General features: G+C 32.4%; 13 protein-coding genes across 51 annotated transcripts; 3 read left to right on the forward strand and 10 right to left on the reverse strand.

The window, feature by feature from the left end:
• Positions 1 to 3,344: 3,344 nt before the first annotated feature.
• LOC124532419 (geranylgeranyl pyrophosphate synthase) lies at positions 3,345 to 16,405 on the reverse strand. The gene is made up of 8 exons (XM_047107321.1): positions 16,231 to 16,405; positions 15,704 to 15,858; positions 11,488 to 11,632; positions 9,729 to 9,849; positions 8,541 to 8,680; positions 7,804 to 7,906; positions 6,806 to 6,933; positions 3,345 to 6,056 (listed from the first exon to the last, which is right to left on the reverse strand). Exons 1-8 carry the CDS (start codon positions 16,273 to 16,275, stop codon positions 5,961 to 5,963), a joined length of 933 nt encoding a protein of 310 aa, XP_046963277.1. The 5' UTR covers positions 16,276 to 16,405; the 3' UTR covers positions 3,345 to 5,960.
• Positions 16,406 to 17,325: 920 nt separating this feature from the next.
• LOC124532330 lies at positions 17,326 to 21,081 on the forward strand. Its single transcript, XM_047107192.1, has 3 exons — positions 17,326 to 17,734; positions 18,200 to 18,392; positions 20,283 to 21,081. The coding sequence occupies exons 1-3, from the start codon at positions 17,485 to 17,487 to the stop codon at positions 21,004 to 21,006; spliced, it is 1,167 nt and encodes a 388-aa protein (XP_046963148.1). The 5' UTR covers positions 17,326 to 17,484; the 3' UTR covers positions 21,007 to 21,081.
• Positions 21,082 to 26,249: 5,168 nt separating this feature from the next.
• On the reverse strand, positions 26,250 to 91,353 carry LOC124532626 (calcium-activated potassium channel slowpoke). Of its 32 annotated transcripts, none has more exons than XM_047107648.1 (27): positions 90,443 to 91,353; positions 49,119 to 49,180; positions 48,492 to 48,588; positions 47,755 to 47,866; positions 46,731 to 46,882; positions 46,107 to 46,274; positions 45,043 to 45,134; positions 41,195 to 41,305; positions 40,427 to 40,532; positions 39,267 to 39,419; positions 38,588 to 38,743; positions 37,554 to 37,666; positions 37,072 to 37,227; positions 36,762 to 36,838; positions 35,474 to 35,539; positions 34,913 to 34,963; positions 33,687 to 33,749; positions 33,032 to 33,067; positions 32,205 to 32,337; positions 31,458 to 31,523; positions 30,599 to 30,770; positions 30,103 to 30,327; positions 29,704 to 29,998; positions 29,297 to 29,433; positions 28,997 to 29,133; positions 28,465 to 28,690; positions 26,250 to 27,678 (listed from the first exon to the last, which is right to left on the reverse strand). In XM_047107648.1, the coding sequence occupies exons 1-27, from the start codon at positions 90,755 to 90,757 to the stop codon at positions 27,598 to 27,600; spliced, it is 3,558 nt and encodes a 1,185-aa protein (XP_046963604.1). In that variant the 5' UTR covers positions 90,758 to 91,353; the 3' UTR covers positions 26,250 to 27,597. The 32 variants fall into 32 exon arrangements, 31 of the variants coding, with proteins under 31 accessions (XP_046963604.1, XP_046963575.1, XP_046963585.1 ...); XM_047107619.1 differs by lacking the exons at positions 34,913 to 34,963; positions 45,043 to 45,134 and adding exons at positions 43,537 to 43,628; positions 49,027 to 49,032; XM_047107629.1 differs by lacking the exons at positions 35,474 to 35,539; positions 40,427 to 40,532; positions 45,043 to 45,134 and adding exons at positions 40,905 to 41,010; positions 43,537 to 43,628; positions 49,027 to 49,032.
• Positions 91,354 to 94,132: 2,779 nt separating this feature from the next.
• On the reverse strand, positions 94,133 to 96,237 carry LOC124532350 (protein CutA homolog). Its single transcript, XM_047107234.1, has 3 exons — positions 96,033 to 96,237; positions 95,512 to 95,669; positions 94,133 to 94,401 (listed from the first exon to the last, which is right to left on the reverse strand). Exons 1-3 carry the CDS (start codon positions 96,139 to 96,141, stop codon positions 94,237 to 94,239), a joined length of 432 nt encoding a protein of 143 aa, XP_046963190.1. The 5' UTR covers positions 96,142 to 96,237; the 3' UTR covers positions 94,133 to 94,236.
• Positions 96,238 to 98,134: 1,897 nt separating this feature from the next.
• LOC124532380 lies at positions 98,135 to 103,125 on the reverse strand. Its single transcript, XM_047107276.1, has 7 exons — positions 102,968 to 103,125; positions 102,800 to 102,836; positions 102,194 to 102,294; positions 101,412 to 101,525; positions 100,326 to 100,430; positions 99,421 to 99,521; positions 98,135 to 98,328 (listed from the first exon to the last, which is right to left on the reverse strand). Exons 1-7 carry the CDS (start codon positions 103,004 to 103,006, stop codon positions 98,151 to 98,153), a joined length of 675 nt encoding a protein of 224 aa, XP_046963232.1. The 5' UTR covers positions 103,007 to 103,125; the 3' UTR covers positions 98,135 to 98,150.
• A 3,614-nt stretch (positions 103,126 to 106,739) lies between these two features.
• LOC124532502 (protein spaetzle 5-like) lies at positions 106,740 to 110,457 on the reverse strand. The gene is made up of 6 exons (XM_047107414.1): positions 110,224 to 110,457; positions 110,004 to 110,037; positions 109,058 to 109,200; positions 108,270 to 108,359; positions 107,472 to 107,572; positions 106,740 to 107,262 (listed from the first exon to the last, which is right to left on the reverse strand). Exons 1-6 carry the CDS (start codon positions 110,260 to 110,262, stop codon positions 107,103 to 107,105), a joined length of 567 nt encoding a protein of 188 aa, XP_046963370.1. The 5' UTR covers positions 110,263 to 110,457; the 3' UTR covers positions 106,740 to 107,102.
• Positions 110,458 to 119,825: 9,368 nt separating this feature from the next.
• LOC124532480 (protein spaetzle-like) lies at positions 119,826 to 135,254 on the reverse strand. 4 transcript variants are annotated; one of them, XM_047107390.1, is made up of 6 exons: positions 135,031 to 135,254; positions 126,922 to 127,000; positions 123,430 to 123,563; positions 123,104 to 123,217; positions 122,510 to 122,610; positions 119,826 to 121,737 (listed from the first exon to the last, which is right to left on the reverse strand). In XM_047107390.1, the coding sequence occupies exons 1-6, from the start codon at positions 135,067 to 135,069 to the stop codon at positions 121,566 to 121,568; spliced, it is 639 nt and encodes a 212-aa protein (XP_046963346.1). In that variant the 5' UTR covers positions 135,070 to 135,254; the 3' UTR covers positions 119,826 to 121,565. The 4 variants fall into 4 exon arrangements, with proteins under 4 accessions (XP_046963346.1, XP_046963344.1, XP_046963342.1 ...); XM_047107388.1 differs by having other exon boundaries at positions 126,871 to 127,000; XM_047107386.1 differs by having other exon boundaries at positions 126,871 to 127,006.
• A 3,959-nt stretch (positions 135,255 to 139,213) lies between these two features.
• LOC124532619 (protein spaetzle-like) lies at positions 139,214 to 145,540 on the reverse strand. Of its 2 annotated transcripts, XM_047107605.1 has the most exons (6): positions 145,459 to 145,540; positions 143,154 to 143,208; positions 141,619 to 141,749; positions 140,776 to 140,883; positions 139,617 to 139,717; positions 139,214 to 139,472 (listed from the first exon to the last, which is right to left on the reverse strand). In XM_047107605.1, the coding sequence occupies exons 1-6, from the start codon at positions 145,495 to 145,497 to the stop codon at positions 139,289 to 139,291; spliced, it is 618 nt and encodes a 205-aa protein (XP_046963561.1). In that variant the 5' UTR covers positions 145,498 to 145,540; the 3' UTR covers positions 139,214 to 139,288. The 2 variants fall into 2 exon arrangements, with proteins under 2 accessions (XP_046963561.1, XP_046963562.1); XM_047107606.1 differs by lacking the exon at positions 143,154 to 143,208 and having other exon boundaries at positions 141,619 to 141,738; positions 145,459 to 145,506.
• Positions 145,541 to 161,966: 16,426 nt separating this feature from the next.
• LOC124532552 lies at positions 161,967 to 170,705 on the reverse strand. Of its 2 annotated transcripts, XM_047107504.1 has the most exons (7): positions 170,543 to 170,705; positions 166,793 to 166,838; positions 165,975 to 166,114; positions 165,578 to 165,664; positions 164,645 to 164,734; positions 163,604 to 163,710; positions 161,967 to 163,203 (listed from the first exon to the last, which is right to left on the reverse strand). In XM_047107504.1, the coding sequence occupies exons 1-7, from the start codon at positions 170,567 to 170,569 to the stop codon at positions 162,999 to 163,001; spliced, it is 702 nt and encodes a 233-aa protein (XP_046963460.1). In that variant the 5' UTR covers positions 170,570 to 170,705; the 3' UTR covers positions 161,967 to 162,998. The 2 variants fall into 2 exon arrangements, with proteins under 2 accessions (XP_046963460.1, XP_046963461.1); XM_047107505.1 differs by lacking the exon at positions 165,578 to 165,664.
• Positions 170,706 to 178,848: 8,143 nt separating this feature from the next.
• Positions 178,849 to 184,354, reverse strand: LOC124532475 (phospholipase A1 4-like). The gene is made up of 3 exons (XM_047107382.1): positions 184,318 to 184,354; positions 180,141 to 180,809; positions 178,849 to 179,128 (listed from the first exon to the last, which is right to left on the reverse strand). The coding sequence occupies exons 1-3, from the start codon at positions 184,352 to 184,354 to the stop codon at positions 178,908 to 178,910; spliced, it is 927 nt and encodes a 308-aa protein (XP_046963338.1). The 3' UTR covers positions 178,849 to 178,907.
• Positions 184,355 to 204,927: 20,573 nt separating this feature from the next.
• LOC124532476 lies at positions 204,928 to 238,475 on the forward strand. Its single transcript, XM_047107383.1, has 7 exons — positions 204,928 to 205,190; positions 223,373 to 223,521; positions 224,139 to 224,319; positions 224,859 to 225,090; positions 226,282 to 226,431; positions 237,870 to 238,420; positions 238,452 to 238,475. The coding sequence occupies exons 1-7, from the start codon at positions 205,167 to 205,169 to the stop codon at positions 238,473 to 238,475; spliced, it is 1,311 nt and encodes a 436-aa protein (XP_046963339.1). The 5' UTR covers positions 204,928 to 205,166.
• A 6,752-nt stretch (positions 238,476 to 245,227) lies between these two features.
• On the forward strand, positions 245,228 to 259,007 carry LOC124532634. Of its 3 annotated transcripts, none has more exons than XM_047107657.1 (8): positions 245,228 to 245,412; positions 252,412 to 252,611; positions 253,785 to 253,933; positions 254,894 to 254,991; positions 255,206 to 255,304; positions 256,334 to 256,483; positions 257,277 to 258,347; positions 258,665 to 259,007. In XM_047107657.1, exons 1-8 carry the CDS (start codon positions 245,404 to 245,406, stop codon positions 258,869 to 258,871), a joined length of 1,983 nt encoding a protein of 660 aa, XP_046963613.1. In that variant the 5' UTR covers positions 245,228 to 245,403; the 3' UTR covers positions 258,872 to 259,007. The 3 variants fall into 3 exon arrangements, with proteins under 3 accessions (XP_046963613.1, XP_046963614.1, XP_046963615.1); XM_047107658.1 differs by having other exon boundaries at positions 254,915 to 254,991; XM_047107659.1 differs by having other exon boundaries at positions 245,230 to 245,412; positions 253,785 to 253,927; positions 254,915 to 254,991.
• Positions 259,008 to 259,603: 596 nt separating this feature from the next.
• LOC124532358 (methionine aminopeptidase 1) lies at positions 259,604 to 264,571 on the reverse strand. The gene is made up of 6 exons (XM_047107245.1): positions 264,381 to 264,571; positions 264,045 to 264,315; positions 263,365 to 263,536; positions 262,564 to 262,858; positions 262,103 to 262,239; positions 259,604 to 261,377 (listed from the first exon to the last, which is right to left on the reverse strand). Exons 1-6 carry the CDS (start codon positions 264,538 to 264,540, stop codon positions 261,276 to 261,278), a joined length of 1,137 nt encoding a protein of 378 aa, XP_046963201.1. The 5' UTR covers positions 264,541 to 264,571; the 3' UTR covers positions 259,604 to 261,275.
• Positions 264,572 to 288,358: the final 23,787 nt, after the last annotated feature.

The following is a 288,358-nucleotide window of genomic DNA, read 5'->3' on the forward strand; positions in this document are numbered from 1 at the left end:
CCAAATGTGCCTTTAATCTATCTATATTTTTTACCTACAAGAAGTTATCAAACACGTTCAAGATGGTATAAATTTGTTGTAAAAAAATATTTACATTTTATAACCTGTAAAATAGTAATTATTTTCAGGAAAAAATAAATCAACGAATATTATTTTTGTACTTACATCGTTTTGTAAATCAACAGTTAAAGAAAAATTCAAATAACTTGTTTATGTCCAACTGGATTGTGTTTATGTACCAAACAACATTTAAATAACGTGGTGGAGTACGCTCGAACCTCCTCAAGCGGAGATATGGCCTTAGGACAGCAGTGGGGCTATTTCAATCTGTTATTATACTTCAATTTTGTAAACTGTATTTTACTTTTATTATAAAAAATATTGATAATAATACTAGGTAAATATTATTTATATACTTCATAAAAAATAGTTCCTGATAAATCATGTAATAAATAAACAAAATTGGGTGCGTTAAAGCTTTATTAATGTTTACATGGCTTGTATACTTCCTAAATATTATAGAACAGCATCAAACATCAATTATGAGTACATTTTTTCTACTTCTATATTAAAATAATTCAATAGTAAATAGTGTAATATATCAGAAGATAAAATATGTAATGTTATTAGTTAAGCATGACTATAACCACACTGTTGTATATGTAATCAATGATGATTTCAGACTTTATAGTGTGAACATGATATATTTTTTTCGTACATACCTACCAACTTCTAGAACAGTATAATGAAATAAAGTTAGTAAATAGAACATTTCAGTTTTATTTTATAGTTTGTTTTTAATAATACGCATCAGATTTAAATTTTATTTTATTATTAATAGTTTAAAATAGTTGCATAACAAAAGGAACATCGCAGCATTTTTATTGAGATTTTTTTGGTAAATGATTCTTTATCCGAATAGTTTAAAATTTCCGATATGTTTACTTTAATAATTATCCTGTCGTCAAAGACCTTACTTCTCTTACTGAGTCTTAAATTAATTGATGGTTTTGAGTCTTGATATGCAGATGTTAGAGAGTTTGGAAACGGGAATGAGGACAACTCATATTGTAAGATACCTGATCCGTTGAAACATCTCGTTTTGAGTCAGGCAATTATCTTCTAAAAACTTATGTTAAAATAAATTCATGGCGAGAAATAACAACATAGCTACCAAGTATTTACTAGGTAATTAGGTTAGAGTGATTGCAAGGTGCTATGTGTATTTGTTTTAGCTGTTTTAACATAAAAAAGAACAACCTATTGGATTCTTATTTATAAAGATAGCATAATTATACAAGTTTAATTTTAATTTCATTTAATAGAATGAGTGGACAAAAGCAGCAATAAATACCTTAGACAATATATCTATAGTGTCGCACTAAAAGAATACTAAAATGTAGTGCCAACTTTATTATATTGTTGTGCGTGAGAGCTACACTTGATACTAGTCAAACATCATACTACTTAACTAGTGTGCGTTTACTTTGAGGCTAACTATTGGTCTTTATACTTTCAATGTGTGTCCATATTTGACAATCTATCTAGACAGATAATAAAAGCTAAATAAAACTGAATTTTAAACTAGATCTACAACATTTTAAAAATTTAAATCACGCTACTACAAATTAACCGCCATATTAAGTACTGGACAATAGAATCTCATTTTATATTATTTATCAAACCTTATTTGAAAAGTGTTTTTTTTTTAAAACTTAATGGCGTTTAATTTATAAGTTTATTGTCATTAATTGGAAGACAAGTAGTATTCATCCTTCCGTTTAGGGATTAAATAAATTCATCCATCACTATCGATCGATACATTATACTATAAAACATTAGGGCAGTGTTTCCAGATGAAAATTGGATGAGTATCAATACTAAACTACGTAATAAATAAATAAATACAGATATTTCTTTTGTAATTAGTTTACTAATTCGACAATATTCTGCCAAAATCAAGTTTACAAGAGGCAATGTGTAGTACAATCTTAAATAAATAATCAGATATAACAGATGGCAGTGTTTTTAATTATTTCACGCCTCAGAAAAGGCAAAGGCAATGTCCCATACAGCATTGGCCGATACTGTATTTGAATAATTTTTCAATAAATAATATTTCCAAGAAATTATTTATTCAGACAAAAGAAAAGGAACTGAGCTTGGAATATTGATTAGATTATATTATCATTTATAATAAAGGCAGTTATTTGGTTATGTATGAATATTTTCTAAAATAATTAGCATTATATTAAAGTCATAAATATTTTTTACTCTACTTCACGCTCTCTAATTGCTAAATTGAAGAAAAAAACTACAAAAGACTGAGATATAATTTCATTCATAAATACATTCATTATATTCATTCTTAATTGATATGAAAGGCAGACTGCCATAATTGCACCTATTGCACATAAGATCTATTAATATTAATAAAAAAATTGCTAAATGCCAAAAAAGTACGGTCATCTCCCTTTTAATAAAGTAAAACTTATTTCAAAAATACAAATAATTAAATTGTAACAAATGAAAAGAAACTGACTCGAGACGAGTATTATATACCATTAAATACATATCAGCCAATTTCAAAGAAAAGACAACTTCGTAGGGTACATTATAGCGTAGCAAAATATGTATGTTGCGTCCAAAACAAAGCTGCGCTCTATTTTGTCACCACTATATATTTTGAAAGAGATCATCTAGAGAGACTCTTATAGTCTCTGGCCATCGTCGACTAGGCGCCCAGGTTTTAGGCAACCCTGACTCTCGGTTTATTCAGGCCTTAAGAACACCCCAAAAACCTCCACGTAAGCAGGCAACAATGTAGACATGAAGTGATTGAAAATTTTGTCACTAGTTTTAATAAGAGTCCAATAGAAAATTTTAAATTTAGAACACTTCTTATAAATTAATACAGACTATATATAGTCCGTTGAAATAAAAGCGTGTGTAATGTATTTCGTTGAATAGCTCGATTCTGAGTCGGAGTTACGTCATTTCATTTTTAATCGTTATAAAATATAACTAATACTAATAGTTATTATAAAATTATATACAATCACTTGTATTGTATATGAGAATATTTTTCATCACTAATAGCGTGACAGTTATTTATTCCTTCTTAAATCGATATTGGATCGCTTTTTTTAATCGATTTACAGTATTCTGAGAATACTACCAATATACTTACATAATTTTTGTGTTACCAATTTTGAGTTACAAGTGTAATACTGAACTCGGTAGGTTTTAATTTATCCGAGTCGCTCGACTCGGATAAATTAAAAAAAAAAATAATCAAATAAATAACAAACAAAAAACATGTTAATGGTAAATAAATAAAAAAATAAAATTCGACTTTTTAATAATAAAAAAAACTTGCGTAACCAAAACATTGATCAAGTCTCATCTTCGCACTTATTTACATCAGCTATAAAATCAAGTACAGATTATTTAGATTAAAAAAAAAAAACATACAATCGAACAAGCGGAATGAAAAAGCTCATAAAATATAAAAGCAAAGGCAGTTCCAACTATCTATGACTAATCTATACTAAGTACTGTCTTAATATTATACTGCAAAATAGAATATACATAAGATGAAAGAAAAATTGAGAAGTAACAATGACATTTTTTTTTAACAGATTATAAATCATTAACGTAATAATTATAACATTATTGTCATTCGGTTTTATGTTAGGCTTTAATATTTCTACAGTCTAAGGTAACTTACTAGCTTATATAATTATAAAAGCGTAAAATTATTTATTTAAATATGTAACAATAAATGTATATCCATAATTAACGTTACACCAACATAACGGTAACACCACACGCTCAGATTATAAAATAAAAGACAAAGTGAATGAATCTACTCGGTAGTGTGTAGTTATAAATGATTAATATTTAACATACTATCTGTAACAATTTTTAAAACACAACATAACATATACACAATAATATGAAAAATGCAAACTCATCGTGAAATTATCAATATACATTTTACATCTGGCAACACTTTTACAACAAATCTCCGAACTAATAAAAAAACTAGTAACCAACATCTAGTTATTCAATATTTAGTTAGCCTTAACTTTTACCGCAATGCAAAATATATATTTTAATTAATTTAAATAATTATATTGTAGCCTAACCTAACAAATATATTTATATATTCCACAACAACTACAGATAGATTTCAGAATCCAATGAAGCACTCAAAAATGGACCACAATGAAGTCAGTTCAATTAAGAAAGACCCGTATAGTGTCTAGTTATAATCCGCGGGATTTCACTCAAAGGCTTTTATTTTATAATCTGAGTCATTTTATTAATTACAGTTGCGACCCCTCTATTAATGTGACGTCACTCAATTATATCAGAATATTTTTCATTAAGTTAATGACGCCATATTAATTTTTAAGCTTTCAATTTACCGCCACAGTTAACACTCTTTCTTTATTGTGAGACAAACTTATACAATCATAAAGTGCGAGAGAGATGATTGTTGCTCTCTCGCTCTAACAATGAGCGATAACCTCAAGCCTACTTCATACTTCAGTTCAGTTATTGTTATATGTTAAATAATACTATTAACTTATTTTAAATGTACTTAAAGATTTGAGTGTGTATAATACTTATTATTTTAAAGAAGGAAATATTTTAAACAAACGCCAAAAACATAATAAGCCATCCGTGACTAGGATTATTGCTGCGAATTTCATATATAATATGACAACACTCAAAATTAACATTTCATTGATAATATTTAATAAAAATTTTATTTGGATAAAACTATATAGTTTGATCTCTAAAAAAAAATTGTAATTATAAAGTCTTTAGCAACTTAAAGCGACGAATAACAATTCGGGAAACAGAGCAAATCCTACGCCGCCATTGGTTGATATATTTATAGCCTATTCCAATCGTAAGAGTAAAGATAAACCTTAACTTCCTATACCAAACTCGTTAATAGGTCTGCAATCAGTGGCGTAGCTATCGTAGGGCCATGTGGTGCAGTGCGCCAGGGCCCCGGAGATCAGGGGGCCCTGTAAGCTTCTGAAGCTAGAAAATCACGAACATACGGACAAGATTTCTTATTTGGTATATATAATTTTAAAGGGTAATTATTAGTTAAAGAGGGGTGAGGGCCCGATACTTTTTTTATGCACGGGGCCCCTCCTCACCTAGCTACGAAACTGTCTGCAATATAACATTACAAATTCTTGATATCACTATAATTCCAATAATTTATAGTATTCGTAACGACTTTAAAAAGTTCCTATAACTAATTCAACCTATATTCAAAACGCCATTTTTTCACAAATCCGTACTATATACCATAGATTATTCAAGATTCAGTGTCAAAGTTGTTTATTTATCTGTACTCCAACGATTGGAATAAGCTACAGTCACTTACATCAAAAATAAATATCCAAAATTAAGCCAAAATTAATTACATAAGTACAAAAAACAATTAAGTAACTATCTACATTAATAATAATTATTTTGTTGTATATTTACGAATATACTAGCAATCTCATCGCTAATAATTCGACGATTAAAAAAAAACTTTGGTAAGTTGCCAACAAGCCAATTAAAATTTCCAACTGAAATTAAAAATATTAATTTCATGTAAAAAAAATCACTCATCAAATCGCCTTTTTTACATAAAACATATATATTTTTTAAATTTAAATATAAAAATATTATTCTTAAAATAAAAATTTCAAAACAATAAAAAATAAATTTCAGGGAATCGTTACATCAAAATAACTTTCAAAGTGATATTGTATCATTAGTAATTCTCTGAATTTTTAGCAACACTTAGATATACAACTATGCTCTGCTATTAGTTTTAAACTGATGGATTATTTTATTCAAAGAGCAAGTTGTGTATATTCCACAAACGAAAATACGAACAGAAGCTTAAATCATGAAAAAAAAATCCATTAATTTTTAACTTATTCCTCATTGAGGGCAGGTTTCTTGTCTCGTCGCCAGCTGAGCAGTTCGTCTAACAGCTCTTCCAGGTGTGGATTACCACCTAAACGTTTGACCTGGAAAAGGAGCTATGCATCAGTAGGTCACATATTTATAAGGGACCTAGTATCTGTTTGTGATCTAGATGTATGACTGTAGATGACATAGTCCAGGGTCCTTATCTTCATTAGACTCTCAGCGTTTGGAAGTTGGTAGTGTTTGCTTTACCACACCTTGGGTAGTAAAGTCGTTAACTCTGCTTCTAAACTCTTTCCAATTGTGTCAGACAATAAATAGAGAGTATTAATATTGGCGAATTCATTTATTCCTTGTGATACATATTGCGCACATGACAAGCCTCGAGAAAGTTTATTTAAAAATGTGCTGACTATTCGCTTATAAAATATTTTTTGGTATGTTATTAAAATCCTATACAGTAGAGGCGAAGAGAGACATGGAAACCTATCAAAGCCCTTGGCCCGTACCTGAGTACTAGATTTTTTCATACCGGAGTACTAGGTTTTGTAGTCCTCCTACAAAATAAATCATTACGTCATCTTAAGATCTATTTTCGTGTGGTCAGTATGAGCGAGAGTGACATTCTGCGTCGCAATGATTTGATGTTTAGATTCGAAAGGTACTAAGAGTTTAAGACCTGATAAAGGTCAAAAAATATTTGCACACACGTGTGCGTGTGTTCATATACACACACATGCATGAGTCCTGTATTAATAATAAGTACTTCTGACTGAAACAGACCATTGACATTTCAATGAGTGTGAGAGAGACATCCTCTATGTTTCAACATGAAGTGACCACGACTGACCTCAGCTCGGGCCTCGTTGTCGAGCTCCTGCAAGCGATCCCGCGTGTACTGGAAACTTCCGAACCTTTCCAGCAGTGAGATGCAGTAACGCTTCACTTCTACGTCTCTCGTGCGTTGCCTGAGAATATCTGAGAACGCTAAGGATGTGTTTATCTCGTATACGTTCTATTTGAGACTAAATGTTGGCTTTTACTCGTGTGAAATGTGGTTATAAATAACTTAACAGACATTTTTTAAGAGCTGAGATGGCCCAGTGGTTAGAACGCGTGCATATTAACCGATGATTGCGAATTCAAACCAGGCAAGCACCGCTGAATATGTGCTTAATTTATGTTTATAATTCGTCTCGTACTCGGCGATAAAGGAAAATATCATGAGGAAGCCTGCGTGTGTCTAATTTCATAGAAATTCTGCCACATATGTATTACACCAAACCGCATTGGAACAGCGTGGTGTAACATATGTTCCAAACCTTTTCCTAAAATCCTTTTAGGCCTAGAGAGGCCTTGGCCCAGCAGTGGGAAATTTACAGGCTATTGATGATGATGATGATGATGACGGTGATGATGATGATGATTATGATGATGATGATTATGATGATGATGATGATGATGTGATGATGGTGATGATGATTATGATATTATATTTATACACTATAAATACAACAGCACAGCACATGAAGATAAGAAAAATACAAAATAATAAATGGTGCGCAAAGGGAGTCTCATCGTCGTCATCATCGCTTATAGCGATCTCTCACAGACAACCTTTGTTGATAGAAGCTTAGAACGAAAACAGGTAAGTGCATATAAAATTACATATATATTGTATATGAACTGATAAACGTTTGGAGGATTACGGTGACTTTCTCAGAATGGTTTAGATTGTATTGAAAACACCTGTTGATATGAATTTTGGATTGACCGACGTGTACGCACACATACGCACACGCACGCATAAGCACGCACACATACAAGACACTTTAGTATAAAGGATACGAAGCACTTGGTTGTCGCCCTTCTGGTTCTGTATCGCGTGTATGACGGGGAAGCTGAATTTACCTTCCGTCAGATCTTCGCAATAGCTCTTGTTCTCAGAGTACTGAAACATACACAATTACATTCGATAATCTTTGTATTTTTCTCTGTCTTTAATTATAAGACTTATTTACTTTTGCTTGTGGTGTACAATAAAGTATATAACATTCATAATTATTTCTCGAAATTTATTGGTAAATCGAAATAGCCAAGTTAGGTAAATTGGAATCATAACATGCCACTGTGGTTTCGTGGGTTTACTTCTTGCAATGCAGTTATCTTAATATTCAATATTTTCTATTAAACTCAGTAATGTATTTTACACTAGTAAACAAAAATATTTTTGCATCATTGGTTCTGTAGATTATCCCCTACAAACATATTTTACCTCTTTATAGTATTAGTATAATATAGTCAGCAGTAAAGGAGATTTCCTATCGTGAGAAAACCTGCATGTACGATGATAATCCTGTGACATAAGCCCACCTGTATCGAAACATTGTGGAAAAAGCTCCATGCCTTATATTTGGGAGCAAATGACTTACTCAGCAATGGGTTATTTATGAGGTGTTACTCTCACAAAATTTTACACAAGACTATGAAATAATTAAACAGACCCGAAGGTAAGGAATGCCTTTAAAAACAGACCTTAATTAAATATAAAAATGCAATAATATATAATTCGTTTGTAAACTTGCCTCTTGTAAGCACAGATTGCAGTAGTCGTCTCTTATTTGGAAGTACAGACCGAGGATTGATGACAGTTTGCTGAAGTCTGATTTGTTATCGCTAAAGAGCTGCATCAGGCGAATTGCTAACATGAAAAGACCACCCGTCTCTGGAAATACAACAAACCTTTCAACTTAGTCGCCTAGCGATGTAAAAGTATCAAGATCGACCCTAGCGATGTAAAAGTAGCAAGATCGACCCTAGCGATGTAAAAGTAGCAAGATCGACCCTGACCCCTTGGGCCAACACAGGTGATAAGATTTCAAGGAAGGGTGAATAGTAATTTCTTAATTAATTTGGAGCATTGCTAGTATTCTTTAGAAAAAAAAAACATTTGCTTTACAACTTTAAACGATGTATCAATAACTATGTAATTAAATTAGTTTTTATTGCCTCGTTGGTCTTGTTCACACCCTAAAATCTCAGCAACCAGATTGCTGATTCTTTTGAAGTTGGAAGTGTCTCCCGTGCCTTGGAAAGCATGGGTTAAATTTGCCATCACATCGGATTATGAGGGTGTGCATAATAATCAGTGGCGGCGTAAGGCGTGGGCGGTGTGGGCCTACGGCCTCGCGGTACAAAGGGCCTCGCGACCGAAATTTGAAAAAATACAAGGGCCTCGTATACTATATTTTGCCCACATTAAGATTCGATCTTGCGCCGCCGCTGATAATAATATATTCTGCTTAGTTAGATGATGTCATTTGAGATTAGCTTAAAAAGGAAATTCTTAAATATTTGAACATTTTAAAAAGTGTATTATATATGTCATGACAATCTCATAATCGGCAGCTGTCAGATTTTAATGACGTCACAGCTGATATCGCTATTGCCGGCCACAATTTAATTTGTTACTTATGTATAATCCCTTGTCTTATTAACACCAAAAACATTCCATATACGCACACAAACGTAAGAAATATTTCTTACACTTACACATACGTATTAATTAACCACACACAAGTAAAGCATTTGCATTGATACGGCATAATATTCAGTGTTATCATATAATTAAACGTTACAAACATATAACCAGTTCTCCTCATACTTGTATTCAAATTTTATAGTTAATCATCGAAGCCATTCCATATTCAAATTTATGGTAACAATTTGATAAGAATTAAAAAAAAAGTTAATACAAGGAACAGATGTCATACTTTTCATGGTCATCTCCTTGTATTCCTCTTCGGTTGGACATTGGAAATTGTCCCTCCAATATATCTCTATACCTTGACCTCGGTGCAACTCCAACAATTGCTCCGTATACACTGCGGTAGCCTGAAAATACATTTGTACACAGATAAAAACAATTATACTTAATTGGGCTTTGAAAAATTCCTACGGTTAGGCTTAACATATTCGCTTAACATATTCTACCACCAAGCAGAGTATCGAAACATCTCTCATCGTGAGAAAATCTGGGTGTTTAATTTCATCGAAATTTTGCCACACGTGTATTCCATCAACCCGCATTGGAACAGCTTGGTGGAATATGTTCCAAACCCTCTCCTTAATAAGGAGAGGAGGCCTTAGCCCAGCAGTGGTAAATTTACAGGCTGTTACTTTAAGCAGCGTATCGTATATAACAGAGTATCGTTGTATACATCTCTAATACTATGGGTATAATGTAGGTAACAAAAATATCTGTAAGGAAATTGGTTTTTTTTTTAAAGAGTATTAAAGTATTAACCTGTAAATGTTTACAGGCTGGGGATATCCCCACAGCTGGGCTAAAGCTACACAAGCACTTACAGGAAAATCTTATTCCAAGAAGCGCTAATGCGGCTTGTTGGATACGCTCGTAGGAGATTTTCACTGATTTTAGAGATATACAAATCCTCAAGATGCACAAAACGGTTTATAAAACAAAAAAACAAGCGAATATATAATCTGTGGTGCTTGCGTTCGATCTCACAGTCATCGGTTAAGATGAACGCGTTTTAACTAGATTAACTAGCAATACTTCAACAGTAAATTGATTAAATATTAGTAAATAAAAACCAGCAAAGATTAAACTGAATATCATGAGTTAGGAGCATATTTGTTATTTTAACAAATTATATAAAAATAAAAAACAATTAAAATAAATCTTATTATGCAATTGATTACGTATCTTGTTAAATGAAAGTTTTAAAATAAGAAACGTAACTGTTTAATTGATGCATAAATAATTAAAAATATTTAGAATTCTAATTTTAAACGGATCTTTAAAAAGAAACATTCTTTTAATAAACCGTTTATATTTAAATAACTTATTGTTCTTATGCAATTATTATGACCACAGTTAGTAATCAAGCATAAGTTTATAACGCCAAGTTTCTGACTCCCGCAAAGTCAATCAAATTTTTTGGGGCGAGATATCCGTTTGTATGATCAAACTCCGCAGACATTTTTAACTTTGCCGTTTCATAAATTCAAATCATTTGTAAAAGAATACATTGGTACAGAAGGCATGTTGTTCAATAGAAGATTACATAGATGATAAAAAAAAGCGTGGAGCTAATACTTGTTGATTTCCAGTAATTATATTTACCTAGCATAACTTTTTACTTTTAAATGTTAAAAAAGAATAACTACCGTACCGGTGGTATCTTCACTCAATATAGTTTTTAAATGACTATTCTTCTTTTCTTCTAAAAGCCTACTTGAATAAAGTATATTTTGATTTATTTATTTTTTTTAATCACTTTATGCTAAAAATTCCTTTCAAATGTGCAAGTTTCGATAAACATATTGTTGTTAAAGATTATTGTCATTATAATGCTTGCCAAAGCAGTCGCGCAGTGGAGGTTTTTATATTAGTAATAGTAGTAGTAATTATTATGAATTAGACTATTAGAATAATTTAAAAATCTAAAACGTGCGTTTATATTTCAATTCGTAAATCGAAAATGTTAACAAATAAGGTTGTATTACCATTGGATGTCCAAGTTGCAAAGTCTTTTCAAGGGCGATGATTATGACGTAATTAGCTGCATTGATAGTGCTCGCTATACCATAAATGGAATGCGCCACTGGAATACCTCGACGTAGAATGGAATTGTCTTGTATGTCGTCCAATCTGTTAAAAAAAAAATTAAAAATAAACAGATAATTAATATTATATTAATTCGCTCCTCACGCGACAATCGTCCCCTCAATGTAGAGTCGACGAGTCAACAGATCTTGAACTGAGTTGCAATCATGAAATATAACATCACGGACTGCATATTATTGTCGTATAAATACTTTCAATTGTTTCGAATAATTGTAAAATTATACCTGTGCTCATATTATAAAAAAAAAAAACAGACATTAATTATTGGCTTAAGGTCTATGGCGTTCCTCATTCAAAACTATTACGTTTTCATAAATTTGTATGGGCATATTTTGACAACCCTTTTTTATATAGTATAGGTTGGCGGACGAGCATATGGGCCACCTGATGGTAAGTGGTCACCATCACCCATAGATAATGACGCTGTAATAAATATTAACAATTCCTTACATCGTCAATGTGCCACCAACCTTGGGAACTAAGATGTTATGTCCCTTGTGCCTGTAGTTACAATGGCTCACTCGCCCTTCAAACCGGAACACAACAATACTGAGTACTGTTATTTGGCGGTAGTAACTGATGAGTGGGCGGAACCTACCCAGACGGGCCTGCACAAAAACACAAACAAATAAGGTTTTTAATACGTTACAACAGCTAAGCCGGTTTACTATCACGTGAAATAGGTTTTTAAATTTCAGGAACGTCAATAGTCAACAGTGGTAAGCGACTTTGCTTTATACTATGTCGTGTACATATAGGTAGTCTAGTGAAATATTGTTGTATTATAAATAAATACGTATTAATGTACAATATAGCTGAGCTATGAGCAAATTGCATACAATTTGTAAATCTAAGATTTATTTTTATTCAATGTTAGTTTAGAAAAGACTAATAAACATGTGGGTGGTTTTATTAACGAAGTCAATAACCCCGGGTTACTTTATTTCGTTAGCATTGTAACATTGGTTTAGTATTAAGGCGGTAAATTGAAATTGCTTTTAGTGTGTCACAAGCTCATTCCTGAATGTATTTCTTGCAAAATCATACTTAGTCCTCAGATTCCTAACGCTATTCACTCGAACAGTAAACAATTTTATTACTAAAACGTAACTTTATTACGTGTCCGTTAAATCTGCAGTAAAATAGGTAGCAGTGATAGTACTAAGTCGCTTACCGCTGTCTGTCCCTATGTATTATGAGATCTTAAAAATTACGTCGATCAGAGAAAATACTGGAATATCTGTTAAGATATGAATATCGATGTTCTTAAAATAATATCAATTAATATTTGTACCCATTTAAGTTTGAATAATTAGCAGCTTGTTGATACTATCCTGAGCAAAGCCTTAGTCTTTCTCGTAATTTAAAATTGTAATTTTTTGTTACTTGTCTAATCGTTTTCCAAATAGTAAAGGAACGTAATTAATGCTTTCTACTATCTTCATACCTACTGAATTTACTACTACTCTGGTTTTAGGTGCCAAATTCTCGTGAGTACAATCACCCATGTGTTATAAATATATATTTTTATTCAATATTATGAATAAGAGAACTATCTTTAGTCTTCGCCAAAAGAAGCTGACAAAGTTTGATTATAAATTTATTGTGTTTGTGTACGTAATATAACAGTTTTACATTGATATATAACATATCGATTTACACAATCACGTAAACGCGTCTGTGCAAATTAACTAGACAAGACATACTTATTACATATACGTAAACGCAGGTACATTATGGTAATCCGATTCGGAATTGATCGGAAAATTCGAAATAAGCGGAAAGACTTCGACTACTGCATTTTTTTATATAGAAACACTCAACCCGGTGTACCCACGAACTAGGAATCTGCTGCTTTATATCTAGCGAATGGTCTGAGCAGTCAACAAATTGTATAAGTACTTTTTGAATGGAGCATAATTGCTTACAAATTCCAAAGCACTTAGAAGTTTAACATCTACAAATTAATTAATAAAAGCGCAGTCGTCCCCTCTTGTTTGTTAAGCGTCAATTAAACGAATGATCGTATACAACAATTAATCTTTTGAGGCAATACTGAAATAGGCCCTGTTTTTAACACTATCATGCCATGTTTTTTTAGAAAATAATATACTTTGTTTACATATGGGACAGTGGATGCAGCTGTGGCATAATTTTATTCCACACGTGCAACCTCCCAATGACTTTTTTTGTGAGCACGAAATTATTTAAAAAAACTTGGTTTTTTATTTCCAGGCATAGATCGTTCAATTTAAAATATTTAATTTAATAATAATTTTATAATTTATTTAATTTGAATAGTCATATTGTATTTAAAAGCCATAAAATTTGAATGTCTGTTTGTATTATTAAAGTAACCACTGTTTACTAAATACCTATGCAGATACCTTTTTTGCAATTTTTTTACATCTGTCTGTCTGTTTGTTTGTTCCGGCTAAGAAAACCCTACAGTACATCTATCAAAAAAACAATACGAGAATACTTTAAGAAATATGTTTTTTTACAAATTACCTTTTATACGATAATTTACTGGGTCAATCAAGGGGCTCGTATCGCTTCTTTCTTTTGATTGTTAATCTTTATTTAATACTTTAACTACGTTATATAATCGTAAATCGACTTTTAAAAAGTCTAATATTTTTTATTCCATTTTACTTAGGAGGACTCTAAAAAATATGTTGAATACGCAATTATTTTTTTACTTTTTAGTGCATATCTATTTATTTGTTTTGAAATAGTTTTTGTTTGTAGTCGGTTTTTCTTGTTGTTAAAATTGTTATTTATTTTTATTTTTATTGATATTGTTCGCCGTGGTCGAAACCGTCCAGAACGACATAATTATTCATCTTTACATAGTATAAAACAAAGTCGCTTACGGCAGTCTGTCCTTGTGTATGCTTAGATCTTTAAAATTACACGACATATTTTGATGCGGTTTTTTCAATAGATAAATTGATTCATATAAGCCTGATGTATAATACATATACAATACAGTAGAAAAACACTGATCATGTTAGAGGTTCCTTATGTGATGTCGTAAATAAAAACATTTTTTTGCCCTTACATTACAAATGCCGGCTGAACCCTACAAGATAGATCAAAATAATTTACTACAGTATTGTAGATTTAAAATAGATCTACAAAAACCGTCAGGATTGTATATGTCTATCTTTTAGGTATCCCTAACCCACAATGACCATTTTTACCCTTGTCTTTTTTACAATAACTGATGTCTTATTTCCGAAGTGATTTTAAGTAAAACAGCACTAATTCTTATTAATGAATTCCTATAAATACATAGTGCATTTCATATAGATTTAAATGACTCTCTTCAGGTTGTAATTTAAATCAACATTTTTGAAGATTTAAAACGGGTTTGGTTGCCTGTATACATCTAATTATGATTCTTTCTGTCCTATTGATTTTTTTTAATATTTATTATTCAATTATTACACCTATTAATATTATATAATATAATATAATTGTAATGAAACATTAAAATGTTTAATTATTTAACAAATTTACATTATATGTACTCATTACCTTGTGACTTTATTTGACAAAGGTCAGCTGTGTTCTCAGATAAATTGTTATAATGATGATGGAATAATAATTTACATTTAAATTAACACTCTTACAACTAAAATTTTTTTTTTTTTATTTTTATTGCCACATCCAAAAATCTATGAAACCAATATACTTACTTAATGTTTCAAGCTGAATAAAACAAAGAAAAATAATTGAATATAATTAAAACCAACTAAAGTTTTTATATATTTCTCGATTTTATCAGCGACCTTAATTATTAACCTTGTAAAATGAATATTTAAATATTTGTGTTGTCACGAATATACATATAGTTTAAAACATAGCATTAGTTCTTCACATTTAAATTTTATTTAGATTAAGAATTGCTATGTTAAGGTATCAAAAAAGACAGGACATTAAATTAAATTTAGCAATTAATAAAATGAAATTAAATTGTCTTTACATTTATTTAAAATATTTACCTACAAATAACTTGTGCTAATTATAAAATTCAGAACAAGATAAGTTTTAATAAAGTGAAATAAAGAATATAATAACTTTACTCACAATAAACTTGAGTTGTGTAACATTTGTACTATTTCACCGATGGCTCGGAGTTTCTCATCACTGACTCTCAACCAATAGTTAAAGGCCAGAGTGAGCTTGGAACGTATCTGTTTCCCTGGTACTTGTTGGATGTATGTGAATGGCATCAGGAGTTTCTTTAAAAAAAAACAAGCTGCGTTGTACAGGCCTGATATATTTATGTCTTTATCAAACAAATACAACATCATATAATTAAAAAAAAAAATGTGCTGGACAGTCAATTTTATAAGATATCGACTACTAGTAACAATATTAAAATTAAAAATTAAATCAAATTATTCTTGTTGGAATTTTTTTAATCAAAAATGAATTGCTAATTAATCATATAATCTATTTAATCTATATATGTATTTATGCTGTGTTACCAAATAAATTTATAAAAAACAAACCAATTTATATTATTTTATTTAGACCTAAAGTTCTGCTTTTCAAAAATAAATACAAGCATGATCATAAAATAATAAAATATTATGTACTAAAAAACTCACCTCATCCTGATTTTTGTCACCGCTTTTTGTTGTTATTTGGGACATTTTGTTATTGAATAAATTATTTTCCTTGTAACAAAAATTAATAACAACGAATTGCTATCAAAAAATCGATTCCCACTGCAGTGGAACAGAAAATGACGTCTGACGTCTGTCGATTGTCGAATGCCAGTTGCCACTTGCCACTTACTGTGTTACCTACTATTAAATTTTAACAAAATTGACAAATGACATTACAAATATCCCACAAAAAATCATGTGCATATAGCCTATACCAATTGAACTAGAAAAAAAGATAAACAAATCTTAGATTTACGTATTGGATTTGCTAATAACTCATGAGACATTATTAAGAGTTTATGATCAATATATATTTATTTAAAAAATACAACACTATTCCACTGAATCATTTATTTCCGCTTCAATTTTGCTCCCAAAATTTCGATAACAGTTTCGTTGTCATTAAAACCGACATTTTTCACAAATTAGTAGTGAATATCATAAATTAATCAAGCCATTGACTGATGATATTGCTTCAATTTTCTAGCAAATGTTTTTTTAATTATATAGCTTTTTCTTGTTATGATTGGAACAACGTATAAGTTAATACGTTTTATGACTCTGCAAAATATCAGTCAAAGCTTATTATACTATCGGCAATTCTTAAGACAAACTAATCGCCTACTTTAATATAAAATCTTTATTATAGTAGATAATTAATCTTATTCTATTCTTATTAGCACTTAAAAAATAATAGTGCTATTACATTGGAATTTTTATTTAAATTTTTGATGTTTGATATTTTTAATTGCTTAAATTATTATCCTTATTAGGTTTATTTAAGTTCATGTTATATTAAACAAATTATTTGATTCAATAGGAAAACATTGCTAACATTCTTGCCACTTCAGGCGATCAAGATTTATACTTAGTTAGTATATAAATAGTTACTCTATTTATAATTCATAATTATGTATATTTAAGGGCTTTATTTTTATTAATATGTTAATAAAATATTTTGATAAAATTTTGGGCATGATTATTAGTATCTATGTAATATTCATCTGTTGTTTATCTGTATTCTGTTAACTGACATTCAAATTCTGTTATTGCTTATTGATTTGTTGATAATTTTGATATTTTGAAAATTATTTTGTATTAATATCAGTTATTTAACCAGCTATTTACAAAAAGAAGATAAACATTATAGATTATTACAAACGAAATATGGAATTCGTGGATTATTAACTGATTATGTCGGCACGTAAATATATTTTATCTGCTCGAGAGAGAAATATTAATAAAATTATTGATTATTTGCCTCAAATATCACAACAAAGGGCTAGCTACCGGTCAGGTCAAGAATTACCTGCACTGTCTGCGAATTCTAGTAATTTCGTTAACAGAAATCTTACTTATTCATATAAGATACCTCATTATGCAGATGATAGCTTAGAGAGGGCTAGCACACCTTTTTCTGATTTTTTCTCAGAAAGTGAAACAGGTAAATAATAATACTTCCTTATTTTAACGATCACATATTCAAATTTCATAATTAATTTGTCTAAAACATTTTGAATGAATTCATTCAAAATGTTTTACACCAACTTACTATTTTATAAAATTGTTAAAGTATATTTAAGTGGATCAAAATATATTTGTTAGTAAGTATATTGATGGTAGTGACCCCCAAAAAAAATCAAAAATAAATCATAAAAATTTATAAATATTATTAAACTGTTAACTTATCCAAAGAAATGCAATATGTAAATATATTCTAGTTAAAATGTATAAAAAATTAGATAGTAATCATTAGTTCTTTTAATAAATACACAAAAGGTATATATATCTAAAAATATAAATATGATCTCCATTATAAAAATGGTGTTTTTAAGTATAGGTCTATTTAAGAATAAATAATAAAATTACAATTTATTACTGGTAAAAATGATTTATGCTGACTTTACAGATTTTCATAGTGAAGAAAGTGACAGTAGCTCTGGTTCAGCACTGAGAAGGAACACAGCTGAGGCAACAAAGAGTCTGACTGAAGAGTGGGAGCGGATTGAAAGGACTTTATATGATGAGGAAGGAGAAAAGTGTTCTAGAACAAATATTCTTGAAGAATGCCGGCAATGGAGACAGCTGCATCCACAACTCAGGTGAAATCTCTACGTTAATATTATTTGTGGTAATTTTTATTTTTTTTATATGTGAGAACAAAAATATTCCATTCACAGTTTCAATCATTTCATTCACAATTTCACAACTCTGGTTCTGCTAATTTTAGATATCTCTAGTTGAAAAATATTAGTGACCTAACAACACTTTTTATATTTATACGATATGGAATGTTTTTGTACCTTGTTATATACAGTTTACCTTTGTTCTGACATAGATAACTGGATGTGTAAACTTTTGTGTTCTTTAGGTACGAAACCTATTGACATCTGGTAGGTATGCCATTAGTTCAAGTCCGGTCTTTTCCTTCCTAGACTATTCTTACAAAGGCCAATGTATAAAAACAACATACATTAAACAAAAAACACACACATTAAAAAAAGTAACAATTGAAATACATTCTCAAAAGACATAAATTGGGTGAGACAAAAATATATATTTTAAATTATTAATTTGTTTTTCATTCATTCATAGTCATTTAATGAATTAACAATTACGAACAGCTATGAAAGAAAGTTCAATTTTTTTTTATATAAGTTGTTTCTGATTTGTTATTCTATTGTTGATAGTAACTGAGTGTTTTTGCAAATCTATGGTACCTTTTAAATTGTTATAGCAGTTTCCTATTAAATTAAATTTCATACACATTTCTGATCCTAAGATATCAATCATTAGCGAAAAATTTGAATGAAAATAAAAAAATGAGAATATAGTTTTCTGTTAATTTTGATTACACTTAATAGTTATCGGACTTTTCTGCTAAAACATTCTCTACTCACGTGCCTCGGAAAGCACGTAAATATTCTTGTGACTGAGTTATCTCCGATCGTGTTGGATTTGCCATTACGTTTTAATATATCTCGCTTATCATCAAAAAGAATCAAAGCATATATTGCTTATATTTCAATTCGATTTTTCGATGTCGAATATCGACGTAGACAAAAAATAAAGCGGGAAAAAGCTTTAAATGTCGGGGTATTGTTCGACTTTCAGAGGCTTAGATACTATAGAAGTAAAAAAAAAATCCTTTTATTATTTGTATGTCTAAGGCTATCTAAGCTGAGAACGCGTCGGACAAATAATGTCCAATAATTTAAAATAAGCGCTCTATTAAACTAGTATTACGTACGAGGGTCAAGTTAAGATGTCGCGCACACCAAGATAATTGAGTTATAAAATTAATAAATATTAATGTTTGTTAAATCTTTAGAGAATTGGTACTCCTACTAGTCACCATTGACATATGTATATGTATACTACTAGATTGTGCAGTAATTCCATTCATTTGGATATGCAAATAAACTGTGAAAGACAAATTTTGGATATTACCTGGAGGGGTCCTGGAAAAACTGAAAATAAAATTTTCAATCAAAAAACCTATTGCAATTTCGCTATTTTGACAAAAGGGTTAAATTTCCGGATATAGGTATCTACGGGTACAAAAATTACAATTTATTATTAAAATTAAAATTTTTGAAGTGTCGTTCGAAAATGTATAATACTTTGGAGACTGCTCAAAAGTAGGTTTTTTGAGTTACAAAAGATACATTGTTAGAAAAGTTATGATCGCATCGACTTGTCGAACGCTTAAATCCATTAATGAAGTTTTTAAAAATATTAAATTCGCGGCAGTTTTTTGGCATCTGCGCCGATTCATCAATATTTTCAGTGAAACATTTTAACAGTTTTTAAACTGTCAGTGTGCCACGTGGGTTTTCAGATGTACGCCTTCATAGTGATGTTGTTTAAGAGCATTCGATTTTCTATAATAAATCAGTTTCTCTCGTGTTATCTTATTTTGGTTTCACTCAGTTATTGTATCCTGTATGTCTCCAAACATTTTTAAAGTATCGATTTGAAATGTGTTGCAGAATCGTCGGTAAAGCTATACCGCTACCGGAGAAAAGGTTCCATCGTCAAACGGAACACGAGGAGGTCATCGCAATGCATTACAGTGATTACGAACAGTTCAGTGAGAGTGAAGAGAGATTATCACAGAGTAGCACAGACGTCACACCACAGAACTCGCCTCGGGTGTCCATCGCAGATGACATATACGAGCCAAAGTTATCAAGGGATAAAGTTTCCTTCAAATTTGACGAAAATTCCGACCTCCCGGATACCTTCTGTTCGTTATTGCACATAACACCGATTCAAATACGTAGCCCTTCGCACAGAAAGCGACCGAATCCCTCAATACTCCGTTCAGATCTGGCGTCATCAAGATGGATGAGAAACGCAAGGCCGGGCTCGTCGATCCACTACGAAAGGAACAGTGCCAAGTCGTTTGTTTCTCTCGATACGAGAAACTTTAACAGTATTGCCACAGATAACAGTAAAGTATTGAATGCAAGAGTTTTGACAGCAAGGCATAGAGAATTAGCTAAGTTGGAACCTCTTTACACGCCCGACTATCCACCTAATGAAGGATCTAAAATTTTTAATGGTATACAGAATCATTTTAATGTCAGGAAAGTATCTCTTCCTCCGCTACTTTTGGAAGAAGAGAAGAAAAAAGTATCTATTAGTTCAGCGAAGAAGTTACGCTCGAGGAAAATGTCGAAAGGTTATTTAGATAAATTTAAGCTTGGCTAGATAGAAATTGTCGCAGGCTTGTAAATTATTTAAAAAAAAACTACATATCTGATTTGAAGAACGATGTTACTAGCTTGTTGTAAATGTCTGAGATTTGAAATTGACCATTTAAACATGAATTCTTTACCGTGAAAAACTATAACTATTGAGACATACAGTATTATTAAATAAATTATATGTGATGTTAATTTATTGTACATATGTGCTTGTAACATAGTAGAAAATGAAATATATGAACTATATTATTTTTGATATTTATTTTTTATTAAAATAAAGTGTCCATTTTTAACATAATTGGAGCCGAGATGGCCCAGTGGTTAGAACACGTGCATCTTAAATGATAATTGCGGGTTCAAACTCAAAAGTCAAGCACCATTGAATATTCATGTTCTTAATGTGTGTTTATAATTCATCTCGAGCTCGGCAGTGAAGGAAAACATCGTGAGGAAACCTGCACGTGTGTAATTTCATAGAAATCCTGCCACATGTGTATTCCACCAACCTGCATATGAACAGCGTGGTGGAATTTGTTCCAAAACCTTCTCCGTAAAGGGAGAGGAGGCCTTAGCCCACCAGTGGGAAATTTACAGGCTGTTGTAACCAATTATGAAGTTATTTTCATGAGTGGATTTCATGAGTGATAAATAAAAAGCACTTTTTCAAATACAAATACAGAATTTATTTTGATATTTACATTATTTGCATTTTATTAACAATCAACATCAACAATATTAAATAATTTGTTTTTGTGTTGTGATTACATTTCGAACAGTCGGGTAATATTACATTTCCCGAGTTGTGCAGTCGTTTCGCTTTTTAGTGCACACAGCAACATTTCCTGCTACAAAATTATAACAAGCCAATATTTACTCTATTATAATAAACCGTAAGAGCTATATTTTTGGCAGTTTGTATGGGAAGTGTTGCTATCGTACAAGTGTCGAGGCTTATGTAATATTACGTGAAAATGGCAACACACAAAATTCGACTCGCTAATCAGGTCTCTATTTTCACTGTAACTATAAAATCGATATTAGTTCATCTCGTTTCGATTTTACAGTATCAGTTATTGGTCTAAATGATGATACAAGTCTCCGCTTTATATAAAAATTGTAAAAAAAAAAAAATAATAAATAAAAATCGATTAATTCAGTGAGCCTTTGCAATGTTTCGAATGGAAACTTGTATAATCTTTCTTAAGCGTCTCGTTTTGAATCCAACCGCAAATATGGTGATATTAAATTCATAAATGGGCATCTAGAAGCAGTGAAACATGGAGTTACGATTTGAGAAATTTGAGCAACTGCGAAGAAAGCTGTGAGCTTGAGTTCATGGGTTGCCATGAATGTAATAACACTTTTATCAATTACAACATAATTATACAACAGGTCGCTATGAATTAGAGTCGACGTATATTTAATACTAATAAATTATATTCTTACATAATATGAGCTAAGAGGTGAACATATTCAAACAACAGTATGGCAACCCGCAACATGAATGGCGGCAACGATGCCAATACCTGATCAAATTATTGGACAATTGCTCTGTCTTGGCACTGGCGCTAATAGATTAAAAATGACATTAGACATAGATAAAGCATTTTAATATATATCTTAAAATCTAAAGTTCATAAGTGATTAAATGTAAGCTTAGGTATCATCGATCGTAAACTTTAGGCAGTCTAGATATTACCGTGGACGCCTAATATCAAGAGTCAGTGCCAAATCATAACAAAAAAATTTATCATTTGACCGTCATTGCGACATAGCGATCTCTTCCTTACTATTTTTTAATCTTTTCATTTACATAATATAAATTTAAATTGTTTTAATAGTTACCTCACAGCCATCATTATATATTGATTCTACTTTAATTAAGACAGGACTATGCGTATAACAACACGACAAGATGGCATCAGCTTACAAAAAGGGTCTAGCGTATATCCGTAATATAGAGCGTTAAGATTTTTTTTTTAAATACGTATATAATACATAAAAATTCATCATTCTGTTCTAAAAACGTTAACAATCTCAAGCTATTAGCAATAGTCAACAATGTTGTTAATTCTAGGATTTCATTGCACACAAAACATGGTACTACCTAGTTGCGAATAGGCATTTAGTGTTTATATAATTTCGACTTAAATTTTCGCGAGAGAAAGTCGTTAAACCGAAACAATTCAGGAACTAACACACCGCCGATATAGTTCATTAGATAAGACCTCACTACATGTTAAATCTTTGTCTGTACACGAATGCTTTGTGCGTGTGCACGGTACAGTGTGTTTGATTACGTATTACTTTATAAATAATAAAAAGTCGCTACTCGAATTTGAATACTAAATCCGTTTCAATACTAAATATTTAAAGATCCGATTTGTACAAGGTTTTCGCGTCGTAAACCTACTCTTGTACTGTTAACAAACTATTTTAACAACTTTGGCCTCTATGTTGGACCTCTACAGAATTATCTATATTTTATCTAGCATTTAAACCGGTAAATGTGGATATACAAGGCATCTATTGATATGGTGTTTAGTTAAGTATTTTTTTTATACATTAGGGTAATTATTATATTATTAAGATAACTGAAAATTGACTACCGTTTTGAATTATGTTACAAATCGGATCGTATTATATAATCGTTATAATTTTTGACGCAACGACGCATCATCACATTAAAATCGTGATTGGCGACAAGATACATGCATAGAGCATAAAAATTTATTACGTACGATAACATTAGACCACATGCAACCACACGCAGAAGGACTCAGCAATATTCTCTCTTGTTAAGGCGATTATACAATTAGACACTATTTAAATTGCACACTGATCCACCTCTATAAACTTTTAATTGCGATAAATATTTGTAATGCTGTATAAAAATATTAAAGGAAAAATCATCATTTAGTATTACCCTTAGATGTAACATTCATAATTAATTCAAAATACCTATTAGCGTGTATTTTACATTTTTACAATGAGACGTCCGAATTCTAAACCTAACTAGCATACAGTGACAGAAGGCTAATTCCCAACAAACTACACACGACAGTATCGAATATAAATTTTTTAAAGCAGCCGTAGCCATCTATTTTTAATGCAAAGGTGTATTTTGAAAAATTCTTACGTAACATACAAAATTACATTTGACTATTTACAAAGAGCTAGTAATGTTAAATAGAGTTTGCAGCTGTTTGTGGCGGCACTCTAGCCATTTGTAGGTCTACAGGCTCCCAGTGGCATGCATGGTTACTACTCCGATGATAGCTAAATTCTTTTATATTTATTATCGTCCGACTCGAGGCGGCTGTTTGTATCCCTCGTGTTAAAATTTGGGTTGATCGAATTTGCATTGCTATACAGAAATACAACAATAAATAGATAAGAATAATTTTTTGGACAGACCGATTACTTCGATTTAAATACCTATCGTGCACAACCATCTCATTTTTTTATAATTTTACGATCGATAAAGATATCTTGCGTCAACTATCTAGGTACAATAAGTTTTTTTTTTTTCGAATTTATTAACTATACCTTGCCAATTTTTTTCTTGTGTCATTATTTAAAAATTTATCATGTGAGAGTGCAGATACGAATAGACACTTCACGTTTTTCGATTTTAATTGAAAATATCAATCAAACGATGTAAAGACACGGAATATTATAATTACGTTTTAAATATTAATAAATTATGCCAAAAGCCTCTCGATTATAATTTCGTTACGTCACTGCAGTGAATACATTAGCTGATCAAGCCCATCATTTGGCATGACGTTCGTCAAAGATGTTCAACGCTTAGCCGTTTATCTTTATTCCTACCTTGCCATACTATATTCATTTAATCGTAACATTTATTCAAAGATTTATTTAAAAAGAAAAACGCAATAGACGAATGTATTGGTGCGAATTCGTTATGTTTTATAATAATATATTTTTCACGTTTCTCCGCTTACGTGAAACTATTTGCACTATTATTGATTTAAAATTAAATAATTGGACTATTAGAATTTACACAAAAAATGGCAGTGTATTTGTTGTAATACTCAATTCCGTTACGAATTGCATTTAGCATTATAATTCGTTTGGACCGAGTTGATTAAACGACACTGACGCTACGTGTTATATTACCCTATGTATAAATAAGGCCGGTATTGCCTATCCTATTTATAATGGTGATCCTAATTAGTAATCTAATGCCGCAAACGTTGGGTGAAACTGTGCTTAAAGATGGAATTCGGCTTGATTGGAATATTTTGAAAAACAAAAAATAATATCGATAAGTTTCACCTTATGTTATCAGGCGTAGGGTTCGCACAAACGAAATGCATTTACATTTTTTTTTTAATTTTATCGCAATCTTACAGTCGGCCAATAAATGTGTTATCGATTTTGAAGCGATGAGCAAATTTATGCTATTTGAAATCGAGTTGAAATTTCATGAACTTCATTATTGTCCGACTTGTATCTACATTGAATTTCGATTGCATCTTTCAGTAGGCACGAACCCCAATACACGAAAAACTATATACAGGATGTTTGACAAATGATAATTTTATTTAACATTCAAAATATTACACTATTATTTGAGGTATTTAATTCGTTAACGACTAATATAATGCGGTGTTATCAGCGTTAGCTCGTTGCGGTGTCTATTTAACTATATATCTATTTATAATAATTATATTCATCGCAATATTCATCAAACATCTTGTAATTGTGATTTAGTAATAAATTATTGCATTAAGTTCGATCACTAAATGATTCTATGTGTACGATACTAATCACGGTGATGCGATTTTGACTAATTTAGTAAATTCTAAGAATGCAACTTCAAGTAACTGCCCGTATTTTTTAAGTATTTCTTTATTTAGAATATGTTCTAGTGCAGTTATTTAAAGTTTTATCTTATCTAATACAATAAACTATCAAGAGTCCACAATCGTCAAAGCACCCGGAGTTAATTCTAATTACATCGCAGGCTTCAAAAGCCATATTATTAACAACGACGTTTTCAAAATAATATCACACATTTACAGCAAAATTACACTTTGCACTCAGCTCTTCACGTTCATCCCAATGGATCAGATCATTCTCGCAATTGCAATGGTACTCATATATATATCGTTTCATATAATTTGTTTCAGTTCGTTTATTTATTGTGCAGCGCCGCAAACCACGTCCACTTTGACAATCCCCCGCCCTATTTGAGGAAATAAAAACGAAAAAACGAAATACTTTTAAAAAAATATATTTATTAAAAAAATAAACAAAAAGTGAACTATAGTAATGGTGAAGCTTAATAATTGGTAAATGTCAATATTTTCTGTGCATAAGTCATAAATGGGACACATAGAAAATAAAGCGTTCACCAAACAATCTACTCTATGATTACAATAATAATAATAATAAGAGAAACTAAATAATACGAAAGAGAAGACAGTGGGAAATGGAACTATATGCATACTACCATACCGTGCATTATAAAAAGCGATAAAGCCTTACAAAACACTAAAAAACAACGAATTCAATGTGAATTTAAGAAAACATATAGATATGTCAAAATAAAATAAATAATGTATAAGTATATATGTGAAGTGAGAAGTTACACAATACATCAATCAGTCGATGAGTATTATAAATGCTTAATATATTTCTACGTAATATCAATTAGAAATAACCTTAATGGTGATTATGAAAAGTAATCTACTTGATAAGGAATGGACAATCTAAACGAAGCAAATTTTTTATATATGCAAGTATGTACCTTATATTTATAACTTTGTCCAGATATATTATAGCTTTCGTGCAATTAAAAGTTTAAAAGGTTCTTTTACATTGAGCATTTGATTACATAGTCCTTGTGTTCGATTCGAATCGTTTGATATCACCGTTTGTCTACCCTCATATTGGAAAGTGTTATAGTGTGCAGTGTGCCTTTATCGATGGACATGTGCACGGCCAGAGGCGTTTGATACAATCAACTTTTAGCTAATATCACTGACATGACACGATCTAAATTCACGACTAAAATATACTGAAACATTGAAAGCTTTTCTAATTCTATCGCTCTGGCATCCTGTATATGTCCAACAATAAGTGTCGTGTATCCATTCGATAACATCCTGTGTAATTTGTACAAACTGTCCCGGTATTATGGGGCTGTTATTACCCAATAATTGTTTCGAGAAGCGACACGGATCTTCTAGAATCTTCTATTAAGTGCTCGAAGTGAGTGAAATTTTGCAGTGCAGTGTCCGAAAGGAAATGCCGTCAAAAATAAAAGTAAAACTCAAACCCGGTATTGGCGACACAGACAACTCAAATTGGGTGAAAAAGGAGGAGTGGAAGTGAAAAGTATAACAGACAGTTCGCAAGTGAGAAAGAAAATAAAGAGGCCGAAATAAAAATAAATAGTTAAGGTAACGCTGGATAACTAAAATCTGGTAATATCGACGACGTCCGGGAGAGGTGGGCGGTCGAGGAGGTCGGGGCGGGAGGGTAGGATTGTCCTCGGGCGAGGGTCGCCAGGCCCCTAGATGTAGGAGTAGGGCCCGTCGGTGAGGGCGCTGCACAGCAATAGTCAGGACGCGTCGTCCTTGCCCGCCGCGCGCCGGCTCGACCGGTACTCTACGCCCGGGTCGAACTGCATCAGCACGAACACCTATAAACATACACCCATTTTAATCCTCCTATACATACTTTTTTTTTTTTTATGAGACAACATCACATACATTACTCTGATCCCAATGTAAGTAGCTGAAGCACTTGTGTTATGGAAATCAGAAGTAACGACGGTACCACAGACACCCAGACCCAAGACAACATAGAAAACTAATGGTAATCCACATCGACTCGGCCAGGAATCGAACCCGGGACCTCAGAGTGGCGTACCCATGAAAACCGGTGTACACACCACTCGACCATTGAGGTCGTCGAAACTATACATATATATATATCTATATATAAACTATATATATATATATACTATCCTAGTATAGTACAAAACAACTTAGATGTAGCATCGGCAAAATTCGTAAAACCGATCACATCCGAATTGAGTACGCTATCCCAAATTATCAATATTTACTTCTGATGCGAGTATGATCTTTAAACAAACGTAATAACTTGTAATATCATATGACCTAATATATTCGTCAATTTGACACGTCGATTTACATGCACTTGCTTTCTCAGACGCGTGAATCTATAGCGACCAATAGCGTCGAATGGCGCGATAGAGAGCTATTTGTATTGGTTGTGTAAATCGGCAGTAATCGGTTTTATTTTCATTCCATTGCATTTTCCGATGCTACATCTAATTTATGTCGTACTATATATATATTTTTAAAGGGTACTCATCAAAAGGGATCAAGCTGTTATAAGTGAAATAACCCGAGAAGATGATACTGAATAAAAAAAAGTATTGTTTTAAAGCTGGTATATTTACCTGATCCGTCGGCAGCAAGCAAAAGTCATCGGGTGGGTTAGTGATGACATATCGCTTGCTGCTCGCGTCGCACGAGGACGACGTGTCCCTAAAGCGGTAAAGTCCGATACAAAGCATTCCGTAGGTCCGGAGCGCCGCCACGAACAGGTCGCCGTACTTGCCGGCCTCGCCGAACTGCGCCAGCGGACCGTCGTACAACGATATCTGACCGACTCGACACCGATCTCTGAGGGAGCAGGAATGAGCACAAATAAGCAAAAAATGTTTACGTTAACGAATTGCGACGCTTTTGAGTTAGTTCGTGTATATAACAGAGACTATTTAAAACGGGATATTTACCATGTTTTTAATTTATATTTGGTAGTGCTCGATGTTTCGACATTATCTAAGGAATGTATTGTTTACGAGAAAGAGAAACAAATATATAATAATACTAATTTGTCTAAATAAATATGGATATGTGTAGTGTCGATTCCACCTGACTTGTTCACACAGATGTTTTATTCTATGGGGAAATTATGAGAAAATTAACCTGTTAGCCAAGCTCTCGGGCGTGGAGTACCCTCCGCGGAGACCAGCTCCCTCAGCGAGGATTAACTCCAATTCAGGCGTGGCACCGCCAGTGATCAGTGATCGAATCAGTGTTAAGGCATTCTGATTAAAATAAGTCTGTAAAACAAGAAGGAGTATATAAATTAAAATTGTTATTTTTTTTAATGTTGGCACAAAAATTAATTTCGGTAACCATGCCGAACGATTTGGAAAATTTATGTTCGATAATTCTGTTGATTGAATTATCTTATTAAATTAATTGTAGAGATTAATTACTGACAGTGGACATTAGGGAGTCCAGCACGCTGACAGCGAATGCAGTACCGCAGGCGAATGGTTGCGTCAGGTACAGCTCCGTGTCCGGGTCGTCGTCGTCGTCTTGGTCCAGGAACTGTACGTTGCTGTCGTTCACCAATTCTGTACGGTGATATAAGATATTAATACCCTTCGATTTGATCCGTCTTATGGGCGAGAAGGCCTTAGTCCAGGAGTGGGAAATTTACAGGCTGCTTTTGTTTGTCCTGTTGATTTGATCCGTCATCGTGATACTTTCATACCAAATATGTCATAGTCCTCGCGCTTATAATTACGGTAGGTCACTCAAGGGAAACACTTCAAGCCTCAACATGAACATATAGGCTATGAAATCCGTCTACATCAGTCGAAGGCACGCAGCAAGGATCTCACCCGTGATCATGGGCACGTTGGCGCCGTAGACGGAGCCGCGGCGCTGCAGCAGCACGGGCGCGGGCGCGGCGCCGGGCGGGGGCTGCGCGCCGCCGCCGTTGGCCGCCGCGCCCGCGCTCAGCACGCCGATCGTGTCGTCGAACGTCATCGCCTTGATGTTCAGCGAAGCCAAGATAGCTTCCTTGTCGGCCAGCGTCGGGTCATCGTTCGATGGCACCTTCGCTGACAGTATGCAGCACATATCGCACAGGTTCACGTTCACTGCGCGCAAGTCGGCCCGGCTTAGCGGTGAACCCTGGAAAAGATGTCTCGGATAGAAACGTTTCGTCATAGAGATTTTATAAAGCAATCTGTCTGGAATAAAATAATACTGTCGTGACGTAATTTTGTCTATCTTACATTCAAAACAGAAATCTTAGGTAGATTCTGCAACATCTTCCACTCTCTTCTTATATATTCGACGCTGCCCACGATAACGACGTGCTTCAGCTCGTGGTAATGGAAGTTCGATGCCCGCAGTGGCATCACGAGGTTCCTGAGTCCTATTAGAGGCGAGTCCGGGTCCGCGAACAGGCACACTACCACGTGACCGTTTAGCACTGTCATCGCCGCTTGATTCCTGTCCTGTTAAGCAATAAAATAGCTTTGATATTAAAAGTACTTCATTTATAGAACTTTGGTGATAAACGAATGTGCTTAAATATTTGGTTCTATGTTGTTATGTCCCTTGTGCCTGTAGATTTAGTAGCTCACTAACCCTTTATATTGGAATACAAGAAGTAAAATCGGCTGTATTAATCGTTAGTTTTTTGCAACCTAGAGGGATAAATTTTTTCATAGGTTCCAAAAAAATAAAGGTGATTATTAAGGTATTAATCTTATAAATAATACATACTAATATACAATCTTCTAAATTCCTTGCTGGACTCCAATGGAACATTCCCGTTGAGTCATATTTCATTTCAGTCTTTTCGAAGTCGAAATCTTTCGACTGGTCGTCTGCTAGGCCGGCAGGCAGACTTACACCATTGCTGTTTTGATTGCCGCCACTACTTCTGCTAGTTGGCCTGATTAAGAAAGATAATTTGACATTTATATTTGTCGCGAGAATGTCCGTCAGTCGTGCTTCACTTTACACGGTGCAATAATGAATAAAAATATATATGTATTTTTTTATTCTTGTGCATGTTTCAAACACTTGCTTATTGAATTATTTGGTGATTTTGTTTAAATGGGCGTTTTAGCGTTTGATTTAATTATTAGGAAAGTTTAAAATAAAATACTAAAATTAATTCTCCAAGCATCTTCTCAAATAAATATGTTACTAAAACTATAAAATATAGGCAAAAAATTTTAACTGCATAAATCGATCATTTAAAGATTAAACGAATTTGCTTCGAGTATTATAGGATAAAAAAATACGAAAATTATCAAACAATATCATTTGGCAAATAATATAATAATTGCACAGTGCTCTAACTACACTACACTATTCAAGTTGGTAAACGTAAATCATACATTGATTTATTAATAATATTACGGCGTTCTACAAACAACGAATAAATACGTGCCGTGCGTACCGGAACTGTGGATACACAATTAAAAAAAAAAATAACCATTCCAAATCAACTACACCAAACGTAAACTACACACTACACATAGCTTCATTCTACAAGACCGAAAGAACGTCATGTAGATACAAAACTACGAATATCAGAAAAGAACTAAGTGGTATATAATTTTATAAAAATTACATGAGTTTTTTCACTTCGTAGGCTAGATGATAGGCTTGGTAATTGGTATCTTGGTCTTGCGTATTCCTGCAAACAGGGCCAGAGTTTCGTCTCCAATGTTATAAGGAGTCGTAAAAGTGCAACACAGTAAGGACAAATCATTAGACAGAGATATACATAAATAATTGTGCCGTGCATACAGAGTGCACTTAGTGCTAAATAACAGCAGACATCAAATGCTTGTAAAAAGCAGCAATTAATTTGACATAAACAAATTTTACAGGGTTTTTTGATTAGTCATAATGTTATTTGAGGCTTTTTTTAAATTGAATATCGTTAAAACTACTTTTTAAAGTATATTCGTGTAAATATTCCACAATGTACTGTTGTATTCCATTCTTGTACCTATATGAATAAAAAACCTGTTATACCCCTGTGTAATATTAATTATAAAAATCCGTGATTTTTATGTTATCCTATATAAAATGTTAGATCTTTAACAACTACGTAATATTTTTTACCTCTGTAGATCCTGAAAAGTTGCTACATAGTTGGTAAGAAGCTATAGAAAATCATCAATATTTGCTTAAAAGAGATTGCGTACGTTATAAGACAAAATTGTTTTCAATATTTTCCATGTTCTAATTTTGAAATTTCATGTCAACCATTTTGAAGCGTTTTTTTTTTTAATTTAATACGTCAAGGAACTTTTAGTAGAGATCTTTTGATGTATAAACATAGGGAAGCTAGTTTAAATAAATAACTTACGTTTCCGGAGGTACTCTGTTGACGTTTGGTTTGACTTTGTTGACTTGCCTCGTGGTCGTCGTGTTCATGAGCTGGTTCGCCATCGGGGACAGCAGGGCCGTCGGAGCCGCATTCCGATGATTACGGTTTATGACTGAAAACATTTTTCCATACATTTCTGTTTTTGTCTCTTTCTATTTTTATGAGTTTATGCCAAGTCAAGTCAAGTAGGCTTTTAAAAACACTTTTGTCGTCATACTACAAGTTACCAGTAAACTTAATTTTGAAGTCATGATGTCTATAAGTGAATATTCAAATTTCAAATTCAGTATTGTCTTGTTTATCTACTAAACTTTTTAAAACAAACGTTAAATCTAACATCATCCGGCAAAGACCCTAAACACACGGTATAACCTTCTGGCCTACTAATTGAAGATATTATTTTCTTAAATAGCTAGATATACTCCTATGTAAAGGTTCTTCTAAGTAGTAAATTATTCCTACTTAATAGGTTTTATCATTCCAATTAAGTAAAATATTATATAATTGTTAACTATTAAATCTATAAATCTTGCAATTAATTTATCTAACGGTAACAACGTCTAATATCAAAGCACAAGTGTGGTATTTGTATATATATGTTTTTGAAATTTTTAAAACCAACAGTAGTAATGTACCAGCATTATGTTAATATAAAATCAACTCATCAAAATAATATATTTAACTAGTTAATCAACTTCTGTTATGTTTTGATATCTACGCAAACTATTTCCAATTAAACTTTAATGCTTGAAGTTTATAGTATTTGAGAAACATATATTATTTGCTATATTTATATATGTACTTACGACTAATATCCTCTCCTCTCTCCCTAGCGATTTCACCTTGAACAACAATTTAAAAAGGAAAAATTATTATCTAAACATAAAGGTAATTAATAAAATTTTATCAAGAAATTTTATTCATAGGACAGAATTTACAAAATTCTACGACAAGAAGCTGAATAACAGATCATTCAATAGAGATGATAAAAAAAAAACGTTTAGATGCAATGCCATGACACAGATCCGCAAGCCTGGCGTTAGGATACAAACCAGAAATGAATAGATCCGCTTTAGAGTTAACCAAGAAGCAATGATACTCTTACTTCAGTCTATATTCGCCTCGTGAAAAGAAAGTGTGATGCATAACAAAGTATTACTGTCAGGTTGTGTCATTATCAGGTCACCATTTGTTTCGTGAAACCTAAACTTCGTCAATGGGAGGATATCGCTCGCACAAGCGTAAGTAAGTCTATGGGGTCATGCTTAGTGAAAGCAAGTTTAGACCTTCCAATGGCTTCCATAAGCCATCTGGTGCTCGCTATGAAAAGGCGTGGTGAAGCATCTAAGTGCAACTCTTTAACCTATGGGTAAGCATCTGGCTGTAAATGTGTTGGCCGATGAGAAAGTATAAGGAAAATTAAAAAAAAAAATCACTCAGTCCCTTGAGCCTGAGATGTACCTCGAACATGGACCTTCTTGGGCAACTCTGGCGGCGTGAAGGTGGGGGGAGGATGGTGGTCATCTGCAAAACATCAGCACAAGTTCGCATTCCGATACACCACTCAATCGATAAAACAACCTACACATCGCAAATGTACTTGTCAAACAAAGTTGTATGACGAACTTTAATGAGATACGAGTACATTTATATTGAAAAGATGACAATCGGTTTCACCTCGATGGCAAGAACGACTAATCGAAAAAACTGAATTGAAAAAAAAAATTCATTCGTAATACAAATAATTCAATGGTCATGACTTAAAAAAATATGCTTATTCTGATTTAACGTATAACATTTATCTTAGATAACTTTTCATAAAAAAAGGTGAAACTGATTTTTAAAAGACAAATTTACAGTGAAGAAAACATCAATATTTATTAATTTAATTTTAGAATAGACATACTCAAAACATTCACATGCAAACACGCTACAACTAAATTAACAGACAACAATAAAACATTTATTAGACAAGCTTGTGTGAATCTAGAACTAAACTACGGTTAAAAAACTCTTGTATGTAGACTGATTAATTTAAAATGAAATCATGACTAATGTTAGTGGGCATGGAATGAGAATTAAAGATGAAATTTGGGGTATTCTGAGCCTTCTAGTATTCTAATATTCAATATGAATCGAATTCTAATAATGATTTTCTGAGATCTTACACGATGGACAGTAGCGTATACCATATTTTCGACGGAATCTGAGGCACTGATTAACCACTGCAAGGTCCTTTTATTTCTATCGAGGCGGGGCCATCTAATATTAATAAAAACGTTCCCAACGCAAGATGATGACAATCATAAAATTTCACTTGAACTTAAAGCACTTTTAAATCTATTGACGTTACAACATCCATTTCGGAAGGGCTATATCGATGCATTAAATTAAGGATCAAATATACTCCTAAGTACATTATTTTTTTATATTGATACGATATAATTTAACATTAACAAGACCAAAATAAAATTACATCACAAATTTCTCTCTATGTTTACGTCTAATAGAGAGGCGAAACATCTAACTGCTTTATAAAATGCACATAGATAACGTATACAAGACAATGATAACAGGACACGATATTGCTATAACTGTTGGTGCGTGCGAGTTGCGACCACCGACACCATCGCATCTGAACACCACATTGACATTTACACTGAAACGTATTCACAATAGTTACGTACTTGCCCGGCCAACCATCTGGACGGCTCGTACGCCTTTCCTGAATGTAGCCACTGAATTGAGAAACAAATGTTTATTGCTCACTTATTAAAATTACATTTAATCCTGTTTATCTTAGGATATTCGGACAGGAGATTAAGGCAACTAAAATATATATATTATATGTATATATCCAGACAGAGATGCAAAGCTTTTCATTTTTTCTTATTTATTATTGTGGCTATATGAAATAGACTTTTGGTAACCAATTCCCAAAGGATAGTGTGTTATCTCGGCATGATCTTAAAGTGAAATCTGTTATAATTGTATTAATGATTTAGTATTGGTTATTGGTATCCAAAAGCACAACGATTGCGTCCCCTTTGAAACCTATTTATTCACTGTCAAGCAATAACGCAGTTAAGTTCGTGTAGTAGCATTGCTTTCTTCTATTTGCGTGTATCGTTCGCTGGTGATATAGCATACTTTAGCCCAATTTTATAACAATTTGGAGCGCTTGTTAGTTAATGCAATAAAACTAGTATTGTGAGGTACGGTAATTTGCACAGTTCAATGCTCCGTACCGTCGACACTTCGATATGTATTACTTTGTTTCACCATCCCCGTCTGCATCATCATCATTCCGACATCTGGAAAAATCCAAACACTGACACATACGAAGGCACGCTCCTGTTCGACTGATTTGGGATTTGATGTTAGAACTAGAAGAATCAAATTTTTAATCTCCAAATTATGAACAGTTGGTTTTATGTCGACTCGGAGATCTGCGATTTGATTCTACTAGGGCGCAGATGATATCATAATGAGTAGCGACCGTATCTCTCGACCGTGCGTTAGTCACTGCCAGTAGCGCAGACAAGCCTGGACTGTCGTATGAAGCCTTTACATCGTTTAAGCTCACTCCCCATGATATAATTTTAGCGTCTTTGTTTCACTCTGATTGTTCTGAGACATGCTTTCATGGATTTGCGTTATAGACGTTGTGTTTAAACTAAGTGTTCGGGAATAAATGAAAGTGCAAGTTGCTTTGCGAAATTCAACTCTACTTCAATTTCATGCATATGCCGGGGTAGGCTCTGAAGTGCATCATATCAATTTATATCTACGCCTTATCTCGAACCAGCTGACTCTAAGTTGTGCACCAGAAAATCATTGCAAAAAATGTGAAAAAAAACATAATTTTTGTTTTGCGTTTGTGGTGTTTCTATAATATTGAATGATGCACTGGATACTCTCGATCGAACAAATTCAGTACATAGTGAGAAATTTCTCAAGAGGCATAGAAAATGATATAGTGTCAGAGTGCTTTATTGTATTTGGCATATGGCATATCCATTCACGAGCGAGCAGACAAACACAATGATCGCTAATATAGGGTGTAACGAGCACGGATCAAGAACGCTTTGCAGCCGATCCAGTCTGTGAGGTACGGACGCAACACCACTAAAGCAACTCAAAATTATATAGACACGAAAATAAATTGAAAAACGTCAATCTGTATGCTTATGTGTGGTGCAAGTTACCTATGTCGGCTCCAACCTTCCGCTGGTGCGCGGTCACTAAAATTTTAGCCGAATATTGAATTAATGTCTTACAAGTAAAGGACATATTGTGTGACGTATATATGCTGTGTACAAATTCCTGGAGTGTAATACGTGACATACATACAGTTAGTTTAGAGAACAGTGATCGTTATTGACATTAGGACACAGCCAGTGATATTACGTTTCCAGAAAGTATGTCACAGAATTTCATTATTCATATAACAATAACATTTATTAATTAATCATTATCATTATTTGTCGTTGCCATTAAACAGTAGTACTTTATCTAAGAAAGCAAGGATCTTACAATTTTTGCATTTGCATTTCTTGATGAGAGTTTCGTCTTTGATGTCCTCGTGACACGCTTTGCAATAGAACCAAGCTCTGGAATTAAAAAATATGAGAAATTAACCAGTTTAGATTATCATTAGCTATCTATGTTGTTTTGGGTCTTGGTGTTTTTGGTACCGTCGTTACTTCTGAATTTCCATTACACAAGTGCTTACATTGGGATCAGAGTAATGTATGTGATGTTATCTCATAATTATTCATAAAAATAAAATAAAATATTCTATTCTTTTAATTAAAGATAAAGTCTTTTAACAATAGTATATTACCTTTTAACTTCGTCCGCAGATTGGGCAATAAAGAAGCCTTGGGTATTGGCATGTATCTTCACGTTTCTTGGGTTTATCGAGATCTTGCTGTCTGTACCTTCTTCACCTTTGATTTCGATTGCCAGCAACAGGAGTTTCAACTTTGTAAAGCACAATCTGCGAATAATCAATTGCTTTATTATCTATATTTAGATATTCATTAAGGAATTCTTTAATATATATTTATAAGTTAAATTTAAATTCTTCATTCAAAAGTTACGTTTATATACATTTTAAAATTATTTAGCACACTTAAAGTTGCTGCCAAAATGATATTTTATTGAAAAATGAGGAATACTCCACCATTCTGAAAATTACAATCGATAATATTATTTACAGATATTTATTATTTATAGAATGAAAGTCATAGCTGTTAAAGTAAAAGCAAGTAGCATTAAATACTAAATGAAATGAATGGAGTTGTAGGATTCTATAGGTCTTACTCGCTCGCTTGAGGAAAGCTCATTCCAGTGAAGGATGTCGACAGAGTTTCCGTGTACATCTCGCACCCCGTACCTTGCAGGTAATCGTTCTGCCAAGCTTGCGTGTCGGGGGACTGCAATCAACCAATACGGAGACGCTAAAGCTCGTGCCGAGTTAGTTACAGCCAATCACAGACGTGTTAACCTTACTAATGTGCCCGCCGTTTTTGTAGACAAAAATTTTACATTGGACAAATATTTTACAATATTAGTATCTGCTACTAGAGTCCCATCATTACTAATCTATTTGTCATACAGTCAAGTTATTTTGTGCAAGTTTGGGAGCTTGGGAATATTGACCTAAAGATAACAGACCGTAAGCAAAACTATACGAAAAGCTGTGTAGTTGTGTATTGGTTGACGGTTAGTGACGTCGCTTGGCGACATTATGGAATGGATGTTGAACTGGTATAAAAGTTCAATTCGTAACGTTGACTCGGCAGCCCGCAAGCGTACTCTTTCACTTACTCCGCTGCGTGCCTGAACTGCATTCCAATAAAGGATGAACTGAGTGTCTCCGTGTACATCTCCATGCCGGTACCTCTTTTGTAGTCATAACTCCATTTAGCCTTTCGTCGGGACTGCGAAAATTCCGCATGCGATTCGTTAGGTAAATTTCAGAGAGCTAACCCACTTTCCACTAATCCACTAATTTGTTCACGGTGGTTATTCTCAAGATACTACCCAATTCCGCAGGAAAATTGTAGTATGTACATTTTATGCCATTGACGCAGGGACTGAATTCAGATTTCCAATTTTACGAACAAATTAACAGTTTATCACAATCACCTTAAAAATACTTTTACTCGTTACCGTCGTAAGTTTGTAGTAAGTACAATTGTCCCCTTGAACCTAGAAGCTTACAGCCTTATAAGCTAGCCAGTAGATTAACGATACAGTAAGACTTCTTTTCAGTGCTCGTAATGTATTCGTCGTGACTATGATAATTCTAGGTGAGATTTAATTGGATGTGAAAATAATTAAAAAAAACTAACCGTTTTAAAACTTCTCATAGCGAATAAGTTTGCCATCATGGTGGAGAAACCGGGCGCTAGACAGCTCTGCGCGATGAAACCTAACTTTAACTCAGCCAAACAAATCACGTCGTCGCCTTGTTTCCAATCCCACGACGGAATGTTCAGGAGGTAGGCCTAGGAAATGATCAAAATTAGAATTACATTATTCATAATGAGTCAAGATGGCCCAGTGGTTAGAACGCGTGCATCTTAACCGATGATTGCGGGTTCAAACCCAGGCAAGCACCGCTGATTCATGTGCTTAATTTGTCTTTTTTAATTCATCTCGTGCTCAGCGGTGAAGGAAAACATCGTGAGGAAACTTGCATGTGACAAATTTCATTGAAATTCTGCCACATGTGTATTCCACCAACCCGCATTGGAACAGCGTGGTGGAATATGTTCCAAACTTTCTCCTCAAAGGGAGAGGAGGCCTTTAGCCCAGCAGTGGGAATGTACAGGCTTTTGTTGTTGTTGTTGTATTCAAAGTGGTTTTTCATGATTTTTTTTACATGTTACAACATTTGGATTTTGGGGTTTTTCATAAACTTTGATTCAATGAGTAATGAGGCAGTTTGTTTTAAGACCAAAGTCCAGTCGTTAAATGGCTTATGCTGTTCGTTTTAATTATAATTAAAAATATATGACTTCCAAATACCTTATTGTGATACTGCATCAGCTGGATTATGACCCTGATGTCATCTGAGTAGTTTTTAATGGAAATGACCCTCATGATGTTCGCAGCATCTTCCGCGTCGGGATCTTGGCAATACTTGTTGGCTAGTACTAAACATGCGTCAGCTTCGTGCACCTAATTAACGTTATTTATGTTATAATATTTATAAAGTTTAAAACAATTTTCGGTATATCAATTTTATTATTTTTTTTTCTTTTTGTTTCATTTACAATTATGTACAAAACGATTTGAATAAAGAATATATAAATAATCTTCTTTTAACTTCAAGATAAGTATTTATATTTGTTAGTAATATAAATGGCACTTACCTAGTTTCATAATAAGATCAAGAAAAAATGTGTACTCATTATTTTGTTACTATCTTAAATGATACATTTCGAAACTTAAATTTGAATTATCTATATTCATACTGACACAAGCGAAGGATAAGTTCTACGACATGGAAGATTTAGCTTCAGGTTACAAATAAAAATGACTAATGCAATTTATAATTGTTTTCATATTAATTCAATGTCGCATTAGTTACTTTATCAGAAGAAGCAGATGGTTTTATACGTGACATGCAACTGACTCAAGCGTTCTTAACGAAGCCATGCATCTAGACTTACCGTAAACACTCGACAATATCGACAATCGTCATTTGTACTTCAATCTACTAAAAGCCAATTTTGAAAAGGAAACTCTTTCATCGGCAACCATTAATGCCAATTAGTTAATTATTAATTTAGCACTGTTCACCTGTACAGTACAAGGTAATATCGATTGTTTAGAGTACACTTAGTGGCCAAACTCGCACACAACACCCAGTTTAGGTACAAACAGACACAGATATGGCCGGCTGGAGCGGGGCCACGGCAAGGGAAAGACGCGCCGGGAGCGACCCCTGACGAGCTCGTGCGGGACAACCACACATATATCAACAACATTAGCGATAGCCACACAAACAGCCTTTAAGTCATGGCATTAGAAGGGGTTTTTACATCACTCGAACGATAGAACGTCTTCTCGTATAATAGGTTTGAACGAGCATCGCCCTACGTCTATAGAAAAGACAGTCTGCACAGCATCAAACCGACACCACGCCCAAAATATCACATTGTCGTTTGTGCAGTACTACTTACTTTTACTCTCTGTAGATCGATTGGGTTCATAATGGTGCCTTGAAAGAATTCCACAGTGGTAAAGTGTCTCTTGAACAGGCCTTCGAGCTCCAGGTCGGGCGGTTTCCTGCCATCAACGCTCAGTTAACTTTACGGACAAGATTTAGGCCAGTCCGCCGCCCGTCGCAGGCCGACGTTACCATGCATCTCTAGTTACCATAATATGCAGTAGTGGGGTAGGACGGGAGCACCCCCTACTGGCCGATGAGGCACCCCAGTCCCACCGTGCAAGCAATGATTGCATTAAAAGAACCACAAGATAAAATTACCAAAGTGATAAAACCTACTGTGACTATGAATCAGCACCTTTACAGAAGAAAAATTTCCGTAAAATGCATATAAATGAATAAAAATATTGGTTCGATTAGACGCGTATCAATGATAAATAAGTAGGGCCGTGCGGTATCTAATTGCCTGCGCTATTCGGTCTTACTCTAACCTTGACTCGCTCAAGGTCGACGGCATTCATCATTGTACCCTGAAAAAACTCGACGGTGGTGTAGTGACGCTTCAGGAGACCTTCCAGCTCTAAGTCAGGCTCCTTTCTGAAAGCGTCGTTTGACCATACATGATTCACCACCTTACAACTATCTTAAGCTGCCGTTGAATAACATTTTAATATCATGTTAACCACAGCTTTGTACTCATCTTGTACTAATTCTACATACAACGTTATTATGTCTCTGCTTAATGTAATTACTGTCATCTAAATAGATAATGTTATATTACCTGTGTAAAAAAACAACCTCTACATCCACGTCTTCTCGGTCTTCATGTAGGAAGTCTTTTAAGAAATGGCTCACGGATTCGTACGTTATATGTCCACATACGACAATATGCCTGAAAACGTACAAATATATTAAAGTACCAAGCGCGATTGTAATTCAAATCGATCTATTATGATAATCATGAGTAAAGGAAAGAAGCAGTCAAAGCTGTATTGTTTAACTTAGCTTTTATTATTTACTTTACGTTTCGGAATTGATAATTTTGATAAAAATAGCTAAAGAAAAATAAACTAAAAGTATTGAAGCTAATTATTAATTAAATGTAAAAAGCAAGTTTCACAAAAGCTGTAGTATTTTTTTTTGTCAAAAGAAAAGTAAGAAAGAAGTAACAGCAATTTCTAGTTTTCATTATTCAACACTCGAAACCTCATCGATCCAGTATTAAATGTTAATGACGTTTTCAAAGTGTTAAATAATAACACAGATGACACAAGCGTGATACGACTACAAGAATCTATAACAAGGCCTTCATTTGATGCTATGAGTTCATATCAGCAAAACAGTCCAAATTATTTTGGTTCAAATCCATTGATAACTCACCATCACCAAATAAAGATCTTCTTTATTAGTAACCTCCATTATTACAATCAGCTTTGTTCATTAATTTGTGATTGAATTAAGTCATTTAGTTTATATCGTAGCAATTAATTAGTCAAAGAAAATACAAGCGATTATCACAAATAAATGAACAATCTCAGTTTCGTTCAGGATTTTGTAGCTATCTACCGCACTAAACACAAAATCAACAATAATATGACGGCAACAAATGATTTTGTTCCAAATGATAATCACTACATCAACAGTCCCAAAGCGAACTCGCGTAAGATAGGATATTATATGATTCGAGTATATATCAATGTTTCTTTTTTGTTATTTTATCGAAAACCGTTTCAAAGAGTCGACTTCAAGGTGAATGTCCTAGTGATCTTAAAATTATATCTAGAGACAATGATGAGAATATAGCACCAGTTTCAATTAATTTATATATTAAATATATCTCTGTACAGAAAATTATGCAACTACATTCCAAATTGTCTTTAGATAAATATATATTTTTGAGTACAAAAGGCGCAACGAATACTTAAAAGCTTGCCTCTCAGTACGTTTCTTGCTATAAATCATTATTGTATACATTACGTATTTTAAAAATATTTTGTGATCATGACTCAATTCTTTATAAGTTCGATAAAAAAGGGTCAGGCACGGCATGAGAATTGGGTGTGGGTGTGGGAAGATAGTAAAATGTATAGACAATGATGGAGGTTGGTGAGTTAAAATATATACAAAGAGATAAAGAGAGTGGAGCAACCGTTCAAACTGGACAAACACGGAAGAGAATTTAGTATTTATAAAGAAAATAAAAAGATCAAATACAAGACGGCAAGAACTAAACACAGCATGCAATCTAGTAATTCATCTAAGGTGTGGCAAAGGAACTGAATTCATTTTGATCATAAAACGTAACAATCTACTTCTTATGGCTGCATAAAATCGCAAACAATCTTTAAATATTTATAATTTAAATCTTGTATGAATGATTCGTGTATTTTATATTTCTATTATGATGTCAATCATGACTGATGGTATGCCGAGAACTAAACTAATTTGGCGTTAAAAATGTCCTCAATGCACACAGCCTTGCCACGCTCTATGAATTTATACGTTAATAATACATAACACTAAATAACCGAGGGGTCGATTCAAAAGTACATTACAATTACAAAACATGAAAGAGGGCCAACATTACGAGTACAGTACATTTACATTAGACGTGCAGGCAGGGAAGTAGAGAAGGAAGCGAGCGGTTGGCACTCACTGGGTCGCAAGGGCTTCGGATCGTATCAACAGCCCCCCGCGGGCTGAGGGCCCGGGGCGCCGCTCGGCGCGCTGAAGCGCACGACGCGAGGAGCTGTCGACTGGTACACGACAACTCCAACAACACACTACTGTACCACTCAACATTTATCTCGACGTAACTAAGCTTTACGATTACCATTAACATTCCTCATTACGTTCGTACGGTACACTAACAGAAAATAATAATGATACCTATATGACGAGCGTTTACACTAGCCACTATCTGCTTTTTACTATTCAACTGAATCAATACCAATTCACAGATAATTTACAATCAATATCGACTCAAAAACAAAGAAATTCACGGGACTCGCGTCCCGCCAAAGATAAAGTGAGAACACAGAAGCGTGCTAAGAGAGGAAAAGGAAGATATAGATTTACAACACGGAACACATTCAACGGAACGGATTGAAGACAGCGGCTCACCTGCGTCCCCGCTCATTCTTGAGGGTGCCGCCATACTTGGGTCTAGTGCCGATTAAGTCAATTATCTCTGGGATACAACTGGCAAATATCGCCTAAACGCCGACAGACAAAACAAGACATTCACATTCAAGTCAAGTGAGTAGTGAGCGGCGCGGAAGTGAGCCGCCAGCGCGCGCGGTGCGGGCGGCTCGCTTCGACGCGGCGGCGGAGCGGCGCGGCGCGGACGGCGGGGCGCGGCGCGGCGAACAGTCGGTCGGAGCGCAGAGCGCGGCGGCCTCGGCGGGCCGCGGGGGGGCGCGCGGGCGCACGAGCGCGGGCACTGGCTGTGTGTGATCTCGGGACTCGTGGCGAGGTGCCGGAGCTAGCGCTACAGCGTGGCGACAGGCATCGTGTGCAAGCGAACAAACCAAACACTACTTCATCGACAGCATTACAAAACTTTACATCGGCTCTCTCCAGATCTAGTCTCGTTAGAAGGATTAAAAAGCTCAATGGTATCTCGAGTGTATTTTACGAAAAAAGGCATGTAGTAGTGCGTCGGTCGACCGCGCGCCTGTCTCTCGTGTACGGGGAGAGGGGCGCGGCCGCCGGGAGCTAACTCTTCGAGCATGCGCCACGGCACCGAGAGACCGATTCTAGTGAAGGATTAATAAATTTCATTAGCAAACTCCGCATTCAATCAACCAAGTCAGATCGAAACCGTGAGAGGAAGCCTGTGGAGCGGGGGCGTGAGAGCAGGGTACCTGCGGCGGACGTCCTTGTTGTACCGGCCGCCGTATTTGTTCCGCTGCGCCGCCAGCTCCGTGATCTCGGGGATCCAGCTGGCGAACACAGCCTACGATACACAGCAAACACCGTGAGGTGAGCGATTGCCCCCCCGCGCGCCCGCCCCCCCGGCCCCGGCCCGCGGCCGTGAACCCTCGCGCTCGCACAAGGCTGTGTGGCTTGAGTGTCGTCTGTCTGCGTGTGGCTGTGGCGTGGTGTGGACGGGTGCGGGACTTGGGTGCCGTGCCGAGCTACGCTAGCGGGAGCTACATGACGGCAAGCCGTGACGGGAGTCGTGACCGGGTACATGCAAGGCCTGGATACATACGCTAACTATCGATGAACAGAACTTAAAAAGAAATCGGTATCGCCGGTTACTAAACTAAGACGATGGGCATTCGGTATAGACGCATGGTAGTGCGCGCACACGAGCCGGCCGTCCCGGGCAGTCGCAGGCGTGGCCTCGCTCCTGCCTCACTTTCAAACGCGGGGCGTTGAGTGACGTAGGAGCGAGGACCAGCCTCGGGCCGCCCGCGGGGCAAACGGGTGTGCGCGAGTAGATAACACAATACATCTGACGGCACTGAGCAAGCTTTTGTAGAGGTGATGATTTCACATCGTCTCGGAGAGTTCGAGCGATTCAGACCGGACACGGCAGACGCGACGAGCGGCCACCGAAACGCGCGTGCCGCGGAGTGAGTCGCTTTCGCTCTCGATTCAATTTATACATCAAATTGATACCTTTTTCCATGTTCACGCTTCAGCTCGCCACTGTACTTGGACCTACTTCCTACCAGCTCTATAATTTCAGGAATGCTACTAGCGAACATTGCCTGCAACAGACCATGGTGTCGATCGAACATCGAGTCTGCGCGCGGACACCATCGTGTGCTGCACGACAATGTCCACCTCGAGTCTCGGTAAAACTATGGTGACGTATAGTAAATGAAGCCGATAGCGGAGCGAAAATAAAATAAAAGGAACGTGTGTGTCTACCGGTGATGTGAGCAACTGAACACAGCCAGGCACAGGTGCGCATGCAGAGATCGCGAGGTGGGAGGGGAGGGACGCGCGCGGCGCGGGGCACACGGCGCGCGGCTAGGCGCCTCCACTCCGACTACTGCGAGCCGAGGCTCGTCTCGTACCACTGTCCCCGTTGGGTGACTCGTGATTCGTGACCCCGTGTGCGCGTACGCACGTGTATGGCACGCATGTCCGATATTAAAGCTTGACAGTTGATAGATCCTCTGGCGGCACTTTGGTGGTAATCACATAACAAAGCAAAAGAAAAAGAAAACATTCATGCAATTAAAATATCGGTCGAAGTGAAGCTCGTCTCGATAGATGCTCCTTTGAAAGCGGGAAGTTAGAAGGTTGCACATTTAACGGCGACCACCGACAAGACGGCCTGTTGCGGCCTCGCCTCTCAGCCGAGTTACTTGACATGCTCTAGTGAGTGCACTAATCAGGCTTACGGTCATTCAACGAGCTGTGCGTTAAACCAGTAAGTATAGATCTCTACCAAGTCCCATGTGAGCTATTATGGTAATCTTATGAAAGAATCATTATATTTCCTTTTGCTTTGTTATTCAGAAGGGCTGAATGCAAGGAATCGCAAGCGTAGCGCGGTACGATATGTAAACCTTGTCTCGTCCTAGGATGCGAAACATTTACCATCGGGAGACTTAAACAACTTTTGACTTGCACCTCCTTGCAATATTTTACTTAAATAAATTTTGTGAATTCAAATTTAATTAGAATAAATATTTAACTGTTAGTAAATAAACAAAGGGAATGAAACTTACCAAGCCGACGAGGAGAAAAAAAACCAAAAATGTTCTGCCAAGAACAGTGTGGCAGAACACATCACCGTAACCTACAGTGGACATGGTGACTATTAGAAAGTACACGCACGTCCAGTAAGACAATGATTGTGCATTGTCGAACTCTAATGGATCGCCAGAGTTTTCCAACTGAAACAAAATAACATGTCTTCTAGATTTCAAATCCACATACACAATGGAACTGATAAGGTTTTTTTTGGACAATTTTTTTAGGCAGATGGGCAAATGGTGGCAAGTGATCACCAACGCCCATAGGCATTGGCGCCGTTAGAAATTTTATTCATAGACAGTTGTTATGTCTTTTGTGCCTGTAGGTCCACTAAGTGCGTCTCATGATATATGTAGCTATGTTTGTTACGTTATAACTTAAAAACCAACTTCTTTAACTGTCCTGTCTTTATTTGGGCACGTATCACCCAGAAACAATTCTGCTGGAATTAATATTCAATCATATACTTTAAGGATAAATTCAGCATTCACATCCATCGTCAACGAGAATGCAAACGCTGGCAAATATTCGATAAGTGACTCAAATAATTAATAAGTGATCTAGAATATTATATATTATACAATAAATCAACTTACTAAATGAATAATGCCGGCTGCTGTGAGCCATACTGATATAAAGATAGAAACAAGTTGCGCCAAACGGATTGAGCTCGATGTCTTTAATATATTGAGGTACTGCAAAATATCAGGCACGGTCATTAAGCGTAGAGCGCGGAGAAACCTTAGCCCTGAAATAAAAGTTCCTTGTTTAGACGACAACGAAAGGTTCTATATATAAAAAAAGTGACAAATTCTCTTCTTACAGACACATTTTTGTCTCAACACAAACTCGTTCGATAATTAATAATAAGTTATTGATCGGACAAAAAATTATTAGACAAATTTTAATGACACAAAATTTGATTTCATTTACAGATTATTTAATGATATTGGTAACCTGTTAAAGATAACATTTTTAATTATATCTCGTACATTTGTGAATACTTATATGTCAGATGATCTTTTGTCAGATTTAAGGGTATAAAATAAAACAATATAGAATTTATTTCTTGTATTTTTTTCACATTTTTAATTTCTCTTCAAATTCAGAAGAAATAAAAATAATCAATTTGATGAAATACATTAATTAAACGTACTTCTTCGAATTCGCTAGAAACCTTTAGAATATTCGGGTGGCGGGAATGAAGTAATCCAATGGTCCTTAAATATGAAATGGGGGATTAGGATCTGGATAAGGATAATGTCATTGTATCCGATTTCGACCACAGCCGAACTCAAGAGAAGAGAGACACTCAGGTATGTGCGAAAACACAACACCACTCTCTATTTTTTCATTCTTATAAAAATAAAGATTTGCGGTCTAACATCTTAAAGTGCTTTACAATGCACGAAAGTGTTCACATTTCCAATGCCCACTCTAGGGTTTTGAGATTTGGTGACAGAAAAAACCCAAGATTTTGGGGTCTGCATCTTGAATCGTATCATGGCATCAGGCAGTGACAGACAAGTATGTATATATAGGGTATATGAAATACGGATTGTATGGGATAAATAAATTTAAAATTACATTATATTATAAAAGAAAGGAGTAACACCTTACCTATCCACGTTCTATCCAGGTATATTGATACAAAGGATGGGGGTATCGTGAAATAATCTACAAATGAATACATCTCGAGCATGAACCATAGTTTGTCACTAGCTGCTATAAACTGAAAAAGAAAAAATCATATTAGAATCTATACACAAACATCCAAAGACAAACCATTTTCTCTTCAGTTTGTCAAGCGACTTTCTTTTGTTAGTTTGGCTGATATTAACAAGCTTTATTGTAATCAATTTAAATTTAGAAACACGTGTGGAAACATAAACAGATTAAAACATGAAAGTAATTTAAGTGATTTTTTTTAAAATATTTTGTTCGAAATTCGAACAACAATTAACTTACAATATATAATTATCAAAGATGAAAATGCGAATCTTTAACATATTGATCACGTTACATTTTCTTTTTAATTACAGACTTCATGTTCCTAAACGTTTAACTTGCAAGGTTCTTTTATAAAAGAATTCGAAATTCGATTTTACCAATTCTTTAGAATTATCCTACAGCAAAAGAAAATTAAACGCAACTGCATTGTCATCGGAAATGATATAAAGGATGTGTGCGGTATTCCGATCCCTTTGTGAACGGATTTCTAACAATGAGAAAATCGATCGCATCCGTGAAGGATATATCATGTCAACCAGTAAGAAAATTATGTCTAACTTTTTTTCTTTTTAATTATTATGGCACAGGCAAAGGGGACAATTTAACGTCACTAATTTTTGACTTACTCGTATAAAAAAGTAGACCATAAAAAATATGTTAAAGGCAAGGTCGATCTGCTGGGTAATATTGTCACTCCATTTCTGGCATCGCTCCACCTCCTCACTAGAAAAAAAAAGTTTCGATTGCATCAAGTACAAAGTGATATGGTTAACACAAATATATAAGCTTCTAATACAGACATCAGCTGCATGGTTCATTAGATACTAGTCAAGACCAGTATAAGAGCCGTTACACGAAGCATCGGTATCTGAATGATTTGTTCACAACATCAACTAAAATACGACACTAACTATACATTGCAGTTCATTGGCTAAACTAACGTTTAGCTTTCAATTTACACAGTGTAATAAGGTTTTAATACACATAAAGCATTACTATTCAGTGCACATATACAAGCATACATATTATATATAAACAGACTTTAGTTCTCGTCGATAAATCTTAGCATATCTTGACTAATATCAACAGAAGCCTGATACAGAAGCTAACATTTACTATATCCAGCAAAACATTTGATCACATTGATTTGTTGGGACTCACGTATTCCTTATGAATTCAGCATTATAAGATACGTAATAATTAATATTTTAGCTACAATTTGCAACTAATCTAGCACTAGGAATCTTGATTACCTGGACGCGTCGATGAAGTAGATGATGAGCGATGCTATACTCAGAATGAACACCAACACTACCTGAAACAAGATATGGAACATGTTATAGACAAATAAATAACTAGCTAATAATATATTTACTAATTACATATACCTAGTATGAGATGCTGCTTTCGTCCTGGCTGGGTACATAAAATGCTATTATGAATAATATACATATTCAGTTTGAAAAAAGACTGTAGAGTCAGCTATTTTTTTTTTATTAAGGATGAATGTTGCATAGTATAATAGCAGCCTATAGTATTTCCATCACTTGAATTATAGTCATTTTAGTAGAAAAAATATCTAGCGAATAAAATATTAAATAAGTAACAAACTATAAAGATTCATTTACAACATAAATTGAAATGTTTGTTAAATCTCTAATTTGAATTTGCAGAACGATTCAATTCTTTAAAAAAAATAACAAAGAAATTTCGGGAAATACTCTAATTAAAAAATCAGAACTAAGAAGAATGTTGTGTGTGTAGTATGTAATTATAATTGGAAGAATGGGCTTGCGTCAAAATTGTGGTCTGAATTTGAATTGAAATTTGATTTGGTGGATACGCTAGACGCAAGATGAATCATAAGCAACAATTAACGAATTCCCTGTCCAAAAATCAGACACAATAGATAACCAATAACTATGAGTCATATGCGAGTCATTGGCCAGAGAATGGCGCAGAAAAAAACAGAGGAATCCAGCAAAGCATGCCTCGATTTATTCCGCAGTTTGTCTTATGATTCACTATCGACGTTGTTGTATTTTAGGCATATTATTGTCATATTTGCGGTGTTATAAAGTATTATTGGCTAGTCAATAATCTAATAAACCGAAAGTCTAAACCTGTTTTTAATTTTCTGTTAACGGCAAGTTTGTTTAGTTTTTGAGTAGGTATTATATCGATATAACCAGTTATATGTAATTAGACAAATACCAATATCTGAATAATTGTAAAAAAGTTTATTTATTAGAAATTTTTTAGTGAATATATTACTGATTAAATTACTTAGATATCGCGGCAGAGCTCTATCTAGGGAGTAAATCTTATGAAGTTTATGTACTTAATTAACTGATTTTTTTAATAATGGTAGATATTATGTCGGGTAGAAATTCGATCATATATCCTTAGGTCCGTGCAGTGGCGGATTTACAAATTTGCCGCTGTAGGCTTTTTAATTTTTGCCGTCCCTTACTTTTTTTTGTAAAATTTATGATTTGTGTTCTATTGTCCTCATTACATCGGTTTTTTCCCGTTATTAGTATGATTATAAACTAGGAGATATTTCAGTCAGTTACTAGATTATTTTTCCAGCCCGCTATGCAGTGACGAGTATACGGACTACGGAAGTAATGTGTATACATATAATTATAAGTTAAATTTCTGTAAGGTAATAAAAAATTTGACTAAAATTGCCGCCCCTCTAAATCTGCCGCCCTAGGCTCCAGCCTACTTAGCCTATTGGTAAATCCGCCACTGGGTCCGTGCCCGCTACTATGAGATCTTAATTAGATACTATTCCTACGTGACAACTCTTATGTATATGGGATTAAAAAGGATATCCCTTTCGTAAGTCTAATTTAAATAATTTGTATTTGCAGTCATCACCATTAAAGAATATACGCAATGAAAGTTTAATATTACACGAAGTGAGATCATAGAGAATGGATATATGCCCTTGTCAAGATTATTTAACCTGTACAATTGTTGAGCGTTGTTACGAGATAACATTATTTTCAATGAAGTTCATTAAAATTATTAATTAATGGTCATTGATGCAAGTGTAATTAAAGACAATACGTGTAAAGATTAACATATTATTAGCTTATAAATACATACTTTCATGTATAAAAATATATTTTTTTATTGGTAGGTAGTATACAGTATTGGCTGTTATTTTTAGTTATCTGGAAGAATTATCTCTTTGTCTAGGTATCTTATCTACTTTTTCAATGTGTAATAAATATTTTGTATACACAACTTCCGTTCCGGGTAGTCCATGTTGTATAACTTTTCGTTAATCGAATGACAAGTGACGATGGTCGTCGTGGCCTTTATATGAGAAAGACAGTTACATCATTAATCATTTTTTGAAGTTAAATGGAACACATTTCCTATCCTACCGCCAAAGAGCAGTTCTTAGTACTTTTGTCCGGTTTGAAGGTGAGCCAGTGCAACGTGAGCGAATGAGATGATATCTTAGTTCCTAAAGTTGGTAAGGAAATCTAAGGAAAGGTTAATATTTCATTAGTGCCAATGTCTACCTATATGAAATATTTGGAGAGCAGGTATACTTTTTTTTTCTTATGTTGGTAGAACAAATTAGACCAATGAGGTTTAATAGGAATAATTTAAAACAATTGATTGCGTTAGCAGTGTGTCACGTTTCATGACTGCATAAGTGATAATTAATATTCATAAAGGCACTTATTATTCGTTAGGTATACCTGTGGAATGATCATGATATCATCCGATGATGTTTGAAGTAATATTCTAATTTTGCTCTAAGGCTGCAGTCGTAGTGTGAGATCAAATAGCACAGTTGTTATAATGTATTTTAATGTAAAAAAATTACAATAAAAATATTGAGACGTCATTGCTAAAGTAATACATACAACATCGTATAAATAAGCATACATAATCATATATATAAATGCTATGTGCAATTATAATATTCTTCTAAATGTTTTCAATAGTAAAATATGTAGTATGACACATTTTTTGTTAAATGTAAATGTCAAAACACCTATATGTTAAATGTAGTTTCTTGCGTACAGATACCACCAATCAGCCAACCAATCCGCATTGGAACAGCATGATGGAATATGTTCCAAACCTTCTCCTCAAAGGGAGAGGAGGCCTTTAGGCCAGCAGTGGGAATTTAGAGGCTGTTATTGTGTTGTTGTACAGATAACATAAGTTCCAGATTTTCAAACGGAGCTGTGTTTAACTTCACCTACACTAAGAAGTACACTATTGCACACAATACAACATGTGAACAGCAGAATAAATTAAGCCGTAGCCTACGATGAAAATTAAACGTCACACGATAAATAAAATAGGGCTGATTATCGCTACACTATAAGGCTTTTTACAAGACATAGTAAGAACACTTTTAATCAGTCTTAATAATAAATATAGAATTCTTAAGGTTTTTTTAATAATTGCAAAATAAACTTTTAGGTTGAATGTATTTTTAATTACAATAAAAAAACTCGCAGCTGTGCCAATGTTATGGATTTAATCACAAACGAGGTCATGGCACTAATGGCAAGCGAGTGATGATAAAATCAATCAGTCTGTGTCAATCACTTTTGACCAGGGAGCGAAACTTTTACTAAATAAAAAAAAAAACGAAAATTCAGCGAAATTTTGAATATCGAACAGTAGCTTCTGATTAACTCAATATACAGTTCAAAAATCGTTATTTAGTAATACATCGATTCCTCTCGTCCGGTCAATTTAGACTTAAAATTAATTAATTTATTAATTTTTTAAAATTCAAAATTAAAATCAAAATCCGGTAGACATTGTGGCATATCTGCTAAATATAGAAGCTTATGTGCTGCAGCGCCATCTTGCGATGAACTAGGTCATATCAAGTGAAAAAAAAACATTAAAAATAAAATCAAAATAAACTTTATTCAAGTGGACTTTTACAAGCACTTTTGAATCGTCAATTAACAATTAAGTGAAGCTACCACCGGTTCGGAAAGTAGATTCTACCGAGAAGAACCGGCAAGAAACTCAGTAGTTACACTTTTTCAACATTTAAAAAATACAAAGTCATGTTAGTATACACACAAACACATATACATTACAAATATACATTTGTCAAATTTCGTTGTAGCCACTCATACTGTGTCCATGTTTATTAAGCTGATACGAATATTCATTTTCGAATAATATTGTAGTATCGCATAAATATCGCTAGTAATATGTTCCCAGCCTTATTTAGGAGTTAGTAAGAACCTCTGTAATCTCAGTGCAAATGTAGGTGTTGTATGTTTGTTCCTTATGACTAATACGTATAAGATGCAGTAGTGAGCTGTGGTATTAGATTTATATTTAAATTTATTCATTGCAGATCAGGAACCTATATTTATTTTGGAATTTATGATGTAAAATACGCCTTTGTTTGCTTCACTACGTATCTTATTAAAGAATCAAGGACAATTTATTATGATATATAGAAGTCTCAGAAGCAAAACATTAAAATATATTTATTTAAAATTTTACATAAACATGTTTTGTTAAAGAAAATTCAAAAACTATCAACAGTTTCCCCTAAAACAAAAATACACCACCGAAGTTGGTTTCATTCATAAAAAACTACAATTGAGCATTCATTGTGCCAACTTAAAATGTCTGGGGAGAAAAAAAGTTAGCAACTGCACCCACTTAGTCGAGAGCCGCCCACTTGGCAAGCCTCCGATACCATCTTAGCTAATGGCCGCAAAAACTCTGTTCCCTCCATATTTTCATTTGCAATAAATCAAGCATTCACTACGACAAATTGAGAAAAAACTTTATGATTTACTGCCGCTAAAAATTTCATTGATATACTAGAAATTACATAGAGTCAACATTCATGAGTTTATTGGGTGCGAAGTTTCATTTTGGCTATTTTTCACTTTGACTAAGTTTATATGGAACCAAGGAAATACAGCAGTTTCCTTTCTCAGCCCATTGCAATATTTATTCCACTAATAAAAGTATCATAAATGGTTAATTTTACTAACAAAACTTTACGGTTACTCGTTAAGAAATACTATACCTCGTTACGTTAAGGCATATCTTACTTAAATATGAAGACTTACCAGTTTTTAAAAGGCCTGATCAAAGTCAATTTCAGAATGGTTATTTTCGATGGTAGCTGAAACGCCATAGATGACTAGTAAATCAAACTTTTTAGGAAGTTACTTGGTATATGTTACATTTATCGAATTGCCATGTGCCCAAAAATATTGTACCAGCTCTAACAGGAATGAATGTGCCTAGTCATGCTTCTATAATCCCTCTACGCCATCGATGCTTTCGTACGCTTTACGAAAAGTTATTTTATATTTTTTCTGTATCAAATATCTTTGTTATTTACAATTAGACGACTTTGAAAATATCTATCATGATATAATATTATAAAGATTCGTAAAGATGTTCTTTACAGATCTACGTAAACTGACGAACGAAAAAGCATATTTAAATACTTCAAATAATTTTAGGTAAACATCGTATTGAATATAATATTCGCATACTATAATTGTATTGTACAAATAATTTCATAGATACATGTAAACATATAATTATTTCTTAGCAAATGTAATAAAAACGTGTATTCATAATAATAACACTAAATACAGTTTATAACTGAAACAATTTTTTTTAAGATTAGTATAAAAATCTTAATTTCATATATTGTATGTTGTTAAATGTTGCAACAAACTTACGGTTACTATGTACCTCTAAATAGTTCCATTCAGACCATTATAAAACAATGATATTCATACAAGCAAATGCATCAGGGACACATTTAATACCACATAATATGCATATATAAATAAACTCGTTCGCATTGTATGAATAGATTCCTTATCTGTTTCACTTAGATAATGAAATATACTTCAAATTTACAAAAGAGCTTATCCGACATTTTTAATAAAGACACATAAATAAAGAAATAATTTCCTCTTGGCCGGTCTTAATTTGTTTCCATTAGATTTAATCGTCTCTTTCATGAAGTATTTTTATTAGATTAATTCGCGTACATACGCATCGAAGAATCCAATTATCTTGATCCAATTATGCAGAGGCGCATACTGGCATCTTACAAGGTTGCAGCCTTGACTTGAAGGGTTGATTTGTCATCATACGGGTAAGCATAGCCTTTCTATTTAATCCTTTAACATTTGTGTTTGAGCATCGATAATGCGATGTAATTTATAATTCACTAGGCTTCAAACTTGTTTAATAAAGTAAGCGTTTTATAGATCAGCGGTGTTATTTTATAAGATCATTTCTCACTCGTGAAATATTTTGTGTTCGAGTAATAAATATTAACCTTTTTTGACATTACCAATGCGCCACCAACCATGGGTACTAAGATATTATGTCCCTTGTGCCTGTAGTTGCATATCCTCACTCATTCTTCAAACCTCAACGCAACGAAACTGAGTGCCTACATGACGGGCTTGCACAAAGCCTTATCACCAAGAAAATAGTGAAACCTGACTTAAGGTGATAGGTTACTGTGTTGCATTTTTTGGATTTTATAATTACTATAAATATACTTTTGTAAAATTCGGAAAGTTTAATCGTGGTTTGAGGTATTGTTTTTTCTAATTTATATTACATAGAAACTTGGTTCAGTAGAGTACATAAAAAAACACCTATCGCTTTCTCGCTCGCACTCAAATTGAACTCATTATTAAATGAATTGCCGTGTAAAACGAAAATCAGAGCTCTGAATCAATGAAATGGTAAATAATTTATAGTAGCGCAAAATTAAATATTATATGTAGTTATGAAAAAAAAATAATTTCATAATTGTAAAATTCATACAAAATAGTTAATTTCCATTCCTTTTAGCACGCAAACGAATGAACGAATACTTATAACCGTCGTTCAATTATTTTCTAAGAAAGTAACTACGTAGAAGTGTTTATATGTTAATATATCTTAACAATGTTTGTTTTAATTTTAACCAATAAAATTAAAGGAATCATTTCGTGAGAATTTTTATTTCATTCTTTTCCAACTTATATAGTCTAAAGAGTTTATATATTTATTTATAGATCAAACATCATCAGTTCGTTGAATGCGAATGAACTAAAAAAATGTTTTCATTCAGGAATATTTCCCATATATGTAAACTCAGAAGTATTTTCAACTGTCGGTAGTTGATTACGAAAGGTATGCACAGTATCGATCGTTCGGGTAGTTTTGATGGAAATAAATATTATATTTGAGTGTTATTGAATGACACTCGATATTATGAATAATTAAATAATATTCACAAACGTGTATCTACTAGCAACGCTTAGTATGTCTCTATAAAGGATGAGTGAGCCAGTCTAACTAATGGCGCAAAGGTAAGTCTTAGTCCCAAGATTGCTAATGTTTGTATCTATCAGGTAACAGAACTGGCGAGTAGCACCGTGTGTAATTTTACACGAACTATTTGGAGCCACTTTTGACCTCTTCATAATTCAAAAACTGTTTGGCAAATATATTAAACGTAAAGTAGTATTAAATCAATTTCAGGAAGGATAATGGAACTTGGCACCCATTTAGATCTCACTTCTTTCGTCGTTGAAGTCAACAACCAAGGTATATTTCATAATACTAAACTTGGTTCTCATTTTACATTTATGTTTTTGATGGGATTGGTATTGTATGGAATGTATAATATTCCTAATAGCATTAATATTTGTTAGCAGTGGTAACAATTTACTATTAGGTGCCCCATTTGGCGTCCATGTTTTTTCCGATAAAAAAAAACGCTGCTATGTTGAAATTCAATGATACTTACACGAATTGAAACCGCAATCAATGAAATTTCGAATATCCTAACTATTGGGAATACTCGACAAAATTTTAAATAAAAAATATATTTTTCATATTTTTATTTCATTTTAAAAGTTAAAGTAAGTAATAAAATAAAGGTCTGCTGTTTACGTAAAATTTCATGCAAAACATTTAAAATGTTAAAAACAGCTTTAAACTAATGGCAGTTTAAGAGTTAAGATGCGTTATAACTGTTATAAATTGTAGCTTCTGAACACGGAATAAAATTTTCACGGGCAATTAAATAAATACGTGCACTTTCATTTCATTACAGCTTCAGGTATTTGAATAGAGCTTTACGAAACGTGGAACGTATGAATTGGAGCACATATTGTCACAAGTTAATAGTTTTTACTTTTAAAAATAAAAACTCGACTAAAAAAATTATGTTTTTTGTTCATTCCCATGTAGCACTAAGCTCTTTCGTTGGACTAGCGTTTAAAGCTTATATATTCGGATATTATATAAAATTGTTCGGCTTTTTTGAGGTCCTGGTTTTAATTCCTCGGTGTGAGCTTATTAGATTTAACTTATTATTTATTTTTGAGTTGCTACGTAAAGACAATTAATAATATTCACAAAATAAAAAATAAGACATAAAAATCACTAAAAAGTTCTGTGTGATATTCATTTACGCGAATTGGTAATAAAACGCAGAAATAGTAATAAAATTTCATCGAGATATCAATTCGCATTTCAATAAACAACGAGTAAAGGTAAGATGATATACAGATCAGTGAAGATTAATTATAATTATAATTGCGTCGGAATTCACCTCACCTGATCACGTTGTAAATTCCGTTCCATAGAATTATGAAAGTGGCAGAATAGACTTGCATTTATACATTTAATATTTAATGAGTGTTTTGATCATGACGTATATTTGTATTTTTATAAGTATTGTTTATATTAATGCTAAAAACAATTATATTAAAGAGTTGTCTCTGTTTTCTATTCACATATTGAATGTCGACTCATAGAGGGAGAAGCGCGCCTGAAGGCCGCGCAAACATGCGGTCAATATCCTAATACAATGTTGCACATATATAAAATGCTCGCCAACCTCAGGAAGTAGGTAAGGATCTTTGTAAATGTGCAAAAGAAAATATAGATAAAAACAATTCGTATTCACATTATTATGATTAGCAGTAAATATTCGAACATGAAAACACTTTAAGGTTTTTGTTTATGTGTTTCGTTTGTACGAAAAAAAAACACAAACAGCATAAATGTGTTTCCACAGTTTTTAGTTACAAAACAAAGTCAAATAAGGCTAATATTTTCGTTGTCCGACAACGCTTGGTTCGGTCGCCTTACATCGCTCGTACGCCCATAACGTTTAATAAACAAATATTCAAAGCATTCTGAAGAAACAAATGTTTTGGTAAAATTGTTTGCGGTTTTACTTCGTGTAATTGTAATATTTGCTATATTATTGAAACTAAATGCCGCCTTAAGTAGTTGCCTAATTATCATCATTTGTGTATAGTCTTAAGGCGGGACTTTATATTATTTGTCTTTAGCCAAATCAATGATAAAAGATTTTGATGTATGACGTTTTACATAATAGCCTATGATCCGATATATGTTACAATAATATCACTTCTCATGAGATTGATATATTTAGCCATGACAGCAATAGTTTTAAGAAAAAAATAGACTTTTCTCAATTAGTGTCAATATTTTTTTTTCTTTTAATTTAGAGTAATTTCTGTTCTTTCATATTCTTTCATATTCTTTCATATTTTTGTTATTATTTTAAAGATTTATTAATATAAGAGTGTAATGTATTGTTATTGTTTGTTATTTGTAACGTAAAATGTAAACGTCTGTAGTGTTGTATCACACCGTACATTAATTTACTTCTTACTTACTTTTTCTTAATATTTTCTGAATATTCCGATAGTGTTTCGAAAACTATAAATAAATAAATAATAATTAAGAAGACAGCTTACCGCTTTGAAAGCAATCTCCAAAAAATGTCAGTTAAAAGTTGTAATAAGAAAACCTTAATTAATAACATATCTCGTATAACTTGCTATTAGATCTACTATTATATTAACAAATAGATCTTACTTATCATATATCGATTTACAATACAACACATATTGAATCCATTTTATTGTTTCTTCCAAATTTTCTATATATACTTTACCACCATTTATTTACGAATCCATTATGAATATCATACAGATTTATATATTGACTTATGATGTCATATCCATACAAGGTTAAAGACGTTTATTAATCTCTATTCCTTGGAATAGGATATACATAACACAATGCAATTAAATTCCAATAAATGGCCTTTGTATATAAGATATATTCAAAGGCCAGTTCTGTTCTAGAAATTACTCCAACGTAATTTCACATAGGTAAGCGCGTTTGACCAGCTTACGGTGCTTGAATTAATTAATTTTATTGACTTAACATTGTCGTACACCGTGTACGACTCAGTTTACCTTATTTTATATTAAACAAAAGTATAAAATGAACGCTTGTCACGACAATGGTCTAGAATTAAAATGGGTTATGACTTTTATTCTAATATTATATACTAAAATCTTCATTAAAACACGTTGCTTCTTCTGTATATCTGTTGTATTAAATATATAGAACTTATATGTTAAATTTTTTCAATTAGTAGTTACAACAAAAAACCTTTAATTATTTATTTATTGAAAACTAGCGACCCGGGTCGGGTTCTTCGCACGGGTGCAATAACTGATACTAAATATACAACAAAATTTGTTTATTTACGACATCAAATTAGAAACTTCTAAAATTATTATCAGTATTTCTGTACTACATTGTCCATGTGTTAACGCACCTGCAAGCCCCCTGGTGTTGCAGATGTCCATGGGCGATGGCAGTCACTTTTCATAAGGTGAGTCTCCTGCTCGTTTGCCCCCTATCTCATAAAAAAAACCACAAAAGCCTTCCTCTCAAATCACTCTATCTATTAAAAGAAACCGCATCAAAATCCGTTGCGTAATTTGAAACATCTAAGCATACATAGGAACAGACAGCGGTAAGCATCTTTGTTTTATACTATGTAATGATTCATCATAATTCATATTATATAAGACATAATTTCATGATTTCCAGTTTCGTAGTTGGTTTAAAAATCACTAAAAAGTTCTGAGCGATATTCATTTACGTGAATTGGTAATAAAACGCAGAAATAGTAATAAAATTTCATCGTGATATCAATTCGCATTTGAATAAACAACGTGTAAAGGTAAGATGATATACAGATCAGTGAAGATTCATTTTTATTGCTCACGAAATAAGATAGATAATAGAATCGCAAACGTGAATAGTTTTACGGCTTTTTAATTGCTAATATTAATATAAAAGGGTGCTTAATTAGTTTATAAAGATTTTTATATTTCGGTAGTAAAACCTACCGCTACAGTATCGCTGTAGTATAACACCAGAAGCGTCAGTACTAATTAACTATGGCATTTAGTACTTAATACCCATTTATAACCAAGACTATCGTCGTTTAATCTTTTTTTTGTATAAATAAAAAAAAAATTAAAGAATTGTTGTTTGGCTCACATTGTTTTTCCAGGAGCTGAGATGGTTCAGTAGTTATAACGCGTATATCTTAACCGATGAATGTGGGCTCAAATCCAAGTAAGCACCACATAATTTTTATAGGCTTAATTTGTTTTTATAATTAATTTCTTGCTTGGCGGTGAAGGAAAATATTGTGAGGAAACCTACCATATGCCTAATTTTAACGAAATTCTGCCACATGTGCATCCATCATCCTGCATTGGAGCAGCATTGTGGAATATGCGCCTAACTTTCTCCTCCTATTCACAAATTGTTTTTCCTAGAAGTTTAACTAATTCTATTATCGTTCTAATTAATTGTGTAGGAAATTATTTTCTGACGTTGACATTAAAATATTAGGTTATATTTACTTAAGCCAGGTCACAGATGTATGCGTAAGCGATCCCGTGGCGATCACTATGATTGATGGGGAATCGCTAGTTTTTAGAGTATAGTCTGGCACTGTGCCAAGAGTCCCACATACCCCCACGTTTATAGTGAAAAAAAAAAAAAAAACGATATTCAATTGTCTCGACGTCACGGTAGCATGCGTAAGCAATAGCATTGCGTCCCGTTCCCTCCAACGCTGAATTTAATGTGAAGTATGGCAATCAGCCATGATACCTACATACCCCACCCCCTTAATTATCAGGAGGGGGTGCATGAAGCCATATTCCAGCAAAACAATAAATTACATATACTTATTTTTTCAGAAATAACAAATTAAATAATGATATTATATCTTTTATAAGATTTATATTTATTGAACCCCTAGTAATTATGACTTATGAATATTCAGTGGTGTGTATTATTGTCAAGCGTTGGAAGCATTTCAATAATACAAATATTAGCTTAAGCGCATGTAGGTTTTCCGACTTCCTTGACCTTTACACCCTATTAGTGGGTTAATGGTGCCGGTGCTTCGCCTTGTTTGTCCCACTTTCTGTTATTGGTTTAAAACGAATCAAAGAAATATATATTTATTGAATTACACGAAGAGAGCCGAGCTGGCTCAGTGGTTGGATTGCGGGTTCAAACCCAGGTAAGCACTGAATATTCATGTGATTAATTTTTATTTATAATTCATCTCGTGATCGGCGTTGAAGGAAAACATCGCGAGGAAATCTGAATGTTTCTCATTTCATAGAAATTCTGCCACATGTGTATTCTATAAGCGCGAATTGGAACATCGTGTTGGAATATGTTCCAAATATTCTCCTCAAAGGAAGAGGAGGCCTTAGCCCAGCAGTGGGAAATTTAGCCTTTGTTGTTGAATTACGCGAATTGAATAAATTGTTCGTTCTATGATACACGCTCGCACACATAAATTATACTCCAAGTGGGACTTGATTATGTATGTGTGCGTTTGTCAAAGTAAAAAATGTTATCGAAATTCTATTTTGTTTTCGGGTACTCATAAAATGCTATGTATTTTTAGTGGAGTGTTCTCGTATGCATACATATTTATACATTTATATATATGTCCAATCGTAATGCTCCTCACATGTGTACGTTGAGAACAAATGATTCCGTCGATTCGTACGCCAATTTAATATTAAAATGAACGTCATATTCAGTTTTCGTGACATTTACAATGCGACATTTTTTATAGCAGAAATACTTATTTATTTATTCCTTTGTTTAATTTATTGGACAACATATAAATATTATTTTACACAAGAGGAACTAAATAAGTTCGAATCATTAAACGTGGTCAAGATTTATACAGTAACTATTTTTAATTCACCTATACTAATATTATAAATGTGAAAGTAACTCTGTCTGTCTGTTGCTCTTTCACTACCAAACCAGTGAACCGAATTTGATGAAATTACTTATGAAGCAAATTAGAAGTCAAAGGAACGACATAGACTACTTAATTTGTCTAACATGTAAAAACCAATCTCTAAAACAGAAGCGAAGTCCCGAGCAACAACTAGTATTTGTATATGTTTAAGAACTTAATGTTAATTAATCTATAATTTTTAAAACAAATTCAATAAATCGTGGCCAAAGATCTTAACGGTTACTCTTTATTTGCAAATTATATTTTACATATGCATACTTGATAGGGATTTGGAAAAGCGTTGGTATCACCTTGTCATATTCTAACACAGATTAGCAATCATTTTTACTGTCCAGTTCCGAGTTGAAGGGTAAGTGAGCTAGTATAGATTTATTTTACAGTATTTTTGTTCCCAAGGTAGCTATGTGAGGAATTATCAAAATTTCTTAAAAAAAAGTAAAGTAACAGCCTGTAAATTACCCACTGCTGGGCTAAGGCCTCCTGTTCAATTAAGGAGAGGGTTTGGAACAAGTTCCACCACGCTGTTCCGTGCGGGTTAGTGGAAAGCGATGAAATTAGACACATGCAGGTTTCCTCACGATGTTTTCCTTCACCGCCGAGCACGAGATGAATTATAAACACAATATAAGCACATATATATATATAGTGGTGCTTGCCTGGGTTTGAACCCGAAATCGTCGATTAAGATGCACGCGTCCTAACCACTGGGCCATCTCAGCTCTCAAAATATCTTACGTCATGTCAACCGGTAATAACCACTTACCATCATGTGGATTATTTGATAGTCCACTTATACCGTAAAAAATAAGAAACTTAAGCGTTTAAAGTGCTTTAGTAAAAATGTATTATTACTACTACGTAGTTTATACTTATATATAAATAAATACTCAAACGTCAAAAACGTTGAAATTTTAAATTCGACTATGAACTAAAGTCAAGGACCGAGAGGTAAATGCATCGCAAACTAAGGGGGGAATGGGGGGTGGGAGGTATGCACCCATTAGACGTGGACGATAGATTCTACTTTGGGGATTATGCATCGATACCAATTGCATCTTTGTTCTCCAGGTGAAAGCTATTGAACTTAAGTTTCAATTTAATAAATATATTGAATTACGTTTGACCGTAATAAGGCTGCAATCATACATTCGAAACGAACAAAGTCGTTAACTGAAATCAGTTCTGTCATAGATATGGTCGCAGCTTAATAGATATACACAACTCCATATTTTTTTCCTATCTCTTTAAAACTAAAATGTCATATAATAAAAAAAGCTTATTATAATTTTTTTATAGTCGAGTACATATTTATTCTTCCTAAGTGTTACTACTAATAATCATTTCATAGGTATGATAGTAGTTTTATAAAGATAACAATTTCAAAATGAACGTAAAATAGTCATCAAATTAAAAAAAAAAGACTCATTATTTTTTTATGGCGAGTACATGTTTACGCTCGGGGTATTTATTCCAGAGAGAATTCGTATTCATTATAATTCATGTCTTATATAGTATAGTATAGTGTGGTGCCACCCTCGTCTGGAAACCTATTTGGAAGGCATCCAAGTGTTTGGCGCTTCGATCAAGCCAATATTTACGGCTCCACGAGCTTTTATAAACAAATTTTATTCAAGTTAATATTATTCCATAAAAAATATACGAGTACCGCATATATTCTCTGATGTGCGCTTGTATTTTGTTTTGGAATTAATTTTGAATAATTTTAAAATATATATTTTTAGTCTTTGGAGACATTTTCTGTTAATTGCCTCCAATTTGAGAACTAACTACATGTGAATCGTAAACGACGATGATAATGAGTTCAAATACTACAAACTGTTCGCTCGATCAACTCCGTGAAATTTGTAACAGAAACATTGATAATACAAATATTGCACTCACATCCCACATACGTATTCTAATCACCAAAGAGTATGAATATCAAATATAAATCAAACAATTTTTAAGATTAAGTTAAAAAAAAAGAAAAATCAAAATAATCACAAAACAAAGCAATTACGTCGAACTTAATTCGATATATTTGTGAGTTTTAAAATAAACACGAAGTATGTTATGTTTAGCTTTCAGATTGCAACAGCGCTTTTACAAAGAACTCGGTGCATTGTATTTGAACAATGCGGGCGGGTTGCTTCCGCTGTCTGAAAACGCTATTTACATTACAATTAAGCTCAACCAACAAGGGTTTGATATAGCCTACAATTTTGATGAGTTATGAAGTAATCCTGACCGAATTTCAGCGGTAGAAGCCCCTCATTATCTATCCAATTTGCCACTCGTGCACTACAATACAATATTATTTTGTATTGCAGTGTGTACGCAGGCACATACTTACATACTTTTTACGGTACAGCTCGATGGAATGGCAATCCAATACGACTCGGGTATATTAGGCACACAACTAAAAGGCTTAGTGGACTTTTTGAGTGGAATTGTGACGCTTTGGACATTTACATTTATTATTCATTCATCATTATATTTACAGAAAATATATATTTAATTATAATTATTTGCTAATATTTGATAATTTGCTAACTATTATGAGTCGAGATGGCCCAGTGGTTAGAATGCGTGCATTTTAACCGATGATTGCGGGTTCAAACCCAGGCAAGCACCGCTGATTCATGTGCTTAATTTGTCTTTATAATTCATCTCGTGAAGGAAAACATCGTGAGGAAACCTGCATGTGACAAATTTCATAGAAATTCTGCCACATGTGTATTCCAACATTTATTTATTGGAATATGTTCCAAACCTTCTCCTTAAAGGGAGAGGAGGCCTTTAGCCCAGCAATGGGAATATACAGGCTGTTGTTATTGTTGTTGCTAACTGTTACTGATACTTTTGTCGATGTAAAAGTGTAATAACTTTTAATTCACTTAATAGAGAAATATTATTGCTTTTGTCTTTATTTTGCAAATTTATCTTAATCATTAATTATGCTGAAGCAATAAGTAATTTGATGAATGCTTCTATTATCTTTATAATATTTATATAGATTAAAAAAATGACTTTTTATTTTAATTATTTTTTATTGTATTTTTGGCTTATAACTATCCTGTTTTTGGGTTGGTATTAATACTTTATGATATGAATGCCAGGATATGGACAGCGATACGAAAATTTGTCACTCTGGCTTCAGAAAACCGTTGAATAGGTATAACCCATCAATGCTTACCTGTACATTTTATATAGATTCAATTTATATTAACAAATCAATTGTTTTGAAATATTAAAGGCAAATAACCAAAATATTATCACCGTACAAGTCACTGAACAGAACAATAATTGATTTGATAAATTGTACGATTTATTGCAATTGGCACACGTCACTGGCACAACGTGCGATGCATTCGAATAGAAAAATACCTTTGAACATTTACATTTCAGTAATTTACGTTCGAGTTTTTACATCGCATCGAGTTCACGGTGCATATGAGCGCGACATAATAACGCTAATTGTGGTGCGATCTGATGATAAATCAGAAGTATTTTAATATATTATTGAAGATACATAATTATATTATTATCATAGGACTTTTTGCAAGTAAGTTTGGTTAATACGAGTATATACTAATATTGAAACTAATATTGATTGTAATGAATAGGCTCAAAAACTATTGGACTGATTTAAAAAATTCTTTCAGCATTCGAAAGCTATATTATTCATGAGTAACATAGGCTAAATTTTATTTTGGAAAAATTTTGGGTTTCTTTGCATATTTGGATTTTCTTTTGAGATACGCAATTCTATTCCAAATCCGAAATATAGGCTGACGAAGTCGCGGGCAGAAGCTAGTCATCATATTATATTCTAACGCCATAAACCAATAAATAATTAGTGATATTGTGTTCCAGCTTAAAGGATGACTGAGCTTCAGGTAGAACAACTTAACAAGGTTTTTGGCCAAACACAGTCAGGCATATTTGCCTTATGTATTATTAAAGCTATCTTAGATGCTTTTTCTCAACTATTGGATCATGCGTTTTGCATGCAAGCACCGAATGGAAGCATATATAGCCCCTATAACTCGAATACCTTAGGTTAGCAATTCTTTTGTGAGACAAAGTAAACGATATTAAAACAAGATTTAGGAAAATGTACAAACTTTTTTGAATCAATAATTATGGAATTTGTAAATAAAATAGAATATATTTATTGTTTTTTTATTGGATCAAGGAGTGTGAAATTTCGTCTATTTTGTCAAATGTACTTTTTAGTTTAAGTTTACTTTTTGTAATTGTGTCTTATCCTAAATAAAAGTCATCTTTATTTTTTTCTATTTTAAACTATTGCAGAGAACAAATATTTTCTGAGCTAGGAGTTCCTCTCGAGATATTTCTTTCCGAAAACAGTAAGTCAATCATAATGCAACAGTGATATAATTGTCTAGAATTGAATATGTCATTAAAAAGATAGGAACTGCTACTGATCCAACATCTCTATAGGTCCCATTAGTATAAGATTATTTTCAATATCATATGTTCCAAAATATTAATATTAAAAGATTAGAATTTTATACAAATTATCAGCCAATTAATTTAACTGGGTGTATGCTTGATTAAGATCAGGTGTTATTTCATTCAAAAACTATAATAAAACGATTCAAGAGAAACAGCTATAATAGTTCTGTGGCCTATTTACATATTTCGTTTGCAAAAGAAAGTTTCCCTGAAACGTAATATCTAGATAGTCAATAGGGTTCATTTTCGCTTATCAATTATGGAAGCGATGTCGCACGCTGTGACAAGACGGTATATTTAGACGGGATAAATATAGTATACACTCAGATGGTTTGTGGACATAGCCCGTTGCCTTTGAGCGGAGTTGTAATTATCAAACATTATGACCGGTGATCTTTATAAGCTTCAGTGAATTATTGCCTAAAATGGTCAGAGACAATATATAGAACTGTCATAATGTCAAATGTCAAATGACATTGCATAGATTTGATAATTACCTTTTTTTCTCAGAATTATGACAACTCGTAAATAGTCCCACTTTTAAACCATTTCTTTACATAAACATCTCTAAGGAAACAGCTCTTTTTATGTCTAATTTTATTATAAATTTCATTCGCAGGTTCAAGATCAAATCAGTAATATTCTCATCGTTGTGCAGTTCGTAAATCTTCTAGACTATTACCTGCTTTCAAAACAATTTCAACATCAATACATTTGGGTAAGGAAGGATATACCTATTCATAGAAACTTTCAGATTGCGTGTTTATGAAAAAAACGCAGAGAATATTAGACATAGATAAATAGATAGTCGTTCAATTGCGAGTTTTCAACACGGCGAGTGACTATTGTCTTGCAAAGATGCAAAAGGTATTAAGTACCCAGTTACCCAGTACAAGTACGGATTTTGCATCGCAAAGATTTCTGTTAATGTCTGACGATCAAACTAGAAGCTTTATGTCTTTTACATTATCTATGGGCATAGATCTGTCACAAAATATATGATTTTTCTCGATTATCTAAAATTTAACTAATCACTCGATTATAGTATGTTAAATTATAATAGGAAAACAATTATATCTTTGTTTCCATATCTTATTTTGTGAATTCACTATTAAATGACGTGACGTAAACTCGATTTAAAATCGATTACATTGTAAATCTAAATTTAATGTATTCGAAATATTTAAAAGTAAAAATAATCGAATGCAATAAATGCTCCTAATTTCCGAAAAGTGAAATCCACGGCGACTGAAATGTTCCTCAGTCATATCTCAAGGGCCCTCGCCAATAGTACTCGCGTCTTAGACTGCACTAAAAAATCGTCCGAATTTCTTTGCCAAAGTCTCAAATAAAAGTATAGGAAAAGCAAGTATCTTTTTTTCATTGGCTTAGTTGAAGGTTTAATTACTTTCCTCGCTGCTAAGTATACTTGAAGCGGAATGTTTAGAAATCTGAAACGGTCTTCGTTCTCTTTGGATTTCCAAGTGTAAAATATTTACTTAATTCTTGCGATTAGCTGACGGATATGGCTACTACTCTAGTACTATAGAGGTACTATTAATAATGGGAAGTAACTCTATCGGTTACCTCTTTAAGATAAAACCGCTGAATCGATTTACTTATATAATTGGGCATACAAAAACTATGAGTCAAAAGAATAGGCAATTTTTTTTGTAAATGGGTGTGACAGTTTATGTGTTGTGGGTAGTGCAGAGTAACAGCACTTTCAGCTAGTCATTTATAATATATGATTTAACACTCATGATGAAAGTGTTAATTATTCCATTTAAACATTTTAAACAAGTATGTCTGTCTTGTCTTTGAGTCCAATTTTTTAAATGTACGGAAATGTGATGTTGACGACGATGACGTCCTGAACGATTTCGGTCACAGAGCGTATTTTGAAGGAAGACTAACAAAATGCGTAAGATAAATTACAATCCACAAATGTGTGCATAAATAAAAGTTCTTTGTACTCTCATAATCGTGATGGTATAGCAAATCTGTAGAGCCGGTGAAAGTGCAAAGGTGCAAGACAAACTAAACGTGCTTTTAAGGAATGGAAGCATACCAAATTCTACGCACCGGGTTGCTACTGATAATTTATCGACTGAAGAATCCAAATATTTTTTATTCGTCTTACCAAGGGCTTGAACCTAGGATCTGATCGAATGAGGATCTGCAAACTTTAATACGAGCTACTGGACAAACGAAGCAGAAAACAAATAGTAAAGAGAAACTATCTAATGCATATGTCATATGTGTAGTCCATGATTCCTTTGTCTCAGCTCAAAAGACGTAGACCGTTTACAAAGTCAACGACCCCAGGATTTGTAAGAATATTTTATAAGAAACGTTACCGTAACACAAAAGATATTCTTTCATGTCGTTTACATCAATAAAATACTAAGTTTTTGGCCCATTTCTCGTAGCTTCCTTTGTGCGGTTAAAAGTTATTTTTTGAATTCTCTATAAAAAAACAACACCGACTATGAACTGAAAAGACAACTTCTGAAATAGTCACGGAAGTATCCATACAAAACGAATAACATTTTGAAAACAACTTGCGAGAATTCAGTGGAACTGTACAATGAGAACAAACTGGAAACTCGCCGCTAAAGCGATCGTGAAATGTCATAAGGTCATATGCGACATTCAATTTAATAAACACAACATTTCTATCTTACAAGCATCAAAATAACGTATCAATATAAGTGCTTTTTCGATCTTTTAAAAGTGGGAAACGAAATACAATCTTACATCAAAATAATAATAATAATACATAAATATTGGACAACATCACATACATTACTCTGATCCCAATGTAAATTGCTAAAGCACTCGTGTTATGGAAAATCGGAAAAACGCAGGTACCACAAACACCCACACACAAGACAACATAGAAAAGTAATGATCTTTTTCTACATTGACTCAGCTGGAAATCGAACCCGGGACCTCGGGGTGGCGTACCCATGAAAACCGGTGTACAAACTATTCGACCACGGAGGTCGTCGAAGTAATATGCTATTAGACAAAGCAAATACTTTTCATATAACGCTGGGTCTAGACAAGGTGAGTGACATTGGATCGATAGAATAACTGTGGGTGTGGCTGGATGAAACCATTACACTTGCACAGCGAATAAACAAACATATTTAGAGCACCATTTAACACCACGCGTATCAAATAGCGCCATTAAAACATGTGACATTCGCTAAAATATCAATGTTGCGTTAAAACCTATTAAATGTATGTTTACTAATTGTCTGCCCCATTTCCCTCCCTTAAAGCAATACTTCCCAAAGGTATCAGGTAACCTGAAACTTAGGTACATTTTAATATTCGCTAGTTTCATCTGAGTGTGGACAGATCTGGGAAAAACGATTTTATAAGTTAAGATAATGTAGTGATCATTCCACCACTTTAGATTTAAAAACTTGACTTTTTTATTTATAACAGAATATATGAGCTGAGATGGCCCAGTGGTTAGAACGCGTGCATCTTAACCAATCTTACGGGTTCAAATCCAGACAAGCACCACTGTATATATGTGCTTAATTTGTGATTATAATTCATCTCGTGCTCTGCGGTGGAGGAAAACATCGTGAGGAAACACCTGCATGTGACTAATTTTATCGAATTCTGCCACATGTGCATTCCACCAACCCGCATTGGAACAGCGTGGTGGAATATGTTCCAAACCCTCTCCTTAATGGAAGAGGAGGCCTTATCCCAGCAGTGGGAAATTTACAGGCTGTTACTTACTTACGGTAAGTCTTCATTCACCACAAACATTGGCGTAGTAAATATTCATCAATTTTTTCCGTATAATCAACCAAATTCTCTAAAATTTAAGGCTATAAAAATAGATTCACTCACCTTTTAAACCGAGTTATATTCGAAAATATTATTGATAACAATTGTAATTATGTAATATAATTATTTTTATTAAGAAGGAAATAATTAAAGAATCGATTTCGAATGTATTTTGTAGTAATTTGGGTAATTTATTCGATATTCGCAAGAATTATAAGTAAATACGATATCGAGAAGTACAAGTAAGTATCATTAAATATTACATTAATACCTTCAGCACAATACAGTATCGAATACAAAATTGTACTCCATGTGATAACTTCGGATATCGTCTTAGTTTAAGCATTGTATATTTATATACAAAGGAATACAATATCACTCTCTGGAGGACTGTTCCATTTTTACGTGCATGTATATTTTAAAAGCTGTATCTAGAATTTTCTCGGTCAATCAACTTTAGTCCAATTTTCTAGATTATTCGTTGACTTTAAAATAAAGGTACCTACTGAAATAATAACTGTGATAGTGTGAATAATCATTAACTTGCGACCCGCCCCGACTTCGCACGGGTGCAATACTGATAGTAAATATTCTACAGAATTTGTTTATTTATATTATTAAATTTCTACACTAACAAATATATAATGTCACAATTTATATAATGCAGTGCAATACTGAAATTAAATTTACTACAGAAATTGTTTATTTCATTACAATAGAAACATCTAAAATTATCAGTGTTTTTCATTATTATACCGTCTCCATGTTTTATATACAAAAGCCTTCCCCTTGAATCACTCTATCTATTAAAAAAAACTGCATCAAAATCCGTTGCGTCATTTTAAAGATCTACATACGTAGGGACAGACAGCGGTGAGCGACTTTGTTTTATACTGTATAATGATAATGAAATAATGATTATAACCGAAGTACTTAAATATATTTAAAACTTTCTGCACCATTGGATTAAACGACTATTGTCAATCCTAACTTAATATCGTAGTTCAAGACTAAATAAGTACAGTAATAAAAGGCATATTATTCGATACAAGACTTTATAGATGATAAAAAAGCGTGGAGTTAATACCTGTTGACTTCCAAGCAGGATATATTAATTTAAATAATTGTTTTTAACTAACATGACTTTGTATTTTTTTTAATGTTGAAAAAGAGTAACTACTGTATTTCTTGCCGGTTCTTCTTCGTAGAATCTACTTTCCGAACCAGTGGTAGCTTCACTTAATTGTAAAATGACGATTCAAAGTTCTTGTAAAATCTCAGTTGAATAAAGTTTATTTTCTCGTCGCCGTGTTGTAAGGAAATCTGTATGATTAGGATAAAACAATTACAAAGATTTGAGCAGAGTGGTTGAAACTCCAAGCGTTCTTCTTAGGGTAGAAGGTCTTCGTCAAGTAGAGATACATTTATGGGCCCTTATTTTTCCTTAATATTTATTTGAATGTTTTTTTTTTTTTTATCTCATTAAGCATTTGATTATAAGGTAGCAACCAAGGTTCATTTGCAATGATTTGGAAAAAAGAACTTTTTGTATCATACAATTAGAGTATATTTTAGAATGCATAAATTTCTGCAGTTGAATAAATGTTATGAAGTACACTTTTTTCAAGGTAACCATGAAACAATTTGTAAAGCAATTGAAAGCGACATCTGGTTGATTTTTTAAATGAGAAGAATGGTCTCATTTAGTACGAAAGTTTTCCAGTGAAGGGTTTGCTAGTGCGTTGTCAGCTTTCCTTAATGAGGATGCCCGGTTTATTAAAATGTGAAGTTACACTTTACAAATACAGTAATTTTACTTTTTTTTACGAGTGTCGTATTATTATGGAGTATCAGATTTCACACGTGGAAATGTTTCAATGTGGAAAATGTTCTTGTAATTCCTGTTGTAATTATTTTTAAATTTAGATCTGTGTGTTTAATTATATCTTTTGTATGAACAACTTTACTATGTTATAAAAATAATGTCAGTTTTATAACTTTATATTCACCTTTTGTAGTATAAATTAATGAACTCTTGCTATATGAGGGATCGTGATTTTATTGAATTAAATGTTACAATCCATTGATTTAGAAGTGGCAAGGTTTTTAAATCTTTCAAAATAATACAAATCTTTTAAGCCTTTTCTGAGTCTGTCCACGAAGAATACATGCCTTGAAGTCGGTCTTTCGACCTTTTTATCATTATCAGTTTATTTCTCTAAGATGCAACAACTTCTAAGCCTTTGTATCAAACTCGAATTGAAGGTCTTAAGCGGATAAAATATTGTCACATATGAAGTCACAAATCTATAAACGCCAAACATTGTGAACTACCATTGCTCAACAGAAATTACAGGCTGATATTCCAACATACGCAAGCAATTAAAATTACATCAATTAATACGTTTATTTGTTGAACTATAAACACGTCTCATTACAATCACTAAATCTATATTAATATTATAAATGCGAAAGTAACTGTGTCTGTCTGGCTGTTGCTCATTCACGACCAAACCGCTGAAACAAATTCGATGAAATTTGGTACACTAACTTAAAGTCCAAGAAAGGACGTAGACATTTTTTTGCCTGAAACATGAAAGTCAACACGGTAAGACGAGAGAGAAGCCGCGGGCGACTAATAGTTTATACTAAATATTTGCGACAAAAATAACATATTCTCACATTGAGAACGTAACCTTTACGTAGCTTTCAGAGTCAGGTCCCGAAGTAATATTGTCAATGACAATTCGAAAAAAACGAACTGACCAAAACCCCATCAGATAATAAGATAATACTAAGTAATAGATTTCTATTTTTGTACCACAAGGGAGTTATTTATTGCAGGCCATTTCAATACAGCCCTACCCTGAATCGATGCCAATAGGGTTATATTAAGTATGGAAAAACACGCAAACTCCCGAATGCCATCTATACGATAGCCTTGTTGCCAATGATTGATTAGCAAAATGTTTACTTAACTATAATCCATTTAAAACGTTGTGTTGAGAGATAGACGCAGTATCGAATGTACCAGCGTATTAAAACTGATGTTGGTATCACAATAAGGGTACGACCTCATCTGTGACAGCTAGCAGTAGTTTACACTATACGGTGTACTACTTACAGCTGTTGCCACTAAAAAAAAACAATGGAAATACGTTACTTAATATATAAAACAAAGCAAAAAAATACAATTTGTATTTTTTTGCTTTGTTTTAAAATCAAGTTAATCAAACTAAAGTAATAAAATGTCATTTTATACACCGTTGACGATGCATTGAAGGTGTACTGTTTTTTTTTATAATATCAGTGTCTCTTAAAATGTTACCACTTACAGATACACATATGGGCTAGCCCTACGTACCTTCAGAAGATAAATTAAAAAAAAGCTTCATACAAGTCACAAAAAAATCGCCAGTGTTATAATTAGGTAAGTACTTCAATATGTTAATCATAATAATTCACAGTAAATGTTTGTAAACAGCTCTTTCGTTGTATCGATTTAAAATTTAAAGTGAAGTTCAAAGTGAAGATAAGTAGTCCATCTTATCGAGTAAACCAAATCAATAGCAGTTCTATCGAGTTTCATTGCTTACATTTACATAAATCAACAAAGATTCTTTATTCTTAAGGGGATTTTGTACTCAGGGCCGCATTGAGAGGTCTGTATTTTCCAATTAAATTGAACAATATTTTCCGTCGATTGTTTGAATAATTAAAACAATTTACGTTTCTTTATCTCCTTGTAAATCTTTTATGACGTTATTTTAGTTCTTTAATTTGTCTTAGTATATCTACATGATATATATAATTATAATATATTAAATCGCTTCTTCTGTGAAGGTCTTGGGTATTTAGCCCTCTTCCAGTGGCGGATTTACCAATAGGCTAAGTAGCCTACTTAGCCCAGGAGACTGGGCGGTAATTTCAGTCCAAATATGTTATTATCTTACAGATATTTAAAAAAAATAAATTATAATTATGTATATGTATACACATTACGTCCGTAATCCGTATACTCGTCTCTTCATAGCGGGTTGGAAAAATAATCTAGTAACTGACAGAAATACTACCTAATTTATTATATATTTATAATTATTGCAAAAAAAAAGTAGGGGCGCCAAAAATGGAATAGCCTACTAGCGGCAGGTTTGTAAATCCGCTACTGCCCGTAACTTAGTACCTCTTTCAACTATTTTATTGAGTATCATTAATTTTATATTTTTTCATATAAGTAATAAATATTAACCACATCTCACATCAGCAATGCCTAAGGGCCTTGGTGAGCACTTAACATCAGATGCCCTTTTTGCTCTGAATTATAAAAAAAAGTATTTTATTCTAGTGGGAGAGTAAGCTGTATAATTAGAGGCTAAGAAAACGTTTTTAGACGTATACGTCTAAAACCTTATGCGTTCCAGTGTATTTGTAATATAAAATTTATATGTACAGCTGTATCCTAATCTATTTACTCGTTTGCCTCCCCAGCAAATTAAAAAAAAAGATCTTCAAAACATTTATTTTAAAAAAAGAACTATATTTAGTAATATGTTGTCAACGCTTTCATTAATCGCATGGTATGATGAAGTAATTTCACAGATAGTTAAGCAATTCATCAATATGCCACCGGGAATACGGCATCATTACGTCGAAAAGCATATGACGTCATGCAAAGGTATTCGTGTAATGTATTATTTTATGCTAGCGCTGTCCCAGTATTTCAATCGCTTTGAAAAAGAAACTTTATAGACTAAGTTTTCGGTCAGCACTTCACTCGCTTTAAGGGGTCAATCGTCAGATGTTTAATGAAAAAGTTAATAAGTCTGTTTGTCTGTTACGCTTTCACAGCTAAACCAATGAACCGAAATTGATGAAATTTGATTTGACGCAAGTTTGAATCCCAAGGAAGGTTATAAGGATACGCGGACGAACCCGTGGATAAAACTTAGTATAGAATAAACTTGTATTTTTTTTTGTTATAATTTGCTAAGTACTGCGATGTTTAAATTAATTATGAAAATTCAGCGCATAATTTGGCTTTACCGCGCTCACCGGATGGCGGAACGAAGTAATTTCAAGAGTGTTAAGCCATTAATTCGTCAATATACCATTGAGAATTTATCTTTATTAAATATTATACAGCGTGTTCTTTAAAAATGTAATAACACTACATAGTATAAAACAAAGTCGCTTTCTCTGTCCCCATGTCTCTTTGTACGCTTAAATATTTAAAACAGCTCAACGGATTTTGACGAGGTTTTTTAATAGATAGAGTTTATCGAGAGGAAGGTTTTTGTATATAATGCATGCACAATATAGTAAAGAAACAGTGATAATTTTAGAAGTTTGTTATGTGATGTCGTAAGTAAACAAATTCAGTAGTATATTTCGCTAGTTAAGGTATAAATAGAGCTAAAACTGGTTTAAATAAAATAGTTTTTTACTTGTAAGCGGATTAGGTCATTTAAAAATGAGGTATACTAAAGTTGGCATGTAATTTAAGTGTTAAGTCATGAAATAGTGACGAAAAGCTATACAAGTTTTTCATGTTGAGTATGATGTTTATTGTGATTATGATTAAAATTTATTTTATAAATTATTTGCCAAACAAAACAGTGAAGTGTTCTAGAATACCTGTTTGGAACGACGTAGCTTAGACTGTAAATTATGTATTAAATGAATCTCCATGAAACTAATTAACAGCATTTGAAAATAATTTAATGGCAATAAATAAAATTGTTATTAACTATTGCGTGCGATTTAAAACAACATCGTAGAATCAATTTAATAAAGGAGACAATACAGATAAAGAGTTACATAGCTTTTTCGTTCGTGATAAATGGAAAACGTCTTCAAAAGAGTATCACTATAACCATTTTTCATAATTTCTCTACAAGTAATAATGACTTACTTTCGAAGCGATTTTAAGCAATACAGCAATAATCCTTATCCAATTATGTACCTTACATATATTGTGCATTTAATATAGATAAATATGGCCTTTTACAGCATGGATTCAGGTGAATGTTTTCGAAAATATTACATATTTAAAATGCAGGGACTTAGCGGTTTATATGGTCTAATGATAAAAATGGTTTGAGCGTTGTAAGACATTCTGTAGTATATTATTTAGTATCAGCATTACACCCGTGCGAAGTCGGGGCGCACGTTGATCATAAAACAGTTGAACATCTATAGTAACATACATTTTTTCATAGTCACAGTGGTAACTACGTAATACGCGTACACCGATAACATTATAAATATGTCACCGTTCCACGCTACGCACACTAACACACATCACATCGACATCATTTGGCTTCACTTGTGCTACGCGTCGTGTGGTTAAAAATTATAGCAAACCTAGAAATTGTGTATAAAAAATACAGCCACAGTTTATTAAAATAAAAATACATATATAACCTCCATGCTCTTACAACTTCTTTTCAGTATTGATACCTTATTGTATCTCCGCTTCATGATTAATTTTAAATTAATTATTTGAATTAAGAATGACTAAATTTTGTGTGTCATTTAGATTGTAATAATAATCGATTTATAATATGTTTCATGTTTATTTTTATAAAACGTAGGCGTGCTGGAAGAGTCACGTGCTAGAATTAGTATGTGATTATAATTCAAAACAAAACATTTTATAAATATTACGCCTAACGTAAGTGGACGCACGGGGACAGCTGATATGGCGGTCGGCCAAAGGAAAAGTGTATAATGCCAAACTAACAATTTTGACGTAACAAGCGATCACACCTCTCACTCTTTCTAGCGTTGTTTCATTCACACCAGTGTTTCGAATGCCGATGTCAACTTGATTTTTACAAATAAATTTTAGTCCGTATAATCTGTTAAAACAATTATGAGTACATTTTTATTAGTGTTTAACGCTTTAATAATACGTTGTAGTATTTTTTAAAAATATTAAAAAAATGGCTATGGTAAAATCAAAAACGCCATAATAATTTGGTTTTGGCACTCTTAAATACTCATAAAATACTGGCAGCGTAAGAAAACTATTTTACTCAATAATAAACTATTTTATACCTTCCATTTCTCTTTTTACCTGTAACAACACTCACTCATAATTAGAATTTTGAATGACTGGTGACGTGTCAGACAGACTGAACAAAACCCTTTTCCACTGAAAAACGGAACGCAAAAAAACACACCTATATAAATTCCCTTACTTGAAATGTATAATTGTTCTTAAATGCACAAAAGATTTTTAAAAAAAGAACAACGCCAATGGAAGTTTCTAGATCGTCTAAGTGGGCGTTAACAAAAGAAAATACAACTAAATGAATCCCAGTTACATAAGACGTTCATTCTAAAAATCCAGTATCGTAATGCCACTCTAAGTCCGGACAAGCAAAAAGTGTACGCTCTTACGTAACATACGTATATCCAAGGCGAATTCTACGCTTGGAAAAAGCTTAAACGTTTCACCCCTTTGTACCGTATTTATTAGGCCACAAACAAGGACGGGAAGCGAGCGCGGTAGCGGGGAATTATCGAGATAATTAGCCCTATGTCAAACCGTTCGGAACTGCATTAGAGGCAAACTGGTGACGCGAGAAATTGCACTTTATAATTAAGATGACATGGTCTATTTTTAGTTGAATCTATTTCAGTTGATTGATTAAAAAAATAATTAAAAACTGTAATGTTTTGTTAACATCTCATGATAATAGCAGGAAAATCATAATAAAATACTCTCTAATAATAAAATATGTAATAATTTTATCGTAAATTTAGTAAAATGTAATGTAACAGAAATGTTTGAAAGTGAAATATTTACGTACAATTCATCTCCCATTTTGATTAGGACTGCCTTAATTAAATCATCTCCTATCGGAAGGTTAGATTATTAATAATAATACCGATCAAATATGTATTACATATATATGGGCACATATTGTTTAACATTTGTATGATTTTCGAAAAAAAGAAACTATTTTTGGCATAGAAGTTTTGTTACTATGATAGCAGGCAGTTATTTGTAAACGGTGAAATTTTCAAATGGCTGTTACGGTTCAAAAGGCATAGCCCAAGTGATTGTATAGTCTTGTGTTCTATCTTGTGACAAACGAATGATAATTATAGTATATAAGAGTAATATTACAAAATAAATAATTATAATAATAACTAAATAAATGAATGACATTGATATTTGTATACTGCAAGAAATCGCTAATTGCAAAAAAATTGCACAGACGATGTATTAATACAATGTACAGAGCATATAATTATTATGCTATTATATACCTACGGCCACAGATAAAACAATAGGTAGATGAATACAGACACAAAATCAAAAACAATTTCTTGGTAGTGTGTGTAATTAATATTTCGCTAATACGTCAATCTGTTGTCTGTCGCTCTTACACTGTCAAACCATTCAACCGAATTTGATGAAATTTGATGTAAAGTCAAGTTGACCTACAAGGAAGGACATAGGCTACTATTTTTTGCCTAACACCTGACAACCAAACCCTAAAACTCGAGGGAAAGGGCGGCAACTAGTAATCAATAATTAAAGTGCTTTTGGCGTATTAACAAAAAGACGAGTAATTTCGTTATACAGGTAAAATATCAATGTATTCGCTTTTATTGCTACTTTTATGTTCCGTGCGCTATTTCTGACTTTTGATATATATAATCTGTGCCTATGGCCTACCAATTAGACAATGACTATCATGATAAAATTAATTGGGACAAATTTTGTTGTTATATTCTCGGACTTGTTTTTTTGTGATTAAAAATTCTCGTATTAAATTGAGACAATTACAATAACGAATGATAAGAACGCGTTCCATATTAACATGATTCGCTCGTCGCTTATCGCTTCAGCTTGTGATGAGGTTACACTGTTACAGCGTTCCTGCGAACCGCACAAGTGGCGGCAATCGATAGGACTCCTCCCATTGACCTATTTAGAGATTAGGTTCGTTCAAACCCTGTCTTGCGTTTTTGCTTACAACCGCCGAGTATTAAAGAGATTTAGATAGTTTGCATTGCTTTGTGAATATTATATTTCGTATTTCTCCTATTATTATTCTTTATTCATATTTCCTTATACCTTAATGCTAATTGGTATAGTTTTAATGACTTTCGATAAAATGATGTACAATAAAATATACATTAGGAAATTACGATTAAGGAATTGACGTATATTTCTTATGGTTACATAATTACTTTAATTAATAATGGTTTAAGTAGTCTAATATATTTATAATTGTAATACCTTTACTTACAAAGTGAGATGAGTGTAATTATTTGTCTCATGACAATGACACATAGGTATATAAACCTATATATTTTAAACGGTGATATTTTTTTTTTTAAATACATTACCTAAAATTTGTGTATTTAAGAACTGAAAAAGAAAACTGTTGTTTCTATTTATAATATGTTAAGAGCATTCAGTTCTTAACCGATATAGTGCCACGAATGTGCTCAAAGCTCTTCTAAAATTACTTAATTATTTATTTAATATAGTAATTAAATGCCGAAGGTTGAACAGTAAATTTGGCCAAATGGGGGTGTTAACCTCTACATATCCCATATATATTTTGAAATGTATTATTATTTACCTACTAACTATAACATAATTAAGGTTCTACGGGTCCCTATTACAGAACATACCTGTAATACCAGTTTTATACTTTTATGTGGTATAACTAACAAAATATTAAGGAAAAACTATCTGTCAAATTCTCAAATAGTTTTTTTAGATCAATACAGAGAATATAATTTCGTCACCATTGAGTAACATCGTCATGAAACACCAAATTAAGTCACATAAAACCTTTTTGCAGTGCATACAGGCCAATGAATGTTTTATCTCTTAAATAATCCATGATAGAAAAACGTTCATATCCATTCAATTCCTTCGCTCGCATTCCTGATGGCTTTCAACAGTTAAATGTATTCGACAGCTGAATTCAATATACATCACATTTTTAAATACTAGCTTATGTAGCCCGATATCCGAGTTACATAAAGACTTTATATAGGTCACGGAAATGAACGTTTTAGATATTTTAAAATGGATAAAAGATACGTGAACTACCTTTAATCGAGGACTATTCTGATGACGTAATATACTTTTAGGGCTGGATTTTATTACGTACTAGCGACTCACGCCAGCTTCGCATGGGTGCAATTATATGACATCATAGTAGAAACTTCTAAAATTATCAGTGTTTCTTTACCAAACAGTCCATGTTTTATATACAAAAACCTTCCCCTCGAATAAACAACACTTTTATTTTAAAAAAAACCGAATCAAAATCCGTTGCGTAGTTTTAAAAGTTTAAGCATATATAGGGACAGAAAAAGCGACTTTGTTTTATACTATATAGTGATGTACTTCTCTGCACACGTCATGAGTTTTCTGTAAAGATCACTGTAAAACAGAATTTGACATGTAAAAGAGTAATAACAATTCAAAAACTGTAAGTCAATAGGTTGAGCTGCCTAGTAATGTAAAGAGTCGCAAGATTGATTCTGACCCTTTGGGCTATTGTCGTCCCTAATACAAGCTTAAGCTTAAAGGGATGGGTTATTATGAATATTAGGAGTTCCTTAATTAAATCGCGGTATTATTAGTGTTATTAAAAAATATTCACGGATCGAAACAGCCTATGTGCATGAGTCGAATGGTTGAGCGAAGTCGATATGTTTGATACTTGAGGATATTTCTTATAGAACACAGCAGTTCCATCAAGTTTGATAAAAAACATACTTCACTTATTAACAAATATTGTAATGATTAAAGTATTGGCGTCTTAAAATAGAGGGAAAGTATTTAAGTATTCTGTAACGAGATGTTTTCGTATTAGATTTCTCGAAAACAGCCTTGATAATATATATGTAACTTTATCAAGATTAAGAAACATTAAGAAGATTCAAATCCCTGATTGATATAAAAATATATCTATTAATATATATAGAGCCCAGATGGCCCAGTGGTTAGAAGGCGTGCATGATTGCGCGTTCATATCCAGGCAAGCACCGCTGAACATTGGTGAAGGAAAACATCGTGAGGAAACATTTGCATTCTACCAATCTTCATTGGAACAGCGTGGTGGAATATGTTCTCTCCTTAATGGGAGAGGAGAGCTTAGCCCAGTAGTGGGAAATTTACAGGCTGTTACTGTTGCTGAACATAAAATATCTCCTTATTCAAACAAGCGAAGTCGCGAAGCAGTTAGTAGATGTTTAGTTGATATTCTCACTTGGAAAATGTAAGTATTTCGTAAAATGTCACGTGATTACGCTTCTTGAAATTAAAACGTTTCAAATCCGCGCTGGAAACATCTTCAATGCGCTATTTTGTATTTAAGCTAAGAATTTAAGTGTGTACAGCGTTCACCAAGTCGTACTTCATTTTGACTATCTAACGCTTTGGAAGAATTTAAGATGAGCTAGTTTTGAATATTTCTAAAGAACTCACTGGATTTCGCAACGTTTTTGTATTTAGACTTGTTGGTGGGTTGAATGTGAACTTCTTTTGAACGTAAGTATCTCTGCGTCATTTTTTTTTAGTATGCGTCGTTTGATTATATATTTTAATTGTTGCATGTTCTATATTTAAATAATAATAAAATCGATCTGTCAAGTGACGTAACTATTTTATTGTTATCTGTGAAAAAAATATTAATGAACTGTATTTAATGACAAACAGAAGTACTGTACTGTAAGGTCATTTTCAGATATAATTATAAAAAAGTATATGTATTAATTGACATTTAAAAAAAAAAACAGTTTTAAGCCGATTACATATTTCGTTCTTTGTTACTTAGTAAGTTAAGGTTACGTTTAGTTTCACTCACTTAACTTACAATTAAACATTAGTAATGAATAGTAGAGCTGAGATGGCCCGATTGATGATTAACACATGATTGCCGGTTCAAACCCAGGCAAGCATCACTATATATGTGCTTAATTTGTGTGTATAATTCATCGCATGCTCGGTGGTGGTAATTTCATCGAAATTCTGCCACATGTGCATTCCATCAAACCACGTTGGAACAGCGTGGTGGAATATGTTCCAAACCCTCTTCATAAAGGATGAGGAGGCCTTAACCAAGCAGTGGGGAATTTACAGGCTGTTACTGTGTAATGAATAGTAATATTACAAATGCGAAAGAAATGCTGTCTATCTAGTAATATTTCACTGCTAAAGTACTGAACGAATTTGATGACATTTGGTGTGAAAACTAGCTTGTTCTTAACACTTGACGGCTAACTAATTAACAAGTAATTTAACAAGGTTTTGGGTAAAAACAGCTCATAATATTTACTAGAAAAACGTCTATATATTTTCTATATTATAGATCGGATTATTTATTTATAATCGCATAGATAAATATATTGTAACCAATAACAGCTTAGACATTTCTAAAAGGTAAATGAGGGAAACTATTAAACCTAAACGAGGGGAGCCGCGGGCATACAAGTGTTACAAGTGTAAAAAACGTAAAGTAAGAATGTATAAATCTCCCATTGCGAAGTATCTTCTTCACAGTTCGGGTAACTTCTCACATTCTCGGTCGAACAAAACATTCAACCTGATTCCCCAGAGCGTTTACAATAAGATTCCTGGCTTTACGTTATCTCCTTTTCCCGTGAAATTTATTCAACCACGCTGCTTCGATACACATTTGCCAGAATTTCATCCCACATGTACAGGTTACCTCACGATATTTTCTGTCATCCGAGATGAAATATAAACACGGATTGATACGCTAACTAGTGCTTTGGACCTAAAATCTTAGGAATATTCTAGGTCCATTGTTAGGTTAGGTAATATTGCAATATCAATCTTAAGCAGCATAAGTTTGTTGCCTTCGTATTCTATATTTTGGTAGTGTATTCACCTTGAACAATGATGATACACCAGAAATACGACTCAAAGTTGCTCGTGAAAACCTACTTGAATAAATTTCACTTTTATTTCAGCACCAGTGGTAAAGGTCCGATAAAGTTATTTGCAATTTCAGTGTTTAGTAGGTATTTTTATCAACGATACTTCTGTTAAAACTCTTTCAATAGTTTGCAATGAAATGATCATAGAATATCTTCAATATTTGTACCCTGAACGTAGCACCCTTAATTGGGTCATTTTCATATTCTTGATTTCCAATTCTCAGTCTAGATTTGAGACATTTAGGTGTCTTTATTACTTTTTAGAAAATAATCGACTACATTTTTGGTCCGGGTTTAGGTACGATATTTTTGATACTCCGTAAGATCTAAAGTAAAAGTTATAATAATGGAGAATACAGGTTTTGGGCGTGGAGAAGTACACGAGAAGAACTGTCTCGATACGGTTCAACCGATCAACCAATTTCGATGATAGATTGAAACCAATAAATCAATCCAAGAACAAATCGAAAATAAATAAAACTATCCATCCATTTCCTCGAGGTGGAATAACTTAAGCTTCAGTTATCTATATAGCCTTCGAAAAAATCGGCTCGTGATCCGAGCGACGTCTACGGAAATAAACAGGTCTACTTCCAAAGGTCAAATCCGGAGTGAGCTCTCGATTCGCAAAATAGTACCTTAAATAAATATTTAATTCGATATTCCGTTTTAGGTATTGTTCCGGATGTTTCTGGAATATTCCGAAAGGTTATCCGTCTGGGGCGTTCGGATTTAGATGACACTGTCTTTGGGTCAATTGGATGATTGTCGTTTTGGGGGCAAGGGTTGCTTAAATAGAATCGCTCTTCGTTTGACGTTCTTTGAAGTTTATTCTGAGCGAAATTAAATTGACGGCGTTTGGAATATTTTTTAATAAAAATGTAAACATTTGTTCTATATACAAACAACGTTTAAATAAGGTATTCTAAATAGCATATCGTTCGAACGTTACAATTTTCAAATTACATAGTAAAGTAAAGTAAAGTAAGGTAACAGCCTGTACATTTCCCACTGCTGAGATAAGGCCTCCTCTTCCATTAAGGAGAGGATTTGGAACATATTCCACCGCGCTGTTCCAATGCGGGTTGGTGGAATACACATGTGGCAGAATTTCTTTGAAATTTGTCACATGCAGGTTTCCTCACGATGTTTTCCTTCACCGCTGAGCACGAGATGAATTATAAAGACAAATTAAGCACATGAATCAGCGGTGCTTGCCAGGGTTTGAACCCGCAATCATCGGTTAAGATGCAATGAGAAATTACATAGATTGTTACTAAAAATATGTTTATATTCCTTAGTAGGTAATACGTGACCTCTAACGACGTCTATGCCAAATACCATAATCATTGGTCGAGTAGTTAACATGTGAAACGTAACACACAAACAAACATATAAATTAGACGTCTCCAAAAAGTAATCAATTATATATCTTTATCTTATAAATATTGTAATTACGACCTTTTTATATTAAGTTAGATTTATGATTACATTTATTTAATTTAAAGTGTGTTCCGCACATGATAAAAACATCGATCTATACATACTCGTTTATTTATTATTTTAAATATTCATTTTCACAAGAAAGACATATTCGCCGAACAGACATTAATGGTTTCTCACTATTTCAATAAAATCATTATAAATTCAACGCTACTAGAAACTTATAGAATTTTCTAGAAATATTGATTGCATACGTAACAAGCAGTTTGGTTACAGTTTCAGTAAATATTCAGAAAGTTTTAATAGTAAAAATCGTTCTAGAATGTTATTATTGTTTCTGGAGATTACCCCTACAAGCCAACAAAATTACCTCTTTGCTGTATAGAAATAGACATTTTCTCTTCTGTAAATTAAAAGGGGAAAAAAGCATTTTTGGTTGACTTCAGATACATTAAAACATAGAAAAATATATACATCGTAGTTTCGTAAATGTACTACGCCTCTATTCATTTGATCGAAGCGTTTGGGTCACGCAATTTTTTCTCAAAGCTTACAAGAAAATTCAACCTTATAATAAAGTTAATTTCAAACTAAAATGGTAAATCAAACATTTTTTTTCAATATAATATTTAACGGTATAAATAGGAAGGAAAAAGATATATCGTAACTTACCCAAACTTTTTTATTACATTGACTCAGGGAAGTTTAACGAAATACTTTTGGAATGAGCACAGAGTAAAAATTTATTTTATTGTATAATTTTATGACTTTCCGTAAGCTACATTTATATATACAGTAAAGGTGAAATGGAAATCCTTATATGTAAAACACATACACTTTTATCTGTAAGTAGTATTTGCTTCATCTGTAATTGTTTTTAAGGGATGATTTAATTCAATTTAGGGAGTCAAACCAATGACTGAGAGCCAAATCAATGTCCAATGAAACATCCGTTCGACAGGGTTTATTATGTCGATAGTCTTCTAGAATAGTTAGGCTTAGAAGGCCGCTCAAAATATATCTAGTTATTATATTTCAGTTATTATACTGTTTAAGTAGCTTTATCTATTTTGCCTAGTATATTCTATTTAATTAACCATACTTCTTTATTTAATTATTCCTTATATAAATAAATATATCCTCTAGATTAAATAGGTACGTTAAGCAAAATTAAATAAATATTATCACTGTACTGGCTGAATTCAAATGGTCGTAGACAGATCGGGTTAAAAAAAGTATATAACATTATTAACAATAATCGATCTATAGCTATTGTCCACCCCTTGTTTTAAGATCATCATAATAAAATATTTCTTGGTAAATATTGCCAGTATTATTAAAGTATATGTCTAATTATTTTATATATCGAGCATATTATTAACTACAGAATATATTTAACGTATATAAGTTTTAGTGGTCCATTCTATCCTTTGAATCCCATCAAGCGTATTGTAATGGATCACTTGTCCTACATTGAGTTGAACAACTTCTTTTATTATCTGTGTCAGCTCGTCTGCCAAAAACTTAGGGTATGCAATGACATTTTATTTCTATTCATTTATTATTATAAAGCAAGTTGTTTTTACTGTAAAAAAATATTTAATATTCATATCCAATTTGGCACATATTTCATTATATTAAAATAAGATCTCATATTTTATAAAATACTATTTGCCGCCCACGGTTTTTCTTGCATTTTAGGGGCTTGGGGCTTTTTTTGGCCTGACACATAACAATTTTGTCCTTCCTTGGATTCCAAGTTTATAGCACAGCAATTTTTTCAAATTCCTTTCATTGGTTTAGTCGTGAAAGACAGACAGATTGAGTTACTTTCACATTCATAATATTAGTATAGGTAGCTTAATATTTAAGCTATAAAGTGGGCGGAAATTTTTAATTATGGTAACACTGTATGAGAGAGTAAATAGAGCCAGTGTAACTACAGGCAAAAGGGACATAAACTCTTAGTTTCCAAGGTGGCACATTGACGATGTAGGGAATAGTGACCACTTACCATCAGGTGGCCCATATGCTCGTCCGCCAACGCCGTTTCTAAGTGATCTACACTGAAAGCCATTAAAATGTGAATTGAATCAGATTCCTATTGTCAAACTGTCAAATTTAATATAAGAAATATTTGACAATTATTTGTTTAATTTGCATTTAAGTAAGATATTTTGAGAATAAAGAACTTTAAATGTACTTGAAATTTCTTGGTAAGAAACTGAAACGAATATCGTGATTATTATACAGAGCTGATAACTTTTTAATGCATAGAAGCACGGAACTTTTTTTATAAAATATATATATATATATATATATATATATATATATATATGTCCCATGTCTGGGCACATATCTGTTAGCTATATAAAGATTCTGGATTTCCTTTGTGATATTGTTGGCTTTGTTAGGCTCCCAGTGTGGGTTGGATATTGGGAGGAATTCCGCCAGACGTATAAGTTTTACTCGCGATGATTTACTTCAGCACAAATTACGGCATGAATTATAAACAAAAATTAAGCATATGAAGACCAATTCTTGGTCGGATTTGAACCATTTTATGCAGAAAGAAGGAAATTTATTTTTAACGTTAAATTAAAAATAAGTATTTATAAAACCTATTTGTAATCTACAAAAGAAAAACCTAGTTCAAATTTAATAATTTAACTGTTTTCAATCAAATCAATGATTGAAGTAAAAATTAACATAAAAATACATAATAGTATATAACTATTATTATAATAAACAAGCTTTAATAGTTAATTTTATCGAAACCGACTATTTATAAACATTTCACCTTAAAGCATCAACGTTTCAATGGGAGAAAGCGAACGTACTTGAACTAGACACATAGATAACGAAATAAGGTCATGGACCATTACTCGCTGCGTGCTGACGTCGTGGATCTTGTTAACAAAGCGGTCGATGTAAGTAAGGCGTGGCTAAATTCTCGGCTGATTCTTTTGTGATCGTAGTATACGGGAGACGTGAATTGCGGAAGTATTGACTACAATGCGTAATTGTGTGCGCGTAAACCCTAAATGTTGACTTGTCTCTATCAATATTAAGCATATTTTTGGGATTTTTTAACTTGCAACACTGCAGTATTTGATTGCTGTCTTTAGAGAACTAATTTCACAGTAGATACATAATTTCTGTTCAGGATTTTTTTACAACCTAAACATTAGAGAGGTTTATAGCAAATTGAATTTTCGTTACTATTTCCTTTAAAATTATAACAGATTTTTTTATAAATCTCATTTGTTTTTTTTTTATATTCCGTTTATATTAAACACGTTAAAACTTCGCTGTGTTAAATTTAGGTACGATTTTTAATAGACAAATATTTTGCAAAAAAAACAATACGTTTACGGGTAAAACTTGAGGCTTCTTGCATCCACGCTAGTAATGAACAATGTTTTACAACATACACTTAAATAAAGAAGAATATAAGTTTGAAAAATCATCACATAAGTTATATCGATAATTTTTACCTTCGACAGAATTTCATCCGAGGAATAACTCATACTTATCTCAAAGAATATAACAGTGCAGTAATGTTTGCACTAAAACAGGTGCACTCTCTATGCACCATTTTCAAAGTCCAGTCGGACTGTAAGCTGACAAGACTGTTGGAACAAATAACGTGTTTATTTAGTTACGAAACCACAACACTTCCAACATAATTATGTATAATTTTTGAGATATAAATCCCAAATAACATTTTTTGTTGAAGAGTGGTTAGTCTTGTACTCAACATCGAAATAACTCGTAGACGTTTTTTTGCAATATTGCTTTGTAATATAAACCAGTTATATTTATGAAATAATTTTCCTTATTCAAAATACATCTTCGGCTGTTATTATATTCATATTAGTTGTTTTTATATTCTTTATGTAAGTATACTCATATTTTTCATCTGTGTTGTTTTTTTAGTTCATAGCGTGACGTTCGTCAAATATATTACGTATATAATTTAATTATTGTCCCGACCCGATTCTGCAGCATTATTAGTTAACTACCAGAAAAACGATCACGCAAGTAAATTTTAATACATAGTATTTATACGCCATAGGTAAAGTTTTATTTGCATATAAACTATATTGTTATGAATTAAAGTAAATAAACAACATAACAATGTTATAGTAATTTTCCCTGTTTTCCGATTTTCTTTTTATTTGGAAACTGTTGAGTTTTATTGTTAACAATAAAAGAAGATGGATATGGTATACTTGAATCCTTAAATATTAGCCTGGATTTTTTAAATAATAGTTATGGTCGAATTTCGCTTAGCGAGAAACTAATTGTAAGTTATGTGTTTTTGTATTAGGATGTTCTTTCCCGCTCTTGCGATTGGATGCTTCCCAAAACTTTGGTATAATCGATGTAAATTTTATTTTAATTTGTACGTTTGATTTTACGCATATCATCAAAAATGCATAGATGGCTAATTATTTAAACTCTATGCTTATTTCACAGTTTAAAAAACGATCTTCAATTCTCGATGGTATTGGTACAAAAATTTTATCGATTTTAGTGGAATTCGTATAATTGTTTTTTTTCGGCATTGATGATTTGAGCCATTGTTTTGTCAAATAAATTTTATTAAGGCGTGTCCAGGTAAAACAATGGGACAAAGAAGTTTCACGCAAATCATCATAAAATTGCTAAAAATAGGGTACATATAAAAAAATAATAATTACAATCGAGTTAATATAAAATAATTTTCAATATGAGTATAATTTTATATTATATTGTCTTCAATATTCTATTCTAACAATAAAAAATTAAATGTATGTCGGGTTTATTCTCTAAATATATGTATTATTATATATAAAGTGTTATTTTTTAAGCTGTATTTATACATTAATATAAATTATCATTAAAGTATGAAGGAATTTTATTGTATACACACGTGTAATCGTTATTTTTCTTAAGAGGAGAAATGCTGCAACAGTACCATACATTGATAATAAGCTGGGCTACCCTCAGTAGTGTATGACGTCACTGAGATTCTGCAAATTGGGTCGAAGTTTAAAAGTTACAATGCCCTTCACATTGCTTACATAATGCAAGGAGACAATAAAATACAACGAACGAATAGCTTGCATGATTAATCAGATGCAATAAATTACTTAATAAAGGTACTTATTACAATTTTCTTATTTTTATATAGAGTTATTTTCTAATAGAAATAATAAAAATATAATGATTAATATGTGTATTAGAAATAGATATCGTGAACACAAAAAATGTTTTCATCCGAAATTTAAAGTGGGTCAGGCTTAGGTCACTGCCATTATTACAAGTGCGTGTGGAGTGGGTAGGTCGAAGACGGCTTACGGGGATATTGAGGATCGAGTAATACAAAACCTGAACGCTGAGAATATCGAATCACATTTTGTTTATCCAATAAATGATAGCTATCACCATCAAATCTAAATGTTTATTTTAACCGCAAGTCGTTTCGAACGCACTCTGCATCTCGTTGAAAGATTATTTTGATTACCTTTAAATACTTTTGAGGTACCGATTACAGTGAATGATTTGGTTCTGATAAAGAACGTCATTATCATTAAACACAATCGTAAGACTTATCCTTAGAGACCTTTTGGTAATGGTTTGTGTCGTATACATTATGGATGGTTTAAGTGATATGTAGATGGTACTCACCAGTATTCGTCCGGTGGTGGTCTGGCCGGAGATGAGTTCGCCGGCCCAATCCTTGGCCTCGGTCATGAAGGTGCCCTCGAACTCCTGTTTGCCCTGGCGCGCCGCTTTCTGCTCCTTCTGCTTCGGGTCGTTCGGCGACAGCTCGGGCTCCTTGCGGCAGCAGACGAACGCGCAAGCGCGCCATAACAGCACCACCATGAGCCCAGCGGCGAACGTGAAGATCGACGATAGCAGGAAGCACCACCATTTTCGGACACTGAGGCAGTCATATTCAGAGCTCGACGTGGTTGTCGCCTCTTCCTCGGACGAAGCCATTCCCCGAGGGCGCGAGGCATCCAGACAGGCGCGCCATGCACGTGCAGAGACGCGCGCGCTCGCACGCCGGCCCGCGCGCGACTAAGCGCCGAGCTACGAGGCCGATTGCCGAGTGGGCGCCGCGCCGTTCGATGCCGCGCGATCGATCCGCGCCTGCGCGCCCGCTACCGTCCGCTCATGCTGACCCGCGAACTGCGACCTTCTCTTCTTTTCTCTTCTAAACCCGTCACGCCACCGCTTCTTCCACCTTCGACGATGCTGCCAAATCTCTTTACCTCGAGTGCCACGGCTCTTGAGTTAACCCACCTACCTCTTAAGTCTCTAGGCTGTGAAAGCCCCGAAATACGTATATTTGTTTCGGATATTTATTTAGTGATTTGACACTTTTAGGGGTGGATTTATGACAAATCTATATTTGCACGTTGTTCTCGAATAACTGGGATATTTTTAATATTTCTCTGGTATCTTCTTTAGGCTGTCACACTTATAAATCAGTTGTAACGGACATTTCTGCTTCACGGACTCGCGCGGACTAAGACTGCGAAGATTTTTGTTGTCGTTACACTGTTTCACTTCCGACTGAACTAAGTTCGAAGTATGGACTGCTCGTTGCTATACTCACTTCGGTGTTGCCGCTCGAAAATAACGTTGACTTGTTGTGACGTCGGATATATTTTGTGGGGAATGCGGAGGTTTTGGAGAGGTCAATGATTTCAGTTTTGCTTGATACGATGCCGCCCTCTGCGTGCGTCACTATAAGCTACGAAAACCGTAGACGTCTACGTAAAAGCTTCTGTACGCAATCTCAATACAGATAGAATATTAATTCGTTACATTGATCAAATATTTAATGTTTTCGATTAGAATTTTATATTATCTCCAAATATATTAAATGTTTATTTTAAGCTTCAATATAAAATAAACTAAAAAAAGAAAATTTGATTGCGAAATATATACTTCAGAAACACTAAGCTTTTAGAAGTGTTATTTTTCTATACGAAATTTCTCGACGAATCTCTCGCATATCGAATTTGTACACTTATTGAATTTTATCGTCATAATGTAAAATTAATCTTGAATAGCTCGTAGAATATTGATTAAATTTACGTTTAACGGGTTCATAGATACTGAGAAATTGTTTTTAGATTCTCATATATACATGAATGATGAATGTATACTTCAGATTCGTAGACGGTCTACAGACTAAATTCTTAACACCCAGTCCACTCAATTCTTGTATAAATTTATAGAATCGAATGAATAGAATTATGTACAACCTTATTAAGTTTTTATTATTATACAGAACAAAATTAATGTTAAATATTTATGATTTGGAATTAAAAAACCGATCGAATCGGTCGGGGTAGATCGTCGATAGTTCGTCGCTTTTATCGATGAATTACTTTTTTTCAAAGTCAAGTGTTTTGAATAAAGTATTTAAAATTTCGCTACTTATTTATAAATGCTTTGAAATTATTATTAAATTGTTTTCTACTGCTACCGATCTCCACGCCACCTCTTGTAATTTGATGGTAAAACTAAATACCTATTGTCTGAATAAGATATCGATTTTTAGATCACATAGAGAACCATGGACCTGCTGTCTATGAGGAAATGACCAGTGAGGAAAGAGGGTACATATTGCCTGTATTTTATGAGATGAGTTCAAAGAAAACTCGATGCATGTAAAATTGACAGCTCTTTATTCGACATGCGTACAGGTTGGGAATTTGAAGGCGTCTGTACAATAATATGGCGAAATGACTTACCTTTTAGTAACAATTAGATGTGCATAGCTTGATTATTGTGTGCGTACCGCCTAGAACGGTTACATGTGGTCGCATGCGTATAAAATAGTTGGTAGGTTGCTATGCTTTTTATGTCAGGCGCTAACATTGCCTAAAGCAATAATAATAATGACTTAGGTAAATATTATTTAAATCTCATTTCCATTGGCTAATTGGAATATATCTTACTGGATCGCAAAAATAGTTTAATATCAACGTTCGCGCATAGCAATATTATGTAATGGATATAAGCAATCATTATTTTTACATAAATCAATTTTAAGAGTTTTTTAAAAGTTGGCTTGATCTTAATTATAGCAAAAAATTATTTCCTTAATATTATTTAATGAAAAAGACAAATAATTATATTTTCTACTATTAGCTATGTAAATAATTCAATAAATAATAAATTATATAGTAAAAATAAAATTTAATTAAATAATAATTAATTTATTCTCATATATTAGTTTACGTATCTGTTGTATGAATTTTCACACACAAATACAATACAAAAGAGGGAATTAAAAAAGCTTAGAAATAGGTTAAAATTTATTCCTTTGGAACTAAAACTTTCAAACAACAAAATCAATTTTTTCATTACCTTATAATTATGAAAAAAATTTCCAATGCACTTTATATACAAATATATACATTTTTTTTACTAAAATTAAATGTTAAAATTACATATTCTTACACAAACGCTTTTATACTCAATATTTAATACACAACGATAATCGTTTTCTTGTAATCGACTAGACTTAAATATATAAATAACTACAAAATATTATTTTTTATCTATATAATAATTTATAAAATTTTTTAATAATAATTATATAATAATTTTAATTATAGTAACATTTTTAAAAGTAATAAATGCCAAAATTGTAGTAATATTCACGTAAGAGGTTTCTTGAAAAAATAAATTATACAAATTTATTAAAATGGCATAACACGCATCATAAAAAATAATTTAAATTATTCCTTTAACATTAATTTAAATTATTTTTAACAAAGTCTACATTTTTCACTTTGACCAGAAAATGACTATTTATGGAAAAAAAAAACTGTTAGTTGGCAAAATCAGACTACGACTGGTAAGCAGACATTTATTTGATATAATAAGCCCTTCAATGTTTAATTAAAAAACATAGTATAATAGTTTTATTTATATTTCAGAAAATATTTAGGCGCATACCCAATTCAAAAATATGCTATATTTTTATTTCTAGTGAAAAGATAATAACCAGTATATATATACATAAAAACAAACATACCTTGGACAAATGTTAGCTTATATTGTTATTTTTTCTTAGCTAATTGATTGATCCTTCTGTTGCTATATATTCTGTAAATAATTTGCTACCTGTATTGGGCCAATATTTACTAAAGCTACAATGGACTAGGGTTATATTTGAATATTAAATGCATATTTTATGTGGAGAAAAAGGTATGTCTCTAACCAACATGAATAGTAAAAGCCAATTTTTTTTGGAAACTAGCAATTTATATTAAAATTAAATTTTATGTTCTTTTTTGAATATAATTACAGGATGTCTTATAATACATCTGTGTAGTATGTAAATTGGAAAATATCCAATGATAGAGTTAAAAGAACTTATTTTTTAATCTGCTTTTTAATAATGTGCACAGATTATACATAAAGAAACATAAACAAAAAGTATAACTTAATAATTAATTACTATCAGGCACAGTTTCCCCGATCCATTTCAAGTATGGTGGATTTCCATTCTTGATTGGGAGTGAAATTACTTCACAGACTTCATAAGGATGATTTGAACGTACATATTCTGTAAGCTTGTCGACGAGTGATGTCCTTGTCTTTATCATCAGCAAAGCCTTAAAAGATAAAACAAATATTTAAGCAATATTATTGTGTTGGAGTTAGAAAGATGATATATTTAAACAGCAAATAGCAATACTAGTGAGCAAGCCAGTGTAACTAGAAACACAAGGTATAACATCTTAGTTGTTAAGGTTGGTGGTGGATTGTTTTTGCATGGAATGGTTAAATGTTTCTTATGGCGCCAATGTCTATGGGCGATAATGACCTCTTACAATCCCATTACCCATTAGACCATCCATCTGTTTACATCATATTTTATAAAAAATGCTTGCATCTATGTAAATACAAAGATTACACTGTTGCACATATCTTTTGATTTGCTATATTTTAATTGTAATAATAAATTACATTAAAATCAATATTGGTTTATTTAAGGCTTTGAGAATAGAACACAAAATTAATATGTTGTAAGTGCTTTTTTAAATTACAGATTAATTACTCTATTTTATTTAGTAAAATATTACAATATTACAATGAAAAACTTTATGTATCAATCCTGTGTGCCGATACATTTAAAGGTGTAATATTTTAGTTTCTTTGGTTAATTTAATTTAAAATTGCAAGGAAGGTTTTACAGTACCATATTGATATAACTCATTGGTTATTAAATACTAATATATAAATGAACTACTGAGTATATTCACTATAAATACCTTTGCAATATTTTATTTTTAAGTATGTCTATCCACTAAATCAATAATGTTACTAATTGGTAAAAATACTTATTTTAAACATAATTGTTGATAATTTGCTAACTGAATTTGAGTTACTATTTAATTTGGTTATTATACCAATATGTTGTAAACCATATTTTGTTTTTTTTTTTCTTTATATTTAGAAAATAATATTTTAAATTTATTGTTTAGTGATCATTATACCTCATGACTTTCAGAAGTATCAACATTCCTTACATTGCCCTACCACCATTGAGCTTAGGAACTAAGATGTTATAACATTGTGCCGGTAATAACACTGGCTCACTCACCATTCAAACCAGAATACAATGATACACATACTGCTATTTTGCAGTAAGACATTTGATAAAAGGGTGGTACCTCCAATGCTAAAGAACCTTAAATATAAGTAAATATATGCATAATAACCTCATTATCTTCATTGATTTCATCCTTCCATTCATAAATTGATGTTACTTGAGGAACAATGTTGACACAGGCAGCAAGTTTGTTTTTAACAAGCCCATGGCCAATTGTTTTCCCAACATCTGTGTTAGGGACAGTTACATATGCTACCGAGTATTTATCTGTAAAATACGAAAACATAATAAGTATTATTTCTTATTCACAGTATAAAAAATCAACATAAATATATACATTATTGAGTAGCCAAATTAACTATAAAAATGTTCAAATCATTAATAAAAATAAAAATTTGAATTTTAAACCTTTAATAGACTGTATAATAATAAAAGTAAGTTTATTCAAACAATAAAGTTATTTTAAAATTAGTTGTGTACTAGATTATACAATATATTTTTAAGAAAATGTTAATAAACAGATGGGTAGTATAAAAATAATACAGTTTATTAATTATGCTAAAGTTAACAATATCGAAATAGTAATAGATTAAAAATATTATATAGTTTTATATTCTTAATATTCATTACCTGCATCTATGCTGCCCGAAGACATATTTAGTTGAGCAATGACAAAACAGGGCCTTAATACAGACAAATAAAAAGCCAATAAATGTTTTCGGTTCACCAACGTGAGCATTTTATGCTCAGTTTCTGTTATGGGTTTTAATGATTTGTCAAATTTGTCCTACATTTATTATTTCACAAAAATGTTCTATAGAATATTGTCAATATTGACATTTGACAACTGACAGTTGAGGCTACAGTTTTACAATTATTTATACTTCACTCTAAATAGTGGTAAATAATAGGAAAACTAGTAATATTCACATTAAGTCTTTAAAATAACTAATATTAATAAAAATAGTTGCTGTATTAACCATGACTATATGAAACGGTGGCATGAATGCTAGCAGCATTTCCTCGTTTGTTACCAATGGAGGCAATAAGGCAATATTCACCTTAAGTCTATAAAATAACTAATATAAATCAAAAATAGCTGCTATATTAACCATGACTATATGAAATGGTGGCATGAATACTAGCAGCATTTCCTCCTTTCCTCCCAAGTGTAATATTTCTAATGAAGCTTTTCATACTGCTACTCCAAGGTACTTTAACAGCAAAGAGGACAAAAAGATAATTTGAAATATTTAAAGATACGAATATTTAGATCATTTAGTTCGCTTAAAAAATGTATGTTTCGTGTAAATAATCATGCTGAAGAGTATAAATAAGTATGTATTACCTTTAAGTAAATTGTTATAAATGCCTACTCAGATTATACTATAGAAGGAAAGGTGAAGCGATTCGTACACTAAAGTGCCACGAAATTAAACATAAATACAAGCTTTAGCTAATACGAAAAAAAGTGTCTTGGTCAATAAGTCACAAGTGCTATCAGTTTACTTTAAAATAATGTCGTTTTATTAGTACAAACATCTGTTTTCGACTTTCTAATAGTTTTCGAGATTAGTGACAAATTGGCAGTGTAAAGGTGGTTAATAATTCTGACACTACCATTGTCTATTGCTATTGTTCGTCCGTCTATCTATTATATTATATAAAAAGTAAGTTTCGTATACATGATTACCAGCTTCATCAGCAAATAAACATATCTAAATGAACTTGTATTATGGGACCAAGAAATCACAACTTGTATGTTTTCTTATTTTAGAACATGACGTATTTCTATAAATGCTTCATGACTTAATTCAGCGACTGTTACTGAAGCCAAAATCTTACTAAAATGTCATGTATTTGAAAGCTTCAATAGTCAACAGCAAAGTTACGAAATTTTAAATATACATTTAATTTCGATTGATATTATGGTGACTTAAGTAAAGTCACTATAGATATAGTATTATATAATATTGTATATAACGGAGCAGCATGTCCGAGCGCGTTTTTAAAAAACATGACGTCCAGCATAGCTGACGTCACGAGTGGCAGAGTTTCGATCTTTAACCATCTTCGGTGGTATGAAATAAAACTCAGGAATTAATCCTCTCTGATTTATTCCAATATGAGACGGTCCGATCGCTCCGACGGCTCGACCAAGTCTGTCGATACCGGCGGGCGCTTGATCTTTTATAACAAGAATAGGTGGGTAGACTTATTCACTCAAGATAACAGTTGTTTACAAACATTAAAATATTTCAGAGTAATTTAACATTTCAAAATTCACTAAAAATTATTCATTTAACAATGAAACAGTTTTAAATTATTAATATAATCATTTCTGGACACGTGTTTTTCTTAAATTCGTGGCTCCGCGCCGACATATAACATTAATATTAAATTAAACTTCATGATAATGTTCTGGACAGTCCATATGTGTTTTGCTTTTATCATTTTTGTATTTCTATATTATTTGTAATATTATAAATTTGAAAGTAACTCTGTATGTCTGTCGCTTTTTCACGACCAAACCGCTAAACCGAATTTGATTAATTTGGTATAAAACAAACTTGAACTCAAAGAAAAGACATAGGGTTTTTTTGCCATGAAAACCAAAAAATTAAAAAGCGAGTGACGCCGCGGGCGATAACTAGTCTGACACAAAAAAAACAAATGTAATATATTTTTATCCAGCCTTTAAATAAGAGTTTTAAAATAAAAAATACTCGTCATAATAGAAAAAAAAAACTATTTATTAGTATGGTATAATTTACAAGAGCAACACGTGGGAACTTTGAAGTAGTCCGTTGCAATTTGTTTGTTTTCGTTAATATAGTACATTTCCTTGAAGGTCCACCTTTGGATGCATGCGCTTTCATAGTTAGGTGCCAGTACGAGTTTGTCAGAACAGTTTGATGTAGAAAACCTGAAATAAGAATAAATCTTTCATGTGACACAAAAAAGTAATTGGATATGAATTGCGTGGGATTTATTTAAACATGCCTAATGTATTGTTTGTAATGTATAGTAGTATGTATATTGAAAGAACTATTTCGTAAGTCCCTTTGTGTTTATTTGAACGGAAATCCACATCTTGACTATAACGTTTTTTTTTCTACTATATTACGAAGATACTTGTTGGTTGGTTTTTGGCATGCGTTGGTAAGCCCGATTGGTTAGGTACACTCGCTTATCAGACGTTTTACAGGCAGTCAGTGTTCCAGTTTGAAAGTTGAGGGAGCCAGTGCAAGTTTATACACAAGAGACATATTAAATAATATCTTAAGTTTCCAAGTTGGGTGGGTCATTGGCAATCTAAGGAATGGTTAATATTTCTTCCCTACGGGCGGTGGTGAAAAGTAAAGTAAAAAGTAAAGTAAACAGCCTGTAAATTTCCCACTGCTGGGATAAGGCCTCCTCTACCATTAAGGAGAGGGTTTGGAACATATTCCACCACGCTGTTCCAATGCGGGTTGTCGGAATGCAGATGTGGCAGAATTTCTATGAAATTAGACACATGCAGGTTTCCTCACGAGGTTTTCCTTCACCGCCGAGCACGAGATGAATTATAAACACAAATTAAGCACACATATATATATAGTGGTGCTTGCCTGGGTTTGAATCCGCAATCATTGGTTAAGATGCGCGCGTTTTAACCACTGGACCATCTCAGCTCCTGAGATGGCCCAGTGGTGGTCACTGAACAATTGGTTAGCATGATAATTCTTGAAATAAAATTATGCAAGCCTTACAGATCTTTCACGTGTCTAATTTGTCTTTATGGAATAACTGTTGTGTTACAAGTGTCAACCACTTAGTGAGTGGTTGATACGAGATTATTAATTTCCACTTTATATTAATGAATTAATATAATGTGGAAATTAATAATCTTGTGTTCGACGAAAACCTGCGTGTGTTGGATGATATTTCGTCAAATATTTAAATACACAACTAATTCAAATATAGTCCAAGACACGGACGCATAAGTCTGTGAAGAAATAAAAGAAAATATACATACTGGCAAACTTCAGAACGGTATGTTTGAACTGGATCTTCGTCGTCATTTAGTATGAAGTGCCACGTATTATTTCTACTTTCAGCAAGTTTAGGACGTTGATACTGTAAAGGAAAATTAATTCGTTAAAATTGTTGTTAATGTTATTGCTAGTTTATTGATTTATTGGGAAGTGATAATTAATATTTCTTAATTTGTAATGTCATTAGGCACTGGTGACCACTAAGGTACCATTAAGCCCGACCCATTTGCCAGTCAGCTTTCGTATTTAAGCAAGAGGTTGCTGGTGATTTGGAGATCGAAGGAGTTTTTAATATTTCTTACATAATTTTTTCTACTTCTTTCTTTGATCTGTGGCGACTACTTATAGACCGGGAGATGATAATGACAAAATATTTGGTCATTTGTTACAGTATGGCGGTTCTTCAGGGTTCTAATTACGTTAAGGCAAAAAGGAAAATGATGGTCATAGCGCTCGCACCGGCGGCCCAATCGCGTGGACTTTAATCGAACGCGTCGGAAAAATAACGAGTGTCGAACGATTTGTTCCACAAAAATGCTTGTATTTTCAGAGAGTCGAAAAAAAAAGAAGCAGGCGGTAGCGTAATGCCATACTTCTCGGATGTGGCTTACAGCTCGCCATACCGACGCGAATACATTAATTTTAACAAAACAATTCAACCATTTGTAATTTAATTTTTGTGTCCCATATGCTTGTCCCTTTAAAAAAAAAAACAAATAGACAAAAATCACGACGAGACAAAAAAGACGATATACAGACTTCTGTTATTTTTGAATTTCTATTCTTGTTCTTTTAAGCGTAACTGAAGACATTATAATATTTATTAGTGGCAAAATTTATTGATTTAAAAATCGAACAGTTTCTTGAGAATTTAAGTGTAGTATACCTGCACTTTTGATTCACAAAGTTTAATCTCCTGATCTTCTTCCTCGGAATATTCTTCATCGGAATTTGAAATCCTTGGGTAAATTTTGGGGTGTTTAGTTCGTATCTAGAAAATAATGTTGTATTAGAAAGATTTTATGGATGAAAGTTATTTTTGGGTCATTAACTGGAGCTATAAAAATTAAATTAATCCAACACATATGTGGATGTGTATGAAATTAAGATGAACTTCCGACATTTTTCATATTCTGCTTATGAGTAGATAACATTTGACAAAGTCTTTTTGAAAATTTATTATCTATATGATTGAAATGGGATAAATGTACGTACGGAATGTTTACAGTTTGTGTGATAAATATAAAATCGGTAATAAGGTTTTGTTTATGAGTATCAATAAACCGGTGGAATATTTTATCCGTTATCAATAAAAGTTTCCATGAAAGTTTTATATACATAGTCATAATATATATCAGTTTTTACTAAAACTGGTGTCAAATTCTGTGAAAATAAGAATTTCAAGAGACCTTTTTGCAAAGCAAAACCCAAAAGAAAACAATATCAAAGGAAAACCTGCAAAACAGTACTTTTGTCTTGTTCTGTCGCTTTGACCGAAAGGCTTACACGCTTTAGGCCCTATTAGGGTAAAGCGGGTTTTTGAAGAGCCTTTAATTTTTGACAATAATTAATTATTTAAGAGCTGAGATGGCCCAGTGGTTAGAACGCGTGCATCTTAATCGATGATTTCGGGTTCACTATATATATAAATATTTATATGTTTTTAATTTGTGTTTATAATCCATCTCGTTCTCGGCGGTGAAGGAAAACATCGTGAGAAAATCTGCATATGTCTAATTTCATCGAAATTCTGCCACATGTGCATTCCACCAACCCGCACTGGAACAGCGTGGTGGAATATTTTTCAAACCCTCTCCTTAATGGAAGAGGAGATCTTAGCCCAGCAGTGGGTAATTTACAGGCTGTTACTTTTAATTAACTAACACGAAACGCTTTCGAGTTGTTAATTTCTCTCCATAAAATCATATCAAATCAATATTATATAATTATGGGTTGTTGAGTGTTAACCTACCCGCCTTTCTATGTCAAATCCAATGGTACGTATATCCAGTGATAATTCTTCATCAACTTCTTCGCTTATTTCGTCTTCACTGTCATCAGCGAATATAGTGTTTCTGTCTTTGAGCTGAAAAATATATGGCAGCTATATAAGGATACAAAACCAAAATAAGAAGTTGAAATTTTCCAAATTTTTCGCATATTTTGAAAGGATTGATGGCCAGTGCTTGCAAGACGTGAATTTAAATCTGTGATTATGAGTTCAAGTCCGGTACAAGCATGTCTGAAGTCATTTGTGTTTTAATTAATATGAGCATGGCGTTAAAGGAAAACGTGTTGAGAAATGCACTTGGTGTATGGTAATTTTACACGTGTTACATCGGAGGAGCGTGCTACAGTTACCTCGAAAACTCTTCAAAAAGTTGAGGAGGTCTGTAACTTTTCAGCAATTCAGCTCTTAGCATATTAAAAATATTTATAAACAGCGCTTGTAATGGTGATTCCAAAAAAACTTGCTGTTAAGACGTGATATTTAGTGAATAAATGGCTTATAACCATATTTTGTGCATTATATAATTTACCAATCTAATTGGTTTTAGATTAAGTGCAAATTTATGGAGTTACTTCATTTCTTTTGTTAGGGGGCATAAAAATGTAAATCACTCGACAATTTATTCATGTTAAGAATATGTTTAAAAAGATGAAAACAAATAATTGTCTATGCGATGCCGACGGGCAACACACTTCAGTTATGAATTACTGCCAAATCTACATAAGATTATTTCGAATGCGTACCTCTTGAATTAGTTTCTTTGCTAACATTGTTGGATAGTTTGCAACTCGATTACAGATCCCAAGTTTTTTGCACCTTCGACTGACTGTGGGCAGTGGTAGTGCTGAAAATTAAAAGTAAAAACATGTCTATGGTAAATTATTATTTACATTTTTGATTAATAATTTTAATTTTTCTGTATAAAGAACGGCATGTCAGTCCTAATAGCCACAGTTACTGCACACTTTATCGATACTTCTATACTAATATTATAAATACGAAAGCAACTCTGTCTGTCTCTGTCGTTGTTTCACTATCAAATCGCTGAACCAAATTTGATGGAATTTGGTATGAAACAAATTTGATCTTGAAGGAAGGACATAGGCTACTTTTTTTTCTAATACATGAAAACCAAACTCCTAACGCGGCAGCGAAGCCGCGGACGACAATTAGTTTTGAAATATATTGCAGCATTATTATATTTAAAATATTTTATTTTATTGGCTATGATAATTTGCCTATATGTCCGAATTGCCAGAATTATAAATTATTTTAAATATAGCAATGTTATTTATAGTAATAAATTTTTTTGTGTGATAGATATTTTAAAATAAAAAAGAAGTACTTACTGTCTTCACTACCAACTGCTTCCACTACCAACAGAACCTAATAAAAAAAAAATCCAATTTTAAATTAACGAAACTTGCTTTATCTGTAATTATTATTGATCCGAAAACAAAAAATGTCATACAACAATTAAAATGTAATTAACATAATATACTAAACGCTTTACTTACACAGATAAATAATACGAGAGCAATGCGTACTTGAACCATGCTTACTTGATACTAGCTCGCAAATTAGTGACAATTTGATAAAATAAAATAATTTTATAATATTACATTGAATTATTTATATACGTATTTATGTGTTGACCGCAATTTAATTAATACTGCTCTTCATTTCCTGTGGCGAAGTTATATTTTTATCCTCAATTACAGCCCTGTTTTGACTTCGCATTGTATTTATAGGTTATCATTCTTTCTTATCAGCAGAGCTATTCTGAAAAAACCAACTCGAATCTCATCGCAGAATTTTATCGTGAAATGTACAATATCTTAATAAATGAAAACGAACGTTTGTATGTTTCCTCTAACCATTTCAAAACCGATTGTAATTAAACTTTTGAGAGACGTTCTACGAAGGTCTTGCTCCAAAAAAGAAAAAACATTACGAAGCCGGGAAATAGTAGCTATTTAAATATGTATTTTATAAGTAGTCCATTAATATTATATAGTAAATAGTTAATATACTTGTGTTAATGGGTATATAAGAGTACTTGCCAGATCTTTTCGGTTAAGTGAGCTCGTGTGTGTGTGAGAGAGAGAGACTGAGAGAGAGATGGATAAAATTTAATTAAATTATTAAGTAATAATTATAATATTTATTTATTTTAATTAGTATAAAACAAAGTGTCTTACCGCTGTCTGTCCCTATGTATGTTACGAAAGTTCAATTTCCAGATTTAGTGCTACTGATAATAGTAGTAACTAATTGGTAGTAGCACGAAATACCAATATTTTTTATGGTCAAACTTGGTGTTAAATCCTCAAGCTCGAGTTCCTTAGACAAGTCATTAAACCAAGGAGATAATATATAATTAATAAAAAGGATAAATGCAAAAGTGTCAAACTAAATGCCTACTATTGAATTAAAACTTCCACTCAATTTCAGGAGAAGGGTTTGAAGCTGCACGTACGAAAATAAATTCACCGTCGAGCACGAGATGAACGATTATAAACACAAATGAAGTACATGAAAATGTATGTGCTCCGGTGTTTGACCACCCATTATCAGATAAAATTCAATGGACTAGGAACCGTCTCAGCTATTTATATATTTGCGTATTTATACTATTTCATTGTAGACTGCGTTTTAAAAAATATTGCCGCTTGAAATTTTGATAGTTTATATATATAATTAACCGAGATAGCTCATCTTAACCGACGATTGCCGGTTCCATTCCAGGCAAGCACCGCTGAATATTCGTGTGCTTAATTTATGTTCATAATTCATCTCGCGCTCGGCGGTGAAGGAAAACATCGTAAACAACAACAACAACAACATCCTGTAAAATCCCACTGCTGGGCTAAAGGCCTCCTCTCCCTTCGAGAAGAAGTTTTGGAACATATTCCACCACGCTGTTCCAATGCGGGTTGGTGGAATACACGTGTGACAAAATTTCTATGAAATATGTCACATGCAGGTTTCCTCACGATGTTTTTCTTCACCACATCGTAAAATCCTGCATGTATTTAATTTAATAGAAATTCTGCCACATGTATATTCCACCAACACCTATAGGAACAGCGTCGTGGAATATGTTCCAAACCTTCTCCTCAAAAAGAGAGGAGGCCTTTAGCCCAGCAGTGGGAATTTACAGGCTGTTGTTGTTGTTGTTGTATATATAGAATAATTTATATTAAACTACACATTTGCCATATCTAAATATATCTTGTAAAAAAATGTGTGGAATTTTGTTGCAATGAACCACCAAGGTTAGACTATAAATAAACAAACATTTTCACACATCAATTCTTTGATACTTAATATAGATTTTATGGTGTTTTATTCCTTAAATTAGTTCAACATTTTAACAATGAAGCCAAAAAAAAACAAGGAAAAATAACGTAAATACGTTATCATCGCAATGTTTTACGTAATTGTTCTGACGTAAACTGAGCTATTTAATTAAAGGATAAGTAAATAAAAATAACTTATCAATGAAAATGTCGGTTCGTTAGCGTCTTTAACAGACGGGGGCCCGGGTTTAATATACCCCATATTAAACCCGGGCCACCATTCTTAGGTGGCCCCGAAAAATCCACATTCAAAATATACTTTATTCAAGTGGGCTTTTTCAAGCACTTTTGAATCGTCATTTAACAATTAAGTGAAGCTACCACCGGTTCGGAAAGTAGATTCTACCGAGAAGAACCGGCAAGAACCTCAGTGGTTACTCTTTTTCAACATTAAAAAAAAATACAGTCATGTTAGTTAATACAATTATTTAAATTAATATATCCTGCCTGGAAGTCAACAGGTATTAATTCCACGCTTTTTTATTATCTACAAAATCTTGTATCGAATAATAAGCCTTTTTTACAAATGTATTTTTTATAAACGATTTGAATATATGAGAGGGCAAAGTTAAAAATGTGTGCGGAATTTTATTATAGTAATGGATACCTTGCCCCAAGAAAGATTTATTGACTTTGCAGAGTCGGAAACTTGGCGTTATATTAGCTTATCCTTACTTCTAGTGCATATACAATGCACTAGAAGTAAAAGTCCGATATATATATATATATTTTTAAATAACTACTAGATATATCTACTAAAACGAGGAATACCTCGTTGGTGGTAGGCGATATTTTTGATGTTTAATAGTAATTGATACGAAGAAAAAATAATGGTTATCTGTACTTGGCGCCCCATAATAAATTCTAATTTGTACATATTTCCATATGTACAAAATACTACAAATTAGAATTTGTAATATTTATTTTCTGTCAATATAATATTTTTTTCCTATCCTTTACGAATTTTTAGTTTTCTTCTATATATTATAAATAAAAAAATATAGCTTTTTAAAGAAAACAATATTTTTTTTTAAGTACACTTATGTAAATGGGCATCATAGTTCCTAAGTGGTGCCAAATTGATGTAAGGGATGAGTAAAATATATTTAATACTGCCTATCTATGGACGGCATGGCCCATACCACCAGGTGGCCTAACTAAATGTAAACAAGATATAAATATAAAAACAAAAAACGAGATACATTCAATCTTGAAATGATATACCCATCACTCCTCAATATTTTATGACTTCATAAACAATTTACGTCCTGTTTTGAGGAATCTAAAGTTCAACACATATCATTACCATATATATGTAGTATATGATTACCAAGACAAACTTACAGAGCTTTCAGAGGTGGAATGGTGTGACTAGAATTGTCTTTTAAACGATGACAAATTTGCTAGAAATTAGTATACATGTGTATGATATGTTTGTTTGATTTTGATATTTATCGTAATTATAATATATAAAAAAATGTATATAAGTCGAAATCCAGCCATGTTCTGCTTATATTTAGTAATAATATAAAATATAAAAAGCCAAAATGTATTAAAGTAGAATTTATAATTATAATTATAAATAACTAAAAACCATTAAAATTTTAAAATAAAACGATCACATTTTGTAAATCATTTTTATTTGTAACTAATTAAACAATAATATAAAGACGATTACGATGCCGCATTTTCCGTCTTATCACTTATTTGTAGACACATTGATACAAGGCTGCCATCATCAAATAGGTGAAGATGCTTACAATAAAATAGGTAGGAACAATTAATGGGCACTGGGCACTACCCAGTGGGAGCAAAAAGGCGAAGTATTAAGTTTATTTTTCTTTTTGTTTTAATTCACACATGATTTTTAATGATCTTATATTTTATGACAAACTTCAGTAGTTTTTCATCATTTTCACTTCGTTCCCAACGCGTTCCAATTCCAATCTTTTTTCAAATTATTATATAAGTGCACAGGCTCATTTAAATGCACATTAAAGTACTATACAATCAATCATATCAACTAGTTTATAGATATATTTTAATTTAAAGTCATAATTTTTTTACATTACGGTACAAAAAGTTTTTACTTGTATTTTCTCGAAATATAAGCTTCAAAATAAATAATTCGAACACTGGCCCTTCACTTATATTTGTTTGTAAATATAATTACTAACGATGTAGTAGTTTCGCAAAAAGCCTTGAATCTTCCTGAGGCTCTGCACAGGCTCGGTAATATCTCTTCTCAGAGTTTATCTTTTATCGTATTTTGTTTTGGCGTAATAATACTTCAATTAACTAAAGTACAGGAACAACAACTTGGTATTTTAAATTTTTTAACCGCTAACCTTCTTTTTTCCATATCTAAGTAGACCATTCCTCGATAGATATGCTTTTGGACGCACTTGAGTGTATAGTCTGTACTGAATGGTCCAGCGGGACAGCTTTTTCTGGAAAAAACAATATATACCATAAGAATTATTTTACTACCAACCTACGTCGAAGCAGCACGGCGCAGCAGGGTATTCTTCTAATCTTCCTCTCGAGAATAGGTCTTTTAGTATTTGATGTTTACAAGATGTTACTCTGTGTAGTTATACACATTTTAGATATATTTTATTTTACATGTATAATTTTTTATAACAAATTCGAAACTTACTTGCATCTCTCAACTACAAATCCTTGGAATGCTTGCGAATGTCCGTTCAGTATGAAATGCCATTTGCCTTCCGAGTCTTTTGCCGCTCGCGGATAATAAACCTAGAAGTAGAAAAGTATAAGTTACTTATTTTAAATTATAAAATATCATATGAAAAAAGCTGAGATGGCCCAGTGGTTAGAACGCGTGCATCTTAACCGATGATTGCTGGTTCAATCCCAGGCAAGCACCGCTGATTATTCATGTGCCTAATTTTTGCGTTTAAAATTTCATAGAAATTCTGCCACATGTGTATTCCACCAACCCGTGGTGGAATATGTACCTCCTCTCCCTTCGCCTCAAAGGGAAAAGAGGACCTAACTCAGCAATGGGAAATATACAGTCTGATGTTGTTGTATATTCAAAAAAAGTTTTTAATCTGTTTGATTTATTTTTAAATAACTCAAATCCTGTAGCTAACTACAATATATATATATATATATAAAATAATTAATTAAAATTTATAAATTATCTTTATCACCCAACAAATTGAAAGTGCACAAAGGCTCAATATTACTAATTCTCTACCAACTGTTTATTAGTAGATACAAATATTAAATTGAAATGAATTAATGGAGTTAAGATTGAGGACAGTCTAAAGACTGTTTACAGTAGACTTTAGTCAAGCAGCTTAAATGCTAAAAGCAAATCCATTTAACACATCACCAGCGTGTCGAAATCGTAACAATTCGTACACAGGTAAATAAAACGTTCGATTTGATTCAAATTTAAAGTGTAATATATGTGATCGTAATTTACCTCTTCCTTGAACGAGCATAAGTTTTCGTAATCACCGCTGTCCGCTTGCAATGTTTCAGTCGTAAACTTTCTGATGTTCTTCGCTTTGAGCTGAAATTGTGACATATTAAATTGTTAATGAAGTTTTTACTTAATTTTATTTATTTTATTTCAGATAGTGGTTTCAGTCTAGATAAAGCAGAGTCCTTTTTAATGATAGAAGATCAATGTATACGCCAGAAACGTTCTATTTTTTGTTAAGTTATCACACTAATATGTATTGTTTTTAATCTATACATAAAATATAATTTAAGTGTATGTTTGTAATATTAAATAAACTGCTTTTTACTAAATGCATATGAATGAACGAATACACGATACATGTACCAAATGACATTCTTAACAATTTTTTGTGTGTCTGTATGTCTGTTTTTCCGGCTAATCTCAGTAATTTTAACGGGACTTTCAATGGCAGAAAGCTAATGTAATAAGTTCTAACTTAGGCTACAACAATAACAAAGTCGTGGGAGCTGCTAGTTACATCATGTAATGGCTATTTATTTATAGTTAATTTACAGCTTATTATTTTCAACTATTTTACCTTACCATCCAAACACATATACATATATATATATATACTTTATTCGTAAAACAAATAATAAATACTAAAATTAAAATACTTTATTGCCCAACTAACTGAAAAAAGCACAAAAGCTCAATATTACTGAATTCCGTACCAACTATTTTTTAGTATATAAAAAGTAAAATTAAATGAATACATCAATACAGTAAAATGCACTTTTAAATACCTGTTCCAATAATGAGGTAACAAGTTCCATGGGGTAGTTTTGTACTTTGTTGCAAATTTGATAATATTCACAATCGCTGTTGATTATTGGAGGTTCCAATATCGCGTCGTATTCTGTTTGATTCCAATGTAAGAGTGTTTGTCCTAAAAAATTACAACAGTTTCACATATAATTTATTTTAATATAGGCAAATAAGCCACTTGGTAAGGAAACCACCACCCAGAGTCATAAGCACTGTCAACAAGATATGTTGACCACGATATCTTACAGTACTGAAGCGCTACCACTTAAGAACTAAAGTGTTAATTCTCTTTTGCCTGTAGTAACGATGTCTCACATACCCGGAACATAACAATACTCAATTTGCTTTGTGGCGGTATTAAAAAGTGCAATGTGTATTAAAAGCGTCTGTTGTTAAAGGAACATTTGTGTGTTCACAGGTGAAAAGATAATTAGTAAAATTAAATGATTGAATTATGACTCTTTATTATCATATTGTAATAATTGTAAATAATTACAAAATAAAAAGGACCCAACCTTTCTTTCTTTCTTTAAAAAAGAAAGACTTTCTTATGGTTTTACCCAAATCGATAGGTAAGATAAAATCTCGGGTAGCTTTACTAAATATACATAGTTTGTAAAGTAACGATTCAAAAGTGCTCGTAAAAGCCTACTTGAATAAAGTATGCTTTGATTTTGATCTTTTTTAAAAGATTAATTTAGTAGAAAGGAAGGGTAAGGGCTTCCAAAATATTGCTAAATGGAGTTACCAGCGTCAAAATAAAGGAAATCTTAAGTACTAAGTGTATTTTTTATGATTATTTCTGATCTTATCAACATTTTTACGAAATATTCTCAAATTAAATTACTAGCGTAATGTTTTTTATTTATTTGTTTAAGTATCTGAAGTTAGAAGTTTATTTAATTGAATATTGTTAGTACTTACCATTGGTGCTTGCTCGAGCCGTCTGCAGTAAAACCTTAAAAAAAAACACATTTTTTCTAAAAAAAGTTATCAATTAATTACTTAAATAAAAACATTGAATTTATTGTTAATTTAGATTTATACAAATCTAAGGATTAACAGTAAACCAAAGTTAATTGATTTATTTATTTATTTATAGTTTATAAATGAAAATATTTTTAATTATTTAAAATTAATTTACCGTTATGAAGAAGATGATACAACACAGTTTCTTAGCCATCGTCAAGTGTTTCCGACAAAAGAAAATTCTCTATTAAAAACACGTGTTCGCGAAAAAAGTTTTCGTAACAAATAATCAAACTAAAATGTCAAAGATATTTGAGATAGTGTTTTATAATTATTTGTTATGTTCTCAAAAAAAGCTTGAAAAAAAAAATACAATTATTTCAGTTGTAGCGAACTATTTCACGCAAAGTTCAAATCTTCAAATGCAAAACACTTTTCCTACACACCCGATTATATACTTATTTTTCATTACGTCACTAAAGGTTTGTACTAACATTTTCCCGTTGGTATTAAGCAACTATGACGCAATAACCTATCAAACGTATGCACAATAATTAATTAGAATCATTATTTTATGCAAAAAAATCGATTATCTATACGCGCACGAGTTATTATTTTATTAATTAATTCCTTAAATGGAATTCATTTTAAATCATGATGAAATATTCAAAATTTATGTGACTTATTCCAAATTTCAATCAATTTTGCATGAGTTGATATTTCAGGATGGTAGACTCGTTCATTTATGATAATAGTACATTGAGCCAACTCGCCCTATTTGTTAGAACACGTTAGATAGTGAATTGTCCTTATCTTGTCATTAATTTGTGGTTATAGAACATATTTTGCGTACACTTTTTGTGAGTACCCGCTATCGGTTTTCATACACTTGATTTGTTGTAGCAGTTGGTCATTGGCAGTCTCTACTGTATAAGCTAAAGTTATTTTGTTAATGAATTGTAAAATATGACTCTTGATATTAATTAATAACGTTCTTCTTTATTAAAGTTAAGCAAAGAAAACGATACAGTAATGAAAATTAAAGTTATCACAACGTTCCCGGTTCCAGCGTTTTCTGCAGATAGCGGGTTCAATTTCCCGCCAATGTTTTCTTTTTTTTTAATAATGTTGCCCACTTCAAAAACAGTAGCGACAACAACTGTGTCTAAATATTAAATATAGAGTATAAGTAAAATTAAATATTGAACAATTGAATGAATTAATCTATAACAAATTACTAACTAATAATACTACGTATTAATTGTTCACAATAGTGACGATCTTATAATTTCTAAATTATACTAAACATGGTAATTGTACGTTTAATTACAGGTAATTAAGACAAACATAATGGATAACTGTTTAACATCAACAAAAATTGAATTCCACTCAAAGATTAGAAATATTACTTAATTTTAAAATTCAATACATAAAATTAGTGGACCAATTAATTAATTACCAGATTACAATATGTTCAATTCCTAGACACTCCCATAAAAGATAATTAACCCTAATTGGCGATTAACGTTTTACCTGTAAAAATTATAATATATACCCTATATATAAGAAAAACTACAGTTGATAGGAGAAGAATAGAATTTAGTAATCGTAGATTATCAAAATTAAAGATATTTATTACACTTTTGTGTTGTGTCTTCATGTCCAGTGTCTTCTTAAATACTATCCTTGTTCTGTTTATAGTATTACTTTTCTGTTTGCGAAATAGTGAAGAAAAACCTTTGTAAAATATGTTAACTTTACTTAAAAAAAAGGAAAAGCAGTGTTATTCTGTAAGAAACCGGTTTGTATCTCACTTGTAAAATGTTGGCAATCGACTTACAGTACTCAGTTACTTACAGTTTTCATACGTGTATCTTATTTATAGTGATTCAATGTGGTCAATGTCACATATGACATTCTGACATTTCACGTGATGTTCGAGTTTCTTGTTACGGAAGAGCCCCATGGATAATGTAGCAATACAGTTAATTAATCGGAAGTGTGATTAACAGGGAAAACATGTTACCACTCTTGTTTCAATTTCCATTAAATTATCTTTGGTATATTTTGTAAATATTCCTTATATTTATTTATGTAATGTGTTAAATAACTAAATTATTGGTAAATCAATTATTTTCCCACCTACGAGCAGTGATGATTTAGCAACTGGTGTTCCACGCGTCCTGAGGAAATATTTCAGTTGATATTCTAACATCATCATTCATCATCATCATCTCATCAAGTAGTCTAATGGTATTGGACACTAAGAAGTTAGGTATCTTGTACTTGTGACTGACTTTTTAAACCGGAACAATATATATTTTGCTGCGTAGTAGCAGAGAAAGTTATGGGTACATTATCAGACGGACTTGTAAAAAATCGTATGATTCAGTAGTATCGATTCAGATTGGTGTCTATATTTTCTAACCGTCTAATCTGCAAATCCTGTTAGGGATGATAGATTAAAATTTCAAATCAAATCAAATCAAAATAAACATTTTTTTAACATTTTTAACAAATTAAGTGGCGCTACCACCGTTTCGGAAAGTAGATTCTACCGAGAAGAACCGGCAAGAAACTCAGTAGTTACTCTTTTTCAACATTTAAAAAATACAGTCATGTTAGTTAAATACCATATATGTATGTAATGGCAAGGTATCTGCCAGGGTATCTGCCTGAAAACAGGTATTAACTACACGCTTTTTTATCATCTATTCAAAAAATTAAAAGAAAAGCACCCATTATATTGTGATTTTTTTTAATTTAAGCTAATCAATTTGATTGTTTATATTATGTAAACTGTGTATTTTGTTTCATCCAATAGTAACATGAATACAACCCAAGTCAATAAAAAATCTACCTTCTAATTAACCTTTCCAAGTTTCTTCAATCAATCAATACGTACGACCAAATCACATTTTCGTGACTAGGCAGAAGGCAGGTGCATGAATTCAGTATATTAACTACGGTGACATTTTACACCTTCGAATGCAATCCAATAATTTTTGTCTCAGAATATTATGTACGGAATTGTGAAGTATGTCGCCTTTAAGCTAATTTTCGATCAAATAAGCTTTATTGGCTTACCAATTAATTTCAATGACCAACAACAACAACAGCCTGTAAATTTCCCACTGTTAGGCTAAGGCCTCCTCTCCCATTAAGGATAAGGTTCGGAATATATTCCATCACGCTGTTCCAATGCGGGTAGGTGGAATGCACATGTGGCAGAATTTCTACGAAATTAGTCACATGCAGTTAGTCACATCCACACGATGTTTTCCTTCGTCAATTCATTTCAATGTCCAAATTCTACACGAATTCATAATAAATCCAATTTATTATAATTTAGTCACAACACAAAAACAAAACAACATTAGTAGTACTTAATGTGGTAAAAAACAATGTTTCTTGATTTACCTCAATCAAAGTTCAGTCAAAAACAAACAAATTAAGCGCGAATGAATCATACGTCATTCATTCATAATAATTTCAGAATAGAACGAAATTATATTCATTCAATTAAATTTTCTGAGTTGTGACGTATAAATAAATACAAATATTGGACAACATCACATATATTATTCTGATCCCAATGTAAGCAGCTAATACACTTGTGTTGTGGAAAGTCAGAAGTAACGACGGTACCACAAACACCCAGACCTAAGACAACACTTTTTTTTTTATGTTATAGGTTGGCGGACGAGCATATGGGCCACCTGATGGTAAGTGGTCACCATCGCCCATAGACAATGACGCTGTAAGAAATATTAACTATTCCTTACATCGTCAATGTGCCACCAACATTGGGAACTAAGATGTTATGTCCCTTGTGCCTGTAGTTACACTGGCTCACTCACCCTTCAGACCGGAACACAACAATACTGAGTACTGTTATTTGGCGGTAGAATAACTGATGAGTGGGTGGTACCTACCCAGACGGGCTTGCACAAAGCCCTACCACCAAGTATAGAAAAGTAATGAACTTTTTATACAGTTATTCGGCCGGGAATCGACCCAGGACGTCGGAGTGACGTACCCATGAAAAGCGATGTACACACTGCTCGACCGTCGAGCTCGATCGTAAGAGTCTTGTTAAGATTTTCCATCAAGAATTCTTATGATGACTTCTAATGATGAATGACAATTAATTGTGTGTTTAGAATTATGTGCTTCGCTGGATCCGCAGCTGTTTCCCATAGTACGTATCAAATTTGTGGTTTCTTCGGATTGTGATAGTCACTTGTATTAAGGCCACGCTCTTGCTTATTTGATCAAAGCGGTAATTTTCAAGGAAATCTATATATTTAGGCTGACTACTCTGTGCAGTTTGCAGGCGATATCTAGGGATGGCCATCGTCGACACGGAGAGAGATGTGAAATTGTGTCAACGCATGCTCCCCCACTCCTCCACTTCTTTGCGTTTCACTAGTTACTCTCCTCAGTTCAATTCCTAAAATCAATATATACCAATGGGAATCTTTATTAGTTATCCAACAAAGTACATAAAAGTACAATCACTTTTAAATAAAATAACAATAATAAGCCAATGCGTTGAATGGGTAGCTATTTTAAAACGACCACGAATGTTACGTTACTCTATATGTGTATTTTCATGTAAGCGACTTATGTTTTTTTTTGAGAATAAAAGTCTATGAACCTAAACCTTATTTAGCATTACCGGTTAACAAGCGGTTAGCTCAAAACATAGAAATTGATAAATCGTGACCATGCAACCTTATTTGTTACGAACATGTTCCTAGTCTCTGTGATCACTCTCATTATGTTACCATCTGATCTGATGAGGAGGTGATTTACGAAACAAGTCTGCACTAGACTACTTACCTGAATTTTAATTTTTTTCAACGATCGATCCCAATGTTAGTAGTTAAAGCACTTGTGTTATGGAAAATCAGAAGAAACGACGGTACCCCTAGACCCAAGATAATATAGAAAACAAATTAATTTTCTACATCGACTCGGCCGGAAATCGAACCCAACACCTTGGATTAGTGTACACACTACTCGACCACGGACATCGTCCAAATTTTAGGTCGATTATGTTTCTGAAACAGGACATTTTCCAAAGCACATATTACAGAATTTATGACGCCTGTTGTCATATTATATAACAGGCAGGATTTCCCCGTAATATGACGACTATGCTGAATGCAGGGCCGGATTTATTATACCTTTACCTTCTTATATTTTCTTACGACATCGATAGGCAGAAGGACAAATGGACACATTGTTATTATTTCGAGTCGAGATGGCCCAGTGGTAAGAACGCGCGCATCTTAACCGATGATTGCGGGTTCAAACCCAGGCAAGCACCGCTGATTCATGTGCTTAATTTGTCTTTATAATTCATCTCGTGCTCAGCAGTGAAGGAAAACATCGTGAGGAAACCTGCATGTGACAAATTTCATAGAAATTCTGCCACATGTGTATTCCACCAACCCGCATTGGAACAGCGTGGTGGAATATATTCCAAGCCTTCTCCTCAAAGGAAGAGGAGGCATTTAGCCCAGCAGTGGGCTGTTGTTGTTGATGTTATTATTTCTTTTATAACCAATATGCCAATTACCCTGGAAATTTAGATGTTACATCCCTTGTGCATGAAGGTACACTGGCATTTATTTGGCAGCCGGGAGTTAGGGGGTGTCAGCGTGTATAGTTCCTAAGCTCAGGTAACAAGAAAGGCTTCCAGCTTCTGAACTGAAGGATATAAAAGACCAAGTGTTTGCACATATATTTTTGTGGGTACTGATTATCACTTCGTTATAAGTTTAACATATCATTAAATTCAAAAAATTGACCCAATACTATATGATGACGATTATTTGTAATGAGTAAATTATGTCCATATAAGTAATTAATTGCATATATGACTCAAATTTCAAATGTATTGAAATATGGAACAGGAAATATTAATAATTTTGCTAACTTAATTATGTATCATCGTCGTTTCAGATATATTGAACCTCTTATCCGCAATTAAAAAAAAAAAAAAACTTATTAAACTTCATTCAACTGTTTTTTTTTTCAAAGAAATGACAGAAGAAAACTTTTAATATTTATTATTTAATAGCAATCCGCCCCAGCTTTGCACGGGTGCAAAAATAATACTAAATATACTACAGAATTTGTTTATTTACGACATCATATTGGAAACTTCTAAAATTATAAGTGTTTCTTTAATATATTTTCTATATGTTATATGTATACAAAAACCATTCTCTCGAATTACTCTATCTATTAAAAAAACACATCAAAATCCGTTGCGTAATTTTAAAGATTTAAGCATACTTAGGGACAGACAGCGGTAAGCGACTTTGCTATACTATGTAATGATAATGATAAAATCTGTTAATATGCATATCGAAGATAAACATGGCTAGCCATTTAAAGTTTAGTCAGTACGAACTTCTGACACAGACGCTCGTGTGGCACTTTTTCTCTAAGACCAAGAGAAAAAGTGCCTCAATCAACAAAGAAACACACACATACAAACAACACACCATTAAATCTTTATATTTCCACTAGTAGTAGCCAGCGGCTTCGCTCGCGTTTTAAAGTAACCTTTCTTGGAGTTCAAGTTTGCTTAATACTAAATTTCATCACATTCGGTTCAGCGGTCGTGAAAGAGCGACAGACAGACAGAGTTACTTTCGCATTTATAATAATAATATAGATCAATCGGCTGTGTAACAAAATACATGGCCGTTTTATATTTTTACAATTGACTACACATAACGTTAATTACTTCATGTGTTATTGTCATTCTTATAAATGAGGTCGTATACCCGTGTGAATTTATTATCTCTTACATATGTATATTTATACATTACTTTGGCTAACACCAAGACGAATATTACTATTTTTTTAATTTATAATTTTAACTGATTAATTATTGTTTAAGCTTTATTTAATATGATTTATATAATACAACATATTATTATAATTATAAGTGATGTAATTAAGATTGGATTAGCTTATTATGGTTAGACGACGTTTTCAAATATATTGAGATTTAACTCTGACCAATCTGTAGCTGTTGTGTTGTGAGAATGGGAAAACGTTTGAACGGTAACTTCCGTTTCGATTCGATTGCGATAAAGTGACAATTTGATGGTAGAATTGACGACCTGCAGTGTAATTCTGGAAGAATTCATTTCGTATCTCACTCGTGAAATGTTGACAACCGACTTTTACGTATGTTTAACGTGTTTTTGCATATATCTCGGAAGTATAAAAAAAAATACTTTTTTTTTGTTTTTGTAAAGTAACTAAAACGTTTTCCAAGATGGCGGCTAACGCTTGCAGTTTCGGGCGACAGAAACTCGGTTTTATACTTGGGGGGCACCCCCCGACATAATCCAATCGAAAAATCACGTAGAAGGATTTTATGCAGAGCGGACCGATTTTTGGTGCTAAAGTCAATGTCACATGTTCCATTTTGACATTTAACTCTCGTATTCTGCCCTAAGTTTCAAGTTTTTTCTTACGTAATCGCTCTACTGTTTACAAAATTCGAATCCCTACCAAACACAATAATATATGAAATATTAACCTTTCTTTACATCCTTCATTGCCTCAGGCAAAAGTTACTAAAATCTTTATTTCATTACATTTCAAATATGGAATGTCAGTAGTATATTATTTGTCTATGTCTTGAAATGTGGGTTTGCCGCCTCTGAATATATGTCGCTCTGTTTCTAAATAGTGAAGTAAAGTAAAGTAAATTAACAGCATGTAAATTACCCACTGCTGAGCTAAGGCCTCCTCTCCCACTAAGGAGAGGGTTTGGAACATATTCCACCACGCTATTCCAATGCGGGTTGGTGGAATGCACATGTGGCAGAATTTAGATGAAATAAAACACATTCAGATTTCCTCACGATGTTTTCCTTCACCACCGAGCACGAGATGAATTATAAACACAAATTAGGCACAAATATATATAGTGGTGCTTACCTGGGTTTGAACCCGAAATCATCGGTAAAGATGCACGCGTTCTAACCACTGGGCCATCTCAGCTCAGTTTCTAAATACAGCCCTGTATTTATCCATTCTTACACAAAACATAATCTTTGTTCATGGGGAGTTCTGTAGTTGCTAATTTTCCTTAAGTAATATCCGTTGTAAAGCGATAATGTAATCGGTTCATACATGAAAACACAGTGCATGCTCGAATTGTAATGTACGACTAATTAATTATTCTTACGCTTGACGCAATTTTAAAGTTGTTGAACTGTTTCTAAAATATTTCTAAACTATTACATTTCATGATTGATGTATGTATGTCCTTTTTTACATCATCCTTTTTAAGTAAAGACAAATGTTTTCGTTTCAGTAAGTTTAAGAAAATATCTAAGTATTGTAAATACTTGTTAGGAATTTTCCGTTTCACTCATAAACTAACTTTATATCATCACTAGAACTGAAAAGAAATTGTATTATATTACAGTAACAGCCTGTAAATTTCCCATTGATGGGCTAACGCCTCCTCTCCCATTAAGGAGAGCGTTTGGAACATATTCCACCACGTTGTTGCAATGCGGGTTAGTGAAATAAGAGCAGTAATGATTTGAATGAATAATTTTGATGTATTTACGCTTACAATTTATCGAACTATAACAAAACTTATCGCTTATTTCGAAAATCAACGTGGAAGCGACGAGTTATTTCAGAACTTCAACGTTTCATAACTGAAACTACCACAAAAGCCTTCTTATCGATCCGAAGAAGCACTTAGCATATAAGATAGATCTCTTGTCCTGTAAATAACATTACTTTCCTATGCCCAATATACTGTAAATATATGACCTCCGTGATCAGTGAGTGTATCGTGAGTAGTGATTACACCGGTTTTCAGTGTGGTCCCGGGTTCGATTCCCGACCGAGACGGTGAAGAAAAAGTTCATAATTTTTTTTAGATTGTCTTGGGTCTTGGCGTTTGTGGTACCGTCATTACTTCTGATGTTAAATAACACAAGTGTTTTAGCTACTTAAATTGGTACCAGAGTAATGTATGTGATGTGGTACAATGTTTATTATTATTTATTATTTTATATTCATAGGTATATAGTGGATTTGTTTTAAACAGAAACCTGTTTTGTAATATCGTGCCTTTTAGTCTCGTTTAGAATTACTAGAAATCCGCCCTGATTTCGCATGGGTGCAACTTCTATAAATGGGAAATATAATATACAATTAAGTGTAGTTTTTTTATCAGATTTTTAGAATTGGATCATTAGTTCCGGAGATTAGCCAGATCCATAAAAACAAATATTTTTTATCTATAATACTATAGTACTTTTACAATTTATTATTGTGGGCATCTGACTAAAGACTCTACTATCACAAAGTATTCTGGCGTACTGTTATTTTTTGCTGCGTACTGATTATTGTCGGTGGAAACCAGATTGTGAAACCGATGAGGCTTTAAATTAAAATTACCTATAAAAATAGCCCTGCCAAAATTTTATCTACTAAAATACACTAATATGGTACTAAACGCAATTATTATTGTAATTATAAACGAAGTATTTATACTTCTGGTGTTTAGCTTAGCTTTAAAAATTTCATTTATAACTTGTAATTTTGTGTTTCATACGAATGTGAGCAATATGAAAGTATGTGGTATGTGCTATGTGCTTATGAGATAATCTAGCATAATTGATATGATTTATTAAAATTGGATTATTTAATTTAAAGGCAAACTAGAATTTGAATCAATTGAATATATTAAAGAGGCAGTTTTAAATGATCTGGTGTATTGCATAAACATTTTTTTATTATGGCATATTCCTTGACAGTCTTAACATTGTAAAAGTTACAGCGGTACACAATACAGGACCGAAATCTGACCCCAGCAATTATGAAATAATTTCAGTGCCTGTGAGATCAAGTATATATTTGAAAAACAATTCACAAAAGATTAAATAACTATTTAGACAATAAAATATGGTTAACTCAATCAGCTTTTATTGACGTAATTCAAAAACCTAAAACAAATATTTTTCTATATGTCGTTAGCTATTTTCGTCGTCCTGAAAAACATTTTGATTAGCCATGCTAAATTGCAAAATCTTTGAAACGAAGGATAACAGAAGAAATTGGCAAAATATCTAACTTTAAATGTTATTTGCGTAACACCCCGTTCACATGGTATACCCCAGGGGTCGATGCTGGGACCATTTTTTTTCTTAATATATATAAATAACCTTATCAATTTAAATTTACCTGGAGATTTGACATTGTTTGTAGATGATACCTGTTTACTTTGCTAATTATATCACAAATATAAAAATACCTAAACTAGCATGAAAGGTTTCATTACAATCTTATAAAAATAAATACAACATCGTACATGAAATTTAGGATTAAAAGTAAAAAAAATGGAATTTTATTCTTATGGAATATTATATATTATATGAATATAAATAATGATATTCTACACAGGTTCAATAATAAATAACTATTTTATTTAATGATTAATATAGGATGACAAACTATGATTATTATGAAAACAGAAATTTTGAGCAAAATCAATCAACTGAAACCTGCATACATAAAATAAGATACATCATTAATAAAGTCACATACCTATTTAATGCCTATTAGAGTTATATCAATCATCAACAAAGACTACCCTTAAAAAAATTAAAGTCATTCAGGATAAGCTCATCGAAGATAAAGCATCATGAAAATTGTCCAAGATTCCAAGATAAGATTCCAAGATTTGAAGGGTTATAGGTTTGCACTAGTCGTGTTATCCTCCTTACTTAACCGAATTTAGTAGAGTAGTACCAGTATTCACAGAATTGGATACTTATTATTATTACTAAAATATTTAAATTAGAACTTACTGTAGTTCTGGCCAGGCTAAGGTTTTTTAGTTCAGGTTTTCCTATCACACCTATCGTCTCAGATTTCACAGCGTCTAAAATAGCCACAAAGCCATTTTGGTCAGTTCATTTGTTAGGTCGTAATATTCATTAATTTTTACTATATGACCTTTCGGTATGATATTTTCTGGCGGTCCTAGTACTTGCTTCTTGAATACATTTGAGCCCTCTTTTATAAAATCAATTTATCTTTTCTTTTTGGTTAATCATAATTGGCTCTAACTATTTACAGCTTTATGTGATGAAACCTTTTCTGAAACGTGCTATATTATAAGGTTCAGGTTTTATGAAAACAACGGGTTAATAATTTTGTGAGTTAGGTATTGCGTAAAAAGACTCCTAATTAGTATTGAATACGTTTGATTTTAACGGAAATTCTGATTATGAAATAATATTATCATAGGATAAAAGTTTCGGAGGCGAAAACTCTAAGATACGATTTAATTTTTTTACAAAATTTAATCGTTGTAAACTAAGCCTAAAAACACATACAATTAAAACAACGTCAAATTAACATCAACAATTACTATAGTAACATGTTTTCGTTTACAATATATTTGTTATACAACAAGAAGTGTTTTATATGATTTAAGAGTTTTATTCTTTACACAACTTTCACGACACATGAACAACAACTGGGCACTTGGAAGGGTCTCTGTACAACTTCATTTTGTTCATTTAACGCCACCATCTGTCGTAACATGTATTTCTGAACGCATCGCGCTTCATAGCCATTTTGGAAATACGCCACCGCTGAGCAAGGAGAATCTCTGGTTCTGCAAAATTAAATAAAAATGTTATAAATACACCCATATCGTGTTTTAATAATCTATACATATAAAAAAATGGAGTGTCTGTTTGTAATATTAAAATAGCCCTTTTTACTCAATGCATATGTATTTATAGACGGGTCATATGTCAAATTAACATTTTTTTACAATTTTTGTCTGTCCGTCTATTTGTTCCGGCTAATCTCTCGAACGGCTGGACCGATTTTGACGGAACTTTCACTGGCAGATAACTAATATAATAAGGAGTAAATTAGGCAACAATATTTTTTTTTGTTAAATTCAAACCCGTACAAGGTCGTGGAAAAATTGTAATAAAAAAAGAACAAAAATAATAAAGAGAAGCATACAAAAGAGATTTGGAAAGCAATAAATGAAATCGTGTTTCAAATAGGTTACAATCAGCTTCCGAGTTGACTTCCAAAACCCAACACTGATTTTAATAGTAACATTTGCAGCTTAAATTGTAAACTGCCATACTAAACTACTAAACCTAAAAATAAAATAAGGCAGGGGCAATTGCCTTTCTGCTTATAGTGTAAGTTAATAAAAAAAATCTATGAACCTGTGATGGGTCATGACAGTATGTCTATGTAATAATTAAATAATGTTTTATGTAACCATAAAAAAGAGGACCATATCATCTTAATTCCCAGGATCGGTAGTAGGTACGTTGACGGTGTAAGGCATAGTTAATATATACAGCGACAATAATAAATTGATTGACTACGCTATGAATTGGCTTAAAAGTAATACTTACTGGCATATTTCTACTCGAAAAGTTTGCTGTGGCTTCGCTTTATCATTCATAATGACGAACCATTCTTTATTGGCATCCTGAGCAGCTCTTGGAGCGTACAGCTGAAAATAATAATATACATATATCAAAATAATTTAAGTAATTAATAATTAGTAATATTCTAAGGTATAACTATGTACAGTTTTAAAATTTGAGTTAGCCTTAATTATGGATGTGGATTGATATAAAGGAAACGGCCACAAAAGAAACGATGGATGGGTTCTGTGAAAAACAATATGCTTGGAAAGAATGGTACTTGTACATGACGTCATATAGAGAAGTACGGAAGAAATAGACTTGCTCCGCCGACCTTAAAAAAATTGGGATAAGGGTAGGAGATGATGGTCTATAGTTTTCGCGATCCATTGCAGGAGTAAGGAATGGTAAATATTTGTTTATGTTCTTGTCAAATTTTCATCAGGTGAAACAAATATTTACGTATGGTATAAAAAGTTTCGGAAAATGCTTTCGGAATAGAAGTTTGATATGATGATTATGCTTATTTATCTACCTTTATAACGTATATGAAAAAGAACATTTATACATCAGAAATACCTTTTGTACTGAATTACAAAGTTCAATGTTTTCTTCCTCAGGTCCAATTCTTTCAGCTATCTGTGGTATGTCCAGAACATCTTTGTTGAATTTACTGATGTTATTTCTTTCAAGCTGAAACGTTATAATTTCAAATTTAGAATGCGTTTTACTGAAGCCATCAACTTATTCCATTTTAAAATTTAGTTTTAGATTTACAAAAATACTTGTTTATTTATTCCAAAATAATGGTCAAAATAAGTATCTTTTAATGTGAGAGTTTTATTTCGTCTAAGACTCAATTTTTATATATGGCTTAATATAATTAATGGTCATAAATAGCTTACTTCTTGAGCTAAACTCTTTACTAATTCTTCTGGGTAATTGGGTATATCTTCACAGATACCAATTGTCTTGCATTCATCAGGAATTACCAGATTGTTCCCAGCACGTGACGTTAATCCTGGGAAGACGAAACCCACTGAAAATAAAAAAAGAACAATTTTAGTACGTGTAGAGTTTACAGCTAAAAATCACATTTTTGTCAATTAATTTAAAATTAATTCGAATTTCAAATATGTCCAAAATGCTGAAATATTAGATACAAATTGGAATAACATACGACTATTCTATTTCAAACTAGGTTCACATCCAGGGTGCTACTGATAGAAAGTTAGTGTTATTGTAGTATGTTATTAAATTCTCAGTAGCACCGCAGAGTTTAATCAGCGAGCGTTAAAGACGTTTCCGCGCTTGAACAGCTGACTGCTTATAGTCATGAGTAAAGAGATTATGAGCGTAAGAGCTAGGGCGCACTGGAGATTTTTGTCATGGTGACTATTTCGTCACTCTTGTCACCGACCGTCTCTTCGAAATCCATGGTAGCGAATGAGACTTCGATTTCGAAAATGTTTCGCCACTGTCTCTATTAATGAGCTACTTTGGAAACGTGACGTGACAATGACAAATACTTTAAAGTCACCGTGACAAAAATCGCCAGTGCGCGCTAGCTCTAACTGTATTAAAATCAATTACGTGCAGTTACATATATATTAATATTATACCTACATCTATTAAACAAAATTAAACATGTATTATATACATTATTAGTAAAACCAGAGTAAGAGAATTATATTACAGGGATAAATAAGTATGAAGTAGTTTTAGTTCTTCAAAGAGTTATTCTGTACATAGTAAGACATAATCCGATAAGGCAATAGTTGATTACAGATATATACCTACAGAGCCGTCAAGCTATACTTGGGCTCTTGGGCTTATATGAATTTGGGGCTCTTCTGCTACTTATTTACTAAAATTAAATATCTAGCAAAATAACAATGCAAAAATTTATTTTTAATTTCAAGAATCCGTCAGCTTTGGGCCTTAACTTTAGTTTCAATTAACCGAAGCGGTAATTTTCGTAAATGTTTAGGAATCTGATCGGTTGTACTATTTTATGGTATCGTATGTTTGTCTATTTCTAATATAAATTTTAATATCGACTATCATCATTAGCTTTCAATAAAGCTTTTTATTACTTCTCACAAATACGAAAACTCGTATTTATCAACATGAGCACAAAAGTGTAATAGAATTTGTTGGTTCTTTGGGGCCCCCTCTAGATAGGGGCCCTCGGCATGTACCATGTACCATTATAGTAAAGACAGTAATGGAAAAATATATTATATGGACAATCACTTCTAGCAATAAAGATTCCTTACTCTGTCAATATGCAGTCATAAATAATTTACATTATTTACTTTTATTAGAAACGTATTTCATAAATTACTATTTATATACGAAGTCACGAATAACATATTTCATCTAATTATTTATCATATATTAAAAGAAGCGTGAGTTTACAAAATATAATTTATATTGTATATAGTTTAACACTTCGGACGCGGCATTTTTTTTTAATTTATTCCATTTCAGCGCTACGGGGCTTTAAAGATCTCGTAGGAAAACTATCATAATATCGGTACGGGTTTTCTTGAGATGCGATTTTGCAGTGCGCTAAGTGAAGAGACCTCGTATTAAAGTAGGTACACAATAGCATTATATTTTCCATAGGCATCATATTATGATATTTATCATTTACCTACAATATATCAAAAATGTGTTACGGCCTCCGCACGAGAGAAAGTTTTTCTTAGCCGCAGCGCAATACGAGGCCTATTAGACCTTGCTCAGCATTGAACATGTTAACTAAACGTCATTGAGGAATGCTCGACGTATTTCGGGAAATTTACAATACAAAAGATCTAAAAGTGGCCACGTAAAACCTCGTAATAATGTGAGTAAAACCCGATTACGAAATAGTAAAAATATAAATAATATATTTAACTACATAAGGTTATAATCATTAGTACCGCTGATGTAATGATGTTATGAGAATAATTCTTATTTAATTACGAAGGACATCAAACAATGAATCGTTAATGTTTATGATGGCAACACGGTGATTTATTGCGCATGCGCTGTACACAATTACAAATGTATGAGATACATGACTTTTTATCTCGTAGGTTAGTGGACTAGCACATGCTCCTGTTGGCAAGTGGTCACCACCGCTCTAAGACAATGGAGAAAGAAATACTAACCATTCCCTACATCACCAAAGTGCCACCAGGGAACTAAGAGGTTATGTCCCTTGTGCCTGTAGTTACACTGCCTCACTCGCCCTTCTAACCGGAATACAACAATACTGAGTACTGTTGTTAAGCGGTTGAATATCTGTTGAATGGGTGGTGCCTACCCACACGGGCTTGCCCAAAGCCCTAGCATCGAGAAACTAAATAAACTACTTTTTCTAAGTGCAAATAGTCTTACTATCTTATGTGTTTTTGTTAGATCGTTTCTTGATATCTTGTTAACTAACAAATGCATGGAACTAAGTGCTGTCTTATCGCTAACTAGGCAGTCTTTACCAGCCAGTGATTATGTTCATATGTGCCGGTTCTAATTGGAGAATTTAAACAAGAAACTTGTGTAAACAAGGGAGATTTAATCTTGCCATTCGACGCGGTTAAGATTTATACAGTAATACATTTGAGGAACTAATGTTAATATTTTTTTATAAGCCAATTATTTCATTTTACTTATCAAATGTTAATTGTAATTAGTAATGACCCTCTAAGCCCTTTCACATCCCATTGCGCGATGCATAATACCAACCTATATACACCTATGTAAAGTAATTAAATTTGCGAATTAAAAAAAAACTTTACAATTTAAAAAGAAAGGAAAAAATATTGCTTAATATATCCAGTTAATTTCTAATTCACAAAACATTTATAACTGGGAGGATCAATTATATTACTTCAATAGAAGAAGAAGAAAATAAGTCTGTTAACAAATTGTCACTATCGAAATCGAATCGTTTCCGTTTCTGCTAAAACATCGATTTGCAGTTCGGTTGAGGTTAGATCGGAATATAATCGAGATCGTATCGAATCATATATAATATAATATATAGAAATCACCATTACCTATTATTGAGCTACGGTTTACGTTATGATAATTATTCAAAGTTGGATCGAACAATTAGGCACGTATAGGTTATACTCATAACCTTTGTAAGTTAGGTTAGGTAGGTAGTAGGCTCCAGTCCAATAAAACGATGAGAGCCTGTAGACGCTTTTTATATCTCCACAACCATTTTAAACGTCTATAATATTTTTGGCATTTCAAGCTACCTTGTCCATAACCAAAAGCTATATACGCACTTGATAGTCTTTTGAAAAGCGGCATTGCATTGGAAACACGCTCGATGTATCGATACGAACCTCTTTTAGTGATAAAAGGCTTCACAAATCTATTCAGGATTTTGTACGAACCATTCGGTTTGTGGTTGGCGGACCTCTCGCTCTCCGACACTGATCGTGTATCAGCTACGTCACCGCCTTTTGTTGATGCCTGAAACTGATGAAAAATTGCTTTAAAATTTAAAGTGTAAAACTCTAAACGCGTAGACGCGTGCATGACCGATGACAATTATTCATGTGCTTAATTTTTGTTTATAATTCATCTCGTGCTTTGCGGTGACGGAACACATCGAAACCTGCTTATTTCATAGATATTCTGCCACATATTTTGCACCAACCAGCTTTGGAACAGAGTTAGGAAACACACTAACATTAACATGTTCCAAACCCTCTCCTCAAAGGGAGAGGAGGAAATTTACAGGCTGTTGTTGTTGTTAGTTGTTGTTTGTAAACTTCTCTTCCTAATTAGACGATTTGAAGTTTATATGGTGGTATCGTTAAATTTGACAATCAGTAAGTGTATTGCTTGTATATTGAATAAAGGAATTTGAGTTTGATGCAAGCCGCTCCACAGCGGTCTAGTGTGTGTACACCGATTTTCATGGGTACGCAACCGAGGTCCCGGGTTCAATTTCCGGTCGAGTCGATGCAGAAAAAGTTCATTAGTTTTTATGTTGTCTTGGGTACGGATGTTTGTGGTACCGTCTTTACTTCTGATTTTCCATAACAATAATGTTTTAGCTACATACATTGGATCAGAAACAATGTATGTATGTGATGTTGTCTAATATTTATTTAATTACTTATAAAAATTACATGCCATGATATTTTCATATTTACATAAATATTTTGAACAGTTGGTAAGCGAGTCATAAATTATATTGTAAAAACAAATGTTTAACATAGAATATTTATTTTTAATTCTTTTCTTATCTAAATGTCGAACATATTCAGATAAGAATTCAATTTAAAAATATGTTTTATGACATTTAAATGCTGTAAAATTAAAGTATGCTTAAACTGTTAGGCATATTTCATTTAACACAGAAGTATCATTAACTGTTTGTCTAATTCGTACAAATTTGGTGGGTTTTCATTTTATTTTAAGATTTGATGTCGATGTGACTGACATACATCTTTCAGCGTTCTACTAGAATTCTTTTGCACAGAGGATCTATTCCAGTATATAGGATTTTTGGTAAATGTATTTTTAAAGAAGATTAAATAGGAGATGGAAATTTATGTGGTAGAATTACTTGTTCTTTGTGGTAGGGTAGGTGCCACCCACTCATCAGTTATTCTATCGCCAAACAACAGTACTCAGTATTGTTGTGTTTCGGTTTGAAGGGTGAGTGAATCAGTGTTACTACAGACACGAGGGATATAATATCTTAGTACCCAAGGTTAGTGGCGCATTGACGATTTAAGGAATAGTTAATATTTCTTACAGCGTCATTGTCTATGGGTAATGGTGACCACTTACCATCAGGTGGCCCTTATTAAAACCGCCAACCTAAACCAAAAAAAGTTGTATTTAATAATTTCTATCGTCATTCTCTTAGAAACAGCATAGAACAGTTTGCTAATTAGCTATTAATTACCTAGTTTACAATAAGCGTTACGATTCTGAGTATTTGTAAATAGTTGAATACCAAATGGGCAACTTCAAACAATGGATTGCGTTTCTTGTAAATCATTAATGGAATACGAATATAAATAAAATTGTGTAATGAAAATATTATTGGAACCGATTTAACCGAACTGTTTTAAATTTGAAAAAAGAAGAAGAGAAGAGAGCGCTCTGTACATAGATACGTTTAAGGTCGCCAAAATTGTAAGCTTCTTTTTTTAGGCTGTGTCCATGTTTTATTTATTTATTTTATTTATGTGGTTTACAACAAAGTAAAGTTAAATAATTTAATTAAAAAACTTAACCAAAAGAAAATTGAAGACAGGCAGAATCAACGCGTATCGTATATTTAAATACATATTGACAATGATTTTTAAGGCAAAATACTTATGTAAGTATAAAGACTACACGCAAGCACGTAAAAACAAAACTAATCGTGAACAAAAAAAGTTTCTCGGATTCAATAGACAAAAAATTTGGAGATCCTGTGTTTGAGAATTTTCGTTATTATTTGAATGAATTAAGTCCGCAATGATTATTAAGTATTATAAGGTTATCAGTAGGTATAAAAAACAGTCATCGAATTTGACTTATAAAATATATAATTAAAATCAAAATCAAAATAAACTTTATTCAAGTAGGCTTTTGCAAGCACTTTTGAATCGTCATTGTACAATTAAGTGAAGCTGCCCTCGAAAGTAGATTCTACCGAGAAGAACCGTCAAGAAAATTCAGTAGCTACTCTTTTTCAACATTTAAAAAATACACGTCATGCTAGTTCAATCCAATTAATTCATTGTTAAATTAAATAAATACGAGTTTATTATGCTAAAACATGTTTATTATTTAAAATTGCGTGAAATAAAATAGTTGTTTTAAAATTGTTAGATGATTTAGTTCCTGTTTGTTATAATAGATGGCGTTACTTGTCGCACAGGTAAATGTCACTATTTTATTAAAGTATAAAAAATGAAATCACGCTATATATTGTTTTGTTATAGAATACTATAATAAAGAGGTCGATAATATTGTTTATAGTGTGAGGTGTAGTGTAGTCTCAGGGAATTTTCCACCGTGCTTATTAAAAAAAAACAGCTACACACGTAAGCAGCTAAAAGAATAAATATACTTAATACGAACAGCGTGTAAACTGTACTAATTATACTTAAATATTTGTCATCGACAATTATATAATAGTGTTGGAAAAACAAAGACTATGAAAGTATTTGTTAATTTTTAAGTCGGACATTTATATATTGGATTTTAAATTAACATGATTATATTTATTATTAAAGTTATTAATTTCGGGATATTTACCATGTTTTTTATTTTATAATTCGTAGACAATGTCGAAATATCGAGCTCCACCGAACAAAAATAAAAAACATGGTAAATATCCCGAAATTAATAACATTTATATATTATTTTACATATTTATAAATTGAAGAAACGAACGAGTTTTACAGTTTCTTGTAGAATCTAAATTTCCCAAAACGGTGATACCTTCACATTTTATTTAAATAATAATAATACATTAATAAATATTGTAAAAGTACATGCACCCGTAAGAACCTACTTTAAAAAAAACTTTATTGACCAAATGTTACAGCGGTTTTACTTTTGTTAAATATAAATAAATAAATAAATATGCCAGTCCACCCATTCACTAATGATACCATTAAATAATTAATTAATATTCAATACTTGGCACTGCCCTAATTCAGTTTGAACAATGAATGACTAAGTCTAATTCCAGATATGGCAAGATTATTATCTAGATATTTTCCTAGTCGGACTGCAAGGGATATAAACTACAAGTGTTTGCATGTCAATGTCAAGCTTAAAGTTATTTAATAATTAGATTAATAATCTATTAATAATAATAAATATTGTCAAAGTGAAGTATCATAAAAATAGTACATTTTTTAATTTAAAATTTTTGCGCGTAAGTCTGTTTTACCAGAGGTAATTAATTGAAATTGAGACTCTTAACCCTTGGACCTGATAACACTGACTCACTCAACAGTTTAACGAATTACACAAGAACTCAACAAATAAAGAATTTGATATATTAATAATATGAATTCAGCATAACTCATGAATACTTGATGACTCAAAGTAATTTACGAATAATATTTTAAATTAACGATTATTACGGCAAGTTATTTAATATGCACACGTGTTAACAATTGGCGTCTTGTAATAATTAATTTTGATCATTGAATATACTGGATCTTCAACGATCAAATTTGCTGTGTTTAACTACGTTCGTATGTTGCATACTTTTTAATAGGTAGGTACAATGATATTCTAATAAACAGATATGTTATACCCATACTAAACAACAGAAAAAAGTGTGCCGCGCCGGGGACCGTTTATTTTACATTTCGTTACAAATAAAAAGGATAGCTTGATAAAAATAATAAGTAAAAGGGATAACTAGATGTTTTAATTACGCAAAACGTATTACTACATAATTATGATGTATTATAACGTATTACTGGCATAATTATGATGAAAACGACTAAAGGCAAACGTCCCAATTAGGACGTTTTCTAGTCTTCACTTTTTGCGCGTTAATGACATATCTGTTTACTAGAACATCATTGGGTAGGTACTAATATTTTGTTGATTTTTAATTCCAATGGAAAAAGTCATAAAGACTACATAATCGGTAATCTCTATATAGATATAATAACCATTCATAAAATATGTTTAATTTTGTATTTGATTAAGTTGTGTTAGAACTCGGTACTGATGGACTTTTTAAATCGTGAAGGCAATATATGTGATGTATTTCTTTTGACATTACTGGATTCACTGTGAACCAAGATGCAATCTTATGAGATCGCATCTTGGTAAAAATCGTTGCTGTTAAAGACCTACACAACTATTTACTCTACAGACGCAAAGATCAAACTCAAATTCCTTTATTCAATAAGTAAAGAGGCATTACACTTACTTATTGACGGTCAAATGAAACACTGCCACCGGTTCGGAAAAGGAACAACAGACCTGAGAAGAACCGGGGAAAGAAACTCAGCAGGTCTCTCTTGTCAAATAAATTAAAAACATATACTGAATATGAATTTCCACCAGCCTGCATTGGACTTTCCACCGATCCTTCTCAAAAGGAGAGGAGGCCCTTAGCCCAGCAGTGGGAAATATACAGGCTGTTCATGAATTTAAAAATTATGGAGTTGCAATTCGGTCAAAGTTGTTGAATCATAAACGTTATAAATAACAGGATTGGTCTGGAAGATTTGGCTGGTCAAAATTGAGTATAGAATTGAGAACATATATGCTGGTATAAGTTATTAGAATAGAAATATTACTTTGCATATTCATTTCAAGTGGTTTCTCTAAAACTCCAACAATTCAAATAAACATACAGTAGTTAGCAGCATACACAGGTAGCATCGAAGTGTTGACACACATAGTTAGAATCAATATGCGAGGCTTTTGCCTTTACGATGGCCATTATCAAGTTAATATATGTATTTATCTTTAAAGGCGTTGTTTATCTATCTTTTATAGAACGAGGCATCAAATATATTGTTCGAAATTATATTCTGCGAATTCGGATCACAAAAAATCTTTCTACATAATATGGTAACAATTTTACAAATCAATAGATACGTTGTGTACCTATTTGCTTCCGAAACCGCGAAACACTTTTTCTTCGTACTTTTGGTTAAATGCAGTTTTGATACATGTGTTCATTTTAAATTATTTGTAATATATCATGATTGTGTACTTAAAATCTTGGTTTGAGTTTGATCTTACGTGCTCGGTTGGACTAGATAGCCTTCCAAATAAACTCGTCTTTATAATATTAATAGAACATGCGAGAAGAAAAACAATTAATTTGAACAATATTCAATATATAATAATTTTTACACGACACTAAAAATACCTACAACAACAACAACAACCTGTAAATTCCCACTGCTGGGCTAAAGGCCTCCTCTTCCTTTGAGGAGAAGGTTTGGAACATATTCCACCACGCTGTTCCAATGGTTGGTGGAATGCACATGTGGCAGAATATCTATGAAATTTGTCACATGCAGGTTTCCTCGCGATGTTTTCCTTCACCGCTGAGCACGAGATGAATTATAAAGACAAATTAAGCACATGAAACAGCGGTGCTTGCCTGGGTTTGAATCCGCAATCATCGGTTAAAATGCACGCGTTCTAACCACTGGGCCATCTCGACTCTGGACCATCTCGACTCTTAAATAATACCTAACAATTTGTAACATTGCTATCTCTTACAATCCACATACGCGAGAAAAAAATAGCAACATTTTATGTTTTCAATGTATTAAACTGATAAGTAAAATGAAATCAATTAATTAAATGACTATAACGAATAGCATGCAGATGAAACCGAGCGTGAATTGTTTTTTTTTTTTGTATTATTAGCATGTCCAATGATTCTAAACACGAACAAGTCTTAGCACGTTGCACGTATAAAGAAAGTTACTTTTACTTTCGTATAGCAACACATTTATAGCTGGCGTTTATAACCGGTCAAGGAAATTATCAATATGACATATATTTTTTTTATTAACACTATGAACTGTATTGTAATTATATTTAAGTGTATTTTAATTATTTAATGTTACTTTCCAAATATTTTTTTATTTTTATAAATACTTTTTGATATCGATATGGATTGCGTAATGCTATCTATAATTTTAATTTTTAGAATACAACAGTTTAATGTGGTACTTCTTTCTACGTTATGAATTATCAAAATTACATATTCGCAAGAGTATAAAATTATCAAATATCGTTATCATGTTTTGGAGACTTTTGCAACCCCTTCTTAAACGTTAATGAAAAGTTTGCTTTGGCTAAGGCAAGAATGTTGTAGAGACTTTTTTCATAGATTTTTGATTGAAAATCTTAAACGACTTAAATATCAATTTCCATAACAGATATAAACTCGTGTAACTTTAGTTAAAAGGCTTCTTGTTATAGATGTTATATTTATACTTCCATATATGTTGAAACATTAATGTAAATTTACTACTATTATATACACTTAATACTAGTATTAGCCGAACAGTCACCGGCCAACCTGATGGTTTAGTGGTCACTAACCTATATTAAACGGTTTCTACATCATCAATACAGGAAAAAGGAAACAAAGATCTTATGTTCCATAACCGGAATACATCAAAAGTACTGAGTATTACTTTTTGATAGTTGGAACATAATGTTTTCAATAATTAAAATTTAAAATAAAATGTATTTATTATCTATACTCATAATAGAAATGTTAAATGATTCTGTCTGTTTGTTACGCTTTTCATACCCCTCAACAAGCGAAAACTTAATCAAAATCAAAATAAACTTTATTCAAGTATGCTTTTACAAGCACTTTTAGTGAAGCTACCACCGGTTCGGAAAGTAGATTCTACCGAGAAAAACCGACAAGAAACTCAGCAGTTATTCTTTTTCAACATTTAAAAAATACAATTATATTAGTTAAATACAATTATATATGTATGTAATATATCCTGCCTGGAAGTCAACAGGTATTAATTCCAAGCTATTTTATCATTTACAAAATTTTGTATCTGCCTTTTTTAGTAATGTATTTTTGTTATAAACGATTTGAATTTACGAAACGGCAAAGTTAAAAATGTCTGCGGAATCTTATTATAGAAACGGATTCATTATTACATATGTCTTATTCTGCATGAAATGAATCAACAGATATTTATATAGTTATCATTTGACAAACGTACATATACGTAGCTAAGTAATTAAGAATATAATATATTAATTCATAAATATTATTAATCATACTATGTACCTACATAGTTTTAACAGCAGACCTATAAATAATTTGGCGAGAACGCCATGTCGGAACAGGTAATTTATATTTGTTCAGTGAACTTACCTAAACATAATTATGTTTTATTTATAGACTATCTAATTCTATTGGTACGGGGGAATTTCAAACACCCCCCCTAATGAAACTTCCATATATATGTTTACTATATATATAAAGTTCCAATTTTCAGCTTGCTAGGATCCATTCGTGAGTAAGTAAGTAAGTTATGATTGCATGTTGAGAGTCAATCAAGTCCACGATTTTATAAGTATAGATAAATATGTATCTTTATATGTAACTTTATCTAAGAACATTTAATACTTATATTTTCATTATACACAATAAGTAAGTTAAATTAAAAAAACAAACTATTATGATAAAACGTCCATTTAACTTAGTTAGTGTGACTTATCGAACGATAAGAAATCACATTAATTATTTCTTTGAAACAAATGAAAACGCACACATAAATATAATAACATTTTTAAAATATGCAATAAATTACTAGAAATATGACCTTGTAATTTTATAATTTTCGTAAACGAAATATTTTCAAACCATAACATTAAACTATCAGGAAATGGAGCACTCTGTATATGGATTTCCGCTTAAACACAAGGTCTGGGCATATATTTACCGTGTAAAATAATCGCACACTATTCGCTTCGTACGATACGTGTCTATTTATCAAACTCAAACATACCAGAGAAACCAAAAGAATGCACAGAAGAATCCAGGCCATCACGACTTATTGATTCAATAACATCGTATGTTACACTATACAGCGTGTTCCCTTTTTATATACGAAATATAACCATTTTTCACTCGTCACTTATTTACGTCACAACGAATAAGCGGTTTATCTGCGACGACACATACACTTATATCAGCGTCTGAATGACAACTGGCGTGACCGCTGAGTCGCTAAATTGTATGCTATCCACTGACCGCTTTAACAAGACCTGTATTTTTGATTGTGATAAGTTCTTTATGGCCCTTGGTATTTGAGCGCGGGAGGGGAGGTCGGGGTCATTTATAATTTGATAGAATGAAATAAGTGTTTCCCATTCACGTATAAAGTTGAATACGTAATGGGAAAAATAATGGAATTGCATATACGGTATCATTGATATTTATATGAAATAACATTGTTCCTTAGTTGTATTCATTAAAGAAAGTTGTTTTTCGTCCTCGGTTTGAGCTCGTTTGATAAGATGCAGCGGATTTTACGTTTAATAACGGCAATGAGGAATTTATCTTAATTAAGCGAAGCGATAAGAGGAACTGTAATAATAAAAATATTGTAATTTTATCTTGATTAAAATGCATTTTGTATTGCAGATGCCAAGCTAATATGGAAGCGAAGACTTCCTGGCAGTTTTTCCATGTACAATATATGTATATAAAAATAATCAAATTATTGGTATATTCATATGCTTGATTTATTTCTACACTAGCTCACTGGCTCAAACTGAAACTCTTCGAAGTTTACGATTTCGTACCCATATCTATTGAACCCGCTAGGACTAGTTCATAAATTTAATAACAACAACATGAAAAATATTTTATAACAACAACAACAACAGCCTGTAAATTCCCACTGCTGGGCTAAAGGCCTCCTCTCTCTTTGAGGAGAAGGTTTGGAACATATTCCACAGCGCTATTCCAATGCGGGTTCGTGGAATTCACATGTGGCAGAATTTCTATGAAATTTGTCACATGCAGGTTTCCTCACGATGTTTTCCTTCACCGCTGAACACGAGATGAATTATAAAGACAAATTAAGCACATGAATCAGCGGTGCTTGCCTGGGTTCGAACCCGCAATCATCGGTTAAGATGCACGCGTTCTAACCACTGGGCCATCTCGACTCTCGATTTTTATAAATACTTTCATATAAGGCGAAAGAATATCTTTGAGGATTTTTACTGGTCGAATCTGAGCTCGGGATTAAGTACAACATTGTGAATGTTTTCTTTATAATATCTGGGTCAGTGTGGAGATAAAATAATGCAATTTAAATATTATTTATAGTTTGAATTATTAATATTCGTATTTTATTATAAAAAAATATTTAACGTAGATATCGTCCGCCGCTTCTACTCCGATAAGCATGTTGTATTTTTTTTCATATTTTTTGTTTGATTGTCAGTTTGTTTTATTTAAAAACAATCTGCTTATGCAACTTATAATTCATAAAGAGTTTGGTTGTCCTAGATTTAGCTATATTACAGCTTTTCGACAACACATTTTTTTTTTCTAGATAGGTATATATTCGGTCAAAATTAGAAAAAAAAGTATTTTGGGGTTCAAATTATTTTTCAGATTATAGTATTTTTTTATGGTATAGGTTGGCGGATGAGTATATGGGCTACCTGATATTAAGTGGTCACTATAACCCATAGACAATGAAGCTGTGAGTAATACTAACTAATCCTTACATCGTCAATGTCCCACCAACCTTGAGAACTAAGATGTTATGTCCCTTGTGCCTGTAGTTACAATGGCTCACTCACCCTTCAAACCGGAACACAGTACTGAGTACTGTTATTTAGCGGTAGAATAACTGATGAGTGGGTGGTATCTACTCAGACGGGATTGCTCAATGGATTTGAACCCGCAATCATGAGTTAAGATGCACGCTTTCTAACCACTGGGCCATCTAAGCACGTTTTCTTTAATAAAAAGAGTGGTTCCAGAAAAATATTTATGTGTGAAACATTATTGACTTGACGACCTCCATGGTCGAGTGGTGTGTACACCGGTTTTCATGGGTACGCCACTCTGAGGTCCCGGGTTCGATTCCCGGCCGAGTCGATGTAGATTACCATTAGTTTTCTATGTTGTCTTGGGTCTGGGTGTTTGTGGTACCGTCGCTACTTCTGATTTTCATAACACAAGTGCTTCAGCTACTTACATTGGGATCAGAGTAATGTATGTGATGTTGTCTTATATTTATTTATTTATTTATTTATTGATCCTCATTGACCCCGTCTTAAAAAGTGATACTTATTTTAATGACAACACATTTGTAAACGATTTTAATAGATAGGTAGTTACTAATTTCATTTCACTTGCCCAATGTATTCATGGAATAGATAACAATGTATTAATTACGTTATACGTGATTAAAAACGTCCTTAATTACATAATTTTTCTGAGAAATGTAATGTTACCTTGCTAAATATTTATATTGATAAAGTGCCCCGTGCTGCATACGTGTCGAGAAACGATTTGTTTAGTTTAAGATATTCGCTTTTTAATGGAAGATTTAATTTAACGAATAAATTGAGAGAAGTGGGATCCATCAAGGAGTATGAAAAAGATTATGGTTTATATTTCTTTCCGTAGGTATGTCGTGGTGGTAGGGATTTATGCAAGCCCGTCTGGGTAGGGAACACCCACTAATCATATATTCTACCAACAGAAGTACTGAACATAGTTTGTTTTACGTTCTGGCTAAAAGGGTGAGTGAGCTATAACTACAGGCACAAGGGACTTAACATCTTAGTTCCCAAGGCTGGTGGCGCATTGGTCATTGAAATAGTTTAAGTTCATTCGTTTATTTCAATATGTTCGTTCAATCATTCAAGAAAGATTTATTTCTTATCGTAATCTCTCAAACTAGTTTAAAAAAGTGATACTTTGAGATCAATGAATGACAGTTTGACCGGCTAAAAGTGAGAGGCGAGTTTATATATAGATTTACAAAGAATAATTATACAAAAACTGAGTTTGTTTATTTGATTTTTTTATTAACTCCTGACGCAAAAAGAGGGGTGTTATAAGTTTGACGTGTCTGTCTGTCTGTCTGTGTGTCTGTCTGTCTGTGGCATCATAGCTCCCGAACAAATGAACCGATTTCAATTTAGTTTTTTTTGTGTTATAGGTGTTTTACGGACGAGTATTCTTAGACATGTTTGATGAAAATCGGTTTAGCCGTTTAAAAGTTATGTGGAGTTAAAGTGGGGAAGAAAAACCGAATGTCTGCAAATATGCTCAAGTGGGGTATCAAATGAAAGGTTATGACTTGTACATTACAAAAAACATTAGTAATTAAATAAAATTGTTAGAAAAAAAGATGAATTAAGAAACAAAAAATATTAATTAGTAAGTAAAATAAAAAAGAACAAGTTTGATCTTAAAACGTAATTTTAACTTATGTGTTTTAAATCGACAAGAACCTACGTATTTACAACTTAACCAGACATATTTTAAGGATGTTTACCTTTAAAAAGTATAAAATAAAAAATTAAATTAAAAATTTCAAAAACCCCCAAAAAGCCACAAAAAACATAAGCTACCTTTAAAAAGTAAAAAATAATAAAAGAAAATTAATCCTAAAATACCTATATGTATAAGTATGTATTAATATTAAAAAAAACGTCGCGTTGAGGGACCGAACGCTATTGTACAAAATAATTATAAGTGTTAGATAAAAGATGAGATAGGTAAGCATGTGACACTAATTAATTAGGAGCGATCGTTTTGTAGAAAAACATCGATAGTCTAGTTTATATAGTGTCTTCATTTAAGGCAACAGATCCCTTAGTTCTGGGTTCATACCCCAGGTAGAACCTACATAAAGTTATACATAATACCCCCCGTGTTCAGTGTTCACGATAAATTCTCTGATTGAAAGTTGGAAATGTGCACAGTGTAGTGTGTCATGTGCCTCGGAAGTAAAGGCTTTGTTTTATGTATTGATATTCTGTCCTAGTCCCGGATGTAAGGGGGGTAGCAAACCGAGGATTTTGTCCCGGGCAGTTGTTCATGGGGGCGCCAAATCCTCCAACGTAAAGTTGTGGTCTTTCCTGTAGAATCTACGTTCCCTTTAATTGTTAAATAACGATTCCAAAGTGCTTGTAATTGTTCAAGTAGGCTTGAATAAAGTTTATTTCGATTTGATATGATTTTAAACAATTATATTTAAAATTCAACAAGAATGTACTATGATATAATCATTTTAATCCATACATTCTTCTCAGAACACAAGAACAACAACTAGGTAATTGGATGTTCACTTTAACGACTTGATTTTGTCTGTCTAAGCCTATCATCTGTCGGATGATATACTTCTGGGCGCATCGTCCTTCGTATCCATTTTGGATATATGCGGCTGCCAAGCAAGGCGAGTCATGGACCCTGAAAAAACAAATGAAAATTTAAATTTGCGACACAAAAACGAAGCGCTACAGACATCACAGAAAATTTCAAAGTATATATCCATATAGTAGTGTCCAGCAGGATGTCACGTCAAACAAATTGAATGATTAAAAAGCACATTACCTGCAAATTTCTAATTTAAACGTTTGCTGTGGACGTTCCTTGTTATTCAAAATGAAGAACCAAGTTCCATTATAGTCACGAGCCGCGCGTGGAGCGTATATCTACAAACATAAACATAATCAAACCTCTTTGCGTAATGTTATAAGGTAAAATTTTGCGAAGATTGGATAACTATGGTTTTACTTGGTGGTAGGGCTTTGTGCAAGCCCGTCTGGGTAGGTACCACCCACTCATCAGTTATTCTACCGCCAAATAATAGTACTCAGTATTGTTGTGTTCCGGTTTGAAGGGTGAGTGAGCCAGTGTAACTACAGGCACAAAGGACATAACGTCTTAGTTCCCAAGGTTGGTGGCACATTGACGATGTAAGGAATAGTTAATATTTCTTACAGCGTCTGTTTGTACGGGTGATGGTGACCACTTACCATCAGGTAGCCTATATGCTCGTCCGCCAACTTATACCTTAAAAAGTAAAAAGCTCAAGAATGAAGAATGAATTTTAAGTTCGTAGGTTTTCTTTATCTTGGTAGCAAACGAGCCGGAGGGTCACCTTATGGTAAGTGATAGGGTTACCACCGCCCATGATCATGGTCATCTACAACGCAGGGGGGCATGTAGGTGCCCTGCCGGCCTTTAAGAAAGATTTACGCTCTTTTCTTGAAGGTTCCCAAGTCATATCGATTCGGAAAAACCGCCGGCGAAAGCTGGTTCCACAGAGTAGTTGTGATTGTGGTTGTTATGTTTTTCCATATGACTTATTACTAAACAGATTAAAATAGTTGTAACGTGGAACAACCTACGCATGTTTGATATATGAGAATGTCTATTTTGGTAAGGTAATGACAAAGATCTTGGGTTGTCGAAGTAGATTTTAGATTCACATTCGTCAATCAGTCGCTTTTTATTAAGACTTTCTTTGAGTGTACTAGACAAAAAATATGTTGGATTTTTTTTGACAAATAAATGGTCCAACTTCCATTACACATTGCGAATAAACATGATATCCCATATTTTAGGTTATTTTTGTTTACTCATTCAGTTAGTTCTCTCTCGCAGATCTTAATACTCCATTAATGTTGCAAGATGGGCTTTTACGATTTTTTCCACTTATTAATCGGAGTTATAAATAAAAAATTAAGCATTTTTACATCGAAAGCACCTTTTGTGTAGATTGACAAAGGTCTGTGTCATCTGGCTCAAGTCTCCTAGATGGAGTTGGCACGACCGAACGGTCTTTGTTGAATACATTGATGGTATTTTTTTCAAGCTGAAACGTTAATTTTTCAAATTTATATAAAGCTATTATTAACATACCTGATAAATTTAAAATATAAAGTTAAGCTCTAATGTACAGTCAGGGTAAGAAAACGTTCGTCATCTTAAGATCTATTTTCGTGTGCTAAGTATCAGCGATAATCTGCTTCACCGATCGATAATATTTGACACTGACAGACATATTTTGACAATTCTGCAGAAGATATTATATCTAATTTAAATTTGTATTGACTAACTATGCCATTAAAAAGGTTTCATGTTGATATAAAACAAGCGTAGCCCAAAGATGTTACACTATTTTGAACCAAATTATCATACTATGTAAGTTTAATTTTATATGCAGTAGTCAGTTTAGTGCTTTATTTACAAAAGGTAATAATAGTTTAATACTTCATAAAGGAATTAATTTGAAAACTGCCGAAGTTTTTCTTACTCTGACTGTACAATCCTTCTAGATTTAAAGTAATAATCCTGCTATCGGTTCTTTCAAATATTGGGACAGAACTAATTTTAATTAAACTAAGTATTTTTACCTTGCATTGTTGTACTTGGCACATGGGACATATGTTCTTAGTTACCAAGGTTGGTGGCGAATTTGCAATTTAAAGAATGGTTAGCTATGAGCGATGATGATTACGTATGATCAGATGGACCATTTGCCTATTTTACACCTACCGATATAGATTTTTTTTTGTTTTAAATCTTTTATTACATAACAATTGCTTACGTCCTCAATTAAACCTGCCGCCAAATCTTCTGGGTAATTGGGTATATCTTCACAGACGCCAATATCCTTACAACTATCGGGAATTTCTAAATTTCCCTCAGCTCTCCTTAATTCTGGAAACTTGAAACCGCCTAAAATTAAAAATTTAAATACAAACATGTACGTTTTTAAAGACAAAATCTTCGTGTATAGCGATTATTTTTTGTTTATTGTGAACTAAAAATACGTCAAAATATTATAAATTTCGAATTATATTACAAGATTTTATATTACGAAATGAATCCATTTAAACTCACTACAGAAACAACCCCGCGTGGTGTCCTTAATGGAGAAGAAACATCAATCAGAAACGTTGTCGAAAACGAGATGTTACGTTAAACGTCATGTTAGATGTTAAGTCCATCATTTGAAGTTTTATTACACAAACCATTTATCAAGGAAATTATTACAATTAAATTTGATACAGTATAAAATTGTTAAGGTTTTCCTTAAAACAATTAAAGTAAATTGCTATAGCCAATTTATATTTCCCACTGAATTGATATATAGATACTATTTGACATTAAATTTTTAATTTAAATAAGGTTTCATAATGTTTGCGCCAAATTTAGATTTCACAGTTTTAAATGAAGATTAATCTAAATAAAACCTGTCATAGGTTTCGAAATTCCGAAAATAAACGCGAAGTTTTGCGGGCGACCCACTGGCATTTGATAAAGGGTAATTTTGACATCTTTATATCATGTTTAATTTTAACGCTTTGTACTTGTGCGTCCCAAAATATGGAATTTAAAATCGTAACTTGTCCACAATTTTAATGTCGGTCAGTCTGTTTTAAGTATTATTGAGGATAAGATCAGGAATCAGTTTATCCGAAGAAGTACTGGAGTTACCGACACAGCTTGCAAAGTTTGTATACTGATGTGCCAATGGTCTGTCACGTATGTTGGAGGATTAATGGGCATTGAAGATGACAAACGCAATGTAGAGCGTCCCAACTCCTTCCTCCACCCGACTAGATACGAAAGTTGAAGCAATTAATATATGACTATTGAAAGTATACCAACATCTGGTTGGCTTTTGAAGCGACTGCAACAGTAACAGTAACAGCCTGTTAATTACCCACTGCTGGGCTTAGGTCTCCTCTCCCATTAAGGAGAGGGTTTGGAACATATTCCACCACGCTGTTCCAATGCGGGTTGGTGGAATGCACATGTGGCAGAATTTCGATGAAATTAGACACATGCAGGTTTGCTCACGATATTTTCCTTCACTGCCTAGCACGAGATGTATTATAAACACAAAGTAAGCACATATATATCGTGGTGCTTGCCTGGATTTGAACCCGAAATTATCGGTTAAGATGCATGCGTTCTAGCCACTGGGATGAAAGCGACTGACTATCACCAAAATGATAGTTTCACATCATAGTATTTTTTGAAAATCAGCAGTGGACTGGAAACATCCTCGTTTTTGATACGAACTTATTTCAGTAACAGAAGGCTTCTCAAATATATTCAGGATTTTTTACGCACCATTTAGATTGTTGTCGGGTGACACTGATTCAACGCCCTTAATTGTTACCTGAAACTGATAAAAATATCTTTAAAATATAAAGTAAGAATCTGTGAATGCTTCAGAAATAAGTGCGAGCCTCCTAATTGGTCGATTTCAAGTTTATTTTGCCACGCTTTTTTAAAACGGGTTCCTATCAGAATTCCACTTAGGTTTGCCAAAAATGTTTCATATATAATCACAAAACAGTTGGTATGTGAGTCATTAGTTATTATAAATTTATATTATAAATATAAAAAAATACAAATATTAAACAAAGAAAAATTATTTTAACTATTTTCTTATCTACATTTTGTTGTATGTTTTATGATATTTTATATTTGCCATAGTAAAATGAACATTTTTTTTAAATATATGTTTTGCTGAAAACTACATAATTATTTGTATATATCTTCATAAAAATGTTTAAACTAATAGCATTTTTTCCTACCTTATTGACGATTAACGAATTACGGTTAGGTTTATTTGTAAATAGTCAAATACTAAACGGGCAACTTAAAACAATGGATGGCATTTGTTTTAAATAATAATTAAACTGAGTATAAATGTGGTATGAGCATATTATGTGGACGCATGAGGTCCATGTAAGAAAGGTCTTGAGAATGGTCGTAGATGGATACAGAGGAAGAGAATGGCCGAAGAAACGATGGATCGTCTGTGTTAAAGAAAAAGGCTGGGCAGAATGTAACTTGTAAGATGACGTCAGGCCGAAAGGTATAGAAGAAGAAGATAAGCTACGCCGACCTCAAATAAAATTGAGATCAGGACAGGATGATGAGGACAATGATGAAATATGAATAAAATTTTGTCGTAATTGGTTTCAAAAAAAACCTTCACAATCATTTCTATAGAAAAATAATAGTCTAAGCATCAAGACTATATACGTCATTCAAGGACGTAAAAACTTAACTTATCATAACAAAAAATGTTAAATGTTCTTGGTAGGCGTAGAAGTAGTTATCTTATTATTTCACTGCATTCTCAGCTTTAACAATCTAGACATATAAATAACGAAAGCCCGAACGAAACCTTTGTTTTTTTTTTATAGGAATGAGCCAAGGTTTTTAAATACATTTTTTTTTTACAATAGGGTCTAGAGCAAATACGTTTTCAAGGTCTAAAAGATAATGCGCACAAAGCTATTAAAGTTGGTCCATACATTTGATCCGATGGGGTTTATCAGCCCTTCAAGATAATTTTTTTATTGTCAAAGAACTTTAGTTATTGAATTTTCATGAGACGAAATTCCACTATTAGTGTTTTTTTCAGAGTGGTAAGTAATTTTAGAAGATTTACTCCTATTAAGAGGGCTTCGTTTTTGTAGATTTATTTTATTAAAAACTTTTTTGGATTCATTTCTGATTCAATTCAATATGTTGCCGTTGTATATACCTTCGGGTCGGCTTCACAATTCAAATCTAAGAATTGTAAATTTAATCCATTAGTGGTGCACCAACGGCTATGAAATTATTGATATGTTTAAAGTGTTATTCAAAATGAAATTTCAATCTTATTTCTTACTTGGTTATTTATGTATATGATATATAAAAAAAACCAACTTTTTTCTAGAATTCTTTATCTAAGAATGTTAATTATGCGTTGGAGGAAGACCAATTGGGCCACCTTATGATATGTGGTCACTATTGCCCACAGACAATGGGATCCAGTGCATCACCAACCTTGGGTGCTAAAACGGTATGTCCCTTTTGCCTGTAGTTACACTGGCTCACCCTTCCAACCGGAACACAGAAATACTGAATACCTTTGTTTGGCGGTATACTACTGATGCGTGGGTGGAATATACCACAAATCAATACCACCACGTAAATATATTTAAAATTAATCGATATTTTGCACCCATGTTATATAGTCAACAATACAGTGTGACTTATTGGGCGATAAGAATTTTTATTAAATATATTTTTCAAAGAAATGAATAAATATATACAAAAAAAAAAACGAATAGAAATAATATTAAAAATAAATGAGATACTTAAAATATTATGTTAATATATACTTATTTCTAACAATATATTTTCAACTAATATTATAATATCCATAATAATTATATTATTTATGGATTTCCGCTTAAAGACATATATTTATTATTTAAAATATTCACACACCTTTATATCCACCAACCCTCATTGGACTAGCGTGATCTTGAAGAGCCCTTAGCCCAGTAGTGGGATATTTACAGGCTGTTCACGTTATTATAAAATTCACTTAGTACGATAGGCGTTTACTTATCAAACTCAAACATACCAGTGAAACCGAAAGTACGAACAGTAGAATGCCAGCCATCACGATTGACTTCTTGTTTTAATGTTTTCCTCTGAGCGTGCTTCCTATTTATATAAACATCATAAACATTTTTTTCAATCTTCACGTCTCAACGAATACTTATTACATTTTATCAACGACGACAAATACGCTTATATTTGAATTCGACTCGCTAAATTGTTGAATTGACTTTACCGAGACCTGTATTTTTTATTTTAATCAGTTTTCCTATGACAGTTGATATTGGGAACTGAGATGGCCCAGTGGCTAGTAGTACTCGGCGGTAAAGGAAAACATCGTGAGGAAACTTGCATGTGTCTCATTTCATCAAAATTCTGCCACATGTGCATTCCACCAACCGGCATTGGTGGAGCGTGGTGGAATATGTTCCAAATCCTCTCCTTAATGGTAGAGGCCTTAGCCCAGCCGTGGGAAATTTACAGGCTGTTACTTTACTTTACTTGATATTGGTGCGCGGGAGGTGAGGCTGAGCTCAATTATAATTTGATAGTATGATATAAGTGTTTCCCATTTACGTACAAAGTTGAATAAGCAAAAGTAATGGAATTGCATATACTGTATCACTAATATATTTATATATATTTATATGAAATAACATTGTTCCTTAGTTGTATTCATTAAAGAAAGTTGTTTTTCGTCCTCGGTTTGAGCTCGTTTGATAAGATGCAGCGGATTTTACGTTTAATAACGGCAATGAGGAATTTCTCTTAATTAAGCAAAGGATAATAAAAATATTGCAATGAAATTGTATCCTGTTTTTAGTACAGTCAGAGTAAGCAAACCTTCGTCAGTTCTCAAATTCATTCCTTTATCAAGTATTAAACTCTTACTACCTTTTGAAACTAAATCACTAAACTGATAACTGCATACAAAATTAAACTTAGATACATAGTATGGTAACTTGGTTCAAAATAGTGTAACATCTTTTGGTTACGTCTAGTTTTATATCGACATGAAATCTTTTTAATGGCGTAATTAGTCATTCCAAATTCAAATTAGATATGATATCTCCTACTGAATTGTCAAAATATGTCTGTAAGTGTCATATATTCTCGATCGGTAAAGCAGATCGCTTCTACTGATCACACGAAAATAGATCTTAAGGTGACGAACCTTTTCTTACTCCGACGGTACCTTTTACATTGCAGATGGATGTAATTAAACTTCCTCTTCCTGTTTCTCGTATACTGATTTATTCACCTTTTAAACTCGATTTTTTATACCAACTGTAGTTAAGAGTTACATATTACATCCAGGATTGTAACATTAGGGGTGTAAAAAGTCTAATTTTAGATTGCGTTTAAAATGTAAAATTAAAGTAATATATGCCAACAATTTAAATTCACAAAAATTAAATTTTAAGCTTCTTCTAGAAAGTACGAAAGGTATTTTTTTAAGTCATCGTGTAGTATTTTATTGAAATTTAATTACTGAAAAAAACGTACCTTTTACCGCCTGGGATATTTTAATCGTATCACATGTTTATGTTCAGATTATAATATCATATGAGAAAACTATCCCAATATGCATTGTCAAATTAAGTAGCCGGACTGACATGAACAATGGCGATAGGGATTAGGCGGGCCTGTAAATACAAAAGCCATCTTGAGAAATATGGAACTTTTCTGACGTCAATTCAACTATGGATTTGAAGGCATTTCTTCTAACTGGAGCGTATCACTAGTAGCATTTCTGTCTTACCTAAAGATCCTGTTTGAAAAAAGAAAAAGTTCTTGTTAATGATCCTGTCTTTTTAATAAGTCTAGTTAGGTTTCGTTCGTTCATTCATCCGAGACAGACGTCATTTAAATTGCTTTATCGTTCAATAACACGCGTTTATCCGCTCGAACTGGTTTGAACAAGTAAGAGCGAAATGATAATGAGATGATTGACTTACAGTCTGACCGGATGAAGTGAAAGCGCTATGATTAGGCCTGCTTATATTCAGATTAATACACAAATAATATATATAGTTATCCTGACTGATATTATCAATACAAAAATGAGTTTGATCATTTGTTTGGTACGTTCTAATTTCTAACTTTTCAAAGGATTATTATGAAGTTTTGCGTACTTGTATTGATAACTTGCATATCTGCACGAATCCAAAAGTCTGTATAGAGATACATATGTTGTTGAAATAAAAAAAAATATTATCAAAATAGGTTCACGAAGTCGAAAGGTCATACGTAATAAAAATAAAAATATAGTCGAATTGAGAATCTCCTCCTTTTTAGAAGTCGATTAAAAAACCTATCAACTTGCTAGATTTATTTAAAATCCTTTAATGACATTAAATGATATACTTATTTTAACAATCAACATTGAAAATCATCAATCAACAAAAGCAGCTTAAAAATAATTTTAAAAGAATTGTCTTTACAAATTTATTTGGAGATATATTATTGAGGAAAATATCGTATAAAACCTGCATATGTTATGAAAGATTTCGTAGAAATGTATGTATTTCAACTTGTATTACAACATACACAGGTTTACTAAAGGCTGTACGTATAAGAGTTAAAATTACATATTTGTAATGAATTAAACATATATTTGAACTGAAAGATATCCGTTAAAAGTGTCATAGTAGAATTTTATACTATAAGCCACAGAGTGTTCTAAAGCTAATGATATATATCTGTATAATAAAATAACTAATTTATTATTAGTCGTTTTAATTGTTTACAATTTATTTATACGGAATTATGAAATATAAAATAATTATGCAATGAACAATAAATTACTTGGTAATAATTTTACTGTATTCTTTGTATAATCTCTCCTAATGACGTTGTGAGCGATTCTATTAAGTCCAAGTAATAATGGATTCCCTAGTAGTCCTAAATGTAAATATAATATATTATGTGACTCAGTAAATTCGTTATAAAACGATCGTTCGTTTACCTTGAACCTTTAACTTAGTCGTCAGAAGGCCGAGCGATGTTTAAACGTATGTGTCATACTAATATGGATATGTAAAGTTGCTCTTTTCCTGTTTAATGGAAGACTTATCAATTAACAGTTAACCGATATATATAAGGCTTTACATATAAACTTTGTTTGGTTTGTTTTTAGTACATAGAACGCCTCTTTCGTACATGATTGGTTTGACATTCGGAAGAAAAGGACAAAACATTGCTTAAAGGATTTTTACTAAGTCTGAAAATCTTTTATAGATTGGTGATTTTTTTATGGTATAGATGGCCAATGATTGTGGACATCTGCAACACAGGAGTCTTGCAGTGGCGTTGCTGGTCGTTAGATATATACGCTCTTTTCTTAAAGGTTATACTAATGATGGGACTATACTTATATACCACTGTCACGAATAATTGTACAAAATTGTATTTATATTCTATGCAATCTGCTTAAAATTTTATATATATTTAATACTCTATGCTAAATTAATACCAAAACTTTGTAAGAGATATTTGTCATTCGAAAACTATATATTATATAAATATAATAAATATATAAATTGTCTATATTATAATATATGTGATGTTTACAGTCTAAACAAAAATATACTTTATTCGAGTAAGCTTACAACCTTGGCATCATTTTAAGAGTTATTTTTAGTTAGAGAATATATTCACCAAAATTGGTCTGATAATAAATAAAATAAGAACTTAAATTACGGTAAAGCAGAGCATGACGTGTTCAGTACTTTCTTGTTTTAAAAACGAAGTCCTTTCATGAGATTTACAAGAGTGATTTTTCAAATAAGTAAAAACCAAAAGGAACCTTGAAAACCATTCTCTATCTTTTTCTTTCACTTTGTCTCTTTCTTGCTTCATCTGTCTAATATACATACATACGGAGATGAAATAAAAAAATATTTACTGTTTTCAACCGACTTCAAAAAGGAGGAGGTTATCAATTCGTCTGTATTTTTTTTATGTTTGTTACCTCATAACATTTTACTGGGTTGACCGATTTTGATATTTTTTTTTTGAAAGGTATTGTTTCCCGTGGGGTTCCATTTTAATTTTTTTTTTCCGATGATGGTATCCGTATGAAAATGTATGTGCGCGATAAATAGGTGAATAACTCAAAATTGGTGGGCACAATTTTGATGATTCTTTTTTTATTATAAAGGATACACTTTAAGGGTAGTTTGGTGAAAGTTTGGTAGGGTTCTGTGCATAGGATCCATCACAAATTAAGGGAACGGGAGGGAACGGAACAATTCTGACGAGCACGTTAGCAATACTCGGTCGAATCTTTTATTTATGGGTTACTTGGATATTTGAATCACCTTTCGGAACGTGGTTATGTTCATATAATTGTCATAATCGAATATTATAATCAACTAGCGACCCGCCCCGACTTCTCACGGGTGCAATACTGATACTAAATATACTAAATAATTTGTTTATTTACGACATCACATTGCAAACTTCTAAAATTGTCAGTGTTTCTTTACTATATTGTTCATTTATTATATACGCAAACCTTCCCCTTGAATTACACTATCTATTAAAAAACCCCATCAAAATCCGTTGCGTAGTTTTAAAGATATAGGGACAGAGAAAGCGACTTTGTTTTATACTATGTATTGACGGAACTCCTAAACGGCTTACAGTTAGGGTGCGATTTGGGGCAGAATTTCTTACTGTCTTTAATCAAATTTTGTATATATGATGTGATGTCATATGATGTACGACATAGCATACGAATAGCTCTTTTGCAAAGATTTTTTACTGAGGTCGATTACAACTCTTTCGAGGGTGGTACCTTGTAGTTTATGCCGCATGACGTATTAAAACCACATTCGAAAGTGTATTTTTGCTTTATTCAAAAGTTTCTTTTGACATTGTCCCCGAAGTTATTTCTGATTCATATTAAAGGCACTCTTAATCTATCCATATTAAGAAAAAATAGTTAGTCTACATAAGCTTCACTTAAAATCAAAAAATAAATAAAAAATTTAACAAAAAGAAAACCCGACTTCAAACAAAACACTATTTTAAAACAAATAAAAATGCACTAAAAAGTAATAATAATAATTGCATATTTAACATATTTTTTAGAGTCCTCCTAGGTAAAATGAAATGAAAAATATTAGACTACTTAATAGTCAATTTACGATTATATAATGTAGTTTTAAATATATTGCTATATTTGGAGTCGGTTTTTCTTTTTGTTAAAATTTTTATTGTTTTAATTCACATTTTTTAATAACAATATGCTATAGTTATTTAATTATTCTCAATGTTGTTAATTTTATTTTTTCTGTTATTTAATACATAATAATCTGACACCCTTCATGGTCGAGTAGTGTGTGCACCGCTTTTCATGGGTACGCCTCTCCAAGATTCCGGGTTCGATTCCTAGCCGAGTCGATGTAGAAAAATGTTCATTAGTGTTCTATGTTGTCTTGGGTCTGGATGTTTGTGGTACCGTCGTTACTTCTGCTAGTTACAGCTACGTACATTGGGATCAGAATTATGTATGTGATGTTGTCCAATATTTATTTAAATTTGTTTAATAATACAGCGAAAGAAATTTCGTTCCAACTGAATGTCCCAATTTTCCAAGACACTTCTCGTTTTGTTATTTATTTGAATCGTTTGAAACTATTAAATAAAATTAGTGTAGACTAGAAATTATTAAGGTCTCATGTTATTATTACGTATATATGTAAACATTTGTTAAAACAAATATTTACATAAATGTTGTAAATTATGTGCTTAACCCAGACAATTGACCAGGCTATTTGATCTTTAGATAATAAGAAAAGTTCGAGATGAAATGGGAAAATCCTCGATACAAGACATAAAAATCTTAATCATTATAATTTAACTTATTTCCGCCTCATTGTTTTGGTGTCTAAACTTTTAAGAGTTAAGTCTTGAGGTTCCAAATTTAAATTTCGGTTCATAACAAAAAAAAAGTAAAAGTAGTATCAAGCTTTTGGAAGCGCCTTTTTATCGTTAGTCATCTAATCAATGATTTATGATATGTCGAAGCACCAAAAAGTTTAATTATGTTTTTTTTTTTATCGTACATGCTGGCAACTTCAGAATATACATATATTTCCAATTTCATCATGTCTGATAACGAGTTCATGTCTAACTCTTCGTGATATATATTTTATATTTGTGGGAGAACTTTAAGGATACCCCGTTTTCTCTACCGTCGATCAGCAATACCTTGTATAGTCTATATCTATATCGGTTTGAGTACAACGAGCCTTTAGTTGGGAGCACAAACATATATAACGTATGAATCTGTTTATATTATTTTAAATGCCAATGTATATGCTTTTAAAAAAAGCTCAAATATGGAATTATGTGTCAGAACTTACTCGTATACACTTACAATCATGCTCTTTTGTTCATTACGCACCATTCTCATAATGGGTGTCAATGACCTCCTCATTGAAACACATTTAAGCACGTGTATATTTTATACATTAATGGATTATACAGATGATTAACTTCATATTTACTATTCATTAACTTCTTGTCAATATTCTCGGTGGAATTTAGATTCTGTATCGATGGTTATATATAAGTTTATAATGTAGCTACATACATAAAATGTATGTATCTACATATAACATTGAGGTACATGTGTTTTGTTGCAACTGTTGGAATGTGAACATTACTAGAATACCTTATTAATATCAGTCAGTAAGGAAAGAACTGACATGAGTTTAACTCTGCGTGGTAACTATTCATTTTCCTCATATATCTATTGCTGTTTCTTTAAAATAAACTTTTCTGTCTACTTATGTTTTTAAACAGTAGGTACATGTGTTTTTTTATGGCATAGGTGGCAAACAAGCAGGAGGCTCACCTGATGGAAAGTGATTACCACCGCCCATGGACATCTGCAACACCAGGGGGCTTGCAGGTGCGTCGCCAGTCTTTAAGAAAGGAGTACGCTCTTCTCTTAATGGTTCCCATGTTGTATCGGTTCGGAAAAACCGCCGACGAAAGCTGGTGCCACAAAGCGGTTATGCGAGGCAGAAAATGACTAACAAATCGCGCTGTTGTGGATTTTCGGACATCAAGGTGGTGAGAAACTTCGACGGTAAACGGACGGTTTAACGGTATATAAGATACTTAAAATAACGCCAGCATTTTATTGGTGTTTATGTTTTTAGTTTATTCTTATTTATCAGTTTCACAAGGAGTCCGTCTAGTACAAAGCCAAGTGATCTTTTGACCCACATTATAATTCATTTTATATTGAGTCATTTGTTCATGCATTTATAGGGAGATTTACAAATCTTAAATAAAATTAAAATATCTGTGATGTGGTATGACACCGTCAGATCAGACAATTTTATGTATATATGTAACAATATATATGCAATATTTTATTTATAATATGAACATAGTACTTATGTATAGCCTACGTCCACTTTCAGATCATGAGAGGTCACAGGTTCAGACACGTGAAAGTTCCATATCAATCGGACAATGTAAGACACTATTTTACCAATCGATATTAGCATCATCGATATAAATGTTTGCACGTGTATAGCTAGCTTATATAGGCTGTATATCTTAGGATCTTGGGTACCGTAACGAGATAATAAAAACCTCAAAGTTTTAAGGATTTTTTTTATTATGATTTTTTTAGTAGAATCAAGGAGTTTGTAAGTTGGCAGTACTCATTTTTACCTTACGTATGGAACTCATTAGATTTTTGCTACAATAGGTACCATTAAGCGTTGGAAAAACCTGTTACCTATAAAAACAAAAATCACTTTAGTCAACTCACTATTACTTCCTATCCTCGATTATGCTGATGCTTGTTACATAAATCCCACAAAAGAACTGTTGGATAAGTTGGAGCGGTTACAAAATCTATGCATTAGGTACGTATTTGGGTTGAAGAAATTTGACCATATTTCTCAATACCGCGCTAAACTTCAGTGGTTAACTGTTCGGCATCGTAGAAATTTCCATGCTCTTTGCACTCTCTTTACCATCCTTTTCCATCCCCACACTCCTCACTATCTTAAAGAACGCTTTGCTTTCTTTACAACTGATTCTCCTCCGCATCCTAATTTTCGGTCCAGAAGTGACAATAAATTAAAATTACCAATAAGTCACTCTAAGTGTTACAACGAATCTTTTACAGTTAAAACTGCTAAACTGTGGAATGATTTGCCGTATACCATTCGGCATTCAAAAACAATTAATATATTCAAAAATCGACTAAAACGTTATTATTTGGCTTTGCAAAACGAACATGTAGACGACAATATACTCGTATCTGTTTAATTTGTGTTTATTATTAATATATAGGATATATATGTGCATGTATGTATGTATGTATGTATGTATGTATGTATATGTGTGTATTTATAGATTATGTATATTAGGTGTACATTATTGTATATTATATTTATATAGATGTATGCGTTTGTGTATATTGGATGTATGTATTTATTATTGTAGTCGACATTTACTTATTATTATTTTTACATAAACTTTCTATGCACTTAACTTATTACTAATATAATAGCTTTTTACTCCTGAGGTTGTCTGTAAGAGATCACTAATAGTGATAAGACCGCCTTTGCATACTAATGTTTTCTCTTGTCAATTTCTTTTACTTATTGTAAACTTTACGTGTGTGCAATAAAGAAGTTTATCTATCTATCTATCATTACGACTGTATGGGATTTCCTATCTAATTTGATTATGAAAATATTTACACTTTATAGAGAGTTAATTGAATAGCTATGCAATGCAGATATATTATGGTTAAGATATATTTTGCGTTTATGATGATACTTGTTGTTTTTTTGTAATGTCATATGTATAATTTGTGGCAGGAGTCATTTATTTATTATGATATACAATCGTGATTCTTATTCAAGTAACTCCGTTTTTATTAGGCACCATACAAAAAATAATGTGATCATATAAGGGTTTTCATTGAAAAAAAAACCTACAATTTGTATTATATTATCACACTAAATATTCTCCACATCCGCTAAAAAAGGTTAAGGCCGTTATCGATTCGTCTACAACTTATATCAATCATTTTCATAATCCCAATTTATAATCGATAACTTCGAAAAAAAATCTTTTTTGTTCGAATAAAACAGTCCATAGCAACAAGTCAACGATGAACGAACGTATACAAAAAAGCCTCTTTGATTTCGGCACTATTAACTCGTGACAGACGGTAAACAAAGTTCTTTGTTTATTCAGACTCCGGCTGGAAGGACCAGTTAGCCTCGACAAGTGAAAGTGTGCGAAATACTCGCTTTATTTACAGTACAATATTTGGTGTTGCCATACTGTAGTTCAATCATTTTATAAATGATTCAAACAATTAACTAACATATATACGATTTTTGATTCCGATGTTTTATACTCCCCTGTCGCTGAAAACTTAACTGTTGATGAATTATTCAGAAGTAAATAATTTAAATTTTTAACATATTTGATAAAGTTTATAACTATTTTTGGTAGCTCGATAATACTTTATAACTATTTTTGGAAACTTTTCATGCAAAAGTCGTAAATGATGACATTCATTTACGATTTTTGTAATGTTGTAACATCGCATATGTATTCATTAATTAACCAAAACCTATATCTTAAAATGTATAAGGTCTCAACGACCCTTGATTGTTGTTGAAAGGAATATTCCTACAAGTTTATATTCGATTGTAGTGTTTTGTTAGTTGTTGATATTGGAACATATGACTTTTAAAATATAAAAAAAATTAATAATTTGATCGTTTGACACAAGCTTTCTCGAGAATTCGATTCTCAAATAAAAGTACAAAATCAATGATGATTATCAGTATCTAACCTTTTTACCTGAAATTTGGTACAGCGTTTACATTCGTGACACCTACTATCTTGGAATTCGTCAGGTTTCTAATAGAACCCCCTGAGGGAGTAAAAGGCAGTTGGAAGTTTGTTTTTTATAAATTTAAGTATAGATGCAGGTTCATCTAGTATATTGTATACTAGTGATCCGAGAGTGAAGATTCGAGATGGCCCAGTGGTTAGAACGCGTGCATCTTAACCGATGATGAAGCACCGCTGATTCATGTGCTTAACCCTTCGGGTGCCTGGTGGGTAAAACTTACATGGCGTGCCTGGAGGGTCTGTGGGACCCGGTAACAAAATGCTCGTTTTTTACTTATTTTATTAGTCAGAACGCCAAATAATGTGTTTATATTTATTTTAGAGCTGTTGAGCTATATGAATGAAAAATAAAAGTAAACTAAAGTTCTTCTACAAAGTTATATTAAAAAAATTAAAAAGTCTCTAATTCTACGTAATAAAAATAAACACTTATGTTTAAATCGACAATATTTTTTTTTAATTGAGGTCAACAATCAAACTTTACATTAATTTAAGGCACTAATTAATCAACTTACAAACTTTTATATTTTGATATAAAAGAAACAAAGGTATTGCTTGTAACTAATCTGTATTTATGTGACAATTTTCACAATCAAAAATTGCGTGTTCCAAGCAAATATGACTTGTGCAAGACACATAGATGTATTTAGACTTGTGATCTTTTTGGTTAGGACATACATAACAACGCTTTTTCGTACCAGTATTATGTTTTTTGGGTGGTGACTCTGAGGGTTCCCCTAAATGAGAGCTGATTCTCTTACGTAAAGTAAGATAAGATTTTGCATCTTACAACTAATACGTCGTTCAGTCTGATGTAGAGCAGTCAATACTATGCCCATTTTTTTATGAAGTTCTAGTATCCGAATTGTTTAACATATGAATAACGTTTGCATTAACATTGCGTTTATGCCAGTAGTGTTGAGAATCCAGAAACAATAATCAAGGCCTTTATATATTGATCTGTTACCAAAATGACATAATGGCTGGAACATATAAATCACTTTTGATGGTTGTATATATGATATTCCTGTTATTTGGTTCGTTATAGACTTTTACTTCTTCCTTGTCAACATCAGAATTATGTATCTGACTCATCTTCACTTTCATCAAAAACTACATCCTGATCTTCATTTTCTTCAAAATTTCTCTCTAAAGCTTGGCGAATTTCATCATTTATTAATCGCCCAGTCATTATAACTGCATCAATATTTTTTCCATAAATAATTTACCACCCAATATAAATAAAAGAGACAAAACAAAAATAATAGCTTAAAGATTAAAAGTTACGCCGCGTGCCTGGTCGGGTCCCTGAGACCCGAGCGCACACAAAATGCGTGTTGTTCGGATGGGTGTACGTTGTGGACAGCGGGAGAGTAGTCAAAATAGCCGTTAGTTTATATCGCGAAGCTACTCGGGAGTGCAGCGGGTTTGCTACAAAAATTTAAAAGTTATCGTTGATTTTTTGAAGTGACGGGTCTGTCAGACCCACCAGGCACCCGAAGGGTTAATTTGTCTTTATAATTCATCTCGTGCTCAGCGGTGAAGGAAAACATCGTGTGAAAACCTACATGTGACAAATTTCATAGAAATTCTGCCACATGTGTATTCCACCAACCCGCATTGGAACAGCGTGGTGGAATATGTTCAAAGGGAGAGGAGGCCTTTTGCCCAGCAGTGGGAATTTACAGGTTGTTGTTGTAGTGATCCGCCCCGGCTTCGTACGATCTTTTTTAATGTCTATATATTTATTAGTTTATTACATAAATAAGTTTGTAGTAAATTATAAACGCTATCGTGAAACAACAAAATTTGATCACAGCTGATTCGAGTTTGTGTGTTTTAACTACCAAGGTCTAAATTTTATAGAACTGAGTGCAATTCGACACGTTAATTGATAAAGTTTTTGCCTCTGAATAAAAAAATATTCGGACTATTATATAGGTATTCGTACAATTTGGTACAAATTTTCCGCTTTGTAAACTCTGAACTACATTTTGTAGGTTTTTATGGCGAATAATCGCGAAAAAAATATCCACGTGTCGTGTCTATATTTAAGAGAGAAAAATATATAAGTGTGTCTAAATAATTAATAATAAACCGCGATTATTTTCGTGTGACAATTTTTGTATGTATAAAATACTGGCTTACTACTTTTGTATGACTATATTTATTTCACGACAATTTCCTTTAAAATTACACAACGGATTTTAAAGCAGTTTTTTTTTAATATATAGATCGATTTAGGGGGAAGGTTTATTTGTGTAATACATATACAATATAAGTATAGATGACTGAAAAACTGTGACCATTGTAAGACATTCTGTAGTATATTCAGTATCAGCATTGCGACCCAGCGAAGCCGGGGCGAATCGCTAGTAAGTATATAAAAAAATGATTTTGTTAACAATAACAATCTATGATTATTATGATCTCTATTTTATGCAAATGTACAGCCAGAGTAAGAAAACCATCGTCAGTTTTCAAACTAATTCCTTTATCAAATCTTAAACTCTTAGTACCTTTTAAATCTAAACATCAAATCATTGTGGTACAATATGTCATTCTCGATCGGTAAAGCAGATTATCGCTTATACTGAGCACACGAAAATAGATCTTAAGGTGACGAACCTTTTCTTACCCCGACTGTACATTTTATGAAAAAAATATACAGAGTACTTAGCAATTATGTAAACGAATTGTACAACAATATTTATACTAGACTTACACTGTATACTAATACATTTGTTGAAAAGGAAACGTGAAATCAGTGTAAATAAATAGCATTGGAGTTGCCAGTAAATTGTATTTCGAACCATTAAATTAAACAAATATTGGCAACTTGTATTATTATATCAGTAAATTGTGATTAAAACACCCAGACGGTTTATCGAATAAGCCTGTGTCTTCGATAATATTTACAATGACTAAGTAGACCACTTTTGTAACAGTTTCTTGTACAGTGGACCTTTATATGCATTATAACAATTGTCTATTTGGTCTTGTGTATGTGTTTATACCTGAAAGTATTAACAGCGACGGCTGACTCAGGACTTACTTGGCTTCCCCGCTCCAATGCAGAAAATACATATGCATAGAACGTGGACGATATATTTCTTCACACAAGAAACAATCATTACGTAATCTAAATTTCAAGGTCAAAGAGTGCGACATATCTTACAACAACAACGGTCAATTTACAGGCCGTTCTCACTGCTGGACTAAGGCCTCCTATCCCTTTGAGAAGAAGGTTTGGAACATATTCCACCACGCTGTTCCAATGTGGTTTGGTGGAATACAAATGTGGCAAAATTACTATGAATTAGACACATGTAAGTTTTCTCACGATATTTTCTTTCACTACCGAGCACGAGATGAATTATAAACACAAATTAAGCACGTGAATTTTCAGTAGTGCTTGCCTGGGTTTGAACCTGCAATCATCGGTTAAGATGCCCGCGTTCTAACCACTAGGCCATTTCGCGTTATATGCCTTATTGAACGTGCCACTGTTATGTATAATGACTGACATTGGCCATGAAACGAAGTTATGAGTTAACATATTTTCTTACAATGAAATATATGACCAATTTAATGCAACTGTTTTCCTCGTTATCCGTGAATAATTGTGATTTTTTGCAGTTGAAAATTTTCGAAATTTAAATAATAGTTATTGATTAAATGTAATGTTTTATTGGCTTTACTGGTGACAGAAGTGCTGGTTAATTCACGCCTAGAGGATCGGAATTGCGATTCGACGGTAACATGTAAGCATTCTTCCCAAGATTTTTGTACGTGTACATGTACTCCGTGGTCGAGGAGACACAATGCTTTCGGGTTCGATTCCGAGTCGATGGAGAAGAAGTTCATTAATTTTCTATGTTGTTTTGGATCTGTGTGTTGGTGGTACAATCGCTACTTCTTTTCCATAACACAAGTGCCTTAGCTACTTAAATTGGGAAAAGAGAAATGAATGTGATGTTGTCAAGTATTTATTTTTTGCATGAATTTAAATAATTCTCTACTGCAGTTTTGCAATATGCAAACTTATTTATGACTATAATTTTTTGAATTCAGAACGTTTTCCGGTGATTTCCCCCTGCACAATTAATTGTCAATGTGTGTGTAGTGTGTGTAGTAGTGTGTAGAGTAAGGATGTAATTGTTATATACGTTGACAGTGTAGACGATGACAGAATTTCTAATTTGAATTACTCAAAGCAGTAGATTTATTGTAACTCACTAAAAAAACAGGATGACATTTTGACGTCTGTTATATATTTAAATTCACAACGTTTTCCGGTTTTTTCCCCGCGCACAATAAATGTCAATGTGTGCGTAGTTTGTACATATTTACGTTGAAACAATGACAAATTCATTAATTGACTGAATTTCTAATTTAAATCGTTTATAATAGCAGCTTTATCATAACTTAAACTAAGCATAGCGTTGCTTAATGAAGAACTATATATATATATATTAAATATATGTAAAAAAAGTAAATCAATGTAATATCCTGTAAATTTCTCACTGCTGGGATAAGGCCTCCTCTTCCATTAAGGAGAGGGTTTGGAACATGTTCCATTGCGGGTTGATGGAATGCACATGTGCCAGATTTTCGATGAAATTAGTCACATGCAGGATTCCTCACGTTTCCTGGGTTTGAATCCGCAATCATTGGTTAAGATGCAGGCTTTCTAACCACTGGGCCATCTCAGCTTAAATACATGTATGTATATGTAATAAATTGAAATTGTTGACATATGTCACGGTAACCGTCTACTGATGTATTTTAAGATAAATCAATTTTAATCACGCTGTAAATTTTATATAATTATTTGCGTCTACTTTTGTAAAATATTGTAAATAAATACGATAAATAAAGAAAAAAAGTCTAAGACTAAACTATTGGTTATAAATATTCTAATCATGTTCTGACCCGTGATAATAATCCCGCAATTATCTTTGCACTATACCTAATGATAATATTATGTTTCAGTTACATAATGGGTAGTGATAACTTTATGCACAAACTTAAGGTCATTGAACGTATGATAAGGAAACTGATGATGTTATTTTTAAATTTTATTGAAAAGACAATGTTACAATATCAGAAATATTTGGGTATGTGACTATTTCCTGCCTAAATTACTTCATTTCGGATTGGTTTACGGGCGACGTATACTGAACCCGGAAGGTAGCACTGTAAGAGATTTTATATTGGAAAAAATATATTAAATCCACCATATTCATTCTCACGTATATAGTATAGTCCGTTACAGGTAGGTCATATTTGTAGAGTTGCAACCTTTGTTACTCAGAATAAAACGATTTTATCTCTTAACTGTCCTTTCTGGTGGATTTTTTTTTAAATAATGAAATTAATCTACACGATCATAATTTCATTTATTTACTATTAAGAAATCTATACTAGGTGTTTTTTATTATTCAATAGCTGTCGCTCGCGGTTTCTCTTGCGTTTTAGGAATCGGTTGTCATGTTTAGGCAAAAAAGTAGACTATATCCTTTCTTGGAGCTCAAGTTTTCTTCGTAACAAATTTCATCAAATTCGGTTCAGCGGTTTCGTAGTAACAGACAGACAGACAAACAGATAGACTTACTTTCACATTTATAATATTATTATAGAATTATAGATTTCCCGTGTCCCCGAGTAATGTTGTATTAAAAAAAAAACGAATGCCATTTTACTAACTTATAACTATATACGTTACCGATTCTATACCAACTTTGACCATTCCAAACGGTAGTTAACCTCAGCTCAGTCACCCGAGGAGCAAATTGCACTTAGTTATATTGGTTACGATACGATCAAGTGACCCAACCACAATTGGATCGTTGAATTTGTAGAATAGGTACTCGGCTAACGGAAAACGATTTTGTTTCGGTTCGATCGCGGTATAGTTTCTTGGTGGTAGGGCTTTGTGCAAGCCCACCTGGGTAGGTACCACCCCCTCATCAGATATTCTACCGCTAAACAACAGTACGCAGTATTGTTGTGTTCTGGTTTGAGTGAGCCAGTGTAACTACAGGCACAAGGGACATAGTATCTTAGTTCCCAAGGTTGGTGGCACATTGACGATGTAAGGAATAGCTAATATTTATTACAGCGTCATTGTCTATGAGTGATGGTGACCACTTACCATCAGGTGGCCCATATACTCATCCGCCAACCTATTCCATAAAAAAAATAGTGCGTCACAACATAGATGTAACATCAGCATATTCGTAAAACTGAACACATCCGAATTAAGAACGCTATAAATTATCTATATTTATTTTCTTATGTGAATATGATCTCACAAACGTAATAACTTGAAATATATCATGACCTAATATATGAGTCAATTTGACACATCGATTTACATGCACTTGCTTTTTTGGGATGAACTGACGCGAGAATCTATAGCGACGACAGGGAGCTATTTTTAGCTGTTAACAGATCAATACGATGTTTTGCTTGGTCAATTAATTGGCTGTGTTCGTACATATTATATTCTTATCGTATAAGGTACATGGGATCTAAGATATGATCCATAGTGTACGTAAATATTATTTAAAAAAAAAAACACATTTAGTCCGAAATAAAACAAGCAAATTCTGTTATGAATTTATTCGATACACTTAATTTGACTAGTCAATAGCATGCGAACTATTTGAATAAATTAATATAAAATTATTGTTTAAAAAAATATCAAAATCACTAAACACTTGTCTATGAATTTCTTAAGAGGGATACAGAACTGGCAATCTTTTCGGTGCAATTCAAATTCCGAACTGAAGTTAACAATGCATTGGACTTAATATTATAACATATTCATAGACAATTCAAGTAATAAAGTGATTTTGATCATTTATCAGAAAAACAATCGTCTTAAATCAAATTAAATTATTAATCAACTCAATTTAGTTGATCGATCATTTCTAGTTTCAAGTCAAAATAGTTTAATAAATGCTATGGCAAGTGGAATGAAAAACAAAACAATCACAATAACTGCGACACATAATCCTATTTAAATTACGTCTTATACTATAAAGATATTCTATATTATTATAATCTTAGCCATGGATGCAGCTTTACGTATGTTTTCTGTAGTTAATAAATAGTAGAACAAATGCTTATATACTAATAAGTCCGAGCAACACGACATCTTAATACCAAGCTAGATTACATGAATATATCTGAAATATAGATTTGTAAAAATTGAATCGAAACTGAAGTCGGTAGCTTGTATAAGAGCATAAGATGTCTGCTTTTACGTTGCAGTAAAAGTAAAAGTTTAGTACAGTAACACAAGTAAAATTATATTACTAATTCAATAATGACAATATAGTAAAGGAGTACGTTAAAAACGTAGTACATTGCTGTCTTAAAAATATCCTAAGCATAATATTAAATAAAACTTACGGCCTATTTACAACCTTTTCGAATTAATTTAACAGAGGACAATATTTTCAAAACAATTTGGATAAATGCAGTTAATCAAATGTATTTCGATCTGTTTGCGACAATATATGAAGATTTATCGGCAAATTATTGCACACATACAAGAGATTTTTTTCGTTAAACAAGCCTCTTCAGAATCCTTCTAGAATGGATATAATAAAACCCTGTTTGATTCGTCCCATTTTACTTTTTAGGTTTGCCGAATCTGACTTTGAAATCTAGTTCTCTGTAGTGGCACGAGCAGCACACCGGTAGTTCCGCTTTGATCATCTCAGTTTCATTGTCTCCCTTGGCGACCATCACTTCCCATACATTGATTTTTTGCCTGCAGAATGTGACAAATTCTGGCAGCGGTGAGAGTTCCTTGAAGCAAGGTGCATTTGGAGTTCTGAAATTAGATAATGTAAATTAATTAATAAAAACATTATCATAAGAGGAATGCTTAGAGTTTGATGATGATGTTCTTCTAATTGATTTTGGTCATGTGCTATTCACAAGAAAAATAATGGAAAAGTAAATTGTTCGAATGGGCAAGCAACTGCACTCTCTAGATTTTTACTTTACTTTGCATTTGATAGCCTAATTTTTGAGGGATTTTATTGGCTATTCAGTTATGTGTCCGGAACAGAGCAGTTAAACATATAAAAGTAGTACATACAAATAAGCCCAAGTAACATCTTATTTACCAAGATGAAGTGTAAGATGACAAATGTCTATTACAATTTTGTTAATTGTACCCTTAATTTAAAGTATACCGCTATTAATTAATAAGTAATTTAATAACTTACGTGCAAGTCTCGAGACGTACTCGCTGAATGATATCTTTACCAGGAACTTGGATGACTGTGCGCCAAGGTTCATCTCTCTTCGGTCTCACTTTATAGAGGGGCTCGTACTGTTAGACAAAGTAATCAATAAGCAATGAGGCAATCAAATTTGATATATGCTTACAACAACAAACACTACAACAACAACAACAGCTTGTAAATTTCCCACTGCTGGGCTAAGGCCTCCTCCCGCTTTGACACTGCTCCAATGCGGGTTTGTGGAATGCACATGTGGCAGAATTTCTATGAAATTTGACACATGCAGGTTTCCTCACAATGTTATCCTTCACCGCCGAGTTCGAAATGAATTATAAACAAATTAAGCACATGAAAACTCAGTGGTGCTTGTCTGGGTTTGAACCCGTAATCATCGGTCAAGATGCACGCGTTGTAACCACTGGGCCATCTCAGCTATATGATTAGAATATCACATTTAAACATTGATGTACATATGCAAAACATACAACGACTATATTCTCAAGAAAAACCTGCTTGTAACCTTGAACATAACAATTTCCGTAAGGCGTTTATCTGCATTGTTACTAGAGTAGTATATATGTTTATAAAACAACTAAATCATACATGCAATTATGAATAAAAAGCCATTTGATTGAATTTTAGATCATTTGAAAACGCAATGCAAAATTATTGTAATTGTCTAAATGGACTATAAAAAATCAAATTTTTTAGAATGGTTCGTATTTCTATTTTATTGTATTTGACATGGCTAGCAGAGGATCACTTTTGGCTGATGACGATAACAATAAAGTTTATCCAAAATATATCTGTTTATTTTAAGTACTTTTATACTTCGAAGACACCAATATTTGGTTTATGTACACAAAATTTCATCAATATTTACTTAAATACATAAAAAAAATATGTAAACTATTATTTAACGACGAATATTGTTCTTCATTCAATAACCGGTTCAAACTGAATTAAACCAAATGGCAAGGTTATAAAAATTGAATAAATGATAGAATAATCTAGAAAACTTACGGTCACTATACTCTCGCAATTGTCAGCGCTATCGGGTCCACCTTGTCTGTTGTTAAGTTCAACCACCATTGATGGTTGAGGCACCACTTTCTGCAAAGACAAATAATATTACACCAAATGATCATTCCATCAAACTACTGCAAAATAATTCCCAGTATTGATATATTCTTGTTTGAAGGGAGCGATGTCCAAGTAATTATTGGCATACATAACTTAGTTTCTGAGGTTAGTGGCGCATTGGTGATATAGAGGATGGTTATTATTTCTTATAATGCTATGTTAATGGGTTGTGATTATTCTTTGCATCATAAAGTACTAAAATGTTATTTCAAACTAAGCTGTTAATTAAAATATATTTAAAATTTGTTAAGGTAGACGAAGCTTATACTGCTACTACTATGAAATATAATGTCATGCTTTTGAAGTAATTTCCGTTTTTAGTTCCAAGAAAATCGATCCAATAAACTATGTCTCACCGCGAGACGATAGATTGTTGGTTGATGTTTTTCTTTATGATACAAATCGTTGCAAATTCAATAAAACCGATTACGGCCGATTCATGCAGTGAATAGAAATAGCTCCCTATCGCGCCATCCGACGCTATTCGTCGCTATAGATTCTCAAGTCACTTCGACCCGAGAAAGCAAGTGCATATAAATCGACGTGTTAAATTGACGAATATATTAGGTCACATGATATTACAAGTTATTACGTTTGTAAAGATCGCATTAACATAAGAAATAAATATTGATAATTTAGCAGAACGTACTTAATTCGTATGTGATCGGTTATACGAATGTTGCCGAAGTTACATCTTGCAATTTGTCTCATGCAAACTAATAATAGTTGCATAATAACTTTATGAAACATGTAAGGTGAATAATAATGATATTCTGAATCGTATGTATAATTTCATTTTATACGTATCATTACAATAATCTCAGAAGCTTCTTTAAGTTGAGATTTCGAAGTAGCGCTGCTCTCGTCATCTGCTCCTCTGCGATGTCTACGAGTGATGCTCTAAGTAATTTATTACAAAGCGTGACATTTTATATTTCAAAAGGACTTACTTATTATAGAAACAAATGATAAGCTAAGGTTCTTATCATTTGTTTCTTAAATACATATATTGTGTATTTTAGGAATTCAATCTGTATTTATAGTAGAGGTATTAAAGTAGTATTTATAGTAGTATTTATAGTAGAGGTATTAAATTAGTTACGAAATTTTAGTATAACAATTAATAAGAGGTATTAACACTGAACAAAGAAAAACCAAATCCATACACATATATAGATAAACAATCGGCTGGGAATCACATCTAACTTACATAATCCTTGAACATTTTGTTGAATTTTTCTTCTGGGTAATCTTTTGGTTTCACTGTACAATACGTGAGGTCCTTGCACGAATCAGGGATGTGTTCAGTTTCTTGGTCTATTGGTTCTGGATATTGTATTGCTTCCATAGCTGAAATTATTTATTCAAAATGAGACATATTTTTTCAATACTATGAATACATTTGATCAGATAAATTAATTTAAGAAAAGATAGGACTATAGGCTATTCTCCATTAAAGATGGAATTGATTGATGGAAACGCTTTACATTTGATCAGGCAAATTCATTTCGGGCTAGTCGATGCTTCACCATTAAAGATGGAATTGATTAATTGAATTCACGCTTTGCAGTAAATTGAAGATGCAAGCATGCTTATAAGGGCTAACATCAATAAAGTTTAATTTAATTTTGATTTTCTCCTTGCAGATAACCAAAAATAATTTTACAATACAGAAGGAGAGAATCTGTTACAATTTTCTTCGTCCCTTTCTAATATTTTAAAATATTTTTGTGTGTATTTCATATTATTTATTATGGCCCAGTGGTTAGTACGCGTGCTTCTTAATCAATGATTGCGGGTTCAAACCCAGGCAGGCACAACTGAATATTAATGTGATTAATTAATGTTTATAATTCATCTCGTCCTCGGCAATGTAGGAAAATATCGTGAGGAAACCTGCATGTGTCTAATTTCATAGCAATTCTGCCACATGTGTATTGCAACATGCATTGGAACAGCGAAGTGGAGGAGCAGTGGGAAATTTGTTGTTTTTGTTGTTAGTATTATTATAAAAAACGTCAAACTTACGATGCTTAGCGCTCGCTGCATATGTATGTTGTAGACTGACGCTGACCTGTGAACCAGATAACATATATAAATATAGCAAGAGTTAAATATAAATAAGTACCTTTTTCCTTATTGTATGAATCAAATATTGATTTTGAATATATTATATGATTTGTATTAGTATTAATTTAAAATAAGATAAATATTAATATCGTTTTTGCTAATCTTAATTTATAATTAAAAAAAAATTCGTCGCCGTTTCAATTTGTTGAGATCTGTCAAAATATTTGAATAGACGAAGGTCTTTTTAAGGAAATACATTTTAAAACCGTGTTTTATCGGATCACAAAAGATCGTGATCAATAATTATGCTCGTAATTACTGCATATGTAACATGCATTACCTTTTCTTAGTATCCGTTCATATAAACATTATATGGGAGACGTTTATTGTTTTATTTACCTAATAGAGGTAAATGAGACTAAGAAATTAAATGTCGAATCGAACTATACTAGAAACTCTAACGATTTGATTTTTATTTTTTTTTGTTTTATGGCATAGGTTGGCGGACGAGCATATGGACCACCTAATGGTAAGTGGTCACCATCACCCATAGACAATGACGCTGTAAGAAATGTTAACTATTCCTTACATCGTCAATGCGCCATCAACCTTGGGAACTAAGATGTTATGTCTGGTCATCACCCTTTCAACCGGAACACAACAGTATTGAGTACTGTTGTTTGGCGGTAGAATAACTGATAAGTGGGTGGAAACCTACCCAGACGGGCTTGCACAAAGCCCTACCACTAAGTAAATTACAATAGAAATAGTAGTGTATTCATTGCTTGTACATTTATGTATGTATTTAAAAAATACATTAATTAAATAAAAAATATACAGACTTTGCAACATTCACAAATTTTAATACATAATTTTATATTAAAATATTTTAATAATGTGACATAGGGAAAAAGATATTAGTCAAATTAATAAATTTTGTTTTATTTATAACATACTCAAGCCATTGAGTATGTTATAAATTATGGAATTTATTCAAATAGTGTTCTCCGAAAACTGATTGATAACTTTATTTCTGAAAAGTCAATGTGCTGTTGCAACCGCAGTTCTTAGCCTGTAGGGCTATTAAAACTATTATGACCTACCTACGTTTTAGTTAAATTAACGTTATTAGATTGATTTATGTTACATTAAAAATGTAATTCAATGCGTGTGATAAATTATTTCGTTTTCATCTATTACTGATTGAATTTGATTTTCTTTTCCGAACCGGTGGTAGTGTTTCAATTGACCATCAATAATAAAGTGTAATGATTCTATATTGAATAAAGTTATTTAAGTTTGAGTTTGAATTAAATACTAATAGCTAAGGCAGGACAACGTTTGTCCGTCACGGTATGCACAAGTGATCCCATGCCATCCCCTGTAAGACAGAATGTGTACCGCTGGTTTTTCAGTGGATATTCCGTCTTCCTATTTCCGGGAGGAAGTGCATAATTCCTTTTTCCAGAGAAAAATAGACAACATTTTCGTTTCAGTTTCATTTTAAAAAAATTTAATTTATCCTTTTCACTTCTAAAGTATCATTATGGTTACGATTTTATATGTAAAGATGGCATTACTCTGATCAACTTTTTTGTTTACCTTTCATCCCCATATCCTATGACATGCAGCTAATACCTGTCGTTTAACAATGTGTCTGCTTTTTGGACAGGGAATGAGTTACATAAAATTCACATATAAATTACATATTCTAATGTTAAACAACATTTATGGTCTTACTCAATTTGACACTTTATTTTTTTTTTATATTTCATCAAGTTTTAACAAAGAGCAAATATTATTAGTCAAGGTATATATTAGTAAACGTAAACATACAATGTAAATTAAGTTGTATATTATTTATGATGTGAACGTGTGTGAGTTGTTTTATTATTTATGTCTTAATGTGTGAATTATTTTAATTTAATCTTTTCTATGAAATCAATAATAAAGTTGAACATCACATTTCAATTATACGCGATACATGAGCATCTCAACAAAATCGTTTATTAACTGGCAATGAATAATTTTAGTTTTTTTATAATTTTTTCGAGCAGAAATGGTCAGTGGTTATATAAGTATGTATATCGTACATCTTAACCGATGAATGAGGGATGAACCCAGGTAGGCACCACTGTATTTTCACGTGCTTAATTTTTTTTTTTATAATTCATCTCGAATTAGGCGGTGAAGGAAAACGTCGTGAGGAAACCTGCATGTGCATTTCAATGGAATTCTGCCACATGTGAATACGTCAACCCGCATTTGAGCAGCGTAGTAGAATATGCTTCCAACCTTCACTTCAAAGGGAGATGAGACCTAAGCCCAAATTTACAAGCTTTTACTATTAATTACCATTATAGTTGTTTTTAGTTTTTTATACAAAATAATAGTACTGTAGAATGGCCTCAAGTATGCTAAAAATCCCCTTTTAAGATACAAGTAGGTAAGTAATTGAAAACAATTGTAATTAACCAACTGAGTCATTGATATGTAACATGAATAGTTCTACTGAAATATATCGCATGTGTGTGTGTGTGTGTGTGTGTGTGTGTTTGTTTGTATATACATCAAGTAGCTGTTATCTACGGCTTTGTTTACGTGGACATTGACTATATTACCTGAAATTTCACTCCCTTAGGGATGGAATTACCAGGATTCCTTCCTTAGTGCGTGTGTACTCAATAAAACGATCTTAAACAAAATTTCAATGCCCTAAATTTAATAGTTTACGTTCGGCGATGATGAATCAGTCAGGCAGGGCATGTTATTTTATATATAGATTAAGAATTGTATTGAGCCTATGTGTAAAATGAATACGAAAAAATCAAATAACATTTGATTACAGTTAGACCCGTTTCAAAATTCGACAACGTATAATCTTTGATGAATTGAAGACAACTTTACTTAAATCTTATCTTTGAAATATATTTAAACATTTGAGATATATAATATTTTTTTTTGGCATAGCAGAGCAAGGCATTTATAAAACAAACAACATAATATAAAACTTTAAAGTTCAAAGGTTCAAATAAAGTGTTAATCAAAATAGTTTGTTTTTAATTAGTATTCGTTTAAACACATTTAAAGAACTAATCCAAAGAAAAACGCAATTTTTTAATATATAAAAAACAGCATTACTATTATAGCATGCGGGATAGCTTCAATTGAATTTGCATTTATTTTCTTAACGAGTACCACTACGGATTTCTCTTTTATGCGTTTGAATTTGCTTCTCTGATTACTTTATAATACAAATATATAGGCGACATTATTTATTTATATTCAGGTATATCATAAAACGAAAAAAATATTTTTTTATTTCATTCGTAGCGTTGAATACACATAACAAATTTATAGTTTATAAATGAATAGAACAAACATTAAATGTTACTAAGGGCTTTTATTAAGCAAATGTATAGTTTCCAATAAGTTTTGCTGCTCTTTTTTTAGCCAGCAAACTAAATCGTTAACAGGATCAGGTATATTTCTTTTTTTTTAATTGGTCTGAGTTTACAAACCAAGGTTAGGAGCTTAAAAAATAATTATAGTTAAGCACAGATAATCCGTTTAAGGTATTAAGATATTCACAAAACTTGTTTACTAGCAATATCATCTCAAAACTCCTATTAACAATTTAATATTCGACACTCCAAAGTATTCACCAAAAAGTATTTATTTATAAATGATTTAAAAAAAAAAACTTACAATAAAAACGAAAGCGATCGCCAACATCTTGTCAATATTGTATTCACTAAAATTGTAATGAACTGTTCGACACTTGGACTCGGTATGACCGAACGTGCGCCCGATGCAGGCCTAAAATACTAACTGGCACCAGACGAGCCGGTAAATGAGATCTTCTAAGTGCGTGCTTACGGCGGGAGATAATCGTCGTATATGACAGACGTGCACTACGATGAAAAAACGCTAGTAATCTATCAGCGCTAACCTTTATGATTTAATAATATTTAACCATTAATCTTATTTATTTGCTTGTAGATACATTAGTGATCAATGATGTTCTAGTAAACAGATATGTCATTAACGCGGAAAAAGTGAAGACTAGAAAACTAATGTCAATATAATATTTTGTGTAATTAAAACATCTAGTTATCCCTTTTACTTATTGTTTTTATCAAGCTGTCCTTTTTACTTGTAACGAAATGTAAAATAAACGGTTCCCGGCGCGGCACACTTTTTTCTGTTGTTTAGTATGGGTATAACATATCTGTTTATTACAATATCATTGTTAGTGATAAATATTAAAGTGGCCATTGACACTTATGTAGTGAATGGGTTACTCAAAATCAGTTAAAATACACATAATTGTAATCAGACATTTCACTTCGAAAGCTTTCCATGTCATAACTTTATTTATAAATATCGTGTCGTGTGAACTGACTTGTGTTTACTGTATATAAGTAAAAGATATGTCAGAATTTTTTTTCTAAAATGACTTGCTTGTAAGTTAATTAGAAAATGTTTCCATAACGTGAAAGTTACTTGTTCATGTCGGTTAGTAGCATATCGGCTACTAACCCGTAATTATTGTAGTGTTAATAGTAATAATAAAAGCACTATGTCAAAAATAAGTTGTGTAATTGCGCTAAAAGATTCGGCTAGTTCTCCGAATTCTCAAAAACTATATTTTTCGAAACTTTTTTTGGTTTGAGTACAATTTTTTGGGCACCTTACCAATAACTTTACCTTTCATTTTTATATACTTACCTTACCGAAGAACGCATATTCATACTTGATTGTGATGCCATTGTATAAAAACTATTAAAACTATGATAGCTAACGTTTTATAATACCAGTGTACGTCTCGCTCTATATATGCATGGTTTATAGTCAAAACAGGTACGATGGTGTGACGTAGGCACTATCGGGACACAAAAGGAAAACCCAGTCAGGGAAACAGGTAAAGTGTCACTGGTATTGTTATTATTACGTATACGATCACAAAACAGGACAATCATAACACTTGCATAATTTGTTAGTTACGAAATACCTACATCACCCTCGGAAACACCCAAGATTACTTAATGAACTATTGAAAACATACAGTCTGTTTCTTTTCTCCGGAGAATAATATGTTTTGTTTGTACGTTCGGGTTATTTGCTATAACTCAATACGCTTTGTAAAAACACTTTGAATTAGGAATTGATATTATTAAATCATTTAGGACTGGAAATACAGCTGTAAGCCATGGAGGCTGGAGTCGATGGTAATAACTTTCCAGCAGATGAGCTCCTGCTCCATTGCCTCTGATGTTTTTTTATTTATAACTTTACTAGCGACCCGGTTTCGTACGGGAGCCATACTGATACTAGATATACTACAGAATGTCTTTATTTACGACATCACATTCTAAACTTCTAAAATTATCTGTGTCTCTTAACTATATTGTCGATGTATTATATACAAGAATCTTCCTCTCGAATCATTAAAAAGAACTGCATCAGAATTTGTGTGGTTTTGAAAATTTAAGCATAGGAATACAGGGACAGAGAAAGCAACTTTGTATTTATATTTGGCTTCGTCTAATTTCATAAGCTAGCTGTTTGTTCTATTGATGACGTTTTAATATTAGAATCTATCGTAATATTTAACCCTTCAACGTCATTCCTTGTCCTGAGTTTCACATGTGATTCATGGTCATTGTTCAACTATTGTGACGGTTATTTTGACGACTATCTCGTGAAAATTTTCTTAGTAGTAGCACGTCTGGTTAGGTACCATACACTGATCAGATATTCTACCGTCAAACAACAGTGCTTGGTATTGTTGTGTTCTGGTTTGAAGTAGTAGATGAGCCAGTGTAACTTCAGGCACAAGCGACATAAGATCTTAGTTCCCAAGGTTGTTCGCGTCTTGGCGATGAAAGTTATGGTTAATGTTTCTTACAGCGCCATTGTCTATGGGTGATGGTGACCCCTACCATCAGCTGGCCCATATGCTTCGCCAACCAATAGAATAAAAAAAAACTGTCAACCGGTCAACAGAGTTAATATACACGCTCAGTGTGTATGTTATAAATTCACATACAAATAAATAACATAAATGGGAATCTTCAATTTGAAATTTTAAATTTCGAATTATTAAATATAATTATTTTGTAATTATTTAATATATTGAAAGTAACTAAAACCTGAATAGACAATTTAATTAATAATTTTAATGCAACGTAAATAGCAAAAGCACTTAATTTCTACTCGAGCTAAACAGCTTATAATCAGAAAACCAGTTGTATTAACGCTTAAATTGGCAGAATCAGTGTAATTAGGGGCAAAAGAGAAATACCACATCAAGTTCAAGATAAGCATCGTTTTAGTAACAGGATTAATTTTATAGGGTTGCCAGACTTACTATTTCTAATTTGTTTTCACCTGAATAGGCCACCTGATTATATCGTATATACGCCATCAACGCTTTAGTGACCACTAGTCATCATACTTTAATTATATGTCTCCTAACGAAGGACAGACTTTAGGTCTGCGCCTGGCTCTCGACTATAAATAACTATTCTACCTAATTAAAGGTATGATATAAAGATTAGGAACGGCTTCGTGTATACCTAAGCAAAAGCCACTCAATATTAGAGATGTTACGGATATCCGGTAACTATTCGCTAAGTCGGTATTCGACATATCCAGCTACTAAATACTATCCGGCCGAACACCGGATAGCTACTACTAACTATTCAATAAATAAACTTAGTTCCCTAGGTTGAGGTTAGGTTAGGTTAGGTTAGGTTAGGTTAAAAGCTCTTGAATGCTAATTTGCCGTCAATTTTATACCATTAAAAATGTTGAAATGTATGATTCATTCGTAAGTAAAAAAAAGGATATGTAAAAATTTTGTAACAAAAATTATTATTATAATTTGGGTTTACCAGATTACGGGTTTTTGTCAGTCTACTTATAAATAGACTTGGATTAGAGTTAATAGAAACGTTCTTACATTTATTTGATGGAGTATTTTTTTGCCGGTCGCATCGGACTGTTCAATCGATCTATGAGAGTATATAGCCCACACATGTGTGTACTATAGTATGTCTCATGTCCGGGTATTGATGTGATCTATTACAGCCATAAATCAAAACGAATGAAAGGCATATTGGATAGTACATAAGGACAAAATCTTAAAAAAAAGTGTAACCCACATAATCACATTATTTGACATTTTCTGCCTAGCACAACCACTTTGTGGAACCAACTCTCACCGGCGGTTTTTCTGAACCGATACGACATGGGAACCAAGAAAAGAGCGTACTCCTTTCTTAAAGGCCGGCAACGCACCTGCTAGCCCCCTGATGTTGTAGATGTCCATGAGCGGTGGTAGGCACATTTCATCAGGTGAGCCTCCTGCTCATTTGCCACCTATTTCATATAAAAAATAACGCCACCGCAAAAAATATGCAAATGTAAATATAGATGAGGATTATTTTGTTTAGATATTTATATAAACATAAAATGTCATAAAAAATTAAACCTATTTATTTCGACACATTTGCAGAATTGTTTTAGTTGCTATGGCGTATATGCTTAGTACCCAAGATTTTTACTATGGAAAATAAAAATAAACTTCTAAAGTAATAATCTAATAAATCTTATCAGAATTTTAGAAGGTGTTTGAAAGTAATCCATTTATTCTTATCTCTAGGACTTATATTCTCAGAGAGGCTTTTAAGTTGAAAAATACTAGAAAGTTGAAAAAATATGCGGAACTTTATTATAGAAACGGATACCTTGCCTCGAGAAGGATTTATTGACTGTCTGAAGTCGGATACTTGGTGTAAGCTTGGTATAAACACATTATAAAAAACGTTATAAAAAACGTTTGCAACTCGCTCGCCTACTTATTGACAACAATAGCGAAGACACTTAAATATATTTTTTAATTTATTTAGCCAATTATAATTATCACATTTAAATATAGTTTTTAATTATAATATTTATTGCCATGTTTGGTCATTCCAAATAAGTATTGGTTTGTGTAACGTTCACGTCTAGAAAACTTGAAGCGTATTATTACAGTTGATTGGTCTAAACCGTTTTTTAAACAAGCGCAAATAACTCTCACCATTGACTAGTTTGTTACTACAGAGTAGTTAACATCATGTGCACATCATCCGAGACGACTCAGTGGCTAAAACTCGCGTATCGCAGGCAAAAATTGCAAATAAATTGAATAACATACAACATTATTTACAACAACAACAACTAAAGCCTGTAAATTCCCACTGCTGGGCTAAAGGCCGCCTCTCCCTTTGAGGAGAAGGTTTGGAACATATTCCACCACGCTGTTCCAATGCGGGTTGGTGGAATAGACATGTGGCCGAATTTCTATGAAATTTGTCACATGCAGGTTTCCTCACGATGTTTTCCTTCACCGCTGAGCACGAGATGAATTATAAAGACAAATTAAGCACATGAATCAGCGGTGCTTGCCTGGGTTTGAACCCGCAATCATCTGTTAAGATGCACGCGTTCTAATCACTAGGCCATCTCGACTCGTTCAACATGATTTGTTAGGTTATATTTGTTAACTAATTAACTGCTAAATAACTGATATTTACTAACATTACAACTTTTCAATTATTATTTTGTGGAAGCGCAGCTTTATAACGAGCAAGCAACTGACAAGTTCGTCTGAAAATATAGATTTGTTGGACGAAAATTTGCCATATACGTACATATGTGTCCACCACATGATACGAGGCCTGAGGTAGTACATAAACATAGCCTTTATAACTTTTACTTTACATAAACCTACTAAAAATAGTCTGAAGTAAGCCAGCTTTATAGACAACTTATTTATTAATAACGAGATTTTATTATACTCCGAAAATGTGTCACGGCAATATCTTAACAAAAACAAAAATATTTGTAGAACCAAATATTATTGTTTATTCGTTTTCAGATTTACGAATAATAATTAACAATATGATGAGCAAATATTTACATTGTAATGTGTACCCATTGTACAACGGTTTAACTCGGACATAAAAATACATTAAAGTACGAAAACAATAATGAAATGCAAAAGCTAATCAAATTTCCCATAATTAATTAAAGGTTTGTGTATAATTACTTTAGTATGACGATAACCAATGCTTAGTATAAAACGAAGTCGCTTGACGATGTGTGTCCCAGTGTATGCTTAGATCTTTAAAATAACATCATGGATTTTATTTTTTCAATAGTACCTTAAATACATTGTGCATTTAATATAGATCTATCAATATGGTCCTCTGCATTTAACTTAGCGATGGTAGCTTCACTTAATATAGTTTTTAAATTACGGTTCAAAGGCCTGTTGCCTGTAAAGCCTTCTTGGTTAAAGTATATTTTGATTTTGATAACTATTTTCACAGATAGCAAAGCTGGAGCGAGCACTAGTTACCATATAATGTAGATTATACACGTGCTGTTTCTAGTAAGCTGTTTTGTTCAGAAATTAAAAAGAATTATTTTATAGAAACTAAATTATGTGGTAATTTTTTTTTGGTTCAATAAAGTAATGAGACTGCGGTTTGGATAAATGCAGACTTTCTGTGAACTCTCACGGAAAGCTTCAATCCAATTGTTATCATGCTTGAAAAAATTAAATATTAAAAATTGTCTTTAAATCGGTGCATTTAGATGACTCATCTTATAAACATTAATTATCCAGATCTATATCATTGAGACAAAAAAATTGAGGAAGGAAAACGACTTAATCGTGAAGTAATTATTCCTGTCATACGTAATGTCTAACATAACCTTACGTAATGTTGACAGGTAAATATTTCGTATTATTTAATCGGGTATATTAAATTCAACACCTCCTATGTATTTCTTTCAATATCAACTAAAGCTGAGTAGCAATGCGAGCTTGCGCCCGAGGGCAATGTTTTTTTAAATAAACGAAATTGTTAAAATAATCAAAATTAGTTTTTCGCAGTAAGTGAAATGTTGTCTTTTCAATTGAAAACCGTCAAATAAGACTAGAGACAAATGTAGCCTTAAATTTTTAAAAAAAGATAAAAGAGTGATCCAATCTTTATTAAAAATAAAAAATACTGTTATTAAATTAAATACATTTTTTTTTTTTACAAATAATCATCAAATTCTAAATAAAAAAAAAAAAAACATATGTTTTGAGTCCAGGATAAGCTGTTAGCAGTGACATTTAACATGTAAATAAGCCTTTAAACAACTTCTAGTATTTACAATTACTTTATAATTTTTTGAGTTGAGATGGCCCAGTGGTTAGAACGTGTGCATCTTAACCGATGATTGCTGGTTCAAACCCAGGTAAGCACCACTATATATATGTGCTTAATTTGTGTTTATAATTCATCTCGTGCTCGGCGGTGAAGGAAAACATCGTGAAGAAACCTGCATGTGTCTAATTTCATCGGAATTCTTGCAAATGTCCATTCCACCAACCTGCATTTGAACAGCGTGGTGGAATATATTCCAAACCATCTCTTTAATGGAAGAGGAGGCCTTATCTCAGCAGTGGGAAATGTACAGGCTGTTACTTTATACATTTTAAATACGTTACCTACATAAATATTACCTAAATGGTGTTACTAACATTGTAATTCCATTTGACTAATTCTCAAAATTTTGAGATAAAACTAGATCTGGTATTTAATAGATAAAAGAAAATAGTTCAAAGTATTTCTTTAAATTAAAATACATGATTATAGTAAACAACCCTTTACAACTGTAGCTATTCTGTGCTGAAGAAAGTGGCTTTTTTAAGCACCTTCGTAATACTCGATCGACTACGTTCTTGACATACTCATATTGAATAATTAATACAAGAATTAAAAAACTTATTGAACTTTATACTTTGATTTAAAATAATTACAAAAAATTATAATAGTCCAGTCAAATATGTGATAGTGTATTCCTGTTATTTTTTTGCTCTGCCGAAAAATAGATTATCAAAAAAGCATCATTTTTTACAGTTTCCCTGCTGATAAAATGATACCTGATATGTGAATAGATAAATATGGCCCTTTTCAGCATGTACGACTCCCAACAACGATTTAATATCATCAAAGCTGCCTAATACAAAAATAAGTTACTGCAAAATCTGCATAACATTTTTGCTAAATTCAAACGCGGACGAAATCGCAGGCATAACTAGTTATAAAATATGCTTGCTTGTATATGTTGTCTAGATATATATGATACAGAGTTTCGTGTAGAATAACAACAGAATGTAACGGTGTTCAGGATAAATAATAATTAATTAAAGTGTAGTTCGTACTTCTTGAATTTTTCCTTATTTCTCTTCTTGTATTGTCTAATTAGCTCGTGGTATTTTTAATATGAATTTCCGCTATAACTGAACTTACGCACATAGAGTGATTAATGCAATACCATTTATATTAACGTCATGAATTTTTTTCTGATGAACAGCAATCAATGACTGAAAACAGTTACTTTGTAATTCTTCTCAACGTATTTTGCTTATAAGGAAATAACATCGTAGATCAACGAAAATATTTTGTTTTATTCGACAAACTTCAACTAACCCTTACGTTATCGTAACTGGGTTAATGTTCATAAGCAATTTTTATTCTTAAAGAAATTAAATTAGACAGGAAGTCAAAATTAAACTATTATATATACTATCTGTTATCGGCCTTGCTCCCGTAGAATATGAATATATTTAAAAATTAATTTAAAATATGACGTTGATGATTGGTACACAAAAAGGTCTTACCCCTTTATTTCAATAAAGGAGCCTATATCTGTGTAGCAAATTTAATTTTTTTCTTTTTCTTTTATCATTTTTTTTTTAATTTGGTCTGGTGGTTTTGGCTTGAAAGCGAAACAGACAAACAGAGCTACTTTCGCATTTATAATATTAGTATGGCTTAAAGTAACTCTTAAGACATTTTAAATAACACCAAGATTTTCTTTGTTTCCTTTTATAGACAACCGTAACCAATTAATCAGACGTTTAAATCTTCTATGACAGAAAACCAAATAAAGAACCAAAATGATTCCATAAGAATTCTATTTTGTAAATTAAGCAACAATTACCAAATATTCTTACAAATCAAGGGTATGTATTAGTGGATACATAAAATATGCCTCGTGCATCGCCAGGGTTATAACAGCCAGCTGTAGTTGTCTCGTTCTCTTCACATAAACCTTCCGCAAAGGCCTTGTATGATGGACAGGAGCGAGCCACGTACAATTCTGGATTGTGAACTGTTTTCATCCAGTACTTGACGCAGGCTTTGTGGTAGCATTTCACTGTTTCTTCGAGATTATCACCTGAAAAAAGTATAACATGGCATACATTTTAATAACATCTTACGTTAAAAGATATCAGGTTCTATCTATAATATAATTTCTATAAATAGGTACAGGTTGTATAAAACACTTGAATAACTGTCAAATGCATACAATAAAATTGTAGCCCAGGAACATCTATATTATAAATGTTATATATGCGAACAGATTTAGATGAAATTTGCTATCGTGAACTCAATATGAGATCCGGGGAAAACCGTATGCTTCTTTTTTAATTTACCCCTTGAAGGGGTTTTATGGATAAAATATGTACCAAATTAAATTTTTACTAAACTTTTATTTTCTTAAATTATGTCGGATAGATAAAATGAGACGAAATTTTTTGACATAAAACTCATCCCAGTTGGTCAAATGTTGTTCTTTATGTATAAGGTTTCTCACTTACATATTCAGTTATAGAAACAAATTTAAGTTACTCATATCCTTTGTTGTGATTTATTAGACCAGTCTTATTTTAGCTTAAGGATAAACAATTGAATTCCGACTATTTCAGTGACCTAAAAACTCAAATGATGATAAAAATTCTCGTTCTTGTTTTATTTGTTCTTTCCTGCACGACAAAAACTACAAACAACTCTAAACTACAAATAACCCATTCATCAATGCAATGTCTCAACCAATATCTATAAAGCGCTATCTATCTATAAGTTTATATTTAACTATGTAAGTGCTTGTAAGTGTCATACTGGAAAAAGCCTATTAGGCTATTTCAATACTCCTGAAAAACCGGGTAGGGTTTTATTTTTATGCAACACATACGAGTACAGAACCGGTCTGAATAATTAAAAACACAAATATTTAACATAAAAACCCTGAGGTTGTTTGCGGTGCATTCTCAGTGTATTAAAGTCAACGAAAATAACCTTGTGTTTACGCATAAACTTATGCACCACAGTGTATTCAACGCAATTTTGCGCTGCCAATGTTTATAAGGAACACATGATTGAATTATAATCTTTAAAAAAAATGGTACCTGCATCACAATTGGGTTGAATTTTTCCATCGTAATTGAAAAAGAAATCCGTATCAGCAATTGTTCTCGTCGTACCCAAATATCCAGCATTACAGTGGTACACTTCAACATACTTTCCAACACCTGATCGTAAATGCTCTTCGACAGGACCGTTCGCAAAACATGGGCCAGCAGGATCCAATCCGGTGATTCGCCATAGCTTTTCCTTTGTTATATTCGTGAATGTTTCACCAGCGTACCCAATGATATGACTTCCCAAACTGTGTCCTATACAGTGGACATTGTTTGGTGGGATTTTTCTATTACAAAAATCTGATAAGAACTTTCCTAGGGAGGTTCCTATATAGTATGCATATTTGACAGATCTCGAATAGCTCTGAAGTTTTTCTTTGTTTTCATAAGTGTATGGTGAATGGTCTATTATTATAAGGTAAATATTAGGCACACTTTTGTACGTTTGTCTGACTAATTCTTCGATATCTCTTTTTATCTGGCTTTTGTAACCAGGCACGAATACAATGACACGTCTACTGTTATCTAATTCAATAGACTTTCGTAATAAGTCAGCTGCTGTATCAATTCTGCTGCTAATATTTATGTTTTTGACGAAATCGTAAAAATAGACACGTGTTTCGCTTACATCCAGATTTAACGATCTGTTGTGGTCACCTGGAAGAATTTTAAATAAAAATTAAATGAAATTACCAATAAATTAAATTCACAACCAAAATTAAATTTTGTAAAAAACTTAGAATGTTTCTCAGCTTTGCGTCAGATATGTCGAATTGAATTCATATTTAAATTATTATATCTATGTATGATAATTAGAACTACGTAGTGTCATATTGTTATATATATTATATTTTCTTTTATGTATCATTTACAAAAAGCTATTCAAATTTGCAATAGATGATAGACTACAAAAGCAGATGGGATGATCCTGTTGACAAGTCATCTTGGCTCGTAGACACTGGTACATAACCTAAGATGTTATACCTTTGTGCCAATTGTTGTTTAATGGGTGACATGCTTGAACATTTTCACCTGCACAAAGGATGACTGGCTTGAATTAAGATCTCTAATGTTTTAATTCAAACGAATACAAATTTCTAAGCCGAAGAATCACAGTGGCGTGCAATTGGAGAGGCATTTGTCCAGCAGTGGACAAACATGGACTGTTGATGATGGTGATGAAAACAAATAAACTTTATAGTCACCGAGTTTGGCAATTCCAGAAGTAATAAATTAAAAACAAATGAATAACTCGCAAGGAATGTGTTTACAATTACTCACACTTAAAATTCTTTGAATAAAGTATACGAAAGCGATCGTCTAACGTATCTGCCTTAACCGTAATAAATAAAACAAATGTTAGTACATAGTTATACGTCACGCGGATCATGACTGAGCTGATTGGAGAGAAAACATTATACTTTTTTTATAAATAACATTTTATGATATTCGGGTATATTCACAATAGTTGGAAGATGATAAAATTTGTTAAAAGGTTCATTGATATGACGTCTTTATGTCTGGATATTATGTAAAAATAATTTTACAATTATAAAAATGATTTCGATGATTCGGTTCAAATCAAGGAAAGCGCCACTGTATATGTATATGTGCTTAATTTATGTTTATAATTCATCTCATGCTCGGCGGTGAAGGAATACATCGTGAGGAAACCTCCATTTCTGTCTAATTTCATTGAAATTCTACCACATATGTATTCCACCAACCCGCATTGGAACAGCGTGGTGGAATATGTTTCAAACCCTCTCCGCAATGGGAGAGGAGGCCTTAGTCCAGCCGTGGGAAATTTACAGGCTGTTACTGTACTGTGCTGTTTACTGTTATAAAACAAAAAAAGGAAAAAAAAAGAGAAGGATTAGGATGTTTATGAATTTATTGTTTACATATATTTAGAAGAACTTTAACAAATCATTTCAGGAATATCAAACAAACAGTAACAAGCAAAATAAAGGGCATGTTTTATGCGGAGTGCTCCAAATCTGATCCTTAAATAGGAGAAGAGGTCTTGTCTAGCAGTGATAAATTGACTGATGCACATAATTGTACATCAGTAGCCATTCGTTTTTGTGTTACGTGTTGTATTGGGTACTAGTAGTCACCCGCGGCTCCTCACGTTTAACGGCATGGGTTGTCATGTGTTAGTCAAAAAAGTAGGTAGCCTATGTCCTTTCCTTTAGATCAAGTTTGCGTCACATTAAATTTCATCAAATTCAGTTCAGTCGTTTTGTAGTAAAAGACCGACAGACAGACAGACAGACAGATAGAGCTACTAAATATAGATTTATGTAAGCCTCGTAAATATATTTTTTATTTTTAAACTAAAACAGTTATACGTTGAATATGTAGGTAGTAGGTACTGCGAAACATAAGGAAATATTATACATGTAATTGTACCTCCAGCTAATGTGTAACATGTATTAAGTCGTCTTCGAATTATGTCGCGTTAATTTGATAAGGGACTTAAGATACGTCTATATACATTTTAAATAGAAAGAAAAAAATAAAATAAAAATGTTGTTAAATAAGGTATTTTGTAAAGTGCCTTTTTATATCGTTCAATAAAATTTTACAAGTATTGAAACGAGATTCGATTGAGGTCACGCGGTAGGGGTGGTGTAGTTTTAATTGTAAAGAGATGCACATTTTTTGCTTTTCCTTCGAGTTCCAGCTTACTTGCTTTGCTTACATACAAAATTTCATCAAATTTGGTTCAGTGGTTTAGCTGTGAAAGCGTAACAAATAAACAGACAGACACAGTTACTTTCACATTTTATAATACACATTTAAGAAAAACAAAAAACATTATTTGTTTATATAAAATAGACTTACACAACAAAATGTTTTGTTTTTACTGAGCGGTCATACGAAGTATTTAATTTTCGAAATATAAGTAAATAAACACGTAATCGTCATTGCATGTAACATAAAGTCGTTCTATGAACTTTGCGATTTATTTATTTTCAATTTACATTTTAAGTAAAAAGATTTAATATTTCCATTGAAATAGTAAATTATTATTAATTAGTAAAATTTGTATTCTGTACAAAAGAGCTATCCGAACTACTTATTTATAATATTATTTCTAGGGCAACATAAGGCAAATAAAATTAAAGAAATAGGTGTATTAACGGTTGCTTTGCATTAAAAGTGAACTTTATGTTTTTATGAGAAATAAATTCTTTAAACCTATAAATAATATGATATCTATACAGAAGAATATATAATTTATCAAATATAATTTGTAAAAAAGTTACAAATTATATTTGTTCCCATTGAAAGCAGCGTATTAAAGAATTTGCGAATAAATAAAAATGATAACTGCAAACTGTTTGCGAACTATGACACAACGTGACCTAAAGATAACGCTAGCGTCGCTAATATCAGAGTGACGTACATGTGACGTCACGATGGGTTCAAATGGGACAATACTTTTCATTAATAAGGACAAACAAGGATAAAATATTTTCATGCATATTTACCTCGTTAATTCTACTTTACGAAAGATTGGAAACTATTAATTTACTTTAATATTAGCTTGCTTTTAAATTTACAGGATTATAAGACTATGCAGCTTCATCTTTATAAATACTCAATACAGTCTGCATTTATGAAATTAGTAAGAAAATCGAGGGAGTGACACGCTGCTTACCTTCAGTTTGTAGACGAAAAAGCCGGCACGTCCGGGATTGCACAATTCTGTCACAGTTAGTATCAGAGCTGAGATGGCCCAGTGAGCTGAGATGACCCAGTGGTTAGAACTCGTGCATCTTAACCGATGCTTTCACCACTATATATATATGTGCTTAATTTGTGTTTATAGTTCATCTCGTGCTCGGCGGTGAAGGAAAACATCGCGAGGAAACCTGCATATGGCTAATTTCATCAAATTTCTGCCACATGTGCATTTCACCAACCCGCATTGGAACAGCGTGGTGGAATATATTCCAAACCCTCTTATTAATGGGATAGGAGGCCTTAGCCTAGCAGTGGGAAATTTACAGGCTGTTACTCTACTGTTTATTTTTAGTATCAGTAGTAGTAGTACTATGCTTTATCTTAGAGTATTTGAGCAGTACCACGTTTTTCCATCGCCTAAAACTATACATAGCACAGATTCGGCCTCACGTGGATATATTGTTCTTACTTTTGGTCTGAAGTTCCTTGTTACCAGCTTCTCCCATTTGATTACATTCAACGTAAAGTGCTCATATGTATTTTCACAATAATACAAATACTTGTGAAATAAACGGTGACGATCACTGAATAGACACAAGGAGGAAAGGTAAACTATTAACACCCAGTTTCTGACTTCGCAAAGTTAATGCGTCACTTCTGAAAAACGATATTCGTTTATATCATAACTCTGTTGTTTTTTTCCACTGTTATTTTTAACTTGGTTTATTAAAAATTAAAACTTCTTGTTAGTAAAAAAATTGATAAATAATACATACCATCGGTAAATGTAACTCTGTAATAAAATTAAATAACTCTGTAATTAAAAATAGTGCAAAAGACTGCGTTTCTTGTCTGTAGCGTTACATTTAATTCAATACTGTAACATGGCCGCTGATGACGTCGATTCAAAGGTGGGTTCTGGGTGGGTAAGCCTGCTTCAATGCCGTAATGATGGTCCTGCCGGGCGGTAACAGCTCAAAATGAATGATGCCCTTCCAATCCCACCATACACACAGCATTACCTTGTTGCGAGTTAATCCGGGTTTTGCCACAGTCTGTGAAGCTTGACCGGCCTTTGACCACGATCTTTTTCGCACGTTCTTGTCGTATGTGATCCACTTTTCATCACCAGTTATCAGCTTCTTCAAAAATGGTTCGGTTTCATTACGTCGTAATAAAGAATCACAAATGAGTACACGGTTCATTAGGTTTCTTTCAGTGAGTTCATGAGGCACCCATATATCGAGCTTTTTTGTGTACCCAGCTTTATTCAAATGAGTCAAAACCGTTTTGTGGTCAATTGCCAGTTCTTCAGCTACATCGTAACTACTAATATGCCGATCATGCTCCACTTTTTCAAAAATGGCATCAATTTTGCCAGTAACAGGACGACCAGAGCGAGATGCATCTTTGATATCAAAATTTCCGGCTTGAAAACGCTTAAACCAAACTTGCGCTACTCTCACAGATACTGCATTAGGTCCATAAACATCACAAATTTTTTTCGCGGCTTGAGATGCATTTTTACCTTTTTTATAGTAAAATTTTAAAATGTATCGAATTTCTTCTTTAGATTCACTCATTTTAACAACAACAAAAATAAATGAAAATCCGAAATTCCTAATTTGAATTTGGAAGTGCCTTCTTTAAAATTAAAACTTTTTAATGATACCAAAACCAGCCAGATACAAATGGTATATATAGCCAAAGAGATTTTATTACAAGTTCATACATACTATATGCGAAAAGACTTTTTCCCCAACCTAATAGAAAACTAATGAAATTTTCTACATTCGACTCGAACACCGGGAATCGAACTCGAGAATTCGAAGTGGCATACCCATGAAAACTGGTGTACATACTATACGATCACATAGGTCGTCAATATTTTACATACAGCAAATTATAAATTATAGCTTTGTATCGATGTTAAGGGTGAGTTAGCTAATGTAAATACCGGCACAACAGGGACCTAACATACTAGCATCATTGCCGATATGAGGAATGGTCAATATTCCTTGCAACGTCAATATCTGTAGAAGGTGGTGATCACTACCATCAGGTATTTCATTTGACACTCCGCCTACCTATAACATAAACAACACCTCTAAACCGTGAGCGGAATTAATATACGTGAAAGGAATCGCAAATTTTAGTTGTAATTATTCAAATAAAATTGAGCACATACGAGTGAATCAAAAATACAATGTCCCTTTTTGGGTCGATCATTTTGTTGTATTTATTATTTGTAAACAATAAATGGAAACAATTTAAATTGATTTTTTATGTGAATAAAATTAAACATCATTAAACAGTTTTAAAAAACATAATGTTCTTTACTGTGGTAAAATCAATATTTAAATTTAGTAAAATTGCTGCATTTTATGCTATGAGTTTATTGTAGGTATATTGAATTTCAATTTATTTTAGTTATGTAACACAAAAAGGCCAAAAGTAAGATATATATAAAGACTATCCTAGATAATTTTTAACATGAAAATTATTATTGGTTTCTATTTAATAATATTACCCATTGTTCAGTCTTGATTTATTTCTACATAAACGATTTAAGACGCCTTCCAAATTTAAAAAGCAATTTTGAAATTATTCGTATTGCTAAGAACAAGATGATAATTTATAGTTATCGCGGGTCGGTCAACATTTAAGTATCAAAATTGTTGGTTATTAAAATAGTTTATCATTAATGAAAATCATTAAATATATTTAATTTTAAGATTAAATGAAAAGTGTTGTGGGATACCCAGTTGGTACGAAGTTGATTTCGCTATTTATTAAATAACACAACGCAATGAAATAAATTAACAAAGTTTGAGTTTTATTTTTAATAACTTTGTCTACTATTTGTACAGAGAGGGCTCTGTACAAATAGTAGACAATTAAGCACATGAAACAGAGCACCTCTGTTTCATGTGCTTAATTTGTCTTTATAATTCATCTCGTGCTCTGCGGTGAAGGAAAACTGCATGTGACAAATTTCATAGAAATTTTGCCACATGTGTATTCCACCAACCCGCATTGGAACAGCGTGGTGGAATATGTTCCAAACCTTCTCCTCAAAGGGAGAGGAGGCCTTTAGCCCAGCAGTGGGAATTTACAGGCTGTTGTTGTTGTTGATAAGATGAAGCAATGCAATTCCATAGACTAAAATACAGTTGTATTAATTAGTTTTCCCTGTGAGTCTATGTGATTTTGAGTTTCCTTATTTTATATAAAATATGTATAAGTTATGGCTCTATTGTATTATTATTATTTATTAAATCAAAAGGCATATTAATAGCAAAGAGCAAAGCGGTTGATATTTTTAGAAAAAATAAGATTAGAAATTAAAAAAATAATGATAATAAATCCTTACAACTATGTTTACCTCTAATTTATATTTTGCGAAATTTTATAAGGGCCTTAATTCTAAGGAAGATGGATTATACGTAACCCTTGTTTTTGGTCAGACGCGGTGTCCTTTATACATATATGTATAACTAGTGACCTGAACCGGCATCGCACTATAGGTAAATAAATATGCTACAGAAAAACTGACTACTTAATGTACTACAACATTTGTTTATTTACGACATCACGTTAGAAACTTATAAAATTGTCAGCGTTTCTTTACTATGTTCTTCATGTATTATTATATACACAAAAACTCCTCTCGAAACACTCTATACCTATATTAAAAAAAACTGTATCGAAATCCGTTGCGTAACTTAAAAGCTCTAAATATACGTAAGGACAGAGCGGGGAGCGACTTTGTTTTATAAAATGTGAGGATGATGAATTTGATAGAACAACTAAAGACTTGTTTACCAGGGACGGATTTTATACCTAGGATGTTAGACCTAGGCCCAGGATTATCAAAATTTGTGCCTTATATTCAATACTACATAATAGGTAAGTAATCATACATTCGCAGCCAAGTTAAAATCCTCCCCTGAGTCAGCACGAATAAATCGTTCACAACATCACGTACGCAAGACAGCAAGTTTTATCACATGTATATGTTGTAAAGATGTTTTGTTTCTCACTTTACAAATTGGATATTTGGTAAGACATTGTAAGTATGCTATTGCTAGGACAATAGGCGCTGTGACAATCATAAGTGGATGGATACACTTTTACGTAAATACGTTCTTGCCAAATATTGTTAACGAGGTGACATGTTGTTTTGACAGTATAATACTGAGTATTATATGAAATCGCGTCCATTGAAAATATATTCGTTCTAGTTTTGTTGCGGAGTTTTTGAATCAAGGACAAATTGATACAGATTTTTTAATAATATATTATACCTATATTATAACGTATTAATTTATTTATTTTTATTTTATTTATTTATTGAATACAAGTACATGCTTTGTTTATACAGACAACGATGTAACAAAAACCTCACTGGATTTATCCGTACATCGGTATTCGTTGTCAACACTTATACAATAATAATAAAATAAATATAATATAAGCAAAACGCAGGTACATATCAAAACTTAAAATAAATTAAACAGCGATAAAGGAAGAATAACATCGTTTAGTATAGTATATACAAGTGGTCCCTGTATTTTATAGTTAATTATTTTATATTCGCAAAATGTACATTAAGCTTTTTTTAAATGTTTTTTTTTTATAATTTATTTCCTGGTTTAAATTGTATGGTAAACCGTTTAATAATGTTGGTATAAGGTATTCTAATGTCTGCCTACCGTAAGTAGTACACCGGGGGACAATAAGTTTAGAGTTTGTAACATTTCGTGTTCTTATTGGGATATCAGTCAATGTTTGTACTTACAAATATCCCAATAAGAACACGATGACTGACTTCATTTTTAAAGTAATTTTGTATTAGCAATGTATGTTTAATTTTATCATGTATTGGCATGATTCCATATTGGGAGTATAATTGATCATAATTGCTTTTGCACCTACTTTTAATTTTGTACGGTACTAAGGTTTTTACTAGTCGCACTTGAAGGTGGTAAATTGCGTCTAGGTGTGATTTACACGTTCTTCCGTAGCTAAAGACCATGTGCTATTAGTAGACTCCAATACTACTAATAATACTAATCTCTAGAAGTAACTGATCAAACTTATTTGAATATTAGTTAACTATTTGAAAATAATACGAAATCAAAAATACGTATCATTATTTAAAACTAGTTGCCAAGTGCGAGTCGGACTCGCCTATGAAGGGTTCCGTGGAAACAAACATAAGTTAAAACTTCTTGTAGTTCGTTGTAACTTTGATCGACGTTTTAATAATAGTGTATTTTTAATACTTAGGCATCTTTTATAGCTTAATTATATAGTGATGGTTCAAATCAGACTTTGCAGAACACCTTTTCTTTCAGTAGACTAAAACGCAAACCTTATGATACATTGAAAGTCTGTCATTCTGTGTTTGGACGATTTTTGTTCTATACATAATAATAAATTCAAATACAGTTGCTATTTCTAAACTATGACCAAACCTCATTATATAACGGCATATAAGATTAGTGATGTGAAAGGCGAGATCTGATCCTGACCACATGGCTACACGACCGACAAATATATTTGTATGTTTGAAAGGAAAATGTTTTTATTCTAGTTATATTATACATGTGAAAGTATGTATTTTTCAATTGACGGATATGATTTAAATTTAGAATAGAGAGACTGTCACTTAAACGTAAACATAAGCAAGTTGTTGATAAAAGTATAAGTAATTTCAAACAGAGACTTCCAAATTAAATACGTATTTTTTTAATAAAAAAAAGTCAGTCTCCAAGGAGGCTGGATTATTTTATTAGATACAAAATTATACTTAACGAATATTAAATTCATTTTAATCACTTAAATAATTTGTCTAATTTACAGTTAGTTTAAATTAAGATTTTTTTTGATCCTGACTTTTCTCATATTCCATGAACAAGTGATACCATCTTCAAAACTTCCACACTTATTACAATAAGAGAATCATTTTATTCACACGGAACCTTAAACTTTTTGGTGGGATATGTCCGGACCTAAGACGACGAGTTGTAGTAATATATAACCTGAAATAAAAACATTTTACTCTCATGAAATGAAATGAGTTGAGATGGCCCAGTGGTTAGAACGCGTGCTTCTTAATCGATGATTACGGGTTCAAACCCAGGCAAGCACCACTATATATGTGCTTAATTTGTGTTTATAATTCATCTCGTGCTCGGCGGTGAAAGAAAACATCGTGAGGAAACTTGCATGGGTCTAATTTCATCGAATTTCTTCCACATGTGCATTCCACCAACCATTGTACATTGGAACAGCGTGGTGGAATATGTTTCAAACCCTCTCCTTAATGGAAGGGGAGGCCTTAGCCCAGCAGTGGGTAAATTACAGGGTATTAATTTAAGTTATTCATGAAATATTATTAAAATATCATAATACACAAAACTCGACTGTTCAAGTGGTTAAATGTTGTCATTATGTCAGAGCAGCGACATATGACGGCGTTAAATAATTTAGCAATCCTCTTACTAATAATATGCATGTTCTTCAAAATTCAACTTTATTATATTGCAATAAGATCAATTTTGCAATGACTAAGTTGAAGAAATTTTCCGCGTATGCCATGCACTGTTTCCATTTGAAATTGTCAACGTTATAACAATTGGACGTGTTATAACATAGTTAGGGATCTTAGTGATAATATATTCCTATGAGATCACCGATATGATAGTATTATTATCTTCCTGTTTGAATGTGTGAGTTAGTCTATTTACAGGTAAAAATCAAAATTCAAGTAAGCTTTCACTTTGAATCGTCATTTAACAAACGATATTAAGTGAAACTACCAACGGTTTGGAATGCAGATTCTACTGAGAAGAACCGGCAAGAAACTTGGTAGTTACTCTTTTTTACAAGAAGTAAAACATCTTATTTCCCAGGACTGGTGGCGCTTTCAAGTCTTACTAATTTCTACGGAAGGTAGCTGGCCACTTCTATTTCTTCTTACCCAATGATGACATAATTAAAAATATGACCAAGACCAAAATAATATGACCAAGTAAAGACCTTCAAGAAAAGAGTGTACTCCTTTCTTAAAGGCCGGCAAGGCACTGGCAATGTCCATGGGCGGTGGTAGTCACTTTCCATCAGGTCCATCTCCTGATCGTTTGCCACCTATGTCATAAAAAATGATTTACGAGTATATATAAATACGGCAACAATTTTATGAAGAATGTATCTGGACAATGGTTTCCACTACCCTTAAGAAGGGTTAAAAGCTAGTGTCCATTACCGACACCGTATTCAAGATACATTGCCATATCAACTTTTAATAAAAGAAATTTAGTGTTTGGGATGTATAAGAATTTCATAAGATTAAAGACGTTCAGTTATTAGTATACGGAACTTTAAACCTTATTTGTTTTCGGACTTTACTTTTCACATTTTCCGGTAAAAATCCTCCGTAACAACGATTATTTCGTAAAACAAGGCATAAGATATGGAGATATCATTGTAAATAATACGTTACTAATTAGTATATGAGCTAGTGTAAAGCACAAGGGACATAACATCTTAGCTTCAGAGGTTGGACGTACATTAACAATATAGAGAATGTTTGATGTTTCTTACTGAGCTAAAGTATATGGGTGATAAGCATACCATCAGATGACCCATTTGCAAGTCTTCCTATCTATATTAATATTATAAATGTGAAAGTACCTCTGTTGGCTCTTTCAAGACCAAACCGCAGAACCGAATTTGATGAAATTTGGTATGAAGTAAATTTGAAGTCCAAGAAAGGACATAGGCTAGTTTTGCCTAATGAATGACAACCAACACCCTAAAACGCGAGGAAAGCCGCTACCGACTACTAGTATACAAGAAAAAAATTGTACTTGAAAGTTCGAAAAATAAATAAATAATCAGTTTTCTGTCCTACTGCTAACCGAATTGGGCTAAATGCTCAAGGTTACAAATCGTAGTACAATCGAGTTAAGTAATTTTAATAAATTATCGTATACCTTTTGCTGACGTTTTTTGTGAACCATGTTTGTGAAACACTATGTCTATGTATGTCTTAATCTTTGTGGTTCAAACGATTCAAAATAAGATACAAATCAAGTAGGTACAATCTTACGGAAGTTATACTCGGACATATTTATATAATCTAGATTTCAACATTGCATTAGAATACATAAAATCCAAATCATTTTAAGTATGTGAGAAGAACTGTACATATGTATATTAGGATGTTTATCTTAGAAGAAGTTTTTTTTTTTTATTATTAATGATTTAAGTACAATTTATTGTCATAAAAATGTAAAGTAGAAAATAAGTTTTAAGTATGAATGCAAGTGGGTACAATCACGAGTTAAAAATTGAACATAATGCCGTACAATTTGAACTGTTAAAGTAAAAGTTATGAATGAACATTTGAAAATATGAATCACTTTTTATGTTTGTCGTTTAACTTTTCTGTCCATATTTTTATTCTTATAAGCATTACTGTAGATTCGTGTATTGAAATGTCTTTAAAATCAATAATTTCGATTAACGAATTTTCAAATATCAAATATTATATTTTTATGTTTATCAAGATCGTCCAAGACTTAAGCATTTTTCATAATTCCTCGCATTTTAGATTTGCCCAATTACACTCCAAAATTCATTTTATACAAACAATTTAAATAATTGTACTAGCATTTGTGCTTGTTATTCATTGAATTTAGCTGAAAATACAGACATATCTTTATTTTTAATTAAGTTATATAAACAAGCATAGTTATAATACAATCACGAAAAGCGATCTCCTAGATAACACATACACAGCCGACATAATAGTAATACATAATCTTCGCTAAAATAACGCATTCTTCGTTATTTTTACACAATCCGAACTATTTACCATCAATAGTTATTATTTGTGCTACATACGTCGTATCAATATTAAATTTAAAAATAAAAACTGTTTTTGTTACATTAAACCAGTTAACGTCTAAATCTAACTGTAATCTTAATGTAGATATACAGGGTTATGCGTAACTCCCGTCCAACCAGCGTCCTTTCTGGTGATTTTATTTATACATTTTTGGAAAGCTAAGAAAACGGTTATGTTTTTAAAACAATCTACAAGTTTCATAGTGGTTTTTTTAGTTTTTAAGGCATTTTTGAGGAAAAAAAATCAAAAAAAAATTTATATAAAAAAAATATAGATTTTAATTGATACTTTTATTTAAATAAATTTTTGAAGTTGCATTTTTGACGATTTACGCTATTACTTTATATATTTTTTGATTATATAAAGTAATGTTTCTTTAACACACATATATATGTCAAAGCATCTCGAATATTAATAGGAATTGATATTTAACGATTTATTTAAATATTGAAGCGAGCATCATTAGCATTTTTTTATGACCAGAAATTGAACATAAACAGCGATGTTTTTAATGATTTCAAAATAATCTTTATGTTTAGTATGTCAATAAACGAATTTACATCTGTTACAAATAAGGAAATCTCTTTATAGAGAAGAACCGGGATTATGTAAATCCTTTAATAATTAATCTCGAAATTGCTGAATAAAGATTTTTTTATCTAGACCGTAACCAATGAAAGTAATAAAATGTTGTCTTAGATTTTCGCGATTATTACACATTGAAATAAAACTAGTTTTAACGGATTTACGGAGCACTTTACAGCGTTCGTGGTCACGGGTAGATAGGTAGGTAGTCTACCCGTGACCACGAACGCTGTAAAGTGCTCGAAATGTCGGGATGATAAAAATAATTAATATACGCGATTTAAATCCGCTAAAACTAGTTTTATTTCAATGAAAGTAATGTTATGTAATATTATTTAGAGGAACGATAACTCCATGTTCTAGTTTAAAGGGTAAGTAAGCCACTATAATTACAGACATAAGGTAATTGTTACTGAAAAGATTGGAACAGAATAACTGTGTGTAACTTACGGACTATTTTCCGTAAATTATACATTCCATCTAAAAATAACAAAAAAGAAAGTAATCCTGTATGTACGTCTGTTTCACAAGTAAACCATTGAACCCAATTCGTTGAAATGTGTTATGAATAACGTCTGAACTTTAAGGAAGGACACAGCTTCTTAAACTTATATCCTTTTTAAACTTATAACCCGAAAAATGTGGCTTAAACATAAAACTAAAAATACTAATTGACTTTTGTGGTCGAGTCGTGGGTACACTGATTTTCATGGATACGCTACTCCGAGTTCGTTTCCCGGCCGCGTCAATGTAGAAAAGGTTTATTAGTTTTCTACGTTCTCTTGGATCTGGGTGTTTGTGTACCGTCGTTACTTCTGATTTTCCATAACACAAGTACTTTAGCTACTTACATTGGGATCAGAGTAATGTATGTGATGTTGTCCAATATTTATAAAAAAAATACTGATTAAATATACACCACAGAAGCGGACAACGTGATATCTGTAGAGATAGGAACAATTTTATATATAATAAACCACGATTCTAAGCCATAAAAAATGGGGACATAATCTTAGAAATCGTGGTTGGCGGGACATTAACGGTGTAAGTAATTTCTTACAATATTGTCCATGAGGTGACCACATGCAATCAGGTGACAGATTGCTATCTTGTAAGTATTGGAGTATGTATTGGGGTGGATTCTACGTTTTCCATTATGCATTTTTTTATTTTACGAAACCAAATGGCAAACATATATAATTTAGCGGGAAAAAGTTTCGCGGGAGACCCACAAGTATTCATTTAATACTATGATCCTCAGGCCCGCCGCTAGCTGTTTTGTCGCCCGCGTGCAATACCTATTATGCCGCCCTTTTTTTCGCTGCAAAAACGCATACCACTATTCCTCCACATGAGGTGGGGGCGGGTTGTATACCTGCTAAAAAACCAACGTTAGCGACCCACTCTGTCTTTTTGGAGGATGTTACGAAATCTTTTGTGCATACTACCGTGACATCCTAACGGTAGGCTCACCTCTGCGAAGTTCCACTTCCTATGGAGTTCTCAGGGTACAGAAACCCCTAACCCCGGGACACTTATGGCGGGAGAAGACATCCATAGCGAATACCCCTTCTACTGGTCTTCTTCGGCGAAGCGGGTCAGCAGCACTGTTCCCACGGTCCCGTAAGATAAGAACCTTGTTACGAGCATTAAGGGAGTCCAACCAAATAGGTGTATTTTCCGTCCAAGTACAGAATCAGCAAACAAATCCCATACCATTGCATCAAGGTGTGAGACGAGGGGACGTTATTTCCCCCAAATTGTTTACTAATTCAATGGAGGATATGTTCAAGACGCTGAACTGGAAAGGACATGGCATCAACATCAATGGCGAATACATCTCTCACTTAAGATTTGCAGACGCTTGCTGATTCTTCTATGCGTATCGGCCTACGGATGAACTTGGATAAAACGAAGGTCATGTTCAATGAACATGTTCTACCGGAACCGATTCCGAAGTTGTTCAAAAATATATCTACCATGGGCAGACTTTGCGATTAGGTAGAAACAACCTTGAAGACGAGGTGAATAAAAGAATTCAGCTGGGTTGGGCAGCGTTTGGAAAATTATGTCGAATCTTTACATCGTCGATCCCACAGTGCCTTAAGACGAAAGTCTTCAACCAGTGCGTCCTACCCGTCATGACATACGGAGCCGAAACGTGGAAGTGGGCGGGCTATATTTGTCGCAGAACCGATAACCGTTGGGGAAAACGTGTTCTAGAGTGGAGACCGCGTCTCGGCAAACGTAGTGTAGGACGTCCTCGGGCACGGTGGAGTAACGACTTACGCAAGACGGCTGGTAGGAGCTGGATGCGAGGAGCCCAAGAACGATCTCAGTGGCGTGCAATTGAATAGGACTGGAAATATCCAGCAGTGACCGGAAATGGGCTGTATTGGATTAGATTTATTTATTTACAATAAATAAAAAATACAATGATATAGAGCGCACGCGGGCAAGGTGTTTGGTTTAGGAGGTCCTCCTACGTTGGCATTGATGAGCTTTAAGCTGAGTTGGACAAAATGTTGCACGAAGCTCCATCCAGGATGAGGCCCTGATCCTTCATATGTGCCTGCGCCTTAATTGCCGTCTCATGGAGGGCGGTAGACGCTCCTCGAGGAGACCTCAGCAAGGACCGTGGATTAGGAGGCCCTCGAAATGGTCCTATGGTCTCGAAAGGAAGACGGCGAGCTTGAAGTCTAGCGAATATCTGCTGATGTTAAGTAAAAATATAAAGTATAAAACGCCAAAGTGTATAAATGTAAAATATAAAAAAGCCATGCCTTTGCCTATGAGCCAGTGGATGCCGTAAATTAAATTAAGAAAAAAAGAAAGGAAGACTATTGAAGTCGTTCGCCACGTCCGGTGATACCGTTAGGACTACGTTCCCTTGGACCACCGCCTCCACTGTCCGGGTCGTCAGGATGTTTTAGGGCATCGATGGTTGAATGACCCGCCCTTTTCCCCGGAAATAGCTCCCCGATCAGTCGCAGGAGATCTGGCGATAGTTACTCCATAACAGGAGCGCCGTATGTTCGGAGCTCCCCTCGCAAACCACGATAGGGCGCCCCTTTGCTCTCTGTTTACTTAACGCCTTTTCTAACTTTTTTTTTAACTGACGATGTGCAGCCCACAGGTGTACCTCTAAGCTTGCGTTGAGCACGTTGCGCCTGCGACAGCGAACGTATGCCCTCCGCGCCCGGTTTAACGGTGCCCGTAGCTCTGCTATTTCGAGCGACCACCAATATAACTTACGGCGTGATATCCTTCAAGCCGCCCTACAACAACGCCCTGCTACAAGTAACGGATACCTAATCTACCGATTGATAAGGAAGCTAAAGGGGATTCTCCTAACTTCGACAGTATTGTTTTTCATAGGATAATAGACGACGGACTTTTAACGGACGATATTTTTCGATGCTTTGAATAATTTATTTTACTTAAGAATTTGTGGGAATTATAATAATGACTTGAATTAGGTACGTGATGTATTGCTCAATTCGCCGCCCCCTGGACGTGCCGCCCGCGTGCTGTGCACGCGTCGCACCCCCGCTTACGGCGGCCCTGATGATCCTATATGCTGATCAATTAAACTTTTTATAATCTGTATTCTAATTATCTTGTTCCATTTTTAAATGGCTAACTAGAACATATAATACTTAATCACTTGATAATTTGACTATTTTTTTTTAAATAATAGTGGCAATGTACCATTATAAGAAATTACTTATACTCCTATTTAAACCTTCGCTTAAATATATTGTTAGAAGAAGGGACGATAAAATTTTAACAAAAAGAAAAACCGACTTCAAACAAAACACTATTTTAAAACAAATGAATATGCACGAAAAAGTAATAAAAATAATTGCGTATTCAACATATTTTTTAGAGTCTTCCTAAGTTAAATGAAATGAAAAATATTAGACTACTTAAAAGTCGATTAACGATTATATCATGTAGTTATAGTTATTGGTATATTTGGAGCCGGTGTCAGCCACGGTGCCCTTGCCCCAACAATCAAAAGAAAGAAGCGATACGAGCCCCTTGATTGATCCAGTATATTATTGTGTAAAAGGTAATTTGTAAAAAACATATTTGTCAAAGTATTCTCGTATTGTTTTTTGATAGATATACTGTAGGGTTTTATTGGCTGACACCGACTCCAAATATAACAATAATTATAACTACATGATATAATCGTTAATCGACTTTTAAGTAGTCTAATATTTTTCATTTCATTTAACTTAGGAAGACTCTAAAAAATATGTTAAATACGCAATTATTTTTATTACTTTTTCGTGCATATTCATTTGTTTTAAAATAGTGTTTTGTTTGAAGTCGGTTTTTCTTTTTGTTAAAATTTTATTTATTTTTTGATTTTAAGTGAAGCTGATGTTGACTAACTAATTTTTTTTAATATGGATAGATTAAACGTTCCCTTTATATGAGTCAGAAACTACTTCGAGGACATTTTCAAAGGAAACTTGCGAATAAAGCAAAAATAGACTTTCGAAAATGCGGATTTAATACGTCACGCGGCGTAAACTACAAGGATCCCTCGAAAGAGCTGTAATCGAACTCAGCAAAAAAACTTTGAAAAAGACCAACTATATTTCGTACATCATATGACATCACATCACATACACAAAATTTGATTAAAGATAGTAAGAAATTCTGCCCCATATCGCACCCTAACTGCGAGCCGTATAGGAGTTCCATCACTACATAGTATAAAACAAAGTCGCTTTCTCTGTCCCTATATCTTTAAATCTACGCAACGGATTTTGATGCGGTTTTTTTTAAAAGATAGTGTGATTCAAGGGGAAGGTTTGTGTATATAAAACATGAACAATATAGTAAAGAAACACTGATAATTTTAGAAGTTTGCGATGTGATGTCGTATATAAACAAATTCTGTAGTTTATTTAGTATCAGTATTACACCCGTGCGAAGCCGGGGTGGGTAGCTAGTTGATTATAATATTCGACTATGATAATTACATAAACATAATCACATTACGGAAGGTGACTCAAATATCCAAATAACCTATAAATAAAAGATTCGACCGAGTATCGCTAACGTGCTCCTCAGAATTGTTCCATTCCCTTCCGTTCCGTTACTTTGTCATGGATCCTGTGCTCAAAACCTTACCAAACTTTCGCCAAATTACCCTTAAAGTATATATTTTATAATAAAAAAAGAATTATCAAAATTGGTTAACGTGATTTTCAGTTATTCACCTATTTGTCGCGCATATACATAACGCAAATTTAAGACTTATGTCGTTTTCACATGGATACCATCATCGGAAAAAAAAATAAAAAAAATGGGACCCCACGGGAAGCACTACCTTTCAAACAAAAAAATAATATCAAAATCGGTCCACCCAGTGAAAAGTTATGAGGTAACAAACATAAAAAAAAAAAAAAAAAAAAAAATACAGACGAATTGATAACCTCCTCCTTTTGGAAGTCGGTTGAAAATAGCCAAAGAGGTTAAAATGGTTACTGTAACTTTTTACCTCACACAGCTTCTTTCGAGATAAATTATGTTCTACTGAAACTAGTTTGATTCACATTCGAAAAAAGAAGGTTTTGTCAATGAATAAAACTAGACGTTCTTAATATTAATTAACGACTTACATAATAACAGTTTTCCCCCAACGTTCAGAGTAAATACCCAATCAACTCTTGCGCATACTCGGATGTAGGAAAGGATGCGATTCGGTTAGATAACGGATCGATTTGAATGTGGAACGTTTGTGAAACCCCCTTAAAGATAGTAATTTGTTAAACGCGTGCAATACTTTAAAGTTAATAATCTAATAACATGTTTTTATGTACAGAAATGTTGTTACGAAAAATGTTACTGAAATGTTATTGGTATTTCGACAAATATTTATTTTAATTTTACAGTGAGTGATCCGTGCAAAAACACTCACGAAGGCACGCGCTTACACATGAAATTAGTTTTTTAATAAACTATTCTAAATTCAAAAATAAGTCTGTATATGTGTCTTTGGCTTTCAAAGCCAAGAAAAGCCAAGAGCGGAAGTAAGCCAAAAGAAAAGCAAAGAACGCAAAAAAATCGAATTTGATGAATTTGCATCGTGCTTGAACTTCAAGGAAGAATGTAGACTACTTTTCAACCGACTTCCAAAAGGAGGAGGTTATCAATTCGTCTGTATTTTTTTTTTTTTTTTTTTTTTTATGTTTGTTACCTCATAACTTTTCACTGGGTGGACCGATTTTGATATTATTTTTTTGTTTGAAAGGTAGTGCTTCCCGTGGGGTCCCATTTTTTTTATTTTTTTTTCCGATGATGGTAGGTATGATGGTATGTGAAAACGACATAAGTCTTAAATTTGCGTTATGTATATGCGCGACAAATAGGTGAATAACTGAAAATCACGTTAACCAATTTTGATAATTCTTTTTTTATTATAAAATATATACTTTAAGGGTAATTTGGCGAAAGTTTGGTAAGGTTCTGAGCACAGGATCCATGACAAAGTAACGGAACGGAAGGGAACGGAACAATTCTGAGGAGCACGTTAGCGATACTCGGTCGAATCTTTTATTTATAGGTTATTTGGATATTTGAGTCACCTTCCGTAATGTGGTTATGTTTATGTAATTATCATAGTCGAATATTATAATCAACTAGCTACCCACCCCGGCTTCGCACGGGTGTAATACTGATACTAAATAAACTACAGAATTTGTTTATATACGACATCACATCGCAAACTTCTAAAATTATCAGTGTTTCTTTACTACATTGTTCATGTTTTATATACACAAACCTTCCCCTTGAATCACACTATCTTTTAAAAAAAACCGCATCAAAATCCGTTGCGTAGATTTAAAGATATAGGGACAGAGAAAGCGACTTTGTTTTATACTATGTAGTGATGGAACTCCTATACGGCTCGCAGTTAGGGTGCGATATGGGGCAGAATTTCTTACTATCTTTAATCAAATTTTGTGTATGTGATGTGATGTCATATGATGTACGAAATATAGTTGGTCTTTTTCAAAGTTTTTTTGCTGAGTTCGATTACAGCTCTTTCGAGGGATCCTTGTAGTTTACGCCGCGTGACGTATTAAATCCGCATTTTCGAAAGTCTATTTTTGCTTTATTCGCAAGTTTCCTTTGAAAATGTCCTCGAAGTAGTTTCTGACTCATATAAAGGGAACGTTTAATCTATCCATATTAAAAAAAAATTAGTTAGTCAACATCAGCTTCACTTAAAATCAAAAAATAAATAAAATTTTAACAAAAAGAAAAACCGACTTCAAACAAAACACTATTTTAAAACAAATGAATATGCACGAAAAAGTAATAAAAATAATTGCGTATTCAACATATTTTTAGAGTCTTCCTAAGTTAAATGAAATGAAAAATATTAGACTACTTAAAAGTCGATTAACGATTATATCATGTAGTTATAATTATTGTTATATTTGGAGTCGGTGTCAGCCAATAAAACCCTACAGTATATCTATCAAAAAACAATACGAGAATACTTTGACAAATATGTTTTTTACAAATTACCTTTTACACAATAATATACTGGATCAATCAAGGGGCTCGTATCGCTTCTTTCTTTTGATTGTTGGGGCAAGGGCACCGTGGCTGACACCGGCTCCAAATATACCAATAACTATAACTACATGATATAATCGTTAATCGACTTTTAAGTAGTCTAATATTTTTCATTTCATTTAACTTAGGAAGACTCTAAAAAATATGTTGAATACGCAATTATTTTTATTACTTTTTCGTGCATATTCATTTGTTTTAAAATAGTGTTTTGTTTGAAGTCGGTTTTTCTTTTTGTTAAAATTTTATTTATAATGACAAGACGAACATACTCGAAAACGAAGCGAGCGAAGCCACAGATGAAAAATAGTTTTTGATAAAATAAACTTAAAAAATATAATCTCTTTTGTATTTTTTTTTTATTTTCTTATAGTTCACGCACACAAATACATCATGAGTACTAGCGTCTCTTACTCACACTAATGCAATGTCGTTAATAATAAATTTAACGTGAAGGCGTCTTCGTGAGTGAACAGATCCATAGCTACCCTGTACTTGCAGTAATATTTGCTTCATTTACCGATTTGCCTTCTAATTGTATACTCGGGAGAAATATTCATGTTATAAGTAAGTCAAATTAATCTAGCGTGTCCATTATTTTTTTTAAAAATTAAATCGATATTCTTTTTTATAGATATTAATGATCAAACAAACCAAATAATAGAGTTGCTTTTATTGTAGTTAAAAAGATTAGTTATTAGATAGTTAGAGCTGAGATCGCATAGTTCAGCTCCGACCAAGTATATTTGGTGTTTTATAATTCATCCCTTCCATGACAATGCAAAAATATATGCGTGATTCTGCCACCTCTGTATCCGGTAACCGCAATTGGAGCAGCAGAGTGGAATATTTAGAAAAAACTATATGTATAATATATATGTATTATACTTTTCGTTATATAGTGAAATGATTACAAAATTTAACTTACATAACTTTATTTGGTCCGTTTCGTCATTTAAAAAAGAACAGATAAATGTTTCAAAATGATATAATATTTGACTATGAACTGTTAGTTTATTAATAAAATTAAGAATTTTAAACGTTAAGAAAATATTAATGTCCACATAAAAGATTTATCACAACGCTTCTATTTTTAAAAAATAACGGTTACACAAAACGATATTAACATTATAACAATTACATCTCGTGATCTTAAACTTTCTCTCGGTTAAATATATTACAGAATAATAATAAGTTACAGAATTATTTAACATAATTATAATAAGAAGAGAGCAGCAATCATACTGGACTTGGAAAAAGTCTTACATTTTTAATTAGTGGTGGCAATGATATTCTAATAAAAAGATATATTATACCCATACTAAACAAAAGAAAAAAGTGTGCCGCGCCGGGGACTGTTTATTTTACATTTCGTTACAAGTAAAAAGGATAGATTGATAAAAACAATTAGTAAAAGGGATAACTAGATGTTTCAATTACGCAAAACGTATTTACACAGTTATGATGTATTATAACGTATTACTAACATAATTATGATGAAAACGACTAAAGGCAAACGTCCCAATTAGGACGTTTTCTAGTCTTCACTTTTTGCGCGTTAATGACATATCTGTTTACTAGAACATCATTGAGTGGTGGTATATTTTATTCTGCGGGTATTTTGATACCCGATTTCACAAGATCAAAATAAACTTTATTCAAGTAGGCTTTTTTACAAGCACTTTTGAATCGTCATTTTACAATAAAGTGAAGCTACCACCGGTTCAGATAGATTAGTATAGTAGATTAAATCGAGAAGAACCGGCAAGAAAATCAGTCGATACTTTTTTCAACGTTTTAAAATACAAAGTCATGTTAGTTAATACAATTATTTAAATTAATATATCCTGTTTGGAAGTCAACAGGTATTAACATAAATATATTACAGGTTTCATTCATATATAGAATCAGACAACAAGATGCATCTATCTGCCTTAATTTTTTTTATTATTCTTAAACTGATACAAGCTGAGTTAATCTTGTATGAATAACTTATTGAACATAACTAATATTGAATTATTTAACTAAATACTAAAGTGAAAAGACATTTCTTATGATTACTAAGCTGAAATGACATCATTCTGTAACTGGGACTTTAGTGTGACACACCTCTTATGTGAACAAGATTCGAGTCAATTTTTTTGAATACTTTAGAAGTTCTGAAGTCTGCTTTAAATGCCTTTTCCTTTGTTTAATCAACGCCTACTGGAATGGGTTTTCATCGCTAGGAAGCCCTAGAATTATGCCCATACTTCACTTAGTACTAAGCATATGTGCAAGCGCATATAATTATAACACGTACTGTACTACTAATACTTGTATAAGTAATATGTGTATTTGTTAAGATGAAGGTAAATGGCCAAATGGGCCCGATACAAATGGTCACCATCGCCATTAGATATTTTCGCTGTTAGTATTATAACCATTCCTTACACCGCCAAAGCGTCATCATCCTTGGGAACTAAAATGTTATTTCCCTTGCGCTTGTATATACTGGCCTATGTATACTGACTTACTCAATATGGCTGTTTGACGACAGAATAGTTGTTTGAGTGTGCTTGCACATAGATCTAGCATGAGCATCATTCTTTTGATATAAAAATTGAAGCAAATCTCATTTCACAGCTTGTCGAGGTATTTTACTCGGGAAGTGAGCGTCTATAGCGTTCAGACTTGAGAGCTTCTGAAGAAAAAAGGATTGTTCATAAACTTAAGAGTTGTGCCGCACTAAAGTCCCAAAGTCCCAGTTTTATAATAACTGGGACTGTAGTGTGTGGGACTTTAGTATAACACACCATGCAATAATAAATTTTAATCCATATGTTTAATAACCTCTCAAAGTAAGTACAGTGCATATTTATAATAAATAAATAATAATAAATTTCATCAATAACCAAGACAGTACAATTACATCTCAAAGGTTGACATCTCCTTTTGACTGCCACGAGCTTCCGGGCCAGAAGAGACAATAAAAATTAAAGTTATTGTATTGACCTTTATTGTTTTAATCTCTTGAAAGATATTCACAAGATAATATTGACGGAAAGATTCAAAATGAAAGATTCGCACATGACATCGGCAAAATAATCGAAATCTCGGCACAAATAAGATCTATATGTACCTTTGTATATTAGAAGCGTATATATAAATTTAAATCACAAGTAAAGTAAAGTAGTAACAGCCTGTAAATTTCCCACTGCTGAGATAAGGCCTCCTCTTAAATTAAGGAGAGGGTTTGGAACGTATTCGACCACGCTGTTTCAATGCGGCTTGAATTTCATCGAAATTCTGCCACATGTGTATTCCATATACACATGTGGCAGAATTTCGATGAAATTAAACACATGCAGGTTTCCTCACGATGTTTTCCTTCACCGCCGAGCATGAGATGAATTATAGACACATATATATAGTGGTGCTTGCCTGGGTTTGAACCCGCAATCATCGGTTAAGATGCACGCGTTCTAACCACTGGGCCATCTCAGCTTTAAATCTCAAACCTACATCAAAAAACAGTAATTCCGAGAGTAAATTCAATAACTCGACTCGGTTAATAAGTATCATAGTTTCTTCCTGATCGATTTCGGAGCCCAACCTCTCGGAAGATTAGCTGCCTGGGCGGTCATATTATTGTCCACAAATGCGTGCGCAAACTCAAATACAATCTCTATTCCTTCATCAGTTGGAACGACCAATGAGAACACTGGAACTACTAAACCAACGTGGAATATGACATACGTAGCCCATGATTACGATTATGTCTTATCAAAGTTCTAATTGTGATAATTTCTTCAGTCGTTACGATGTCTTGCTCAATCCAAACAAAAATGTTTTTCGAACTATACAGTATATATTTCAATCAAATATATAGATGTCCTACTTAAACTTTGATAATACTATATTATGCGATAATTCTCATCGCAAAAAGAGCGGGGATTGCCATTTAAATAAAAAGAAAAAACCTTACGACCGACCGGTGAGAGTGACAGCAACCGCTCGACGACGCACGCGCACAATCGCGCGCGAGAAAGTTTACGTAATACAAATTTGGCGCCAATACATTCTGCCATTTTGAAAATATTTCGAATATTATTTACTTTTAAATTTCGAATCGATACTTATTTTTGCTATTTTTTTTTTAATTAACTGTGTTTGTGAAGATTTGTTGTGAACTGGGTGTTAGTGACTTTCGCCGTAACACATACAGGATGACTAACACGCGTAATATCAAGGTAAATGATTTTAAATTCGATTAACGTTCGATTGTCTATGACTTTTAAATTTGCGTTTCTTTTTTTTAATTTAAATAGCACAATATAAAAAAAATAAATTTACTTAAAAAATCGAACATGTTTACGAAGAAAGTATTGAAGTAATTTATACTTGACTTGGAAAAAAATGACACAAAAATCTCATGGCGTGCTATTCACCGGTATCAACAATGGCGTCAATAAGAAATGCACATTGTGTTAAGCGTATTTTTCCCGAATAAATCTATCAAAGTAGAAACTAAATTTCATCGTTCCAATAAATTAGTACTCAGTAAAATTTTTCTTCATAATATCCATATTGTTCATGTATGTATCATCGTCCTATTTTCTTGAAAATAATCTTTATAATTGATTTCACCATACGAAACCATTTTGGGTTACTAGTTACACATGCGTCAGTATTTCTGACATAATTATGCAGGTTTCCTCACGTAACCGCTTAGTTTGAGCGTCGGTTTTTAATAATGAACATAAAAAATAATGACTATAAATTAACAAATATACTTAAATAAAATGTTATTGTTGGCAACATTTGTAACAAACTGAATTACTGTTTGATAATTAGTGAATACAACGCTAAAGATCGTTTATTGAGGTATTCGCACCCATTAATTTATTCTTCCGATTAAATAGCTATAGTGTCACATTCGACTTAATTTACATCACTGTAGATGATTCTTACATTTGTTAGAAGTTATATACATGTACAGATTTCCTTGTGTTTTTTACCGAAGAGATAATTCGCAAAGAAAGGTAGTGCAGTACTAGGAAACTTGGTAATAAAATGTAAGTCTGTATAAAAGCCTGTGGCCGTTTATTTGGTTACGAGTAATAGTGAATTGATACATCTTGTAGTTGTATAAATGATTTAAACTTTTAACCTTTCAGGTGAACTGTGATTAGGTAACATGTAACGTATTTATCAAACGAGTCGGAAACTAAGAGAATGTGCCACCGTTTTGAAGGATAAAATTGAAAGTTCATTTTTCTATACATATTATATTTGCAAATTTGAAATATAGATACCTACATTTTTTTCATATCGTAATCAGATATTACTAAATATACATATTTACCTTATAAGATTACATACTTATACTAATGTCAACGGTCGCGTTAATCTGAGGAGCTAAAATTTCGACTTTATCGCTACTAGTGTTTGAGAAAATAAATATTATAAATTTACACTAAACACAGACATGACAATAAAACCTATACTTTCATAATAAACATAAAACTTTGGCAAACTCTGGACTCAACTAGTATTTGTTTAACTATTTACCATTTTTACGAAATAAATTATCGACTTGTCCTCTTATCCCATTTCTTATTTAAATTTGGAATAGTGTTGCATTCTTTTTTGAAAATATAGTTTTTTTTTTTAATTCGTTAAAAGCGATCAGTTTTCACATACATTGAAAAAGGATTTATGTACGAAATTATATAAATAATTATCAAATAATAACAATCGAAGAACTAAGTCTACGTAAGTGGGGGGTACTGTTATGTCTACATATATAATATACTATGTCGATGTTCTTGTATTAACACATTGCTTTGGGTTACTTTCACATTTCACTCATTCGAGAAGTTTTAGAAACATATTGATGTTTTAACGACTACAACATTATTAATATCTCTACCAAGGTATCTTTTACAAATAAAAACATCACATAAATAAAAATAAATAGCCCATATACAATCAGAATATGAAATATAGTGAAAACTAATATTCCACTGCACATAGTTATTAAATGATAGAAATATACCATATGATGAACAAAAAATAAAACATAATATTTATTATACAAAAATATTAATCCTAAAAATAATTTAAAAAAAAATCTTCTTTATTATTATCTATGGACAGCTGGGTATTAAAAGCTATTCCTGAGTTTAACACAGGATCAAAAATAATTAAATTTTATTCAATTAACATACTCGTACCTATATATCTAATTCAATAGGCGGTAAAGACACTACGACCACTATTTCCGGTGAAAACATTTAAAATAAGTAATATCTAAACATTCTACTTTATGTTGTAAAACGACGATTCAAAGGTGCTTGTAAGGATATAGTTTAATAAAATAAAGGTATAATCAATACCTATATATTTTTTTGGAATCGAAATGTCAAATTGTTGCCAGATATGTTTTTTTTTCTCGCACGTAATGCACGTGAGGCCAAATAAGTCTAGTGTTCTAATATTTTATAATCCATCTAAAAGATTTCCAAGATCATGTTGAGTATGATTTAATTATTTTCAGATGTAATCTAGATAAAAGATTTATGTCAGTTTAAAGATCTGTAAAATCTTCAATTATGCTTTAAGTTATTTAACATCTAGACCGTTTCGAGGATTTATATAATTTTTATAATTTATTTTTGAACAGACCTCATACCGTAACTTCATTGCCGGTGTTCATAAATAAAAAAAAAATCCATGAAGTTTGTATTAAACGGGTTATAGTATGCAGTCATTTTAATCATTTATAGACCATCTCGACTATTTATATAATATATTTTTATACAGATCTTATGCCATATTTCCTTGGAGTCGAAAATCAAAAAAAATCTTCCATTACGTTTGTATTAAACTGGTGATAATATACAGTTGTATTAATCATTTATAGGCCGTCTCGACGATTTATATAATTTATTTTTATGCAGATTTTATATTTCCTTTGCTAGTGTCGAAAATTAAAAAAATCTTCCATGACGTCAGTAAAAACTGATGATAGTATTCATGTCAGACATTTATGAACATTCACGTTTGGCACAGTTTACAATTTTTTTATGCTTTACGCAATCTCGGTGAATGCAGATTATATAGCAATCATTTTTTTGCAACCAACCGTCTTCCTCTTAAATGTCTATATTGTTTTATAACATATGTAAAGTATTTAACAAAGTGACAAAACAAATTTTGTTCCCTAGTTAAGTTGTAGTTAGATATATTTATATGTTTTATTAGATATATTACACTATATAAGATTTCAAAGTAACGTGGTTATTTTTATTATTAAACTTATTTATTGACTGGCTTACTGACTGTCTCGTGAACAAGACATTCGTAAATAATGTAGAAATATCGAACAAAAATAAAAACATGGTAAATATCCCGTAATTAATAACTTTAATAATATTTATAGTATAACTTTAAATCTAGTGTGTTTTTAGACAGATTATGTTTTATTCATATGTAGACAAACCTCATTAGACAAGCATTCTAGAACTCGCTTCATTTATATATGTATATGCAAGAGATTATGCTATTTATAAAATATTACTACAATATATAAATTTAATTGTACTTTATGGACATATTAACTATGCAATTAAATTAAAGTAAATTGTATTTGTCTAGTTTTAAACCGGTGGTATTATTACATTGTATTATATACTGGTAACATGACGATGCTTTAATGAGTATTTAAATAAAAAGCATTTTGTTGTGATTTGATTTAAGAATCAAGCTCACGAGTGGGGTATCTACGTACCTACGTCTAATATACAGCCTGATAGCAAGTCTATTCATAGTGAAACAGGATTATTGCAAATACAATATTGTGTCCTTTGGTTGGTGGCAAATTGGCGATATCATACTTCATACATAGTTAAGTTTTTTTTATTAATATACATTTGGTGGTATCTTAAATTCCACTAATATTATACGGAATATTTACACACACATACAAACACATAGATCGGGAGCTACTTTAATAAGTGTATATCTAGGTTAGTGAACCTAGATGTTTTCACCTCTAATGTATTTTCTCAATAAAGAATCGTACATTAATCTAAAAAAAATGAGAATTAGACTACTAGTCCAGTGAAATTCTTAACTGCTCGTTAAATACTTAATAACTAATGCAGAATTAAATTATTATCCTTAATTTTCCATATATAAATTTAAATGTTTTTATTCTTGCTAAAAGTTTTCAATTACAAGTGTCAGCTACAAATCAAATAAAATTAAATAATTAATTTCGACCTTGTGACAACCCTATTTATAACAAAAACAAAATCACTCATATCATTTCTTCATAACAAAGTATAATATTAAAAAATATTCCTTATAGATTTCATGTTCTGACTTCAATAGTGTTGTTCATGATACAATTTATTTTTTCAACGTTGCAAAGTTTAAAGTCACAAATAAAAAGCGTCGTTATTAAGACGGCGAACCGGTGTGAACTGGTTTTGTATGGCTACGTAAACCTCATTCCTTGTCGTAGGCCAGGTTACCTCGGCCATCGACTTGTAACGTAACCGTACGTCGAACGAAAGTGAATCCGTTTTGCTTTCTGAATATCACTGTTGTCGCTACACAAATTATCAACATTTGACATAATATATATTGACGTATTCTTATTATCGATAGAAAGTTACACGTCACTATTACCTATGACATTATATCGTGGTAATAGTGTTTATATACAGTAGTGCTAGTTCCTCATTTAATATCCATTCGGTATTTTTTACTTCCATATATCTCGATATTGTAGCGATAACCATAAGTTTTAATGTCTAGTCATCTATTTAAGCTTTGAGCTGAGATAGCCAAGTGGTTTGAACGCGTGCATTCTAACCGATGATTGCGAGTTCAAACCCAGGCAAGCATCAATATATGTATGTGCTTAATTTGTGTTTATAATTCATCTTGTGCTCGACGGTGAAGGAAAACATCGTGAGGAAACCTGCATGTGTCTAATTTCATCGAAATTCTGCCACATGTGCATTCCACCAACCCGCATTGGAACTGCGTGGTGGAATATGTTCCAGACCCTCTCCTTAATGGAAGAGGAGGCCTTATCTCAGCAGTGGAAAATTTACAGGCTGTCACTTTACTTTACATCTATTTAAAACAAAATCAGTGAAATTGTTTTTGGTATTTGCGTGACGTGCATTTTCAGCATAATCAAGCAGTCGTGTTGTTGTTTTCATAATAAGTAGGTCTTTGACCCATATAGGTAAGTCCTATCCACTCATCAGTATCACAATAGAATATTTCCAAACATTATAAAATATCGTACAAACACCTATAAATATGTTACCTATGATAAATATTATTTTTAAATGTTTAGCGATAAGATGATGACAACTTTTATAATAAATAAATACAATTATATTCTGATTATGATTCTTATTTATTCAGACAGCTCCATTCTCAGTAGACGCAGGTAACTATCTAATCAACCTTTTTGGTAAAAATATATTGTAAACGCTGTAGGAAAAACATGAGTAAAATTGCGCAATTAAATCGTAATATTATACGACAATACATTACATACATCAACGCCGGAAAAGACATATAAATATACCGGAGAAAATATATCGACCACAAAACCAAGTATCTGAAATATCATAAGTCTATTGTAATACAATTCGCTTGGTAATGTTATTGGATCGTACACTATTACAGAGAGGGGCAAACATTTACTAAATAAAATGGGTGACTGCCCTTATGTTTTTTTTTTGTAGGAAAGTTAAATAATCGCAAATAAATAGCAAATTATCAACAAACTACCAAGTCAAATATTTCTTAAATTTGTGCTTATCTTTATAATTACAATTTAAGTTAAATGTATATAATATTTTAAATATTTAGTTTTGTATTATCTGTGTAATACAGTGTTGCTATAAACAAAAATTTGGATTATGGATTAGTTTATTTTAGTATTTCAAAACGATATCCGAATACGAAATAGATAACAATATATATTTATATAAAGTAAAAATAAAAACTGTATCCGAAAACAATATTATGTTGGCTCATTCCACTTCCGAGACATAATCTCGTAATGGACAAACATAATGAGGACAACATTATGTAAGCGAGTATACAACCGCGTGTCAAGACGGCAGACAACTGTTACGTGTCGAAAAAGGTAAAACGGAACTGAGCAGAGGTGTTTGACTGTTTGCGGTGAATGAGGCGACGACCGCGCTCGGACGAATCATTCTTTACACGATCTTAACATGTTCGTAACATGTTTCTGCTGTTTAAAAAAAACATTTGGAGCCAATTATATTCTAATAAACAGATATGTTATATCCATACTAAACAACAGAAAAAAGTTTGCCGCGCCGGGGACCGTTTCTTTTAGTTTATTTTTATATTTCGTTAAAAGTAAATAGGATAGCTTGATAAAAACAATAAGTAAAAGGGATAACTAGATGTTTTAATTACGCAAAACGGATTACTACGTAATTATGATGTATTATAACGTATTACTACGTAAAACAACCTAAGGCAAACGTCCCAATTAGGACGTTTTCTAATCTTCACTTTTTGCGTGTTAATAACATATCTGTTTATTACAACATCATTGCTTGAAGATGTCAAAAAAACTGTAAACAAATTTTGAGTATGTGTTTCGTTTGACTTATTTCAAATCTAAAGCTACTTTTCTGAGAAGAATTATTTAAATATTTATTTAGTTTGTTTATATTATTAATAAACTAAATTTAATTATGAAATTAATGAAAAATAATTTTCTTACGAATAATTTTAATACGTGAATAAAAATGTCTGTAATATGTAACGCCGGATATTTTCTTTACGAGACTGGTCTTACTTTAAGAAAGTGGTAATTAATGATCGTTCTTGGAACAGGGCTGGCAGGTAACCAGATGAAATTGAATGTCGAGTAAAACTTGAAGTTCATTTAACCGTAAGAGTTAAAATGTTAAGTAGATTGAGTAAATAACAATTATGATCCACACTTTCTCATTGCAACGTGTAATAAACACACCAGTGAACAGTATATTTTTTAATATCTGTTAAAATGAAATTCAAATGACAATAATCTTCTATTTACATTAAATAGATGACGGACACTTTTTGTGTCTTGTGTTCTTATTTTTCGGGAAAAAGGTAAAGTAACAGCCTGTAAATTTCCCACTGCTGAGATAAGGCTTCCCCTTTCCATTAAGAGGGCTTGGAACATATTCCACCACGCTGTTCCAATGCGGGTTGGTGGAATGCACATGTGGCAGAATTTCGACGAAGTTAGACACATGCAGGTTTCCTCACGATGTTTACCTTCACCACCGAGCACGAGATGAATTATAAACACAAATTAAGCACATATATATAGTGTTACTTGCCTGGGTTGGAACCCGAAAACATCGGTTAAGATGCACGCGTTCTAACCACTGGGCCATCTCAGCTCAGCTTTCGGGAAAACATCTTGTATTATTTTTAAAGCCATACGAATGACGTTCACAAATCGACTACACTTTTAATGAAATTAAAATATGATTTTATTAAGCATATAACTATAATATACATATAATAGCATGAATAAGTATTTCTAACACATGTGATTTTATTTTGTCGAATAATCATGTAATGTGTTATGTGTACACAATATTTAGCCGAGTTACGTTAACTACTGAGTTTGTTGCTTGAATTTCTTTTCGATAGAATCGACTTTCCGTACCAATAGCTCCTTTCTGTTAATTGATTCAAAAGTTACCATTAAAGTAGCAAGAATAAAATTTATTAGTGATTTATGAATTATATGTTCTTTATCTAAAGTTGCAATAAGATCGCCAATTCCACGTTGCATTATTTCTTTTTTTATAATTTTCTTATAAATTATTTAATTCATATATCTATGTAATACACGACCTCTTTGCAGAAGTCTTTAATGGCGCCCATCACTAATAGGTATTCCAAGGTGTATTCCCACTAAATGTTTATTTTCTTAATTTTAATAATATATAAGTAATCTGAGTCCATAAGACATTATATTATGTGATAACGATAAAAGTATTTCAGTTTGTTTTATCAGTAAGTATCCTGTCCAATTGGTTACAAACTATTTCGAAATAACATAATCATTTTTGGGAATTCCGTGTCATGCCAACTCTCACCGGATCTACGTTTTCTCAATATTTACATAACGTAACATATATTTACTAATAACATTAATTTAATCTACAGTCAACATCCTGACAGACTAAATATACAAGGATTTAACCTATGTGACATAAAGGCTTGTAAGTTGAAAGATTATTCTTTCCTTTATGTATTTTAAGAAATGATTTGACAAAAACTTTATATTGGTTAAACGTCGACCAAACGGCCAATGGACCAATAAATGGAAAGTGATCTCTACCGCCCACAAATATTCCAATCAAATCAAACAAATTTTATTCAAGTAAACTTCAAAATGAAGCATTTTGAATCGTCCATAGTTAAATACTACCACCGTTTCGGAAAACAGCTTCTAACGAGAAGAAACGGTAAGGAACTCACATAGTTGCTCTTCTCAAATAAACAGATTTACAATGCTGTTCTTAACAATAACTAGTGTCCTGTGATGGAACCCGAGCCTAAATACAGGCGTTTTTTTCTAAAAATTTCCCTTTTTATGAAAATTCGCATTGGATCACCAACATTGGCCAAGGAGATGGTATGTCTCCGTGCCTATATTTACTTCAAATCAGAACATAAACGATATATGTAGGTAGGTATTAATAATAATTAGCGATATAATATATTATCATAACCTACCCACCCAGACGAGCATACAAAAAGCCTATAATATAAATATGATTCAAAAATACGGCTTTAATTTTAATCCGTTGTAATCGTAACTTATGTTTATTTATTAGCGTTTATGAAATGGATTTACCGACTAGATTATATTTACAAAATTTTACACAACCGCTGGTTTTTAATAACAAGTGTCTACATATATGAATTTGAAATAGTGCATTTTCTACTCACGACCCGTGGCTTCCTACGGATGTAATTTACAAAAAAATATAAATGAGGCGAATATAGTGAAACATTTAATGGGCATAGCCGTATAGGTAAATATGACATACATTAAATATATATACATATAAAATAAAAGCAAAACAACAGCCTATGAATTTCCCACCGCTGTTCTAAGGCCTCCTCTCCATATGAGGAGGAACATATTCCACCACGCTGTTCCAATGCGGTTGGTACTTTTATAACTGTGTCAACACAATTATCAAAGTAATATTTAAACCTCGAGTTCTAAATCCCATTAAATGTTCAACCATTTAGTGTTATTTTATAAATAAAAACAATAGAAAATATACGTGAAAATTAACAACAAATTCTCTCTTCAATTAAAACAAAATCTACCCTAGATTTTCTCAACGCATTTATAGTCAGTTTAGTGCGTTACAAAAACATCTGCTTTTGTAATGATACACTCGATACTGTAATTTAATAACAGTTGACGTCGAAGGCGTAATACCATTACGAATGTCTAAAGGAAATTTTATGTCAATAAACCTTAAGCCAGTTGTAAAATCGTCATCAAACCTACAATCTTATGATCCATGCGAGCGTGCATTTCGCTTGATAAATATACATTGCTTACTTCCGTTAAAAAAAAATATTCGCACACAATAAGTATAGCTCTATTGATGAGTACGTTGGTGTAATGTTGTTAAGTAATAACCTTAAGTTAGAACGTTTTTAAAGAATGGTAATCATGTTTGTTTGCAATGAATTACTAATGTTTCTATTTAACCCTCTAGTTAAGCGTAAAGTTTAAGAGTGGGGTTAACAAAATTCCAAATCAAATATGCGATTTTATGGGCATCTGCACTACTAATGTTTTTAAAAAACAATATCGTTGAAATTTTATTTTAAGTTATATTGAAAAATAAGATAGAGCTTTTAATTTGTTCAACATAGTTTTAGCGATGGTAGTGTCTACTAATCTATCAACATTTAAATACTACCCTGAATATAAAAAAAAATAAGTTAGAGCACATAGAAGCCTCAACTCTTTGCATATGAATGACGAGTTTACGAATAATATGTTATGAATTCATTAAATATTAATATGCCAAATATGCTGTTAATAATTGGGTGGTCTAATTGGTTATGTTAATTATTCTGGATTACAATTAAAAATAAAAATGATGTGCCCAATATTAGAACTTTGGAAGTAAAATTAAAATGAATTTTAGTAGATAAATGAAAGAGTGCTGTATTATAAATGGTGATACATGTATGTGTGTTGACGTACATAGTAGAAATATTATCAAATCTAATGGAGCAGGTACAAGAGTTTGCATAAACAAACCACAGATTAATATGCATACTAGCCACCATCCCCGGTTTCGCATGGGTACTTTATAAGTATCATTATATTATTACCAAATGACATAAAATAGTTCTAGATTGTAGCCTATTTTTCTGATGTATAACCTATATTAATGTGAAATTTAATCCAAATTCGTCCAGTAGTTTTTTTTGTTAAAGTGTAACAATCATACATACATCCATGTTCACAAAAAATCGAATTTGTAGTATTAGTAGGATTTTAAAAGTATGGTTTGTTGAAATTTGAAAATAAAATTGAAATAAGCTAACATCTTCACAAGCTCTAGAGTCGATCTACAAAGTTAAATAAATTGATAATTTCGTGACAAGTAATGCATAATATGTTTGATAATCACTAGCAATTCGTAATGCTAATTTTCATTTGACTTCAGTGAAGAGAATGTCTTCTAAAAAAACTCCTTTCCTTTCAATGAGTTGCATAATCGTAATTGCGAGAGACCAAATATGTTCATTTGGCGATTTTTATCATTAAGTGATTTATAGAGTATTATCTAACTATTCTAGTTTTTATATATTTTAATATCTAATTTATGAAAATGTATTCACGCTTGGTCATATTATGAGCGTCTGCGCTTCGATCGGTCGATTAAGATAACACGATTTCTGACATAGTATAAAAAGTACGTAAAACATATATCCAACAAACTGCTCTTACTTATAATGTTCTATATACTTGTATAAATATTTATTTCACGGAACAAAAAACTTGGCCAGCGGTAACGGAAAACATTGTGAGGAAACCTGTAGAAAAACATGTAACATATGGAACCTAGTCTTAGTAAATAATTAGATAAAGTTAGTAGATTATAAAATAACTACATAGTATAAAACAAAGTCGCTTTCTCTGCCCCTATGTCCCTTCGTATGCTTAAATCCTTAAAATTACGCAACGGATTTGGATGCGGTTTTTTTATAATAGATAGAGTGTTTCCAGAGGAAGGTAGGAATAATACATGGACAATATAGTAAAGAAACACTGATAATTTTAGAAGTTTGTAATGTGATGTCGTCAATAAACATATTCTTATATTTAGTGTCAGTATTGTACCCATTCGAAGCCAGGGCGAGGCGCTAGTAGATTACATAATAATACTTACTTGAAAGGTAAACAATTTGTTTGTTCTTAAAATGTTATGATTGACTTTAGTTCACAACATATTAACGTTTAGAATACATCTAGATTTTTTTATCTTCAATTGTTTTAAGAATTTGTAAATAATAGTATTGCAAAGATGTGTACGTTTTATAAATATTTAATGGAATAAGTGAAAGAGTTTTTTTATTAAACAACAACTTACAGCCTGTAGTGATAAAAAATTAAAAGATGTTTTAATTATAAAGAAATAACTTCCACGATATACCTATTATATGTCTGTAAAGATACAATATATATGAATTATTGATATACCATGTTATCTATTACTTTATAATACCTCACTACATAGAAGGCACTTCCCGCTGTCTGTCTATGTATGCTTAGATCTTTAAAACTGTAAAACGGATTTTGATGCGATTTTCTAAATTTAATAGTGTAACTCTAGAGTAACAGAGCGCGATACTGATAAAAAACTAAGCTCTTCATGACAATAGCCTAGTAGTAACACAATTGCAGACTGTTACTTTTAAATCAGTATAAAAAATTTGAGCCGAAACCTACTTTTATTTTCTTACAAATGACATAATCCGTTAATTTTATCGTTACGTAAATATTGATACCGGATCCACACCTTTATACATAAATTAATGCCTACTCAATATAAGCGGAAATTAATGGAAACCATTTTGGACAAAATCGAGGTGAAATTTTCCAAAGTCGCACACACAATACACAAACTATTTAGTTGAACTCATAAATTATTCTAGAATTATATTATTTAGGTTTAATATGTATTGAAGATTCATGAAGCAATCTCGCAAAAACAAATATATAATAAAAAATATTATCTCTACATCTATATTGTATATTAGATACCAAACTATGTGCGTTTTTAGCACGGCAATTTTGTCTTTAGTTTGTAGTAGGCAGTTTATAATTTCATCATTCATTTCAGTATTTTGCGGAATTAATGATAGAGAAGAAGAACCTCTATCATGAATTCCACTCCTTAATTATTAACAATGAATATAAAACAAATAAATTGACGAAACTAACTTCTTTCTTAATTCTTGTTTACAAAACGAAGGTCGTCTACCTGTAAATATTTCTCTGTAGTCCAGTTCGCAGACCATCGGTTAGGAGTCTGCCTTATATAGATATAAGATCAATGTTCATCAAATCTGATTTCCCTTCGCATAATTAACCCACAAAAACAGTTGACAACAGGAAATACTCTTAGCGTATTTAATGAGTTAAGCCACGAAAATAAATTAAACGAAAGCGGTTTTTTTAAACATTTATCGTAAATATATCCCTTTTTAATATTAAAAACTATGTTAATATAATATAAATTTATTTAATTCAAAAGAGGAATATATTTGTACAATAAATACTTCTTTGTAATGACAAAGGTACATTAATACGTTATTGTTTGTATTATATGTGATATTTTTTTCTTAAGTTAAAAAATCTTTCAACATCAATTTTATACATACATATTTAATTTATTATGTGTTTTAGACATCTATTCTGACATCTTTAATTGATCGATCGATTGTTTAAAAAGATATATGTATTTAAAATAAAAAAAAATAACTACAATGAAATATCGATAGTATAATAATAGGGCATGGTCAATGATAACCTAACCAATTTAAAAAAAATGTCTTATGATAGTTATGATCGCTCGTTGCAAAGCCGCGTCGAGGCAAGCGGAAGGCGCGCCGTTGCGGTCGCACCGCACGTTTAACTTTCGCTTTTCACTGCCAAGGCGACTTACAAAATACCACGACTGAGAAATTCGTTTATGCATATTTATTTTCCTACTAAAACACTAAATTGACTCACATATTGTCTAAATAACAATAAGTTTGTGCCATAATTGAGTTCGTTATTAATTTCCAGTTTTGAATTTTCCAGAAATGAATGTTAAAGTCAGATTAACTAATATTTTGCTTCAAGCTGGATACTGGGCTCTTATTGGCATGTCACTCACGGATTTTAATATTTTTTTATTAAAAAAATCCAATATGTCGATATAAATGTTTATTTTCGTTTCAAAATTAAACTTTTGAAAAATAAAAAAAGATGTAGAATTTTGTTAAGTGTTCAATATTTTGTCAGACCAAATCAAAATATAATACTCAATAATAAAGGTTTTATATTGTACACATTATAATATTCTTAATTTTTAAACTAGCAATATAAACTTTGACAGATACTCGTTATGGCGGGAAATTGAAATAATTATTTTTATTTTCACTGTAATTCAAGTTACAAAATAGAACAATATCTGTGATGAATACATCCTTTCACTTCTATATAAAACACAGGTACTTGTTACGTTTTGGTCTCTTGTATAACTTGTAAGGTTAATGAAGACCGCATATGTTATTTAGACTCTAATACTATTGCATAACAGTTCGTATTAATTGGATAATAACTAAACTGTTACTAACACTTCTTCACGTATGTAGGTCGTATTGAATTTCTGCGTATCACCATTTTGTTGATTCTCTATTGATCATTATTTCTATTACAAAAAAGGTTTCAATTAACCTCCTTACACTTCTCGTAGTATTTATTATTTATTATCTACATTATGTTCCGTTTTATTTTTTTTTTTTTTTTATCTTTCAATTCAAATTTCGAATTTCATTCAGAATATTTCGTCGAATTACGAATTAAAATTGTAATACATTCTATATATATATTCATGTCACTTACATATGAAAAATACATTAAAAATAATTAAAACATAGTAATAGAAAACTAAGCTATGACCTATAATACGAATTTAACTCGTAAGGTTGTGCAATATATACATATAATATAATCATGCCGTGAGTAAAAAAACTTTATAAATTATAATAATCTGTGAACTTTACTTCAAATTAAAGCATTGTTTGAATTATTATAATATGTTCACACCCAATATATTCAGCTCTACCATTTAGTAAATGACTTTTTTTTTAAATAACCTGCACATTTTAAATATTATGGTAAACGAAAACATGAAATCAATACTTGTGAAAATGAAATTATAAAAACACCCGCTGAGTTTCTTTCGCCGGTTCTTCTCCGATGTGTTAATTTCCGAACCGGTGGTAGGTTTTTCTACCACTTCCATATTGACAGAGGGATTTTTGACTTTGAACTTTTTAAGCCATAATTTGCGATGCGATTTAGGAAATCTTATAATCGAAAACTTTCCAAATATAGTCCATGTCAACGATATTCCTTAAGACCCTTCAAATATTGAATATGGCATACTAGTTATCGCCTGCGACTTTGCTCGCGTTTGAGGTATTGGTCATCAGGTTTTTTTTGAGTTCAAGCTTTATTCATGGCAAATTTTACCAAAATCGGTGCACAAGAGACATGTAAGAGCTACAGACAGACAGAGTTACGTTCGCATATATAGTATTAGTATATATTAAAAAGAAGATGGTAATACAATACATTTGACTCCTACCGTAGAAATGTCATAGATAAATGATTTATCACTACTGTGACCTCGATGAAAAAGTCCAAATCCACGGGTACAGAACAACAGCAACAACAACAACAGCCTGTAAATTCCCACTGCTGGGCTAAAGGCCTCCTCTCCCTTTCAGGAGAAGGTTTGGAACATATTCCACCACGCTGTTCCAATGTGGGTTGGTGGAATACACATATGGCAGAATTTCTATGAAATTTGTCACATGCAGGTTTCCTCGCGATGTTTTCCTTCATCGCTGAGCACGAGATGAATTATAAAGACAAATTAAGCACATGAAACCGCGGTGCTTGCCTGGGTTTGAATCCGCAATCACCGGCTAAGATGCACGCGTTCTAACTACTGGGCCATCTCCCCTTAGCGCAAATCCGAGACACACTTGCCATTTTCTTTTAACTCTATCTAACTCATCGCAATACTTAGGTACTGTTGTAAGTTTCGTTTTCGTTAATTGGCTTATGTATGAATAATATTGTATAAGTAGACGAGATACGTGAGAGAAAACCGTAGCATTTACATTTTGTACTGGTGTAATATGTACAATAAATATGGACGTGGATTAAAAGATGAGCATTTTAGTAAACTACTAGCGACACGCCCCGGCTTCACACGGGTTCAATGAAATATCCTACAGAATTTGTTTATTTACGACGTCACATTGAAATCTTCTAAAACTATTAGTATTTCTTTACTATATTGTCCGTGTATTATATACAAAAACCTTCCTCTAGAATCACTCTTTCTATTAAAAAAAACTGATCAAAATCCGTTGCGTAGTTTTAAAGATTTAAGCGTACAAAGGGGTGTAGAGACAGAGAAAGCGACTTTGTTTTATGCTATGTAGTGATTCACCCATTTAATTTACATAATATCATAATACATAATGTAAAAATGTAAAGTATATTAAACATTTATTTACATAATAATATTAACATTAAGCCGTTGACTGTATACAAATAGAAATTAAAAATAGTTACTGTACTGATCACGACCGCATGTAATGGCATAAATGCTAGCAGAATTTCCCTTTCATAGTAATATAAAGTATTTATAAAGATGCTTTGTTTAAATTAAGTTATACATGTGTATTTGAGCAAATATAAATGATGAGTAGAACAAGACGAATGTAAATATTATTAATTAAAATACTTTATTATACACTAAACAAAAAGTATTTTTATTTAGTGTGCAATCACTACATAGTATAAAACAAAGTTGCTTACCGTTGTCTCTATGTATGCTTAGATCTTTGAAATTACACAGCAGATTTTGAAGCGGTTTTTTTTTAATAGATAGATTGATCCAAGAGGACTGATGAAATGGATGACTGAAAAAGTGTAACTAATATAAAATATATATATACATTATGTACATTTATTGTTAGTAGTTTTGCAATGTGTGAAGCCGGGGCAGGTCGCTATATTATGTACATTTTAATTATTCTGATCTTATTACTAGAAACTAAATTCTATAAGATATTTGTAGATGTATGTTCCAATACCAGTGTCACGACGACTCCGATTGACGACCTCCGTGGTCGAGTGGTGTGTACACCGGTTTTCAAGGGTACGCCACTCCGAGGTCCCGGGTTCGATTCCCGGCCGAGTCGATATAAATTATCATTAGTTTTCTATGTTGTCTTGGGTCTGAGTGTTTGTAGTACCTTCGTTACTTCTGATTTTCCATAACACAAGTGCTTTAGCTACTTACATTGGGATCAGAGTAATGTATGTGATGTTGTCTCATATTTTTTTATATTTATATATCTTTAGAGTCAACTGTTTGTACTTTTCCAACCGTTCATCCAAGTTTAGACAACACGGCGTGCGTCTTCACTTGTTCGACAATGACTTTCATTTTTACTCGTGGACGTGACCGGATAAACAAACTGACAACCGCGGCGTTTTATTTTTATTCATTGAATACATTAATACGGAACCATTTCATTTTTAAAAAACTAAAGTAACAAGCCTGTAAATTTCCCATTGCTTTGATAAGACCTCCTTTTCCAATAAGGAGAGAGATTGAAACGTATGCCACCATGCTGTTCCAATGCTGGTTGATGGAATACACATGTGGCAGAATTTCGATTAAATTAGACACAAAAAACATGTTTGTTGTTTGTCACATCAAACACGATGTTTTCCTTTACCGCCGAGCACGAGATGAATTATAGGCACAAATGAAGCACATATATAGTGGTGCATGCCTGGGTTTGAACCTGCAATCATCGGTTAGGATGCGCGCGTTCTAACCACTGGGCCATCTCAGCTCATTTAAAAAAAAATATTTCGAACACAAATAATAATATATTCAAGTATAATAATTATAATTTCAATGAATCCGTCATTGATGTCATCTATATTAATATTATAAATGTGAAAGTAATCCTGTATGTCTATCTGTCGTTCTTTTACGATCAAAACTCTAAACCGAAGTTGATGTAATTTGGTATGAAGCAAACTTCAACTCCAAGGAAGGACATAGGCTACTTCTTTGCATAACATATGACAACCAAACCCCTAAAATGTGAGAGAAGCCGTGGGCAACAACTGGCTTTATATGTATTGTTAAATTAGTTTATTCGTTCCTTATGTGTGTGTGTTTGTATACAACAACAACAGCCTGTAAATTCCCACTGCTGGGCTAAAAGCCTCCTCTCCCTTTGAGGTGAAGGTTTGGAACATATTCCACCACGCTGTTCCAATGCGGTTTGGTGGAATACAGTGGTTAAGATGCACGCGTTCTAACCACTGGGCCATCTCGACTCTGTGTTTGTATGGATTAATATAATTATTATAACTCCTTTATATAATTACAACTTTCATCGAAAATCTCGCATGTTGCGTGTCGGTGCTACTATTGTTTTATGTAAATAAAACAGTAGTTTATTGTTTCGCTACTGTATTATCTTGTGTTAATATTTATTATTAATTTTTGTGACCAACTCCTTCCTTGTTCAAATAGTTCGCAGACAGCATTGGAATTTCTCCCAAAGAGTCCTTGGAGTCAGTACAATAAGTTACATATAATTATTCTGACATATTCTTAGTCTCCGTGGCTACTTTTCACACAATTCCTAACCATCTACTACAATTTCTTATAAAACAGTCTTTCCTGAGCTTGAAGTGTTTCCATTTTTTCGAACTTTATCCTGTTTAATTAAAGCCTATTTATCTAGTCAAGTCTAGATATACACATTACATAGCTAATTCCTGTTTTACTTACGTCTTTGTCTCTTATGTCTAAATTGAATAAAATTACAATCAACATCAGTTAATAACCAGAAAAGATATTGTTTCGTGATAGAGAAATACAAATATACCTCACTATACAAAAGTCTGTTAAAAATATGCCATAAGTAACAGTTATGTTAAAGTAATCAGCGAACTTAACCAAATTATTTTATTTCCCAGTTCTGGTTCTGCATGGTGTGCCTGGCTACCTCGATGGCAGCACCAGCTCCAATTAAGCTGGACATCATTGACATGGCTGCTATCAGTCGAATGACACCACAACAGCTGGAAATTCTTGCTGAAGGATTAGCAGCAGAAGAAATATTGAGGTACAATTACGTAATTATTACAACTAGCTATTATAGAGTCCTTTCTTCATAAATTGATAGCCCATTTATTGAAAAAGGTCTAGTGAAAAAAGGTTTTATTTCGTTTAGTTGAAGTTGATGTGATAACCGCGTTAAAAAATGCACGATGCAGTTTCTTAATATTATTTTAAATGTAGAACAAGGCTAGGTTGTTTTTCTAATCTGTCATGTGCCTATTACTCATGGAATCAACAAAGCCTACCAAAATATTCAATTATAACTCTTGCATATGGCAACATGTGGACCTATTATTGTAACGTACACTAATAATAAAAATAAAATGAATGATGGCTTTTTAAAACATATATATAGATATTCTACCACTAAATAATAGTACGCAGTATTGTTGTGTTCCGGTTTGAAGGGTGAGTGAGCCAGTGTAACTACAGGCACAAGGGACATAGCATCGTAGTTCCCAAGGTTGGCGGCGCATTGACGATGTAAGGAATAGTTAATATTTCTTATAGCGTCATTGTCTATGGGTGATGGTGACCACTTACCATCAGATGGACCATATGCTCGTCCATCAACCTATTCCATAAAATAAAAAAATATATGAATATTTCTTATCTCCCTAGAACCAAGCGATCTTCAGCTCAAGCAATAACATCGGCAGTGATTTCCAAAGCCTCGTCAGGGTTACAGAGTAAAGTTGGCCTCCTTGGTCAAGCATCCGCTGGTGCTTCGTCATTCATAGCATCGGCTTCCGGAAAATCTGGACACACTGATCACAGTGAACAGGGATACTCGTATGAACCGGTAAAATTTATAAAATTATCATAAAATTTGTGAAAAAATCTTTTATTACGTATTATTGTAAAGACATCAACTAGTGTAATTATAGGCACAAGGGACATAACATCTTAGTTCCCAAGGTTGGTGGCACATTGACGATGTAAGGAATAGTTAATATTTCCTACAGCGTTAATGTCTATGGGCGATGGTGACCACTTACCATCAGGTGGCCCACTGCTCGTCCGCCAACCTATACCATAAAAAAAAAGAATTTGTGGTCCTTTTTATGAGGAGCCTTCCTAGAGTATTGTTGAAAATAATAACCAAATTATATCGGCTGAACTGATTTCAATTAAGTAATACAATAATATCATTCATTTTTTTTTCAAGAATCTCGATACACAGAATTATCCAATATGTAGTAGTTACAATGGTACATTTTCGATGATCAATTTAAGCCGTTGTTAAACTTAATGAAAATAACTTTACTCATATCTCTTATTGGGAAACTGTTAATGCCATAAATGTCGTTATCTTAACTGATCCTTTTAAAATATTCACAGCACGGAGAAAAAGTTGACTACTGGGGTTTAAAGAAATCCATCTTTTACACATTGTTCCAAGCTGTGAAAGCCATTACTGGTGGAGTAACCATCCTGAAGGGTCAGCTCATCAAGGGAGGTGGTGCACTTGCAGCCACCATTGGAAAAGCGATATCGTCCAAAGGAGACGTCGTTAGCAACTTCGGAAAGAAGATAGTTAGCTCCGCTGTTTTAAGCGAGAAGAAGCCAGGGTGTAAGTATTCCAAAAGTTTTGCAAACTACAAAACATTTTAATTGGTATATTATATATAATACTCTTTACTGCACTGAGAAATTTTACATGGTAATTTTACACATGAAATTATTGTTCACAATGGCGGGCTTATTTCTAAAAGAAATTTCTTCAAGTTATTTGTAGCTAATTTGTTAAATGAATGATGTAATTTAAACTTTTAAAAAAATAGTATAATATAATCGGTATAGTATAATCGGTGAATTATTTTGATTCAAATGTTTCTACACTTAAACCATAAATATTTTATGTACAATCTGTGAGGAGATACAAAATAATATTGATAATAATTTTGCATACATACAAACGATCAGTTTAATAGCTGCGTTATAGGAATTTTCATTACATTGTATAGACAATACACAATGAATACAGGAATATGTCTATTCAAGAAGTTGTTATGCACGCTCATGATCCGTTGATGGTCCGTCTTATTTACGACCAAGCTGGTTTCTCAATAACTATCCTTGACCAGATAAAGTTTGTTGAGATATTCACGCATTCAATAACTGTTCAAATTATGAAGTACGTATTTCCAAGTGATAAAACATGAACTAAGGATTTTATGAATAGTGATAATTCCATTATGTAGTCATACATGTGTCTAATAAATAGCTTTTAAAAGTAAGAGTCTGTAAATATGTAGGATATTTACAAACTTAGCTTGAAACGATGGGAATCAACCAGAACGGAGCCTTAGTTTTGTCTCGTTTTAAGACTTTTTACATTACATTAACAGCCTGTAAATTTCCCACTTCTGGGCTAAGCCTCTCCTTTTGAATAAGATTTGGAATATATTCCACCACGCTGATTCGCAGGTTGGTGGAATAAAGGCAGGCAGGCAGAATTTCGATAAAATTAGACACTTACGGCTTCCTCACGATGTTTTCCTTCACTGCCGAACACGAGATGAATTATAAACACAAATTAAATACATTGATATTTAGTGCTTGTTTGGGTTTGAACCCGCAATCATAGATTAAAATGCAAGCATTCTAACCACTGGGCTATCTCCGCTCTTACCACGCTGCTTAAATACGGGTTAATGGATACATATGAGACTTGATGATTTTCTCATAATCGTCACGAGATGTAATATTATAGGTACATATATTTTATGTGATTAAATTGATTGTAACGTAATAATTACAGCAACAGCTGTATACGGACCTCCTCCCACTACACATCTGGAGTACGGACCTCCAAGCGCTTACGGTGCGACTGCGCCGGCGCATTACTCACACACAGCACCAGCCGCGCCTACAGGGTTCGCTGCACACAAGTATCCAGCTCATTTAGATGGTAAGATATGCTAACAGATATAAAAAAAAACAATCGTCTATTTGCAAAGAATTCAGAAATTAATAATAATATTATGATTATGATTATTGATGATGATTTGACGAAATGACTGTATTTGCTCAACGACTCGAATTTATCGAAAATATTTTAACTTCAAGACATTTGACATTTATTAGGGCAACACACAAAAACATAGACTTTTAACACGCACACTTATACAAAGACAATTTTGTTTCAAAAATAACATATTCAAAATATAGCAATGATCAATATGAAAAAATACAAAATAGATTGCTTAAAATGGAACTTCCTTAATTCTAGCTAAGGCCTATACGATTAATGTATCATTCATATATTACGTTACGTCATAGACAAGGTTTTAAATGAACTTCTGAATCACTATCTTAAAGTTAAAACAAATAATTACATATCATAGATAATCAAAGATTGGCTCCTCCTTCACAGATATATAATGAAAATAAGCGAAATAGAAGGGCTCCTTGTTGTGTTTAGAACATGTTCGATTTTCAAATATAAAATTTAATTGTTTGTAACGTCACAGCTATTAAATATAATTCCATAATGTGGGTTCAAAGTTTAAGTCCTTTTGTCACTGAAAACATCGTAACTTCGTAGTATTTCGTAAGTCAGTTCGTAACGATTCTCTACAGACTTGGGTCAAAGTTTAACTTTTCCAAAAACTAAAGATGGTCAAAACGTCGTGACGTAATTCAGAACACATCTGAGAACGAGAGAGTGGCATCAGTTACATAATGAGAAAATGTTAGAATATCGGTTTTGTATGGGAATATTTTGATTTATGCAATTTCATTGTTCACTTCGAAAATCATTTTTATGGTTTTAGGTTACACTTAGTTTGTTGTATCTAATATTAAAAAAATCTTAAGTGTTTGTTCAAAGCTTGGCACATATTACTTTTAATCATTGAAATCGAACACTCCAAAAGTCCACCATTACACCTCATTTGTGACTCTTTAATATGTCAAAATGTTGACGGATTATTATAACTCACACGAATGAAACAAATGAAATAAAATAATTCAAAACAACTAGATTAATATGCGGGAAAAAGAACGACCAAATTTTATGAGGTCACCAACGCCAAAAAAAAAATAATTGCAATTTATACATTGAAACCAATTGAATAACTATGAAACTTTGTTCTTACCTTCGCCAGCGCTTCTTATATACGACAGAATATCAAAATTCGTTGAGAAGTTAAACGCTGAGTAATATTTAAGACCAGATGTTCGAATATGCAATCGTTGTCAAATGTGCTAAATTTCTAAAATGACAAACGAATTTATTAAAACATCCATCATCATACCTAAATAGATAACGATGACGTCATTAAATTCAAGCTTGGAATTTATAGACTACAGAGTAATTAAGGTTTTTGTATAAATAAAATTACAAAAAAACATAAGTCGATGGTTGCCTTGTTTCAATATTAAATTTCCAAAATGACAAATGCTTGTAATAAAAACCTCAACTTACCGTCCGATGTATTGCGTACTTCATTTGGTCTATGATAGTCGGAACTCCCAATGTTATCATAGTTCTAATCATCATCATTACTTATTATACGACAAAGTTGCTTACCTCTGTCTGTCCCTATGTATGCTTAAATCTTTAAAATCACGCAACGGATTATGATGCAGTTTTTATAGAATGATTCGAGAGGAAGGTTTTTGTATACAATACATAAACAATATAGTAAATAAACACTTATAATTTTCGAAGATTCTAATGTGAAGTAAATACACACAATATTTTTCGCGTACGTTACAAACATTGTCTAATGATTTAAAAACTACGAAGTTATAAGACATTCTATAGTATATTTACTATCAGCATTAAAACTGTGCGAAGCCGGGGCGGATCGCTAGTCTTGTATAAATTAATTTAAAAAAAATTACACATACTTTTTCCAAGCAGATGCAACATTATTCAACTTTCCCTTGCATTTGTTTTACGAAAAACAAATGACCGTCAGTTATTTATACAACGATTTAAAATGTATCATTAAAGTACAACAACCTTACCATCTCAAGAGTCGAATGAAAATAATGTTAATGCATAAAACGATCATAAATTCTTGCTTATTGCTTTTTTGTTAAAAATACATGACATGATTACGTATATCCTCCTTTTCCTTTCAAGATTACTTAAAAGGATTATTATAATTATTGAAGAACGTTAAAACAGCTATTAATGATAATTGTGTTGAACGCTGTATAAATAAATGTTTTACGTGTAAAAAATATTAAAAAATAAAACTACAACTTCATACTTATTTCTAAACGTATTATTTGTTATGGTTAATTTACCAGCTCACATAATATATTAAAAAAATGTACACCAGTGAACGTTGCAATTTTGATTGATCCAAGTGAAACATTAGCGTTAAGTTATATATTATATAGATCTACGTATTTGTTTTTTTTTTTAAATAATATAAAAACTATTTGCTATATCCAAACATATTTGCACAAAATCTGACAATCAGTGGCAGAGTGAGTGAAAACGGATATTATGCAATTATACATATTATATATTATGCAATCTAACGTATATCATAATTCGGTTACTTATAGTACTTAATTATAGTAACTGCTTTATGATATACAGTTTTATATTTTTTTTAAATTAATTCGTTGGACAGTTATGCAACTCCATCGTAAGTGGTACTCTTCATCCATAAATACTGACTCTCATCATCCTTCTGCCCTCATCCCAATTTTACTTGAGGTCGGCATGTCTTCTTCTTTCATACTTCTCTGTTGGACGTCATCTCACAAGTAACATTCCTTCTAACCATGTCATCTTTCACACAATCCATCCATCGTTTCTTAGGTCGTCCCCTACCTCTATATCCATCCACATCCATGCAAAAACATTCCTCACAATATAGTCCTCATTCCTCCGCGGTTGATAGACACTGGCTCTGTAAGAAGTAAAGATATGATACCACCAATTACTATAAATATCACAGTCAAAATTTCCCGTGTGCCTGTGATAACACAAGCTCACTCATCCCCCAAAATATAAATCCGATTTAAAATCGAAATTATGTCGGGTCAAAGCCCTACCTAAGAAATCGATGTTTGAAGCAAGTGAATGTTTTAAAGTATCTACTTAAAAATTCAGATAATGATTAACACAAGCACTTTCCCTTTCAAATGTAACCGTTGAAAATAACGTCATGTGTCGTTTAAAGACAGGTTTCGCTGTTTATTTATTTTTCGACGTAAAATCAAGATATATAGCGAATGTTTTCAACCGACTTCCAAAAGGAGGAGGTTATCAATTCGTCTGTTTTTTTTTTTTTTTTTTTTTTTTTTTTTTTTTTTATGTTTGTTACCTCATAACTTTTCACTGGGTGGACCGATTTTGATAATTTTTTTTTTGTTTGAAAGGTAGTGCTTCCCGTGGGGTCCCATTTTTTTTATTTTTTTTTCCGATGATGGTATCCATGTGAAAACGACATAAATCTTAAATTTGCATTACGTATATGCGCGACAAATAGGTGAATAACTGAAAATCACATTAACCAATTTTGATAATTCTTTTTTTATTATAAAATATATACTTCAAGGGTAATTTGGTGAAAGTTTGGTAAGGTTCTGAGCACAGGATCCATGACAAAGTAACGGAACGGAAGGGAACGGAACAATTCTGAGGAGCACGTTAGCGATACTCGGTCGAATCTTTTATTTATAGGTTATTTGGATGTTTGAGTCACCTTCCGTAATGTGGTTATGTTTATGTAATTATCATAGTCGAATATTATAATCAACTAGCTACCCATCCCGGCTTCGCACGGGTGCAATACTGATACTAAATCTACTACAGAATTTGTTTATATACGACATCACATCGCAAATTTCTAAAATTATCAGTGTTTCTTTACTATATTGTTCATGTATTATATACACAAACCTTCCCCTTGAATCACACTATCTTTTAAAAAAAACCGCATCAATCGTCATCATCAATCATCCGCTGCGTAGATTTAAAGATATAGGGACAGAGAAAGCGACTTTGTTTTATACCATGTAGTGATGGAACTCCTATACGGCTCGCAGTTAGGGTGCGATATGGGGCAGAATTTCTTACTATCTTTAATCAAATTTTGTGTATGTGATGTGATGTCATATGATGTACGAAATATAGTTGGTCTTTTTCAATGTTTTTTTGCTGAGTTCGATTACGGCTCTTTCGAGGGATCCTTGTAGTTTACGCCGCGTGACGTATTAAATCCGCATTTTCGAAAGTCTATTTTTGCTTTATTCGCAAGTTTCCTTTAAAAATTGTCCTCGAAGTAGTTTCTGGCTCATCATCATCATCATCATCAACAGCCTATTTTTGTCCACTGTTGGACATAGGCCTCTCCCAGTGCACGCCACTGTGGTCTTTCTCCGGCTACTCGCATCCAGCTCCTGCCTGCCGCCTTGCGTATATCGTCACTCCACCGTGCCTGAGGACGTCCTACACTACGTTTATTTTAAAATTATTTAAATATTTATTCTACGTTTCTGGCTCATATAAACGGAACGCTTAATCTATCCATATTAAAAAAAATTAGTTAGTCAACATCAGCTTCACTTAAAATCAAAAAATAAATAAAATTTTAACAAAAAGAAAAACCGACTTCAAACAAATCACTATTTTAAAACAAATGAATATGCATGAAAAAGTAAGAAAAATAATTGCGTATTCAACATATTTTTTAGAGTCTTCCTAAGTTAAATGAAATGAAAAATATTAGACTACTTAAAAGTCGATTAACGATTATATCATGTAGTTATAATTATTGTTATATTTGGAGTCGGTGTCAGCCAATAAAATCCTACAGTATATCTAACAAAAAACATTACGAGAATACTTTAACAAATATGTTTTTTACAAATTACCTTTTACACAATAATATACTGGATCAATCAAGGGGCTCGTATCGCTTCTTTCTTTTGATTGTTGGGGCAAGGGCACCGTGGCTGACACCGGCTCCAAATATACCAATAACTATAACTACATGATATAATCGTTAATGGACTTTTAAGTAGTCTAATATTTTTCATTTCATTTAACTTAGGAAGACTCTAAAAAATATGTTGAATACGCAATTATTTTTCTTACTTTTTCATGCATATTCATTTGTTTTAAAATAGTGATTTGTTTGAAGTCGGTTTTTCTTTTTGTTAAAATTTTATTTATATTAAAGGCGCTTCGTATAAATCACAAAAAGTTATGACAGTTTTGCAATAAAATTGTGATATGTGCTAAGAGCTTATAATTAAAGAAATATTAGGAAAAGACAGAACGAAAAGGTTTAGAGCATTTTCCACCTCGCTTCTTCATGATTCGAATCCACTTACACACGTATTTGTATAGCCATGTGTAAATTTCCTCACGATGTTTTCCTTAATCGTCGAGCACGAGCAATCTTGGGAATTTACGTGTTCCAAAGATAACCATCTCAAATATTATTGAAGCAAAAACCAAGTTAATTAATATACTACTATGATGTAACGTTATTAATTATCTACTTATCTACAACACGATTTCAATTACCAAAAATCATTGCTATTATTTCTTGCTCGAATTATTTCAAGTTGGTAAATACTAACTTCTATCCAGGCATACAAATAACAACTATGAGCTAATAGACATAATGATCAAAGTTGATTAAGACTGTCAAAACAAATATTTGTTCAATCAGGATTAAAAAAAGCTTATGAGGAATAAGAGAAATGATCTGTCGCTCAGCTATAACGATCAAATCTGTTTTTATCATAAATGCAAAAACTATAATATGTTATCCGTCTTTTCTATATTATTTTAATATTATAAATCTGAAAGCAAATCTGACTATCTGTCGCTCTTTCACGACCAAACCGCTGAACTGAATTTGATGAAATTTGTTGTGAAGCAAATTCGAACTCCACGAAAGGACATAGGCTACTTATTTGCCTGTCATATGACAACTGAAATCCTAAAAGCGAGCGAAGACGAGGACGACTACAAGGTAGTAGTTTATAAACCATTTCATCATAGTCTATTAGCATTAGGATCAAAGGCTGGTCACGACCTAGATATTAATCATCAATTATATAACCCTTCCTCCTTTCACGATACGTCCAGGAAGACGCACAATGAAACCGATACACCTGCTCGAATCTCGACTCTACCCTTTAGTGAAAGCAAATTATATCACCGGACCGGTATTTTCGGTGTGTGGATACATTCTGACGGAAAACATATTTGATATTTAGTGGGTCAAGCGCTTTAAGAGAGGTGAGGTGTCTGATGTTTATTTATTACTTGGCGAAGTGCTGTCGCGTCTTCCTGCATCTGTAATTTTAATGTAATCAATTCGATTGTCATTTGGTTTTAGCTGAATATATTTGGCCTTTTGTTTTCAAGTCTTTGGTTGTTGGCAAATTAAAAAAAAAACAATAACGGGTCTTACTCTGTTGTCGCATATGACGTGACGCATCTGACATCTCACCTTGGTAATAAGTGACAATAACTTTCTATCCGCATGGAAAATGGTTTGGTATCACATCACCATCAACATCACCCAACAATACAGCGCTTAGCTCCATACTTCCTTGTCTTTAGACTCCCTTCTATTCCAGAAAAGGGAGAGAAAATATATTACACACCAAAATATGTTCAGTTTTTGGACTTATTTCAAAATGTCCAATCTTTTATTATTTCAAAACTAGCCTTTATATTTCAAGATTTATCAACTCAATAAACATGAAACCCAATGCTTTAGTGCTCGGTGACTATACATAGCATGCATCCATACAGTAGAAGGATAATATGAGTATATCCACTGACTATATTCACAGATAAATCAAATAGAAAGTAATCCGTTGTTATGTTATATTTACATTTCCATTGTTATTAGCTAAAGAGTTCAATCGTCTGCACTAATTATATTAACGAAATCATTAGTGTTTCTTTACTATATTGTTCATGTATTATATACAAAAACCTTCGTCTCAGAACACCCCATTTTATTAAATAAACTGCATCAAAATCCGTTGCGTAATCTTAAAGATCTAAGCATACATAGGGACAGACAGCGATAATCTATTTTGTTTTATTCTATTTCAAAGTTTGTTTTGTATCTAGGGTTATTATTCCGTTAACGTATTGTAATTTCAGTAGTTTGGGATGGCCAAAATAATATTATTGCATTTTATAAGTTTCATTGCTCATACTACTTCCCGATTGTTGACAAGGGGTGCGACTTTTCACTACGACAATCAGAAAACCATTTTACCGGGAAATTCCTAGCACGACTCGCATCCATCATGCGGTCATGATTTGTGCAAAAGTTCTTGCACTACTCGGAAGTAAAGCCATGTTCTATAATAATTAGCGTCAGAAAAAAAAATGGTTTTTTATTTATTTATTCAGTTCTTTTACAAAAATACCAATCAAACTTGAGAAAAAAAAATTAACATGCCTTTTTATTGATTTGTGTTGCCAGTACAATGCCTGTTGTAAAACATTATAATTTTGACATTTTATAAGCAAAATCTGAAATATTATATTATTATGTTATTTGTAACTTTGTTATTAACGTCTTGTTATATTTATAGTTACTCTATTGTACAAATATTAATACTTACCAGTACCGCGTAAAATAAATTTAAAAAAGTATGATTTTGCTGACGCTACTTCCATTCACACATTATAAGCCAAGTAATTGATGTTATGTTATTATTATCAATTAAATATTACATAAATATTTGAACATTCTCTTGGGTTTACGCAATATTTTGACCTCATACAGCCCATTGAGACTAGGGAATTATAAGCATGCTAAATACAAAATCATATAATACGAGGAACTATTCTTACGATAGATAAGCTGTGTATATAAAGGCGCATGTCTATTGTTTTTGTTAAATTATATTCTTATTGTTGTAACATTTCTGTTAAGCTCTGTTCCGGTTAAGGGGGTAAGTGAGACAGAGTAATTAGAGCCAGTGTAACAACTTAGATCACATGCTTCGCAGCGCATTAGCAAAGTAAGATTACTTCAGGGATTCCCAACCTTTGTTAAAAGACTTCGAAAGAGGAGGAGGTACTCAGTTCGACTGCTTTTGTATGTTTTTAAACTCATAACTTTCGACTAGATGAACCGTTTATATTAATACTATCTGTTTTTTATATAAAAACAAACTAGCAAATGAGCCACTTGTAGATAAGTGGCCTACCTATAGTTATTATAGGCATTGTGAAAAATATAAGTCATGCTCTTTGCGCCACCAACTTTGAGAACTAAAAAATGTGCCTGTAGTTACACTGGCTCATTGCTCACTATAAACAACTAGTGTTCTAGTTACAGATCGTTAGTTCAATCCATCCCTGGGATTCAAGCTTGCTTTAAACCAAAAATGTATGTTATTCAGTTCATTAGTTTGGCCGCGTAAGACAAACAAATAGACATTTTCGCATCTATATTTTATAGATTAGATTATTCTATGTTTCTATAAAGAATAACTCGATAATTATTTCATGCTTACTACTATCGAATATTAATCGAGTATTTTGTTTCAATTAATTTATTTTAATATTTTAACAATGAACACGCTCTAGTTTGGAAATCCTGATTAAACATAAATGTATTACAATCATAAAATCTTAAAATTGTATTACATGATATTTCATCAGAGCAGCGAGGATGACGTCAACACTTTCCCATTATTTAATAAATTATTCATAGCTATTGTACACTTTGTTATTGTAATTTACTAATGCTCAGCGAAGGAAAATGTCGTGAGAAAACCTGCGTGTTGAATGACATTCTGAGACATGTACGTCCACGCGGTTAAGTCTAGTGATTTTATCTCAACATAGATACAGGTCTCGATCTTTAGAACTATTTCGGAGATTGGTCCTGTGTGCAGAACGTGCATGAACAATCCGAATTGGAGTTAGAGTGAGCCAGATGCATTCGCTATTCTCCTCTCACACCTTTGAAAAGCATCTCGCAAAAATAAGTCACTTATCTACAACAACAGCCTGTAAATTCCCACTGCTGTGCTAAAGGCCTCCTCTCCATTTGAGGAGAAGGTTTAAAACTTATTCCACCACGCTGTTCCAATGCGGGTTGGTGGAATACACATGTGGCAGAATTTCTATGAAATTTTTCACATACAGGTTTCCTCACGTTGTTTTCCTTCACCGCTGAGCACGAGATGAATTATAAAGACAAATTAAGCACATGAATCAGCGGTGCTTGCCTGGGTTTGAACCCGCAATCATCAGTTAAGATGCGTGCGTTCTAACCACAGGGCCGTCTCGACTCCTTACCTATTTAAGTTATATTTAAGAAAAATTATACTAATATCGAACTCAAAAAATGTACGTATGATCACACGTTATATTTTATCAAATAATATTTAAGAATATAATTTTGTAAATTATATTTAAAAATCGAACAGATAATTATTGTGAGAGTATACAATAAGTCAATTTAATTTAAACAATTGGTTAGGATAGTATAACATTTCACTGTATTGTACATTTTAAACTGCCTGTAAACAATACTTTACATAATAAATATGTAATATGTACTATTATATGACCAGAAAAAAACCCTTTAAAAATTAATAAACCTGTTTAAGATAACTAAAGAAATTAATAAATGAAAGTCTTTACGGAAAAGATAATTAAAAACATAGTTTATTATTATTGATACATTTGCCTTCCAAAACTGGAAATAATAAAAAATTAAAAAATGTCACATTTTATTACACAATCGCCAGTTATTATGTCACGAAATTATACAGATAATAAACTCACAAAATTAAAATTCAACACAAAACCTACACAAGTCACAGGTATAAATATTAATACTTATTCCAGTGACCCACAATGTTACGTATTGATCGTAATATAGGTATTGAAAACGAGGTATATGACACGCTCGAGCTGATCTAAAATGGCGTTTAAAAAGTGTATTATTATGATTCGAATTGTAAGGACTACTTTCATAATAGCTACCGGAAGATTTCGTGAAAGGTGCTACGACCTAGATAGCCATCTAGTGTTGGTGTCAACGTAAGAACTATAAATTACATTTAACCTATAGGCTATTGGCCTTATTTAGATGATTATATAACGATTGTTTTCAATAAGATGTTCTATGAAATTGCAATTCATTATATTACGAGATTTATTTTACTTGGCTTATCTGAGTACCCACCACCCAATATAAACTTGCAATATCTTCTACCATTAAATGGCAATACTAGCATTTATATTAAAAATCAAAATATATTTTACTCAAGTAGGCACTTTTGCGTAGGCACTTTTGACATTACAAGCACTTTTGAATGGTCATTTTACAATTATACTAAGTAAAGGTACCACCGGTTCGGAATGCAAATTCTAAAATATACTCTTATGATTTGAACAGTGACGAAGCTAGTTTACTTACAAATGCAAAGACATACATATTATTTCAGTGGATAGCACTAAGTACATAACACATTAGCCAAGGGTCTGATAAATAGGTATTTCTTATAACGACAATATCTATGGCCTGTTTCGCTTATTACCCAAAACCTACTCATCAGATATTCTATCGGCACAGCAGTATTAAGTGTGCATGTAATACTTGTTGAGTTCCGGTTTGAAGGGTGAGTGGGCCAGTGTAACAGACAACTTGTGTCCCTTGTTAACATTTTAGTTCTCAAGATTGGTGTCACATTGGTGGTATAAGGAATGGTTAATATTTCGTAAACAACACACACATTATTTCATACACAAAGTGGTGATTATGGACGGTTTTGACCACTTGTAATCAGGAGGTCCATTTGGTCGTCTGTCTAGCTATATCACTAAAAAAGATGGTGAATATTTATCTCAATTTAAAATATTAACGTAACTCTATCACGGGGGAGTCAGTTTTATTATAGAGAAAATATTAATAAAGGATTTTTTAATAACTTTATGTCTGAAGTTGGAGCTGAATCTATTGTGATACCATAAGAAAAAAAAATTAATGAAACTTGAATACAGCAATTATTTGATACGTAATTTAACTTTTAAATTAAGAACGGACCAATCATAAAGCAATCTATAACTTTAACATGAGGTAATTGATTTGAATAAATTTCATAATATTAAATTTAAACTCATATTTTATAACCACATCATTTAATGTACACCTTACAAAAACAACATTACACATACATCAATTAGCTATCGATAATTTAATAAAACGCTATTACATCACTATTGATTTCATAGCCAAACTGGATTTTATTTTATAATGATCAATCTATATTACATTAGAAAGGTGCTCATCTATCATTGAAGCTCGTTGTGTAACTAACAGACAGTTGACGTAACTCATGTCCGACTAAGACGTTTTTCTGAGACAGGACGGGGTAAATTGAGCGGAGTTCATGCCGGTGTGGTTATCCTAACGCCACTGGGAGACACGGTACCCAGCGGAAGTCATACTTCAGCTGGCTATACACCTCTCGAACCTCCACCATCAGTACTAAACACAGTATACTCTGCAATCAAAAACGTTTTCTCGACCAACACTCCAACACACGAAGACACCACGATCGTAGACCAAGTACCACCACCGCCACAACCCGTCCCATCTTTCAGACCAATGGGTTGGGGAGCGGTGAACTCCTACGGAGAACCAGCCATGGTTGATACTTACACGGATTATGATCCAAATTATCAATATCCTCCATACGATTATGCTTCATCCAAACTCTCCGCTGCTCCCGCTCACAAGCATGTACACTCACAAGGCCTGACCCCATCGAAAATCAAAAAGATAAATGCAAATTTAGAGAAGTTGAACGCGTACATGAATGAAAACCAAAGGTCGTCAGATGAACAGCCAAGAATAAATAAGGATTATGCAGAAATGTTGAAGAAAGGTCTTATACCGCTGCTACCGACACAAGTTGTCAGTGATAACGAGATAGGTGTGCTACCAGCCGAATTCCTACCTGATCCGATGACGTTTTCGACGACCTCGACAACAACAACGACCCCACCGACGACAACTACAAATAGTTCAACAGGAACTGAAAGCACAAGACGGAAGAAAGACACTAAATTTATTCTCCGAGGAAACAGGATTGTTCAAGTGTGACGATTGACTATTGACTGACAGAGGTATGTTCACGACTCGACTCCGACGGACATTTATTTGACTTTAACTCAAAAACTTGACTGGTTTTACTGTTTATTTGACTACTATACTTAAATATTAAAAGTACACGACGATGTAACTAAGATAATGTTAGCCGAAATATCCAAAGGATGCGGGTTCAAACCCTGCTGTGACTACTTCAGTTTATCCTTCGACATCTTCTGTTCTTCTTCTGTTTTCAATATGCAACAAGCAATGACAGAATTTAATTATTAAAATTCAATTTTATTGATATATTTGCATAATTTCAGATATATTTTTAATAATACTTCTGATTACTTATTGTAGGAATTGTTGTCAGACATTCTATCCCAAACAGAAGTACTTATCATTGTTGTCTTTCAGTTTGAAGGGTGGCAGATATAAGGGACATAACATCTTATTTCCCATGATTGGCAATTAAATATGAGGATTTGTTTATATTGTAACAACACCATTTTGTTAGGCCAATGACCACTTCCCATCAGATAGCCCAATTCGCCAACAACCTGTAACATAGAAAAATATATACTTTTATAACCAATCACTGCTTTATACTAATACTCTGATTCATTTCTGTTTTCAGAATCTCCTGTATACGGCTCCGTGCTCGACACTGAAAACTTACAGTACCACCATTTGTAAAGAATCCAGCATCAAGACTAGATATTTGTTTTCTTCGACGTCAAGATCAATTTACAATCGCATGTACAACCTCTTTTCTTGCTCTTTTGGTCAGCTAAGCTATTCTGTAAGAGACGAATTAAACACTTGGTGCTCGAAGGGTAAATTGCTCATTCCAATAATATTGCCTTATTTTGTAAGAAATAATTTGTCTTGATTTTAAACATATTTTTTATAATGTATTGAAATTGTTTATATTGCAAAATATAGATAAAAAACTGTAAACTTTATAAGACTTTATGAATGGATTGAGGTATACTCAGCCCATTTCAACTTGACCAATTTTGTGAAAACTTTTAAAATTTGTAAGATGACCAATATAGACACTCAAATGCTCTACCTTGCATGCTACTATCTTGAACCCAATTATTATATATTTAACACTAAACTTACTTATGAGACAATAGGGAATCAAAGCGGTAGTACAGTCTTTATAAAAAATCGAATTCTCAAATAAACCATATATAGACTAAAATCAAACTATTGGAGTCCATAAAAAAATGCTTCGGAAATAAGCTGATTTCAATCGCAGTTTTAAAGCTGTACAGAAAAAAAATGGTTGAAATATTTTACCCTTTGTAGCTGTAAAAGGTTTGACTGAGATTGTTGCCGGATTAACATTATTTTAAACATCAATAATTATTATAAATGCCTTAATTTTAATGTACCACGAAACTACAAATATCTTAAAAGAAAAAACGTAAAATCGAATGTAATTTTTTTATAGTCTTCGTGACGTAATGAATGCGATATCTGATAATGAGTCTCTCATTTAATTTTAAAATAATGATAAAGGGAAATGTACAATTATTATTATTATTTTTAAGTAATATTTATAATCGGAAGATGGTCAATTTGATCATCATATCCTGTGTTGTATTGAATTGATCACTTTAAACTTTCGCGATAAATGCACACAGAGTAACTTTGATGTCAGCTAACCGACTGTATATAATCTATATTATTTACTCTGTAAAAATTACTGAACGTCTTTCCACTTTTGCTTTATGTAAATTGTTGAAATGATTCGATATTAAAAAAAAAAACATATAAAATTAAATCTGTCAGTATTACACTTTTAATATTCTAAATAATTGTGAATCTAGTATGTATGTAGTTCTTAGATTGGTATTTTTGTACATAAATTATGCTCAAATAATAATTTATATCTAATGTATAAGTACTTTACACTTTTGTAAATAAATAATTTGAAAAAAAAATTGTTTTTATTTTTGAAATAGAACTTGATTATGTATTTATGAAAAAGTGAAATATACTTCCAAAATTATTAAGACAGCTGATGACACTTAAAACGCCTTTTTTACTGATTTATTCTAAACATATAATAAAATTGAAGTGTCTGTTTGTAATATTAAAATAACCCTTTTTTTCTCAATGCATATATATGTACCTACTATATGAGCCATGTATATATACACGGTACATATACCAAAATATCACTTTTTACAATTTTTTTTTCTGTCTGTCTGTTTGTTCCGACTAATATCTGAAACGGCTGGACCGATTTTGACGGAACTTTCACTGGCAGATAACTGATATAATGAGGAGTAATTTAGGCTATAATAATATTATTTTTTTGTTAAATTGAAACGCATACAAGGTCGCGGTAACAGTTTGTATTAAAATAAATATTTTATGTTATAAAACAATTGACTTCTGAAAATACTTGTCAATCATCATATAAGTCATCATATAGGGATCAATCAGTCTTGGTACTTATTATATAAGAATTAAATTAGAAACAATCAATATATTTTTTGAATAGCTTAATTTTTTAGTTTATATGACTATTAATTAAATATTGGTCTATCAAAATTACATTCTGTATTTTGTTTTGCTATACTTAAAATATAAGGGTTGGTTGTCTCCACGAACAATTTCATTTTAACCCTTTATGATACGAGCAAAACCCATCAGACCTACCTATTGTAATAGCAATCGATAAAGTAAGAAGTTGCGTTGTAACGCCATCTAGTGAGAAGTTACAGGAAAGTTGAGAGTATGATTCTATTACTTAAAAGAGATAAGCACTCGGTCATGTATGTCTGCAGTGGCGTATAGCTAGGGTCAGGAGGTGCAGTGCACCAGGCCCCACAGGAGTTCAGGGGGCCCTCAACACTAAACCTTAAGCCAGCGGTTCTTAACCTCAGCCCGCGACCAAATCCGGGTCGCGGGCTGTATTGGGATGGGTTGCAGAAATTCGGAGAAAAGGCAAAAATCGGAACGCAATACGTACGAAAGAGGGGTGAGGGCCCAATTCTTTTTCTATGCACCGGGGCCCATCCTCATCTAGCTACGCCGTATGACTCTGCCCTTTCAAACTTTCGACTGATGCGGTAAGGCTATCAGATATGGAAATCTTCCAAGCAAGTACATGGCCCGCATTTTAACCAGTCCGGAAAAACTCCACTTTCTCTACTCCGTAAAAAAAAGAATATACATAGAATATATCTATCTTATCTCATTACTAAAGTAACTTATATTTTTATATATAGCTTCGCGCCATCTAGTGCCAAGTTGAAATACTATAGAGGGATTTGTTCCGCTGAGTTCCTTTGATAGTACATATAATCTTGTCTCAACTTGAAGATGGCAGTGACTTTAAGTATTACAAGTTGTCTATGCAAAAATGAAGGAAATTAAATTATTACGAACCAAATATAAATAATAGGGAACATGTAGTATTTATTTTAGCATGTGTTTATTTTAAAGAGCTCGAAAATCTAAAACATTGTAATTTACAGCAAAAAATGCGGTTTCAAAATGTCAATTTAAATTTTTGCGCGAAAACGGATTTATATTTCGTATGACGTCACTTCTGTCTGTCACTGGCCCACTGATCGTACTTGACCTCACTGGCTATCACACTTATACATCTCGACCGGACATTATACATCTGGACCTTCTGACACAAAACTGAGATTCCAAGCTGAAAGAAGGAATCTGGAGTCTGCTTTGAAAAACCTAACTTCCATTTTAATTCGAAAAACTCAATTAATTTTCGTTTCAATGTTCACTTTTTTACAACTATAACCTCAAATAAGTAGTCATAACAGGAGTGACGTCACTGAACGCCAATTAGTGTTTTTGAAATACATTCCGTTTCACGTTACTTTAATTCAAAATTATATGAACCTTGCAGTGGCTATTCTTTTATGTTTTTTTTTAACATTTTAATAGCAAAATTTTCAAAAATATATTTGAATGTTCCCTATTCGTCGATTATCATATACATAAACCTTACTATGTTCAATTCGACGGACAATTTCCTATTACGAAATTTTCAATGTTTCCACGTAAGCGTTTTTCCTGACGATCTCTCCGATCGTTTTGGATTTCCGTCTCATCGGATTATGAGAGTGAAAAGATAGAAAGTATATTTTGTTTGCGCTAACACTGGTGCTATTAAAGTCTCCTGTGCATTTGGTTAGTAGGTACCTAAGCTTGGGTACCAAGGGCGAAATTAGACTTGAATATAAAATATTTGGACATTGACAAAAATTAAAAGAAAAAACCTTTTCTTTTAAATGCAGTAGGTAGTAGCGAAATATTGACGTATTGTCAACTTACGAAATTTCTTTTTATTTTGGATAGTGGATACAGTGTTCTGATTTTATTTATATTTAAAGTATGTCGTGCTTTTTTTCCTTTAATATAGTCGATTATATCCCAAATTGGGCAACCACATAAATCATTTTTGTGGGACTCAACACAATGTCATGTAAGAAAAAAGTTTGTGACTGTATACAGTATTAAAAATAAAGTTACGTAATGATTCTGATGTAAATTTGCCGGCATTATTTAGAAATATTAAAGTTATCTACATACTTCCTATTTTAAATTGACGGAAACTGAGTTTAACAAAACAGTTTGTACGTAACCGATCAAACCCGTGATTAGATTAACACTTCCTGATCGGTGCTCGCTCGCTTTCCAGTCAGCTGTAATCAGAACGAGTTATTGACATTGCAATGGCTATTGATCATTGAAAATTGTACGTTATGTTTGTTTATGGGTCTGTATCCAACTTGTCGTTGGTCTTTTGGTTAGCCATTGAAGTTGCAGACTTTGAAGTATTGGATTCAAAACAGTGGCGGATTTACCAATAGGCTAAATAGGCTGCTATTGCGGCAGATTTAGAGTGGCCTCAAATTTAGCCTTAATTTGTTATTTTAATTAATTAATTTGTTAATTAAAAAACTAAATAAATAATTAATTTGTTAATTAAAAAACCTCATAATTATATGTATACACATTACGTCCGTAATCCGTATACTCGTCACTACAAAGTGGGTTGGAAAAATAATCTAGTAACTGACAAAAATATCACCTAGCATAATCATATTAATAAAGGGAAAAAACTGATGTAATGAGGACGATAGAACACAAATCATAAATGTTGCAAAAAAACTACTACTAGCGGCAGATTCGAAAATCCACCACTGGTTCAAAGCGATGCTTGAGCCCTTAAGTAGGTTATTGGATGGAATGGATTGGATGAAATGATATGGAAGTTTCCTGTGTTTTTTACTTCTGTGCTTCAGGAAACATGTGATTCCGCCTTGCATCTTGGAAATCGTCTTGCAAGTCTTTCCGGTCGTACCAGATTCTCCGTCTCTATATATTATGAGCAGAGAGAATGATTAGGGAATACAATGTTTACACCTACAATTATAATGTTTTGAGCTGATTCTTGATCTATTTGAGCATGATTGTCGTGCCCGAAATCCATTCAGAGGATATCATCATAAAAATAGCTTTACAATTATTTTAATATTCGTAATTCATTAATTTGTCACTAATTGAGTCACTATTCAAAAGTGCTAACGTGATACTTTCTCAAATTGAATTATTTTGTGTTTACTTATTAAATTTGATACTGCTGGACTAAGGCCTCCTCTCCCATTGAGGAGAAGGTTTGGAACATATTTCACGACGCTATTCCAGCGGGTTCGTGGAATACACATGTGACAGAATTTCGATGAAATTAGGCACATGTAGATTTCCTCACTGCCGTGCACGAAATGAATTATAAACACGAATTAAGCACATGAATAAATAATCAGTAATGGATACCTGGATTTGAACCTGCAATCATCGGTTAAGATGCATGCGTTTTAACAACTGGGCCATCTCGGCTCTGACATCAATAACAGTATTATAATTATTTTTAATTCATATTTGTATATATTTAAGGATTTAATGTTAATAATTCATATGTGAATAAATGTTTTACTACTGGCTGTCACGTTTGTAGTTCTCGATAGAATCTATTTTCCGAACCGATTGTAACTTTTCATTTAATTAGTTAAACATGACAATTAAAATGCAAATATTAATCTACAATATTAAAAAATAATTATATTTCATTAAATTGTCAATAATTGTTCAGGTTGCTGGATACTAAAAAGGTAGTAAGATGAATATAAATATATCAAAACTGTCTATATTTTTATATAATTCACCTATATACCTTATAAGACTGGCCTGGTACCCGTAGAGGGCCATAAAAAGCAACGACAAAACGAATATCACGTTGTCATACCAATGCCTTAAGAACTAAACAGGAAAAAAATCTTACGAATCTAATGCCACAAGTAAACATTAAAAAACAGTAGAAGTATATATACAAAATTAAAGTACATGTATTTCTATTGCAAAAAAAATTAAATATGTTTATATTAAAACTATTTTTTGAATAGGCATAGTAAATTTATACCAAGGTCTTATGCATTATTAAAAAAAAAATCAATATTAAAAAGAGACAAGCAAACAGCAGGAAAGCTAGAAAATTTCGTGATTACAATCTGCACTAAGACGACGAACAGTTGTACGCTACAGTGAAGTAGTAGGATCGAGTTAGGGGGGGCGTCATAAAAACTACAGATGACCTATTTCATGTCTTATATCAACTTGTCTGTCCTTTACTAGTGACGTAACATATTTTTTTTTAATTAACAGTGATTGCATTGTGTTTCTTTTTGGAATATGACGATACGATAAATATTTTTTTACGGTTTGAAATTTTGGCGCCAATTTTTGTATTCAACATGATTAAGGTAATTTATTGTTGTTTTTTTTTTTAATTTCACCTAACGTATTTAAGTAGGTTTTTATGTTATTAAGTCAAAGAGAAAGTTATGCAATTTATAATTAATAATATTATTCTTGTTAAAACAATTATAATTACATTTAGTTCCTAATAAACTTAGTTAAAACACATGATAAGTTTAAATTAAAAACTTTATTAGTATTACGTAATATAATAATTATTAAATAATTAATGTACATTTGTAACGATTTTTAAGATCGTGTTTCAAAAATGATTATTTAAATTTTTTTTTTTTTTAAATCTATAAAAGAGTTTGAACAGAATAGAAGTCTTAAAACGTATCTTACGGTTCTATAGTATCTTTGGAAAATAAAATTCCAAACTCAAATATAGTATACTAGGTCTTTTTTAATGATTGCCAGTTATAGTAATTACACGATTAATATACTTATCGTAAAATTGACCTAAATATACTTTTTCTGTAGATGTCAATTATAGAAATTTGTCTAAATCAAAATATAAATACCTATATGTAAAAAATAATAATTATAGATAAGTAAATCTGTGCGTGTGGATTTAACTGAACTGTTTAATTGTTCAATGGATTTAGATAAACAAAATTGTATAACTAAGTAGGTGATGTTAACAAAATTCCTATTTCACCCAACAAAGTCGGGTCTTTAGCTACTGCAATATACACACGTTAAAATACGTATATGTGTGTGTTTGTGTGTGTGTGTGTGTCTTAATCCTTCACGATTATGATTAACCTACGACGTTAAATAGTTTTCTTTTTTTCAATATAAAAAAAACTTGTGATGAAAACGATGATTTATTTAAAAATAAACTTGATAAATTCTTACGTTTTCCAAGTACAGAACAGGGAAATGGCTTTTCTTTTTCATACTGTTCAAGTGTAGAGAGAACAGCCGAACCGGTTCATCTAGATTTCACATCGCATATACACTTCGAGTATTTATCATCATCTAATTATCTGTTTAAGATAATGTGCTTGTATTTAAAATGATACAGCTATTGACTTCCAGGCAGGATATATTAATTTAAACAATTGTATTAACTAACATGACTGTATTTTTTTTAAATGTTGCAAAAGAGTAACTACTGAATTTTGTTGCCGGTGCTTCTCGGTAGAATCTACTTTCCGAACCTGTGGTAGCTTCACTTTATTTGTTAATGACGATTCAAAAGTGCTTGTAAAAGCCCACTTGAATAAAGTATATTTTGATTTTGATTGCAATGGTACAAAAACGAGTATATTTTTTCCCCTAATATATTTAAACAAAAAATATACCTTTTTTTAATTGAATATGTCTACATCACCAACCACAATTATGAAACAGAAAATTATTAATTATGCTTTATTAATCATTAATAAGTAATTTCTGTACGAACAATCCCGAAACCAAATATTCAATTGAATTCTTGGTTTAATAGTTTTTAGTTGTGCGGGAAACCAAAAAAATAAGATCGCGAAATGTCAAATGTGACATTCACTTATAAATCAAATCAAAATATATTGTTTTCATATAAGCTTTTACAAGCACTTTTGAATAGTCATTTTACAAAACTATATTAACTGAACCTACCCAGAAAAATCGACAAAAACTATATGTTGACAAATATTAGCTCCATTTCTTCATCTAGCATTTTTTCGTCTATAATCTTGAGTTGAATATTTTTAATCGTAACTTCTAATGGCTGAAAGTCAAATCAGAATAACGTATTTCGAAGTCACATATGGTCTTGAGTAGAGTGAGAAAAAATGAAAATTATTTAATACGTAGACGATAAAAAGAGTAGAGTTATAATTTGTTGATTTTCATGAATAATTACAAACTTAATTAGAATTTATAAATTAAATAATAGAAAATTTAACTGTTTTTCTTGTCGATTTTTCTCTACATTCAAAACCGGTAGAGCACGTTTAATATGTATGATCTTGCAATATTATGATTCAAAAGTGTTTGTAAATGCGAATTTACTTAAAAGATGTATGTTGGCGGCAATGGATGGAACTTTTTTTGGATTGTTTGGATCCATTTCCGCTTTAAACAATGAATATTTTTATTTTAGTTTTTATTAATGACATATAAGCTTAACAGAATAATGACCAAATTAGACAGACAGAAATATTACTTTCACTATGCTAAAATATGTTTGTGGGAAAACGATTTTCGGTGTCAGAGTTCAAAGGAAATAGCAATAACTACAATTTCAACATCGTCACAATGTTAGTGCAAATATAAAAAGAAAACATGGACTGTCAAGTACCGCACGTGGGTAAAATTTACATAAAATCTTTATAGCCATAATAACAGTAAGCGGCTTACTGGACAGAAAATTTATCATGTGAGTAATTTCTCTAGCGGCTCCAGCAATTAGACTGAAGAAAACCGTTATCGTTCTGCCTTATTTGTTGCACGTAACGCTCTAAATTTAGCATCGTTGAAACAAAACAATAAAACAGTAATAGTTTATAAATTTATGTATGTTATCTTAATGAGAGTTGTAATTCCCATAGAAATTATGCATATACTTTTCCGTATACGATATCTCAAAATCAAAGTTTAAATATTATTTATTCGAAAAGACTCATAAAATAAATCTCTGACGTTTTACATCGACTCGAATCTACTACCCGAACCGTTAAAAAGTGTAGTAGTTACTCTTCCAAGCCCTTAATAATAGAGTTTCTCAATAAGTACACTTAAATTAGGATGTATATCATCCTGCGTGAATTAGTATTTGTAACTAATCCACGATTTTTATCTGTAGCATAATTACTAACAAGGTATTAAAAAAAAATTACAAAAATTGAGCAGATTTTTCCGCCTCGAAAAGCACTTAAATGCTACACCTGCATTGGAATATCTTCAGATTCAAATAACCATCCCATGAGATTATGATACTGAAGAAATAGAGCACTAATGTTTGCGTACACTTAACTAATATAAAAAATAATTTGCTTGTGGCTGAAATCAGTCACGAGTATGTATTATGTGGTACCAAAACTCACAAAAAACGACGTCATCAGATTTAGAATGTACATAAGTCATATTCTTGCATACACCTCTCTAGAATCATGATGCTTTCATTAAATTTATACTAACAGTTAATTTACAATTCATATACTTAAATGTTGGAAAACATCATATACATTACTCTGATCCCAATGTAAGTATCTAAAGAATTTGTGTTATGGAAATTCAGAAGTAACGACGTATATCGACTTGATAAAAGCGACTTTATTTTTTAAAATCAACTCGTTTGCTGAAAATAAAAGACTTATGCTTCTATTTTATTGAACACAAGGGCTCGAGTTGAGCTTAATACGTGTGTATGAAGCTCAACTATTAATGATGAAAATTATATAATAACACTACATAGTAATCAGGATCAGGAAAAATGTCACTTCCTTCCCGTTATTAAAAAATGAAATGAGAATTTGATATATTATAAAATACATTAAATTATAGGAGTTCAGTGCTACAATACGTCAATTAGACAAATATAATCATAATATGAATTGAATATAATAACATAATTTTGCTTTGAAATATAGCATGTATATATATTTTATTAAAACATGATTCATTTTTTTATAAAGTAATGATTTGCAATTGTTAAGCTTACGTATATAATTAGACCGTTTATAAGTCATGCTTTTTTACACAGATAATAAAACCTTTTTACGCAGATAACTAATACAAGGAAGTCGCAAGTGAAAGTGTATATATCATAATCATTAGACGAACTCATAATTAATCAAAAAATTGAATTTCTTATATAAATTATGAGATTGTATGACGCCTACGCACGCGAGTAACGCACGCCGTCTTAAAACTTTTTATTTCTCGTAATTTTTAATAATACTTTTTTTAGTATAAAATTCCTGAGTTACGTGATCGTCTTGTGTGTAATTCATACGCAACGACAAACAAGATCATTGACACTATTTTAATGAAGTGTAATAATTAGTAAAGTGAATACATTACTACATAAAACAAGAATACATTTGCAAAGATAATGTTTCCTGAACATATGTAATTTATTGTTTAACTGAGACTTCTTTTTATGTAATTGTTTTCATTTTATTTTATGAAAGAAAATTAAGCAGATGATTTCACATTGAATGATCGAATTTGTTAATATACTTGTATACATTACTTGGTGGTAGGGCTTTGTGCAAGCCCGTATTCATGTTCATACTTCATGTTCAAGAAGTGATGAAAAATTTTATTTATATTATTATTTATTTTATGCTTTATTGCACAATAACAGTACTCAGTATTGTTGTGTTCCGATTTGAAGGGTGAGTGAGCCAGTGTAACTATAGGCACAAGGGACATAATATCATAGTTTCCAAGGATGGTGGCACATTGACGATGTAAAGAATAGTTAATATTTCTTACAGCGGCATTGTCTATGGGTGATTGTGACCACTTACCATCAGGTGGCCCATATGCTCGTCCGCCAACCTATTCAATAAAAAAAAAACATTACAAGTGTAAAAAGTATAAACGCCTTGCATTGTTTATAAATCAAACTTGTTTGAATCAAACAACCTTAATGTGACGAAGAAATGTTAATTAGAAAAGACTTTTTCATAATAATTGGTGCATCATATTATTAAAACTAGGGTTGCCAAAAATATATTTTTTGTAGAATTAATCACGTAATTTTTTTGTTATTTGGTATTTCACTTATACTTCATTTTTTTTAAATAAACATCATTTAATCAAACATACAAAGAAATGTGATAAAATGATATAAGATGTGATTTTGTCTAGTTTAGCACAAAATATTCATATAATATCGATAATATTATAATGAGGTATTTTTTTTCGTTGCTGTTATGTCACGTCAAATGTTACGTCGTAAACTCCGAAACTAATGATCCAATTCTAAACTATTTTTCACCCAGAGAAAGGTAAATTATTTCTGAGTACTTTGGGTATAAATTATATTTATATAAATAGCATTTTTTTTACTTAAATAATAATTGCCCGTTCGAATAAACGCTAGTTACGAATACAATTCTATATTGAAGAATTGGAAAAATAAAGTGTCACTTAGATTTTTTTTTGTTTTAAACTCGATTATGTGCATAGTTGTCAACCCTAAGCGTGACGTTTCACTAAAACAGCGTACTCGCATGATTGAAACGATTATTGTCTGAATTGCTTACGACTTCGTACGAAAGTGAAATGAAGTGATAATGACCTTGAAAACGAATTGCTGTTTCACATCTGATAGTTTATTTTGGTACACAGAAATACTTTCTCGGTGAAATAAAAATATCGAGTCTTTTATAAATAGAAATTAGGTTAGTGTTATTGAAACGTATACATATGTTGTATTTACGCAAAAATTTAAAGGTTTTTTTTATAAATCTTAAGGTACTGCTAACACTAAGAACTGGAAAAGAAATCTTGTGACCTAAATTATCCGATTACACATAGCTAGTAACTCTTTTTCGTTCAATGTATACGTTTTGGTAAAAAAATTGTAAATTTTAAATGAATCGTTAAAGAGCGTTTTGTGTGTTAAAGGATATTACAAAAGTAATCACCTCTTTAGTTGATTAGGATACATCTTGGGCTAATTTCCAAGTTCGCCTACATTTGTAGTAATGAAAATAAATAATTATTACTGTACTTATGAAAGCTATAATTGTAAAATATTAATTAAAGGTTTGAGCTTCTTTCGTCGTTATTCTTCGCGTTCTTCTCAGATGTCATGTGTTTATTTGCGAACCTGAGCTAGAGTTTTGGTAAAAAATAATAAACAAATGTAACACTTCTGTATTGAATAAAGATTTTTGTTTTTTTGACTATACACGACAGATCACCTAACTTTACACGTTACGAGATCACCTCACCTAACTAAGGTTTCAAACTTGCTAAAAAAATTGTAATAAACTGGCTAAGAAGACTACATTATTCTAACATTCCGTCTACGTGATTTGAAGTCATTCATTTATAATATATAATACCTATTATATTATGAAATAATACGTATCCATTGGTACATCTCATAGGTGTTTCTATAAAACTTGAATTCAGCTATAAGTTTTAATTGTATATTTATGGAAAAGTTATCGAAATCAGTCTTAATATTCTCATTTTGATTTGGTGAAATTAAAATTTGAACACTACGAGGAAACAGAATAAATTTCACTTCGACATAGTTCCATGAAACCATTGTCCATAATATACTGAACAACTATTCCTACTTAGTTAAATTAAAATTTGGACACTACGAGGAAAACAGAATAAATTTCACTTCGACATAGTTCCATGAAACCATTGTCCATAATGTACTTAACAACTATTCCCACTTAGTTATAAATAATCTGTCGATGATTCAACAATATAGGCGTTTACCTTTTCTGTTGTGCCTGGGAATGCGTTCTCTCTTCTAATAGAAACAACGAAACCGGTTGAAAACGTTTTTCCTGACTTATATAGAATACCTAACTTATCTGTAGATGGTATTGTGTGAAAATAAACCATATCTTTCTCTTTGATTTTTTATATTTAAATATTATTAACACCGACGATCTTTCATAATGTAACCAGAATTGACCGCGTTAGTTTGACTGTACGGCAATTTTGAGGTCATGGGTTGAATACCGAAATATTTAGTAAAATTTTGAAAGCATAAAAATGAAGAAATGATAGAATTTACGTGGTGGTAAGGCTTTGATCAAGCACGTCTGAGTAAGTACCACCCACTCATCAGATATTCTACCGAAAAACAACTTAGTATTGTTGTGTTCCGGTTTGAAGGGTGAGTGAGGCACAAGGGACATAACATCTCAGTTCCCAAGGTTTGTGGCACATTGGCGATATAAGACATGGGTCATTTTTCTTTCTACTGTCTATAGGCGATGGAGACTACCTACCGCCAGGTGGGCCATATGCTCGTCTGCCAACATATAGTATAGTATACGTTATTTAACCATGTATCCAATTCTTTCCAGGGAACAGTATTATTTGTCGCGCTATGGACTTTATCGCACGCAGTCTATATAAGCCGCATGACACCTATGAGCAGATTACGATCCCCTGTCGCATTCCGGCCCGGCGTTGTACTCCAAAGACCAGCGTATCCTCATCCACAGCGCTTAGTCACGGCCTCTAGAAGAGCACCGTATATTATGTACAGGAACACTCCACACAGGCAAGTTTCATTATATTATTTGAGTTATGTATCTATGTAATGTAACTGTGCTTATCCACAATGAATTGTATTTTAGTTGCCATGTTGTTTAAGATTTTCATAGGTCGATTATTGTATAAGTAATGACAATAATCTATACCAATATTCTATACTATAATAAAAATCTATACTAATATCCTCACATATATACGTTGAGAACAAATGATTCCGTCGATTCGTACGCCAATTTAATATTAAAATGAACGTCATGTTCAGTTTTCATGACATTTACATCGACATTTTTATAACAGAAATACTTATTTATTTATTCTTTTGTTTTATTTATTGGACAACGTATAAATATAATTTTACACAAGAGTAACTAAATAAATTCGAACCATTAAACGTGGTCAAGATTTATACAGTAACTATTTTTAATTCACCTATACTAATATTATAAATGTGAAAGTAACTCTGTTTATCTGTCTGTCGATATTCAACTGCTAAATCAACGAACCGAATTTGACGAAATTTGCTATGAAGCAAACTTGAATTCCAATGAAGAGCATAGGCTACTTTTTACCTTACACATGACAACCGACCCCAAAATAAAACGCGATCGAAGTCGCGGGCAACGGGACAACTAGTTCTTACTATATTTAATAACAATAATTTGAAGAAAATAACAGTCGTATTAATCAATTACTAGATAAAGTGACTAGGTATGGTATCACTCAATAAATCTTTGATGTGTCTTTTCCTAAAAGTCTTTGCTATTTGGGGCACTAGTCGGCACATATTAAAATACTATCGAACCGCCCCGGCTTAGCTAGAGTGCAATACCGATACTAAATATACTACAGAATTTGTTTATTTACGACATCACATTACAAACGTCTAAAATTACCAGTGTTTCTTTATATGGAGTAAAGAAACACTGATAATTTTAGACGTATCCATGTATTACATACAAAAAACTTACTCTTGAACTACTCTATGTATTAAAGAAAGCCACATTAAAATCCGTTTCGTACTTTTAAAGATTTAAGCATACAAAGGGACATAGGGACAGAGAAAGCGACTTTGTTTTATACTATTTGGTGATGACGTAACGCAATTTTTGTAAATAAAAGTCAAATCAGACTATATTATATTTGTAAAAGTATATTGCTAAAATTATTTTAATTCTTCTAGATACACCATGAAGCATAACATGAGCCCGGCACCTACACGGAACGTTTTCAATCATTGGAAGACGACGCGGATACCTCTCCCAAGCCCGACAGCCGAGTACGAATTCGTGAGGGCCTCGCCGCCATCCATCGTACATCCTGACGGTACAGGTTGACTGGCTGAAACGCACTTTTGCACTAATAACACTCTTGTCTGTCCTTTTCTTAATTTACGTATTTTTTCTGCATCTACCGTCATTTGCTACAACTAATAAAGCGCTTGGTTGTAAAAAATTAAAACAGATTTTCTTAATTTTTGTCTATATCGATTTATTTGATAGTATATTATTTTACTCAACATGAACGGCCTCTTTCTTTGATGAGGAGATTTGAAGCATATTCCAGCACGCTGTTCCAATTCTGTTCAATGTAGAATTACATGTGGCAGAATTTCGTTGAAATTAGACATATGCAAGTTTTCTCACGATGTTTTATATAAGGGATTAATTATAAACACAAATTAGAGCACATGAACTATTGAACATGCTGGCCTGAGTCGCGACGCGCATTCATCGGTTAAGATGTACGTGTTACCGCTCCACCTCACCACCTCAGCTCACTAAGCCATCTCGGCTCTTTTACTCATCTTTGCAAATAATTCCTGAAGTAGCTAATGCACTGCCAAAAGTCCTTATATTTTGTGAAAAAAACTGGTACTAAATCTTTAATGATTGAACTGCTAATGTAGATATGTCGCGACGAACCCAAGCACGCTTATACTGAAAGCAAAAATCTATTTAAGCTTATGATTTCTCATTCTGTGCACAATGCACTTTTGTGTTCTTAACTGTCCACAGCGCTGATAGTGAATATTACTCGTCAATCAAATATATTTCCTCAGTGCTAAGCCTAAAATATGCTAGAATTTCTTATAGAAAATAACCCAAAAAGATAACTTAATAATGCGTCCCAAAATTATAAATATTCCTTTTCTGAATATTTCATTTGTGGTATTAAGAATTGGACAAAATAATTATTAAAGAAAAGGCAAAGCTATGACAATAGATCGACGAGTGATATTCGCTTGTAGCTGTGGACAAAGCAAATCCGTTCAGATTTGTTTGAATGTAGGTGCGATCCACACAATACCAGCGCCCAATCTCAGCCTCTCGGACAAACCAATAGTGGTCGCTGAGGCAGAGAGTACTGCTAACGACGCTTCTGTAGCGGTAAGTTGGTACTTAGCTGATATTGTCAGATCGGTTAAATCTTATTATAATCATTTTTAATGACCAAAATCTATACTTGGTGTTTTACAAAAGATCTTTTTGAATGTTGACGTATTTCATAATTTCTTAAGCTTAGGTATTTATAGCTTTATGATAAGTACCTGTAATATACTTATTATTTATAACATATTTGTTATTACGTAACATATTTCAGCCAAAACCAACATACGAAGTGACGGAAAAGTATTCAGATCAACCAATTTATCAAAATAGTCCCAAAATTGAAACACCCATTGGATTTTCAAAAGCATCTGTAAGTACAATTTTTTCGCGAATATAAATCTTAATAACCTTTTAACCATTTGACGAATAAAAAAATTATATAATTCTAAATACATTTTTTTTTCTATTATTACATTGATTATTCTTTTCTTGGTATTAAATAATCATTTAAGGTTAATTTAAAACCTCTAGTTTTAAGTAATGCGAGCTTTCAGAATACAGCGAGATCTTTGCAAAACTTTTGTGAATTATAAAGGCATGGTTCCCAAAAATATTCCAATCAGTGTTAACTATACAGGAGAATAATCTATCAATCTATCAGTAGAACTAATTAACAAGAACAAGGTGGAAGCACATAGCCGCAGACTACTCTGTAAAAAAATATTTCGTATCGCTCTTGTGAAATGCCGACAACCAATTTACGGTGATACGCCATTAAATACACGTATCCTATAAATGTCGTAATTGCTATGGTAAATGTCGGATATCACATTCTGACATTTCAAAATCGAGTTGCGAGTCGAGTTTCGAATTTCTACTTACAGAATACCTTTACACGATAAGGAAGTAATAGAAAGCGATATGCAGTATTGACTACAATAATTATAACACTGAGCCTACATATAAAAAAGCGGATCACCGTAAATTGTTTTTCAATATTATACCATGGAAACATAAAGTCATCACTACATTTTATATAAAAAAAGACCTCCAACCGCGTTTGCCTGTATGTTCACGATTAACTCTAAAACTACTGAACAGATTTTCATGCGGTTTTCACCAATAGACAGAGAATTACTTTCATTATTTAATAAGGTTTTTGTTTAAATAAGTTAAAATAGAAAGACAATTTTTTAAACATGTCGGTAAATTACAACAAAACATATAAATAAAAGATAAAAAATATAAAAAAAAACTTTTTCCACTCGTGACAAGCCGGGATGGGTCGCTAGTTTTTTACAAAATTGCACTGGTGGCACTGAAACAAAAGAGTTCAATCATAAAAATACTGCTCCGACTTTATACATACATGTGTTTCAATAATTATTCTAATTTCCAGTCAATGTCAGCAGCTGATCTCCAAAACATAGTGAGACACAATGCAGCATTACAACTTGCTTCAGAATATGGTTTTCCAGCAATTCAACTCTCCCAACCAACAGTAGAACTGCCGCAACCAACAATTATTCCTCACCAATTTTCAATGCAGGTATGATACTTACGAGATTCCTTGTAAACGTCGCTTCTATTTAATTGATCCAATTTAACAAATTACGAGTATAAGTAGGAGAAAGGTTTTGATGTATAGTACGACACAACTTAGATGTAGCATCGGCAAAATCCGTAAAACCGATCACATCGAACAGAGTACGCAATTCCAAATTATTAATATTTATTTCTTATACGAATATGACCTTTAAACAAACGTAATACCTTGTAATGTCATATGACCGAATATATTCGTCAATTTGACACGTTGATTTATACGCACTTGCTTTCTCGGGTTGAACTGACGCGAGAATCTATAGCGTCGAATAGCGTCTAATGGCGCGATAGGGATTTATTTCTATTGTTTGTGTAAATCGGCAGTAATTTGTATTATTGAATTTCCGATGCTACATCTACGGTGTATCGTACTATAACGGTTTTTATACACATTCAATTTGTTGTTTACATGAAGATTTTAGGAACGCGTTGTGTTAATATAATGCGGTTTTATGATTATTTATTTGCCATAGATACAATTATAGATTTTTTCGCTTACGAAGGGGTGCCCCCTCCCTCGCTAAATTATCTATTTGTAATTAGTATAAGTGATAGACTCTCAAGCTGCATTTTGCGTAAGATTAAGAATTAATAAAAGAAAAAAAACAGCCCAAAATACAAATTACAATTAGGTAACATTCTTTATAGCGTGCCGATGATTTAACGTAGGGGTGCAGAGTAATCCTTAGTAAGTTAACAGATTATACAAAAAATTAATTAAAATTTTTACATTCTAGGGATTTCATGGATTGACAAATCAACAAGATTTTATGCATAGAGGGCCTGAAAGTATAATAATACCGCACAATGCATATTACCAACAGGACCCGATGTTTTTGCACAGACTTCAAAATCAGATATTACAGCAGTACCCCGCCGTTGAGTTCATACCATACACGCCAGACTTACAACCACAAGTACAAACACAGGCACCAGAAACGCAAACATCCCTATACTTATTACAAAATGAGCAAATAACAAAACAAGTTCCATCGTCCTTCGTCACCAGTGATAATAATCAAAGGAATATCGTCCAAAGAGAGACCCAAGAAGGTTCTATTGAATCAATAGTTCCTCATGCATTTACTTCTAAAAACGTTTCTGAGAATTTGATTGAAATCGATATAACGACGACTGTTATACCTCAGAATGTTACTTCAGAAGCTGTAACTACCGAAACGCAAGCTCCAACGACCACCACTAAAAGTGTCGATACAATTAAGGAAGATAACAGAACAACTCCAATATATTACGCCCAAATAGGTCAAAGCGTAGGCAATGTTATAGCGAATGGTTTTTACTCAGCAATAAACGACGTCAGAGCTGCTTCAATAGACGCTGAAAATAATCAAAAGGAAAACAGTACAACAACAACTGTATCAACAACAACACAACAGGAAGTCGAATCTTTATTAGTAAATGATGAGAAAGATACAAAACTTGAAGATTTCAAAAATTTATTGGGTTCTCCTTTCGAAAAAACAGCTGAATCAGTAAACGTGGCTTACACTTTGTTCAGGGCTAATGAAAAACAACCAAAAGTTAATCAAGATGGAGAAGTATTTGCTGGACAGCTGGTGGAAGCAAAGATAAGTGAGGATCAAGAATTTAATAAAGAAAAGGCTACTTTGGCCAATCGTCCGCCACTACGACTGTTTGCAGTAACAGAGAAAAGAGTATCGGAGGTGACTCCGCAAAGAACGGTAGTAAAAGCTAAAATTCCACCTAAAAGTAAGCTTACTTTTGACGATAAGACCGGAGAGCCAGTTTTAAGGATATATGCTAGCTACGTTGATAACCCAGTTCAGGTAAATAAAGTGCCCGTATAAAAAAGGCATAGTTATTTATATCAGTTAAACATTATTGCACTGGTGAGAAGGTTCTGTTATTTTAGCACTAAACACATTTAATATAAGTTCCAATAAAATAACAGGCACAACGGTACATAAAATCTTAGTTATTATAGCGAGCGGCGCGTTGACAGTTTAAGCCTTAACCAGTGCCAAAATTCATTGGCGACAGAATTAACTTACCATCTTTACTTTTATCAATTAAAAATAATATTATAATGGCCAATTTGGTCCACATTATATTAAGCATATATTTAAAATATTTTTAATTCCAGAAAGAAATATTAACCACAAAATTGACAAATATGAAACGTCCAAATGAAGTTACGAGGAAACATGACAACTTCGATTGGAAAACGGATGCTGTTAAGAGTCTAGAAAAATCTATGAACAGTGATGTTAATCATGGATCGCAATTCGGTCTCAAATTAAAATCCAGAAGCGACGATTACATTCCAATATTCGAAGACTATGAAGTGTAAACCAAATAAATACAATAAGTCTAACATAATATCTCTTTTAAGCTGTAATAGATATTAAATAAGGCAAAAATAGTATAATTAATAGTTTAAGTAGCATGTATTTTAAATATATTGAAATAAGGATCATTATAAGCCGCCTCAACGTTCTTATATGAAGCAAAACTATTCTTGGTTTATCTGTAAAACGTTCGTGTATTCTATTCCAGTTGAAGGAGTTAAAATATAAGGTATATTTTAAGTCTTCGAGAATATTATTTATTTCTTGTGATTAGCCCTAAAACTGTGCTATAATGCACTTTTAACAATAAAATAGAATTCCATTTAAAAACTTATGTCAACTATAAGATCGAGATCTTATAGTTGACATAAGTTTTTAGCCAATGACAATGCGCCAATTCAAAGTGTTTTTTTTTGTCACCAGTCTTCGCATAGAAACAAGATATTTGGCGCCCTTTTTGGCAGAATAGGTAAATGTCATTGTCGTTTTTTTTTTTTTTTTTAATTTAGATCGACCACATGGATAAAGTGATTCAATATAAAAAAACCCTGAAAATTATACCAATAGATTTCTAGTTTTAAAATACATTTGTAGGGACGATTAATTTTAATTGTAAATATATTTCAATAATGTGTTTAGGTTCTTAACTTATATTTTGCATTTAGATTATTACACTAACTAATTTATTAATTTATGTTGTTAAATGCCAAATGTACTAAATAAAACTAATTAAATATCGAATAAAAATTTATTTCATTTCATAGAGCTATCACAAATTATAAAAAAAATATTTCAGAAAACATGTCTATTGTGACGCATCCTTTACATTTAAAAATACTGAATTCGAAATAGAGAGATGTATAGCTGAAAATGTTGTATTATGAGCATTCGTTCATTCTTAAATTTATAAAGGAATAAGATACGATGTCTTTAGTTAGGTCTTTAAAAACTTTGGTCACTTATATTTTTTTTATTAAAAAATAACTTTAAGGAACATTATTATTCATCCAACTGCATACTAGCAATTAAAAAAAATGAATTAGTATAAGGTTATAAAATTCATCAAAATCAATATTATATGCAATGGCGTGCATCTGAAATCAGTTTGAATTTCGGAACACAATAAACACAATTTTTTTTTTTCAAATAAATACAATATCAGTCAAAGTTGAAATCCTTACAGCCTTGAATTTTCATAAAAAAACGATCATCATTTATTTTATTGAAATTTATATATATCATATAAATAAACCTTATCTATTAAAACCATATTATGTTTATTGAATGAATCGTATAAATTTGTTATAGTTAGTATTATTGTCATTTGGGTTTAAATAGAACTTTAAAACACCTAGTACCGAAAGTTCTCCCTATAGGGCTTTCCAAATAATTTTCCATATAATTTTAAAATTCGAATCAATTCAATTTACTACATTATAAACACAGTTTAGGTTTAATTAAAGACTTGAAAATAATCCTGTCAGCGCGGGAGATTTGGTGTTTTAAATTCAAAATAGCGAACAAAATCTTCCGCGTTCTCCGCCATCTTGAATTAAATTGAATTCAAGTGGAATTATTTTTGTTCGATATTATGATTGATGATGATTATGACTTAGGTCATTACAATGTTACTCGTAAAACTGATATATTCTATGTAAAAGTTAGAGTATTAAAATTGCTGATTGAATTTATGCAATGTCTGTAATAATTCTTTATTTAGATGCATGTATAAACATGCACGCCACAACATTATGTACTTACATGTTTTAGGAGTAATCATTTTATTTAATACACATTTTTATCGACCAATAACCGTTACCAAAAGCTAATAAAAACTGTCTATTAAGGATGATCAGTCTAAGTTTAATCGACAAATATTCACAGGAAGTAAGCTCATTGTTATTATTAATCGAATTAATTATTATTGGCCAACGGTAAATCAAAACTACTTTTTATTACTATGTTAGTTGTATTATCTTATACAGCCGAGTTAAAAAAAAAGCTGGATTTAGTAATAATGAACACAACTCATTGAAAGACATAAGATTTCACCGACGTGATGTTTTATTCAAAAATCAACGAAACCACTCCCTAACATTCCAAACATATTTCATATTCATCCACTGAGTACATTACATTTGGCTTTTTACTTAAACTATTGTAAATTGACATTTTTGGCATATGGTATTATTTTGCGGACGGTACTAAGAGCATAATATATAATGTTAATTAACTTAAGATTTTCAGATGAATCCTATACCATTAATGACACTTAATATCATAAAAGGGGTTAGAGGGTTCTGCGGTGTTGAACTGTTCATGTATAAACAGAGAATACAAGTATAGAATTTTATCAAACAACAGTTGTGAATATTTCACCTCAGTGGATGTTGTGCCTAATATTATCTACTTGAATTTTTCAAGCTGGTCCATGAACCAAGGACGTCCGGATGCCCGCTGTGTAAGTATGTCGCAACCAGTCTCCGTCACTAATAAAGTTTGTTCAAACTGTAAAAGAAAACAAACACTTATAATAATAATTAAAAGATTAATTATGCTTATTATTCTAGCTAGTTTTGTCATTGGCCCACGAATAAAATTATATTATCCCATAATATTTATTTATATCATTTTTTTTGCTATCTGAATTGACAGTAAGACCCTTTAATCTCGAAGTATACTTTGCGGTATATATTTTTTATGCCATAGCTAAGCAGACTGGTAATTCGGCCACCTAATAATAAGTGGTCTCCACTTCCCATAGATATGAGTACTGTAAAAAATACTAATCATTCCTCATATCAATGATGTGCCCTCAACCTCAGGAACTATGATATGTATTTTTATCTTTGACTTTGTCTCTCAGAAGAGTGTCTGTTGAGTCAGTTTTGGCTTACTTGCTATTTTAATGAATGAAATATCATTTATTAAGATTTATACTAGTTGAGGATCAAACTAAAGTTATGAATATATGGTATTATCTATGGTAAAAATAGATAAATATCCCCACTAACCTTTCTTTTACCTTTCATGAAGTCTACAAAACTTGTAAAGAAAGATTTTGACTAATTTTCTCTCAACTATGTAAATATTATAGCATAATATACAACATAAATATATATAAACAAAAGATTTATATAATATATTTTGAACATCAAGCAATACTAACTATAAATTATTAACCTAATGTAATTATATAGAGGTATAAGAGTTGTAAATTTGCTAAGTCTTACCTGTGCAGATCTTGAGCCGTCAGCAGTAACAGCAGTCCAGTGATCTGGCCACTGCTCATCACGCCAGCCACCTTCATTAATCATCGGCTCTATTGTGAAACAATGTCCTGGCTTCATTACACCCACTGCTTTGTTCTCTGTGAATCAAATTGCTTGAATTAACCACTGACTACAATATATATAAAAAATTATAGATCTCATCTATTATAAAAATGTAATGTATTATAGGTAAAATTGTAATAATGCACTCAAAGTTTTATTAAAATAGGATTACTTTAATAATCTGTACAGCAAATATTTTAAATTACTTGGTGGTAGGGCTTTGTGCTAGCCCGTCTTGGTACGTACGTCAGCGTCATTGTCTATGGATGATGGTGACCACTTACCATCAGGTGGCCCAAATGCTCGTCTGCCAACCTATAACTTAAAAAAAAAAAATCTATCAAAGACAAATCACTTACTTGCATAATGAGGCACATTGGGCGCTGTATGAAATAATCTATGGATTCCATGACCACAGTATGATCTAACTACACTCAGGCGATTAGCCTGTGCGTGCTTCTGTATGACATTCCCAATTTCTCTATACTTCTCGCCTGGTTTAACAATCTCTATCGCCTTTTGTAAGCACTCATATGTAATTTGTACAAGTTTTCTAGTTGATTCCGGAACATTACCAACAAAGAATGTCTCATTTAAATCACCGTGGAAACCTCTGTGATAGACTGTCACATCTACATTACATATGTCACCATCCTATAAAACATCACATTGAAAGAATTAATAATTACATATTAGAACAAAGACGTAAATACTAGCAAGTGTATAACTCTATATGTGCATAGTGATTATATAGGAAGCATACACCCGACCCATGATCTAACAAATTATGATTATTTATGATTTGGGAGAAAAAATTAATATTAATATATTCATTACAAAATATTGTTTTTGCATTACAATTTTTTAATAAATTATTATTAAATTTTTTTAAATCTTTATCCTGATTCAATATAAATCTTTGGCAACTTAGTACAGAATTATATATAATTTTTATTCATTGTAAATCTGTTAATATCTATAGTAGCATTACTAAGGCTTTCTTACTGTTGAGGACTACTTTCGGCTGTTCAAATGTTTTTAGTTCCAACACAATAGTTTCTACTACTAAGCATGTTAAAAATAGAGACAAATCGAGTATAAACAATGTCAAATGAGATTCAGTCGTGGTCTGACTGGACTGCATTTACTTATATACATACCTCTAAAGGACGTGCATCTGGTATGCCGTGACATATAACCTCATTCACTGATGTACAGCAACTTTTTGGGAAATTGTGATAATTTAGAGGGCTCGGGTAGCACTCCCTTTCAATACAGGCTTCATGCACAACCCGGTCAATTTCATCAGTAGTAACGCCGACGTCACACACCCTGTAAATAAAAAAATGGTTACTTATTATGTGATCAAAACTATTTGAACATTGCTTATGTATTTGGTGTTGCTACCATTTCAATTAAGTTTTTTCCTTTGAATAACTATTATTACCATTTGTTGATTACATACTACAGCCATCAGTAGTTTGTCATTTAATAACTCTCATTTATATGACTTTAATACAGATTTAATTCTTAGTATACACAAAAATAGAAATGGTATTATTTAAAAAATATTAACTACAAAGAGTTTTCATTTAACTTTTTATAAAACATACTTAAATAGAAAAGTGATTATAGAATATAAATTAATAGATAATCAACAGCTGCCAGACTTTTACTAGATATCATTCCAATAAGAATATAACAATCATTTAATAGTACTTTGTATTTCAATAATTATAAAAAAAAGTTTGTCCATATTATGTTTTTTGTATTTTGTATAATGTCTATAGAATATTAAAATGATTAGTGCTTCATAGCAAAATTTAAATATAAGTCTTACTTAGCAGCTTCATCTAAAACTTCTCTGCCCAGACGGCAAGAGACTCGCATTCCCTCTATTTCCTCATCATCGAGCACTTTTATCTGCCCAGAACCTTTTGCTGCATTTTCTGAAGCCGGGAAACCGGTAGGGTGATCGGCATAATCCGGGCGGCCTATATGAGCCGGCACCGTTCGTTTCGCTCCCAGAGGAAACGGCCTCAGCTTACCAGAAAATGAATAAGATGGCCAAGGATTGTATTCCACTCCAGGTCCATCTGTACTCTCACCCTCTATAACAAAATCATAATGAAACATTCTACGAAAACTCATTCAAACATAACCTATAAACACTCACTCGCTAACGAATGTATGATTTTATGTGATTTCCACGACTTCTTGAAACATTCCTGATTGCAGAAGAAAGAACCCTGTATACCCAGTTTAATACATGTTGGGCATTGTAGCATAGCAAGTGACTTGCACCCGGGAGTCTCACATAACACACTCGCTTCCATTTTCACTTAAACTGAATGTCAATTTACTTGACAACACAAGTGTCAATTAATGTTTGTAGAATCATAGACAATTTGTATTTGAAAAAAATGCTTAAATTTCTATCAACTACATCACATATCCGTAAAAAATATAAATATTTCTGTAGTAGCGATAAAATAGATGTTGTTTTAAATTCATGGAAATAATTTTTAAAAAAATACTTATTAAACTGGGTTATTTTTTTAATAAATACATACAATATTAATTTCTAGTAGTAGTACAATATTAGTTTCCGTAGTGCTATAAAACTCGATTCGCACTGAAAAAAAGTTTTTTCTTTGGCAGCATTTTCTTGACGTAGATTCACTGATTATTTTTATAGGTAGTTATAGGTGGTTAAACTCAATTCAAGAATCGACACTCGACCTATAAATTGCTTCATCAAAATATATGTATTTTAAGTTGACGTTATCCAAAATATCTGTTCATTAAAATAATTTATCATATCAACTTAATGTACTACTTAAATGGACAAATTGGATAAACAATATGTAAGCTATATATCTCGTGCAATTAAATTTCGTATTATAGTGTCTAACTATTGATCTATCACTTGCTACGATATGTCTTCTGTAATTTCTATTGTATAATATTATATATACTTACTGAAAAAGGTTTGTCGAAGCTGGCAGAGCAGGCCATCGGGAGAATCGTAACTCATAATAAAACTATTTCTTGTACGGATATATAAATAATTCCAAGCTGTTAATATATCACTGACATTCATTACAACAAGGTACAATAGATTTAAAAATATAATAAATTAAAATACAAAAGTTACCAATACACGCGACTGTATATTGACGTTACGTTTGACTTTGAAGCGGTCTATTTTTACTGTGTTTATTTTCTTCCAGCCATGCTTGTCCAGCAAACAGAGATTCTATAGACTTCGTTTTCTAAATAAAAGGCCTGATTTTTAATCTGACCACAAAACTTTAAAGATAAAATAAGATAATGTTTTCTATATTTAAATAAAACGACGACATTATACGATATATTATTATTTACTTTTGCGCTACTACAATCATTGATTTCTTTTAAATGGTGTGATGTGAAAAACATAGGCGAGTTTATTGAATATCACATAGATGTCGATAGCTTAATCTTTATTTTGACGTTATCAAAACGTGGACCGTTCTAGCGTATTTAAATAGACTTTTATAAATATTTTAATAGGGTAATATCTGTAGTAAAGTTGAAATTACTTTTTTCTGTAGATAAATTTGTTTTCCATACTCACATTTTAAGTATTCGTAAATCCTTTATTCTTCAAAATAATATACTATCTAATCTTTTCATTCTTATGCAACATAGCTATGATGGGTTCTTGATAATATTAATAACAAACACACAATAAACTTAAAAATAATTTTATCCATTTTCAATTTTATTTTAGCTTCTAAATAAAGATATATTAAAAAAGTTTCTATTCTAATATTCTTTATACCACTATAATTATTGAATTTGCATGTTATAAACCGATTACTATTGAAAGTAAAATGAAATATAGTAATTAGTATTAAAAAAATCCATATTAATCCTTATTTAGAGACTTGTTTAAAAACAACTCAAAAGATATTAAAAAAAAAAATTATTATACAAAGTTCGATTTGGGTGAACAGATTAATAAAACAATTATGCGTATTCTGTATTCGAATTTCAAATCAATAATGCATTATTTAAACACATCACTGATTAACTATAATTTGATACATTGTGGTTATTTGGAAATGAAGAAAGATAATGATTTCAATGAGCTGCAGAGGATCGGAGTGGTTTCCGGGCGAGCAGTCCCACGCCAAACGTTCGCCGCACTAATTTTCCGGCCGAGACCCTATTAAAGGAAATGCAAAGTAAGATATAAAATTTTATGACATTTTATCATTTTGCGAGTATTAGCTTTTACGGAATGTCCCATTTTGGAAGTTAGATTAGGATGACGATAAAATTTGACAGTTTTTTAAATTAATACGTAATGAAATATTTCAGTTACTTGCTGCTATGGTAGTTTGTTTTTAGTGTTGAAAAATCATTAAAAAAAAAAACACGAATAATTGTCAATCCGGGCAATGCCTACACAGATAAACAGTTTAATTTAAAATATTTATTTTCTGGTTTCACTACTTATTTGAAAAAAGGAACATACAATCTTGCGTGTTTAAATAACTGTTTAAAGTTTTTTTTTACATACAAACATTAAACATATTGCAGTTTTCAATGGTGATACTGACACTTGGCACATATGCCTTCATAATTTAAATTTAAAAAAAATAAACTATTTCGATTAATCATCACGTTAATCGTACAGACTTTGTGGGAGAGTGTTCAGAGAGTTTTCTCGGGGCGCTAGAATCAAACAGGCAACTCGATTTGTTAGTAAGTCTTACACACTGAATTAATCAAATTAACGGTAACTTTGATTATCTAGAAAAAGCGAACAGGTGTAGTGTGTTGTTAATTTGTATATTGTAAGTTCAAAAAAAGAACTACCAAATAATGTACACGATAACAATAACAACTACTACCTGTAAATTCCCACTGCTGGGCTACAGGCCTCCTCTCCCTTTGAGGAGAAGGTTTGGAACATATTCCACCACGCTGTGAATGCACATGTGGCAGAATTCTATGAAATTTTTCACATGCAGGTTTCCTCACGATGTTTTCCTTCACCGCTGAGCACGAGATGAATTATAAAGACAAAATAAGCACATGAAACAGCGGTGCTTGCCTGAGTTTGAACCCGCAATCATCGGTTAAGATGCACGCGTTCTAACCACTGGGCCATCACAATAATGTATAGTTTTTTATATCGTTGGACCGGCAAATGTGCCACCTGATGGTAAATAGTCACCGCCAATAAACACTATCTCAGTTATAAATATTAATAATTCCTTACCTCGCCAATGCGCCACTTTGGGTGCTAAGATTTTAAGCGAAAAAAAATACAGACGAATTGTTAACCTCCTCCTTTTTGAAGTCGGCTGAAAATGTAATTTACTGGCGCTTACTCACTCTTTAAACCGAAACAACAATTCTAAGCATTAATGTTTGGCAATAGAGTGTCTGACGAAGGGGAATACGAGTACACCTAGTCGAGCTTGCATAAAGCCCTACCACCAATATTTTTATAATATAATATTATTATAGCAAAAGTGGAAAGGTAACGTACATTATGTACTATACCTAACATTATAGAATAGATATAGAAGTTATCCCCTAGTTTACCTTGTATCACCATAAACCCTATGTAAATATTGTCCGTCAAATTATAAGATAGAGCAACCCTTACGGAATTATTATATGCGTAGTTAACTTAAGAGATTGGATTAGAAATGTCATGCATTGCTTCCCTAGATATTTTTAAATAATGTAATAATAATTATTGTATATGTATTAATTACTTAACGATCACCAAATCACATACTTTAAAAATTTATAATATTTAACAGACATTGTGAGGAGGTAAAAATAAAACGAGAGGTTTTGTGGGACACTCACTAAAAACGAATTTGCTTTGCTTTATAATATTATGTATAACAACAAAGGAATATTTAACGTTTGAGGATAATTAAATGACAATAATAAAATGGTTAATTAAAAATTCTTAGGTAATAAAAAATACAAAAAAGGAGCTGAAATAATATGACAATGTCGTCTAAAATAGAAAGAGAATAAGTAGTGCAAATTTTTTTTTTTTAATATTTTATATATATATATATATACACAAAAGTACCTACACATTCACAGTTGCTATCACAGCTATACCATAAATATTGATATATTTTTTTTCGCTATTTGTCAATTTTTTTAACAGGATGCTTCATAATATACATGTCCTCCGTGGTCTAGTGGTGTGTACACCGGTATTCATGGGTACACCACTCCGAGCTCCTGGGTTCGATTCCCGGCTGAGTCGATGTAGATTATCATTAGTTTTCAACCGACTTCAAAAAGGAGGAGGTTATCAATTCGTCTGTATTTTTTTTTATGTTTGTTACCTCATAACTCATCATTATTTTAAAAATAATTACGTATTCAACATATTTAAAAAAAAAAAATCGGTCCACCCAGTGAAAAGTTATGAGGTAACAAACATAAAAAAAAATACAGACGAATTGATAACCTCCTCCTTTTTGAAGTATTTTAAAATATGTTGAATACGCAATTATTTTTAAAATAATTGCGTATTCAACATATTTTTTAGAGTCCTAAGTAAAATGAAATAAAAAATATTAGACTACTTAAAAGTCGATTTACGATTATATAATATAGTTATAATTATTGCTATATTTGAAGTCGGTGTCAGCCAAGAAAACCCTACAGTATATCTATCAAAAAACATGTTTTTTACAAATTACCTTTTATACAACAATATACTGAATCAATCAAGGGGCTCGTATCGCTTTTTTCATTTGATTGTTGGAGCAAATGCACCGTGGCTGACACCGGCTTTAGCTACTTACATTGGGATCAGAGTAATGTATGTGATGTTGTCTCATATTTATTTAATTATTGATAAAATCAATTAAAAAATTAGAAATAACAGCAATAAAAACGCGTTCTCACCTCTCGTGAGAGGATTTCGAGCTCTATAATATTATAATGCGATATAATAAGTCGATGTCATGTCCAAGCTGTTCTCGTTCTAAGTTGCGGACGTAAACTATTAAAGCAAAGCAACCCTTCGGATAATTATTACACGTGTTCGGAATTAAGTTAATGAGGGAGCAAATATTATATAACATTTTATATATCAGGTTTTAGTAAGTATTAAGTTAAGCTTAAGACCATCATCGTCCAAATGTCGATATAACTATTGTAACGTATGTAAGATAATGATAGAAACAGCTACAGGTGATGACAAGGTTTGTACTTTTAACTACATACGAACTGGATAAATCTAAAATGGACAATTTTCACCCCAGTAGGAATAGCGAGGAAAATAGCTGTTGTTGTTGTAATGTTTTTACTTAGTGATAGGGCTTTGTGCAAGCCAGCCTGGGTAGGTACTACCCACTCGTCAGATATTCTACCGCTAAATAACAGTACGCAGTATTGTTGTGTCCCGGTTTGTAGGGTGAGTGAGCCCGTGAAAGTACAGGGGACATAGCAACTTAGTTCCCAAGGTTGGTGGCGCATTGATGATGTAAGGAATAGTTAATATTTCTTACAGTCTCATTGTCTATGGGTGATGGTGACCACTTACCATCAAGTTGCTCATACTCACACATACACAAAACACACACAAATATTTGAAAATAAAATTTTAAAACTTAAAACTAAGATTGTAATAAGGTTTTCACTTTTATAAGTACGTAGCTAAGTGTTACTTATGAATGAATGAAATAGGTAAATCCTTAGGAACTTGTTGTTCAAAGTACCGATTCAACTTAAAGCATTATTTGTTTTTTTTTTTAAGTTTATGTCTAATCTAGTTTTCAAGAAGGGAAAGTTCACGATTATTTGTGTAGTTTTTTTTTAAATGTATCTATTGGTATATTAAAAAAATATAATTATTATTATTATATATGTAAAAGGTACGTGGGTTGTTCTTGGAACGAATTTCGAGGGTTTTGTTTCTTATTCATAAGGACCAATTATCGAACTATAACGTATTCCAAAAATAGCTTGAAGTAGGAAAAAGGATGAATAAAACCTTAGATTTATTTATTTCATGAGAATTTCTAACAAAACAGCGAAGTCGTACACTACTGTAAGTTTATGATTAATATATATTTTTATAACTTCTGGTTATAAAAATATATATTAAACGCAGGCTAACCTCTAAGGCAATTATCATTAAATTTACAAAACCAGTCAATATACCACAAAAGAAAACATTTAGTATACAACAAAAATAACCATCAATAATCACATTACACCGTAATAATGTGTCAGCCATGAATCTCCCGCCTTTTTTTTAAGGTAAGTTGTGTCACTTGACGCAAATGTTGCTTGTTTATTCCAACAATATTAATTTAGAATTTGACGAATGACATCGCGTCAATTTGCCGTCTAATGTTGTTTATTTGACTTTTTTTCCTATTAAGTAAAAGACCTCATATCATACTAATTTGTATTAAGCAATTATTTTACGACTTCATTTTGTAACAATACTGTATGAAAAACATGTAATACTATAAGAAAAAAGTACACTAAAAGCGGTTTCTTTGCTAAACGACGTTCTATTTTTGAAACAATTAGGTATATTAATAATTTAACTAATGCTTTAGAGTAACCCTAGCCTTCAATACGGTGTTATGACATTTGATTCTATATCATAATTTATATCACATTATTATTGTATATTATGAATATAGCAGGGGCTATTGAATTTACTTTATTATATACAATTATTATTGTAATTAATTGATCAATAATTTGTTAACCTGTAATTAATATTATTTAATATGGCATAGCATTTAATACTGGCATGTAACACTATTTCTTATTTTAAATATGATTGAACTGTCATTAGAAAATTGAGCGGTAGCGTGGCATTGTAATAAAAGATAGAGATATTTGATTATCATTGTAAAACGATAATATTATATTGGCCATCCGGAACTACTGAAATTACACTACACATACATACATATCTATATATCTATGTACGTGTAAGTATATATGTGCTAATTTAGTGTAAATATGAACATTAAAATCATACAACAGAATTTTTTATACTCTGTACAATTTTACAATAGTTCGACAGTTGTTTATTTTAGAAACTTGATTCGAACCAGTAGCCTGTAATTTTTTGTTCAATATTTTCCCGTCCATTAAATTGTAGCTTTTTGAAATGGCAACAATTACAGTCATCACTATGAAAACGCGCTACAATTTTTGTCTTTTTTTTTTAATTTGTTTGAATTTCTATTATTTGAATCGAATAAAAATAAATGTATAACTCACGAAATGCCTTTACAAATTAAATTATTTAATCTATATTAATATTATATATGTGAAAGTAACTTTATCTGTCTTTCGCTCTTTCACGACCAAGCCATTATGATGAAAATTTGGTGTGAAGCAAAGTTGAGCGACAAGGAAGGACATACGCTACGTTTTTTTTACCTAAGACATGACTACCAATTGTCTAAATCGCGAGCGAAACTGCGGGAAATAACTAGTTTCAAATAAATTAAACTCAACAATTATTACCTAATTTGTATTCCTTACTTTTAGTCGTCTCACGTACATTAGGATATTTTGTAAGCACGAATGGACTTATTCTTCAAATGCACGCTGATAATAAATTAAAGCTGGACATTGTGAGTGAATAAATAAACAAATAAATTGTACACCAGTCTATTTTTTATTATTTTATTTATATTCTACTGTATTAAATACAGTTCTTAGAACGATGTAACAAAAATCCTACTGAATTTATCCGTACAATAGTTACGGTGTCAATAGTTATAGAATAAAAACAGTAAATAACAAGATAAAAAAAAATTAAGAAACAAAAAGCAGGTTTACAGAATAACTATGTCATAATTTTGTTTTTCATTACAGCAATAAACGGTGAGTATTCGACCAGCTTAGAATAACAGAATTTTTAATATAGCATGTATCGTTTTTCCTTCAATTGTATTAATTATTTTATATTTGCATAACCATCGAATTTGTAAAGGAACATAAAAGTAGATAAATAAATTATTGCATTGTCTATCGCAATAGGCAAAAGTAACATTTCAAAATGTTTCGTCAACGAGTCAAAATACGAGTTGTCAATACTATGTGAACAATTGTCGGTTTTCTCCGAACCCCTCAGGGTGTCGTAGCTTTACCCGTGGGCTTACAGATTGATGTACCGTTGCGAGAATATGCAGTATTGCTTTGAAGTTCTATGTAATATTCTTGATAACAACTGAAGCTTGTACTTGCAACAAGCCATTTCTCTATTTTACGAACAGGTGTTGGTTAAATTGAGAAATGGCAATGCGGTGTATTATTTTGGTTGCATAGAAATTTTACAGGAAATATATTAAAGTGGGTACCATATTGTACAACAATTATAACTTAAATTTGAAACGTTAATTTCTATTGGATGTCTTACTATATAAGCATTATTTAAGAAATTTTATAAATCACTCGGTACCCACATTAAGTATGGAACATAAAAAGTTTATAGATTTATCAAACGTGAAATTTTGATTCACTTAAAAAGCACGACTTGAGGCCAAAGGCCTGGAATAGCAAGATGGAAATCCGGTTCTTAAAAATAATAGGTCATCACACCTTATCGGTCAGTCACGTGCCTTATATTCAGAGCCGTATTAGCCCAACCGGGCCCCATGGGTCACAACAAAATATGTGGTCCTTACACTACACCTCCATTAACAAAAAAATACTCTATAAGCCTTTCGAGGCCCCTCGACAGTGTCCCCAGACATGTGTCCCTTTATTAGTAAACATGGCAATGCTTATATAACATAATATATTGCTAACACCATTAAATAAATAAATAAATAAATAAATATTGATCCTAATGTAAGTGGCTAAAACACTTGTGTTATGGAAAATCAGAAGTAACGAAGGTACCACAAACACCCAGACCCAAGACAACATAAAAAACTAATGATAATCTATATCGACTCGGCCGGGAATCGAACTCGGGACCTCGGAGTGGCGTACCCTAGAAAACCGGTGTACACACCACTCGACCACGAAGGTCGTCAAATATTTTAAAAGTACTTACGTATAAATGGTTACACTTACACTTACTTATAAAATACTTCTAGTAGAAGTATTTTTTTCCGTGAAGCCGTCTGTAAAAAAATACTTCTACTAGAAGTATTTTTTTCCGTGAAGCCGTCAAAAGCTATTGGTCACTATATAAAAATAACCGTAAAACACAGGTTCTTAACTTATTACTTATAATCCCGACCGAGTAAATATTTTGTATTAAGTTATAATAATGTGAAACAGGTAAGTTATTTGAGGCAAGTTAATTTTATTCTAAGTGAAAGATAACCACTTAATTCATCAGTAAAGGGTCTTGAATTTTGACAGGTACATCTTGTACCCAGAGGCTCTTAAGTTGTGACGCAGATGTTACAAGCTGTTCCGCTAATCGCTTAGCTTAGGATCTAAGTATTCCTCGCAAACTTGTAATTAAATATCGATTTTTTTTTTATTTCATTTTGACAGAGGTTCATTGACCTTTATTTTTTTAACTCAATGTTTATTTTAGTAGTAGATTCATTCGATATTGTATGAAAAATTAATCATGGTTGGTACTTAAATAAAATTATACGAAATTGTATAAAACGCAAACTTCCAACCCCGTTTTACCTGATTAGTTGTGGACTTTCGGAAAATCCGAAATATATAGCATTCACTTAAAGGAACCTACTTACCTGTCTAAATTTAAATTTTGTAGGTGTTATAGTTTCTGAGATTTAATGATTAATTAATAAGTGAAACTTAGCTCTTATATGTATACCTATATAGATTAAACACCAATTATATACTATTTTAAATCCACCACACATTGAAACATTGTTGTGGACAGAACATCACTTCAAAAGAGAGAAGATAAGTCTAGCAGTAAGAAATTTATATGCAGTTAATTTTAACATTGTTTAAACAATAGCAACACCTAAACTAATAATGGAAACATAAGTGTATTCGAATAAGCTACTATTAGCACGTTTTCACTTTCCATATGTTAATCTGATCTTGTGGAATCACCCCTGCCGGGGATGCGTCAGACGGTCTCGGGTGAGCGTGGAGGGTGGACGTTTGCTACCCTTAGCTTATAATCGACTTGAGATCGCGAAAAGTTCGATACGCGTGTGTTATATTGTGCGAATTATTGTAAGTATTTATTTCATTTCAATTTATTATTTAATAGTAACAAAAATATATTTAATTGTAAAATAAATGTTGAATTATTTCATAGGTAGAAAAATCATTGCTATTATAATATAGTAGCAAGGATAATGAATAAGTCAAATTTACAAATTTATTTCAATCTCCATAATGTATTTTTTTTGTATACAAATTAATATTGATTTAATTAAACACAAAAGAGGTTTTATTTATTCTTAAATTTGAAATTGAATCCATTCCATTCAAACAGCCGGGATTTATCATTTAGTTATTTGTAAGTAAGTCACATCGCGTCGTAATGGCTGAATAGATTAGAAAGCAATTTGGTATTAAAATTGTCCAGATTTTTTTACGGTGGAATCCCAACTCAAAACAGGAAGTGGAATTTTCTTGACTAATATTATAAATTCGAATGTAACTGTCCGTCATTCGAATGTAAATGTAGAACGAAAATGTAGCACACCTTGGGAATGAAACGATCGCCTCCTGGCTATTTCATTTCATATTATATTGTTTATATAATATATGAGACAAAAAATAAAAACAAAAGCCCGCTGTGTTTCTTATGCCGGTTCTTCTCAGGCCAGGGTATTTTCTTTTCCGAACCGGTGGTAGTGTTTCAATTGACCATCAATAAGAAAGTGTAATACTTCTATATTGAATAAAGTTATTTGAGTTTGAGTTTGTCTATTTGTTACTTCATTACGATAAGCTGTTGAACTTGTCGCGATGGAAATAGATATCCTTACAGGTAATCAGGGGCTAAGTATTTCTCGCAATCAGGTATATTTTACGGCATACCTAATTAAATTGAACGGTGAAGAAGTCACGGGAACAGCTGGACTAATCTTAGTTAATATTATAGTTGATATAATAGGTTTATTAAGCCAATTTTTCTTTTTTCGAATTGAGGTTATCAATTCGACATATATGTATGTATGGAACATTTTTTGAATTGAATTATTACTTAGTATGATGATCCATTTTAGCTCCCAAGTACGTCTGCTTACTTTCGTGAGTGTGTTATATATTTGTCCTCTAATTTCTCGAAAACTATACGTCATATTGAGATGACCAATTTTTATTTAAGTTAGGTGCACTTCAACCCAGAGAACAGTGTAAGTTTCATTAAACTTACTGTTTCTAATTTAGGAGTCAGTCTAATTTTTTAACAAATTACTTGTTAAGGTATAATTCTGAAGATATTTTAACATGATCTGTTATAAGATGTAAATTTCACTTCAGTACATTGATAAAAACGGCTTTTGTTGTTTACTTGGAAAAATCGTATTATTAGCTGAATATCATGCAGGGTAAATAATAATTGAATTGTATTCAATGAACAAATTTTTTTGGTCGCATTTTGTGCATGTCTGCCGCCGGGGTAGGTACTACATATTCAATATATATTTTACCACCAAGTACTTTGTACTTTGTAATGTTATATGTTCCGGTTTAATGAACCATGTTATTACTGGCACAAGGGACTCAACATCTGTGTTCCTAAGATTGGTGTAGCATTTGTGATGTAAGGTATTGTTAGCCAATGCCAGTGGTGATCACTTAACATCTAGGTAGCCCATATGATTATACTTATGTAGCAAAAATAATGTAAATTGATGTAATAAGTTACTACCCATTTTTTTTGCCAAATCTCCTCGGTAGAATTGTGATTCTTCACCAGTATTTGATTTGCATGTTATTCCATTTTTAAAATTTTCAAAATGAGGGTATTTAGAGGAGCTTACTTGAATAATGAATATTAAGACTTTTTTAATAGACATGACTTGGACTCATTTCACCACATAATTCAAGTATGAGTAGGCGTGTCTTTTTAAAACCTCATGTTGAATAAGGTCGCGACCTGATAATTTATAATATTTATGTGAATAATTTACCTAAAAAAAATTCTTAGCAAAACAACGCAATATAGCCAGGAAAAACAACAGTACGCAGTATTGTTGTGTTCTGGTTTGAAGTGTGAGTGAGCCAGTGTAACTACAGGCACAAGGCATAGCATCTTATATCCCAAGGTTGGTGGCAAATTGACGATGTAAGGAATAGTCAATATTTTTTACAGGTGGCTCATATGCTCGTCCGCAAACCTATTCCATAAACAAAAGGAATGTTTTTGACAATATCAAGAATGTATTAAAGTGATCTTATCATTCTGTTTTCTATTACAAGAGGATTATAAAAATCAAACGTTTCTTTCAGTCATTGTTTCGTAAAAAAGTGGTATTTTACTGACGTTGAAAAGGGATTTTGTAACGCTAGCATGCTGTCTTGTTTCGAGAAACGGAAATAACTAGACAGATTTGAATGAAGTTTGATAGCTTATATAAGAAATGGAGAATGAAGTTTACGCTTGTAACTGAAACTGAGGATTGCAACAGCTTACACGTTATTTCAGCTATAAGAGAAGAAAAACCAAATAAACAAAATTTGACAGCAAATTGACGCAATTTTGGTCGAGAGCTTTATTATTTACTCTATTCATTACGGATTTGCGAAAAATTGGCGTTTTTAACGTCAAACTCAAACTGCTTTATTCCATATAGAAGTATTACACTTTCTTATTGATAGTCAATTGAAACAGTACCACCGGTTCGGAAAAGAAAATACCCTGACCTGAGAAGAACCGGCGAAAGAAACTCAGCGAGAATTTTGATAGTAAAATTAAAATAGATTAAGTGTAAATCTTAGATGTTCAGGATTCGAATAACTAAGTTATTCGTGAATTGTACGAAATAAGTTAATCTATGGTTTTAACATCTTAATTCCTACTTTGATTGGAATAGACTATATATAATAATATTTTATTATTATTAGAAAATATCTTAATTTAATTAGGAAGTAATCTTGGTTCATTTTGTATATTTTCTTAAACTATTATATTTTAATTAAATTTTGAACATTGACCAAAACTTAAACTACATTTAAAATAAAAATACTCGTCTAGTTTGTTAACTTAATAAAAATGATTCGAGCCTTCCGTATCGTTTTCAAACGTTTTATTATAGACCTTAAGTGGATGAAAAGTTTGCAAGGTTTAACACAAGAGTTTTCTTTCAATTGAAAGCAATTTTATATGTAACTTGGCGACAAGAAGTTTCGAAGGGGGCGAAATCCCTTCTCAGACGTAGACGTGGCATTCAATAACTTTGTTATTTGATGAATCATCGACTCGAGAGAGTACCCTACTTCAATGGCTCCTGTACAAACGGCTTTTAAAAAGTTAACCTTCTTTTTTTAAATTCCATATCCTTAGATAACTACCTATATATACTTACTTACAGCCTTATAATACTTACTTATTACAATATTTTATGTTTAATTTCAAAGTAAGAACACAAATATTGATTATTTTTCGATACTAAGGCAAACGTTAGATACAGATAGTAAGGGATTATTTTCGTCCCTATATCCCTTACAAGATTTTATCATACAAAATTAAAATGTCATGTTCCATTTAGTTGAAACGTATACCTAGTTGTATTTTTGTATGTTATTATTGAATTAATTGATCTGGTAGGATAATTTATGGGCATACCCGACCGAAGAATTGCTGGGTTGTAAAATATCATACTTTTGCTAATATTTTACATAAGATTCAATCCTTGCATAGGTACCTAGTACCTAGGTGTGACAGGCATTGTGAGAACCTTTATTTTTTAAGGAGATTAATTATTTAAAAGGGACACATTGAACGCCGTGAACGTAAGAGAAGGAGAACTCGGGTGGCAAACATAAACATATATACAGATATTGTTATATACGTACCTACATACAATATATCTAAGCACGTTATTTAAATCATTTGAAAAAAATACATGGGTAAAAGGCAAGAACGATAAAAATGGCATGGAATTAATACTTATTGACTTCCAGACACTATATATTAAATGCATATATAATTGTAAATTAACTAAAATGACTGTTTTTTTTAATGAAATTGAAAAAGAGTAACTAGGGTATTTATTTTCTTGCCGGTTCTTCTTGGTACAATCTGCTTTCCGAACCGCTGGTAACTTCACTATATATAGTTGTTTTAAGACGATTCAAACTTGCTTGTAAAAGTCTACTTAAATAAAGTATATTTTTTATTTTGAATTACAACTACAGTGACTGTGATTACAAGTCCGTGTTTGTTCCATTCGTTAAAAGTAAATCACAATCCCACCAAAACATCTTTAGATTTATTGAATAATTATAATACAATTAAAACACATTGTTAGTTACACATTCTCTGGTCTTGTCATTTTAGAGGATATAAAACCTTTTAACACAAAAAAAAAAAACAATTTCATATTTAATTTCAGCCAGTGCGTCTCATTTGGGTGTCGGCTAAGAATTTATTTTCTATTTTTATCATGGAATCGTATAATACCGCGGGCTTACAAAACTGTTTTGTCTCCTCAATAGTCAATTTATTTTTTTGGCCATTGCTCTTAGTTGTATGCGTACGTACCTATTAGGAATTTTACTTTAAAACAAAGTAACTTTTGATTTGCAGTAGCAAAAGCAGAAACATGTAATTAATAATTGTGTTATTATGTTGGTAAAGTTTGTAAAAAAAGTAAAGTAACAGCCTGTAATTTTCCCATTGCTGGGTTAAAGCCTCTTCTTCCTTCTTAAGTATTGAAGTAACGTTTGCATAATATAACTAAAATGACTGTGTTTTTTCATGTTAAAAAAGAGTAACTACTGAATTTCTAGCCGGTTCTTGTCCGTAGAATCTACTTTCCGAACCGGTGGTAGCTTTACTTAATTGTTAGATGGCGATTCAAAAGTGCTTGCTTGTAAAAGCCTACTTGAATAAAGTTTATTACTGAACCGAAAATTTAATGCTTGTTAGATTTAAATAAAGAAATTTGGTGCCACTGTGTTAGAAAATAAAACAAATTCCATTTATGGAACACAAAGGTAAATGAAGTTAAAATGATCACAGTCACGTATTTGTTATTTTCCTTGTTTAAATTTTTTTATGACTTTATGATTTCTTTTATTAATAGAATACATGACGCAAAATAATATAGCAATAGGCTATTTGACAATGCGAAAAATAAATTGTGAATTATTGTAATCAGTGTATATTATGAGTTTAAAAATGGTTATTTACTAACAAAAGTTGAAATTTATTTAAAAATTCATAAATAAAAATGCATTTTTTCAAACGTTTGTCACGTGAAAGCGCTCCTGATCGGCCAGACTTATAATGAAGTCACTTTATTGTTAATCTTGCTTTTCTCCTATATGTACCACAGATTAAAATACAAGAAAGTGACGTCATCGACCCCATTGCAGCGCCATATTGTCCATGTAGCGCGCTTTTTCGCGCTATTTAATTATGGAATTTTTAATATGATATTTTTCGGTAAATATGTACTAGAACTAAAAAAAATCAACTTTTACTGGGTTCCTTAAATTCTACTAAATAATATAAAATGGATTTTAAAAACCAGTCAAATAGCCTATTTTGTTTTCCAGACTGATGAGGTAATTTTCATTTCATACTTTTCGTATACCGTCAGCAACTGAACCCAGCATTGAGGTATCGTCATGAGTAGTATAGCCTATTTGTTGCGTTATTCTATCTTTTTTTTAATTGCACCGATAATCAGGAACTCCTGACGTTGGCGCTGAAAGAACTATTAAGCATGAATTATGTCGCTATGTAACGCTAGCCTTAGAACCGAAGATGCTATGTACCTTGTGCCTGAAGTTAATCTGGCTCACCGTTCGTACAGGAACACAAAAATACTAAGAATTCCTATTTTACCTACCCACACGAGAATCTGAGATCTCCCCATTTCCAACTATAATAAATAGTTTATGTATACAACACATTTAACTTTTATTATTATTATTTATCTCGTATGATAAATAATCTTAGAGGTAAAGAATAATAAAACGATAAATTTAAATATGTTATATACGAAAGAAAGAAAGCAGCGTTCAAAGTGCTCCTGTTGCTAATTTAAAAAAAAATGATGAGGGACGCTTATATCCCAAAGGTTATGCCAATTAGTTTATGATTCATAGCACCTTGGGAATGAAACGATCGCCTCCTGGATATTTCTTTTCATATTGATTATATTTTAATAATAATTGTCAAAGAAAGACCCGCTAGTTTCCTTCGCCGGTTCTTCACAGATCAGGTGCAGTGTTTAAATTGATTATCAATTAGTAAGTGTTATGATTCTATATTGAGTAAGGGATTTTAAGTTACGAAAGGTGGCTTGTAGGAATTGGAAAACAAGGGCTAAAGATCAGACTCAGTAGTGCGCCATGGTGGAGGCCTATGCCCAGCAGTGGACTAGTACAGGCTGATGATAATTTTGAGTTTGAGTATAAAAAAATGTTTCTTTATTTTTAATGAATTTGATTTTTTTTGGAAGATATTTGTTAATACTATATATATTATTTTAGAAAGTAAGAGTTGAAAATTTTTTTTGTAATTTAATAAAACATCCTTATTTTTTAGTCGGTTAAATAAATAGATTGAATCGACATCGTTTGATCAATCACTACAATGTAAGCTGAATTCATTTCGTTCGATTTTACACCTGCTTTGGCAAACTCGTTAAAATCTACATAAAAAACTTCAAAGACCCTCGAATCTATATTGTTATTTAACGCGTATAAATCAGTCAGCGCATTTATATAAAGAGTTTTATTATTACAATGCCAAGATTTCCAAGCTGAAAGATCACGTCTATCGTAATCAAGATTACAGGTTAAAATCTGGATATATGAATGTATGTATGTATCTGTGGGTCAATTTTGCAAGTAATGTTTATAAGTACAATTCATAGGCTTCAAGGCTTTTGTTATTTTCAACCTGAACCCTAAAGATTCATTAATAAGTATTCTAAAAGAAATTAAATTATTGGAGACCGCTTCATTATTATGTATCTTGGAAGAAACACAGGAGAGAATATTCTAGAAATTGTGACGTACATTCTCGAATACAATTAAATTTGCAACCTTGATTACTTAACCTATTTATACGGGTTTAGACTCTTTAATGGGACAACGCATAGGCGTTCACACATCTTCGAAAGACGTTAAATTTGATGTTTTTCACACAACATTAAGGCATTTTGATTGGTCATAAAACTCACTGATTTCTATATATTCTTGATAATTCAATTCCGTTCTCTTCCGGCCATAACCAGATCGTTAAACAGCCTCAGAGTTCCAATGATATCCGGACTTTATTAATTTCCATTTTCAACGATTCCTCCTGGAAATTGAATCAGTGAGATAGGATCGCCTTTTTATTAGTTGTCGGCGAAGTCTCTGATGCGGAGGATTACAATTAAATGGAGCTCATGGTTTCATTTATTAGAATTATGATAGTTTAATTCTGAATGAACTTCATAGGTTTAGTGGGTAGGTTGAGGCTGCTAGTTGAGGAGTCGAGATGGCCCAGTGGTTAGAACGCGTGCATCTTAACCGATGATTGCGGGTTCAAACCCAGGCAAGCACCACTGATTCATGTGCTTAATTTGTCATTATAATTCATCTCGTGCTCAGCGGTGAAGGAAAACATCGTGAGGAAACCTGCATGTGACAAATTTCATAGAAATTCTGCCACATGTGTATTCCACCAACCCGCATTGGAACAGCGTGGTGGAATATGTTCCAAACCTTCTCCTCAAAGGGAGAGGAGGCCTTTAGCCCAGCAGTGGGAATTTACAGGCTGCTGTTGTTGTTGTTGTTGTTGAGGCTGCTTCTCAATAAAACCTTTTTTCTTGAAATTTCTTTTTTCTAATATAGCTTGCGTACTTGGCTGGTCTCCCTTGAAATTGTCTTCCGTGGTCAAAATTGGTGATGACGACATCATAATTAAATATTCTACCTTTATTAAATATAATCTATTTTACGATGGATTTGGAGACGAAGCTAATACATTTATCAATCAGCAATATATATTTCATAAATTGAATTACATCAAATCTTATTATATTATTTAATTTGTGTAGTTTCATAAATTAATAAGACGTCACTCGTCAGCTACGATAACCAGATTACGAGTATCTAGGATCGCTAATATATATTGGGTTTTCCTATCAAGACATACGCAGTAGCAGCCCATTTGATTATATCTATTCTAAATACTAATGTCATAAATACAAGAGTAACTTTGTCTTTTATGCTTAAATCGAAACGTGTTTGTTTGTTTTTTTTTTTGTTTTATGGTACAGGTTGGCGGACGAGCATATGGGCCACCTGATAGTAAGTGGTCACCATCACCCATAGACAATGACGCTGTAAGAAATATTAACTATTCCTTACATCGTCAATGTGCTACCAACCTTGGGAACTAAGATGTTATGTCCCTTGTGCCTGTAGTTACACTGGCTCACTCATCCTTCAAACCGGAACACGACAATACTGAGCGGTAGAATAACTGATGAGTGGGTGGTACCTACCTAGACGGGCTTGCACAAAGCCCTACCACCAAGTAACGTACGACAAAGGCTACTTTTTATATCTAACTCCTACTGACCAATCGCTAAAACGGACAAAGCGGCGTATGTCCACTAGTTTAATATACATAAGCCTTGATACTTTCACACTCCACTCGAGAAAGAGATAGCATTATGTTTAGTTCCCTCCGAGTCGGTTTAGATTTTGAGACAATATTGTTAGCATCATTATGGACTGCTTACAGAAAATCCGCTAGACCTGCAAATTTGTTCATGGAACGCGCCGATTAAACTTCGATGGTATGCAACCAACCTCAAATCTGCTAGATATATAAACAAGTTTAATACAATCCTCATAAATAAATAGTTTACTGCATTGCCACAGACTACACTACCGAAGTAATTGCTGTTCAAACATTGCTTGCGTTTGTGGCTCTCGTGGGTGTTATTTCAGTGGTTAAATTATAAACTGATTATATCCACTGGAGGCGTTGAGGAGTATTATAATTTAGATTTTGGTTTGCGATTAATATTACGGCTAATTTATTTTTTTATTTTAGGATAAATTTGCTACATTTCGAACACCTTTGTTCTTTCTCCTTTTAAGTGTTCCTTACTGATTATTAGTTATTCGTCAGAAGCCAAGATGGCCGATAGTTAATAATACGCATGCATTTGAACCGATGATTGCGGGTTCAAACCCAAGTGGGTGTAAGTGCCTCTGTATATTGATGTGCTCAATTTGTGTTTATAATTTAGTTGCATTTGTCTAATATCATAGAAATTCCAATGTGTATTCCATCAACCCTCATTTGAACAGCGTGGTGGAATGTATTGAAAACCTTCTCCACAAAGGGCAAGCAGGCCTTAGCCCAGCAATGAAGTTTACAGGCTGTTGTAATTTATTTGTTCGTCATTCATTATAAAAGAAAAATCAAAAACGATTGTACGTATTTTAATAGATAGCTCTTACCATCACAGAAAATTTATTCATGGAATAATTATGAATTACTTTCATGGTAGGTAGAACTTGTGCAGGACCGTATGGACCACAGCAAAACAATAAATTAAAAAAATCACACCGAAGTAGGTTTTATATGAAATATAACGATCATACTTCAAATCCGAAGCTTTGTCTGTAATTTGACCCAGATGGAAGGGAAAATATAAAACATAAAAAAAAACTTTGTTTATGACAGCTACAATTTTTAATGTTTGAGCTGTTTACACAAGTTTCATCAGCTCCCACAATGGCAGGCGTAAACTTTTGTTTAAAAGGATCACATTTTTTTATATTTACCTTACTTCTATCAACTAGACTTCCAATTTAATTTTTCAAAAACATATATTCAATAGTATTGGAATTGAAGTTTCTCTGTTAAACATAGTATATTACGACATAACATAGATGTAGCATCGGCAAAATTCGTAAAACTGATCACATCCGAATTAAGTACGCTATCCCAAATGATCAACATTTATTTCTTATGTGTATATGATCTTTGACAAATGTATTAACTTGTAATATCATATGACCTAATATATTCGTCAATTTGACACGCCGATTTACATGCACTTGCTTTCTCGGGTCGAATCTATAGCGATGAATAGCGTCGAATGGCGCGATAGGGAGCTATTTTTATTGGTTGTATAAATCCGCAATAATAAGTAAGGCTTTATTGAATTGCCGGTGCTGTATCTAAGTTGTGTCGTACTATAGTAACTTAATGCTCGGAATAAATCAAATCAGAGAAAAGCATTTAAATTGTCTATGCCTAAATGTCAGTGCCTTTGATTTGTTTGACATTATGCCAGAAGGCTATATTAGAGTAGGGTTTATGCCAAATAACTCTGATATAATAATTACGTATATAGTAAAGAAATTGATAAGCATAACTTGTACGCGACTAGTTTTTGCGCTGCTTTGCTCGTAAGTAGAATATATTTACAGATTAATATAAAATATTACGTTAATTTAAAGGCCCTTTTTATAAAACGTTGATGTGTATTTTACTCCTTAGGGTAGAATATCTAGAAATGTTTAAATACGTATCTACTTTTTTTAATCAGTATCCCAAACACAAAGTTTCATGTTTCTAACTTAAAAAATGACCGACTTTCATACAAATATTCAACCACTGATACATCCTTAGGAATTTTGGGAATATTACCCGTATTTCAAAAATTCCTTCCTTACTGGGCGTCTAGTCAATAAAACAATCCCACTCACCAAATTTGATGACCTTAACTTTAAGAGTTTACGCACGGCGACGACGAATCAGTCAGTCAGGGCAGGTTATTTTATTGGTAATTAATATGTACTTAGTACTTAGTCAATATTATATGTATATTGCCTAAGTCTAAGAGTACAGATATCCTAGTAATGTCATAAACCTCTTTTATTAACATGGATAAAAATATAATATTACTTAAATTTATTAATAATACCCTGAAACCAAAGATAGTACTATTAATAAAAGCGAGTTAAATATTAATGGATCGTATAAAAACACGTTCAAATTTTAACGAGTAATTCTTTTTCGTGAAATTGGGTAGATTAACTAAATAAAGTGCTCGATCCGCATTCGAGTGATTTCCCTTTAAAAGGTTTTTCGCTTTATTTTTTAAATTTTACAAAAGGGATTTTTACGTTTCAATTTGATTGAAACGAAGTAACACTTCGTGATATCCGATTGTTTTGTAAAACAGTCTAGATGCCTTTTAGATGCGTGCTTCTCTTCTCTTCGGATCGTATTTGTCAACTACGAGGCAGAGAGCAGATAATAATGCTTCTCCAAGCTGGACTGGATTGGTTAGCTCGCTTCACTTAATGTCGAAGTTTTTCTATTCTGCTGTAACCGAGCGCCACCAGATCTGTTTAGGGCCAACATTACGTCGAATGCGTGTGCCCATTGCTGGCGTATTTGGTAATTGTGAAATATATAGAACTTTTACATATTATACTGAGCTGTTATTATACTGATATGCACAGATTACATATGTAACATTTTTATAAAAACACGAGTGGTGTGTGAGGTCCCGAGTTTGATTCCCTGCCGAGACATTACTCTGATCCAAATATATGTAGCTAAAGCACTTGTGTTATGGAAAATCAGAAGTAACGACGGTACCACAAACACCCAGACCCAAGACAACGAAGAAAACTAATGATTACATTGACTCGGCCAGGAATCGAACCCGGGACCTCGGAGTGGCGTACCCATGAAAACCGGTGTACACACCACTCGATCACGGAGGTCGTCATATTTATATGACACCTTTTGAAAACAGAACGCTATGATGAACCTACTTAGTACGGGGTCTCTTTAATAAAATACCGCACTGAAGAAATAAAATGCGATCACATCACATCGAGTTTTAATTTCCTAACGTTGCAGGGATAAGATCCGTACCGCTATTATGATAGTTTCTATACATTTACTTATTTACTTGGTGGTAGGGATTTGTGCAAGCTCACCTGGATAGGTACCACCCACTCATCTGATACTCTACCGCTAAACAACAGTACGCAGTATTGTTGTGTTTCGGTTTGAACTGCGAGTGAGTGTTACTGCAGGCACAAGGGACATAACAACTTAGCTCCCAAGGTTGGTGGCGCATTGACGATATAAGGAATAGTTAATATTTCTTACAGCGTCATTGTCTATGGGTGGTGGTGACCACTTACCATCAGGTGGCTCATAAGCTCGTCCGCCAACCTATTCCATTAAGAAATATACGGTCTTAAACGCCCCGTACCGCAATGCTAAAATGCCTGTTAAAGATTGCAATAAACATTATATTAAAATTACTGAAAAAATATTACAATTGAGCAATATTTATTAGCTACATCGTACAATACACATTAATACAAATATAGTGGAAACACGATTCCATTATGTTTCGTGAACGAAATGAGCAAATGTCATGCTCGATTATGTTTTACAAATGACTAAATAAGTCACAACAGAACATTCGAACAACATTACTATTACTGTTCTAATAAATGACCTGGACAAAGGTCGGCCCGTCTGACAAATGTTGGACGAGTCGATCGCGACAAACTAGGCCTGGATTATCCGGGATGGAGGAATTCCAATAATATTTCACTGGGCACCCTTCGGATAGACAGTGGATCAATCAGCAAGCGTTAAGCGTATAGATTAGTTGCAATTAGAGGCACCGAATAATAATAATAATTATTAAGGTATCAGGTATGCCATATTAATCTACTATACTAAGCCAATCTATATAAGTAAAATTTTTATTTTCATTTTTTCTCTGGTTAATTTTTTTGTCAACGTCATCAACATCCTGCCCTTATCCTAATTTTATTTGGGGTCGGCGAAGCATATCCTTACATACTTCTCTGTCAGAGGTCATCTCACAAGTAACATTATTTCTAGCCATAAATATATGTATATGGCTAGAAATAATGTTACTTGATGACCAGAAATCATGTTAAGGAATACCTTAACATGATTTCTGGTCAATATAGCCATTATAAAAGTATAATTAATAGAAATCGTGGTTAAAGTGATGACGAGATGGCCCAGTGGTTAGAACGCATGCATCTTAACCGATGCGAGCGCGATTGATTGCGGGTTCAAACCCAGGCAAGCATCGCTGATTCATGTGCTTAATTTGTCATTATAATTCATCTCTTGCTCAGCGGTGAAGGAAAACATAGTGAGGAAACCTGCATGTGACCAATTTCATAGAAATTCTGCCACATGTGTATTCCACCAACCCACATTGGAACAGCGTGGTGGAATATGTTCCAAACCTTCTCCTCAAAGGGAGAGGAGGCCTTTAGCCTAGCAGTGGGAATTTAAAGGCTGTTGTTGTTGTTGTGGTTAAAGATGATATGTTCTAGTCGATTGAATAAAGTACAATACATACATATAACATTTTATATTATTGCCTCTACTGCTATCAGGAGGGCTCGTTTATTTATTCCCCAAAGTATCATTATTACGATACGCCAGGAAAATGACTCTAGCATTCTTTCTACTATTACACGCAGTTGTGATTACGACACTACTTAATCAAATCCAATGTATTTTATTGAAGTAAACATTACAATACATTTTTGTATCGTCAAAGTTACCGGTAAAAAACTTCCAGCGAGAAGAAATGGCGCAAAACTCGCACAGTTGTTCTTTTTTTTAATAACCCATATTTACAGTTATGTACTAACTAACATTATACTAATATTATTCATCATTTTTGTTCTTAATCAGTCCTGCTTTGATGTTGAAGCCTCTGTAATCAATAAATCCAAGCATCTGTTTCCAAAATGTTATTATTGTAATAAGTAATAAGATTTATTGATTAATTGAATCAATTTCTGAAATTTGTTAATTTAAGTGGTGGAAAACCGGATGTAACGACGGTACCACAAACACCCATACCAAAGAATACATAGAAAACTAATGAACTTATTCTACATCCACTCGGCCGGGAATCGAACCTGGGACCTGACGTGGCGTACCCATGG

Source organism: Vanessa cardui, chromosome 9 (assembly GCF_905220365.1).
Source record: "Vanessa cardui chromosome 9, ilVanCard2.1, whole genome shotgun sequence".
Taxonomy (NCBI): Eukaryota; Metazoa; Arthropoda; class Insecta; order Lepidoptera; family Nymphalidae; genus Vanessa; species Vanessa cardui.

Coding starts and splice junctions, on each gene's coding strand:
- LOC124532419 (XM_047107321.1), bottom strand. CDS start 16,275: ATGTCCCAAATAACAACAAAAAGCGGTGACAAAAATCAGGATGAG. Junction 9,850..11,487: donor TGCAACTTGGACATCCAATG/GTAATACAACCT, acceptor ATGTATTTTCAG/GCTACCGCAGTGTATACGGA. Junction 8,681..9,728: donor CAAGGAGATGACCATGAAAA/GTATGACATCTG, acceptor TTGTATTTCCAG/AGACGGGTGGTCTTTTCATG.
- LOC124532330 (XM_047107192.1), top strand. CDS start 17,485: ATGTCGGCACGTAAATATATTTTATCTGCTCGAGAGAGAAATATTAAT. Junction 17,735..18,199: donor TTTCTCAGAAAGTGAAACAG/GTAAATAATAAT, acceptor CTGACTTTACAG/ATTTTCATAGTGAAGAAAGT. Junction 18,393..20,282: donor CAGCTGCATCCACAACTCAG/GTGAAATCTCTA, acceptor AATGTGTTGCAG/AATCGTCGGTAAAGCTATAC.
- LOC124532626 (XM_047107648.1), bottom strand. CDS start 90,757: ATGGCTTCGTCCGAGGAAGAGGCGACAACCACGTCGAGCTCTGAATAT. Junction 38,744..39,266: donor TGATGCAGTATCACAATAAG/GTATTTGGAAGT, acceptor ATCATTTCCTAG/GCCTACCTCCTGAACATTCC. Junction 37,228..37,553: donor AGCTTTCCTCAAGCGAGCGA/GTAAGACCTATA, acceptor GATTATTCGCAG/ATTGTGCTTTACAAAGTTGA.
- LOC124532350 (XM_047107234.1), bottom strand. CDS start 96,141: ATGCTCACGTTGGTGAACCGAAAACATTTATTGGCTTTTTATTTGTCT. Junction 95,670..96,032: donor TTCGGGCAGCATAGATGCAG/GTAATGAATATT, acceptor CGTATTTTACAG/ATAAATACTCGGTAGCATAT. Junction 94,402..95,511: donor AAATCAATGAAGATAATGAG/GTTATTATGCAT, acceptor TTATCTTTTAAG/GCTTTGCTGATGATAAAGAC.
- LOC124532380 (XM_047107276.1), bottom strand. CDS start 103,006: ATGGTTCAAGTACGCATTGCTCTCGTATTATTTATCTGT. Junction 102,837..102,967: donor CTCTCGTATTATTTATCTGT/GTAAGTAAAGCG, acceptor TTTTTTTATTAG/GTTCTGTTGGTAGTGGAAGC. Junction 98,329..99,420: donor TACCGTTCTGAAGTTTGCCA/GTATGTATATTT, acceptor TTCTTATTTCAG/GTTTTCTACATCAAACTGTT.
- LOC124532502 (XM_047107414.1), bottom strand. CDS start 110,262: ATGGCTAAGAAACTGTGTTGTATCATCTTCTTCATAACG. Junction 109,201..110,003: donor GGCTCGAGCAAGCACCAATG/GTAAGTACTAAC, acceptor GTAATTTTTTAG/GACAAACACTCTTACATTGG. Junction 107,263..107,471: donor TTTGTAGTTGAGAGATGCAA/GTAAGTTTCGAA, acceptor TGTTTTTTCCAG/AAAAAGCTGTCCCGCTGGAC.
- LOC124532480 (XM_047107386.1), bottom strand. CDS start 135,069: ATGGCCTGGATTCTTCTGTGCATTCTTTTGGTTTCTCTG. Junction 123,218..123,429: donor TAAAGAGTTTAGCTCAAGAA/GTAAGCTATTTA, acceptor ATAACGTTTCAG/CTTGAAAGAAATAACATCAG. Junction 122,611..123,103: donor TTTGTAATTCAGTACAAAAG/GTATTTCTGATG, acceptor TATTATTTTCAG/CTGTACGCTCCAAGAGCTGC.
- LOC124532619 (XM_047107605.1), bottom strand. CDS start 145,497: ATGGCTGGCATTCTACTGTTCGTACTTTCGGTTTCACTG. Junction 141,750..143,153: donor ACCCGACAACAATCTAAATG/GTGCGTAAAAAA, acceptor TTTTAATTTTAG/GCGGTTTCAAGTTTCCAGAA. Junction 140,884..141,618: donor CGGCAGGTTTAATTGAGGAC/GTAAGCAATTGT, acceptor TTAACGTTTCAG/CTTGAAAAAAATACCATCAA.
- LOC124532552 (XM_047107504.1), bottom strand. CDS start 170,569: ATGTTGGCGATCGCTTTCGTTTTTATT. Junction 166,115..166,792: donor TGCAGCGAGCGCTAAGCATC/GTAAGTTTGACG, acceptor AAATAATTTCAG/CTATGGAAGCAATACAATAT. Junction 164,735..165,577: donor AAGAAGCTTCTGAGATTATT/GTAATGATACGT, acceptor TTGTCTTTGCAG/AAAGTGGTGCCTCAACCATC.
- LOC124532475 (XM_047107382.1), bottom strand. CDS start 184,354: ATGGGAGAAGCTGGTAACAAGGAACTTCAGACCAAAA. Junction 180,810..184,317: donor CAAGGAACTTCAGACCAAAA/GTAAGAACAATA, acceptor AAATTCTTCCAG/GTGACCACAACAGATCGTTA. Junction 179,129..180,140: donor TCAACCCAATTGTGATGCAG/GTACCATTTTTT, acceptor TACTTTTTTCAG/GTGATAATCTCGAAGAAACA.
- LOC124532476 (XM_047107383.1), top strand. CDS start 205,167: ATGACTAACACGCGTAATATCAAG. Junction 224,320..224,858: donor AGGGATACTCGTATGAACCG/GTAAAATTTATA, acceptor AAATATTCACAG/CACGGAGAAAAAGTTGACTA. Junction 238,421..238,451: donor CGCTGCTACCGACACAAGTT/GTCAGTGATAAC, acceptor GTGTGCTACCAG/CCGAATTCCTACCTGATCCG.
- LOC124532634 (XM_047107657.1), top strand. Junction 252,612..253,784: donor TACAGGAACACTCCACACAG/GCAAGTTTCATT, acceptor TAATTCTTCTAG/ATACACCATGAAGCATAACA. Junction 256,484..257,276: donor CTCACCAATTTTCAATGCAG/GTATGATACTTA, acceptor TTTACATTCTAG/GGATTTCATGGATTGACAAA.
- LOC124532358 (XM_047107245.1), bottom strand. CDS start 264,540: ATGGAAGCGAGTGTGTTATGTGAGACTCCCGGGTGCAAGTCACTTGCT. Junction 264,316..264,380: donor AATCATACATTCGTTAGCGA/GTGAGTGTTTAT, acceptor ATTTTGTTATAG/AGGGTGAGAGTACAGATGGA. Junction 261,378..262,102: donor ACGGCTCAAGATCTGCACAG/GTAAGACTTAGC, acceptor TTTCTTTTACAG/TTTGAACAAACTTTATTAGT.